The sequence below is a fragment of the Tinamus guttatus genome, unplaced genomic scaffold (assembly GCF_059628265.1).
Source record: "Tinamus guttatus ecotype Peru unplaced genomic scaffold, ASM5962826v1 Tinamus_guttatus_pri_ptg000529l, whole genome shotgun sequence".
Taxonomy (NCBI): domain Eukaryota; kingdom Metazoa; phylum Chordata; class Aves; order Tinamiformes; family Tinamidae; genus Tinamus; species Tinamus guttatus.
This window is the reverse complement of record NW_028289063.1, coordinates 212133-496161: the sequence shown is the minus strand read 5'-3', so window position 1 is coordinate 496161 and position 284029 is coordinate 212133. Positions and strand designations below refer to the sequence as shown.

Genomic DNA, 284029 nt, shown 5'->3' with positions numbered 1-284029 from the left:
CTTCATCCATCCCCTGACTCCATACTAGCACCAACGGCCTGCTAAAGCGTTTCGCAGAAAACACCAAGGAACCTGTTTCTCACTCCAAGCACAAAGCGTGCGCAGCACGAGTCTTGGCACAGCAAAACACTTCCTTTGGCATGCCCTTTGCAGCCTCACTCCAAACGGGGCTCTCCGCTTCATCCATCCCCTGACTCCATACTAGCACCAACGGGCTGCTAAAGCGTTTCGCAGAAAACACCAAGGAACCTGTTTCTCACTCCAAGCACAAAGCGTGCGCAGCACGAGTCTTGGCACAGCAAAACACTTCCTTTGGCATGCCCTTTGCAGCCTCACTCCAAACGGGGCTCTCCGCTTCATCCATCCCTGACTCCATACTAGCACCAACGGGCTGCTAAAGCGTTTCGCAGAAAACACCAAGGAACCTGTTTCTCACTCCAAGCACAAAGCGTGCGCAGCACGAGTCTTGGCACAGCAAAACACTTCTCTTGGCATGCCCTTTGCAGCCTCACTCCAAACGGGGCTCTCCGCTTCATCCATCCCCTGACTCCATACTAGCACCAACGGGCTGCTAAAGCGTTTCGCAGAAAACACCAAGGAACCTGTTTCTCACTCCAAGCACAAAGCGTGCGCAGCACGAGTCTTGGCACAGCAAAACACTTCCTTTGGCATGCCCTTTGCAGCCTCACTCCAAACGGGGCTCTCCGCTTCATCCATCCCCTGACTCCATACTAGCACCAACGGGCTGCTAAAGCGTTTCGCAGAAAACACCAAGGAACCTGTTTCTCACTCCAAGCACAAAGCGTGCGCAGCACGAGTCTTGGCACAGCAAAACACTTCTCTTGGCATGCCCTTTGCAGCCTCACTCCAAACGGGGCTCTCCGCTTCATCCATCCCCTGACTCCATACTAGCACCAACGGGCAGCTAAAGCGTTTCGCAGAAAACACCAAGGAACCTGTTTCTCACTCCAAGCACAAAGCGTGCGCAGCACGAGTCTTGGCACAGCAAAACACTTCCTTTGGCATGCCCTTTGCAGCCTCACTCCAAACGGGGCTCTCCGCTTCATCCATCCCCTGACTCCATACTAGCACCAACGGGCTGCTAAAGCGTTTCGCAGAAAACACCAAGGAACCTGTTTCTCACTCCAAGCACAAAGCGTGCGCAGCACGAGTCTTGGCACAGCAAAACACTTCCTTTGGCATGCCCTTTGCAGCCTCACTCCAAACGGGGCTCTCCGCTTCATCCATCCCCTGACTCCATACTAGCACCAACGGGCTGCTAAAGCGTTTCGCAGAAAACAGCAAGGAACCTGTTTCTCACTCCAAGCACAAAGCGTGCGCAGCACGAGTCTTGGCACAGCAAAACACTTCCTTTGGCATGCCCTTTGCAGCCTCACTCCAAACGGGGCTCTCCGCTTCATCCATCCCCTGACTCCATACTAGCACCAACGGGCTGCTAAAGCGTTTCGCAGAAAACACCAAGGAACCTGTTTCTCACTCCAACCACAAAGCGTGCGCAGCACGAGTCTTGGCACAGCAAAACACTTCCCTTGGCATGCCCTTTGCAGCCTCACTCCAAACGGGGCTCTCCGCTTCATCCATCCCCTAACTCCATACTAGCACCAACGGGCTGCTAAAGCGTTTCGCAGAAAACACCAAGGAACCTGTTTCTCACTCCAAGCACAAAGCGTGCGCAGCACGAGTCTTGGCACAGCAGAACACTTCCCTTAGCATGCCCTTTGCAGCCTCACTCCAAACGGGGCTCTCCGCTTCATCCATCCCCTGACTCCATACTAGCACCAACGGGCTGCTAAAGCGTTTCGCAGAAAACACCAAGGAACCTGTTTCTCAATCCAACCACAAAGTGTGCGCAGCACGAGTCTTGGCACAGCAAAACACTTCCTTTGGCATGCCCTTTGCAGCCTCACTCCAAACGGGGCTCTCCGCTTCATCCATCCCCTGACTCCATACTAGCACCAACGGGCTGCTAAAGCGTTTCGCAGAAAACACCAAGGAACCTGTTTCTCACTCCAAGCACAAAGCGTGCGCAGCACGAGTCTTGGCACAGCAGAACACTTCCCTTGGCATGCCCTTTGCAGCCTCACTCCAAACGGGGCTCTCCGCTTCATCCATCCCCTGACTCCATACTAGCACCAACGGGCTGCTAAAGCGTTTCGCAGAAAACACCAAGGAACCTGTTTCTCACTCCAAGCACAAAGTGTGCGCAGCACGAGTCTTGGCACAGCACAACACTTCCCTTGGCATGCCCTTTGCAGCCTCACTCCAAACGGGGCTCTCCGCTTCATCCATCCCCTGACTGCATACTAGCACCAACGGGCTGCTAAAGCGTTTCGCAGAAAACACCAAGGAACCTGTTTCTCACTCCAAGCACAAAGCGTGCGCAGCACGAGTCTTGGCACAGCAGAACACTTCCTTTGGCATGCCCTTTGCAGCCTCACTCCAAACGGGGCTCTCCATCCATCCCCTAACTCCATACTACCACCAACGGGCTGCTAAAGCATTTCGCAGAAAACACCAAGGAACCTGTTTCTCACTCCAAGCACAAAGCGTGCGCAGCACGAGTCTTGGCACAGCAAAACACTTCCTTTGGCATGCCCTTTGCAGCCTCACTCCAAACGGGGCTCTCCGCTTCATCCATCCCCTGACTCCATAGTGGCAGTAGGGGGCACTCCAGCATTTCCCCAGAAAAACACCAGGGACCATGTTTCTCACTCCAACCACAAAGTGTGCTGTTGAAAACGCTGCAGTTTGAAAGCTGTAGTGGTAGTGGTGGGGGGCGGGGGAAGGAGATATCAAAAAAAGTATTGGATTCACTAACAGCCTGGGAAGCCACTGATGCTAGTGGGAAGATACACCTCACAAGCAGTCGGTGGATTATTCCCGACTTCTGACCAAATATAATTGTTTGTTTATGCTTGCAAAATCAATAACAATCCAATTTGTGCCGGTAAAGGCAGAGACCGAGCATTCTTTCTTTTGTTTTCCAGGATGTCAAAAACCCGGAATGCTGGACAATTGTACCTGGAACCAAGGACTCTCCTATGCTGATCTTCAGTATCCATCGGGATTGTTAGTTTCCTGCATAGTGTTGTTTTGATATTTGTAAATCAGATATTTGTAATAGGGTTATAGAGCTGTAGTTAGGATTAGCAAATACGATATTTACGACTTGCATTGGGAAGATATGCTTTGGCTTGATATGTTTAGTGCACTGGAATCAAGGAGATAGATGCTCATAGTGACAACGCACAAACCTTATCCGCCCCTGACTCTGCCACCCATGGTTTGAAGGATAACTTAGCCCTAACTTTAATAAAGGGGTTTGCAACTGCTCTCAATGAATCTAGTATTACCGCTTGCTTGCCTCTACCCAAATCTGTAGAAGACCCCCTTCCTATGGGTATCCTTCCCACTGACATAGCAGGGAGCTTGCTGAGGTTGTGGAGTACACCAGGTACACTCCATATAGTGAATCCTTATTCTCCAAAGAGAGGGCAAGATTGCCCCCCTCAACATAAACATAAATTAGATTGCTCTTGGTTTGGAGAATTCCGTGACTTCACGGGTTTTACAGCATTTGGCCCAGGATTTTCTTTTGGCTCAGTATCAAACAAGTCAGCGTTGTGCTATTGCCAAAATGTGATAAATTGCTCCAATTGGGAACAACACGATTGGGTCAGACACTATTGGCCAGTTTACATTTCCCTAAAAATGGGCTGTCTGTGCCATAATCACAGCATAAAATATAAATCAGTAAGTGAAGACTTTGTGCCTCGTAATGATTGCTGTATAGCTTCTGGTGACGCTCCGGCTGGTTTGATCTGGGCCTGCAGTGATGGCAATATGTATACCTCCTTATGGGCTGGATTACCTGAACGCCAGTGTACCTTGGGCCTTCCAACATTGTGCCCCATGTGGAGGAGGACTCCTCTCTGATCTCACTGGATGGCTTAAGCAAAACCAGTAAAAATAGAACTGTCAGGACATGTAGAGGGATGGCAGGACTGAGAAGAAACCAGGGTCTTCCCATCATGACTAGGGTCCTGGGAGCTCCAGTTTGCACACAGTAAATAATAAATGAGGGTTAAATATTTAGCACAGGTATGGTTAGATGTGTTACAGAATGTTGGAGAAGGTATGTGCATGTTAAAAGATGTTTGGGGGGAGATGTATTGGGATCAAAGAGAAAAGAACAAGGTTTGGGTTTGAGAAAAAAAAAGGGCTCTGTGGAACATAAGAAAGAAGAAAATACGGTTTAGTCTTGAGGCTCTTCCCTGGATCTGTCTTAGATGGAAGGACTTTCTTTTTTTTTGGATTTGGTCTTACAAATGCGATTATGGTTAAGAAAGCTAGCCTATCAAGTAGAAAAATTAGCTAATGACACTGATACTAGTATACAGTTTCTCAATCATCAATTACAAGCCACATCAAAAATGACTCTTCAGAACCGGATGGCACTAGACTTGATGCTGTTACACCAAAATGGACTTTGTGGCTACCTAAACCTCTCCAGTTCTGACTGCTGCATTTACATCCCTAATGTTACACAGGACCTCGATATCCAATTAGAGAAGATACGACATGTGGCGAAAGACACTCATGAACTCCGGGAATCAATGAACACTAGCTGGCTGGCGAACGTGCTTAGTTGGTTTAGGTTTGGTGTCACTGGTTGGATCCAAAGTTTAATAGAATATGTGGTGATGTTCACTGAGAAAGATGATTCAGTTCACCGCTTATCCCCCTTTTCAGGTGGATGACCCAATTGATGTCCCAAGTACTAAGACTCTAATTTGAGACTAAATTTCAATATACAATGGTAACTGGAGTCACGGGGTGGATACAAAGTTTGTTATAAGCATTACTTACTATTGTAACAGCAATATTTTCTGTATATATATATATTCTTGTAGAGCTAGACCCCCTGCCTTTCCTGTAACTTCCCCCGTCTAATGTACCAATGTGCAATCACTCGCTTAACTGCATCATCTTTAGGGCATGTAATATTAACACCTAAACAACTTCATGTGAAGCTTGAGTGACTATAGTCACGGGGTGGATAGTGTGGAAGAAGTGTTTGTGGAAGAATTGTTTGAAAGCAGGAACTGAGAAGAAAACTAGCGCCTAACACAGCTCTGGCACTACAGAGGCCTGCTTGGGGTGCTACACAGTTGCCACTTCCAGGATGGTTGGTATGCACGGACTCTGCTCCTCCACGGTTCCCTGGGCAACGCAATCTGCCCTCCTCGCAGCTGCAAAGGGGAGTAACGGAGGATGGAGGGGAGTGAAGACACCGCGGCCAAACTCTGTTGCACTCCCTTTGCTGGGCTGCTGATAAGCCGCACAGTGGCTGTCTAATGAGAGATATACGATAACAAGTCCGGTGCTGAGCCAGCAAAGGTGGCAAATGATGAACTTTGCTTGAACTTTGCTCATTATAATGTGAAAACCATACCTCCATCCCAAAAGTTACCCGCCTCCGAGGTACGACCACCCCTCACTGAGCATGTGCTCTAGATTTTCGGTTGACTGTACCTTTAAATGAAAGCGAGAAACTTTTTCACCAATCAATAACAATATTAAGTATGACTCTAGTCACTCAAGCTCCACCTGAATGTAAAGAAAAGTATAAAAGGTGAACTAAGGATGAAAAGTCCGGAGGGAAGAAACCATTGTAACTCCTGGGTCACTGGACACGCTGATCCCCCTTCCCTCCCCTCGCATCGTGATGCCGCCTGAGGAGACTCGAGACTGAGAGCCCTCTCCCATCTTCTGGGGTGAGTGATGATTGCACATTTGTACATCAGAGGTAGCTAAAAACCCCACGCTCTAGTAGAGAATTTCCTGTACTGACACCCGAAACCTGCTTTGTAAATGTTGCATTTGAATAAATCATACTGTTTGTGAACTCGACTACTTGTTTGGGGGGAGGCGATCGGACCTACAGTTGACAGACTGTTCGTGAATCCGATACTGCCAGGGTCGAGCTTATAGTTGATCACGCTATTTGGGAACTCGATTCGCTCCTAGGAAGGCGATTGGACCTACAGTCCACAGACTGTTTGTGAATCCGATACTGCCAGGGTCGAGCTTATAGTGGATCACGCTATTTGGGAACTCGATTCGCTCCTAGGAAGGCGATTGGACCTACAGTCCACAGACTGTTTGTGAATCCGATACTGCCAGGGTCGAGCTTATAGTGGATCACGCTATTTGGGAACTCGATTCGCTCCTAGGAAGGCGATCGGACCTACGGTCCGCAGACTGTTTGTGAATCCGATACTTTTTCTTGATATCTCCTTCCCCCCCCACCACCACTACCACTGCGGCTTTCAAACTGCAACATTTTCGATACAAAATTGGCGTAGTCGGCAGGATGTCGATAAAGGAATTCCTACGGAGACAGAAATGTGGTCCCTCAGAAGATGGGGAAGATTGGGCCAGAGATAACTGGTCAGATCCTGAAAAGGTTTTGCAAAGAATGGAGGAATGCCATGCTAAGTTTAAGGACGGCAAAGGCAAGGGTGTTATTTGTGCTATTCTGGGCGGTTGCTTAATTCAGGCGCAGAAGGACTATAAAATATTTGAGAAATTGAAATTAGATTATCAAAGTAAGAATTCAGAAATTCAACATTTGCAGTATGAATTAGAGAAGGAAAAGAGACGTACCCAGTTACTGGAGCAGCGAATTGAAACAATGCTGATTCAGGCACCCCGACTCCCTAATATGCGGCAAATCAGAAAGTTAATTACTAACACTGAGCCTGAAGACTGGGACGGGGACATATGGGGAGATCCAGATAAAGAGATACAAGAAGAATCCTCAGAATTAGTGGCTGTTTGGCCGCATATAAGGACCGAAACGTCTGAAGGACCCCGAGGTCGGAATCCCCGCACCACAGTTCGGACTGCTCCTTATTCAGGTTCAGAATTAGGAGAACTGCAGACTAAATTTTCAAGAAAGCCTGGGGAAACCGAATACTTGTGGAGAGTTTCCCTTTCAGGTGGCGACAGAATAGTGTTAGACAGAGAAGAATCTTTAGGCTTCTGGGGACCAGGGGTCTTTCTAGATGAGGGGTTCCCAGATGATAATCGATCTATTACTGCTCGAGTTGCTTACTGGGCAGGGGGAATAGACGCCAGAGAAAGAGGCGAGCCACTAATAATCAAAGTTAGGGGACTGTCTGGCTTATCAGAGGCGATGCAGAAAGCTGCTTGTATTCAGGCAATGTATGACCGAGGACGCTTTGATGTTCCGTTAATGGCTCCGGTAGACCCAGTCCACCTAAGGCCCCTTATTAAGGGTCTGCCTGACACAGCAAAGATATATATGCAAAATTTAAAGGAAAGGGTCATTCGGGCCCAACAGCATAATGATCAGAACCTTCACGCCCCCCCTGCACACGTCCCTACTTGGGCAGAGCTGTTACATGACATGGTGAGTTATGGACGAGAGATGGCATGGTCAGACCCTGAGCCTCTATCAGAATGATCAGGGAGAGGTAGGAAGGTATTTCACACAAGAAAATTGGAGGGTTGACCATACCCAAAACATGAACTGGAACCCGTTCAGGGTCTGCCAGCATCAGTAAATCAAATTAACAGCCCTCTGTGTAATGATTTATGGCGACAAGCGTTAGCTTTAGGAGTGCCCAGCGCTATGCTGCAAGGGCAATCCACTAGCTGCATCAGAAAATTGGTTGAAATCCTGGAACGCAGAGCAACTGAATCTCCTCCTCCAAGCAAACAAGACAAGAACTCCCCCTCTGCCCCCGCCTCTGACAGAACAAACAATCCCTTTGCGCCTCTAAGTGAAGAGTTCAGGAGATCAAAAAACTAAGCAATGCAGATTGGGATTCGGGCCTCCCAACCCGCATGATACATATTTTTCAATGGTCCAAAAACAAAGAACCCTATATATCAATTCCTGTTGGTCCAAAAAAACTTAGTCTAGAATTTTTGATTGACACTGGAGCACAGATTAGTGTTCTGAACAAGTTGCAAGCAGAATCATTAGGAATTAAACCCTCTCAAAAATTTATTGTAATTAGTGGAGTAACAGGTGCTAAAGAAAAATGCCCACTTGCTAGGACCCAATTATGGTTGCCTGGGGAAAAGAGGATGACAGCTGTGGATGTGGTACTAAGTTCACACCCTGGGAACATTCTAGGATACGATGTGCTTAGAGGAAAGCGATGGTATCTGCCTAATGGTAGTGTTTGGAATTTTGGAGGAAAGGAGCAGGAAAGCATTAACAGTAGGAGTGCTGGAAGTAACCCATGCCCTGCCCCCATCTCATGTGACCAATGTTTCCCAGTACCCTTTGCCTGCAGCTGCAAAGAAGGGAATAACTGAAGTAATTGTGGACTTAGAGAAGCGAGGCATAATTGGCCGAACACATTCTCCGTATAACTCCCCGGTGTGGTCTGTCAAGAAGCCGGATGGCAAGTGGAGAATGACAACTGATTTCCGAAAACTTAATCATAACACCGGTCCACTAACAGCGGCAGTCCCTAGCATAGCTGAGATTGTCATGGCTATACGATCAGCTGCACACCCCTGGATGGCCACCCTAGATATCAAAGATATGTTCTTTATGGTACCCTTAGATGATAAAGATAAGCCACAGTTTGCATTTACATGGGATGGTGTACAATACACCTTCAATCGATTGCCACAGGGATATAAACACTCACCCACTATTGCACATAATGCGCTTGCAAAGCTTCTAGCCACAGTAAAGAAACCCCCTGAAATATGCATTTATCAATATATAGATGATATACTAATAGGTGGAAACAACAAAGAATGTGTACGAGAAACTGCTCAAACTGTTTGGCAACTATTAACAGACCATGACATGGAGGTACCACCATCCAAATGTCAAGGTCCAGCACAAGAAGTTAAATACCTGGGGGCTTTGTGGGTATCAGGAGCTGTAGCTGTGCCCAACGATACATTAACAGAGATTGAAAAGGGACGCCTACCCCAAAACAAGAAGGAACTACAACAACTAATGGGAACACTAGGATATTGGAGGAAACATGTTCCTGGGTTCTCTGTAATTGCCCGTCCTCTCTATGATTTGCTGAGAAAGAACAAACTGTGCGATTGGACTCCGATCCATGCAGAAGCTATTAAAACCCTAAAGGATAAATTAGTTATCAATCAGAGGTTAGGCCCCCTAAATCCAGTGGACCCTTTTCGGGCTGAATGGAGTTTCTCTGAACATGCCTCCTATTGCGGCATCTTTCAAAAAGGAGCTTCAGGTCCTTCATGACCCCTGCTTTTCTCGTCTACCTCCTTTAAAGAGACAGAGCAGCGTTATTCTGAGTGGGAAAAGGGACTTCTCTCCTTAGTTCGTGCAGTGAAAGAGGCAGAAAAACTACGAACCTCACAGGATATCATCGTTCAGGGGCCTTTTCCATTGTTAAGCCCTATCCTTAAAGGCGCCCCCCCATCCTGCAGGTGTCGCACAGAAGGGGACGATCCGCAAATGGTATGCTTATCTAGAAGGAATAAGCCACTTGTTAGCACTAAAAGAAGGACCAACTAAGACCTCCAAATTACAACAGCCAGTAAGCTCAGACATTACAACATTATGTCTTCCTTATAAGCCTTCACCTATTAAGGTAGCTCCAGAATTCACTGTATCCTCTAAAAAGGATGGAGTGTGGTTTACTGATGCCTCTGCCCGAAGAACAAGCACGGGGTGGAATTATAAGGCAGCAGCCCTGGAAATAAGCTCAGGACAGTCAGTAACTGAGGAGGGTGACGGTAGCGCCCAGGTCGGGGAACTACGAGCCCTGCTGTTAGCTGTGGAAAATGGAGCTGAGGTGATTTATACTGATTCCTATGCCACATTTAAGGGAGCAACAGAATGGATATGTCAATGGGAAGCAAATAATTGGGAGGTAAATCGTGTACCAGTGTGGAGGACAAGTGACTGGCAGAGACTTTTGGAAGTAAGCAGACACCGACCTTTAGAAATAGGATGGGTAAAGGCACATGCAAAAACTAGTGCACCAGCAACAAAGTGGAATGAGGAAGTCGATAGGTTAGCGCAAGTGCAAATAGTAGCTGCTGAAGGAGATGAGTGGCAAAGGCTAATCGAATGGTTGCATGTAAAAAGGGGACATTCGGGGAAAAATGACCTATATCACGAATGTGTGGCACGGGGATGGCCTGTGTCAGTAGCATTAGTTAGTGAAACCATATCAGCTTGTCCTCAATGCCAACTCCGACTGAAAATGAATCATCCTAATCAAGCTCCCCCTCAGCACATTCAAAGAAACAAAGTCTTATGGAGCACCTGGCAAATTGATTATGTAGGACCATTACGACCTGCTCGTGGTCGAAAATATATCCTGGTAGGCATGGAAGTAGTATCCAGACTAACCATGGCTACGGCAGTAAGTGCAGCCACTGGTGAGAATACTGTGAAAACCCTGCAGGACTGGTTTAGTAGCCTCCCAGCACCAGAGTGCATACAAAGTGATAATGGCAGTCACTTCACTGCTACTGTAGTGCAAGGTTGGGCAAAACAAGAAGGAATAAAATGGGTGTTTCACACTCCCTATTATCCCCAAGCTAATGGTATAGTGGAAAGAGTCAATGGCATGATTAAGAAACATGCAAAAGTGTCACAGCCTAACTGGGATCTGTGGCTATCCCAAGCAGTCTACACAGTAAATAACAGATGGGGAACTTATGGAAGCCCCAAAATACAAGCTTTCTGTCCCACAGGACCACCTGCTCCCACCTTATCAGAGCCCTCAGAGTCACAAAAGCATACACCTATTCAAATGCAGGTGGGACAGCCTGTGATGGCAAAATTGCCCTCTATTGGTGGTGTTCCTTTAATTGTGGCTAAACCTCAAGGACTATGTGCCTGGGAAGCCACTGATGCTAGTGGGAAGATATACCACATAAGCAGTCGGTGGATCCTTCCCGACTTCTGACCAAATATAATTGTTTGTTTATGCTTGCAAAATCAATAATAATCCAATTTGTGCCGGTCAAGGCAGAGACCGAGCATTCTTCCTTTTGTTTTCCAGGATGTCAAAAACCCGGAATGCTGGACAATTGTACCTGGAACCAAGGACTCTCCTATGCTGATCTTCAGTATCCATCGGGATTGTTAGTTTCCTGCATAGTGTTGTTTTGATATTTGTAAATCAGATATTTGTAATAGGGTTATAGAGCTGTAGTTAGGATTAGCAAATACGATATTTACGACTTGCATTGGGAAGATATGCTTTGGCTTGATATGTTTAGTGCACTGGAATCAAGGAGATAGATGCTCATAGTGACAACGCACAAACCTTATCCGTCCCTGACTCTGCCACCCATGGTTTGAAGGATAACTTAGCCCTAACTTTAATAAAGGGGTTTGCAACTGCTCTCAATGAATCTAGTATTACCGCTTGCTTGCCTCTACCCAAATCTGTAGAAGACCCCCTTCCTATGGGTATCCTTCCCACTGACATAGCAGGGAGCTTGCTGAGGTTGTGGAGTACACCAGGTACACTCCATATAGTGAATCCTTATTCTCCAAAGAGAGGGCAAGATTGCCCCCCTCAACATAAACATAAATTAGATTGCTCTTGGTTTGGAGAATTCCGTGACTTCACGGGTTTTACAGCATTTGGCCCAGGATTTTCTTTTGGCTCAGTATCAAACAAGTCAGCGTTGTGCTATTGCCAAAATGTGATAAATTGCTCCAATTGGGAACAACACGATTGGGTCAGACACTATTGGCCAGTTTACATTTCCCTAAAAATGGGCTGTCTGTGCCATAATCACAGCATAAAATATAAATCAGTAAGTGAAGACTTTGTGCCTCGTAATGATTGCCGTATAGCTTCTGGTGACGCTCCGGCTGGTTTGATCTGGGCCTGCAGTGATGGCAATATGTATACCTCCTTATGGGCTGGATTACCTGAACGCCAGTGTACCTTGGGCCTTCCAACATTGTGCCCCATGTGGAGGAGGACTCCTCTCTGATCTCACTGGATGGCTTAAGCAAAACCAGTAAAAATAGAACTGTCAGGACATGTAGAGGGATGGCAGGACTGAGAAGAAACCAGGGTCTTCCCATCATGACTAGGGTCCTGGGAGCTCCAGTTTGCACACAGTAAATAATAAATGAGGGTTAAATATTTAGCACAGGTATGGTTAGATGCGTTACAGAATGTTGGAGAAGGTATGTGCATATTAAAAGATGTTTGGGGGGAGATGTATTGGGATCAAAGAGAAAAGAACAAGGTTTGGGTTTGAGAAAAAAAAAAGGGCTCTGTGGAACATAAGAAAGAAGAAAATACAGTTTAGTCTTGAGGCTCTTCCCAGGATCTGTCTTAGATGGAAGGACTTTCTTTTTTTTTGGATTTGGTCTTACAAATGCGATTATGGTTAAGAAAGCTAGCCTATCAAGTAGAAAAATTAGCTAATGACACTGATACTAGTATACAGTTTCTCAATCATCAATTACAAGCCACATCAAAAATGACTCTTCAGAACCGGATGGCACTAGACTTGATGCTGTTACACCAAAATGGACTTTGTGGCTACCTAAACCTCTCCGGTACCGACTGCTGCATTTACATCCCTAACGTTACACAGGACCTCGATATCCAATTAGAGAAGATACGACATGTGGCGAAAGACACCCATGAACTCCGGGAATCAATGAACACTAGCTGGCTGGCGAACGTGCTTAGTTGGTTTAGGTTTGGTGTCACTGGTTGGATCCAAAGTTTAATAGAATATGTGATGATGTTCACTGAGAAAGATGATTCAGTTCACCGCTTATCCCCCTTTTCAGGTGGATGACCCAATTGATGTCCCAAGTACTAAGACTCTAATTTGAGACTAAATTTCAATATACAATGGTAACTGGAGTCACGGGGTGGATACAAAGTTTGTTATAATCATTACTTACTATTGTAACTGCAATATTTTCTGTATATATATATATTCTTGTAGAGCTAGACCCCCTGCCTTTCCTGTAACTTCCCCCGTCTAATGTACCAATGTGCAATCACTCGCTTAACTGCATCATCTTTAGGGCATGTAATATTACACCTAAACAACTTCATGTGAAGCTTGAGTGACTATAGTCACGGGGTGGATAGTGTGGAAGAAGTGTTTGTGGAAGAATTGTTTGAAAGCAGGAACTGAGAGGAAAACTAGCGCCTAACACAGCTCTGGCATTACAGAGGCCTGCTTGGGGTGCTACACAGTTGCCACTTCCAGGATGGTTGTATGCACGGACTCTGCTCCTCCACGGTTCCCTGGGCAACGCAATCTGCCCTCCTCGCAGCTGCAAAGGGGAGTAACGGAGGATGGAGGGGAGTGAAGACACCGCGGCCAAACTCTGTTACACTCCCTGTGCTGGGCTGCTGATAAGCCGCACAGTGGCTGTCTAATGACAGATATACGATAACAAGTCCGGTGCTGAGCCAGCAAAGGTGGCAAATGATGAACTTTGCTTGAACTTTGCTCATTATAATGTGAAAACCATACCTCCATCCCAAAAGTTACCCGCCTCCGAGGTACGACCACCCCTCACTGAGCATGCGCTCTGGATTTTCGGTTGACTGTACCTTTAAATGAAAGCGAGAAACTTTTTCACCAATCAATAACAATATTAAGTATGACTCTAGTCACTCAAGCTCCACCTGAATGTAAAGAAAAGTATAAAAGGTGAACTAAGGATGAAAAGTCTGGAGGGAAGAATCCATCGTAACTCTTGGGTCACTGGACACGCTGATCCCCCTTCCCTCCCCTCAGGTCGGGACGCTGCCTGAGGAGACTAAGAAGCGAGAGGGAAGAATCCATCATAAATTCTGGATCAGTTGATGCGCTGATCCCCCTTCCCTCCCCTCGCATCGTGATGCCGCCTGAGGAGACTCGAGACTGAGAGCCCTCTCCCATCTTCTGGGGTGAGTGATGATTGCACATTTGTACATCAGAGCTAGCTAAAACCCCACGCTCTAGTAGAGAATTTCCTGTACTGACACCCGAAACCTGCTTTGTAAATGTTGCATTTGAATAAATCATACTGTTTGTGAACTCGACTACTTGTTTGGGGGGAGGCGATCGGACCTACGGTCCACGGACTGTTTGTGAATCCGATACTGCCAGGGTCGAGCTTATAGTGGATCACACTATTTGGGAACTCGATTCGCTCCTAGGAAGGTGATCGGACCTACAGTCCACAGACTGTTTGTGAATCCGTTACTTTTTTTGATATCTCCTTCACCCCCCCACCACCACTACCACTACGGCTTTCAAACTGCAACATTTTCAATACATGTGCGCAGCACGAGTCTTGGCACAGCAGAACACTTCCCTTGGCATGCCCTTTGCAGCCTCACTCCAAACGGGTCTCTCCATCCACCCCCTAACGCCATACTAGCACTAATGGGCCACTCCAGCATTTCGGCAGAAAAACACCACCCACCCTGTTTCCTGCTCTGTGCCATCTAGAAACATCAAACGCTCTCTTCCTTTTTGAATAACCATTGCAATCATATCAATAGTGGTGGTGACAGTTTTGCCAAAATTATGAGGCAGAAACACCCACTCTAAGATTATTAATGGACATGCGTCCTGTGGTATCCATTGTGCTAATAGGCCATAAGGTTGGAAGCTAGAATAAAAAAAAACAAAAAGACTCACAGGATAATTCCGCTTTTGTCTGTGAACAGTCTGAGTGGTTAATTTGTCCACAACTTTGCCAAGCGCAGCTCGCGTGGGAGGAGTAAGCTTTCTTGAGGACGTCAAGCTCGTGTCTCCTTCTAAAAGCTTAGAGCATGTAATTCTTTTGTGGAAATCCCTAAGGAGGGACGGATCCAATTAATAGTTCCCAAAAGTTTCTGAAGATCATTCAAAGTCCTTATGTCTGTCTTTAGGGTCAATGATTGATGTTAAGATGTTAAGGTGGGGGGTAGCCTCGGCTGCAGTGACCATGAGTTGGCGGAGTTCACGATTCAGCGAGGAGGAGGCAGGGCTGTAAGTAGCCTTGCGACGATGGACTTCAGGAGGGCCAACTTTAGCCTCTTCAGAGACCTCGTCGGTAGAATCCCATGGGCTAGTGCTCTAGAAGGAAGGGGGGCCCAAGAGAGCTGGTTAGTTTTCAAGCGGCACTTCCTCCACGTCCAGCAACAGTGCATCCCTGTGTGTAGGAAGGGAGGCAGAGGGGGCAGGCGACCTGCGTGGATGAGTCGGGAGCTTGTGGCAATGCTCAAGCAGAAGGCAGCGGTATAGAGAATGTGGAAAAAAGGACAGGCCCCCTGGGAGAAATACAGGAACGTAGTCAGGGAGTGCAGAGATGCGACAAGGAAAGCTAAGGCACGTCTGGAAGGCAAGCTGGCAAGGGACGTTAAAAATAACAAAAAAAAAATTCTTCAAATACATTAACAGCAAAAGGAAGATCAGGGAAAACGTGGGTCCGCTGGAGGACGGGATGGGCACCTTGGTTACAAATAACACAGAAAAAGCAGAGTTGCTCAATGCCTTCTTTGCTTCGGTGTTTACCAAGGGCAGCCCTTTAGAGCCCCAGGCCCTAGAGACAAGAGAAGAAGCTGGTGGAGAGGAAGACTTGCCCTGGGTAGAGGAAGATTGGGTCAGAGAGCACCTAAGGAACCTCGATACCCACAAATCCATGGGCCCTGATGGGATGCACCCCAGAGTGCTGCGGGAGCTGGCAGATGCCATAGCTAAGCCGCTCTCCATCATCTTTGAAAGATCCTGGAGAACGGGGGAGGTGCCGGAAGACTGGAAGAAGGCCAATGTCACGCCAGTCTTCAAAAAAGGCAAGAAGGAGGACCCAGGCAACTACAGGCCAGTCAGCCTCACCTCCGTCCCCGGAAAAGTGATGGAACGGCTCATACTGGCCGTTGTCTCCAGGCACATGGAGGACAAGAAGGTGCTCAAGAGTAGTCAGCATGGATTCACCAAGGGGAAATCTTGCCTGACTAACCTGATAGCCTTCTATGATGAAATGACCGGCTGGATAGACGAGGGGAGAGCGGTGGATGTCGTCTATCTCGACTTCACCAAGGCTTTTGACACCGTCCCTCACAACATCCTCCTGGGCAAGCTCCGGAAGTGTGGGATAGATGAGTGGACAGTGAGATGGATTAGGAACTGGCTGGATGGCAGGGCCCAGAGAGTGGTGATCAGCGGTGCAGAGTCTAGTTGGAGGCCTGTGGCTAGTGGGGTCCCCCAGGGGTCAGTCCTTGGTCCAGTCCTGTTCAATTTATTCATCAATGACCTGGATGAAGGCACAGAGTGCTCCCTCAGCAAGTTTGCTGATGACACGAAACTGGGAGGAGTAGCCGATACCCCAGAGGGCTGTGCTGCCATCCAGAGGGACCTGGACAGACTGGACAACTGGGCGGTGAAAAACCTCATGCAATTCAACAAGGCCAAGTGCAAGGTCCTGCACCTGGGGAGGAATAACCCCAGACACCAGTACAGGTTGGGGACCGACCTTCTGGAGAGCAGCTCTGCGGAGAAAGACCTGGGTGTCATGGTGGATGATAAGTTGACCATGAGGCAGCAGTGTGCCCTCGTGGCCAAGAAGGCCAATGGAATCCTGGGCTGCATTAAGAAGAGCATCTCTAGCAGGTCGAGGGAGATGATCCTGCCCCTCTACTCAGCCCTGGTGAGGCCGCATCTGGAGTATTGTGTCCAGTTCTGGGCTCCACAGGACAAGAGGGATGTGGAGCTGCTGGAGAGAGTCCAGCGCAGGGCTACAAGGATGATCAGGGGCCTGGAACATCTGCCCTATGAGGAGAGGCTGAGGGAGCTGGGCCTGTTCAGCCTGGAGAAGAGAAGGCTGAGAGGGGATCTAATCAGTGTATATAAGTACCTCAAGGGAGGGAGTGCAGAGGACGGGGATGGTCTCTTTTCAGTGGTGGCCACTGATAGGACTAGAGGAAATGGCCGGAAACTGAAACATCAAAAATTCCATAGGAACTTAAGGAAAAATTTCTTAACAGTGAGGGTGACAGAGCACTGGAACAGGCTGCCCAGAGAGGTTGTGGAGTCTCCTTCTCTGGAGATCTTCAAAACCCGCTTGGATGCAGTCCTGTGCCACGTGCTCTAGGTGTCCCTGCGTATGCAGGGGGGTTGGACTAGATGATCTCTAGAGGTCCCTTCCAACCCTAAGCATTCTATGATTCTATGATTCTATGATTCTATGATTGTGGTCGAACTTGATGATCAGAAATTCTCCATTCTAAATATCGCCAAGGCGGAGTTTCCTGTACTTTATCTTCTGCATTTTTTAATCCTGCAGCTGATGCTGCTCGCATAATCTGATGCAGAGCCTCTTCCGCTGTTTAAATTCCTTGTACATTAAACTTTATCAGTCCTGCTTGTAACATACAGGATATCTGTGGGTGATTCATAGTTATCTCTTGAGTCCAGAAAATCTCATGCCCTGTGGACCCAAAAGAGCCTGTGCCAGGTTTAGTATTTGCAGTGTCTGGTGTCTGTGGTAAAAAGTATACTAATTGTGCTATTCGGCTTCCCACTGGCACAGTACAGGGTGGTATCAGAGTCCATACCATTATCTTAATTTCTCCTTTGAAATCTGCATTGACAACTCCAGGTAACACACAAACAGCCCTTGTCTCGTGGTTGAAGATCACCCAATTAACAGTGCTGCCATTCCTCACCCCAGGGGAGCGTGGACACCAGTTAGCACAACTAGATGTATCAGTAATTAGCACTTCTATTGTGGTGGCCAGGTCCACCCCCACGCTGCCGCTTGTGCTGGCGCACAGGCTGCGGCTGCTTCCCGGTGGGGGCCACTCGAGGGGTGATTTGTTGTCATGGCGCGAACCCTCGCCGCGCTGCGCTTGAAGTTTCCCGAAGGGGCTAGCAGTCGACCTTCCTTATCAAATTTTGATCGACACTGATTAGCATAGTGTTGTCCTTTGTGGCAGCACGGACATATTCCAGGCGCTCTTCCTTTGTTTGCTTGCGTTTTTGGACAGTATTTACGAATATGCCCAAATTGGCCACAAGCAAAACACGGCTTTTTCATAGACATTGTTGCAAATGTTTCGGCCATCAGTGAACATTCATACTGTTTGGTACCGACATTAATACATGCTTTTAGCATGTCATCAATAGTAGGATCCTTTAGTGGCCACAAAACTCTCTGGCAATCGGGGTTACCATTCTCAACTGCTAGTTGCTTAAAAATGCAGCTTCGTGCTTGTTCATTATCAATTTGTTTCGGCTTAACGGCGCGGAGAGCAAGTGCCTTAACCTGTTGCAGGCCCTCAGGGGGGATTTCTGCTTGTGCTGTTGTAGCACTGTGATCGCCCTCCCCCATTAGCACGTCCACAGTAACAGCCCGTAAAGGACCTTTTTTTGACAGCCGCTGGTTTTCCTCCCCCTGAGCTCGAGCAAGCTCTCTCATTTTCGATTCCCACATCGTATATTGCATATCAGTCATAATGAGGCGAAACAAAGTTTTAAAATCATGGGGAGTAAAAACCGAAGAATCACAAAGAGATTGTATAAGGTGGGTGGTATATGGGCACCAAGGCCATGATCTGTCACCGTGCGTCGCACGTCCTTAATAAGATTATACGACAAACCTTCCCAACGCGGATTCTGGTCTGATGCACAGATAACGGGAAAGGCTTTCAGCACGCCCACATCCCCTGCCTGTTTTGCTCCTCGTTTTACTGAGGCTCATTTATCGTGAGGATCCGGGGGGTATAGGTCTGGCTCCTTTCCAGGGTCAATAGGACCCGGGTCAAAAGGATCATCGTCCTGGTCATCAGGTGGCAGTACCACAAAGGCTTTTGCAGCACATTTTCTTTTCTGATTCTCATCAGGACACGATTGAGGTAAAGGAGGCGCGGAGGGGATGACAGGGGCCCCGATCCCGTCATTTATGTTCGACTGCAACCCACTATGAGATTTCAATATTTCGAATACAACTCGCCATTGTGGCAACAGGTTAGCAGCAGCCTTATCACCGCGCGTGGCACTATCCCACAGTCGGACCCCAATTTGGTCCCATCTTTCCAGATTAAAAGCATTCTTACTACTCACCGAAGGATCGTCTTTAGAAGCCCACGCAAGAAACTTTTGCAGCTCTTCTTCACCTAAGTTTTTTCTTTGCAGTTTCAAGTTTTTAGGAGAAGCTTCTAAATCATCCTTCTGTTCCTTCATTAGGTAGGAACCCATAGTTTCCAGCCGCTTACCTCTTTCCTTTCAAGAGGCTTTTAGTGTGCACACAAAGTAAGCTTCCTTTCAGCTTGATCCTTATGCTTCCTTTCAGCGTGATTCCCGGGAGTTCAGCTGGGCGGTGCAACCGGAGAGACACCTAGTCTTCGAGCCCCATGTTGGGCACCATTTGTTGCACCTTGTGAAGAAACGGACTCAGTCTGGAGTGCAGAGTGAGACAACTTTATTTCCAAACCAACTTCTTTTTCTAATTTCTTAACACAAGTGTTGAAAAGCTCACAACCAATCAGCATCTGGCTACCTGCGCGATTGTCTGGCTTTGTTTCTTTTCTTCTGACAAGACATGTCTCACACGGGGCAGGGGGAGGTGTTCCTCAGTCCTCCTCTTTCTCGGCTCTGTCCCCCATCTGCTGCAAAGACTGACATCCTTGTGGTTAACTATCTGCTAACAAGGTACTATTGTCTTTGAACAAGCCTCCACATCACTCCAAACGGGGCTCTCCGCTTCATCCATCCCCTAACTCCATACTAGCACTAAAGGGCCGCTCCAGCATTTCGGAAGAAAAATGACAACAACCCTGTTTCTCACCCGAACCACAAAGAGTGCGCAGCATCAGTCTTGGCACAGCATAACACTTCCCTTTGCATGTACTTTCCAGCCTGACTGCAAATGGGGCTCTGCGCTTCATCCATCCCCAACTCCATACTGTCACTAATGGGCAACTCCAGCATTTCGGCAGAAAAACACCACCGACCCTGTTTCTCATCCGAACCACAAAGAGTGCGAAGCATGAGTCTTGGCACAGCATAACACTTCCCTTTTTCACTCCAACCACAAAAGTTGCCAGGCATGACTACTGGCGCTGCTTCACACTTCCCTTAGGCATGCCCTTTGCATGGGGCTCTTGCTTCTGCATGCCAAGGGAAGTTTGAAACTGTGCCAAGACTTTTGCCTCGCAAAATTTGTGGTTGGGACGAGAACCAGGGTTGTTGGTGTTTTCCTGCCGAAAGAAATGCTGGAAGTGTGCTTTAGTGATAGCATGGAGTTCGGAGATCTCCGGAAGAAGCTTCGGAAGAAGCGCAGGGCCCCATTTGGAGTGAGCTGTAAAGAGCATGCCAAGGGAAGTGTGAAGCAGTGCCAAGACTCTTGCTGGGCACAGTTTGTGGTTAGGGTGACCAATAGGGTTTTTCGTGTTTTGCTGAAGGAGATCGACCCGGATTACAAGATACAGACTCAATGTGAGTTTTCCATATTGCTCTGTTTATTAACCGAGGTATGCAAACATTTATACCCTACAGGTATCCAGAGGCTCTCCCAAGCTCACAGGATTGGATGCTGGCCGTTGCTTAGCAGATTGCTAGACTGCATTTGCATGGCCCAGTCACAAGCTCCCTTCCTCAACTGGTACGGGCAAGTTTCCGTAAGTTGCTTGCTTAGAAACAGCAGCTTCCTTATTCCATCTTGGTCAAGGACAGGTCATTGCCACCTCCCTGTACATTACTTGACAAGCTGCGGGTTGTGCATCCCAAGATGTCCCCGATCAGCCAGCCACTCTTCCACAATTCCCCCTTTTTTTTTTCTTTTGCAGCAACCAAGCCTTGTTAGTGAGCGAAAACATCAGGCATTTGATACAAGAAAACGTGCAGCTAAGGATTCATAACACAAATAGCAATACAAGCAAGAATGTTAAACCCGTCTTTAGTAATGAGCGTGGCCAGCCCCCAAGCCCAAGCCAGTCTGATAGCCCATTGAGACCAAAGAGGCTGATGTCCTTCTGGGTCTTCTGGGTGTGCTCCGTCAACTGTTGGATCTGCTGGTGGATTACCTTAGAATGGTCTTGTGGATCCATGCAGCACATCCCGTCGAAGTCTTCACATCCGTGCCCATGGGCCAGTAGCAGGAAATCTATGGCTGCTCTATTCATCCAGTATCATTTTTGCAACACTGCCTAGCTACATGCATAGTTACATTGTTATTGGTTACACAATGTGTAACCATGTGCAATGTGACACACGGGATTGGTTGCTGCTAGTCGATCACACATTTATTTGATTGGCCCGTACATAAGCCGCACCTCCATCCTGCTCCGCATGGCCAAACTTGCTTTCAGTTTCGTTCCTTCCTACTTCCCCTTTTCTGCAGCTCATGACCTACAGTACCCCTGTCCCCTTTTTGTTCTTCAGCCAGCCAACCCTTCCCTAAGGCCTTTCAATCATATTAGACATACATTTCAACAAGCAAGGTACAATTAACACAACATCAACAAAACACAATATCAACACCACCATCCCTGCACTTCGGATTAAGAATTGTAACCATCCCGAAATTCCCCATCCACTTAACAAGTTGTCACATTGGTCTGTTGTTCCACAAAGCCAACAACTCTTAACTTGGGTATAACTAACAATCTGCTTTAAGAGCATGACATATCCATTACATCAATAAAGCCTCCCTTGCCTCAGGTGTCATGGAGGCACACACCAAGACTTCCTTTAAGCGATCAAGGAATGACATGTATGACTCCCCACTCACTTGTTTCTCCCACGTCAAGGCAAGTTTCCTTTACCATATCCGCTCCCCCTCTGCCCTGAGTCCCCTTTTCAAGCTTCTCAAGATGATCCAGTAAGCCTTTGGCCCAGCCAGGCCATTCTTCATTCTCAGGTGGAAGGTTCGGCAATGGAGGCGCAGATGGAGCAGGCGCAAGTCGCTTCTCAAACACCAGCGTCTTCCGACACCACGGTGGCCCTGTTCCTGAAGTGCTTGATAGGGTAGACAAGACTGACTTCCACGTAGTCGCCAGGTCTCTCACATTTTTATCCTCGCTGGCGATGCGATCCCAAAGCAGCCACCCCATGTCTTCCCATGTCGAATACTAATCGTGGCTCAGCTTTGAACCCATTCGCTCTGCACCAGATCGAAAGCTTGCAGAGGGTCTGTTCATTGTGCTTGATTCCTCTCACAGAATATGTTGGAGGAGCTTGGGGTTTTGCAAGTGTCCCTTGCCTCGTGCCCATTTGCACAGCTCATAGAGCTTCTTCATACTCACAGCCGCCTCTCGCTTGGCGAGAATTTGCAATAGCAGCTGCGTTGCCGCCTCCCTATCCATGGTTAAGGCGGTCTTCGCGGAGGGGCCCTGTGACTTCTACCCCTGGACCTGTGCCCTTGCACCCAGTCCCAGTGTGCCAATGCACTCACCGCCACTTGTCGATCCCCCGGTCTCCGCTCACCACTCAGCGTGATGTTCCAAGACCGACCGTTCCCGTACCGTTGTGCCAGCTCCAACGAATACCCGCACCATTGTGCCAGGTCCCTGTTCGGGCGCCAGATGAAGGAGATCGACCCGGATTACAAGATACAGACTCAATGTGAGTTTTCCATATTGCTCTGTTTATTAACCGAGGTATGCAAACGTTTATATCCTGCAGGTATCCAGGAGCTCTCCCAAGCTCACAGGATTGGCTGTTGGCCATTGCTTAGCAGATTGCTAGGCTGCATTTGCATGGCCCAATCACAAGCCCCCTTCCTTAACCGGTACGGGCAAGATTCCGCAAGTTGCTTGCTTAGAAACAGCAGCTTCCTTATTCCATCTTGGTCAAGGACAGGTCATTGCCACCCCCCTGTACATTACTTGACAAGGCGCGGGTTGTGCATCCCAAGATGTCCCCGATCAGCCAGCCACTCTTCCACATTTTGCTGCCGAAAGGAATGCTGGAAGTGTGCTTTAGTGATAGCATGGAGTTAGGAGATGGAAGAAGCACAGAGCCCCATTTGGAGTGAGGCTGCAAAGAGCATGCCAAGGGAAGTGTGAAGCAGTGCCAAGACCCATACCTGGCACAATTTGTGGTTGGGATGAGAACCGGGGTTGTTGGTGTTTTCCTGCCGAAAGGAATGCTGGAAGTGTGCTTTAGTGATAGCATGGATTTAGGAGATGGAAGAAGCACAGAGCCCCATTCGGATTTAGGCTGTAAAGAAGATGCCAAGGGAAGTGTGAAGCAGTGCCAAGACTCTTGCTGGGAACAGTTTGTGGTTGGGGTGAAAACCAGGGTTTTTGGTGTTCTCCTCACGAAGTAAACGCTGGAAGGGTGCTTTAGTGATAGCATGGAGTTCGGAGATGGAAGAAGCGCAGAGCCCCATTTGGAGTGAGGCTGCAAAGAGCATGCCAAGGGAAGTGTGAAGCCGTGCCAAGACTCATGCTGGGAACAGTTTGTGGTTGGGGTGAAAAACAGGGTCGTTGGAGTTTTCTCGCTGAAAGAAATGCAGGAAGTGTACTTTAGTGATAGCATGGAGTTTAGAGATGGAAGAATCGCAGAGCGCCTTTTGGAGTGAGGCTGTAAAGAGCATGCCAAGGGAACACTGAGCCGTGTCCAGCTTTCACCTGCTCTCTCCTGCTCTTTGCAAGACCGTCCCTACCAAATTGGCAGCACTCCACCCGCACGACTTCTTTTTGCATCATCGTGAGAAGTGACTCCAATTGGGACATGCGAAAATGAAAGCGCTGCTAGTGAAGGACCCAGCTGCTTTCTGGCACTTAGCGGGCCACAACGGCGCATTCCTCCCATTCCTAAAGTAGTCTTCCCTGATCCTTTCTGTAGGAAATCTCCTGGATGGATCCTACCGGCAGAATTGACCGGTGGCTCTAGGAGCTCTGCAAAGGCCAAACAAAGTGACTCGAGGCACTACAAGGACTAACACCCTGAACATTGCTATTTAAATGCTGCAGTTGTGCCAGCTTTGCAAGAGGAAGCATTGGTATATTTTCGACTTTCTCTTTCAAATAGTATCTGGACTATCTCCTAAAGGAAACACTGAAAGTACGCTGAACGATATCCAAACTTAAAAGGTCTTAGTGACCTTTTTCTTAATGAGAATTTCTGAGACATGGGATTTAGCAATTCAAGGACAAGGATAGGGAACTTTTTCCAGCAACTTTTCAGTCTTTCAAGTTTTAGTCAAGCACCACATCATTGCTTTAATGGTAGGCCAACTGAAATGAAAGCTGTAGCGTGAACCATCTCATTGCTCTCTGAAGAATTTTGAAAATACGTATAATCCTTTTCCATGAACTTCCGAAATGAGATAGCTTCTTCAGCAAAGTGATGAATGCCTTTGGTTTCATTTTCTTCCTAGCCTAATTGCCAGCATTTACCCTTGCCTAATCCTTTTCTGGAGACTTCTTCTCCCGCTGTTCTTCTGAAATGAATTCAACCACACCTAAGGTTTGCTGTCCAGTGATGTGCAACCAAGTTGTTCCTTGCCTGTCTCACCCTCTTCTTTCTAATCTGCCACTGTTGTTTGAAATTTGCAGTTTTCCACTGGATTTAGATAAGGAACAACAGTATACAGGGGTCATTTGCAGCATGTGGAGAGTTGTAGTAGTTGGTGAAAGATTCTGGGGTTGATCCCTGGCTGTCCGAGAAGGGCACGTTGCCTCGTTTTCAAGATCGAGCATTTGCGATGCATAAAATACACCAAATCTATCAGGCAGAAACTTAGGGTTAATCGTCTTAATCTTCAATTTAAGAATTCTCATTTGTTATGGGTGATGCTGTAGATCCGGGCTCCTCAAACTACGGCCCGCGGGCTGGATACGGCCCCCCCGAGGTCCTCAATCCGGCCTGCGGGTGTTTACAGAACTCCCCCGTCCCCCCACCAGGGGTTGGGGGGAAACCAAACAGCCGCAGATGACTTCCTGCTGCTTAATCTGCGCGCCGGCCTCCGCAGCCCACAAGCACCTGCCGGGCCTGGGCTGAAACCGGCGCCTCGTCCTCGACCTGCCACCCCCAGGGGCGCCTGTCAGCTACAAACCACGTCGCCGCCGCCCCGTCCTCCTCCTCCTCCTCCTCCGCAACGCACGGCAGGTGAGAGGCGCGGGCATCTCCTCTGCCGGGCAAGCTCCCTCGGCAGCCTCTGGACTGCGAGGTCCAGCCAACTCGGGCGGATCGCCAGAGCCCCGGCGTGCCAAAGTTCCTTCGGTCCCTTCTGGCCACCTTGGGCTGAGGAGGGGGGTGGCAGCATCAGCGAGGGGGGCGACTGCCCCGTCTCTCCCTCCCTCCCTCCAGCTTCCAGGCAGGACAAGCAGCCAGCACCGGTGGGAAGCACGTGCACCATCGTGTCAAAAAAAAGAAAAATGGACTCCGAGGGCAGGGTATTCCCAGAAAAGTTGGCTTCTGATTATTAGTTTTTCACGGAGGACCGAGTAAGATCTGTTTGTCTGATAGGCCAGAATTCAGCGTCTGCGTTCAAGGAATACAATTCGTGTCGACACTATGAAACTCAACATAAAGATAAACAGGATTCTTTGGTTGGACAAGTGAAGTCCAAGTTCAAACGAGAACAAGTTCTTGTCCGGACAAGGTCGGACAAGAATGAACTACAACCGCACTAAACCCCAACCGAGAACATTGACCCTGAACCCTTAACCCTAACCCTAAAACCCCTACCCTTAACCCCTACCCCTAACCCCTAACCTGTAGGAGAAAGGGAGACTGCGACACCATATGGTCATCGACAAGACTCGTTTATTGAACATTCAGTGTGCACTCTTATACACAACTTAATTAGGTTCATGCATATTGCAAAGCTTGAGCTCAGGATAGGTTAGCTCTTATTTGCGTCAACGAAATTCTATGCAAGATTTCCCCGTACACGCGAGCGCTTCTTTACAATGATTGGTCAAGACCCCGCGTCCATGCGTCTAACTATACAGTGTGATAGGCTAACTAACAGAGGCTAACTAACAGTGCCCACGTGTCCTCACATTTAACGACCGTCCCCCTCTACTTGTTTGTCTCAACTCTTTGCCTCCTTATCTGACTCTCCGCAAGATCTCCTTATCTCTTAGTCAGCAGTCCTTCCACCCTTTCAGCTAGGCCTGGCGCCCTTCTGCCCTTTCATCTAGGTCTGGCGCCCTTCTGCCCTTATCTGGCTTGCTCACAGCATGACCACTGGCCTTCAGGAATCCCACAATTCCCCCTTCTTGTTTTTGAGCAAGCCAGGATTCTTGATGGTTCACCCAAAATATGTCTTTGATCGCCTTGTCTACCGTCTGTCTCAGACACTTAATCAGGCAGGGAAGGACAACCAAAATGCATAAGAAAATCAGTAGAATCATCAAACCCGTTTTGATCAGTGATTGTAGCCAACCAAACCTTCTTTACAGCATTCTCAATCGTATTGGATACACATTTCAATAAGCAAGGCACAACTAGTAGAATGCAACATAGAATCAACAACACCATCCCAACACTTAATACCTAACACCGGTGCATCGAGTTGATCTGCTGTTCCACAAAGCCAACAACTCTTGATTTGGTTATAATTAACAATCTGCCTAAAAAGCATAACATATCCATTAGCGCTAAAAGCAGCATTAACCCCTATAGTAGCGTTAAAAGCAATACTACCTCCTAAAAGCTACAACATACAGCTAATAACAGTAACACTTCTTCCTCCCATGTTTTCCTTCTTCAGGCTCACACTTTCCACAGCTAGGGTACTGGTTGCTTGCCTGCTACATCTGATCTAGGCGAGTTTGCTTCCAGCCAAGGTCTCACCCATTTCGCTGGCACCCATCTGGTTCCAATATCTATAAATCAAAAAATTTAAAAAATTCCCAATTCTCCCCCTCTTTTTTTTTTTTTTGTTTTTGTTTTTGTTTCGTTTTGTAGCCAGTATTTCAGCTTTTGGTTCTTCATTCTTACTTCCTGTGCAGAAGTATTTCCCTAGTCTCTTTCCAAGGACACAAGTCAGAGTACAGCTCCCATTCCTCCACTGGTGGGGGGGACGCCATAGTCTGAGTTATTCCTGGCTTTCCCGCTTTCAAATTCTGCACTTTCTTGTTGTGCTTAGTCAGCCCTCTCTACTGATACACATTACACAACATCTAAAGACCACACACACAAACAGCACAAACATAGTTTCTGTCGAGTGGCACGACCTCACGTAGCTGTGCACTTCACTAGTGAGTTCCACTGTGTCAATTGCCAAAGCCCATCCTTGTCGCCAATTAGGTGCGAATGGGCTTGGGATTTGGCAATAATCACCCAAAACAATGTGGCTACTGCGAGCCTCTATTCAGGTGAAAGCACCTTTAATAAGCAATGTATGAATGACTACTCTTGAGGTAATACTTGTCGGCAGGATACTGAGACTGAACATCTTCTCGAGTTGGCAGATTAGAGGGTTGCTGACAGGCTCCCAACTCAGCGGGCGTCCCCGCAGAGACAACGTGGGTCTCAGTGCTAGGAGTCTCACCCCCCCCCCTCTCTCTGCACTGTCTGTTTAAGCCCGGTGCATCCTGCCACGTAGGGCCAGTACGTGCCAGCAGGCAGTCCGGGGGGCGGACAAACTCCGCCTTCAGTCACATAACCTTCTGTCCTGGTCGCGCAGGTGCGCATACCAGTAAATTGTCCCAGCCGTCAGTCTGAGGCTCCTGCCTTCCTCATCTTCCTCCCTCTCAGGTGTTTGACCTTCAAACTAGTTTAGAGGATGTTTGCAGTTCCCGGGCAGGCAAACATCTTCTTTCTCAAGATCCCATTATGACTCTACAGATCATACAATTTTCCACCTTTCAACCATACCTTGTGTCAGCATCATTATACAAAGGATACAACACATAATACAGACGAACATAGCAAACAGAAATAATAGCCCTAATAACGGTTTCTGCCCTTACTTAAAGCATTACAATTCTTCAACCCCCACTTTAAAAGACAGATCAAATTCCCCTGCACCTCCCCCCGGCTGTTGTCAAGCCCTCAGCAATGTCAGTCCCCTTGATCTCATTCGCCTTCTCTTCCCCGGCCCCCCTTTCTCCTTTTTTTTTTTCAAGGCGATCTAACAAGTCCTGGACGTAGCCGGGCCGTTCTTCAGGTGCCACGGGGCGGGGTCCGGAAGCGGGGGCGCAGACGTTGTAGGCGCCGCAGGTGCTGGCACAGAGGCAGGCACGGGCGGGGGGGTTAGCGATGGATCTCCAAACACCAGCGGTTGTCGGTGGCGTGGTGGTCCCGGTCCTGAAGTGCTCGCAAAGGCTGCCGTGACTCCGGTGGCCACTTTGCTTTTGGCTTTCACATCGGGTTTGAATACTAGGTGGGGCTCGGCTTTGAACCCATTCTCTCTGCACCAGATCAAAAGCTTGCAGAGGGCCTGTTCATCAGTAGCTTGCTCCAGGGATTGCACGAGCCTATTCACCAAATTTCCGTAGGACTTCCACAATCCCTGCTTCACCATGGTCTTATCATCATCTAACATTGCATCCCATAGCTTATCACCCAGTTTTCGCCACTCCGATAATTCATGCACTGTATGTGGGACAATAAAGCAACCTTTTGCGTACCCCCAGGATAATAATCCCGGTAATTCTTTCTTTAAGTCAATTCCCTGTACGTTACATTGTTGTAAGGTACGGGTAAATAATTCATACGCCACTTGCCTATCCATTCCTGACGTCAGCGCGCTGTTGCAGCTCTCCAGGCTCCGGTGGCGCGTATGGCCCGAAACCATCTATATGATCTTCGGGGGTGCCGTCCTTCCAGCGTTTGCTTGGCGGATTTGCACCGTCCTGGCTGCAGAGGACCCAACTCCTACTTTCTCCACCGTGGTGCGTCCTTCTCCCGATTTCTTTTCTGTCCGAGAGAGGATTGCCCTTCGTTGCATCACGTCGGGGTCACCATTTGTAGGAGAAAGGGAGACTGCGACACCATATGGTCATCGACAAGACTCGTTTATTGAACATTCAGTGTGCACTCTTATACACAACTTAATTAGGTTCATGCATATTGCAAAGCTTGAGCTCAGGATAGGTTAGCTCTTATTTGCGTCAACGAAATTCTACGCAAGATTTCCCCGTACACGCGAGCGCTTCTTTACAATGATTGGTCAAGACCCCGCGTCCATGCGTCTAACTATACAGTGTGATAGGCTAACTAACAGAGGCTAACTAACAGTGCCCACGTGTCCTCACATTTAACGACCGTCCCCCTCTACTTGTTTGTCTCAACTCTTTGCCTCCTTATCTGACTCTCCGCAAGATCTCCTTATCTCTTAGTCAGCAGTCCTTCCACCCTTTCAGCTAGGCCTGGCGCCCTTCTGCCCTTTCATCTAGGTCTGGCGCCCTTCTGCCCTTATCTGGCTTGCTCACAGCATGACCACTGGCCTTCAGGAATCCCACACTAACCCTAACCCTAACCCCTAACACCTAACCCCTAATCCTAACCCCAAACCCTAACCCTAACCCCTAACCCTAACCCCAAACCCCAACCCCTAACCCCAACCCCTAACCGTCACCCAAACCCTAAACCCAAACCCTAACCCAAACCCCAATCCAAACCCTAATCCTAACCCTAACCCTAAAACCCTAACCCTAAACCCTAACCCTCTAACCCTAACGTCTAATCCTAAACCCTAACCTCTAACCCTAAACCCTAACCCCTAACCCTAACCCCTAACCCTAACCCCTAAGCCCTCTAAACCCTAAACTCTAAACCCTCTAAACCCTAACCCCTAACCCTAATCCCTAACCCTAACCCCTAACCCTAACCCTAACCCCTATCCCTTCGGAGGAGGAGGAGGAGGATAAGGAGGAGGATTTGGAGGATTTGGAGGAGGATTTGGAGGATTCGGAGGATTCAGATTTGGAGGATTCGGAGGAGGAGGAGGAGGACATACAACTCCACTAAATCCAAATTGAGCTCTTAACCGTAAGTACAACAAAATTAAACCCGAACATCTATCCCAAACCCAGATCCTACCCCTAACCTTAACTGTTAACTCTATCCCTTATCCCTAACCCTTATCCATTATCTGTAACCCCTAACCCAAACCCCTAACCCTAACCCCTAAGCCCGAACCCCTAACCCCAACCCCTAACCCTACCCCTAACCCTACCCCCTAACACTACCCCCTAACCCTACCCCCTACCCACTACCCCCCACCCCCTACCTGCTAGCCCCTACCCCCTACCCCCAAACCCTAACTCCTATCCCCAAACCCTAACCCCAAACCCCGAACCCCTAACCCATAACCCTAACCCGTAACCCCAACCCCTAACCCCGAACCCAAATAACCCCAACCCTAACCCCAAACCCAAATAACCCCAACCCCAACACCGAACCCTAAATAACCCCAAAGCCAATCCCAAGCCTGATCCCTAAATAACCCCAAGCCCGAACCCTAAATAACCCCAGCCCCAACCCCAAGTCCGAACTCTAAATACCCACAACCCTGAACCCTAAATAACCCCAAACCCAACTCCGAACCCTAAGTAACCCCAACCCCGAACCCTAAATAATCCCAACCCCAACCAAAAACCCTAAATAACCCCAACCCCAAACCCAACCCCAAACCCTAAATAATCCCAACCCCAACCCCGAACCCTAAATAACCCCAACCCCGACCCCTAAACCTAACCCTAACCCCAACCCCTAAACCTAACCCTAACCCCTAACCCCAACCCTAATCCCAAACCCAAACCCCAAACCCAACCCCACCCCTAACCCCTAACCCTGAATAACCCTAACCACTAACCCTAACCCCCTAATACCACCCCCAACCCCCCTCAGCCCCTCTACCCCTACCCCCTCACCCCCACTCCTCACCCCTAACCCCTACCCCTAAATAACCCTAACCCTAACCCCTATAACCCCTAAACCTAAATAACCCTGTTCCTAACCCTCTAACCCTAACCCCGAACCCGAACCCTAACCCCAACCTTAACCCCTACCCCAACCCCTAACCCTAACCCTAAACCTAAACCCTCATTCTAATCCTAACACCCTAACCCAACCCTAACCCATGTGCATGTGGGATGGTGCACATATTTGGCAAACCGTGCGAAGAGAGACGTGTGTTAACCCTGGCCTGTGCGCCCATTCCAATTGGAATTCTCCAACACCTGACAACAGACAGGTTCAGCACAAAGCCATGAAGAAGAGACGACCTGAAGCAACATTCAGTTTTAATAAACAGGAAAGCCAAGGAAATGCAGATTTTGAAAACGATTGTGAAATACAATGCCAGGAATAGTTGGAATTGTCCCACAATTGAAAACGGCAAGCTTCAGCACAAAGCCCCGAAGAAACTCAACGCACTGAAGACAAGATTAACTGAGGCAACATACAGATTTACTAGGGAAGAAATGCGTAGAAATAGAGAATTTGAAAACGATTGTGATATACAATATCAGGAAGGGTTGGAATTGTTCAGCACCTGACAACAGACAGGTTCGGCACAAAGCCACGAAGAAAGTGAACGGAATGAAGAAGAGATTAGCTGATGAAACATTCAGATTTACTAGAGAAGAAAACAGAAGAAATGCAGAATTTGAAAACAATTGTCAAATACAATACCAGGAAGGGTTGGAATTGTCCAACACCTGCCACAGGGATGTTCAGCACAAAGCCATGAAGAAGAGATTAACTGAAGCAACATTCTGATTTACTAGAGAAGAATACAGAAGAAATGCAGAATTTGAAAATAATTGTGAAATACAATACCAGGAATAATTGGAATTGTCCAACACCTGACAACAGAGTTCTTCATAACAAAGCCACGAAGAAGAGGTGACCTGAAGCAACATTCAGTTTTAATAAATAGGTAAGCCAAGGAAATGCAGATTTTGAAAACGCTTGTGAATTACAATGCCAGGAATGGTTGGAATTGTCCAACAGTTGAGAACGGCGAGGTTCAGCACAAAACCACAAAGAAACTCATTGGAGTGAAGAAGAGATTAACTGAAGCAACATACAGATTTACTAGAGAAGATAACAGAAGAAATGCGGAATTCGAAAATAATTGTCAAATTTTTGTCAAATTGTCAGTACCAGGAAGGGTTGGAATTGTTCAACACCTAACAACAGAGAGGTTCAGCACAAAGCCATGAAGAAGAGATGAACTGAAGCAGCATTTAGATTTACTAAAGAGGAGAGCAGAGTAAATGCAGAATTGGAACATGATATTTTCTATGTTTTCTTTCAAGGTAGTATGCTGACCTACTAAAGGAAATTCTTAAAGAACCCTGAAAGAGGTCCAATCTTAAAATGTCTTCATTACCTTTTGCTTAATTACAGTTGCTGAGACAGGGGCTTTAGTAATTAGAGGACAAGGATAGGGAACTTCTTTCAGTAGCTCCTGAGGTTGAAAATATCATCTACTTACCTACTGTAGCAATTCTGCCCCACAGTCCTCATTTCAGTAGATCACACATTTGAGTCTCTTCCTCAATGTCACTGCCTTGACACTCATTCCCACTGGGATTTTAGCAAGAACATCATGCTACTTTACTACAGCAAGAAAGAATCACAGTCAGTTTTTTTTTTTCCCTTTCATCTGGGCCAGAAGAAGAAGAACAGAAGTTACTGGTTTCTATTCCACAAATTTGATGTCAAAGGGAAAAAAGAAAATCCACAAATTCAGATATTTCTCTAGTACATACCAACAACTTTTAAGGAGAGTTATGTATTTCTCCAAAATTATTTTGCTACATTCACTTAAGTGGAGCCTGCTTTAGATGCTGGGAATACCAGGTAGCCAAAGAAAATATAATCTCTATAAGAATAATTTCTTTTAAGAATAACTTATTATTCATATAGCTTATATTATTTATATTGCCTATATACAGACAATCATCAGGTTTTTTCTTAAACCTAATTCTCAAAAGAAAAAAAAATCCCCACCAAAATTCTTCCCTCAAATAACTTCCCCCTCAAAATAATTCCCTTTCAACACCCTCCAAGAAAATTCCTAACAAATAATTTTCCATAAAGAAACACTAAAAAAAATCCGTTCCAAAAAACTATGCCTGACCAAATGTTTCCTTCTGATTTTTTTTCCCATCCAGATCATTTTATCCTCTGAAAAAATCACACAAAACACACACACAACTTTTATTTTTCGACAAAACCCTTTCCCTTCCAATAAGGTTTTCCCCTCCAAAGGCTGTTGCAGATGGCTCGGGATTGGGCAATAATCACGCAAAATCAGGTGGCTACGTCAAGCATTATTTCAGGTGAAAGCACATAAACAGAGGAGCAAAATACGGATAGCTGCTCACAACTTAGTACTTGCTAGCAGGATACTGAGCCTGAACATCCTCTCGAGCTGGTGGATTGGAGGGTTGCTGACAGGCTCCCAACTTGGCGGGCGTCCCTGCGGAGACAACGTAGACCTCGGTGTTCGGTGTCTCCCCGTTCCCCTCCCCGCACTGTCTTTTTACGCACGGTGCCTCCTGCCCCGTAGGGCCAGTACGTGCCAGGAGGCAGGCCGGGGGGCGGACAACCTCCACCCTCAGCCACATAACCTTCCCTCCCGGGTGCGCAAGCGCGCGTACCGGTAGGGGGTCCCAGCCCTCAGTCTGAGGGTCCTGCCTTCCTCATCTTCCTCCTGCTCCTGGTGTGGCTGACCTTCAGACTGGGTTAGAGGACGTCTGCGGTTAAGCTGGCTACAAGTCCGGTTGAGCAGCCTCTTTCAGCTGGTTTCGGACAGAGATGGCTGTGAACGCGGCTGAGCAGCCACCTCCGTGTTCCTTATGTTCCGCCCAAGTGGGCAAACATCTGATTTCTCAAGGTCTGGATTCTGTTTCGCACAATAGTCTTATGACCTTACAGAGCATAAATAATCATAAAAATATCTACCTCCTATACATGCCGCCCCGTGATCTGTAGAGGTCAATCTATTGTAGCAAAGCACCCGAAGAGATAACATTTTCATAGCAGTTTCAACCATACCTTGTATCAGCATCATTACACAAGGGATACAGTATATAACACAGACAAATACAGCAAATAGAAATAATAGCCCCAATAGCAGTTTCTGTAGCCATGGCCAACCCCACTTCCACTGTCCGAATGCATTCCAGTCATCAGCATCTCTTAGTTGATGAGTCAGATCCTGTAAGGCCTGGATCTGGCAATGTATAGACTTGGAGTGGCTGCTTGGATTCATATAGCACATGCCTCCTACCTCTTCACACGCATGGCCATGCATAAGCAATAACATATCTATGGCAGCGTGGTCTTGTACAGTTGCGTGCTGTATCGAGTCCACTTCTACTCACAATGAGGACAAAGCTGTCGTTGTAGCATTGCTGGACTTTGCTAGCCAGCATCCCAGTCTGCACAACGTGGTCAATGCTTGCTCGGCAGCGATCCCCGGAGCCAATGGCGACACTATAATATTTTTCTCTGTTGTCCCAAAGTCACCTCGGCGCAGGTGCCATTCAGGGGAAGAAGCCGCACACCAGGGGAGGAATACAAGTCCCTTCATGTCCCCGTTCTCAAAGAGTCCACCCGCTTTCTGGTGCATGGTGTTTGTGTCGTACATGCCGCGTGCTCTGGGGCTCCTGTGCAGCCGACTCGAGTGGTAGTGCCGTTCCGCAGCCTCTGCTGAGCACTGTCTGAGTCTCGTGCTGATCTCACCATCTTCCCAGAGACAGGACGCTGAGGTAAACGGTGCAACAACAGTGTTGAGACAAACACAATCCACAACTGTCTCTTACAGCAGGTCAAGGCATTACTAACTGCAAGGGCTTCCACATGGATGACGAGATTGAAAATTAAGAAGCGGGGGAGGGTTTAACTCAGCTTCTAGCCTGGCTGGCCCCGAGGGAAAAGCATCGAAGGTAGCAGATCTCCAGACTCGGGCTAGGGAAAATCTGAGAAGAGCACTTTGGCCAGATGGGGACAATGCATTCATTAATGGTTCTTCGAAAGTAATAGAAGGGAAATGGGCCACAGGATATGCCATCATTAAGGGAAGGGAGCTGCCAGAGGAAGGAAAGCTGCCATCTCCCTGCTCAGCCCAAACCACAGAATTGTATTCTCTAATAAGAGCCTGTGAATTATACCAAGGCAACGTAACAAATATCTTTACAGATTCTAAATATGCATGTGGGATGGTGCATGTGTTTGGAAAACTGTGCCAACAGAGAGGTGTGTTAACTTGCCGGGGAAAGGCATTGGTACAAAGGATGTGATTACCTGCCTCCTGGAGGTAGCAAACCTCTCCTCCTCCTCTCCTCCCGGTAGTCCAGCCATTACCAGAAAAGATATCTTTTCTTCCAGAAGCATTAGAGATAATTAAAAATAGTGGGGCAGAAGAAAGAAGGAAGCCATTGGGGCTCCCGAGGACTGGCAGGGGCCTTCCTCAAAACCTGCGCTGCCCTTGGTCTTTTTTTTTGTTCTGGGGAAAGGGGCTATTGAGGGCTGTAAGGCAAACAGCTGAGCCACAAGGGAAGCTGCAAGGGGAGGACGACCCTGGGCTGTGCGCCCATTCCAATGATCCAAGTAGACTCTAGTGAGAGGCCCCATATAGGGAGCCTTAAGCATCTTCTGGTAACGGTAACAGGATGGCCCAAGGCATTTCTGACTGCCAACTACCTCAACAACAACCGGCTCTGTAATTAAGGTGTTTTTAGAACAAAGAACTCCAATATATGGGTTGGTAGAGGCAATAGACACAAACAGATGCAATCTTCTTACGGGAAAGTTCCTTCAAGGTGTCGTGATTGCCCTGGGGATTCAAGGGGACTTGCATACCCCTTGGCCCTGGTCCAGAGCTCTGGTACAGTGCGAAGGATGAATGGGAACATTAAAAGGCATCTTCTAAAACCGGTGTTAGAAGCTAAAACACCATGGAGACAACTTCTACCATTCAAGAATGAGAGCAAAACCTAGGGGAGACATTCAACTGTTCTCCTTTGAAAGAATATTCAAGATTTCTCCACCCTACTTACACCCAAGCTGGCGGGAAGGTAGAGATGAGTGATCAATATGTGGGCAGAATACTTTCCCGTGTAAAGTCTCTCCAACAGGAAGTCCAGCTCGCACAGATCCTGCCCTTGGATTTTGCAGTACCAGGAGATCGGGTCTTGGTCAAAAAGCGGAAAAAGCACCACTGGCAGCAAAGTGGAGTGGACCTTAGAACCACAGAAACATCAGTCAAGACAGCTGAGCATGGATGGCCATGATGCCTGAAATCTGGACTTCTCAGTTGAAGGAAAAGGATGGAAAGCCCTGGATAACTCTCCTTAGAGCTGTAACGCTGTCTGGGGTTGGGTCAGGAGAATAAATGCTGGGTCTGTGGGAGTCCAGGAGGATATGAAGACTAGCCATGGGTGCCAGCCCTATGGAACCCAGGTGCTTAGTTAATAACTTATGCAGAGTTCACTATGCTTCTAAAGATGGGTGTAGAGGTTTGTAAAAACAAATATTGAAAAAAAGAGAGGGAGGGATTGAGTGGAATACACTATTTTGTGTATTCACAAATAAGGGGACTCCCCCACAGTCTTTGGCTGATGAGTGGGACAAAGGAATATATGCAGGAGAGGAGACTGAGCGGAGCCATGAGTGAGTGGGACAGGAGAGCATAGGCCAAAAGGAGGTTGCTCGCCCTTCTTTGGCAGGCGTCATGGGGAGTTCGGTGACCTCAGGTGAGAGCAGATGGAAGGAGGCAGGAGTTTGGTGTAGGCAGGCCGGGAAGGCTGTAACTTCTGAGCACCTTGGCCAAGGGGGAAAAGGAGAGGGCGTCCCTCACTCGAGAAATTAGGGTAAAAGGGGGCTGCATCCTCCAGCAGTTGGAGAGACCCCACAGGAATATGCCCGGTGGACTCTTCCTTTATTCAAATAAAGTTTTAAGATTCCTCTTTCTCCTTTTTGGACATGCAGCTCTTGACAGTGAGATTTTCCGCACACAAGTTACTTACACTGTAGTTTTGCAGAATTAAATTAGCCTGTTAGTAACCACTGTTAATAAAGGGAACATTAAATCCACTCACATATTGAACAAAGCTGACTATAATGGAAAGGGAATGCAAAAGATCTTTGTGCAAGTATTCTGAGAGACCAAATTATCAAGTGGATATAGAACTGTATGTAACAACCATACTTAGAAAAGCTTTTATAGAGTCTAGTGAAAAATGAGCTTCAAGCTGAACAAATTCTGTAAGGCATTGCAATATCAAAGAAAAAGACAGCTTTCAAGCCATGAATTTGAAGGAAAACTAACATTTTGCAGAGGCCTTTTCTGATACTTCTATTCCTCTTTTTCATCATAGGTCTTCTTGATAACATTCAGATCTATTTTTAAAATAAACTCTTTTTTTCTTTTTTTTTTCTTGATAATGTGCCAATATTTTGTGAGAGAATTAATTATTCCTGAAGTGATTTAAAAGACTCAAATACTTTGTCATCTTTTTCCCCCCAAAATCCTTCCCATTCTGGCATGATGCATGTCACGTGGCTTAAAAGTGTGAAGAACTACAGCATAAATCCAAAATTAATCTTCATTTCCTGATATACAGAAATAACATCAAGCTAGAAGAACACTTCTGCATTAACAGGATAACTGAACACTGTAATGATATCCATTTAAAAGGAATTCTAGAACAGCAGTTACTGAATTCCATTCATTACAAATAACACTATAAAGCCACCAGTTGGAATCAATTTACACGCTGACACCTGAGAAATGTATTGTTTGTATTTTTCCATCCTGTGCCAAGTGCATAGAGGTATTTTCTTTTATTCCTCAAAAATACAAACATCTCTTCCTTGAAATTCTGCAAATTTGATGGCTTCACAAGTATACGCAAAATAATTTTCACAAGCTTGTTATGCACTGTTAGCAATGTTCTTCATGTGTAGATTTTATTGAGTATTTCATTGTTAAATTCCTACAAGCAGTAAAAAAGAGACCTGATTTACAGTGTTTCCGTATCTGTTGCAGAAGAACAAATACTGGCATTGTGTCATTAATACAGAACTTCAGTGCAGAACTGCTACTTGTTAAAAAAAATGCCCTATATAAATTGCCCTATATAAACAACAAAATACATAAAAAATACATGAAGAACAAAATACCCAGACAATAGGTTCATTTCTGTGTCCACATTTCTGCTTCCATAGGGGAATCTGAAAGTCATAAGTAATTTTATATAAAGATTAACACAAGTGGTTCTTTGCCAGGCGACACATCGCACCCGCTTATACCTGTGCTGCAGAAAAACAAAACAAACAAACAAAAAAAAACCCCACAAAACCACAGCATCAGTTTTGACATTTCCAGAGCACTCAGCAGCCAACAGCACCCTCTAAATACACCATTTTGCTACACTGGCAGGTTACAGGAAAGATGTGTTGTCTTACAAGCAGCTCCGAAAGCATGAGATAACTAGGGATCATCAATATGGATCAGTACGGGGTGATCCATAGGCCTCCTATCTGGGCCAGCTGCCAGGCCCCAGAAGCCCAGGCACCCCAAGGCCTTTGAGGCAGCCCCAAGTGCTTCTAGGGCTGCCTTTACCCACAACCCACCGGCCTCCTCTCACTGGAGGTGAAAACTGCACAGAATTCCTCCAGGGGGTACTGATCCCAGCTTCGGGTGTAGCCACACAGCTTCCAAACACCTTCCTCACCCCGCTGCCCCATTTCATGACCTCGCTGCCATTTCATGTCCCCGCCGCTCTGCGCAGGGGCAGATGCTCCTGAAGTTGTCTTCATGTGAAAATCTTTTATTCTGAGGAGAAAACAGGAGCTAAAAATGTTTTCATATCTGAAAGCCTGTTGTCATCTCGAGACTCACTGATTTAGAAAGAAAATACATGGGTGCATCACAGGGTAAATGAATAGAAGAAATTACTTGCTGGGAGGCTGCTTGAACACTGGCTCGTGTTGCCAGGAAACACTGTGGTGGGGTCTCAGACCCTGGATATCTGAGAATGGCTGAGGTCGGAAGGGACCTCTAGGGATCGTCTAGTCCAACCCCGCTGCTCAAGCAGGGTCAAAGCTGACAGGACCCGGCCCCGCTGACCTGGGCAGGGGGCTCCAGCCCTATTTAATACTTGCCTTGTGTCCTTTTTTTTTTTTTTTTTTTTTTTTCAATAGAGGGAGGAAAGCAAAATGGTGTTTTCCCCACTAAGGGCAACTTTTGCATTGGCGGTGTGCGGAAGATCTCACTGTCAAGAACTGAATGTCCAAAAGGAGACAGAGGAGTCCTAAAACTTTATTCGAATAAAGGGAGGGTCCACCGGGCATATCCCTGTGGGGTCTCTCAAATTGCTGGGGGACGCAGCCCCCGTTTTATCCTAATTTCCCGACCGAGGGACGCCCTCTCCTTTTCCCCATGGCCAAGGTACTCAGAAGTTACAGCCTTCCCGGCCGCCTACACCGAACTCCGGCCTCCCACCTTCTGTTCTCACCTGAGCTCACCAACTCCTTTGTCCCCCTTGCTGAAGAATGTGGGGCAATTGCCCTATTTCCCTCCTTTGTAAAGGCCCCCATCTCCTTGCAGATGGCTCTTTTTGTCCTTCTCGGCTCATGGCTCCACTCAGTCTCCCCTCCCTTTGTCCTGCTCTTCAGCCAAACTGTGGAGAAACCCCCTTATTGATGAATACAGAAACTTGAGCATTCCGCTCAATCCCTCCTCTTTTTCTTTTCTTTTTTTTTCCCTCCCTCCTTTGGACAATATTTGTTTTTACAAACTAGGTTATTAACTAACAACCTGTGTTCAGTATGTCTAGTATCCATGAGTAGTCTTCATATTCTCCTGGACTCCCACAGACCCAGCAACCCAGAGTTTATTTTCCAGACCCACTCCCCGCCAGCGGTACAGATCTACGGAGAGTTAGCCGGGGCTTTCCAGACAATAAGGCCACCCCTTAGCCACTGGGTCTAACATTTTAGAAAAATAAGCTATTGGTATTCTCATGCCTCCATGTTTTTGCACTAAAATTCCCTTGCCATGGCTCTGTTCTCCTTCTCATGTCCATACCACAACATTGGGGCTGTTTTGGGTTAAACCCCCAGCCAAAATATGCCCCAAATATATGTAATAAACCCTTTTTGGGCCAAGAAATTGAGTAACTTCACAGCAGTTTCCTTCACCACCCTCTCTTGTTCACCTGATAGGGGCAAGTCATACTGCAACAACCTGGCTTCTGGGGGTGGGATATTCAGTATTTTCTGCAAGGCTTGTCCAAATAGGACCGGTGCCTTGGTGTATCCTTGCAGGAGGACTGTCCTTGTCAATTGGTGTTTTATCATTTTCCTGGAACTGTCCACACTTCTGAGTTCACTTCAGCCTAGCTTTATCAGACGCTTTGCACAAAGTTACAGTAGTGCTAACTTCTTTATCATCCCCCACAATATCAATTGACATTCCCAATCCAGCCATCAACTCCAATCCCTCAGCAGATTGCCTCTCTCTTTTGTTACATAGATTCCTCTGGATGTTGCCCTTAACCGTATTGACACACATTCTTTCTCGATGAGACCCTTCTCAGTATCATGAGATACTGGCACAAAACCGGACAAAGACTAGGATCGTCGTCCGACCCTACAGGGGGCCACCTAAATCCCCCTGGTAACTTATATTCTGGCCAAACAAAACAACAATATTTTATCATTAGTTCCTTAATTATTTCTAGGGGAATGCATAAGTTATCCCAAACCCTCAAAAGTCTTCCCAACGGACTATATAGGTATAAGTCGAGGTGGTCATACCTTTTTCCCAGCACCCTCTTTTGGCTTCCCTTTGCTGCCCTTCCTGGATGTCCATATTGGAGTCGTCACCCCTTTTGTTCCCCAGTCCCACAGTACTCACCAGTGAGATTTCAATGGTCCTTTCCGTCGGACCTAGCCCTTTCCGTCGGGCTTAGCGCTACCGGGAGGTCCTTTCCGTCAGACCTAGCCCTTTCTGTCGGACCCCTTGAGGACCCCCTCCCGGTCCTACCTGTGGATCCCCCTGATCCGCTTCTCGTCTGTCTCCGGACAGTCTCGGGAACCCAATCAGTCGTCCGGTGCAGGCTGCCGTCGAAGGGAGTCGATCACCAAAAGCTTTGGTGAGGCGCGCCGTCGACTCCAATCGCCGTCTGCCGTTCCCGGAAGGTGGAAGGATCCCGGATAAGCCCCCAATTGTGCGGAAAATCTCGCTGTCAAGAACTGAATGTCCAAAAAGGAGACAGAGGAGTCCTAAAACTTTATTCGAATAAAGGGAGGGTCCACCGGGCATATCCCTGTGGGGTCTCTCAAATTGCTGGGGGACGCAGCCCCCATTTTATCCTAATTTCCCGACCGAGGGACGCCCTCTCCTTTTCCCCATTGGCCAAGGTACTCAGAAGTTACAGCCTTCCCGGCCGCCTACACCGAACTCCGGCCTCCCGCCATCTGTTCTCACCTGAGCTCACCAACTCCTTTGTCCCCCTTGCTGAAGAATGTGGGGGAATTGCCCTATTTCCCTCCTTTGTAAAGGCCCCCATCTCCTTGCAGATGGCTCTTTTTGTCCCACTCGGCTCATGGCTCCACTCAGTCTCCCCTCCCTTTGTCCTGCTCTTCAGCCAAACTGTGGAGAAACCCCCTTATTGATGAATACAGAAACTTGAGCATTCCGCTCAGCGGTGTGGAATAGCACTGTTTCTGGGTATGGGGCAGGCCGCATAGTGTTGGCCCATCCCATTTACAACCCATCTCCGCGGGTGCACAAGGCCGGAGCTCTCCATACCGGGAAGCTGCAGCCATCCCATGGCTATTCCAGGGAACTGCGAAGGACCCGGGACACCGAGCGCAGGGGCGGTGCCTTTAAGGGGTGGTTCTGGGAGAGCCCCGCCTCCCAGCAAAAAAGGGCAGGGTCGGGGCCCCCCTCAGCCAATCAGGCGCCGGCAAAGCAGGCGGCCCCAATTTGGAGGCGCGCTAAGCTGTGAGTGTGGCGCTGCGCTGTGTCCCTCCGCCCGCGGGCCGGGACTAGCGGCCGCGGAGAAAAGAGTCCGCGGGGGGAGGCGGCCGGCGGCGCTCGGCGGGGGCAGGCGGGAGCCGCGCGGGCTGGCGGCGCGGCGGGGAGCGGCGGGAGCGGCGGGCAGGAGGCGGCGCGGCCGCGAGTGGAGCGGAGCGGGGCACGGCGCGGCGGAGGGATCCGTGGGGAGGGCCACGGCTGCGGCGGAGGGGAGGGCACCGCACCAGAACTCGCGGTGTCGCCGCGTGTTGCCCTGCGCCATGGCGGTGCCGCTGTCCCGCCGGGCAGGGACGGCAGTGACCAGTTTACCCCGCTGCGCGGTGGCCCTCGCGCCCGGGCCCGTCGCCGCTGCGGATGGCGCCAGGGATGCGGCTGCAGCGGAGGAACCAGAGCCGAGAGCGCAGGAGCAGGGGGTGAGCGCGGCGGGAGGGCGCAGGCGGCTGCAGGAGGGCGGCCCGGAGCGCGGGAAGGGGCCGGCAGCAGCCCCAGGGCAACCCCTCGCCCCCCGCCTCCAGCTGTGGGACCCCTGGGACAGGGCCGCCCGCAAGGGAAACCTGTGACACAGTCCAGGGAAATGTGTAGAGTTACCCCCTGGGGTGCTTTTAAAACAAAGCAGTGTTTAGAAATCATCTCTACTTTGTACTTAATTATGTCAGTCATTTGCATAGCGCAAAATGGTTAATGATATTATTTTTTTTTTTTAAAGGGGATTGACACGGATCCAGTGAAAATGAGTGCGACTGTGGCTGGCATCAGCGCAATGCAGATAGATAGTGCGGTAAGCGATTTAAGTTGTTGTGTTAGAGGGATTTTTCCAGGGTTTCTGATGGAATCATAGAATCATAGAATCATAGAATGCTTAGGGTTGGAAGGGACCTCTAGAGATCATCTAGTCCAACCCCCCTGCATACGCAGGGACACCTAAAGCACGTGGCACAGGACTGCATCCAAGCGGGTTTTGGAGATCTCCAGAGAAGGAGACTCCACAACCTCTCTGGGCAGCCTGTTCCAGTGCTCTGTCACCCTCACTGTTAAGAAATTTTTCCTTAAGTTCCTATGGATTTTTTGATGTTTCAGTTTCCGGCCATTTCCTCTAGTCCTATCAGTGGCCACCACTGAAAAGAGACCATCCCCGTCCTCTGCACTCCCTCCCTTGAGGTATTTATATACACTGATTAGATCCCCTCTCAGCCTTCTCTTCTCCAGGCTGAACAGGCCCAGCTCCCTCAGCCTCTCCTCATAGGGCAGATGTTCCAGGCCCCTGATCATCCTTGTAGCCCTGCGCTGGACTCTCTCCAGCAGCTCCACATCCCTCTTGTACTGTGGAGCCCAGAACTGGACACAGTACTCCAGATGTGGCCTCACCAGGGCTGAGTAGAGGGGCAGGAACCTTTTGTAGGCTGCAGCTTTCTTTAATGTGTGAAATTATTCTGTTGAATTGATCTTTAGGTGCGATTTGATGGGGTGGGTGGTCTTTCCGACCACATTGCAGCCCTAAAAGAGATGGTGCTTTTTCCAATGCTTTACCCAAAAGTCTTTGAGAAACTCCAAATTCAGCCGCCAAGGTAACACAGCTTTACAAAATGCTAATTCCGCTGTTTTGGGGAGGATATTACACTGAGGCATCAATATATTTGTTTGTGCTTCAAACATTTGGGCATTTTTTTTTAGTAGTGAAAATATTTTATTTAAAATGTATAAAGTCTTGAGCATGTGCAGGTTCAAAATGTAAGCAAAGGCCTTGGCATGATCAAAGACCTGGTGTATGGTGCTTGAAAAAGGGAGTATATTAGACAACTCGAATTGAAGAACAAACTAGTATTATAAAACTTGGAGCCCCAGAAGTTGGCTCTTGTTTGGCTCCCTTCTGCCGTGGTCCCTTGTGGTGCCTGGGGGCCGTTTTGGACGTGTCCTGCTGGACACTGCGCTCTCTCCAGAGCAGAGCGGGGGTCTGAGTTTGTTAATGCCCTTGGTTAACTTTGCTTATTGGCATGTGACATCCCTTAGAAACACACAACTTCCTCCTGCTCTGACTGTTCTCACAATTCGGCTGTTACTGCAGTTGTGGATATAAAGTATTTTGGTTCGGAGGGGGGGGTTGATCATCTTAGAGATGGGGCTTGAAATGGGCGTTTTTGATAATTTTGTTCTATGTGAATCTCTCTTTATTACAGAGGCTGCTTATTCTACAGCCCCCCACGGACTGGAAAGACCCTGGTTGCCTGGGCCCTTACCAACGAGTGCAGCCAAGGTGGCAGGAAAATATCCTCTTTCATGAGAAAAGGTGCTGACTGCCTCAGTAAGTGGACAGGGGAGTCGGAGCGCCAACTTCATTTGCTCTTTGAGCAGGTAAGGTTGCAGTGTGCTCTGGCAGAGCTGGGACTGTAATTTTTTGTGATGAAGATTTTTTGGAGGAAGACTTGCCCTTTTTTTTACTTTTATTTATTTATTTATTCTGTCCATTTCTAACCTGAAATGGGAACACTGGTGTTCTCTTTCCCAGTGCCTCTGTACTTTGGATTGGAGAGTTGAAATCTTGGAGATGTGTTGGGGAAGATTTAAAAAAAACAAACGAACAAAACGCCCAAAATCCTCAAACCACAATTTTTTTCCCCACCAAAACCACAGAGGAGGTTGCACGAGATAATGGCTCAGGTTCAGAGGGAAACAGATGCAGGCTGAGAACACGTCACTCCGTCAGCTCAGTTGTTAGAGATCTCTGTTGCTCTAAAAATCTGCTCCAGGGATGTTGCAACCACAGCGCATTTCACGCGTTTCCTCGCAGGGTAGCACCGTTTTACTTACGTCATATTCCTGCATCCCTGTTCTATTCCAGGCCCATAAATTTCGTCCTTCCATCATTTTCTACACGTAATGTGCTATATCTTTGTGGAAAGAAGACCAAAACCTGTTTATATATGAAATATTATCCTGCAAACCTGTAGCTCAATTATACTAAATTTCATGTGACTTTAAGCAATAGTTTAAAGGCATTCACTAAGCTTGATATCAGCATAACGTTTAAGTGACCTTCTCTGAGAGCCTTAAAATGAGCCCTCTCGCTCATCAGCATCTTGATGAGCAAAAGCTTGCCCTTTCTCAGGGATCACTAGAGAAAATAATGCATAATTTAACAAAATTTACTAACCCAGTGAAGCAAAATAGTTTTTTTTTTTTTTTTTTTTTTTTTTTTCTGCTAGCTCAGTTGTATCAACACTGCTGGCCCTTATGGATGGGTTGGATACCAGAGAAGTCGTCGTCATTGGAGCCACCAACAGGCTGGATTGGATAGATCCTGCGCGACGCAGAGCCGGGCGCTTTGAGCAAGAATTCCTTTTTAAACTGCCAGATAAAGAGGTAGGAACTTGTATTCGATCCTGGTGCTCATCCAGCAAATCCTTCTTGCTGACAAAGCCGTGTCACAACACGGTGTCGTGGAGCAGGTAAGCGGGAATGCAGCCCTGTGCAGCTCACACACAGGAGCAATATCCTGAGAGACCGTCCTGGTGTGGAGGGTGGACACGGTACGAAAGAAGAGGTACAAGCCCTAGGGAACTCCATTGTCCCAAATAAAAATGACCTGGTTTAAAAGTAGCTTTTCACTAAAATCACCGTTTCTAAGCAATGAAAGAATGGGTATATAACAACCCAAAGTATTAAAAAAAGGAAAACTCCACGTGAAGCTGATTTTTGTTCTGGCTTTCACTAGTTAGCCAGAATATCTCAAATATTGTTAGGTTTTGTTTGTTTGTTTGTTCTAATTAGCACTTCTTGGGAAAAGGATAAAGTGGAGTATGACTGGAAGCAAGTAAAAATGCACCAAGCAGTGTATTTAACGAAACAGTGTATTTTCCATAAGCATTTGCCTCCTGTTTCCATCCAGTTTCTGGATCGGTGCCACTAGCTTGAATCACAGTTGCTCTTTGTAGCAATTGCAGCAATTGGAACCAGTGCTAGGACTATTTTGCTTGAATGAACTGACAGAAGAGCAAACTAGTGAGTCTGTCGTCATGATATCTTGCTACATTTGAGATAAGTTTTCTTTTGAGGAAAAACCTTTTCTTTCCAGTTTTCTAATGTATCTTTCCCAAAATCATTAGGTCTCCTACTTGTCAAAACTTAATTTTTATAGAAGCTTTACTTGCCTTTTGACCTTAGGTCTGCAGAAAGAGTTTAATGGAACAAACAGAAATATTAAGCTTTGAAAAGAAGGGAGTGAATTCACTTCACTTCAAAATTCATCCAAGTTTAAAATAATCATTTGCCTTAATCTGTTAATGTGAGGGACTCTGCCTCTGCCTTTTGACTCAAGACAAGCTATAATGCAAGCACTTTGTTTCTAGGCTAGAAAAGAGATTTTCAAGCTTCACACACGAAACTGGACCCCTAAACCATGTGACACGTTCCTTGATGAGCTGGCTGAAAAAGCTGCTGGTAAGTTCAAAAATGAAGCGAGTTCCTGCATGTGACTGAGTCTGCAGGAGTTCCAGCTCGTGGCGCGCGGCAGAGGGGAACCAGGCTCTTACACCTTGCTGCACAACTAGCCAGGGAGCCAGCTGCGTGTCCTCAAAGCCATCAGAGTGAGACACTTCCATCCACTTATTGCTTTACTTTCTGTCTCTCCAAACAGCGAGTGGCTTTTGGGGCAACTTCCTCGGGAGAAAAGTTTTGCTTAGAAGGTTCAGGAGAAAAGCCTGGCTGGTTTGTAAGCGTGCAGAGTGGCTAACAAAACCTCTGGAGTGCAGCAACACTTTTCACATTTCCTATTAGACTGTTTTAACCTGTTTTTTAAAAAGATTTTTTCATGGCTATGGAAAGAATTGTACCAGCTTCACAGAGGTCTGCGGCTTTGCCCGGACAAGCATTATCACCCATTTTTAAACCACTGCTTAGTAAGACTTTTCAGAGAATTTTACGAGTCCTGCAGAGAGTATTTCCCCACGCAGAACTTGTCCTAAAGAAGGACCAGCAGCAAGGTAAGACCATAACATGTACAGCTGGTTAAAACTACTTGTTGTTTTAGCTATCATCATTTCACCTCATATGAATTGAAGCATTTCTGGATCACACTGTGCGATGTGTGAGATCACATGCATCACATTTCCTGGCAACATCCTGCTGGCTTTTCTACCTGGAGACTTGCTAGGTTCATTTTTATTGGTAGAACAGGCAGAAAGCCACAAGTGCAAGCAGAGATGCTAGGTGATCCATAATTGCTTCCCCTCTCTCTTCTCTGCTTCTACCTTCTCCTCCCTGGGTGATCTTGGAGGATCTTTATACAGAAGATGTGTTGATCTACACACCCTGGCTTAGGAGTCTTGAGACAAAGGCCAGTTGGTGGCCATCACATTCACTTAATTCCCATACTTTTACTGTGGGACACAGATTCCAGACACACATGGCCTTGGGGGTTGTGTGGGTGTCTAGCAAGTACAGGAGTTGTTGCTAATAATCACATTTCTTTGTTCTTGGGGCAAAAAAGGGACTTTTTGCCAATAAAGAAATATAACTTTTGCAAAACATAAGACTTAGGCGAGGTTTGTAGAGCCTTGTGCAATCTCTTTAGACCTGTGGTAGGATCAAGCCTTCAAAAATAGCATTTAGTGTGAGCCCATCCAAGGGAGAAAGAGAAGATAAGTGGGTTTTGGGGCTGCTTTGGAAGCTGTATTAGAGTGAGACATGCAGACTATCCAGGCAAGTTAACAAACCCTTCTTGTCTTCCAGATGATATGAACGCTACTTTACAAAGCGATTTCATCTGGAGTGATGAGGAGTCACTTTCAGCCTTTGAAGATGAGGAGACTTTTCCTGAAAAGACTTGTCGAAAGAAGAAAAACTTCCTTGACTTCGAGGTAAATGCCTCTCCCCTTTTAGGTTCAGAATCTTCAGCTTGCTGTGTCTTTGGAAAGAGATTATGCTGCTTGTGTCTTCTCTCAAGAGAAACTTGAAACAGAGCAAATAAGCATTGATGTCTTTATTCATCACTATGTGCTTTAAACTTGCTGTTTTTTAATTTTGTTCTAGAAATGCTTCTCACCAGCCAACGTGTCACAGGCCAAGGCTCTTGCTGTCTGGAGAGCCAGACCGTGGGCAAAGCTCCCACTTGGCCCCCGCAGTCATACATGCCCTGGAAAAGTTTCCAGTTTATACCCTGGACCTGCCAGTTCTGTTTGCTAGTGCCTCATCACCAGAGGAAATAGGTGCACAAGTATCTTTTTTTTTTTTTTTCCTTCTTTCTTTAATCTCATGAGATTCACTGTCTGTCTGTAAACTGCTCAAGTGAGGTAAGTGAAATTGTTAATGGAGGTGGTCTGCTTTTACTGTACTTTGCTACTATATTATAATATTTTGACCTTTGATGAGAGATGGACACGTAAGCACAGATGTTCTGTTGAGTCGTGCGGCTCTTTAGAAGTTAACTTACATGTAAGCAGTCTTGCAATCAGGCAGCAATCTGGATCTCTGTCTGTGTAGCTCTATCAATTTTTGAGTCAAATCAGAATTTTTATTCTACTATTAATAAGTTTTGCATGGTGAGGTGTGTGGGGCTTTTTGTTTTTTTGGGATTTTTTTTGTTTGTTTGTTTGTTGGTACGTTGCCTTTATGCACTTCTATTTTATTAGGCCAGTTTGATGCGTAGTTATTTATGAGCAGCCTGTGCTCCCTGGTTCATTGCTCTTACCAAAGCTTTCATTTTACTAGTTTATCCGAGAAGCTCAGAGGACAGCACCAAGTATAATTTATATTCCACGGATTGATGTATGGTGGGAAACAGCTCGCGTTGCGTTAAAAACTACCTTTACAATGTTATTAGAGAACATTCCAGCATTTGCTCCGGATTTGTGGCTTGCAACAGCAAACGTATCGTACATGGATCTCCAAGATGAGGTATTTCTATCAACACTTTTCCCAATTCTTTTATTCAGTTTCATTTTACGAATCCTTTAAGTAATACTGTCCTCCCTCAAGCAAATGGATCCTTTTATTACGAGGGCACCCTTCTGAATCATGTAGATTTGCTTAGACACAAAGCAGCGCTGAGAACGTTTGTCTCGGTTGTTTTGTGAGTCAAGGGACTCGCTTCCATTTCAGCAGGAAACCTCAAAGGTGGGGGATGTCATCACTCTGTCAGTGCATCTGTCCTCGTCCATTCCCTGAGCTTAAATTCTAGAGCTTTTCCTCAAAGAAGATATTTTATTTGCCATCCTGACCTAAAGAAATCTAGCCTTTGATCACCAGGACGATAACATTTTATTATTATTATTATTATTATTATTATTATTATTATTATTATTATTATTATTCAGATCATTATTAAGCTTAATTTAAAAAATCCTCTTTTTGACGTAGTGATCTTGTACCTGAAATGTCTTTGCTTCTCATGCCATAGATACAGGAGTTGTTTATTGAAGATTATGGAGAAGTTTTCGATATCCCATTGCCTGCTAAGGAAGAGAGAAGCAACTTTTTTGAGGACTTAATTTTAAGTCAAGCTGCTAAACCTCCTGCATCTAGAAAGAAAGCAGGTGAGTCTATTCTATAGATAAAAATTTGCTAACTGTATGTTAACAGCCTTACAGTATTTGTTTTGGTAGTGGGTTTCCTATCAGTAACTCTGTGTGTGCTCCTATTTGAGTGCTGCCGATGCAATAAACTTTTCTGGTTCCCTTAAGCTCGGCAGGCCCTGGAAGTGCTGCCGGTGGCGCCGCCGCCTGAACCTCGGGAACCACCACGGGGAGAAACGCAAGGGGCAGAGGAGCAGGAGGAGGAGGCCCTTGGTGCACTTAGCGTTTTCTTAAGGGATGTTACTCTCAGACTTGCTACTGACGGACGTTTCAAGGCTTTCACAAACCCTGTTGATGCAGATGAGGTAAACTGCTCTGGGTCTGTAATACTGTGCTGTCTGGGTGTAGTTTTAAGTGCCCAGTGTTGGTGTGCTCTAGCGAAAGGCTTATCTTTAGCACTGCACTAGAAGGATTTCTTTTTGAGGAGCAAAAAGTGTTTTGTATTTTATTTTGCTGACTCCCTGAGGCTCTTCAATGTCCTTTTTTTGAGTAGTCACTGAAAGCCCTGGTTTCCTCCTAGAAAGTCAGAGCAGCTACCACCAGAGTTTGCCTGGGGAAAGACTTTGATATGCAGGTATGCTACAACTCTGAAATAAACAGTCAGATTTCTTTGGGGCTGTTGGAATAAAGCCTAAAGCTCTCGCCACGTGTTTGTTGGCTGTCAGTGGTTCCTCTGGGAACAGGAGAACAGCAGATGTTTGAAAAATAATTCAAGATTCCGCCTGCCATTTTGTCTCTGGCTCCCCAGTACAGGATCAGCCATAAATGACATGTGGTTTCATCTTCCCCCAAAACTTCCAAGTCCCTCTTTTACTCATTTAATTTACTGGCTGTGCTCCCATCTGAACAGACTTATACTTCAGAGTTAGTTGCAATTTTAATACAGCTGTGTATCAGCAAGGGCCCTGTTCCTCTGGGCATCCCTCGTCTTTCCCTTCCAGGCTCTTGACATGTGAATAGTCTAAACAAATAGAGGTGTCCTCACCTAAACTACCCTTGAGGCTCCTCTCACACTCCCAGTAAAGACATAATTAGCTCTGCTCCAGGTATCTCCTCCTAAGGGAGATGCCTAGAGCAGCTGCTTCCAAAGGGCAATTCCGGCAGCGGATTTCCTGCTGCCCAGAGCAGATCCTGTCTCGGGTGGCTCAATCCAGTGTATTTACTGCGATGTTTTGAAGCTGAAGGAAGCAAATCCTGCTCTGCATGTCTGTTCCCTTTGCTGTCCCACACACACTCCCCAGCTTCCTGCTGCCTTTCTTCTCCCTTCCAGTGTGTCTCTTCAAAGCCCTTTGAAAGAGCCCTTCCTTTTTCAAGCAGCTAAGTGGTTAATTCCACTATCTGCTCATAATGTCACAAATATTCAGGGTTTTTAAGAAGTCATTTATTTGAATTTATTAAAATAATGTGGGTAGATACTGTGTAAGTCTAATACAACCTCTGAACCCATCTGTTTAATTTGTAGGAGCCTGATTATATCACAGTTATTAAACAGCCAATGGACCTTTCAACAATTCTCTCTAAAATTGACTTGCACCAATGTATAACTGCAGGAGATTTTCTGAAAGATCTTGATCTAATCTGTAGCAGTGCCTTAGAATACAAGCCAGATAGAGAAGCTGGAGGTGAGGATAGCTCTTTATCCCTCATTGAGACAACATTTAAAATGCATAGATTGAGAAGAGTTGTCTCTTTACAATGGCCTTGGGATTAGCTCACTTGAAACATCCACAGAGAGCATTTCTTGCCACTTTAAAAACTGGTGTAGTGTTAAATTATTTAGAGATGAAATTATGTGCAATCGGTGCTAATGAAGATGTAGTGCCTCTGCCTTGATTATTAACTTTTATGTTCTTCTGCCAAAACTATTCACTGAAATAGCTTGCAAAACCTCTTTGGGAAAAGAGTTCATCTTTTCCATATGATCCAAATCAAGGATTTCACTTAGCTAGTGGCAAACACTCAGTTCTGACTGTCAAATTTCAGATCGTCTCCTTAGAGACAAAGCTTGTGCTCTGAGAGATGCTGCCCATGCCATAGTGAAGGAGGAAATGGATAAAGACTTGGAACAACTTTGTGAAGAAATTAAAGAGTCTCGTGAGAAAAGAGGTATGTATTCCAGCCCTCGGGATTTGAAGACTTGCCTCAGTATTTGTAAGTAGAAACGTGAGACCAACTTTTTTGCTGTCCGTTCTTCATTGCAAGGCTGCAGCTCTTCACAGGATGTGCCATCTCACTACGAGGTGATGCCACAGCAGCCCTCTGTTTCTGGATGTAATAAACAAGATAACAAGTGTAACGAAAGAATAGAGATGCCAGTGATGCCTGGAGCCTGCCCTACACCACTGCCTAATGGCAAGTTGCTTTTTCTTTTTAGATTTTTTTTTTCTTTTTTTCTCCCCACCAACAGGCTTTCTGGGTGATATTGCTAATGTCATTGATATCCTTCTTGTGACAAGTTTTCTGCCGGTGGAAACTTTGCCAAGGATTTCACCCATCTGTTTTGTGCAATATTCTGTAAATAGAAAGAAGGGTGGGGTTTTTTGTTTTCCTTTGTGGAAGGCATAAGGACAAAGACTGCTTTAAACAGGTTATCTGAATCATAAAACTTTACTGAGAATTTTCTTTATCCTTCAGTTACTTTCTTGAAATGGTCTCTTTTTAACTCTTCCCAACAGTCACTCAGGTTTTGAAGAAGAGCTTTTCTCCAAAGGCTTTTTTGCTATTCATCTCTATTAGTTCATGTAATGAGACAGTAAGCAACTTTACCCAATAGGCAGACAATAGGACTGCAAAGCAAGGCTAAAGTAGGAATTTTCTGGGCTTAAAAGTTTCAAATCTAGTTTAAAGTCTTGAATAAATTTAAAAATCTAACAGCAAATGGACCACATGAACTTGCAACCTTTTCTTTAGACCTACATGTGCAGTGAGATTTGTCAGTACTTCCAATTCTTTGGTTGTTTTACTTGACATACGAGGAAGATGAGAAGAGCAGATTTTAAAGGAGGAGCTGCTTTGCTTATATTTTGGGTTGTTTTTTTCTAATATCTTATTGCAGTTCCGTCCAAAAGAAAACGCAAAAGGAAGAATTGCACTTCCAGTGGTGAAACAAAGAGGAGAAAGATTTTGCAGTGGAGTAAAGTGAATAGAAGTGGAGAAGACCAAGAGGAAGTAGACAGTGATGGAGAAGAGTTCCTGGAAAACGGTGTTTCCAGCATGCACCAGACTGAAGGTGAGTTCCTAGGAGGTTCTTGTGTGGAAGAAAGCCACAATAGTCTTCCACGGCGACAGACAAATGTCTATGAAAATAAACATGAAACAGAAAACAAGAGATTTTTCCTCTGCGACTAAATCTGGCTCTGAAAAGAAAAGAGCCCAGTTTTCACCCAATTCAGGGCTAAGAAATTGAAATGAGACTTTGGATTCCCAAAATACAGCAAGTTTCCACAAGGATGATTCAGAAGGTGAGCGAAAGGTCCACCAGACCAGTTAGCTCAATTTTGTTGTTGAGGGGTTTACATTAGCCTCCTTTAATTTCATTCTATTATTTCTTTACAAATCACTGCACTGTGTTGCTTCCATTAAGATTCTGTCCCTCTCATTATGCCACCAAAGTCATTTTTCTTAAGCTGCTGCTCTTCTGATTCTGAAATCAGTTTTGTAATTCTATCTCCTCGCAAACCAACAATCATTTGCTTTCTTTTATGGCACGTGCATCTTTCTGAGAAGGAGCAGCTTGGGATAAGGAGCTGTAACTCGGCCTGTGTAGATTTAGTCACGATGTGGCAGAGATGACTCACATCCTAATGCTCGCTTCAAATGGGAGATGGGTTTTCTTAAGATTCAACTTCCTTAAGTAGGCACTGCTGTAATGGCAACTTTTGACTATTGCTTTTTTCTCCTCTCAACCCTGGGCTTTTCACTCCCACTGCTTTTTGATCTTGGTTCCTACTTTTTATGGAGGAGAAAGTAGAAGGCAAGTATTTCTCAGTGAACAAATAACAGGGAACTGTAGGGAAAGATTGGATGCCACTTGTGGGATAGCTGATGGATAGCCTGTTCTGGAGAAAGAGAAATCATGACTTAAGAAAATGTTTTCATCCCAGAGACTTACATGCATCATGAGAGTCTGGCCGGACGTCATGAGAGTCCAGTGGGAATTCCTGAGGAGCCGGATCCCCCCGTTGTGGTGGATTACAGCAAGCTTGTGGTATGTCTGTTTTCAGTTTTCTTTAGAACAAGGTAGGGAACTTTCTCCCCTCACTGCTGTGAGGGAAGCGGAGCTTGATGGGCAGTTGTGGGCAGTATTTCCGCTTGCCTGGTTGCTGTGTGTGGGTCCACTCCGACAGCCTCACTCCACGCACAGCTCCTGGACAGTGTTGGCAGTCAGTTGTGCTGTGATGGGACTGTTTAGCTGCTGAAGCCTTCAAGAGCTTTTGCAGAAGGTCTCGTGCTATTTTCAACTCGTGTTGTCTTCATTTTTTTTTTCAGCATCTGCTGGATTCTCTCACTAAGAGGACAAGGACCTTCAACATCTTTTACCTAGAAAAAAATATACGCTGTCCTCTGCCAGTGCATTTACAAGCACCGGAACGATTATGACAAAACTAAACTCAATATGGTAAATTTTATGTATGTTTTCTAATGGTTATATATAGTATTGTGTCATGGTTACACAGTCTGCATGCCCTCTGGATATCGTGCTTATTTCATATTCATTGCTTTAGTGCTTAGCTGTCATGTTATAAGACTTACTTATTTCCATCTGGAAGACATTTCATAGGATCATAGAATCATAGAATGCTTAGGGTTGGAAGGGACCTCTAGAGATCATCTAGTCCAACCCCCCTGCATACGCAGGGTCACCTAGAGCACGTGGCACAGGACTGCATCCAAGCGGGTTTTGAAGATCTCCAGAGAAGGAGACTCCACAACCTCGCTGGGCAGCCTGTTCCAGCGCTCTGTCACCCTCACTGTTAAGAAATTTTTCCTTAAGTTCCTATGGAATTTTTGGTGTTTCAGTTTCCGGCCATTTCCTCTAGTCCTATCAGTGGCCACCACTGAAAAGAGACCATCACCGTCCTCTGCACTCCCTCCTTTGAGGTACTTATAGACACTGATCAGGTCCCCTTTCAGACTTCTCCTCTCCAGGCTGAACAGGCCCAGCTCCCTCAGCCTCTCCTCATAGGGCAGATGTTCCAGGGCCCTGATCATCCTTGTAGCCCTGCGCTGGACTCTCTCCAGCAGTTCCACATGCGTCTTGTACTGTGGGCCCCAGAACTGGACACAATACTCCAGATGCGGCCTCACCAGGGCTGAGTAGAGGGGCAGGATCACCTCCCTCCAGCTGCTGGAGACTCTTCTTAATGCACCCCAGGATCCCATTGGCCTTCTTGGCCACGAGGGCACGCTGCTGCCTCATGGTCAACTTGTCATCCACCATGACACCCAGGTCTTTCTCTGCAGAGTTGGACTTCCCTGGGCCTTGTGCAGGCAGCTCTTCTCCTTGGCTCACGGTGCCCCTGCCCCCTGCGTATGTGGTAGCTTGTCCTCAGAGCCACTTGCTGGGCCACTTGTGGCTGAGGGTGGGATCCTCTTCCCCTCCCTCTTGGGAGTTTGTTGGGCCAAGAGACTTCCCACAAAGCCAATGGGCACAGGTGCAATTGTCATCTGTGTGGAAAGCCCTCCGCTTTTCCCAGCAATCCCAGAGACCCTGATGACCCACATTTCTTCAGGCCGCCACCGAGTCCTGCAGGATGCAGTCCAAGTTCCCACACGTTCGGGAGGTGGCAGGGCAGTGCTGCCCCAAGCCCCGGCACCAGCCCCAGCCCTCCTCTCCTGCCTTCCCCCTTTCACCTCTGTTCCTCGAGAAAGGGGCACCTGGCATCCCTCCCCACGGCCCTGGATCCTTCCCGCCCTGCTCTCCTGCTCTGGGTCTGACCCACCTCCTCACCAGAGCCTGGGGATGCTGCTGGGCCCTGCATCCCACTGCTGGGCCCTACATCCCACTGCTTGGCTCTGGTGAGGCCGCACCTCCAATACTGTGTTCAGTTTTGGGCCCCTCGCTGCGAGAAAGACATACAGGCCCTGGAGCGTGTCCAAAGACGGGCAGCAAAAGTGGTGAAGGGGCTGGAGCACAGACCTTACGAGGAGCGGCTGAGGGAGCTAAGGTTATTTAGTCTGGAGAAGGGGAGACCTTATCGCTCTGTACAAGTACCTGAAAGGAGGTTGTAGCGAGGTAGGGATCGATCTCTTCTCCAGAATAACTGCGGGTCGCACAAGAGCAGCTGGCCTCAAGTTGCCCCAGGGGAGGTTCAGGTTAGATATTAGGAAACAAATCTACATGGAAAGCGTGGCCAGGCAGTGGAAGAGGCTGCCCAGGGTAGCGGTGGAGCCGCAGTCCCGGCCAGTGTTCAAGAAACGTGTAGATGAGGCGCTCTGGGACATGGTTTAGCAGGCATGGTGGTGGTGGGTTTAGGGTTGGCCTCGATGATCTTGGAGGTGTTTTCCGACCGTAACGATTCTACGATTCTAGGGAAAATATTGCAGAATTAAATTCTCCAGTAGATTTTCTGGCAATAATCACAGTGTTAAAAACAAATGGGGAATCTAAGAAGCTAGCAAAGGACAGGCTACGGGTTCTGTGGAAGTACTGCTTGAAACAAACTGGGACCTAACAGAAGCTCTAGCATGGCAGAGGCTTGTTTGGGGTGAGGTACAGCTGCCGCTTCCAGGAAGGCTGGTGTGTACAGACTCTGCTCCTCCACCATTCCCTAGGCAGCACAACCTGCCCTCCCAGCACCTGCAAAGAGGAGTAAGGGAGGGTGGAGCAGAGTGAAGACACCACGGCCAAGCTGTTGGACTCCCTGCGGAGGTGGTGACCTAAGGGTGCCGTGTAGCTGATAAGCCACACAGTAGCTGTCGAAGGGGAAATAAACGATAAGGTGTCAGGCGCTGGGCCAGGAAATGGTGGCAGATCACTCGCTTTGGATGAACTTTGCTTGAACTTTACTCATTATAAGCTCATAATAATGCTAGCGCACACCGCCAGCCCCAAAAGGGACCCGCCTCCAAGGTACGACCACCTCTGACTGAGCATGCGCTCTAGATTTCCTTTTAATGAAAAGCGAGAGACTTTTATACCAATCAATCAGAAAAGTAAGTGTGACTAGAATCACTGAAGCTCCACCTGAATGGAAAAAGAGTACAAAAGGTGAAGTAAGGAGGGGAGAAGTGGGGGGAGACTCCATCGCAGCTCCAGGGATTGGTCAGCGGGCTGAACCTCTTTCCTCCTCTCGGGTCGAGATGCCGCCTGAGGAGGCTCCTCGAGCTTGAGAGCCCTCTCCCATCTTTTGGGGCCAGTGATTGTTGCACATTGGTACATCAAAGCTAGCTAAGAACCCCACGCTGTAGTAGAGAATTTCCTCTGGTGACATCCAAAACCTGCTTTGTAAACGTTGCATTCGAATAAAGCCTACTATTTGTGAACTCAACTAATTGTTTTGAGGGCAGTCAGACCTCTAGTCAACAGACTATCTGCTACTGCCAGAGGTGGGCCTAGAGCTACCACGGCATCTGGCATCCCTATTAAGAGACGAGTCCAGCAACCTCCAGGCCCTCTAAGCTCTGAGGATCGTCTGGAACTCAAGCGCCTTTATCTCTCACCATAGTTACCCCCCGCTTCAAACCGCAGTTGTTTCCTCCTGGGAAAAATAACATGGAGGCTTCTGAAAAGGTCTTTTTCAACCATAACAATTTTATGGTGCGATGCAGCACAGTCTCGTGCCTCTCTGTTGTTCTCCCTCCGTGCGCTCAGCCGTGATGTTAGCGGAGCTGCCTGGCACGTGCCTCCTGGCCCCGTCGCTCCCGTCGCCCCGTAAGACAGCTGCAGGTAAAAGCGCTGCGCAGGGCCCGCAGCACCCTTGTGAAGAAGGAAGGCCGCTGCCTGGGAACCGCTTGGTCTGTGAGGGCGGTGATGGCTGTGAGGGAAGAGAGGCGAGGGTCAGGAGCTGTGCGAGCGCAAGGCGAATGCCCGCAGCACCCCCACCACCAAGGGCTTTCCTGAGCCGTCGTGACTTGGTGCTGCCGAGCCCAACAGCCCTTGCTGGGCTAGCCCCAGCCTTGTGCCCACAGCAGGGCTCTCAACTCTCACCCGTACCTGCGTCATCCTCCGGCGTGTCTCTGGAGGGGGAGGATGTTGCCTCCACTTGGTGCTCAGAGGGAAGCTGCGGAGGGAGAGCAAAAGAGCCCAGGTGAGTGCCCTCAGCTCACCAAGCTCTGGGGCCTCGTGCCATGCACACGGCGTGGGGAGGCCGCCCATGGCCGCGAGTGCCAAGGGAAGGCTCCTGCGGCTGGTGGGCCGACGGGCCGATGCTTGCAACGGGGCCGTAACAGCAGGGCAGGGCCGGAGGCCGTAAAGGGCTGGGGGGCAAAAGATGCCAGAGGAAGTGGGCTGGGGGGGTGAGTGTGGGAGATGGCTGCTGCTGTACCTTGCCCCTTCCCTCCGGACTTTGCATGCATCCCCTAGGCTTGATGGCAATGCAGGGCACAGAGGAGGTGTCAGTCCTGGTGGCTTAGGCAGGCTGAACAGGAGAGCAGCAGGCTTCTCCCCACCATGCGGAGCCCAGCGGGACCTCACCTGCCCCCTCCCTTTGATGGCCAGGGCTGGCCACCTGCTCCTTGCTCACCTGGTGTTGAGGGCCTCCGGCCGAGGGCAAAGCTGCTGGCTTTGCTTCTGGGCAGGCTGATGTGGGCAGAGGCGAGCTGCTCCCCTCTTGCTGAGAGCCGCCAGCCGAGGACCAATCTTCTTCCTCGTCCCCTGAGGCCACTGCGCGGGGGAGCCATGCGCCCTGCGAGGTGCCGGCTGCCTCTCCTTCGGCGTCGCTGTCCTTGCCGTCGAGGGAGCAGGGCACCTCGTTGATGTGGCGCGTGTGGGCTGCGGAGAAGAGGCTCTGCAAGCTCGGCCGGACCCAGACGCTACGCACAGAGAAGGACTCCTCCAGCCGCTGCTGTTCTGGCAGGTCTTCACCTGCAGGACCCTGCAGCTCTGCTGGCTCCTCTCTCAACTGGCCTTGCTCTCCCTGCAGCTCTGCCATGACCGCGGGCCCAGCTGCTTCCTGCTGCTCCTCCACGGAAGACGCCTGCTGTGAGCCCATTGGTGGTGTTGGTGGTGCTGGCCCTGGCCTTCCGCACCTGCCCAGGAAAACTGGCACGCTTCCTGCCACGAGCACGGGTAGCAGGTCCTTGCTGAGGCGCCGGGGCTGTAGTCTTGGCCTGTGGCGCACTCGGGTCCTGCGTTCTGCTTGTCGTGGGTGCTGAACGGAGCGCGCAGCCCGGAAGGCCCTGGGGTACGGCCACAGTGCGCTCCCGCGAAGCCGCAAATGCCCACGGTGGCGCCGCAGGGCTCTCCCGGCCATCTCCACCTCCACGCCTTCGTCGGGGCCTCCATCGACGAGCAAGTGAGCAGCTTCCTCCAGAGAGGCCTCGGCCTCGGGCCTGGGGTTGTGTGGAGCTGGGCCTGGGCTCTCAGCGCTCCCGGGGCTGTCCACGTCATGGAGGTCTCGCCCAAGCGCAGCAAAGCCATCCAGGGAAGGTGCTGAGGAGGCGCTTTGGTCCATCTCCACGCGGGGCCAGTTGTCACTGTCTTCTGCAGAGCCACTTGAGGCTGAGTCCTGGCTCTGCACGCTCTTGTGAGGGGCCTGCGTCAGTGCTGGGAGGACGGCGTATCTTGACCAGGGCTTACGACGCTCCACGTCCCCTGGGCCGCCTCGGCTTGTCCCTTCCACAGCGCTCTGGGCTCCCGAGAAAGAGCAGCGTTCTGAAGGCTGCCGGCTGACGGGTGGGAGAACGATCCGGCTGCCGTGCCCTTGCAATGGCCGTGGTGTTGCCAGGGATGAGACGGAAATGCTCGACCTGGCCTCTGGCACCATGGGGAAATCCTCTTCCCTTGCCCCGGTGAAAGCAGAAGCATCCTGCTTGGGCAGCCGAAGGGAAGCGCCGGACAGGATTTCCCTCTGGAGGTCTTCTTCCAGGATCTTCTCTGCAGGGCCTTCTGGTGCGGTGGCCCTGCCTGAGGCAGAGCATCCTGAGGATGCTGGCAGAGCAGGCAGCTTCAGGTGACTTGTAGACGCTGCCGTTTGCCCCCTGCCTGTTTGAGGGGGCACATCTGCCTGGGCTGCTGCCTCTCTGGGGAGAGGTGGCAAAGATGGTCCAAGCGGCAGCTCTGCTCTTAGAGCACTCCTGCGCGGCAGGGCCTCCCCACGCTCCACCCTGGCCGTCTGCAATGGAAGCCAGGGAGAAAGGCCAAGTTAGCGCGGTGCTTTCTCCCCCGCGCTCTTTCCTTCCTTCCCAGCTGGCAAAGCTTCCTGCTGGGAGCCCCAAAGGTAGCACGCACGCCCGCGGGTGGCTGCCCCCCCGCTCCCAGACGCTGGCTGTCAAGGGAGCTGCTCGCTGCCAGGCAGGGCACGGGAAAGGTAGTGCCCGCGGACTCAAGAGGCTTTCCCAGGGTCTCCGTTCAGCTGCGTACCTGTGTGCTGCCGTCTTCCGAGTCCTGTGATGGGCGGGCAAGCGGAGGCAGCCTGTCCCTCTGCAGGGACAAAGCTGAGCTCTGGCTCCGCTGCATGGCTGCGGGGGGCTCCTGGCGGCCCACCTGTGGGGAGAAGCAGGTGTGTGACGGAAGCCCCGTTTCAGAGCGGAGCGCCTGTCTGAACATCTGCCCAGAGCTGCTCCGTCCCTCTCGGTGCAGAGCTTCAGAGGCTGCGTGGGCCTTGGGACCTCCACCCAGCGAGCTCTGCCCCAGGGAAAGTCCCCAGGGGGAAACACCCCTTTGCAGAAGGGCTCAGGGCTGCCTGTGTCGCAGCAGCTCCCCTTCCCCGCCGTCCTTGTGCTCTGCGTGCGGGGGCCCTGCCTGCTCTGCTGCCTCCTCTCCCTGCAGCCCCATGGCTCACCTCGCTGCGCTCCCGCCTGCTCTGGTGCCCACTTGCGGTCCGGGAACCGAGGTTCTCCTCCCGCTCCATGGGGAAATCCAAAAGCGCTGCCGGACACCAAGCACACCGGCAACCAGAGGAGTTCCTATCTCCTGTCGGAGCCGCTCTCCTCTCAGTGGGGACCCCGGCACGTTGGCCCTTATATGTCACCACAAGGATGCCTTGTCACACTGGCTCTGTGGGCGTGATGCCACCCCCATCACAGAGCCCTGGCGGTCGCCGTGGGGACGCACCTGGCCTTGTATGGGTAGTTTCCCAAGGGGACTGCCCGTTGCTTCTGCGTCTTTGCTTTGAGGCCAGGAGGAGGTTTCCTCTCTCCGGCTCGGGACTCATAGAATCATAGAATGCTTAAGGTTGGAAGGGACCTCTAGAGGTCATTTAGTCCAATCCCCCTGCACACGCAGGGTCACCTAGAGCACGTGGCACAGGACTGCATCCAAGTGGGTTTTGAAGATCTCCAGAGAAGGAGACTCCACAACCTCTCTGGGCAGCCTGTTCTGGGCAGACAGTGCTCTGTCACCCTCACTGTTAAGAATTTTTTCCTTAAGTTCATGTGGAACTTTTGGTGCTTCAGTTTGTGGCCATTACCTCTAGTTCTGTCGGTGGCCACCACTGAAAAGAGGCCAGCACCATCCTCCTCACTGCCTCCCCTTCTCCAGCCTGAATAGGCCCAGCTCCCTCAGCCTCTCCTCATAGGGCAGATGTTCCAGGGCCCTGATCATCCTTGTGGCCCTGCGCTGGACTCTCTCCAGCAGTTCCACATGCGTCTTGTACTGTGGGCCCCAGAACTGGACACAATTCTCCAGATGCGGCCTCACCAGGGCTGAGTAGAGGGGCAGGATCACCTCCCTCCAGCTGCTGGAGACTCTTCTTAATGCACCCCAGGATCCCATTGGCCTTCTTGGCCACGAGGGCACGCTGCTGCCTCATGGTCAACTTGTCATCCACCATGACACCCAGGTCTTTCTCTGCAGAGTTGGACTTCCCTGGGCCTTGTGCAGGCAGCTCTTCTCCTTGGCTCACGGTGCCCCTGCCCCCTGCGTATGTGGTAGCTTGTCCTCAGAGCCACTTGCTGGGCCACTTGTGGCTGAGGGTGGGATCCTCTTCCCCTCCCTCTTGGGAGTTTGTTGGGCCAAGAGACTTCCCACAAAGCCAACAGGCACAGGTGCAATTGTCATCTGTGTGGAAAGCCCTCCGCTTTTCCCAGCAATCCCAGAGACCCTGATGACCCACATTTCTTCAGGCCGCCACCGAGTCCTGCAGGATGCAGTCCAAGTTCCCACACGTTCGGGAGGTGGCAGGGCAGTGCTGCCCCAAGCCCCGGCACCAGCCGCAGCCCTCCTCTCGTGCCTTCCCCCTTTCACCTCTGTTCCTCGAGAAAGGGGCACCTGGCATCCCTCCCCACGGCCCTGGATCCTTCCCGCCCTGCTCTCCTGCTCTGGGCCTGACCCACCTCCTCACCAGAGCCTGGGGATACTGCTGGGCCCTGCATCCCGCTGCTGGGCCCTACATCCCACTGCTTGGCTCTGGTGAGGCCGCACCTCCAATACTGTGTTCAGTTTTGGGCCTCTCGCTGCGAGAAAGACATGCAGGCCCTGGAGCGTGTCCAAAGACGGGCAGCAAAAGTGGTGAAGGGGCTGGAGCACAGACCTTACGAGGAGCGGCTGAGGGAGCTAAGGTTATTTAGTCTGGAAAAGGGGAGACCTTATCACTCTGTACAAGCACCTGAAAGGAGGTTGTAGCGAGGTAGGGATTGATCTCTTCTCCAGAATAACTGCGGGTCGCACAAGAGCAGCTGGCCTCAAGTTGCCCCAGGGGAGGTTCAGGTTAGATATTAGGAAACAAATCTACATGGAAAGCGTGGCCAGGCAGTGGAAGAGGCTGCCCAGGGTAGCGGTGGAGCCGCAGTCCCTGCCAGTGTTCAAGAAACGTGTAGATGAGGCGCTCTGGGACATGGTTTAGCAGGCATGGTGGTGGTGGGTTTAGGGTTGGCCTCGATGATCTTGGAGGTGTTTTCCGACCGTAACGATTCTACGATTCTAGGGAAAATATTGCAGAATTAAATTCTCCAGTAGATTTTCTGGCAATAATCACAGTGTTAAAAACAAATGGGGAATCTAAGAAGGTAGCAAAGGACAGGCTACAGGTTCTGTGGAAGTACTGCTTGAAACAAACTGGGACCTAACAGAAGCTCTAGCATGGCAGAGGCTTGTTTGGGGTGAGGTACAGCTGCCGCTTCCAGGAAGGCTGGTGTGTACAGACTCTGCTCCTCCACCATTCCCTAGGCAGCACAACCTGCCCTCCCAGCACCTGCAAAGAGGAGTAAGGGAGGGTGGAGCAGAGTGAAGACACCACGGCCAAGCTGTTGGACTCCCTGCGGAGGTGGTGACCTAAGGGTGCCGTGTAGCTGATAAGCCACACAGTAGCTGTCGAAGGGGAAATAAACGATAAGGTGTCAGGCGCTGGGCCAGGAAATGGTGGCAGATCACTCGCTTTGGATGAACTTTGCTTGAACTTTACTCATTATAAGCTCATCATAATGCTAGCGCACACCGCCAGCCCCAAAAGGGACCCGCCTCCAAGGTACGACCACCTCTGACTGAGCATGCGCTCTAGATTTCCTTTTAATGAAAAGCGAGAGACTTTTATACCAATCCATCAGAAAAGTAAGTGTGACTAGAATCACTGAAGCTCCACCTGAATGGAAAAAGAGTACAAAAGGTGAAGTAAGGAGGGGAGAAGTGGGGGGAGACTCCATCGCAGCTCCAGGGATTGGTCAGCGGGCTGAACCTCTTTCCTCCTCTCGGGTCGAGATGCCGCCTGAGGAGGCTCCTCGAGCTTGAGAGCCCTCTCCCATCTTTTGGGGCCAGTGATTGTTGCGCATTGGTACATCAAAGGTAGCTAAGAACCCCACGCTGTAGTAGAGAATTTCCTCTGGTGACATCCAAAACCTGCTTTGTAAACGTTGCATTCGAATAAAGCCTACTATTTGTGAACTCAACTAATTGTTTTGAGGGCAGTCAGACCTCTAGTCAACAGACTATCTGCTACTGCCAGAGGTGGGCCTAGAGCTACCACGGCATCTGGCATCCCTATTAAGAGACGAGTCCAGCAACCTCCAGCCCCTCTAAGCTCTGAGGATCGTCTGGAACTCAAGCGCCTTTATCTCTCACCATAGTTACCCCCTGCTTCAAACCGCAGTTGTTTCCTCCTGGGAAAAATAACATGGAGGCTTCTGAAAAGGTCTTTTTCAAGCATAACAATTTTATGGTGCGATGCAGCACAGTCTCGTGCCTCTCTGTTGTTCTCCCTCCGTGCGCTCAGCCGTGATGTTAGCGGAGCTGCCTGGCAGGTGCCTCCTGGCCCCGTCGCTCCCGTCGCCCCGTAAGACAGCTGCAGGTAAAAGCGCTGCGCAGGGCCCGCAGCACCCTTGTGAAGAAGGAAGGCCGCTTCCTGGGAACCGCTTGGTCTGTGAGGGCGGTGATGGCTGTGAGGGAAGAGAGGCGAGGGTCAGGAGCTGTGCGAGCGCAAGGCGAATGCCCGCAGCACCCCCACCACCAAGGGCTTTCCTGAGCCGTCGTGACTTGGTGCTGCCGAGCCCAACAGCCCTTGCTGGGCTAGCCCCGGCCTTGTGCCCACAGCAGGGCTCTCAACTCTCACCCGTACCTGCGTCATCCTCCGGCGTGTCTCTGGAGGGGGAGGATGTTGCCTCCACTTGGTGCTCAGAGGGAAGCTGCGGAGGGAGAGCAAAAGAGCCCAGGTCTGAGGTAACTACTTACCTAACTACTTACTTCTGCTCACTAAATACCTAAATTCATTTTTTCTAACTCTTGTATACAATGTTTTGAAGTGGATGATATAAATAGTTTTTGTGGATGGTCAAATACCATGTCTTCACGCTTGGCTCTGCTGGCTGCATCTTCACTTGGGCCTTTTCATAAGTTTCCTTCTACACATAATCTTTGGTGAACTAAAGACACAAACATAGCAAAGAAAAAGAAACACAGCTTCTATGATCTGTTTACTTGAGAAAATTCTGTTCATGTTATCTCCAGAAAACATCCAGATTCTTTGTGAAAATATACAAAATGTTAGTAACTTTTCACATAAGGTCTCTTTTTTTTTTTCGTCTTTTAGAGATGTGTGAGAAGCTTTCTATGATGCAGAAATCAGCTTTATTAACATGAAAGATAATATGGCCTCATAAAATATTTCCACTGGAGAATATTTATTGTGTTCAATAGAATGAGGCAGGAGAAAAAGCAGAAATGTAGGAAAAGTAGGACCAAAATTTTTAAAACCTTTTCCAGAGATCCACCTTGGAAACTGTTAAATAGGAATATGGATAAGACATACCAAAAGCATTTAACCTCCAGAGAATTAAAACTGGTGTTTAAGATCTTCAAAATCCTAATGATTTAGGAAAGATATGTTAATTATTTAATTAATTTTATGTTCATATAGAAAATGCTTATGCATTATTAACCCAAATTTCAGGCAGCTGCACAGCTGTATTTACTCTACAGAATTAGACAGCTAGCTTCAATTTTGAATGAGCAGGGAAGCAAGGTATTTTAAAATGAGCTTCATAGCATGCAGTATGCCAGAGAAGAATCACTAGAACCATTCAGTACTAAGTGCTATTAAGCTGAGATATAAGTCCAATTTCTTTCTCTATCTATATGTTTCTTTCTGACCTCTAGGAATGTACTTTCTTCTCTCCCTTCACTTACAGATTTTAGATAAACCTGTTATAGTTTGTGAACTATTGAAAAAAATAGCCAAAAAGCTAGCACAGCCTAATAGGTCAGTGGTTAAGAGCACTCCCCTAGGCTGTGAAAAAATGGCTACATGTGCTGCTTCTGACTATGGCAATCCTTATTTCCACAGGAAATGTTGATTTAAACTGTTCTACTTAAAACTCCTTAATGAGAGAATCTGAAGTTCACTTTCTAAAGAAAAAAAAAAATTACTAATTCAGAAAGAGGGTGAGAAATGTCATAAGAACAACTGTAAAAGCAAATAGGAAGGAAATTATCTTAAAAAGGAGAGAGCTTCTAGTGATGCAGTTTCATTCTTGCAGTCCAATATCTTAACCATTTCATAGCCATTTCAAAAATAACTCTTATGTCCTGATGGTGCTCACTTAGTCTGGAGACCAAGACTCTTATGAATTCTGTGATTCTTATGATTCTGGGATGATTACTAGAAAATGTCAACACAGCATGTTAGATTCAATGAAGCAGGCGTGAAGTCTAAACTGACCATACAAATGTTCAGTATGTAAGTTTCTTTATGTAATTTTAATGCTTGAAACATAAGGATGGGATTCAGTTGCTTATAAATGTATAAACCATAACTATCTCAGTAATGCTTCTTTTATATTTCCCCCATAGAGGTTTGGCTGCCTGTGCCCCAAGTCCCAGTCCAGTCCCACTGTGCAACCCGGGCTTGGGCTGCTGAGCAAGAGGGTTGAGAAAGTGATCACAGAGATGAGAAAGTCAAAGTTATGGGTAGTGGGACTGATGAGACAGCTCAAGGATTCATGAGGAAAAACACCTGCAAGCAGAGGTATGAACCCCAGATTTTAGGACCTAAAAGAATGCACGTCTCCTGTAGGCCCTGCATTTTATCCACCATGTGCTCTATAGGTGCCTGGGCTGCCATAAGGCACTATAAAAATCACTAGGTATCGGTCTTCAATTCTGAATCTCATCCTAAATTCTAAATCTGTACTGCTTAGCAAAGATCCTTTCATTCTCAAGTGAAAGAAATAAGATGCCACTATTATATGACTCATCTCTTATTAAAAGTGTTACATCAAATACAGAAGAGGAATCACCCCTTGGTGCATATCTATGTCTATAAAGACACAGACTAAGCCATAGCCTAAGAAGCCTAGCCCAGGCTTAAACATTCGGGATATAATTATATGGTAACATTTTGTAAATCCATCACATTTTCATAAGTTTAATTGTGTTATTGTGATTGTATGCATCGATATTATATTAAGAGTATTAAACATGAAAAAAGCTGAAATATAACTGACTTTTCTGTAAGAAGGGACAATTATTATATTCATTTCACAAATTTGTCTGCAGTTTGTCAGTTGCCAGTGAACATTAAAAATGGCTTTAGAAATTTATCTAAGAATATTACATTTTCTGATGCAAAATTTCAGACTATTTCCCCATAGGCTGGCATGCAAACCTCTAGTGAATGATATTTGGTGATTCATTTTAAATTTAGCTGGCAATTATTGTCACTTTTTATTCTGCATTTTTTTTTCCTGGAGAGTCTAAATATCCATTCTTTCCTTTTAAGTGAGCGAATTCCTCCAGCTGTGAATTTTCTGTAGTGCTATCGCTTTATGAGTTTTGGATCTCATTAGAGATCATTAGGCTCTTGAGACAGGCTAGCATCTCACAAACACTATAAACAATGCCTTTTCAACCTTGATTGGAGTTTTGTATTCCCAGATTAATGTTTGTGCACTGAGATTGATTAAGAAAATAAAAGGGAGGAAAAAAAATTGAAAACATGGTCTTGATAAACAAATCTTTCTAAGTATCTTGTGGATACTATAACGAGTCAAACTCATTTCTTTCAGTTAAGAAAAAGTATCTCTCTGAGCAAACCTCACTGGCAGATAAGAGAAAAGAAAGGTTCAACTTTAAAGAATAATGTTTTGTGAGAAAACATGCACATAGAGTTGAGAAATAGCACATGTGAACCACAGCTAGGGTAGCATTATGGGTCCAAACACTGTATACATGTTGAACTATCAAAGAACCATGGACATTTCTCTGACATCTGTAACTTCAATATTATCATAGTTAAGAACTGGATAAAATTTTCAGCCTAACTCTTCACCAGAATAAAACACCATCATGCTTTCAACATGACAGAAGAATTGAAGTTTACATAAACAAGACAAATTCTGCAGTGACCCAGCAATGTTATAGCTGTCGGGAACATTTCCACACATTACAGGATAGTAGATTGCCTCTGGAGACAGGAACTTCAGCTTTAGAGATGATAACGTTTATAAAAATCACCAAACCAGAGCACAATAGTCATCATAACTGTAAAAGATGCTTTTCCCAAAGCAATATGAAAGATGTTGATTACTTTTCTGTATGTTGAAAAATGTGTGTTGTGTTTGTGCTACTGTACCCTCAGGTAATATGAAGTGAGATGCAAACCCAGCTGCACAGCCTGAAGCTGGCCTCCAGCACAAGCTGTTAGAGCTGTGACCTCTGTATGTCAGGCAATCCCGCTGGCAAAAAGGCTGAGGGAAAGCAAAAGAAGGGGGAGTGGGGAGAATAAACTAACACTATGGATTATTTTAAAATATCTTTTTTAAATATACAAACTGAGCATATTTTGGGAAAGATATGAACTAGTTAAGATCTCAGTGAACGAAATAGCTTTTAAATGGGCAGTTGAGGTGCAAAAGTCATTAATTAATATTCATGAGGAAGGATAGCAGAGAAGAAGAAAAGTTTCATTGTATCTATGAGAGATGCAGATCTAGGTTTCATCACAGTGAAGGAAAAGATGAGGGTGCTAGAAATGACAAGGGGAATTTAAAATTTTCATAAAAAATTCCTAGCAAATTCTTGCTTGTCCTTAGACAAACTGTTTTGGATACAAGAAAACTTCAGCGTATGAAATCTGAATAAATTATTTTCTGAATTCAGTGGAAGTAGAGATTCCTGATATATAAATCAAAATAGAAAAATGTGGTCCTCATTTTTAATTACCTACAAAATTTACTCTTCTTGCCAAAAGGTGGCCTGATCTCTAATCCCAAATTCTTCTCAGTCCATCAAACTATGTCGCTTTTCATCAAACTTCTACTCCCTGGAGCCAGCACAGGAGTAACATTTTCTAGAAAAGCAAAGAAGAGCTGAAGATCTATGTCGGGCTGTCATCAATCCCATTTATATACCATTCATCATACGGCATCAATAAAAGGCCTGACTCTATAGTACTCCAAAATGGTATGATCTGTGAGGCTAGTATCTGCTCAAAATTTTCCTCTGCAGAAATTAACACAATGAAGTAGTGTATCCCTGCACTCTCACTGTGCAAAATATCATGATGACTGCATCTATCAATAGCCTTCACAAAATTAGTAAGACATTTGAAGGCAGAGCATTACCTAGGCTATATATTATTCTTTTCTGTAGTTTACTGGCTCCTGACACTTCACGTTTGGAGATTTTGCTCATTCACATTCTTGGACATCATCAAATGAATTGTTTTTCATTGAGAACAAACCTCAAATTTTGATAGGTTTCAGAAATCCATCATTATGTATGGGTTATAGCTGTGATATCCTTCCCTGGTTTGTGTTTCCTTCCTATGCATTCTTTTCAATGGAAACTGATATATGGGAGAGAACAGGGACTATGAGACTTCCCTTAAGATGAAGCCCAGAAGTACCTGGTCTGTGAAGTTCAAGGGCATTTCTAAATTCTGTTTACCTTTAGTCAGTGTTAGTAGTTTAACTTTTGGTGTACTTCGGATGCTCATAAATGTGCTCATGCATATTCATATATCACTAAAATATGGTCTTTCTAATGATTCAGATAAAAATACATTTAAATATTTACATCTTTGAATATGTATTTATATGCTATAGTCACACACATAACTTTAAAAATAGAAATATACTTTGTTCCGCCTGAAAAGTATATATCCTTAAGACTGTGACAATCAGCCAGTAGAGTACTATGACACTAACAGAAATACTGAACTATGAGTAAGATATGTCAAGAATGCATAACAAAAGCCTAAGGAAAAAATAATTGCTTCCCAAAGAAAAACACAATCTGTTAGGTGTTTCTTTGGAGCTTTTTCTGTCCTTATCTGCTTGATATTATCAGACTGAAAAGGACTATTAATCTTTGGTTTGAGCAGAACAGGTTTTCAGATTTTTTAAGCAAACACAGCAGAGAGGAAAAAAACGTTTTAGCTAATTAAGAGGAAAAAAAAGGAAAATAAAAAAATAAAAAAGGAAAATTAACTCTGGAAAATAAAATAGGATTCCGAATGAATATATATGACTTAGTAAGATACTTCCAGCTAAACTGGCTTAGTATTTTAATGCATATTGTGCCATTCTGTAATTTAGAAAAGCTAGATTTTCCTTTAATCAAATCAGGCTCCTAAAATATTTGGAGGGATTATGTTTAGCAGTTATTCACTGTCCTCATATAATAGAAAAAAAAAAAGAAAATTTGCAACTCTCAAACTATGTTAATATATTTTGATAATAGAATCATGAAAGATCCCTTTTAAAAAAATCTATTAAGAAATTAAGTAGTGTGGTTTTCTTGCTGCAAAATAATTGCAGTAATGGAAACAAGAAGACTGTTAAAGTGAATTCCTCAATATTTAAATAATTATTTATGAACTACCTAAAGCCAAAAAAAGAATGTTTTCTTTGCTCAGTATTTGAGTGTATCACTATTCTTCAGACTTCTAATATCTGATTTGCAACATTTCAGATGAATTGAACAAAATTTGTCTAATAGGAAAGAGTTTAAAGATATAAGGTCTAGAACATTATACAGGATTCAATGTATATATGTATATATATTTTACTGTCCAGATACTAGAAAATACTAGGACTCTGTTCATCAGTGAACACTGCAGTGAAAACAGATTGTATTATGAAGATCGGTATATATATATATAAAAAAAGGCATCCTGCAGTTCCCCCGCAAAAACTCTTGTTACTTATTACATAAGGACAAAACTTTTTACTTCAGGACAAAAGAAAAATATCAAATAATTAGTATTAAATATATATGAATGTATTGTTTTTCTTTCTGGAAATCTACAGTAAAAAGACTGAAAAGACTCTCAGCTCTGTGAAAATTCCACAGACAAAGAACTGATATGAAAATAGGAGAAAATCAAAAACACAATATTCCCACATTGCTAGGGAATTCAAAGTAAACACCAAGGATAGCAACAAAGGAAAGTAAAAAAAAAAAACATATAGGGCCGAGAGAAGGAGAGGATGAGTGTGGTTGGAGTAGGTTTGTGCAGGAGCTGCCAAGGGTAGGTGAATGCTGCCAGATAGCTGTCCTGGGAGGTGTGTCTCCATGGCATTATATATATATGGTCTCCTTTCCTGTCCCCCCCCCCCAAAAAAAAGGTATACAGATAGGATTACAGTTAGGGTTAAGAGAACAAAAAAGGGGAGTTGTGAGCTTGCAATGGGTGGGTGCAGGGACTGTCAAAAGAAGGAGAGTGCTATTAACAGAGATGTGCTTAGAGACTCTTCTTTCTATGGCACAATGTATAGTGACATCCTTCCACACATTGCCATTGAAAAGAAAAAATACATATAGAATCAGGGTTAGAATTAGAGTTGAAAAGAAGAAAGGAGAGTGGTGTATAGGGACTGGGGGTGAGCGCATACTGCAAAGAGAAGGTGAGTACTGCCAAGACTCGTGTACTGAGAAGTGTTACTCTGTAGCACCAAATACGGTAGTCTCCTTTCCTGTCTTGACCAGAAATAACATCTGTGGTTAGGGTTAGGGTTGAAAGAAGGAGAAGGGAGGCTGTGCAATTGGAGCTCTTGTATTCAGGGGCTGCCAAAGGGTGTAGAGTGCTACCAAGAGAGCTGTGCTTAATGATGTTTCTCATTAGCACCACACTTATGTGGTCTCTGTCCATACCATAGACTGAAAACACATGTAGGGTTAGAATTAGAGTTATCGTAAGGCTTAAGAGCTGGTTTGAGGGAAAAAGAAATGGGAGCATTGTTATTGCAGTGAGTGTGCTCAGGGACTGTGAAAAGAAGGTAAGTGCTGCCAAGACAGATGTGTTGGGAGGTGTATCTAATTAGCACCACAGTTGGTCATATCTGTCCTTGCCTTGGCCGGAAAAGACATCTAGGGATAGGTTTAGGCTTAGGGTTAGGATTAGGGTTGAAAGAAGCATAAAGGGAAGCAGGGAATTTGGAGCACATGTGTTCAGGGAGTGTCAAAAGACGGCTAGTGCTGCCAAAGGATCTATGCTGGGAGGTATTTCTCATTAGCATCAGGACAGAGGGGAGTATCGTGTTTGTAGTGTGTTCATAGCCTGTCAAAAGAAAGATAGTGCTTCCAAGGGAACTCTAATACTCTATAATAATATCTAGAATAAACACTCTAGAAATGTTTATCCATGGCTCCATCTATGGGGATCTTTTTTCCTGTCTTGGCCTGAAAAGAAAAAAAGGGTTAGGATTGAGAAAAGGATAAAGAAGAGTATTGTGTTTGCTCTTGTTTATGTGCTTTTGGAGGCCCTGCACAGACACACTGCACACTTCGAGACCCAGAATGTCCTCTTAGTGTATTTTTTGTCTACTATTTTCACACCTGGAAATAATCAAGATCAACTGGGTTCACAGGAGGGAAAGAGATCTAATTCTTTTCTGTCTCCTAATTACTTATAGCTTGGCAGGTGAGGGACTCCTGATGGAGTTCAAATGAGGAAGATCCAGCAAATCGTCGACGATAATGAGGAACATCCAGCAAATGCGTTGACGATAACTTTTTGACGCAGGTTGTGGAGGAGCCAACGAGGAGAGGTGGGCTACTGGACCTCGTGCTATCAAATAGGGAGGGCCTAGTAGGAGATGTTAAGGTGGGGGGTAGCCTTGGCTGCAGTGACCATGAGCTGGTGGAGTTCAGGATTTAACGAGGAGGTGGCAGGGCTATAAGTAGCCTTGCGACGATGGACTTCAGGAGGGCCAACTTTAGCCTCTTCAGAGACCTCCTCGGTAGAATTCCATGGGCTAGTGCTCTAGAAGGCAGGGGGGCCCAAGAGAGCTGGTTAGTTTTCAAGCAGCGCTTCCTCCACGCCCAGCAGCAGTGCATCCCTGTGTGTAGGAAGGGAGGCAGAGGGGGCAGGCGACCTGCGTGGATGAGCCGGGAGCTTGTGGCAATGCTCAAGCAGAAGGCAGCGGTATACAGAATGTGGAAAAAAGGATAGATCCCTTGGGAGGAATACAGGAACGTAGTCAGGGAGTGCAGAGATGCAACAAGGAAAGCTAAGGCACGTCTGGAAGGCAAGCTGGCAAGGGACGTTAAAAATAACAAAAAATAATTCTTCAAATACATTAACAGCAAAAGGAAGATCAGGGAAAACGTGGGTCCGCTGGCGGACGGGATGGGCACCCTGGTTACGAATAACACAGAAAAAGCAGAGTTGCTCAATGCCTTCTTTGCTTCGGTGTTTACCAAGGGCAGCCCTTTAGAGCCCCAGGCCCTAGAGGCAAGAGAAGAAGCGGGTGGAGAGGAAGACTTGCCCTGGGTAGAGGAAGATTGGGTCAGAGAGCACCTAAGGAACCTCGATACCCACAAATCCATGGGCCCTGATGGGATGCACCCCAGAGTGCTGCGGGAGCTGGCAGATGCCATAGCTAAGCCGCTCTCCATCATCTTTGAAAGATCCTGGAGAACGGGGGAGGTGCCGGAAGACTGGAAGAAGGCCAATGTCACGCCGGTCTTCAAAAAAGGCAAGAAGAAGGACCCAAGCAACTACAGGCCAGTGAGCCTCACCTCCGTCCCCGGAAAAGTAACGGAATGCCTCATACTGGCTGTTGTCTCCAAGCACATGGAGGACAAGAAGGTGCTCAAGATTAGTCAGCATGGATTCACCAAGGGGAAATCTTGCCTGACTAACCTGATAGCCTTCTATGATGGAATGACCGGCTGGATAGATGAGGGGAGAACAGTGGATGTCGTCTATCTCGACTTCACCAAGGCTTTTGACGCCGTCCCTCACAACATCCTCCTGGGCAAGCTCTGGAAGTGTGGGATAGATGAGTGGACAGTGAGGTGGATTAGGAACTGGCTGGATGGCAGGGCCCAGAGAGTGGTAATCAGCGGTGCAGAGTCTAGTTGGAGGCCTGTAGCTAGCGGGGTCCCCCAGGGGTCAGTCCTTGGTCCAGTCCTGTTCAATTTATTCATCAATGACCTGGATGAAGGCACAGAGTGCTCCCTCAGCAAGTTTGCTGATGACACGAAACTGGGAGGAGTAGCCGATACCCCAGAGGGCTGCGCTGCCATCCAGAGGGACCTGGACAGACTGGACAACTGGGTGGTGAAAAACCTCATGCAATTCAACAAGGCCAAGTGCAAGGTCCTGCACCTGGGGAGGAATAACCCCAGACACCAGTACAGGCTGGGGACTGACCTTCTGGAGAGCAGCTCTGCGGAGAAAGACCTGGGTGTCATGGTGGATGATAAGTTGACCATGAGGCAGCAGTGTGCCCTCGTGGCCAAGAAGGCCAATGGGATCCTGGGCTGCATTAAGAAGAGCGTCTCCAGCAGGTCGAGGGGGGTGATCCTGCCCCTCTACTCAGCCCTGGTGAGGCCACTTCTGGAGTACTGTGTCCAGTTCTGAGCCCCACAGTACAAGAGGGATGTGGAGCTGCTGGATAGAGTCCAGTGCAGGGCCACAAGGATGATGAGGGGCCTGGAACATCTGCCCTATGAGGAGAGGCTGAGGGAGCTGGGCCTGTTCAGCTGGAGAAGAGAAGGCTGAGAGGGGACCTGAGCAGTGTCTAGAAGTACCTCAAGGGAGGCAGTGAGGAGGATGGTACTAGCCTCTTTTCAGTGGTGGCCACTGATAGAACTAGAGGAAACGGCCAAAAACTAAGGCATCAAATGTTCCACAGAAACTTAAGGAAAAATTTATTGGCAATGAGGGTGACAGAGCCCTGGAACAGGCTGCCCAGAGAGGTTGTGGAGTCTCCTTCTCTGCAGATCTTCAAAACCCACTTGGACACAGTCCTGTGTCACATGCTCTAGGTGACCCTGCGTGTGCAGGGTGATTGGACTAGATGACCTCTAAAAGTCTCTTCCAACCTTAAGCAATCTATGATTCTTAGAATAATCCTCCCTATTCACGGATGCCATAGAATGCCCTAAGGAATTCTTGTTATGTTTATCTCTGCTCACTCCAGGACCAGCTTGTCCCCCCCAGCTTTGTGTTTTTCCTTCCAGAGTTTGTGGCCTTGAGGCTGGAGAACAGTGATGGCTGCTCTGGGCGCCTACAGGTTTTCTACAACGGGTCATGGGGGAGTGTTTGCTCCAACTCAATGACTTCGAGCACCGTGTCTCTGGTGTGCAAACAGCTGGGCTGTGGAGATGGAGGATTCCTTGAAACAGACCTGCCATATAGGAAGGTATCTGGCCATACATGGCTGGATCATGTTGAGTGTGGAAAGAGGAACAGCTCCTTTTGGCAGTGCCTCTCTGATCCCTGGAACCCACAGTCCTGTGATGACCAACGAGAAGAGACCCACATCACCTGCAATGGTAATGCTGGAGCCACGTGGGCGCAAAGCTCACAGCAGGTCTTGCTCCCTGTTCAGCAAGGCACAATGTTGAGAAGGGGTCTGGAGTGGCTTTTACTTTCCATATGAGATCATTCTGCTATCAGTGACACAAATACAACATATCCATGAGCAGTAGCTGCCCTGAGCTACCTGCATGGCCAATGAGGGGAAGAGGCACATGCAGCCTCCACCTCACCTTGGTGATCTCCTCTACTACACCTTGGACACCTCTTGGAGGTGCCTGTTGATCTCTGTTGTGAATAGACGGGGCCCAGACAATTACCTTTTAGCTTGGGAAGTCCATGCAGAGCATTCCACTCATGGCCGTGGTTTGCTGAGGGAATGGGAAGGGGGAGAGAGAACACGGTGCTGGTGGCTCGAGGTTATGTAGGAACCAGGCCGTGCCCAGGGCAGTGCTGGCATCGGAGTTTGGAAACAGCCTCCCCTTGGGGACCTGCTCCTGCTCCTTTGCTAACCAGGAAACCTCTTGGGGTGAGCAGCCAAGGTAACCCTGGAGTTCAGCACTGTTACACACTGCATTATCAGGGGGGTTCACCTTTGTCCACGAGCAGGGGGAGGTGCTGGGAGGTTCAAGCACAGCTCAGTCCTGATCCTGTCCACATGGCCCCCATAAAGCAGCCCCTTCTTTCACTGTAGCGTTTCCTTCTACAGGGAGACGACCAGAAACCCCTCCAGCCCTAGCGGCAGAGTGCCCCAACTCTACGAGCTGCACAGGTAACTGCTGCTCCCTGTGCCCTTCTCACCTGGCCAGGCCCTCCCAACCACCCCAATGACACGGAGGGTTCTGTGTTTTCCAGAGATGCAGAAGATTCGTGTCGTGGGAGGAGAGGACGGCTGCTCGGGCAGAGTGGAGGTTTGGCACCACGGCGCCTGGGGGACAGTGTGTGACGACTCCTGGGACATGAAGGATGCTGAGGTGGCCTGCAGGCAGCTGGGCTGCGGCCCTGCCGTGTCTGCCCTGGGGGAGGCTGCGTTTGGGGAGGGGAGGGGTTCCATCTGGCTGCAGCAAGTGAAGTGCAGAGGGACGGAGCGGTCTCTCTGGGACTGCAGGGTGCAGTGTGGCAACAGCAGTGCCTGCCAGCACAAGGAAGATGCTGCTGTGAATTGCTCCGGTGAGTGGCAGTGCTTGGTCCCCTTGTTTGGGGACATGTTATCCCAGCTGGGCCCTCACAGGGCCCCAGACTTCTCAGAGCAGGGATGTCCCTGCAGAAGTTGGGTGCCTGGTGCCAGGTGGGGAGCAGATGTTACGGGGCAGGGTGTCCTCATGTCTTTGCCTGTGGGGTTCTGCAGCCCCCTGAATGCCTGTCCTGGGCTGTCCGTGCTGTCCTCCCCATGGCCCAGAGCAGAGAGCCCAGGGCCTGTCACGGGCACCCAGGGAAGGACTGTTCTGATGGCACTTGGAGGGGACATGCACAGGCACAGCCACATCTCTCTCCCTGCTCTGCAGCTGCACCCAGGATGACAACAGCAGCCCCGTGAGCAGGTAACCTGCCCTCCTCCCTGGGTTGGGTCTCCCTGGGGCCAGGCTGTGACCTGCAGCCCGAGGGAAGGGGCCTGTACTGGGGTACAGGGCCTCCCACAGGGTGTTGGAGCGTTTGGCTTTGTGGAGGGGTGTGGATCACCCAGCAGTGTGAGAGCTGCCCCACAAACCAGCACAGGCTCCCCCAGCCCTGCCATGTGCAATGGTTCGGGACTGGGGTGTCCCTGGGCCCCAGCATGCCCCAGGCGAGGGCCTGCCTCGTCCATGTCACTGCCCATGCAGATCCCACCCAGAGGCGTGTGAGGAAAAGCGGAGGAGTCTCCGTGCCTGTTGTCATCTGCATCATCCTGGGGGCCCTGCTCTGCCTGCTCCTGGCTCTCCTAGCAGGGCAAGTGCAAAGGGCCAGGGCTCAGCGCAGAGGTGGGTCCTTCCCCATCTGTACCAGGGTGGACGATGCCTCTTGACAGCCCTGTGGGGGCTGTGGGGTGTGTGTGAGGGCACAGAGGGTGGGGGTGCTACCTCCTGCTCTATTCCCTGTTCCTTCACTGTCTGTTTGTGGGACACCCGCAAGCAGGAGCTGTGGGAGTGCTGATGCAGGAGGAGATGGTGATAGAGGAGGTGAGAAAAGGCAGCGAGGGGCTGGGGGAGATGGGAGCAGCAGGAGACGTCCAAGGACGCTGCTGGCTGCGCTCTGGACAGTGCTAGGGGGAGGCTGTGGGGCAGGAGCGGTGCCAAGAGGAGCTCAGGGCAGGGAGTCTCTCAGAGTGGCAGTCGGTCCCTGGGCTGCTCTCTCTGTCCTGCCCTGTTCACCCATGTCAGGGCAGGATCATTTTATGGACCAGTCTGGCAGAGAGTGAGAAGCTCCCTGGGGAGAGGTGCTATGGGAGCTGCTCCCTGGTCAGAGCAGGGACTGACCTGGGGCCAAAAGGGCCATTGGGGTCTGTGTCTGAAGAGAGAGCTTGAGGTGACATTGCCCCAGACCATCTCCACAGGGGCGTTGCTGTCACTGGGGATCTGACCGTAATGCCTGGGCAGGGCAGTGGGTCTGGGCTGTGGGGTCAGCACTCGTTTGGCTAAGGTGGAAGGGCTGAGTGCCCACATCAGGGTCCTTCTCCTCTCTCCATGTGCCTGTGCTGATCTTGCCCATATCCTCAGCCTCCAGGAGGTCTCTGGAGCCCCTCTCTGAGGCCGTGTACCAGGAGATCGACTACAGCCAAGTGTGGGAGAAGCAGGCGAGGTTCGGTCCTCCAGGTCTGTGTGGTCGGTTCTGGGACAGAGCACATGGCAGGGCCCTTTCCACTGGCCCTAACCCACGATGGGACCATTGCAGCCCTCGGGCCAGTTGTCTCCTCAGTGCTGAGGTCACGGCTTCCTTCAGGAGAGCAGCCCAGTGCTGGGCTCAGGCGAGGAGCTTCCTCCCGACCTGCTCTGCCCATCCCAACCCGCGGGCACAGCTTCTCCCTGCCTGTCCTGCTGCCCCCATCGGTTGTACCTGTTGGGTAAGGGAAGGGGGTGGCCAGGGCTGCTCTGAAAGGCCCTTGGAGATGGGATTTGTCCCATGGGAGCAGGACAAGCCCTGGGCCGTCCTCCCCATGCAGTCCCTGCTAGGTGGGTCCCCATCCCCAGCAGGGCTGACAATTGACAGGGTCAGCAGGGCTCATCCCGATAACACTCGCTGCTCCTCTTGCCAGGTTCCTCTTCAGAGGGCTCCCTGACCAAGCTGCAGCTCGAGCCCAGGGACAGTGAGGAACATCCTGGGTCAGCACCAGGTAACGGGCAGGGAGGCAGGGGAAGGGTTGGTCTCTCCTCCCCATAGCTGTGTCACTGAGTGTCACCATTGGGATGGGGAGGAATTGCCTTCAGGAATGACTCTGGAGTCATGCAGTGTAGGCAAGCATTGGACATGCCCCACTGAGCTGGGTGCCTGAATGGGGCCTTTTTGGGCTCAACTTGTCCCTGCCTCCATCAGGCTCTGAGTTTGTCCCAGGGAATCCCCAGCCCCGGTGCAGACTCCAGCTCTTCTATCCCTGTGGCAGGGGGAGAGGGCACCCTGCTGCCTCACACACACTCCCATAACCCTGGATCCAGGATGCTGGACCTTCTGTGGCCCTGCCAACACCCGTGTCTCTGCCCTGTGTTCCTTCATGTCCTTCTTTCCTCTGCTCTGTGGAAGGGCTCCTGTCATCACCAGCTCCTCTCTTGATTCAGAGGTCCCTGTCCTGCCCACAGGTGACCCAGCGGATGGCTATGACGATGCCAGAGAAGTATCTGACCCTGGGGAGGATCTTGTTCCTGGCCAGCAAGACTGGGAAGTGCCCAGGGAAGCAGAGGATGGTGAATGGCTTGAGGAGGCACAGAGAGGTGAGGGGGAAATGCAGCTGCTGGTTCCTGGGGTGCTGTCCCCAGTGCCAGGAGAGTGGCAGCAGCCTGAGAGCCCGGCCTCCCGGCATGGGGAGGGTACCTGTCTCAGGAGTTTTCCTGGTGAGGAGACGGGGGTGGGATTAGGGGACTGAAGGTCTCAGGCAGTGAGAGACAGGGAGGAAGGGGATTCAGCCCAGGAGGGGCATGTGTGTGGGGCAGACTGCAATGCACTGGCCTTGCTGCTTCCAGTGGGGAACGGGCGCTGCTGGGGATGTGATGGAGCCCCCAGGGCAATCAGAGCAACCCCACCCTTTCCTTTCGCAGACACAGCGTATGATGATGCTGAAGGAGCATCCCTGGCACATCCTCATGAGGACACCAAGGCTGTGAGACTGGACCCTGGTGCCAGACTGTCCCTGAACCCAGGTCTGAGAGAGCCCATCACTGCCATGAGGTTGGGTGCAGCTGGGACAGAAGAGAGGTCTGTGCAGCTTGGAGAGTCATGAGTGACAAAGACTGCTCTCCCTTCTGCCACTAGTAGCAGAAAGAGCTGGACATTGCCTCTGTCATCTTTTCTCTACTTTTATCCCATGCATTGCTATTTGTTCTTATTAAAACCATGTGGGAGTTTGACCCAGAGATTGTGTTTCCCTCCCCAGGTGTTGGATGTCTCCCCAAAGCTGATCAGGGAAGGTGAAGCAGCACAAACCAGCAGTGGGTAAGGGGAACAACTTGGGAAGAGCAGGCTCTGAGACAGGCTGTGCTCCTGCAAGAGCCCGTGATCTCTGGGGTGTGGGAATAGTGATGAGTCCAGCTGGAGGATATTTCTGCTGGCAGGGACATAGAATCATAGAATTATTAAGGTTGGAAGGGACCTTTAGAGATCATCTAGCCCAACCCCCCTGCACACACAAAGTCACCTAGAGCACGTGGCACAGGATTGCGTTCAAGCGGGTTTTGAAGATCTCCACAGAAAGAGATTCCACAACCTCTCTTGGCAACCTACTCCAGGGCTCTGTCCCTCTTAAGGTGTTTATAGACACTGAGCAGGTCCCCTCTCAGCCTTCTCTTCTTCAGGCTGAACAGGCCCAGCTCTCTCAGCCTTACAGTCAGTCTTAGACATTCCCATCCTGCAAACCTCATGCAGGGTTTCCAGCCATATGTGCCAGTCTGCAGAGTCCTATTATGTCCCTCTGGGCAGGATGGTCCAATCTCCTGCCCCAACCTGCTCTTTTCCAAAGGGCTCTTCCTGGGCTACCCTGGTCCCTGGGACAGTTGCCACCACAGAGCTGCAGCACAGAGCTGCACAGAGCCTCGAGTGCTGGGCTGGGGCCCCATAGCAGTGAGCCCGGAGGTGACTGTAGGCCCTGAACGCTAGCCCATATTTCCATGGCCGAGAAGATGCCATGTCTACCCCTAAAGCAGGAGCCCATAGGAGCTGAGACAGGATCCCTGTTCCTTCACTGGGTTTGAAGCAGCTGCTCCCCAGTACGAATGGATGAAAGACCTCTCCTGTGGGAGCTGAGTAGGGAGGAGGGTTCGATGGTTGTCCAGCATGTGGCACCCAAACTGCCTCCCTCCTCCCTTCAGGGTTCTCTGCAACTTGCTGACCCTTCCTGAGGGGATCTCACACACTGACGGGCAAGTGAGGGCTCAGGGCAAGCCCACAAAACCCTCCTCGTCCTTCACCCCGGCTCATTTGTTTCCTTGTGCTAACCTACTCAGAGAGCTGCTCCTGGAATAGTGAGAAAGGAGTCACACACATCTATTCCTGTATCTCTTTCTATATAATATATATAGATGAATATGTAAAAGATGAGACATCTGTGGCTAAACTATCAATTTCTGAGAGCTGATTTTTTTTCCTCCTGCTTTAATTTTCCTTTCCTACAGTGCAGTTAACTATATCCCCTACTTCTTGTTTTCCTTTGCTTTTTTTGCCTGCCCATCACACTACCACTTGTGCATCCATCCTCCACTCATGTACGGGTTTCAGCCTTCCCAGCCACAGAAGAGCAGGGACTGTGTGGCTGCCACCACCTCTCCCTGCCTTGCTGCCCCATCACAGCTCACCTCTCCCGGCAATGGGTACCCTCCGCCGCGAGACAAAATCAGACATCTCTGCTCGGGGTCTAGGGTCTCTTTGGGGGTGGCAGAGGATAATGCTCCAGCCCCCTCTCCCATGGCAGCATCTCCCCACTGGGAGCTTCTCCAGCCCCAAGAGGCACTGAGGGACTTTTGGGGGACCCCAGAGGAGGTTCTGTGGGCCTCGCCAAAGGACCGTATGTGCCAGAAGAGCAGTGGGTCTTTGCACGTCTCTGAGAAGGAAGGGGATCCAACGGGCTGCTGAGACACAGATGGAGACACATGGAGGCCCCCGATATTCACTGAGGCCTTCAGGGCACCAGAGCTCACTCAAGGAGCCTTGGGATGCACTGAAAAACTGACAGCAGCCCAATGAGGGAAATGAAAGGAACTCAAAGACCCATGAGATATACTGAAAAGCAGATTGAGGCCTCCAAGAATCATCAAAAACCAGACAAATCTCTGGCACACACCAAATGGCACCTGAGGCCCCAGGAATGGACTGAAAAATGAGGCACACTGAAAGGAACTCAGAGGCTGCTCGGACACACTGAATGGTGCTTGGGTCCTACGGTGCCCCAAGAAGCAGACAGAGACTCATGGGATGCACCAAAAATCAAGGGTGGGCACTGTGAAGAAACCAAAGGCAATCAGAGGCCTCTGAGAGGCTCCAAGTAGTGCTCTGAACACCCTGGAAGGGCCCACAACGCACACAAAGTCCCAAGACAGAGGTTCCTAGGAGCACCTGATAGACACACTGAGCCCTCTGGGAAGTGTGCAGACGTCCCTGGAGCAAACTAAAGAAACACAGAGGCCAAGGGAGCCCCCCAAAATGTGCTCAGAGGTTTCCAGGGAGCCCTAAAAGGTGCTTGGAGGCACCTGGGGCACACTGAGAGACACTCCAGCAGAGCAGCTGTCCCCTATAAGGCAGTGAGGAGCTGCAGGAACACCAAAACACACATGGAGGCACTGTGGAGAGCTGTGAACAGCGCATGGAGGGCCCTGGGATGCCCCAAAACACCAAAGAGTGGGAGTCCAGAGGGGCACTGCCAGAACAGGGAGCACGTCAAAGGGACATGGAGGTCTTGAGGGAGCACTCAAAGCCATGCAGAGGACCCTGGCAGGCTCTGTTCGCAAAGAGGGCAAGAGAAGGGAAACTGGCAAGGCAGACGGGAGGTTTGCATGGATCACTGGCAGTGCAGCCCAGCTCTTGGCCTGCTCCCAGCCACTGTCCTGAGCTATCCAACTTCTCCTTTCCTAGAGGAGGTAATGACAGAGGAAGGATGGCTTTCTGGACAATGAGGCTTTTTCTCCCTGCAGCCAGCACAAGACAGCTGTACCACTAATGCCACTGCCACTAGCAAAGGAGTGCTTTAACCTGCCCTTGCTGCCTGGGCGCTGGTGACTCTGCCTAGGAGGCTTTTGCTTCCTGCCCCTTGTCTCCAGTACATCCCCAGGCTCTTGCCTGGTAGGGCTTCTTCTCCAAAAGCAGCCAACCGCTCCATGCAGGGCACGTGTTGTCATGGCCGGGGCAGGTGGGGAGCAGAGGGAAGAGGTGGCTTTTCTGTTTGGCAGAAGAAGTGCTCCAGTTCACAAGCAGGACTCTGGCTGTCTCTGCTGGCTGTCGGCCTTCAGCCTGAGCTCTGGTGATAGAGGAGGAAAGAGAAGGTAACTCAACAAATCTGAGATTTCCATGAACACAGCACCCTACACTGCCATTCCCATATTCTCCGCTGTGCAGGGACAGATGTGTGCTCATCAGCATGAATGGGGTATACAAGTGGGATAGACTGCAGTGACCAGGCACATGGCTTGGCCACACAAGTGCAGTGGTCAGGGTCTTGCTTACACACCACTGCCCCTTTTCACTCCCTCTGCCTCATTCTGTTAGCTGCAGTGTCCAGTGATTTCTTTTACCCTCTAGTTCTTCATGTCCTGTTCAGTTAAGTCCACACTGGGCCAGGGTTGAGGCATCTGCCTGCACACCCTAACTCTGCTTGGCCGGGGGAGCTGTGGGCCTGGATGGAAGATCCACGGCCACCACATCCTTCACTGTGGTGCGGAAGGGCCCATTTCAGAGCAAGACAACCGAGCTGCCCAAGAGCAGCTGAGTACTCGGTCAGGCTTTGTTCACCCAAAGTGCTGCAACTTCCCTGGGGCCCAGTGTGAGGATATGGAGTTTGCTTTAAAGAGTTCACAATTCCCTTGAGAAATGGGATGCTCACATACAGTTTATAAAAGATATTAACAGCAATTCTGCCCCTCAGAGGCCCTAACAAAATGAAACATGAATGCAAAGGAGTGCTTTCCGTTCCTCTGCACTTTTTTGTTATCCCTGGTGCAACACAAAAAAAAAAAAAGAGATTTCATCAACACTACATGCTTCTGCCCATCACTTTGCCATGAAAGGATATGGATGATAGAAGGTTAGTTTATTAGAAAAAATAGTTTATTTGAAAACATTCTCAAACATGGAGTACTTCTTCAGCAAAGAAAAAGACGGTAGGACATGCTTATGTATCCAAGATAAAACACTTTTTTTTTTTTTTTTTGTTAACAGAAATGCATCCTAGACTCATCAGTGGATATAAAATGGGGCTTCTAACAATGAACATGCTGGCAGCATGTTGTAAATATATATATTTTTAAGAAACCTCCCTCAAAAGTGAATAAATAAAGCTATTGCCCACATGCCATCACTGGCTAATGAGTGAAGCTGTCTTCATCACAACAGTGAAACTGAGATTTATGTATTTGAATCCAATGAATTTTAACTTATTGTAAGCTTAATTTTCTTGGCACCTTCTTAGCATCTTAAACTTAGCATTTTCTGTTCTTCAGGGAAGGAAGGTATTTTGAGGTTTCCTCAACAGCCCTTGGTCATTGTTCCCAAAGTTTTCAGATAAACTTCCTGAGATGATTTATGAAAGTTCCTTGTGTCAACATGTACTGTCAGCCTGTGTTGCAGTCTGAATAAGGGGGGGTTACATTTAGTGAACATATTTTCGATTTCATTTATAACAGTCCCTTGTAACCATGGCACAATTCACACCCTCCCCTGTTACCACTGCAATCCAAAGAGAACACAAATCTGCTGAGGCACCTGTATTAAATAGCTACATATATATATATATGTGATATAATAAATCATGCATATTTAGAATGGCTATTACGAAAAGCATCAAGGCAGCCAAAAGTTTGCATGTCCAATGACTTCCTTCAGGGCCTCAGGGCCTTTTTTTTTTTTTTTTTTTCCTGAGACTTTAGATGAAGGTGTTTGCAAAGAGGTGCAGGACCATGTTCAGCACAGCTGCAGTTCTGACGGTCTCCATGAAAACGTCTTCCATCACAAAGATCTTCCCAAGGATGGACTGGGCCTGTTTTTATTTTATCTCTCTCTGAGTCATGTTCCTGTCTGAGAGTGTAGTGATGTATTTGCAGCTCAGAAGAGGGTTCTCTGTGCCAGACCTTTGGGAGAGTATATCCTTCAGGGGAGGGCTGAGCTCAGCCCCACATCTTCAGGGCCAGGACTGACACAGCCCCAGGGCTCAGCTCCGGAAGACCCGCGCGGGTCCCAACAGCTCCCCTCATGCAGCCCCTGGTGACACGCGCTGAGGTCACACTGGCTTGTGCTGCATCACAAGGAAGTGACCCCAGCGATCAGCAGGGCCCTGTCACTTCCCTGCCAGGCACGCGCGCTGCTGGTCACTGCTCGCCGTGCTGTGCTCCACTGCTGCCCTTTGGAGCTTCTCGGTGACGAGGAGCACACACAGGAGGCAGCGGGAGTGCTCGGGGAAGCTCTCCCTCACAGGCTGAGAACAAGGGGCTCGTTGGAGAGAAAGGAGGCCTTGGCGAGGTCGTGGGAAGAGAATTCTTCATCCCTGCTCGACTAGAGAGCCAAGGGCAAGGGGGAAGCCAAGATGGAGGGCTTCTGGACTAAGACCGTTGGTCCGGAGCACTCATTTCTATTCCCCGTGCTCCTGCAGCTCTCCACTGAGGGTAAGGGTTTGAGGGCTGCTTTGCCAGGTGCCGCAGATCCTGTTAGGGGTCAAAGCAGCTGTGGCCCCGGGGCTGTAGCCTGCGGAGGGCTGGGGCCTGTTGGGAGAGCCTGGCCTGAGGGTCCTGCCTGGCTTGGGAGACAACGTGTCATCCGGGACTCGTGGGTCTTGCACCTGTGGCTGCCTTGGGTCCTAAGGCTCCTTTGGACACAGCTCCCTCTGCTCAGGGAGTTGCAGTGAGGGGTCACGTCTGCCTGGGAAGGGGGAAGGCGTTTGGTGGACTGCCGCTATGAGGGAAGAGATCCCCTGTCCGGGAGATGGATGTGTCCCTGCATTCCCCCAGGGCTCTCCAGCGCCCGCCACTAATGGCCCCGGTGGAAACAAATCCTTTGCTCTGGAGTAAATCCAAGGAGGTTTCTTGTTTGGGACAACCTCAGTTTCATGCCCCTGCATCCTCACATGTGCTCTAGTGGGCAGATGATGTTTGGAGTTTCGCACTTGCAACTGGCATCCTTTGCCAAGAGTCACTGGCCACTGATCTTGTGCCAAATCCTTCCCCTGTCCCGCCTTCTCCTCTGCATGTCTGTGGGGATCAGCGTAAGGCTGGCAGCCTGTAACAGGGGCACAGGCCACCTGGGCAGCTCGGCCAGTGGCTTCTTGGTTGGCTTGCATGCACGTGCATCGGTCACCCAGGGGGGAGTCGTTTGCGGAGAGCTCGTGAGCTCTCTGACACGGGGCCTGACACATCTTTCCCTCATCCCACAGAGATTGTCACCATCTGGGACGCTGTGTCCCATTACATCCTGAAGCAGCTGAAGCTGAACAAGGTGGGCTGCCATGCTGCTCCTCCTCGCCTTGGGGGTTTCAGTTGTGCAGAGAGCCCTGGGCCCCTGGGAGCAATCCTTCCCCCAGAGCCACGGCAGCGCACTGCCACCAGCCCGTGTGCCGCAGAGCAGCTCCTTGTCAAACTGGGGGAGAAACTACGGGCAGGTCTCGTGTGAGGAAACATTCGACACCTCGTGGGGCTTCCCTTTCCTGGTGGCTACAATGCAGAGGCCAAGCAGAGAGATGGAGGCATTTTCCTGCCTCTGTCTTCTTTGAGAGCCCTGGGATTTTGTTGTCCACTGCCATGGTAGGAAATACTTGGAGGACGGTGAGGACCAAATGTGGAGAGGAGGCTGAGGACAACATCCACAGCAAGGGGCTCTCCTCCAGAGCTTTCCAAAGTCTTGCCCTACTGTAGCGCAACAGCAGGGAGGGCACAGAGCAGCCTGCCCTCGCTCACACAGTCCTCCCCTTTTCCATCAACACAATGCTTACACAGGGCCTTTCTGTCTTTTCTATGTGCAGGGTGTCCTGCTCAAGGGTCTTGGCACCTTCTGCACAGTCCAGGAGCCAGTGAGCCTGGGTGAAGAAGGGGTGCTCATGGTTCGGAGACCCATCTTCAAGCTGGGCGAGCAGATGGTCTGTGTGCAGGAGTGCCCCGAAGTGACTCTCCCTGGTGAGACAGCAGGGACCACCCTCCGCTTCCCCTCTCCACTGTACCTGGGCTGGGAGTGCGCTCCCTGCGCTATGCAGGGGCTGCCAGAAGCAGGCAATGCCCTCCACAGCTGGGGAACACAGAGAGCTCCCCCCGCGCAACCCCCCACACAGAGAGCTCTTTCTTGGGAAGGACCTTCGCTGCACTCTTCTGCTGCGAGTGTCGCAGCAAGTCGGGCTCTCTTGCCCTCGATGCCCCAACTCTTGGCTCCACGACACCCCCATACCTTGATGGCCCAGCGATGCCAGCTGCGGCCCCTGTAGCACTGACATTGCAGACTCTCTTCCTTGCAGATGATATCTGGATTGAGACGCTCGACTACCACCGCTTGTCCCTGGCCACCTCCTTTCCGTGGCATATCATAAAAGACTGCGTGAGAGAGACCATCCACTTGTTCAGATTGCACTTGGGCAAGAAGCAGGATGTGGCCTTTGCCTTCAGGGACATTGGTGTCCTGACCCAACAGGGAGACAGACTTTGCATGAGGTTTTACGCCAGCTGCATCAAAAAGCTGGAAAAAACAGCAAGCTTAATTGCAGCTCTTCGCAGTGTAAGTTGCTCTGCTTTCCAGGCCTACTTCCATTGCTTTGGGAAGCCTCAGTGGCTTCCCGCTCTGCGCAGACTAAACAAACACCTTCTCCAAAGCTTGGTCCCACCAAATTCCCCACTCCCCAGGAGAGCGTCCAGCCCCACTTCCCTGCATCCTCGTCTCTACAGAATGACTCGCATGGATATTGGAGTCATTCCAGAGCCACTCTCAGGGCTCCCTCGTGCAGCATCTGATCGCCACATCAAGGGCCTTATGGGCACGGTTGGGGCTGAGGAGGAGGCTTTGGAGCGGCGGCTTCTCCTGCAGCACCCGCAGGGGCTGCTGCCTTTGCCAGCAGGCAGGAAGCTGCCTCGGAAACCTCCCAACGGGCCTGTGCTGCCTTGCAGGTCCCTTGGGCAAAGGATCCCAGCAAGGCAGCTGGGAGGATGACTCTTCCCGGGACCTGCTCTCGCCCCGTGCGCGTCTTCCCCAGGTGAGTGCGTTTCCTTTGCAGCCCTTGGCTGGCTGACAGGGGGCCCTCGCAGCTGCTGCTCAGCCGGGTGCACTGCCGGGGCTCAGTGCTCACAGGCACTTACGCCAAGTTCCCTGGCTTTGGGGGACACTGCCAACCCCCCCAGGGAAGTGTGCACGGAGGCAAAGCATCTGGTAAACGAGGAGTTCTCCTAGGGCAGGAAGGAACATGAGTCCTGGAGCAAGAGGCCAGGGCAGACAGCCCCCTTGCTTCAAACCTGCCTCGTCCTCTGCTTTCCAGGTTTCGGCTCCTGGAGAAAGGCAGCCCAGAGGCCAAGGCTGTCTCCACCGCCTCCCGCTCTGGGAAAAATAAAGCCGAAGAGCTCAGGAGCACCAGCCCCACCAAAGGTAAGGCCAAAGCTGCCGCCTGCGGGGCACGTTGGCTCCCTGTCCCCCCACGCTGCCTCACAGCAGCCCCCTGGGAAGGGGCTGCTCAGCAGGCTCTGCTCAAGAGCTTCCTCCCTTCCTCCCTGCAGAGCAGCAGCCTGGCAAGCGCCTGCAGCAGCGCCAGGAGCTGTGTCTGCCCGCGCTGCCCAACGCAGGCACAGGCAGCAGGCGGCAAGGCCTGGCGAAGCAGCCTGCTGCCAGGTGAGAGCCTTGGCGGGAGGGAGGAGGATCTGTGCTCCAGAGCGGGCCCCTTTGACCATGCTGGGCCTAGGGCCTCCAAAAGGCCTCCAACACACACCCCACTTAAGGCTGTTCTCCTGCTGGAAGGCAAGCATGTACCACTTTGCATGAGAGCCTCCCATGGCCTTAACTTTCCTCCAGCATCAGGACGTTTTGGGGAGCTAAAAGGAAATGCCTCGTGCAGGAGTGTTTGTCCAGGAAGGAGTCCCTCGAGATTGCAGGGAATCCCATCCTTTCCTTGTGGGATCAAATGCCCCCTGTCCTCAACCTCTTGTCTCCCACGGTGTCTTCTCAGGAACTCTGTCAAACAAGTGGGGCACGTGGAGGACACCTTGGTGCAGAAGGAGGGGAAAGTGGAGCACCGCCCGCATCCTCCGGCCGCTCCTCGGCCTGCCGCTGCCCGTGCTGCTCCCAGGGCTGCCGCACAGGTGTGTGATGGGAGGTCACGTAAAGGGCCCGCAGCGCGGGCTCCCTACAACCCCCAGTGTCCTTTTTGGGATGTGTCCTGCAAGGATGCAAATTTGGCTCTGTTCTCCAACACAAAATGCCTGCAAAAATTCCTCTGGGGTTTTGTTAATCGCAGAAACGGTTCTTTTTGGCATTGAAGGCGTAGAGGACAGCTCAGTGCCTCTTTGGTCCCTGCTCAGTTAGGGCAGGAGAGAACAGTATTCCCGCTGTGTTGAAAAGGGGCAAAGAGCCCGTGAGGCTCAAGAGCAGGGGCAGAGAGACAGTGAAGAGCAAAACCCATCAACTCTCCCTCCCAACCGCACAAAAGTGTAATTGCGTTGCCTTCCTGTGCCCTCGCCAGGAAACAACCACCCTCCCATGCAGTGCACTCCAAGGGCTGCCTGCATCTCTGTATTCCAAGAGAGGCAAGGGCAAGCCACACAGAGGAGACAGCACGCTGTGGGGGCAGAAAGGGCCCCACATCAGGAGAAGCTATGGGATGCCGTGCAGGGCCCTCTGAGAAAGGGGCATCTCCTGCCTGCCGGGCAGGCAAGGGAGCTTTGCAGGCAGCCAGGGCCCAGGAGGAGGATTGCTGCCTGCCTGGGGCAGCAGCCAAGTTGGCTGAGCCCTTCCGAGGAGGGAGATGGCTGCAGCCAGGGGAAATGGGCGAGGGGGTGGCAACCTGTGGATCCGTGCCTGGACTAGGTGCATCCCCTGTGAGTGGGCCAGTGCCATCTCCCCTGTTCACTTCCCTCCTGAACATCCTCCTGAAGTTTGTTCTTCTTGCCCTTACGAAACAGATGCAAAGGGTGAAGAAGCTGGAACCCCTTGGCCAGCGCTCCTCCGCAGACAGAGGCATGCCAGTGGACAAGTGAGTGTGCAAGGCACGCGAGTTGCAAGCTGCGTGACCTTGACCCTCCCCGTCCCTGGAGCACCTGAAATCCCTGTGCTGCGGGGCACGCAGCATCCCCTGATACCTACCAGGATAGACAACATCCCCTGAATTCTGCTGGGGAGGGTGTGGAGGAACTGCAGAGGGGAAAAGTGCCAGGGGTCCCCAGGGAGCAGGACAAGGACTTTTTTCCTCCTCCTGCAGATGTCAGCCGCCACAAGTAGAGCAGAACGCGAAGGTCACCACTGCGTACAAACTGCTTCGGGACCGCTGGAAGGAAAGGGTGGAGCAAAACCAGCAGGAGCAGAAGCAGGAGGAGGAAGGGGCTCGCCGGTAAGTAGCTCCCAAGGCAGGCGGGGTCCCTGCTCCTGCCAAGCCCTTTGTGCCAAGGCCCAGGGGAGAGAGGGTCTTTCGCTGCCCCCTACGCCAGGGCACACAAGTGCCCTTGGAGCTTGGCCTCGCCTGTGCTGGGCCCAGCCATCCCTTGCACGGAATGGGGTGGGGGCTGGGATGTGCCTTTGGATTTCCAGGAGGCACCTGTGTGTCATGACACACTCAGCATCTTTCTCCTCTACCCCTCAGTGCTTTGGTGATGCGCAGCCTCCAGAAGAAAGAGCAGCGGGGCCAAAAGCCGGACGGTTCCAGGAGAAAAGTCACTTTCTCCAAAAAATAAACTCCCTTTCCAAGTTCATGTGAGCCTTTTTTTGGTGCGGTGTGAAGCTTGCAAGAGTCACCAGGGCATCTTTGGAGGGGCAGGCAGGGGGCATAGGGCAGCAGGGAGAGCGTGGAGCCCCCATCCCGGGACACTCTCGCTCTGGGCCATGCCTGTCTTGACCAGAGAAAGGGAAGAAGAAAGGCTATTGGAAAGGCCCTCCAAGGCAGCCATTTCTGAGATGACGCTGGGCGCTGCGACGCTGCTTTCTGCACCCCGGGAGAAGCCTTGAGCAAGGGCAGGGGGCTCCTGCAGGGAGAGGACCTGCTTGCGAGGCAGAAGCTCTCCCCCATCAGTAGCCAAAAGCCAAGTTGGCGCCTGTGGGGCAGTCCTGCGCAGCCTGGCAACTCCTGCCTGTGGGCAGCTGGAATCTCAGCTGGGCTCTGGGGAATCTCACACATAACCATTGGCCAGTTGAATTTCCAGCACTGCTCCCTCTTTGGGCGAAGCGGCCTCCAGCTCATTGCTCACATGCTGTTGACTCCAGCTCACGTTCCCCCAGTTTGGCTACAAAGATGTTATGGAAAAACACGTTAAGAGCATTCCTTAATTCTAGGCATGCAGCGTGCACTGCTCTCCCCTTGTCCCCAGAGCCAGGCATCCCACCAGAGAAGGCAATCAGGTTGGTGAGGCACAAATTGCCCTCGATGACTTCACGAGGGATCTTCCCACTGCCTTAATGTGTTCAGGAACTAGAACAGACCATTTCCCTGCTGCTTCTGCCACCCTCGTTGTGGACTGGGACATGCCAGGAAGGTGCTCTGCCTGTCCTGGTGCTCCGGGCAGCTCCCCAAGGCTGGCACAGCTGTAGCTGAGGGATCTGCTGGTGCTCAGTCTCTTCTCTGCCATGGCGGGCGCAGGGACAAGAGCTCATCAGGCCGGGCTGGGAGAGCTCTCCTGGCTTTTCTTTTGGGCAGAGGAGCAGTGAGCAGCATCACGGCTCCCATCTCTTTTCCAGCTCCGAGAGAGTCCAGCGCAGGGCCACAAGGATGATCAGGGGCCTGGAACATCTGCCCTGTGAGGAGAGGCTGAGGGAGCTGGGCCTGTTCAGCCTGGAGAAGAGAAGGCTGAGAGGGGATCTAATCAGTGTATATAAGTACCTCAAGGGAGGGAGTGAGGAGGATGGTGCTGGTCTCTTTTCAGTGGTGGCCACCGACAGAACTAGAGGAAATGGCCACAAACTGAAGCACCAAAAGTTCCACATGAACTTAAGGAAAATTTTTTTAACAGTGAGGGTGACAGAGCACTGGAACAGGTTGCCCAGAGAGGTTGTGGTGTCTCCTTCTCTGGAGATCTTCAAACCCGCTTGGACGCAGTCCTGTGCCACGTGCTCTAGGTGACCCTGCGTGTGCAGGGGGATTGGACTAGATGACCTCTAGAGGTCCCTTCCAACCTTAAGCATTCTAGGATTCTATGATTCTATGATATGTGGCAGCATGGACCCACTGTGCAGTCACCACATAGGACAAGGCGCATTCTGGCTTGGGGGAATGTCCCCAGCACAGTCCCCAGGACAACCCTTGGTGCTCCATCCCTCCACAGCCCTCCTGCTTTGGCACCTCCCCAGCACCTGCTGCCTGCCCAGCCCTGGTCGGGTCTCAGGCCGGGGGCGCACACTGACATCCTCCAGGATCTGCCGCAGTCTGTGATGGGAGAGAGGTTGGGGAGATCTGACCGTTCCCATCCATACAGCCCGTGGACACAAGACCTGGCCCAGAACCACAGACCCATCCATGTGTGTCCCCCCCGCTGCCTGTTCACCCCCCTTAGATAACACTGTTGTTTTCCTCTCGTGGGCCATGAGCAGCCCAGAACAGCCCCTTCCTGGCTCTCCCCACCTCTGCTGCCCTCTCCCCAGCCCGACCATCCGTGCAGCCCAGGCTGGGGTGGCCCCACAGCAGTGCCCAACAGAGGATGCTGCAGAGCTCTGGACACTCACAGCACAGCCCAAGCCACTGTGGGCAAAGCAGCTCCAGGGTGCAGGAATGTGTGATCAGCTGCCCCACCAGGCCCCAAGCTGCCACCAGGCCCAGTGCTTGGCACAAGGACACAGAGGACAGTGATGCTCTGCTTCCCTTATCTTTTTTTCCAGGGAAGCAAGTAGTGAATGCTGAATCCAGCCCTCATGCTCTAACACATCACCCCATGAGCTCATCACCACGAGCCCTTGGAAATCCATGGAAAAGCAAAAGGTGTCTTTCATGGTAAAAGACCTTGAGCAAATCCTCGGCTCCAACTTTAGAAAAAAAAAAAAAAAAAAAAAAAAAGACCCTCCTCCAAAGTGACCTTCCCTTTTATTGGAGAGAGGACAGCCCTGAATCACATATTTACAAGATATGACCAGCTCAGGTAGACTGTGGTGCATGATGCTGGGGAAGTGGGATGCATTCAAACACTACTATCAAGGAGACAATTTCAAAGGACAAAATCTCTCCAAGATAAATTAGAAATCAGTTGTGCAGAGGAATGGGCAGCTCATTGCTGCTCAGCTAGTACCAGCTGAACTGTTTATTCAGTGCATGCTTGAGTTTCCTGTTCCTCAAGCAGCCCCTACCATTTTGACCCCAGCTCTGCTGCCCAGGAAGGTCTCGTAGTGCAGGGGTCTGCAGAAGGCAACACAGTGGTCACAGGCCGTGACTGTGAGGAGAGAATGATCATCTGAAGGGAAGAAGGCAAACAGGAAGAGCTGGGTTGCACATCCTGAGCGGGAGATGGCCCTGGTGCTCCGGAGGGAACTGGCCATGGACTTGGGGATAATGGTGGAGACGGTGCCAAGGTCCAGGGCAGGGAGGTTGAGGAGGAAGAAGTACATGGGGGTGTGGAAGTGGTGGTCACAAGTTATAACTGTGGTGATGAGGCCACCGGCCTCATGGATTCACTCTTTTCCGCTTCTCCATCTCTCCTTCCCCTTCTGTCCTAATCACCTTTCCCCCTTCCAAATGTGCTCATGCAGCTCCTCATTGTGCATAAGGGCTAATAAAACCAAATCTCTGCCTTGTTTAGGGTTCTACTCTAATGGAGAACAAGAGCAGGCTTTGAACACAAGGAAGCCTACCTCTAAAATCCCCTGTGTATGCTGTGGTCAGGGTGTTTCTCCTCATGGACCTCTCTTTTTCCAGACCAACCCCATGCATCCAAGGCTGAAGGAGAATGCATGTTTTGTTTGCCCATCCCATTTAGCCTTAGTGAAAGCAAAGCCAAGTGCAAACTTGGTCCCTTATAACGTTAGCAGTTGTTCCACTTGGTGCCATGACAGAGGGTTACTAATCCAAACCTTTGACCTCTGTGAAGGTGCACGCCACTTTCCCACTTGGCAACGGCCAAATGAATCCCTGTGTTGCAAGAGAAAAATGCCAAATGCTCCGCTCATGTTGCTGGCACTAGCACTCGCCCACGACAAAGGCTAGAACAGCTGCCGTTATGTCTCTGCTAAACCAGGGTGTGTTTTGACTAATACCGAGTGACGCTTAACAGAGTGGCCTTAAGCACCAACTAAAGACACCTGCTCCGCTCCCTGGTACGCTTCCTAAAAAAATAAATATAACAATAAAAATAAAAGAAATAGCAACACTTTTTGATAGAAAGCTACTGTTTTAATTTCCTATATGGTTGACTGGAGTCTATTCGGTTCTCATGCATTTAGTAAATTGATTCATCCAACCTGGATTGAATGAACCTAAGGAAAATGAATGGCACGAAGGATTCAGTTCTGGCAACCCCAGAAATTTTAGTCTGAGCTGATGGGAAAACAATATTTTAGCAGAGAGATATTCTACTATTTTGTTGAGGCATAAAACCAAATCCCTCCCTGACAGTGCATGTAAAAGATTCATTAGACCTCTTCCTCTTGATCTTTGAGTGACTCTTCCTCTTGATCTTTGAGTGATCTGACCTTAGAAACAGCATTGACTCCCTAACATTTATGTTCATATCAGACAAGGGACCCTTGAGGGTTTTTTGGACTGGGAACTTGGAAGGGAGAGCAGAGAAAGATTTCAATATTTGTACAGAGTTTACAGAAATAAAGTCCTCCTTATAAGTATAGGTATATGGCAAAGCCAAATGAAGAACATGAAATAAAGCATTTTATTTGAAGGCCTGATATAGCTTATGAGAGCCTAAGATGGGACTCCTCAGCTTGAAAATTTTCCCACTTTGAAGATAAAAAATATCCTATGAATTCCCCCTCAAAATGGCAAGTAGAATACATCTCTGGCTGTCTTTGAACAGCATTAAGAAGCAAAAAAAAATAGCATAAATTTTGCCTTTATTTATTTTGGCACATTGCCTGTTCGCTGACATTGTATATATGCTGCTGTAGAGTGGATTTGTTTCAGCTTAGACTTTAGGAGTGGAGAAGCAAATTCTTTATGTTGGTTACCCCAAATAACAAGAGTGGATCATGCCCATACAGGTTGCCTCTGAGCCCAAGGCGCAGGAGAAAACACCGTCTTCCCGCGAGAACACGCCGGAGGCAGAGTCAGGTATGTACTAACCCTTGTGTGCCAGCCCAGCTGCTCTAATCTCAATGGTCGTCTTGCGCCATGTCCTTGGGGAGGGCCCTGCACCTCCTGCCCTTGCAGCGTCAGGAGGGAAGAGCCAGAGCAGCAGCCCTGAGCACTGGTCACTGCAGAGCTGACACCGCAGGGCCCAGGCCCGGCTGCAGCCAGGCCACAGCCACGGCCAGCAGGAGCCACTCCTAGGGCAGCAGCGACAGGGGCAGCGGGGCAGATAACCCTCCCTGAGCGCCCCTCCAGAGACCCCTCCAGCAACAGGCAGCCCATGGGGCACCAGGACGCCAGGCCGGGAAGTCGCGGGATGGGTTGTCAGGGATTAGGCCATGGGGGCGGGAGTGGCTGCGCTTGGGCTGCAGCCCAAACCTACAACTAAGAACGTGGGGATTAGAGGTCCCTGCTTGGAGGCCCCCACCTCAAGCGGCACCTTTATTCTGCATAATACACCTTTCTTTTAGCTGTGAAAAAGATTCACAGTTTAATTTGGGAAAGAAGCAGAGACCTGAGTTGAGGAGAAAGAATGAGGAGGCACCAGGCACATTTCTGTGGGGAAAGGTGTTAACTGCGTCGTTCCTCCCACCGTCCCACGTGGCAGCAGCGTAATTCCTGTCCGAATTGTGGCAGCTGTGCCATTCCTTTCACAATCCACGTGGCAGTGCCCTAATTTCTGTTGGAAAAGTGGCACCTACTACAATCCTCTCCCTCCGTGCAAGACACGCCGGTTCAAGGAGCCTCCAAAGAGAGCCCAGAGCCTTGGCCGGGTGTTCTCTTAAGCACACGCTGCAGTAGACAAGATGTGCTCTCCAAACACATGGGAAACTCCTGGTGCCACCCCTGCCCCCACCTGCATCTCGCAGCTCTGTTACGCACAGGGCAGAGGACAAACAGTCCCCTAGACCTGGTCACTTGCTAGGACCCCCATGATGCAATCCTCTTGCTCCAGGAGAAAGCCTGACCTTTCAGGGACCCATGCGGAGGGCTCTGTGTGCTGTGGGCTTCCCCTTGGTGATCACTAAGCTCCTGAAATGGGGGTGCCCTTGGTCATCACCACGCCATGGTCCTGGCCCCCCCCATGGCAACACGCAGGCCTTTGTGATGGAGATGACATCATGTCCCCAAGGCCATTGTGACGGGATGGTGCCCACAGCGACCGTATTTATGCCTGGGCAGAGTCCTCGCCCTGGCCCACTCTGGATGCGTCCTCTGAGCAGAGCAGCTCCTTCCCGAGGGAGCAGCACTTCTCTGAGTCCAGAGTAGCCCGTCTCCAGGTGTAGAACCAGGAGATGGAGAAGGAGCGGCAGGCGAACGCTTGCTCGCAGCCTGTGGAAGGCCTTTCTGATGCACAGGAAGGTGGCAGTGAGGTGAGTGGTGGCTCTAGCGGGAGAGGTGGGCAGCAGGGATGGGAGCCGCACGAGAGAGCATGAGGATGGTGGGGAAGAGGAGTCGGGGCAAACCAGCCCAGCAGGACCTTCTCTCAGGTCAGGGTACTCGCTGCTGGACTCTCCACACAAAGCACAGTGAGCAGGACCATTCAAGGTGCTGATGGAGCTTGCGAGCCTTGCCCTGATGTCCAGAGAGCATCTGTGGGGCCAGCATAGCTGGCCTGGCTCAGCTGTGAACGTCCCTTTGACGTGGGGATGAGGCTTTCTCTGCCTCAGGAGCCACTAGTACCAGCACAACCACCTTCATTGGTTTCTCCTTGTCCGCGCAGGGAGCCGAGCAGGATCCACGTGCTGCACTGCATCACGGCGAGACCCTGGCTTCGTCCCACACAAGGGACAGCTTGCATTTGCTCCCGGCCCCACCGAGCTCACAAGACTTGGAAAACATCATCACACAGGTATAGGGCTGCACCGCGACGGTGGCCAAGCCTCTGCGTGACTGTGCAGCTGCTGAGGAGCAGGCAGGAAGCACTGGGGAAAACAGGAGGGCTCTGACCCCACAGCCTGACTGCCTGCTCTGCGTGGTGACTGCAAGGAGCTGCCTCAGGGTCCTCTGGGAACGGCCTTTGCCCATCTCTTGCCCCATGCTCACAACCCCCTCCCCACCCTGCCTGTAGGAGCAGGGCAGCATCTTCCTAGGTGGGAGAGCGCTGCTGTTGTTCAGGCCCCAGAAGGGCAGGGAATTTATGGGAGGGGAGGGCACAGAGTGGGCGGAAAGGACGGCACTCACTTTCCTCATTGCGATCCTTGGAAAAGGATTTGGACACGAAGGCGCAGAGCCAGGACTCCGTGGGAGCCAAGACTTCAGTGTCCCCAGAGCCTGTGATGCGGCCTCCACGAGGCCGAGTGTCCGCTGCTGAGACTCCCCAAAGGGAACCCTGCGCTGTGACAGAGGATGCCTTTCACGGGGAGGACATGGAGAAGAGCCTTTCAGTGGAGGCTTGCCTCAGCAGCCGCTACTTCACAGAAGTGACACCAAGCTCGGCACAAGCCAGCACTGCCGGCACCCAGGGTGCAATGGTGCCGTGGGAGACCCCATTCAGCATCATCTGTAACCTCCAAGGCCAAGCGCTGCGTGTGCGCCCTGACAGCGCTGCGCAGTATCTGTCTGTGCTCTCTTCCCCGGGCAGTGCCTATGGGCCAGTGAGTCTACACTGGCAGCCTTCCTGGCAGGCCTTACAACAGCAGCCGTCCGGAATCACCTGCTGCCTTCGAGGCACGCCGCAGCGTCTGCACAGCGACAACGCCGCGCAGTATCTGGCCGTGCTCTCCATCAAAACGGAGCCACTGGAGGAACTCGCGAGGACTTTCCTGGCATGCACCGGGCAGAGCTTGGGGCAGCTGCGAGAAAGCTTCCTCGAAAGGATGGAGCAAGGGTCAAAGGAGAGCGAGGGCCAGGAACTGGAGGTCAAGGGGAAACGTTTCACCCTCACGGCATCAGGATGCCTCAGTGTTCGACCCAAGGAGGTGAGTGCAAGGCATGGGCTGGGGCAGGTGGAAACTCTTCTTGTGTTCAGGTCTGCTACCGTGCCCCGCAGCAACAAAACGGTTGGACAGGGGTTCGATGGCTGTGTGGGGCATTTTCTGGTGGAAAAATCAGCTCCTTTCACCAATCCCCCTCTCTCCCTTCAGCTCCGTGCCAGAAACTCCTTCTACAACCTGTGGCAACCGGAGGTGACGCGAGTGGAGCTCCTCAAGGATGCCAGGTCCAAGTGGGAGGTGCTGGAGGGGCTCTACACCCATGCACCCAAGAGGGACACTGAGATGGCAGCCAGGAAGAGAGTGCAGGGAGCATGGCACAAGGAGCAGGAGGAGTGCAGTGAGGAGGACGAGGAGGATGACGAAGAGAGTTTCCAATGGGAAGAAATGGAGAGGAACACCACAGTGTGCACGAGCTGGGTCACTCCAAGCCTCAGGAGCATGTTGGGTGGCAGAGCAACATGCCTCAGGCAGCTGCCTGCCTGGAAAAGCTTTAATGAAGGAGACGATGTGAGGGAGGCAGACAACGATGTGCAGAGATCGCCTTCCTCCCCAGCACTGCTGCAGGAAGTCGAGGCAGGAGCACCTCTTTTGGCTGCAGACCTGGTGCACATGGGGGACAGCGTGCCTCTTGTCCTATCACACACCACCGCAACAAAGGCACACACAGAAAACGGTGATGTCTCTCCATCCATTACGACAGACCAGGAGCCAGAGGATTCTCCCCTGGCTGAAAGCCCTTGTGCTCATAGAAACACCTCGCCTCTTGAAACAGCAATGCCCAAAGACATTGCGTCAGGGAGCTCTGCCTTGCCTGCAGGACCTCCTCCACAGGTGAGCAAGAAACTTGGCATCAGCAACACCCACCACGAAACGGAGCTGCCCTGCGAGCAATGCTGAGGTGTTGCAGGGTGGCTCTGGAGAGGTCCCCCTGCCCGCGATCGGCAGCTGGCACCCCCAACCCTTCAGCCCCTGGCCCGTGTGCCATGGGCAGGACGCCTGCTGCTTTGTGCTTGCAGGCACAGCTGTCATGCCCTGCTCGCCCTGCCCTGAGTGCAGCCCTGGGGCATGGATGTGGAGTCAGGAGAGAAGGGGCAGCCCCAGCAGCAGTCCCCAAGCACGAGCATCCCCCAGCCTCCTCGGGACACACACGGGGCAGCCTCCAGTGCCCTCTGCGTGGCATGGCCCCTGCCACAGCCCTGCTGCTGCAGCAGCGCCCTGAGCACTGCCAGCTCATAGCACCCGCCTCTGGGGCTTTGCTCTGCCCATGCAGGTGTCCTCTGGAGCCAGGGAGCAGAAGACACCATCTTCCCTCGAGAACATGCCGGAGGCAGAGGCAGGTATGTACTAACTGCAGAGTCACTGTGGGCACGGCGAGCCCGGCCCGACACAGCAGTCGGTGCTGAGGTCAGCAGCAGGATGCCCTCGGGGACCAGCTGAGCCCCGGCCAGGAGCCCTTGGGAAGTCCTTGGTGGTGGGGGACAGGCACCTGGCGCTGGCCCAGACCCTGACCCACGGCTCTGCTTCCTCCACAGGCACCAGTGCCCTCCCGCGCGCTGCAGCTCCCGCGAGACGGCCCTCGCGCCTCCGGGCAGCGCTGCGAGCTCTGCGCAGAGCTTTCTGCTGCTGCTGCGTGTCGGCGCAGCGAGAGGAGGAGCGCAGCGATGCCGCTGTCAGGCAGCTCCCCTGACATGGGGGATGGAGGCCACCAAGGAGCCACCGCCACAGACGCTCCATCCTGGCTGCTCCAGCAACGTTAGTGCATCGTGTCCCGCACCACACATCCTCCATCAATAAAACCCTTGCGTGCCCTTAAGACTGTGTTTGTGGGAGGAGAACAACCTGTTTTTACTTGCAGTCCCGCTGCTCTCATTTCAATGGCCGTCCTGAGCCATGTCCTTGGGGTGGGCCCTGCACCTCCTGCCCTTGCAGTGCCAGGAGGGAAGAGCCAGAGCAGCAGCCCTGAGCACTGGTCACTGCAGAGCTGACGCCACAAGGCCCAGCCCCGGCTGCAGCCAGGCCACAGCCACGGCCAGCGGGAGCCGCTCGTAGGGCAGCAGCGACAGGGGCAGCGGGGCAGATAACCCTCCCCGAGCGCCCCTCCAGAGACCCCTGCAGCAACAAGCAGCCCATGGGGCACCAGGACACCAGGCCGGGAAGTCGCGGGATGGGTTATCAGGGATTAGGCCATGGGGGCGGGAGTGCCATGCATCCGATTGTGACCTCAGATCAGACGTATCGACCCGCTGAATTTAAGCATATTAGTCAGCAGAGGAAAAGAAACTAACCAGGATTCCCTCAGTAATGTCAAGTGAAGAGGGAAGAGCCCAGCGCCGAATTCCTGCCCCGCGGTGGGGCACAGGAAATGTGGCGTACAGAAGCCCCCATCCTCGGCACCGCTCTCGGCGGGGCCCAAGTCCTTCTGATCGAGACCCAGCCCGCGGACGGTGTCGGGCGCATTCCTCCCGTGGCGGTGCACTGTGACCTGCTCCGGGTCAGCTGGGAAGGCCCGGGTGGCAGGTGGCCGGTGAGTGTTGAAGCCCCCGGCAGCAGCTCTCGCCGAATCCCGGGACGGAGGGAGAGGATCGCTGCCGCTCCTTCCCCTGCGGCAGCTCCCCGGACTCCGTCACCGGCGGCACCACCGCTTTTCCCTCCCCACCCGACCGCTTGCAGAAGCTGGGGGGCTGAGGGGGCACATGGCGCCCTGCGGCAGCGGCGAGGAGGGCCCCCAGGTCTGGGGGAAGGGCCCCACGGCCCCCCACGCGACTGTCAACTGGGGCAGACTGTGCTCAGTGCGATGACGATGTGCTCGTGGCGATGTCGGCTACCCACCCGACCCATACTTGAAACACGGACCAAGGAGTCTGGCACGTGCGTGAGTCAGCGGCTCGCTCGAAAGCCCATGGCACAATGAAGGTGAGGGCCAGCACGCACCAGGTGAGGTGGGATCCTGAGGTGGAGGCAGAGCCGAGGGCACACCACCAGCCTGTCTCGCCTGCTTCGTCAGGGAGGTGGAGCATGAGCGTCCATGCTAGGACCTGAAAGATGGCGGACTGTGCCTGGGCAGGGCAAAGCCAGAGGACACTCTGGTGTAGGTCCGTAGGGGTCCTGACCTGCAAATCGGTCGTCCGACCCGGGTATAGGGGCGAAAGACTAATCGAACCATCTAGTAGCTGGTTCCCTCTGAAGTTTCCCTCAGGATAGCTGACACTTGGTGGGGGGCAGTTTTACCCAGTAAAGCGAATGATTAGAGGTCTTGGGCCCGAAACAACCTCAACCTATTCTCAAACTTTCAATGGGTAAGAAGCCCAGCTCGCTGGCGTGGAGCCGGGCCGTGGAATGCAAGTGCTTAGCGTGCCACTTGTGTCGGACAATGACACAAGTATACCCCTTTCCCTGGGTTATCAGCTCATGTGGCTTAGACCATCGGCTGCCGACTAAGTCACGAACCTGCACTGGTACCCGCTGTGGCACCTTTTCCATTGTAGTCAAAGAGGAAAAATGCGAAAAAAAACGGGTGAAAGAGTAGAGTTATTAGGGAAGGAAATAAAGTTAAGCACATATATGGTTTTGTCTAGTCTTGCCTGTGGGGATTTCTCCTGCATTTCCCCCTTTATTTTTCGCATGAGGCTCTTCAGAGTGCCATGCAAGCGTTCAACGATGGCTTGGCTGTAGGGGAATGGGGAATCCCGGTTATGTGCTGAACACCCCATTAATTTAGAAAACTCTGCGCCTTTTTGGAAACATGGGCAGTACCATTGACAGTTTTCACTGTCCAAGGAATGCTGAGAGTTGCAAAGGCATGCTGAAAATGGCAAATTACATATGTATCAACAAAAAAAAAATGTAACAACAGAAACAAATGTATCAACAGAAACATGGACAAACTGAAGCCACCCAAATTCAGCAATATGAGTGACATCCATTTGCCACAACTGTAACGCTTGCAGGCTCTCAGGTTAACGCCATGGAAAACAGGCGTCTGCTGTCCTTGACAATCAGGGCAGGCAGCAACTATAGATCATGCCACGGACTGTGTCAAGCCACATTGTGTCAATCCACATTGTTCTGTGTGTCACACAGAAACTGTCACTGCAAAGACCCCTGTGGATCCCGGGCTGTGGCAGTAGCTGCTCAGGGCTGGAGGCTGCTGCAAGAGTCCTGCCTGAGGGTCCCACGTTGCTTGCGGACAATGTGGCAGCCAGGACTCCTGGGGCTGGGGCTTCCCCGAGCCCCAAGGCTCCCGTGGGGCAGCTCCAACCCTTGTGTGGGTGCTGGGGGCAGGAGGAGAGAATCCAGGGCAGGTTTCCCTAGCACTGGCTGCCCCTCTTCTCCTCTTCCAACACAGCAGCTCACTCAGCCCTCCAGGCCCCCACACCAGCACCCCCAGCACCGGCAGCCCCGAGCTGGGCTCCCCTCCCTGCCCTGGCCCCGTACAGCCCCCAGCACAGCCGGGAGCCCCGCGGGGCCCCTGCGGCAGAGCCCAGCCCTGCCGGGGCAGCCAACGCACCCCAGGCCCCCAACCTGCCCCGCACACGGGGCCCGGATGCCCCAGCCCCGTGATGCCCCGTGCGGCCCCCACGAGATGGCGCCGCCCGCAGCAGTGAAGGGTGGAGCTGCCGGCAGAGCCGGAGACCGCAGCGTTGCTATGGCAGCTGACAGCCAATGGCTGCGCTGGGCATGATGATGTCACTGCTGCCGCAGCCCCTGATAGGCCAGCTGCAAGGAGAGGGCGTGGCTGCTGCTTGGGAGGTCCCCGCTGCGGGCAGAGCTGATTGGGCAGCAGCAGGGCTGGCTCTGCCTGGTGACTGTGAGGTCACTGCTCCCGCAGCGCCTCATTGGGCAGCAGCCGGGCCCTGCGGGGCTCTGCGCTGCTGAGATCATCTCCGCGGAGCAGCTGCTGAGCCCGGGCTGGGCTCCTGGCGGGGAAGGGCTGGGGAGGCCATTGCTGCCCTGGAGGGCAGGGCCAGAGAGCTGGGCGGGACGGCGCTGTGACGTCATGTCTTTGTGAGTGCCTGATTGGCCGGCAGCAGGCAGGCAGGCGTGGGCGGTGGGTGGGGGGTCTCTGTGGTGAGAGGAGCTGAGAGGGCAGCAGTGGTTCCTGTGTGGGGAAGGGCTTTGAGGAAGCTGCTGTCTCTGAAGGCCACAGGCAGCAGCAGGGATGTGGTGGGTTTGCACCTGTCAGGTCACCTCCATGTGAGCAGCTGGGTTTGGGGTTTAGGCTTTAGGGTTGTGATCAGTGGCACAGAGCCTAGTTGGAGACCTGCATCTGTTGGTATCAGGAGTCAGTCAAAGCCTGTTCGGTTTATTAATCAGTGACCTGAAGGGACAGAGTGCACCCTCAGCAAGTTTGCTGAGGATAGAAAGGTGGGAGGAATGACTGATAGCCCAGAGGTCTGTGCAGGCTGTAAGAGGGACCTGGACAGCCTGGAGAGCTGGGCATAGAGGAACCTCATGAAGTTCAACATGGGCAAGTGCAGGGTCTTGCAGCTAGGGAGGAAATACCCCATGCCCCAGGACAGGCTGGGGGTTGACCGTTTGGAGAGCAGCTCCACAAAAAGGGACGTGGGAATCGTGTTTGGCAACAAATTGACCATGAGCCATCAGTGTGCCCTTGTGGCCACTGATACTGGTGGCTGAGGTCTGATGGTACTCAGAGTGCCCCCACAATATTGCAATGGCAGGAGATGTCTTTGGGTGGCCACTAGCTCCAGGCTGTGGTGTTTCACTGCGGGTGCAGGAATCGCCCTCCACTGCCCCTTCTCTGGGCCTCTGGGTCCTCACACCCTCTCTGGGGATTGCAGAGCCCTCCTTTCCCCATGTGCACCTGGGTTTAGTGCTGTACCTTCTGCTCCCTGCACTGTGAGTCATCCCTGTTTCATTAAAGCTGCACTCAGTGCCCACTCCCAGGCAAACTCTGTGCCTGGAGATCCCCTGGGGGTTCTCTCATCAGCACAGTCACGTGTGGGGCAGCCTGGCACAGGCAATGCAGAGACCGTTGCCTGTCTGCAGTGGTCACTGAGAGATGACCCCTAGATTGAGGCTAACAGATCACCCTGGAATGCTGAGGTCATCCCCTGGATCTCATGGAGTTCACAAGCAGAAGAGCAGGCCCATTTGTGGTTGCACACTCTTGGGCATATTTTTTGATTCCAGTTTCTAAAGAGAGGCCAGATTCAGGACCATCATAGGGAAGACCCCCTTTTATTATGGAAATGTTATTCTGGAATCCAGCTGTGGCTTAAGGGAGCCCAAGGACTGGTCCTGCTTGTTCTTCCAGGGTATGAGGAAAAACAAGCCTCTCTCTACCAGGTTATGAGATTTCCTGGGCCATATCTGCAGAATAAAGTGTGGAAGGACAGCACGGAAATGAGGAGGATAACTAAATAGAGAAAGTCTTGCTGCCCTCCTGGAATGTGTCTTCAGGAAAGATGAACTGCCATGGAAAGGCTGCCTCTAGACTTTCCTTCAATTCACTCATGTTTATTTTTGTGTGTTGGAGCTTTGAATGGAACCATGGAAAGCTGCGGTGACACTTGGTTGCCATTTCTGTCATATTAGAGAGATTTGAGATCACACTCTAACCATAGCCACGAGAGCTGAGATCTCCTAAACAACACTGGACCCCTGGTCTCGCCCCACCTGCCCTTGTCCCGCCGTGACTCTGTACCCCAGAGGTCCCTTGGTGTCAGTGCTGGAAAAGACCCTGCAGAGGGAAACTCTCCTCCCTGCACTGGGCACATCCAAGGGAGCTCAAAGAAGAGGCTCAGAGAATCCCCCCTCTCTGCTAGTGAAGGGGGAAGCCTGGCTTCCTGCTTTATCATGGTCTATGTTTAAGAGCTAAAGGAGAGATCCCTGCACAGACTTGACAAAAATTAGGTATCTTTATTTTAGTATTTATTAGTTTAAGATGGATGTAAAAGAGAGAATTTAAAAAGAAAATGCATGAGTGAGTGTATGAAACAGTTGTTTATGAAACAGTTGTTATCATTGACCTTGTACCCACTGGATGAGTTTCCTCAGTGCCTCCTTGAGCTCCTTGTTCCTCATGCTGTAAATGAGGGGATTCAGGGCTGGAGGCACCACCGAGTACAGAATGGACACAACCATATCTAGAAGTGGGGAGGAGATGGAGGGAGGCTTCAGGTAGGCAAACAATACAGTAATGACAAACAAGGAGACCACAGCCAGGTGCGGGAGGCACATGGAAAAGGCTTTGTGCCGGCCCTGCTCAGAGGGGATCCTCAGCACAGCTCTGAAGATCTGCACATAGGACACCACAGTGAAAATCAAACATCCAAAGAAAAAATAGGCACTAACCCCAAGAAGCCCAACTTCGCTGAGATAGGAGTGTGAGCAGGAGAACTTGAGGATCTGGGGGATCTCACAGAAGAACTGCTCCACCACATTACCTTGGCAGAGTGGCAGGGAAAATGTGTTCCCAGTGTGCAGGAGAGCATTGAGGAAACCACTGGCCCAGGCTGCAGCTGCCATTGTGAGACAAGAGCTGATGCCCATGAGGGTCCCATAGTGCAGGGGTCTGCAGATGGCAACGTAGCGGTCGTAGGCCATGACTGTGAGGAGAGAAAACTCTCCTCCAATCAAGAAGACAAAGAAAAATATCTGGGCAGCACATTCCAAATAGGAAATGGCCCTGGTGTTCCACAGGGAATTGGCCATGGTTTTGGGAACAGTGGTGGAGATGGAGCCCAGGTCGAGGAGCGAGAGGTTGAGGAGGAAGAAGTACATGGGGGTGTGGAGGCGGTGGTCGCAGGCTACGGCTGTGATGATGAGGCCGTTGGCCAGGAGGGCAGCCAGGTAGATGGCCAGAAAGAGCGAGAAGTGCAAGAGCTGCAGCTCCCGCGTGTCTGAGAATGGCAGGAGGAGGAACTCGTTGAGGGAGCTGCTGTTGGACATCTGTTCTTTTGGGCTCAGGAAAACTGTGTAGGGAAGAAAAGACAATAATAGCTTAGAAGAATTTTCTCTAAAATAAACCTTCTATTTTTTCATAGAAATGCTTCTGGACCCCATCCCAGCTCTCAGTAATTTCTTCTTCTCACTGTCACCTTCAGTCAGCTCCTCAGTCTCTGCTCTACCTGAGTGTTCTGGCAGGAGCCAGAGCCTGAGTTACTCTAAGCCAATGTGTATAAAGGACTGGTTCTTGATATCTCTCCTTTTTGGAGTTTATGTCACAGGACATCCACCTTTAAGATAAAGGGTCTTTTCATATTCCCACACACACTTCCAAGGAGTTTGGGGTGCAGTAGGGGGTTTTAGAATTTTGTTTTAGAATTACTTATTTTGAAAATTTTTACATTCTGTCACCATATCTGGTCAGGTTCTTCGCATGTCTTTATTGACATGCAAATAAAGACAGATGTCTCTATTTCTGAAAATGTGAACATAAAGCAGACTGGAGAAGGAAATGAGCTCTCTGCTGCTTAGGGAGCAGTGAGGAGTGCTGTTGAGTCCATCTGCCTTGTTCCTTCAGACAAACCTGGTCTCTGTTGAGATCATAGAAGGCTGGTTTCTAAGCACTCATTTAACTCCGCTGTTCCTCTAAGATCAAGGTGGATACGTGATGGAAAGAATAGGACACTGCTCCTTACATGACAAAGACTCTGTGCACTGAATTCTCTTCTGGAGGGCACCTCACAACCCCAGGAGGACAACAGAGACAGTCACGTGTCCTGACAGTCACCGGGTCTCCTAAAGGGAGAGTCAACCCCTTTGCAGCCCCTCCAATGACGCTGCCCAACACCCTGGGCACATTGTCCCTCTTCAGACACCTCCATGGCAGGACCTCAGGGTGAGTATCTGAATTTGTAGCTGAAGCCCCAGCTGACTGCCAGGACAAGAGCAGAAAGGAGAGGCAGGGAAACGAGGAGAAACACTGTGACTGCTGCCAAGGGAGGACAGAGAGACAGAGCAGCACCGTCCCCAGGTTGCACCTCCCAGACAGTGTGGACTCCCAGGGCAGTGGTTCTCAGCCCCTGTGCCTTGCAATGGGACATGGGCACATGGCAGGAGAGAGGCAGCTCTGCTGTTCTGGAAATCTGACTGCAGAGGAGGTCAGAAATGCCCTGGAGCCCTTCCCCTTGAGAGCAGAGTGAGACTAAGCACAATGAGAAGGAGGAGAGCTGCAAAGGGGATATTGCTGCTGCCCACAGGTGAAAAGGCAGTTGAAGGAATATTCTGGGGTCCTCGCAGACCTACTGATCCCTCAGAGCAGCACTGCAGAACTCTCCTTCAGGCATCTAAAGCTAAAATGTCCCATTCATTTGCTGCCTTGTCAAAGATACCAAACAAAATCCTAGCCTCTGGATATTCCCTTCCCTTTCATAGAAGCTTCCCAAGAGTGTCCTCTTGAAAAGCCCCTTCCAGATATGTGGTGTGTGTGAGGCTGAGCTGTGAGCATCCCTGACCCCACACAGCAGCCTCTCAGCAGGAGAATGAACCTGCCCAGGGGGGATCTCTCCTCCCACCCAGAGCTTCTCCCTGCAGCGCCCTGGCAGGCTGAGTGCTGATCCTCACAGAATCACTGCCCCGGGCACACAGCACCCTGGGGCGCATGGACACTGCTCTGAAGAACAGAGCTCTGAAGAACCTGTGTGCCCACATTGCCTTCACTGTCCTGCACCAGCTCCAGAAGAAGTAGCCATGATACCCTGACCTTGTGATGCTGGGACAGGGAATTTCTGTTATGAAGCATCTCCTTGTATGCAAAGTAGAAGCAGGGAGAACAATCCTCAAAAAAAAAAAAAAAAAAAAAAAAGTCATCAGCTGGAGGGATGCTGCAGACCCCTCCAGAAACCTCAGTAGCATTACCCTGCAGCCAGAGACTTACCGTGTCACAGATTGCTCCCACCATGAGCTCTGCTCTGTGCTCCCACTCCACGCTGCCTTTCACCTCTCTGTCCTCTCTCCTCTCCTGTCCGCAGCAGCAGGCAGTGCCCGCAGCCCTGCTGCTCTTGGCACAGGAGCTGCTCCTGCACTCGGCTGTCTCTGGGCAGTGCTGACAGGTTGACACGAGCTGCAGTCCAGCTCAATCCATGAATTACTCTGTCCCTTGGGATTCCTCTCTCTGGGATATATTCCCTCAAGTAGAGTAACCTGTTTTCCTTCAGAGTACAGGGATACAGATTCCAACGTTGCAATTTATTTCATGAGATAATGATTATCTACCAAAGTTAGAAATGTCCCACGGGAAGTCCTGATTCACATCTCTTAACTAGGCAGGACACCCAGACAGGGATAAGAAGGGAGCTTGTTGATACATGGTGCATATATGATTCAGATGACTTATTCAGATGGCTTATTTGGGCTCCACATGTCTGTTCAGAAGCGCCAGGTTTGGAGACGGATTCAGCTAACTCACGAATTCCACAAATACATGGCAGGTGGGATTCCCCCTTACCAGGCTAAGCATGCACATGGTCTGCTTGCAAGTTCCTGGCCTAAAGGTCCTAATGGAATCACTGGAGATAGTGCTTCAGTGGGAGGCCAGGTCAGGCATTTCCTTGGTCATCTCTAATGACCCTGGATGCCTTCTATCCTACTAGAGCAGCACTCACAATAAAGCTGAGGGACAGGCAGATCCCTACAGCTCAAAAAGCTGATCTATTCCAGTGGAGACCATTTATAGCATCACAGAATGGTTGAGGTTGGAAGGAGCTTTGCAGATGATCTAGTTCAATCCCCTTGATCAAGCAGTGTCACCTACAGCACGATGCACAGGATCCTGTCCAGGCAGGTCTGGAATATCTGCAGGGAAGATGACTCCACAACCTTTATGGACAATCCATGACAGTGCTCTATCACCTTCACAGTCAAGATGCTCTTTCTCAAATTCCGGCAGAACTTCCTGTGCTTCAATTTGTGTCTGTTGCCTCTTGTGCCATCACTAGTCACCACTAAAAAGAGTCTGGGCCATCCTCTTCTGCTCTTGGCATTTGCACACCCTGATAAGATCTCCCCTCAGCCTTCTCTTCTCCAGGCTAAAACAGGCCCAGTTCTCTCACCTTCTCCTCATAAGAGAGATGCTCCAGCTCCCTGATCAACTTTAGACATAGATAGACATATGCTAGGCTCTCTCCAGTAGCTTCATGTCCCTCTTGTACTGCGGAGCCCAGCACTGGACACAGGACTCAAGGGGTGGCTTCCCCAGGAGTTAGTAGAGAGGCAGGATGACCTCCCTTGTCCTCCTGGCAACAGTCTTCCTAATACACGCCAGAAGACCATTGGTCTTCTTGGCAGCAAGGGGACATTGCTGGCTCATAAGAAAGCTTCAAGGGGGCTTGAGTGAGAGAAGGCACCTTCCTCTGGTTGCAAGGGATGTTTGGAGATCATCTAGTCAAATGCTGGTCAAGTCAATGTTTACAAGCACCTGGGAGGCCAGCAGCAGGCACATGGCACTGCTCCTGCTTGGGAGGGGGGTCACGTTGTCTGTGCTCCTGACTGGACAGCACCAGGCATTAGCAGGTCCATCCATGTCTGTGAGGGTGACCGTGAGCTCTGCTCTTTGCTGAGTCCCGGGCAGGCCAGCAAGAGGCGCCTGGCTGGGCAGTTCCTTGGGAGGTCCCTGCTGGCAGAGCAGCTGCGAGGCCAGCGCTGGCCCATGGCTGGGGACGGGCTCTGAGGCCGCTCCTGTCCCAGCAGCAGCGCGGCCGGCAGCGGGGTCTGGTGCAGACACGCGGGGATGTCCCTTGTGTGCGCGGAGCTGCCGGGGCAGCAGCAGGCGCTGCCTGTGAGGCCAGGGTGTCTCAGCAGCGGGCAGGGACACCGGGGCCATTGCGGGGATGCTGCCGGGAGCCCCCTGCTCTCTGCAGGGCTGGCTCTGTGCTGACGCGTGGGCGTCGGCTGGTGACGTCACTGCTGCCGCAGCCCCTGATAGGCCAGGCCGCACAGCTGGTTGTGACGTCAGCAGCCCCTTCCTGGCCGGGGCGGCTCTGCCGAGGAACCTGGTGTCCCTGCAGCCCGCGGCGGCAGCAGCCCACGCTGGGCTGTGCGCGAGCGAGGTCCCCCTGCCCGAGGAGCTGCTGGGCCAGCAGGAGGTTCACAGCGGGTGCTGGCGCTGAGGTCGCTGCTACCAGAGCAGTGAGGGGCCGGCAGCAGCGGCGGGGACGAGAGGGTTTGCTGAGGGTGCCCCGTGGAGGGGCTGACACCTGCGGAGCTCTGCAGCCCTGGAGAAAGGCAGCTCCTTAATCAAGTGGAGGGAGATGGAGCACTCAGCACCATGAATTTGTGCTGCTGTGAGCGTGATCTTCTCTGGCAAACATGGACAAGGAGCAGAGACTTGCGGCCAGCTGCCATTGGACCAGGGAGTCCAGCAAGATCTTTTAGGCTGCTAAATGAATCCAGTGCCTGAGTGAGCATGGTGTAACGAGAGCAGCACCATTAATAACCTGTGATTACCAGGCTCTTTGTCTGTAGTAATTCCCATCCCTGTCCAACAGGAGGGATCTTACAGGGATCCTACAGGGTCTGAACTGGGTCTCTGTCCTTCATGGGTCCACCTGCTTTTATGGTCTAGGTAGGACTGAAAGACATTAGAGGTCTGTGACTCTCTATCCAAGCAAGTTCTCCTTGGAGAACAGGTACAAATGTTTTAGCAGGAGACAGAAGGAATGTCCCCCCCAACAAAAGGGAGCTTGGAGCCTGCTGCCTGATGGACACTGAGGTTCAGGCCTGAAGCTTCCTCAGTTCTTGCCAGGATCTGCATCCAGGTATCCCAAGTGGCCTGTGCAATACATACAGATATGTATCTTGGAGTACATGGAGTAGAAGAGGCAATCTCTCAGGTGGAACTAAGAACTGGTTGGAACTAAGAACTGGTGTGGAATGCGGTCATGGAGTCCTGGACAGCTGGTGCCATTGCAGGTGCCCTTGTCCTCTCTGCTCAGCCTCCCTCTGCAGCTCTGATGGCCTCTGGTCTCCCGAGGTTTCTGTGACAGCTGCCAGGCCCAGGCAGCTCCCTCAGAGACCCCAGGGCCTCTCCAAGGGCTAATTTTAATTCCAATATTTTCCTGTCACCTGTTACAAAGACTGAGAGTATGAAAAAATTGTTTGGAAAGTGCCTATGGGTAGCTAAAAAGAGCCCTGCATGTTCTTGGCTAGAAGTGGAGCTTGGAGACCTCCCTCAAGTGCCCTGAGAAAGGGAGAGAAGTTGGAGATCGGAGGTTTTGAAACTGGACTGGTCTGCTCTTAGGAAGGGCTGGATTCTTTTTAGGGGAACTTATTTAGGGTGATGGTCATGCAGTTCAAAGAGATGTGGGCACATGACGCTGGAATCAAGGCTAACAGGCAGATGAGCTGTCCTCACTCTGCACAAGGTGACTATGAATCCATTTTTCTCAAGATTCCCAGTAGAAATGCTGAAAATTTCTGCCTCTGAGGGACACTCCCCGAGTGGTATTTCACGTAATCTGCTGCTATTGCAAGAGCCCTGGGGTCACTCTGAGAGCCAGTCAAGAGCACAGACGCGTGCCAGCAGTAAGCATTCTATGATTCTATGATTCTATGATCAGTGACGGGGAGCCCCATTTCGCTGGGTCTGCTGCCCACCCCAACCACCAAGACCAATGTGGAGTTAGGAGTCACCCCATGGCCTTATGGCCCCACAGCCTCACTTGTCTCCCTGGAGATTTTCTGACACCAATTGACACGGGGAGAAAAAGCTTCCAAGAGGTTTATTTGAAGCAGGCAATGGCTGCTGGCGATGTTGGCGAGTCTGGCTTCTCTGGGCACATGGGTTTTGTCTCCCAGCTCTGCTCCAGCCCCCATCTCAGGGAACCTGTCTGGCACGTGCGTCCGCTCACTGCTCCTCTCACTGCCCCGCGATGCAGCGGCAGCAGAACGCTCTGCGCAGAGCCCGAAGCGCCGTCCTGAGCCGTGAGCGCCATCGCCGGGGAGCTGCGATGTCCGGAAGGGCAGCGATGCCTGCGGTGGGAAGCAGAGCTGTGGGCAATGGGCTGCATGGGCACAGGGCTGCACCTGCCTGTCCCTGCCGCCAAGGGCTTCCCGAGGGGTTCTGTCCTCGGCACAGGAACTCCCGAGCGCTTCCTGCTGCCGGCCTTGGTGCCACCCCCTGTGCCAGGACAGGCCACTGTCCCCAGCAGGGCTCTGCACTCGGGTACGTACCTGGTTCAACGTCGGGTGTGGGGCTGCAGGAGGAGGGCTTCTGCTCCTCCTCTTGGGGCTCCAAGGCCACCTGCATGGGCAGAGCAAGAACACGCACCCGTCAGCCATCAGCTGGCCCTGCTGAGGGTCCCAGTGCCCCAGGCTGCACAATGGCAAAGGGTTTGGATCAGAGGAGGCTGCCCATGGCTGCATGTCCCAAGGGAAGGGACCTGCGGCCGGCACGGCCATGGGACAAGGCTCGTTGTGGGGCCGTAGCAGCAGGGCTGGGCAGGGGGAACGGAGGCAGCCGGGGGTGTGTGTGGCACAAGGGGGCTCGTGCCCTGGTGTGGAGGGGGCTGCTGCTGGGGCTGCCCCTTCCCTCCTCGCTCGGCATCCAGACCCCAGGGCTGAATGTGACGTGGGCTGGAGCAGACTTCATCGCTGTGCCTTTGGAAACAGAGAGGAGCCGGCATCTCCCCATGGAGACATGGCAGAGGGCAAATGCCTGGGGTGACAGTGGGATGCCATGGGCAGAGGGGTCCCAAGGGATTGGGCAGCTCTGGGCACCCCCTCTGCTCCCCCCAGACCCAGCTCACAGGGCAGCTCCCTGGGATGGTGGGTGCAGGTGAGGCGCTGCTTGCTCACCTGGGGAGCAGGGCCTGCAGCCGGGGGAGGAGCCGCTGGTGCCGTGTCCTCAGGCAGTGGTTGCTCTGGAGTGGGGCTGTCACTCACAGGGAGCACCTTCTGGTCAGACATCTCCCTGTTCACGAGCTGGCTCCGGAGGCTGGGTCTGACCCATGGCAAGGAGATGCTTCCCTCCACCTCCTGGCCTTGCAAAACCTCTTCACCATCTTCCTCTTCCTCATCAGTCTGGTCCGCGTGCTCATCCTGCTCTGCTCCCAGGTCCTTCTTCCCACTTCTCACCTGCCACTCCTTCTTGGGAGCATGGACATAGAGCCGCTCCAGCACCTCCCACTTGCACCTTGCATCTTTGAGGAGCTCCACTTGCGTGACCTTCGGGTTCCACAAGTCATAGAAGGAGTTTCTGGCGAGGAGCTAGAGGAGAGAGGGAGGTTTGTGAACAGAGCTTCATTTCCCACCTAGAATGGCCTCCTGGGCGCAGGGACAACTGGGATGTCACAATGCAGAGCAGCAGCTTGTCCCAGCACTGGTGGGGTTATGGCTGCCCCAGCCCTCCCTTGTGCTCACTTGTTTGGGTCGGACATTGAGCGATCCCGAGGCTGTCAGGGAGAAACGTGTCCCCTCGCCCTCCTCTTCCTCGTCCTCGCTCTCCTCCAGGCTCTGCTGCTTCCTCAGGAAGGTGCCTTCTCGCAGCTGGGCCAAGCTCTGCCCGGTGCGCGCCAGGCAGCTGCTCTCGAGCTCCTCCAGCGGCTCCGTGCGGATGCTGAGCACGGACAGGCAGCGCGCGGTGTTGTCCGGGTGCACACGCAGCGGCTCTGCTCCCAGGTGGCAGACGATGCCCACAGGCTGCTGCTTTGGGCCCTGTCCTGTCCCTGCTCGGCGTGGTGGGGCAGCCTTCCGGCTCTCTGCCCTCAGCTCCACTGCAATCTCCGCAAAGATGCTGTCCACGAAGCCAGCAGTCTCGAGCAGGGATGAGCACATGGCCTCCAGTGAGGCCGTTTCACCGGGTGAGCCGGCAGCGGCTGTGTCTTCTGCAGAGCCGGGTGGTGACTCTGTGAAGGGGAGGCTGGGGAGTTCAGCCTCCCGGGATCCCTCCTTGGCTGGCAGCACGCACTGCTGGGCATCCTGCGGGGCAGAAGAGGCTCTCTCTTCCTGGGACACCTTGGCGGGTGGCCCTTCCACTTGAGGAAGCTGCAGCTCTCCCCCTTGGCACCCTGAGGATGTGCTTAGCACCAAGTCCTGGTTCAGCACCGTTGCCTCCGGGCACTGGTCCTTGGGCTGCTGGCCCACCTGCGGGGAGAAGGAGGCCCGTGATGGAGGTGCATGGATACAAGTGGCCCCTGAAGCACAAGAAACCTCAGCCCTGTGTCCAAGGGAGGCTCGTGGCTGCACACAGCCTGGCTGAGCTCAGTCTAGAGCTGCTCCCTGAGCCTCAGCACAGAGCTCACAGGTTTGGGTGGCTCTGGGAGGACCCCGGCTGGCGTCTTTTGTCCGAGAAAAAGTGCCCAGGGCTGAGAATAAATGAGCTCTCCCCAGAAGAGCTCGTGCCTGGCTACCTCACCCCAGCTCCCCTTTCAAACCATCCCTGTGCTCTCCATGTCAGTCCCATCCCTGCTGCCTGCCTCTCCCTTCAGCCCCACTGCCCACCTCGCTCCCGCTCTCCTGCAAGCCTGAGAGCCCGTCTGTGGGCTGGGAGCAGGCGTTCGCCTGCCGCTCCTTGTCCATGTTCAGGATCCTCTCGTGGGAACCTGACACTGGCACCAAGGGGAGCTGCTCTCTCCTGATCGAGCTGCTCTCCTCAGAGTGGGGAGCCTGGGGTCTTTGCCCCCAATAAAGGCATGGTCACGATGGGGACTGCCCCCTCACAATGGTCTTGTGAGCATGATGCCACTGCCATCACAAAGCCCTGGTGAGTGCCATGAGGACCCCATCATGATGGCTTGGTGGAGACCATGGGGACCCCATCACGATGCCTTGGTGGAGACCATAGGGACTCCATCATGATGTCCTGACGATCTCCATGGGGATGCCCATCACCATGTTGCTACCTCCAAGTCCTGATTCCAGCTTCTGAGCCTGCCTGGGAGCTGCTATCTGGGGAGCAGGATGAATGTTCCTCCCTCCAGCTCTGCACTCCTCAGGCCTTGCAGAGGCTGCACTTCTTCAGGCGCTGCATAGCAGAGATCCACACAAGGCCATCCCTGTCGGCCTGCCCATTAATCCTCACCCCTACAATCCTGACTGACTCTCTGTCTGTCCCTAGGCAGAGTTCCTTGGATCTTGCTGTGCTCTCCAGGGTTTCCTTTGTCACCTGCACCTTTCCCTGCCATCCCAGCCCATCACTCCCTCACTCTTGCTCTAGTCGTCTTCTTCTCTGACTCATTCTCAATTTAAGGCTCTCCTCACCAGCTTGGCCAACTGGTTGATGACCATCAGGTGAGCAGATGGGAACAGTCTCCTTCCAGATGAAATGTGACAACATGCAGTCTTGCTGCCTTGCTCTAGGCTCAGCTCCAGGTTCTCCTCCAGCTCCTGCTGAAAAAAAAAAAAAGACAAAAAGAGAAGGAAAAAAAAAAGGAAAAGAGACTCTTTGCTCTTCATCCTCTCCATTTCTTGCTTGTCTTAAGCTGGTATGAGGGTACATGAAAGCAATGTGAATTATGGCACCTGAAATGCAGAATTAAAACCGGAATCCTTCGGACATGTTTCTCCTTCTTGTATCAGTGCATGCCCAAATGTGCAGGGCTGCTCCTGCTGGAGGACAGTTCTGTGCATTGGTGTGCCAGAGCAAAGGCCACTCCAAGGGCACTCACTGAAGACTCCAAGGCCAACAGGGAAATGGGCAGGTTGTGAGGAAGCTCCAAAAGTGCCTTCGCCCACTCTGCCCATTGACAGCACCAGCAGCACCTTTGCTGGCCCCAGTAGACCACCAAGCATGGGAAAGGGGATAACCAGGGGTTATCCCAGGCACCCAAAGGCCATGCCAGTTCCATAGGGACCATGGGTGTGCATGTGCAGGTGCTCTAGGTGAGCACACTTGTGTCTGTCACACTGGACTAACCTGAGGGACAGGGCAGGATGGCTCCCAGAAGCACACTGCTGTGTTCTCCTGTGCTTCCCTGGCACAGTTAACCGCGGGTGACATTCCTCCTCTCCTGGGAACTTTCTAGGCCAGCCCAGCTGGGTCAGGCAGCCCCAACAGGAGATGGGGTTGCTGCCCCAGGGGACTCTAAAGTACCTGGGAGCATGTGACAGAGGTAAAGAGGATGTCCAGGAAGGGCAAGTTGCTGCTGAGGAAATTCCTGTTCCTTCTGGATGAGGACAGTCTTTCATGTGGCCACATTCAGGACATCAGTAGCTCACTGTCAGGATCACCATGGATAGGAAGGTTCAGGAAGAGGAGACCCATCACCCCTTAAGAACATAGGTTTATGAAAAGAGACCCCAGTGTCATGTGTCTCCCATTACTGATTCCTCCTTTCATGTGTTGGTGCTCAGTTGCTGGTCCATAGGCCCTGGACCACCTTGAGAGGCCTCAGAGTTCCTGCCCTCTGCACCCATTCCAGGAGGTTGTGTCTTTCCTGGAGGTGCTGTATTTGCCAGCCATGGCTGGCTGTAATGGGCACACCAGGCACCTGGCACAGCTCTAGAGACCTTGGACTGAACTTGGGTGCCTGTCATGCAGGGATGTGTGTGTGTGTCACTTTGCTTTGCTCTGATTTGAGCTCACATGCCCTAAATGCACATGTCTGGTTCCATTTCAGGTGGTCAAGCATACCCTCCTTGCCCCTATATGCATCAGCTGGTGCTTGGGAAGGATGTCCATCTCTCAGGATGGTTCCAAGAGAATTTGCAGACCCTTGCATTTGCCTTGGACCACCCCAGCCCCTCAGGCATTACAAGGTGTTATTACTGACTCCTACCATCTCTCTCTAGTGATTAGAGACACCAGGGCCATTTCCTACCTGGGATGTGCTGCACAGGTCTCTGTCTTCTTGAGTTCAAGAGAATGTTTTCTTCACACAGTCATGGCTCAGACCACTTTGAGGCCATCTGCAGACCCCTGTACTACGGGATCCTCCTGAGCAGCAGAACTTGTGTTGAAATGGCAGCAGCTGCCTGGGCCTCTGGGTTTCTCAATGCCCTGGTCCATACTGCTAACACTTTCATGCTTTCTTTCTGTAGAGACAGCTCTATGGACAGTAGTTTTGTGAAATCCCCCAAATCCTCAAGCTCTCCTGCCAGGCTACAGGCATTTCCATATATTTGTGATGCAAAACATCAGGATGTGGCACAGAAGACAGATTGGTCATGGTAGACCCTACTACCAAGAGCCAAGGACACCGTGTGTCCAATGGCCCCACTTGAGAGCAGAGAAATGCTGGCATGGAGAGAAGATGTCAATGCAATGGTGAAAGAGGGTTCCCACTAAGAGAGCAAAGCCTGCAGTGCCCAAAGCCAGGGAGAAACATAGTGTGACTGTGAGGAAATGGCAGGAGAGGGCTTTGTTGCCTGAGCTGTTTTGTAGCACCTTGGGGCGTGTGAGAGAGTTGGGCCAATCTCCAGGCAGGAGAAGGCATCATTGAAGGTGTTCTTGGGCTGGAGCCGTCTAAGATCCAGCCATCCTGAGGCTATCATTAGCCCAGTCATATCATCCAGGGTGAAAGGAGGTTCTGTTTGATAAAAGCGAGAAGCTGTTAAGAGAGCAGAGACCAGAGCAGACACCTTGGTGTGATGTGCCTCTCCCATTTAGGGAGCACGCTTGGCTGTAGGAGGGATGGACTTGGCCTAAAGGCAGTGGTGGGATCCAGTTGTTTCAGCACTGGTAGCGAACCCGAGAGGTCCGGGGGCGCTTGCCCAGCTCCAGCTCCAAAGGGACATGGCTTCTCATAGATCCCATGCTAGAGGAGGCATTTGGTTATGCTGGACAACGCAGGCATCTGTCTTGGCCCAGCCAGCCTATTCCGATGTCACTGAATGATATGCCTGCCCTGAATTATATTAACTTTTTGCACTGTGATGATCTGCCTGGGTCTCTGCTTTATACTGCATGGTGCTCACACAGTAGTGAAAGGCACCTGGAGTCATTTGAGATGGCCAAGGACATTCCCCACCTGGTCTTGTCCTGGAGCTCCATGAGAATGTGCGTCTGAGATTTGCCTCTTAAGAGCAAACAGACATGGGCAGGTTTTTGGTACCTCCTCTGCCTCTTCAACTGTCCCCAGCTGTTTGTGTGTTGCCAGCTGACTCCCACCCTCCATCAGCAGTGATTACAAGGGGAGCTTAGAGAAGGAGCTCCCATGGAGATGTCAGTGCTGTGCACACTTCAGCATGGGCAAGCAGAATCCCAGCTTCTGTGTATTCAGGGGAGCAATGTGAAACCCATCCCAGATCAGTGACTTCTGAACCAGCATGTGATGCCCACATTGACTCATCTGAATCCATGAGCCTCCTTCTTGCCCCTGTCTCAGTGTCCTGCCTATTAGGGTCTTACTAACTAGGGACTTCCAGAGTGGAACCTTTTTAACTTGCATAGATAGTCATCCTCTGATGAAATAGATGGCAAGCTGGGAATCATTCTTTCTCCACTCAATTGGAAAGGACAACAAGTGATTATTTTAGTTTACTTAACAATCATTTCCCAGGAGGAGGGAGCATGAGGGACAGAGAAATTGGTGAGTTCAGCTGGGCCTCTGCTCCTGAGCAGGGCCAGGCTCCTGGGACGGAGGCAGCTCGTGGCAACCAGGCAGCACTGCCCAGAGACAGCCGAGTGCAGGAGCAGCTCCTGTGCCAAGAGCAGCAGGGCTGCGGGCACTGCCTGCTGCTGCGGACAGGGGAGGAGAGAAGGCAGCGAGAGGGGAACGGCAGTGTGGAGCGGGAGCACAGAGCAGAGCTCACTGAAGGAAGAAATCTTCACAAACCCTTGCGTGGTAAGTCTCTGGCTGCAGGGCAATGCTGCTGAGGTTCCTGGAGGGATCTTCTGAACCCATCCCACAGCATGACTGATAGCACTTGTCTCTCCTGGAGTATCCAGGGCATGGCAGGAGAAGGAGCTGATTCAGCTCAGGGATTCCCTGATGCACCTTCACAGGGCAGGGCACGCTGCTCCTTTCTTCCAGGTATCGCTGCAGGGGTGTCAAGTGCTGGGTGTGCACATAGGTCTCTCCAGGTTTATGAAGCAGAGCAGCATCCCTGCACCCGAGGGAGCACCCTGGGCAGTGACTCTGCTGCCTGCAAGGGTCAGTGCTGCACAGAGAAGCCCTGACAGGGCTGGTCCCAGTTAGCCAGGATCATCTTCCTGTTGAGACTGTGCTGCCTCGGTCAAGTCTGCTCACCTTGTTCATGTTCAGGACATGTCTGAAGAGTCTTTTCATGAGGAAGATCAAGAGAAGGGCTACTTCCAAGGGCAGGAACTTTCCTCTTCCTGTCTGCACTTTCCGTTATCTCCCTAACTGCTGCAGGGAGAAAAGAGGAGTGTATTCTGGTTTGCCAAAGTAGTGGACTCGAGCCTTCCCTCTCAGAGATCTGTGAGAAACTTTATAGAGCCTCTTAAACACACCTTAGTCTGCAGACATCATCAGCATCACCTTTGTGCAATTTATTTCACTTGCTCCGTAAAGTGCCTGCACAGCGATGCCCCTGGACAGTGCCCTGTCCCCAGACGCTTGTGTAGGGCAGAACTGAGCACACAAAGGTGATGTGCTCTGTGAGCACAGACTGACAAAAATTGTTGGGACAGAGTAAGGTGCCATCAGGGACTGCTGTGGGCAGCAGAGATGGTCAGGGAAGGAGAGGGAAGTGCCCACCATGATGGGAGGATGGATCTCGGGAAGTCATGCTCAGTCCTTCCAATGCAGACACCTTCCTCTGAGCAAGCCCTGCCACGTCTCCTCTGCCACCCAGCAGCCTCTCTGCCCTGACAGCCTTGGGGTCCAGGGTATCAGCCCACTCCACTGCAGCCAGATCCCTGGCAAAGGACAGGGGCATCCCTCCTGCTATGGGCACATTTCCTGCTGCCCAATATACGGGCTTCAGATGCATGGCATGCACTGTCACCATCTGTGAGGTAGCATGCCCACACAGGTGAGGTAAGGGTGTTCCTGAGTGCCCCTCTGCCTGTCTTCCCTTTCTCCCCTTGGCAGAAGGATCGCAGGATTGCTCCTTGTTTCCCCTCCTGTTCTTCTCTTGGGCTCCCTGGGGTTGCAGAGTTTTCAGACGCAGTTCACACACCTACCCTGCAAGCTGTGGAAGAGAGGAATATGGATGGGAGTGAGGCACCTCCAGTGCCCTCTAACCTGTGCAACTGCAGGAAATGCAGCCCATGGGTTTAGGAACTGAGCTAACTCTCCCTTAAGCAGAGTCCATCTTCAATGCAACTTCATTTGACCCTTTTGCCTGTAATGTCTTAATAGACTTGGAGGTGCCCTCAGGAGGGACATTGCTGCCTCCTGCCATCTCTGTGATGTCCACGAGACCTCTGAAGAATCTGTTACAGAAACTGAGAGCAGCATGAAAAAATGATTTGGAAACTGCATATGGGCAGCTGAAAAGAGCCCTGCATGTTCTTGGCTAGAAGTGGAGCTTGGAGACCTCCCTCAGGTGCTCTGAAAAAGGGAGAGAAGTTGGGTCTGAGGTTTTGAAACTGGACTTGTCTGCTCTTAGGAGGGGCTGGGTTCTTTCTAGGGCAACTGATTAGGGTGATCATCATGCACCTCAATGAGGTTTGGGCACAGAACAGGTGCAATCAAGGCTAATAGGCAGAGGAGCTTCCTCACTCTGCATAACATGACTATAAGTCCATTTTCTCACGATTCCCAGTAGAAACGCTGAAAAATTCTGCCTCTGAGGAACACTCTGCAGAGGTGAGAGGGGCATCCCAAAGAAAATACGTGTCAAAATAAATATCAAAAATCCCACTCTCAATACACATTCATTAGAAGGGGTGCTGTAGATACTGAAAAGCCCTTATACAAATCAGGGGGATTTCACTTGAAAATTGTGAATCTCAGAGCTCATCACCCCTCTTGTCTCCTTCCCACTACTGAAGGGCTGGACAGACTTCTCTGGAGCCCATGTGGAGATGCCCCTGCTCCTCACAGCACATTCAGCCAACCCACAGTGAGGCCCAAGGAAGGGAGCTGCACAAAGATCTCCATGAAGAGAGGCAATATGGGCAGTGTATTAGAACTGGAACAAGTTGGGAGATATTTAACTTTAAAAATCTGGAATAACTGCTCAATATTTTTTCTTTTCTGAACTATCCACAAAGCCTGGAGAGAGTGAAATGTCCAACAGCAGCTCCCTCAGTGAGTTCCTCCTCCTGCCATTCTCAGACACGCGGGAGCTGCAGCTCTTGCACTTCTCGCTCTTCCTGGCCATCTACCTGGCTGCCCTCCTGGCCAAGGGCCTCATCATCACAGCCGTAGCCTGCGACCGCCGCCTCCACACCCCCATGTACTTCTTCCTCCTCAACCTTTCCTTCCTCGACCTGGGCTCCATCTCCACCACTGTTCCCAAAACCATGGCCAATTCCCTGATGGACACCAGATCCATTTCATACTTGGGATGTGTTGGGCAGGTCTTAAGTTTTACTATTTTCATTTCAGCAGAGTTTTCTCTCCTCACAGTCATGGCCTATGACCGCTACGTTGCCATCTGCAGACCTCTGCACTACAGGACCCTGCTGGGCAGCAGAGCTTGTGTCAAAATGGCAGCAGCTGCCTGGACCAGTGGCTTTCTCAATGCTCTCCTGCACACTGGGAACACATTTTCCCTACCCCTCTGCCAAGGCAATGTGGTGGAGCAGTTCTTCTGTGAGATCCCCCAGATCCTCAAGCTCTCCTGCTCCAATTCCTACCTCAGGGAAGTTGGGCTTCTTGGAGTTAGTGTCTCTTTAGCCTTTGGGTGTTTCGTTTTCATTGTGGTGTCCTACGTGCAGATCTTCAGAGCTGTGCTGAGGATCCCCTCCGAGCAGGGCTGGCACAAAGCCTTTTCCATGTGCCTCCCACACCTGGCCGTGGTCTCCCTGTTTCTCAGCACTACACTTTTTGCCTACCTGAAGCCCCCCTCCATCTCCTCCCCAGCTCTGGATCTGGTGCTGGCTGTTCTGTACTCTGTGGTGAGTCCAGCAGTGAACCCCCTCATCTACAGCATGAGGAACAAGGAGCTCAAGGATGCCCTAAGGAAACTCATCCAATTGTTCTAACATCAGCAATATCTGTACTGGGAGATTTGGGATCCAGGATATGTGTTGTTTTTTGATTTACTTTTTACTTTTGTTCTGTTACATTCCTGCAAAGGAAAATAAATTTTCTGTTTTGTGCCATTTGTCCTGAAGAATCTCTCATGTAAATCTGACTCTTAGCCATGTTCAATTCCAACTGAGTCTGTCTCCCACCGTGACAAGCAGTAGCTGCTGGAGGGGCTGCAGGGCCGGTCTCATGCAGTGCTGGGCAGCACGGTGGGTATGGAGGGACTGCAGGCAGACAGGGAGGGGACCTGCTGGGCACAAGAGCTAGGGAGACAGGGAGTCACTGACCTCATTATGGGGCCTCCTGCCCCTTGTCCTTGCGCTTGCCCTGACTGATGCTGTGGACATGGCTGAGCTGGGTCCTGACCTGGTCTTGTCACATTTCTGCAGAGATGACTTCCCATCTCCAGCTCGACTCGGCCCTCCTAATAGTTTGGAAAGTCTTGGCAAGGGAAGCTGGAACTGAGCAGGTCCCAGAGAGGGCTCTAGATACCAAAGCTGTCTGTATGTACACGGCAGAAAATTTCCTGACAAGACAAATTAAAAGCATGAGAAGAACTTCAGATTCAGGCGCCTACCCAGGAACGCTGCATGCAGAGTCTTATGTGCATGAAGAAACAACATCAGACACTCGGGTCTGAGCTTACAATGTCCAGGGTGCAAGCAGGGCAGGAATCTATGGACAGAAGATGCCATCCTCCAGTGCTCAAACAAGATAAGCAGGGCAGGTTTGTGGATGGTAACGGGGGTCAGGCAGAGTCCAGCAGTGGCCAGGTAACACTGGAGGGCTCCAAACAGCCCTGCTCTGTGTAGGAGGTTGGACTGGAAAACTCCAGGGGTCCCTTCCCACAGCAACTTCTCTGTAACTCCGTGATTTCTTACTCCTTAGCCACAGATCCAGAAGCACTGGAAGCTCACTCTGCATTGGAAGCCCAAGAAGGTCCTGCTGCTCCTACCTTGAGCAGGTATCCACCTAACACATAGGGTCCATCTGGCCACAGAGGCATCACCCGTCCAGTGCCCTGGCCAACATAGGCAATTGCAGGGTCTGTTCCTCTCATCACCGCTGCTGCTGTGCCCATGTCAAATCCTCCTGCTGGCAGATGATCTCAAGGCCCAAGGCAGCTCCAGCTCCTCCAGGGCTGTGCTGGAGCCATTCAGGATTGGGCTGAGGTGGGTCTGGCACCACCAGGTGGGTGGGAGAGGGCAGCCCCCTCTGCCACGCTGGTGCTGGTGCTGGGCACAGCTTTTCCCTGGGAGCTCCCTGCGGAGCCGCTCCAGGGGATCCTCCACCTCTGCCCTGGCAGCAGCACCAGCGCCCAGGGTGCCCGGGTGGGAGTGCACAGAGGGCAGGAGGGGACGGGCTGCCCCGGGGGAGCATCGAGACCTGCTCTGTGCAAGCAGGGATGGAGAGAGGAAATGCAGAGCTCGGCTGGAGCTGGAAAGAGCGAGGAGAGGGGAGGGCAACGCGGAGGCCTCCTGCCAGCACATCCAGTGCACAAGGAAGGAGGGAGGGAAATGGGGGCTGCTGCTCAGCGGGGTCAGGTCTGGGGCAACCCAGGAGCCGGTCCCTGCCCACCCCAGGCTGTGCCCCACACAGGGCTCCGCAGGCAGCTGGGCTGCAGGACCTGCTGGGCTCTGCTGCACAAGAGGGGTCGTGCAAGCCTGGCCTGTCCCTCTCCTTGGGATATGGGGACCTGCAGGAGGATGGAGCTGGCCAGGGACCGCCCCACAGCTGGATGGGAACTCAGGTGTGGGACAGTACAAATGGGATTCCCATTAACCTGTCTTTACAACACGCTCGTTGCCACCACACTGAGCATCCCCAGCTGCCAGAAAGGAATACCATGAAAACAGCTCCAGATCCCATTTTTATTTCTTTCTTAAATTTTGTTTTTTATAATCTGTGTTGAGCTGAGGCACGTCCACACTCCCCCTACCCAACACACGCTGGTCTGGCTCACTCAGGGAGACATTCACTCTCTTTTGATTAATATGGTCAAAGACATTTGTGCAACCACTTGATCCACTCAGCTGGAATACGGTCAACTACTCCACTGAAGTGGTCTTGCAGCTTATCTAAAACAAGGGCCACCCTACAGTCCCACCCTTTAGCTTTCCTTGCAAGAACTGTGGTCCATCACACCCCATCTTCTTCCCAGAACCTCCTTCCATTGCAGAAATTTATTGGTCACTTGTGAAGGAAATTTATATTACACTCTAGTTTTACAGGAAACAACATGCAAGGCCATGTACCCCGTGAGCAGGACATCTCAGCTGACCTTCCACAGCCCCGCTCTTCTTATAAAATAGAAGTGCTACAAAGAAAGCAGTCTAATCCAGCCAGAGGCACAAAGGTTGTGCAAAGGTTATACTAGAAGTGCAAAATCAGCCCCAATGGCCCATTTCATGTCCACACAGAACTAACTCACACTGTAACACAGCAAAGGGATAGGTAGGATCAAGAATGGTGGATAGATCTGATTCATCATGTAAAATAATGTCTGTGTAAAAATTTACTCCCACTTAAAAGTTAGACAGAAAAATGCTCAGGATCCCTCTTGTGCTCTTAGCCGAGAGGCACCTTCTTCCTACTAATCGTATGTAGCAACTAAGAAACATGATTCCTGCTGCTTAAAAGCTACTCTGGTGCCTAAAGAAGGAAATATCTGACCTGTCCTATATTGTCCTACATCTGACTTGCACAAAAAGAGCAACTCCCAGGAGAAACTCGTACTGAGGTCCATCAAAGCATCTCATGCCATGGCCATGTTTTGTGCTGTTTCATCCCACGCAACTTCAATTCTAGTGTTGAAAAATACCCAGCCTGAAAGCACCCTGAAAGCCTGGTTCCCTCACAAAACACCAAACACCCAAACAGCCCCAAAGTCCTGGCTTCTTGCACAGCTGTGCCCAGTGCAGAGGCCTGTTGGTGCAGGGGAGTAGAAAGGGCTTCTCCAGTGCCCCACTGGAAATACTTCACATCCTTTGGTACCATCTGGAGACATTCCTGAAGGATTTATCAGCAAGTTCTGGATAACAACAGGGCTGAATGGAGGATACTCTTTTCCAGGACTCTTCTCTGCCTGACTGGGCCATCTCCATGGCAGTGACCTACAGAGCCCCTGATGACACGAGCTGCCCTCCTCCTTTGAACATCCTCTCTTAAGGTATTTATAAACACTGATAAGATCCTCTCTCCAACCAGGACACCATTGGGCTTCTCCGCCACAGGAGCCAGCACATGCCGGCTCATAGAAAACTTCTTGGCCACCAGGATGCCCAGGTCCTTCTCCACACAGCTGAATTCCAGCAGGTCAACCCCCACCTGTCCTGGTGCATGGAGTTATTCCTCCCCACGTGCTTCTCTTGACTGTGTTGAACTTCATGAGGTTCATCTACACCCAGCTCTCCAGCCTCTCCAAGTCCCTCTCAATGGCTGCACAGCCCTACCAAGCATCACCACTCCTCCCAGTTTTATATCCTCAGCAAACCTGCTGCACTCTGTCCCTTCATGCAGGTCATTAATGAATAAACTGAACAGGACTGCACCTCTGGGGGACACTGCTAGCTACAGGCCTCCAACTGGGCTCTGCACCACTGATCACAACCCTAAAGCCTAGAACCAGCTGCCCAGGTGGAGGTGACCTCACAGGTGCAAACCCACCACATCCCTGCTGCTGCCTGTGGCCTTCAGAGACAGCAGCTTCCTCAAAGCCCTTCCCCACACAGGAACCACTGCTGCCCTCTCAGCTCCTCTCACCACAGAGACCCCCCACCCACCGCCCACGCCTGCCTGCCTGCTGCCGGCCAATCAGGCACTCACAAAGACATGACGTCACAGCGCCGTCCCGCCCAGCTCTCTGGCCCTGCCCTCCAGGGCAGCAATGGCCTCCCCAGCCCTTCCCCGCCAGGAGCCCAGCCCGGGCTCAGCAGCTGCTCCGCGGAGATGATCTCAGCAGCGCAGAGCCCCGCAGGGCCCGGCTGCTGCCCAATGAGGCGCTGCGGGAGCAGTGACCTCACAGTCACCAGGCAGAGCCAGCCCTGCTGCTGCCCAATCAGCTCTGCCCGCAGCGGGGACCTCCCAAGCAGCAGCCACGCCCTCTCCCTGCAGCTGGCCTATCAGGGGCTGCGGCAGCAGTGACCTCCTCGTGCCCAGCGCAGCCATTGGCTGTGAGGCCCCGCGGGGCTCCTGGCTGTGCTGGGGGCTGTGTGGGGCCGGGGCAGGGAGGGGAGCCCAGCTCGGGGCTGCTGGTGCTGGGGGTGCTGGTGTGGGGGCCTGGGGGGCTGTGTGAGCTGCTGTGTTGGGCTCAGCCAGCACTGCCCACCCTGGCGTGGGGGAGAAGAGGGGCAGCCAGTGCCAGGGAAACCTGCCCTGGATTCTCTCCTTCTGCCCCCAGCACCCACACAAGGGTTGGAGCTGCCCCACGGGAGCCTTGGGGCTCGGGGAAGCCCCAGCCCCAGGAGTCCTGGCTGCCACGTTGTCCCCTGAGCAAGGTGGGACCCTCTGGCAGGACTCCTGCAGCAGCCTCCAGCCCTGAGCAGCCACTGCCACAGCCTGGGATCCACAGGGGTCTTTGCAGTGACAGTTTCTGTGTGACACCTCAGGAAGGAGCTCCCGAAGCTGGGAGCCTTGTTGGAGAGCAGCAGGATCCCTGGGAACAAGAACTTAAGTCCAGGTTGTGGGTGTTCATCCAGCAGTCCCCATCTCACTTTCCTCCTTGCTCTTGGGTTACTTCTGCAGCTGGAGAGGAGGGATGTTCTTCCTTTTCCAACATGCCCCTGCTCCTTGTCCTGATGAAAGGGTCTCCCAGTGCAGCCCCGCTGCCTTCTGTCCCCACTCCATGCCATAGAGCTGCTGCAAAGAACAGCCATGGGGTGTGTGGGAGCGGCACTCAGGAGCAACAAGGACCCATCGGAAAACAAAGGTCTGCACCCATGTCACCAGGGAGACTGCCCTGTGGTGGGGCACGTCCCAGTGTGTCCTCTGGGGTCACTGCCATGGGGATGGACGAGGCAGGGGGACAGCAGAGACATTTTCCTCTGTCTCCAGGAAGCAGTCACCTCCTGCCAGTGATGTTATTTTCCAAAACTGCTGTTCCTTATCTTGGACCTTAAGTGCTCCTTGGACTTTTCAGTGTACTTTTCCCTGGGACTTGGGATCCTGTCCTGGGGGGCTGCACAGCCCCGGGACTCTGGATCTCGGTGGACTAGGTGATCTCTAGAGGCCCCTTCCAACCTCAACCATTCTGTGATCTCCTGCATTTTTGACCCTGGACATCTCAGGACATGGCCACACACTGCAGTGCTGCTGTCTGGGCTTGGTGCATAGCCTGTAAGGTGGTGCAATGCTGCAAGATCTGCATTTTGATTCAACCAGCATTTTGTGAGCTCTGCAGCTGATGAAGTTGAAGAACATCCCCACAACTTCCCTTTGTGCTCTTCCTCATCTCTGCAGAATCCTGGAGACAGTCTTACAGAACAGAAGACCCACCCATCTGGAATTCTGTCAGAAATGTGACTTTCCAAGTCACTGCCAAAGGAAGGACTTCTTTGGGTTGCTCATTTAAGTCTGTGGCACCTCATTCATGATGCTGTGGAGCCCAGCTCTGTGTCTTGGGGCCTTGGCCCTTTCTCTCCCATCTCCTGTGTTTCTACCCAAGGTCTTCACCATTCCCGAAGGCCATGGGAAATGTTGATTCAGGGAGTACATGTGAAGCTCTGACACTTTGTGGAGCTGAAGGTGCCATGGAGACTGTCTGGGATGTGGCTTTGTCCCCATGCATACTCCTGCTCACCTGAGGATCCAGGAGATCTCTGGGAAGAGCCAACAGGAGAGTTCAGGTCCCTTGGAGTCAGGTATTTTCAGTCATAGGATCCCTCTATGGACTCCAGTGAATAATGTCACCCACAGAAGTGTGTTTTATGGGAGCTCACAAGGATCCTCAGTGAACGGGGCTCTAGGCCAAAGGACAAAGTGTATTTACCACACGCAAACTAAACAACAGGCATGTGCAGTAGTACTGTTTCAGCTCTCCAAAATATGTCTGCAAGCTTTTATTTGCTCCCATTTTAGATTTCCCCTGGAGTAACAGAGCTGTAGGACATGGTGCGGCCGCGCTGCTGTAGCCACCCGCAGAGCATCCCCGTTGCTCTGGCTCTCTGCTCGGCGCTGGCCCCGTCTCAGGGCAGCTCTCAGTGCCCCGCGGCTCGGCAGCAGCAGAAGGCTCTGCGCAGGGCTCGCAGTGCTGTCCTGAGCCGCCCCAGCCGTCGCGCGGGAGCCGCAGCGGGCGGGAGAGCGCTGGTGCCTGTGGGGGAAGGAGAGCCGTGGGCGAGGGGCTGCGCAGGGCAGGGCGAGCGCCTGCCTGTCCCCCACCCAGGGCTTTCCCGAGGCTCCTGGCCTGGGCATGGCAGCCCCAGGGCGCTGCCTGCTGCCGGCCTCAGCGCCGATCGCTGTCCCAGCACGGGCTCCCCATGCCCAGGAGGGCTCTGCCCTTGGCTCCGTACCTGCCTCTACCTCTGGCGAGTGCCTGAAGGAAGACGGCGGCGTCTCCTGCTCCTGGGGCTCGGGGGCAGCCTGCGTGGGGAGAGGGAGGACACAGAGCTGTGTGATATGAGCTGGCCATGCTCAGGGTGCTGCTGCCCGGGATGGCCGGGGGAAGGGTTTGCTGCGGGGGCTGCTGCGAACGAACGCGAGTCCCCACGGGAGGGAGCGGGGGCTGTTCGGCAAGGGGACAAGGTTGTCTTGGGGCTGTAGCAGCAGGGCCGCGGTGCGGGCTCCGATGGGCGCCGGGAGTGGAGGTGGCTGGCGTGTGGCACAAGGGGGCTGGGCGGGTGGGTGTGGAAGGGGCTGCTGCTGGGGCTGCCCCTTCCCTCCTGGCTCCGCGTCTGTGCCCCAGGATGCAGGGGGCAGAGGGCATGGCAGCCCTGCGCCTTTGGCTCCTGCAAAGGGACAGCAGGCAGTTTCCCCGCGGCAGACAGGCCCATGGGTAAAGGGCTGGGGGTGGCAGCTTCCAACCACATGCAGGGGGACACGTGGCCGGGGGCAGCTCTGCACAGCCCCCCTGCAGCCCCCCAGCACTGCTCGTGTGGCGGCTCCCTTTGGGGTTGGCTGCTGACGACAAGCTCCCCGCTCACCTGCTGAGGAGGCCCTCCGGGCAAGGCAGAGCCGTCTGACCCGGCACCTTCAGGCAGCCGTGTTCTGACAGGGGGGCTGTCGCTCCCAGCACAAGGGCCCGCGGCCAGGGGAGAGGCCTCTGCCTCCTGCTCTGTGGGAAGTGCTGGACTGGCAGCTGCATTTTCCACAGTGTCCTGGGGCTCTTTGAGTGCCAGGGGAGCGTCGGCCGTTGTTCTGCTGGTGTCTGATGGAGCGACCGATGCATTTTCTCCCGCATTCTGCAACTCTCCAGCCAGAGGAAATGCTGCTGCCTCGGCTCCCTGGGGCAGTGCTGGGGTGAGAGGCGAGCTCTGCAGGTCACCGGCTGCCTCCCTGGCAGCATCTTGTTCCTGGATGCTGTTGGAGCCAGACAGCTCCGTGTGGCACATTGGCGGGTCTGCCAAAAGGCTCCTGAGGCTCGGTGTGACCCAGTGCATGCACATGCGGTTGTTACTCTCCGTCTGGTCCCATTGCAAGAGCTCTTCCTCAGCCTCCTCTTCCTCATCGCTCCACTCCACTCGCTCATGCTGCTGTGCTCCCACCTCATGATGGCCCTTGGGGGCATGGGCGCACAGCCGCTCCAGCACCTCCCACTTGGAACTCGCGTCCTTGAGGAGCTCCACTCGCGTCAGCTCCGGTTGCCACAGGTTGTGGAAGGAGTTTCTGGCGCACAGCTGAAGGGAGAGAGGGGGACTGGTGAAGGGAGCTGGTTTTCCACCAGAAAATGCCCCTGTGGCCATGTCAGCCCTGGGACAATGTGGCTGTTGCAGCAGGGCACAGTGACTGACCTCAGCACAGGGAGTGTTTCCAGGTGCCCCAGCCCATGCCTTGCACTCACCTCCTTAGGTCGAACATTGAGGCATCCTGACACTGTCAGCGAGAAACGTTTCCCCTTGGCCTCCAGTTCCTGGCCCTCGCTCTCCTTTGGGCTCAGCTCCTTCCTTTCAAGGCTGGCCTCTCGCAGCTGTGCCAAACTCTGTCCAGTGCGTGCCAGGCAGCTCCTCTCGAGCTCCTCCAGGGGCTCCGTTGTGACTGAGAGCACGGACAGGTACTTCGCTGGGTTGTCTCTGTGTATGCGCTGCGGCGCGTCTCGAAGGCAGCAGAGGATTCCCAACGGCTGCTGTTTTGAGGCCCGCCATGCAGGTTGCCCTCGCAGTGGCACCGGCCCATAGCCACTGCCCCAGGAACTTTGTGTACCGGCCACCAGGACCTTCCTTTCTCCACGGCAGACACTGCTCTCACCACGCTCTGCGCTCTCCCTCTGGGCTGCGCTTGCCAGTGCTGCTCGCGCCATGGTGTGCGCCAGTGTCCTCTGCAGCACTGCTCCCCTCAGCTCCCGGCCATGGGCCGCACTTGTGCCCTCAGAAGGCCTCAAGGCTGCAGACACGAGTGCCAGCAGTGCGTCCAGCCATGCTGCGGCAGGGGATACACAGCTGTGCGGGGCAGGGCTGTGTCTCTCGGCACTCATTTCTGTGCAGACCTCTGCGAGAATGTTGTCAGCCAGGGCAGCGAGCTGAGGCTGGAAAGCTGATGTGGACTCCAATGAGGCCATTGCCTGTTGGGAGCTGACAGCGATGGCTCTGGCAGAGCTGGCTGGTCCCTCTGCAATGTGGGGGCTGCTCATCTTTGGATCTTTCAACGCCTCTGAAACCCCTCTAGCCATTGTCTCCCAGCATAGGAGCTGCTCGAGGCCAGAGGAGGATGTTCCTCCTAGGACATTCTCAGAGGTGGCCACTTGCCATTCAGGAGGCTGCAGGTTTCCAGCATGGGCCACTGATACCTTACTTAAGGGCTGAGGCAGAACCTGTGTTCCCAGCACAGAGGAGGAGTGTCCTGGGAGCTGCTGGCTTTTCATAGGAAGAGTTTTCTTCCTGACACCATCTTCTGGCACCATCCTTGTTTTTCCCAGCACAGAAGACCGAAGTCTGGCCTCAAGCAAGCAGTGGTCATGCTCTGGAACTGTCCGGTGGGGAACACCAGCATCTTGCTTGGCTTTTTGAAGGGCAGGCAAATCAAGAGGCATGGACTCTTCCAGTCTCTTCCCGCACTTCAGAGACATCACAGCACCCCCAACAGCCCCTGAGGTTTCCCTGGCAGCAGTTTCCCTGCAAGTTATTGCCACTGTCTCTAATCCCTCCATCACCACGTCCACCAGTCTCCTGGCCACATCTTCCGTATCGATGGCATTGGTCTTGCACCTGGCAGAAGCTCTGCAAGGCTTTTCTGGAGCAGGCAGCTTCTTTTTCCCTGTAGACCCTGGTGTTTTACATGCAGGAGCCTCCAGGCCTCCATGTGCCTGGCTGGCTGCCCTGGCAGTGCGCGGTGGTTTGGGAGGCAGATGTGGCACCTCCGCTCTTAGCCCAGCTCTGCTGGGCAGGGTCTCCCTGAGCCTCACAGGAGTCTTCTTCAGAAGGGCAGCAGAGGGATGAGCAGCTTGCAGGGTGGAAAGAACATCATTGACAGTGTCCTCTGCCATCTGCAATGAAAGCGCACAGGAGAATTCCCGATGGCCTTTGCTCCACTCTCCAGCCTTCCACATGGAACCTTCCTGTGGCCCCTCATGCCCTTCATGACCGCAGTGCTCTCCCATGCACACGGGCAGCTGGAGCCTGTTGCCAAAGGCTGGGAGAGGCCTCTGGAGAGGGCTCGTCACTGTGGGGCAGGCAGAAGATGGGCACATGGAGCAGCACCATGACCCAGCGTGAAGCTTGGCCTTGCAGAGTGCCGTGCAGAGCACGCGCTGCTGCTGCTCTTCCCTCCGCTTCCCGCCTGCTTCCCGGCAGTGCCGCGCAGTCAGGCAGGGCCTTTGCTGGCCTCGCTGCTCAGCTCTGTACCTTTGCGATGGCCTGATCAGCATCTTCAAAAGCCTGGGTGTCAGACAGCAAAGGCCGCCTGTCCTTTTGTGGGGACGAAGTCAGGGTCCGCCTGCGTCGCCTCGCTGCGTGCGGCTCCTGCTTGCCCACCTGCAGGGAGAAGGAGGCACCTGATGGAGAGGGTTGTGTTGCTACAAGCAGCCCCTGCGTCATGGGAAGCCCCCTGTCAAAGGGAAGCTCATGGTCGAGCACAGCCCAGCTACACGTGGTCCAAAGAGGCTCTCTGATCCTTCACACAGGGCTCCCAGGATCCATGTGGGCTTTGGAGCATCCCAGTCATGCTTTGTGTTCGAGAAAATCCCCACAGCCAGCAAGAAGCAGCCCCTGGCCAGAGGAGGTGAGGCCTGGCTGGCTTGGCCCCCCATCCTTGTGCTCTCCATGCAGCTCCCATCCCTGCTGTCAGCCTCCCCCTCCAGCCCCAGCACTCACCTTCCTTGTGCACCTGCTCCTGGCAGGACGCCCATTGCTGGGCTGGGAGCAGGCGTTCGCCTGCCTCTCCTTCTCCATCTCCAGGGCACTCGCTGCACCCGGGGACTTGCTGCTCTGGGGACCAACACGAGCTGCTCCTTCTGCTGGAGCTGCTCTCCTCAGAGTGCGACCCCCGAGGGTGGTGCTCTGGCCCAACACAGCCTTGGTTGCCATGGGCATCGCCCCATCACAATGGCCTTGGGGACATGATGCCACCCCCATCACAAAGCCCTGGCCGTTGCCATAGGGACTCCCAGGGGTATGTCCTGGTGGTGGCCAAGGGCACCCACATCTCATCTCAGTGCCTTAGTGGTCAGCAAGGGAGGCCTTTGGGGTCCCTGTGCCATAGTTTGGCCATCCTCACAGATTTTTATTTGGGAGAGCACGGCCAGTGGGGCCACATGCGTGTTCTAGTGCTCTTTTTGTCACAGTGGACACCATGCCTCTATACCAGATCCCACTTGGGCTCTCCAGTTCTGCCAGGAAACAAACAAACCGGAGGGAGTTCAGCACAGGGACAACAACTTGGTCAGGGGCTGGAGCATGGGGCAGGTAAGGAGAGGCTGGAAGAGGGATGTTTGTTCAGCCTAGACCAGAGAAGGCCAGGAGAGATCTTCATGCTGTGCACAAATACCTTGTGGAGAGCACAGAGCAGCAGGTTTTTCTTGGAAGGACACGCTAATTGCATGGGAGGCAGCAAGGAAAAGATGGACAATGGGAAATTTGCAGCGTATGAAGGATTCACAGACTTCAGTGATGTGAAACCAAAAACCTTTATTTAAATGCAACTTATAGAGCTCCTGACCCCAGAGACAGCCCCCGCCCTGCCCAGCAGGACACGAAGCTCCCCACAGGATCGAGGGGGGAAATTCTGTGTGGGAAGATCATCCTCTACCAGGACAGGCTCTTTCTCCTGCTGGGAGGGTGCTACAAGGCTCAGATCTGCTCACAGGTCTAACTATGAGTGCATTTCAGAAGGCACTTTTGAAAAGGAAAGGCAGGGCAGGCATTTCCTGAAAGAGTAGTTTGACACATTCGTTTACACCTGCAGCACAGCAGAAAAAACTGCTTTGGAGCCATGGGCAGGGGACCCTGCTGCACATGGCACATTCAACCAGGGCAGAGCAGAGTTGCAGAAAAGGGAGGTGAAATAAGGGAGAGAGAGGAAATATGGGTGTTTCCTTGAGAAATGGAAAGGATTTCTCTCCCCAAATCCACGGCCAATTCCGTGTGGAACAGCAGAGCTATTTCCTACTCAGGATGTGCCGCCCAGATTTTCCTGGTAGCATTTTTGTTTTCAGCAGAGTTTTCTCTCCTCACAGTCATGGCCTATGACCGCTACGTTGCCATCTGCAGACCCCTGCACTACAGGACCCTCATGGGCAGCAGAGCTTGTGTCAAAATGGCAGCAACTGCCTGGGCCAGTGGCTTTCTCAATTCCCTCCTGCACACCGGGAACACATTTTCCCTACCCCTCTGCCAAGGCAATGAGGTAGAGCAGTTCTTCTGTGAGATCCCTCAGATGCTCAAACCCTGCTGCTCAGTCTCCTACCTCAGGGAAATTGGGCTCATTGGGGTTACTGTCTCTTTGGGCTTTGGGTGTTTCATTTTCATTGTTGTGCCCTTCGTGCAGATCTTCACTGCTGTGGTGAGGATCCCCTCTGAGCAGGGCTGGCAGAAAACCTTTTCCATGTGTCTCCCGCACCTGGTTTCTCTCTTGCCCAGCACCACAGTTTTTGCCTACCTGAAGCCCCCCTCCATCTCCTCCCCAGCTCTGGATCTGGTGCTCTCTGTTCTGTACTCAGTGGTGCCTCCAATGATCAACCCCCTCATCTATAGCATGAGGTACAAGAGTCTCAAGAATGCATTGAAGCAATTAGTACAGTCGGTGCTAGAAATAAGCTCCCCATCCTTCCTAACAAGTGGTTTCTAATGTGTTTCAGAGAGTTCTGTGCTTTGGAAATTCTCTCTGTGTTTATAATGGTTTTTTTTTTTATAACATAAGGTTTTTAATTCATGCTACTTTGCCAGAGGGTGAACCCACTCAGTCTAATTGCCATATATGCTGTAAATATGTCTATCCTTGTGTCTCTGTGTCAGTCATGGCTTCACTCAATTAAAAATGGATTTCCTCAGGACGATGCTTAAAGGTTGGCCTCTCCTTCCAAAGCTGGAGTCCATAATGTGCTCAAGGACTTTAACCTTCACAGAGTCTGTTGCTCTTCTGGGAATCTCCAGGGTCCCCTGGCAATGGTGTGTTAGGTAATGTGGGTTGGATTCAGTTTCCAGCTGTGGGTGCTCAGAGCTCCTGCAGGTGGTGAATGGTCAAGCCGTATCTGTCATATGACAGGACTGAAGATGGATATGGTGCTTCCAGGAGAGCACAGGGCATCTTCAAGGGCACTGTGTTCCTGGGAGTGAATGGAGCAGGGCCAGGCTCCTGGGACGGAGGCAGCTCGTGGCAACCAGGCAGCACTGCCCAGAGACAGCCGAGTGCAGGAGCAGCTCCTGTGCCAAGAGCAGCAGGGCTGCGGGCACTGCCTGCTGCTGCGGACAGGGGAGGAGAGAAGGCAGCGAGAGGGGAACGGCAGTGTGGAGCGGGAGCACAGAGCAGAGCTCACTGAAGGAAGAAATCTTCACAAACCCTTGCGTGGTAAGTCTCTGGCTGCAGGGCAATGCTGCTGAGGTTCCTGGAGGGATCTTCTGAACCCATCCCACAGCATGACTGATAGCACTTGTCTCTCCTGGAGTATCCAGGGCATGGCAGGAGAAGGAGCTGATTCAGCTCAGGGATTCCCTGATGCACCTTCACAGGGCAGGGCACGCTGCTCCTTTCTTCCAGGTATCGCTGCAGGGGTGTCAAGTGCTGGGTGTGCACATAGGTCTCTCCAGGTTTATGAAGCAGAGCAGCATCCCTGCACCCGAGGGAGCACCCTGGGCAGTGACTCTGCTGCCTGCAAGGGTCAGTGCTGCACAGAGAAGCCCTGACAGGGCTGGTCCCAGTTAGCCAGGATCATCTTCCTGTTGAGACTGTGCTGCCTCGGTCAAGTCTGCTCACCTTGTTCATGTTCAGGACATGTCTGAAGAGTCTTTTCATGAGGAAGATCAAGAGAAGGGCTACTTCCAAGGGCAGGAACTTTCCTCTTCCTGTCTGCACTTTCCGTTATCTCCCTAACTGCTGCAGGGAGAAAAGAGGAGTGTATTCTGGTTTGCCAAAGTAGTGGACTCGAGCCTTCCCTCTCAGAGATCTGTGAGAAACTTTATAGAGCCTCTTAAACACACCTTAGTCTGCAGACATCATCAGCATCACCTTTGTGCAATTTATTTCACTTGCTCCGTAAAGTGCCTGCACAGCGATGCCCCTGGACAGTGCCCTGTCCCCAGACGCTTGTGTAGGGCAGAACTGAGCACACAAAGGTGATGTGCTCTGTGAGCACAGACTGACAAAAATTGTTGGGACAGAGTAAGGTGCCATCAGGGACTGCTGTGGGCAGCAGAGATGGTCAGGGAAGGAGAGGGAAGTGCCCACCATGATGGGAGGATGGATCTCGGGAAGTCATGCTCAGTCCTTCCAATGCAGACACCTTCCTCTGAGCAAGCCCTGCCACGTCTCCTCTGCCACCCAGCAGCCTCTCTGCCCTGACAGCCTTGGGGTCCAGGGTATCAGCCCACTCCACTGCAGCCAGATCCCTGGCAAAGGACAGGGGCATCCCTCCTGCTATGGGCACATTTCCTGCTGCCCAATATACGGGCTTCAGATGCATGGCATGCACTGTCACCATCTGTGAGGTAGCATGCCCACACAGGTGAGGTAAGGGTGTTCCTGAGTGCCCCTCTGCCTGTCTTCCCTTTCTCCCCTTGGCAGAAGGATCGCAGGATTGCTCCTTGTTTCCCCTCCTGTTCTTCTCTTGGGCTCCCTGGGGTTGCAGAGTTTTCAGACGCAGTTCACACACCTACCCTGCAAGCTGTGGAAGAGAGGAATATGGATGGGAGTGAGGCACCTCCAGTGCCCTCTAACCTGTGCAACTGCAGGAAATGCAGCCCATGGGTTTAGGAACTGAGCTAACTCTCCCTTAAGCAGAGTCCATCTTCAATGCAACTTCATTTGACCCTTTTGCCTGTAATGTCTTAATAGACTTGGAGGTGCCCTCAGGAGGGACATTGCTGCCTCCTGCCATCTCTGTGATGTCCACGAGACCTCTGAAGAATCTGTTACAGAAACTGAGAGCAGCATGAAAAAATGATTTGGAAACTGCATATGGGCAGCTGAAAAGAGCCCTGCATGTTCTTGGCTAGAAGTGGAGCTTGGAGACCTCCCTCAGGTGCTCTGAAAAAGGGAGAGAAGTTGGGTCTGAGGTTTTGAAACTGGACTTGTCTGCTCTTAGGAGGGGCTGGGTTCTTTCTAGGGCAACTGATTAGGGTGATCATCATGCACCTCAATGAGGTTTGGGCACAGAACAGGTGCAATCAAGGCTAATAGGCAGAGGAGCTTCCTCACTCTGCATAACATGACTATAAGTCCATTTTCTCACGATTCCCAGTAGAAACGCTGAAAAATTCTGCCTCTGAGGAACACTCTGCAGAGGTGAGAGGGGCATCCCAAAGAAAATACGTGTCAAAATAAATATCAAAAATCCCACTCTCAATACACATTCATTAGAAGGGGTGCTGTAGATACTGAAAAGCCCTTATACAAATCAGGGGGATTTCACTTGAAAATTGTGAATCTCAGAGCTCATCACCCCTCTTGTCTCCTTCCCACTACTGAAGGGCTGGACAGACTTCTCTGGAGCCCATGTGGAGATGCCCCTGCTCCTCACAGCACATTCAGCCAACCCACAGTGAGGCCCAAGGAAGGGAGCTGCACAAAGATCTCCATGAAGAGAGGCAATATGGGCAGTGTATTAGAACTGGAACAAGTTGGGAGATATTTAACTTTAAAAATCTGGAATAACTGCTCAATATTTTTTCTTTTCTGAACTATCCACAAAGCCTGGAGAGAGTGAAATGTCCAACAGCAGCTCCCTCAGTGAGTTCCTCCTCCTGCCATTCTCAGACACGCGGGAGCTGCAGCTCTTGCACTTCTCGCTCTTCCTGGCCATCTACCTGGCTGCCCTCCTGGCCAAGGGCCTCATCATCACAGCCGTAGCCTGCGACCGCCGCCTCCACACCCCCATGTACTTCTTCCTCCTCAACCTTTCCTTCCTCGACCTGGGCTCCATCTCCACCACTGTTCCCAAAACCATGGCCAATTCCCTGATGGACACCAGATCCATTTCATACTTGGGATGTGTTGGGCAGGTCTTAAGTTTTACTATTTTCATTTCAGCAGAGTTTTCTCTCCTCACAGTCATGGCCTATGACCGCTACGTTGCCATCTGCAGACCTCTGCACTACAGGACCCTGCTGGGCAGCAGAGCTTGTGTCAAAATGGCAGCAGCTGCCTGGACCAGTGGCTTTCTCAATGCTCTCCTGCACACTGGGAACACATTTTCCCTACCCCTCTGCCAAGGCAATGTGGTGGAGCAGTTCTTCTGTGAGATCCCCCAGATCCTCAAGCTCTCCTGCTCCAATTCCTACCTCAGGGAAGTTGGGCTTCTTGGAGTTAGTGTCTCTTTAGCCTTTGGGTGTTTCGTTTTCATTGTGGTGTCCTACGTGCAGATCTTCAGAGCTGTGCTGAGGATCCCCTCCGAGCAGGGCTGGCACAAAGCCTTTTCCATGTGCCTCCCACACCTGGCCGTGGTCTCCCTGTTTCTCAGCACTACACTTTTTGCCTACCTGAAGCCCCCCTCCATCTCCTCCCCAGCTCTGGATCTGGTGCTGGCTGTTCTGTACTCTGTGGTGAGTCCAGCAGTGAACCCCCTCATCTACAGCATGAGGAACAAGGAGCTCAAGGATGCCCTAAGGAAACTCATCCAATTGTTCTAACATCAGCAATATCTGTACTGGGAGATTTGGGATCCAGGATATGTGTTGTTTTTTGATTTACTTTTTACTTTTGTTCTGTTACATTCCTGCAAAGGAAAATAAATTTTCTGTTTTGTGCCATTTGTCCTGAAGAATCTCTCATGTAAATCTGACTCTTAGCCATGTTCAATTCCAACTGAGTCTGTCTCCCACCGTGACAAGCAGTAGCTGCTGGAGGGGCTGCAGGGCCGGTCTCATGCAGTGCTGGGCAGCACGGTGGGTATGGAGGGACTGCAGGCAGACAGGGAGGGGACCTGCTGGGCACAAGAGCTAGGGAGACAGGGAGTCACTGACCTCATTATGGGGCCTCCTGCCCCTTGTCCTTGCGCTTGCCCTGACTGATGCTGTGGACATGGCTGAGCTGGGTCCTGACCTGGTCTTGTCACATTTCTGCAGAGATGACTTCCCATCTCCAGCTCGACTCGGCCCTCCTAATAGTTTGGAAAGTCTTGGCAAGGGAAGCTGGAACTGAGCAGGTCCCAGAGAGGGCTCTAGATACCAAAGCTGTCTGTATGTACACGGCAGAAAATTTCCTGACAAGACAAATTAAAAGCATGAGAAGAACTTCAGATTCAGGCGCCTACCCAGGAACGCTGCATGCAGAGTCTTATGTGCATGAAGAAACAACATCAGACACTCGGGTCTGAGCTTACAATGTCCAGGGTGCAAGCAGGGCAGGAATCTATGGACAGAAGATGCCATCCTCCAGTGCTCAAACAAGATAAGCAGGGCAGGTTTGTGGATGGTAACGGGGGTCAGGCAGAGTCCAGCAGTGGCCAGGTAACACTGGAGGGCTCCAAACAGCCCTGCTCTGTGTAGGAGGTTGGACTGGAAAACTCCAGGGGTCCCTTCCCACAGCAACTTCTCTGTAACTCCGTGATTTCTTACTCCTTAGCCACAGATCCAGAAGCACTGGAAGCTCACTCTGCATTGGAAGCCCAAGAAGGTCCTGCTGCTCCTACCTTGAGCAGGTATCCACCTAACACATAGGGTCCATCTGGCCACAGAGGCATCACCCGTCCAGTGCCCTGGCCAACATAGGCAATTGCAGGGTCTGTTCCTCTCATCACCGCTGCTGCTGTGCCCATGTCAAATCCTCCTGCTGGCAGATGATCTCAAGGCCCAAGGCAGCTCCAGCTCCTCCAGGGCTGTGCTGGAGCCATTCAGGATTGGGCTGAGGTGGGTCTGGCACCACCAGGTGGGTGGGAGAGGGCAGCCCCCTCTGCCACGCTGGTGCTGGTGCTGGGCACAGCTTTTCCCTGGGAGCTCCCTGCGGAGCCGCTCCAGGGGATCCTCCACCTCTGCCCTGGCAGCAGTACCAGCGCCCAGGGTGCCCGGGTGGGAGTGCACAGAGGGCAGGAGGGGACGGGCTGCCCCGGGGGAGCATCGAGACCTGCTCTGTGCAAGCAGGGATGGAGAGAGGAAATGCAGAGCTCGGCTGGAGCTGGAAAGAGCGAGGAGAGGGGAGGGCAACGCGGAGGCCTCCTGCCAGCACATCCAGTGCACAAGGAAGGAGGGAGGGAAATGGGGGCTGCTGCTCAGCGGGGTCAGGTCTGGGGCAACCCAGGAGCCGGTCCCTGCCCACCCCAGGCTGTGCCCCACACAGGGCTCCGCAGGCAGCTGGGCTGCAGGACCTGCTGGGCTCTGCTGCACAAGAGGGGTCGTGCAAGCCTGGCCTGTCCCTCTCCTTGGGATATGGGGACCTGCAGGAGGATGGAGCTGGCCAGGGACCGCCCCACAGCTGGATGGGAACTCAGGTGTGGGACAGTACAAATGGGATTCCCATTAACCTGTCTTTACAACACGCTCGTTGCCACCACACTGAGCATCCCCAGCTGCCAGAAAGGAATACCATGAAAACAGCTCCAGATCCCATTTTTATTTCTTTCTTAAATTTTGTTTTTTATAATCTGTGTTGAGCTGAGGCACGTCCACACTCCCCCTACCCAACACACGCTGGTCTGGCTCACTCAGGGAGACATTCACTCTCTTTTGATTAATATGGTCAAAGACATTTGTGCAACCACTTGATCCACTCAGCTGGAATACGGTCAACTACTCCACTGAAGTGGTCTTGCAGCTTATCTAAAACAAGGGCCACCCTACAGTCCCACCCTTTAGCTTTCCTTGCAAGAACTGTGGTCCATCACACCCCATCTTCTTCCCAGAACCTCCTTCCATTGCAGAAATTTATTGGTCACTTGTGAAGGAAATTTATATTACACTCTAGTTTTACAGGAAACAACATGCAAGGCCATGTACCCCGTGAGCAGGACATCTCAGCTGACCTTCCACAGCCCCGCTCTTCTTATAAAATAGAAGTGCTACAAAGAAAGCAGTCTAATCCAGCCAGAGGCACAAAGGTTGTGCAAAGGTTATACTAGAAGTGCAAAATCAGCCCCAATGGCCCATTTCATGTCCACACAGAACTAACTCACACTGTAACACAGCAAAGGGATAGGTAGGATCAAGAATGGTGGATAGATCTGATTCATCATGTAAAATAATGTCTGTGTAAAAATTTACTCCCACTTAAAAGTTAGACAGAAAAATGCTCAGGATCCCTCTTGTGCTCTTAGCCGAGAGGCACCTTCTTCCTACTAATCGTATGTAGCAACTAAGAAACATGATTCCTGCTGCTTAAAAGCTACTCTGGTGCCTAAAGAAGGAAATATCTGACCTGTCCTATATTGTCCTACATCTGACTTGCACAAAAAGAGCAACTCCCAGGAGAAACTCGTACTGAGGTCCATCAAAGCATCTCATGCCATGGCCATGTTTTGTGCTGTTTCATCCCACGCAACTTCAATTCTAGTGTTGAAAAATACCCAGCCTGAAAGCACCCTGAAAGCCTGGTTCCCTCACAAAACACCAAACACCCAAACAGCCCCAAAGTCCTGGCTTCTTGCACAGCTGTGCCCAGTGCAGAGGCCTGTTGGTGCAGGGGAGTAGAAAGGGCTTCTCCAGTGCCCCACTGGAAATACTTCACATCCTTTGGTACCATCTGGAGACATTCCTGAAGGATTTATCAGCAAGTTCTGGATAACAACAGGGCTGAATGGAGGATACTCTTTTCCAGGACTCTTCTCTGCCTGACTGGGCCATCTCCATGGCAGTGACCTACAGAGCCCCTGATGACACGAGCTGCCCTCCTCCTTTGAACATCCTCTCTTAAGGTATTTATAAACACTGATAAGATCCTCTCTCCAACCAGGACACCATTGGGCTTCTCCGCCACAGGAGCCAGCACATGCCGGCTCATAGAAAACTTCTTGGCCACCAGGATGCCCAGGTCCTTCTCCACACAGCTGAATTCCAGCAGGTCAACCCCCACCTGTCCTGGTGCATGGAGTTATTCCTCCCCACGTGCTTCTCTTGACTGTGTTGAACTTCATGAGGTTCATCTACACCCAGCTCTCCAGCCTCTCCAAGTCCCTCTCAATGGCTGCACAGCCCTACCAAGCATCACCACTCCTCCCAGTTTTATATCCTCAGCAAACCTGCTGCACTCTGTCCCTTCATGCAGGTCATTAATGAATAAACTGAACAGGACTGCACCTCTGGGGGACACTGCTAGCTACAGGCCTCCAACTGGGCTCTGCACCACTGATCACAACCCTAAAGCCTAGAACCAGCTGCCCAGGTGGAGGTGACCTCACAGGTGCAAACCCACCACATCCCTGCTGCTGCCTGTGGCCTTCAGAGACAGCAGCTTCCTCAAAGCCCTTCCCCACACAGGAACCACTGCTGCCCTCTCAGCTCCTCTCACCACAGAGACCCCCCACCCACCGCCCACGCCTGCCTGCCTGCTGCCGGCCAATCAGGCACTCACAAAGACATGACGTCACAGCGCCGTCCCGCCCAGCTCTCTGGCCCTGCCCTCCAGGGCAGCAATGGCCTCCCCAGCCCTTCCCCGCCAGGAGCCCAGCCCGGGCTCAGCAGCTGCTCCGCGGAGATGATCTCAGCAGCGCAGAGCCCCGCAGGGCCCGGCTGCTGCCCAATGAGGCGCTGCGGGAGCAGTGACCTCACAGTCACCAGGCAGAGCCAGCCCTGCTGCTGCCCAATCAGCTCTGCCCGCAGCGGGGACCTCCCAAGCAGCAGCCACGCCCTCTCCCTGCAGCTGGCCTATCAGGGGCTGCGGCAGCAGTGACCTCCTCGTGCCCAGCGCAGCCATTGGCTGTGAGGCCCCGCGGGGCTCCTGGCTGTGCTGGGGGCTGTGTGGGGCCGGGGCAGGGAGGGGAGCCCAGCTCGGGGCTGCTGGTGCTGGGGGTGCTGGTGTGGGGGCCTGGGGGGCTGTGTGAGCTGCTGTGTTGGGCTCAGCCAGCACTGCCCACCCTGGCGTGGGGGAGAAGAGGGGCAGCCAGTGCCAGGGAAACCTGCCCTGGATTCTCTCCTTCTGCCCCCAGCACCCACACAAGGGTTGGAGCTGCCCCACGGGAGCCTTGGGGCTCGGGGAAGCCCCAGCCCCAGGAGTCCTGGCTGCCACGTTGTCCCCTGAGCAAGGTGGGACCCTCTGGCAGGACTCCTGCAGCAGCCTCCAGCCCTGAGCAGCCACTGCCACAGCCTGGGATCCACAGGGGTCTTTGCAGTGACAGTTTCTGTGTGACACCTCAGGAAGGAGCTCCCGAAGCTGGGAGCCTTGTTGGAGAGCAGCAGGATCCCTGGGAACAAGAACTTAAGTCCAGGTTGTGGGTGTTCATCCAGCAGTCCCCATCTCACTTTCCTCCTTGCTCTTGGGTTACTTCTGCAGCTGGAGAGGAGGGATGTTCTTCCTTTTCCAACATGCCCCTGCTCCTTGTCCTGATGAAAGGGTCTCCCAGTGCAGCCCCGCTGCCTTCTGTCCCCACTCCATGCCATAGAGCTGCTGCAAAGAACAGCCATGGGGTGTGTGGGAGCGGCACTCAGGAGCAACAAGGACCCATCGGAAAACAAAGGTCTGCACCCATGTCACCAGGGAGACTGCCCTGTGGTGGGGCACGTCCCAGTGTGTCCTCTGGGGTCACTGCCATGGGGATGGACGAGGCAGGGGGACAGCAGAGACATTTTCCTCTGTCTCCAGGAAGCAGTCACCTCCTGCCAGTGATGTTATTTTCCAAAACTGCTGTTCCTTATCTTGGACCTTAAGTGCTCCTTGGACTTTTCAGTGTACTTTTCCCTGGGACTTGGGATCCTGTCCTGGGGGGCTGCACAGCCCCGGGACTCTGGATCTCGGTGGACTAGGTGATCTCTAGAGGCCCCTTCCAACCTCAACCATTCTGTGATCTCCTGCATTTTTGACCCTGGACATCTCAGGACATGGCCACACACTGCAGTGCTGCTGTCTGGGCTTGGTGCATAGCCTGTAAGGTGGTGCAATGCTGCAAGATCTGCATTTTGATTCAACCAGCATTTTGTGAGCTCTGCAGCTGATGAAGTTGAAGAACATCCCCACAACTTCCCTTTGTGCTCTTCCTCATCTCTGCAGAATCCTGGAGACAGTCTTACAGAACAGAAGACCCACCCATCTGGAATTCTGTCAGAAATGTGACTTTCCAAGTCACTGCCAAAGGAAGGACTTCTTTGGGTTGCTCATTTAAGTCTGTGGCACCTCATTCATGATGCTGTGGAGCCCAGCTCTGTGTCTTGGGGCCTTGGCCCTTTCTCTCCCATCTCCTGTGTTTCTACCCAAGGTCTTCACCATTCCCGAAGGCCATGGGAAATGTTGATTCAGGGAGTACATGTGAAGCTCTGACACTTTGTGGAGCTGAAGGTGCCATGGAGACTGTCTGGGATGTGGCTTTGTCCCCATGCATACTCCTGCTCACCTGAGGATCCAGGAGATCTCTGGGAAGAGCCAACAGGAGAGTTCAGGTCCCTTGGAGTCAGGTATTTTCAGTCATAGGATCCCTCTATGGACTCCAGTGAATAATGTCACCCACAGAAGTGTGTTTTATGGGAGCTCACAAGGATCCTCAGTGAACGGGGCTCTAGGCCAAAGGACAAAGTGTATTTACCACACGCAAACTAAACAACAGGCATGTGCAGTAGTACTGTTTCAGCTCTCCAAAATATGTCTGCAAGCTTTTATTTGCTCCCATTTTAGATTTCCCCTGGAGTAACAGAGCTGTAGGACATGGTGCGGCCGCGCTGCTGTAGCCACCCGCAGAGCATCCCCGTTGCTCTGGCTCTCTGCTCGGCGCTGGCCCCGTCTCAGGGCAGCTCTCAGTGCCCCGCGGCTCGGCAGCAGCAGAAGGCTCTGCGCAGGGCTCGCAGTGCTGTCCTGAGCCGCCCCAGCCGTCGCGCGGGAGCCGCAGCGGGCGGGAGAGCGCTGGTGCCTGTGGGGGAAGGAGAGCCGTGGGCGAGGGGCTGCGCAGGGCAGGGCGAGCGCCTGCCTGTCCCCCACCCAGGGCTTTCCCGAGGCTCCTGGCCTGGGCATGGCAGCCCCAGGGCGCTGCCTGCTGCCGGCCTCAGCGCCGATCGCTGTCCCAGCACGGGCTCCCCATGCCCAGGAGGGCTCTGCCCTTGGCTCCGTACCTGCCTCTACCTCTGGCGAGTGCCTGAAGGAAGACGGCGGCGTCTCCTGCTCCTGGGGCTCGGGGGCAGCCTGCGTGGGGAGAGGGAGGACACAGAGCTGTGTGATATGAGCTGGCCATGCTCAGGGTGCTGCTGCCCGGGATGGCCGGGGGAAGGGTTTGCTGCGGGGGCTGCTGCGAACGAACGCGAGTCCCCACGGGAGGGAGCGGGGGCTGTTCGGCAAGGGGACAAGGTTGTCTTGGGGCTGTAGCAGCAGGGCCGCGGTGCGGGCTCCGATGGGCGCCGGGAGTGGAGGTGGCTGGCGTGTGGCACAAGGGGGCTGGGCGGGTGGGTGTGGAAGGGGCTGCTGCTGGGGCTGCCCCTTCCCTCCTGGCTCCGCGTCTGTGCCCCAGGATGCAGGGGGCAGAGGGCATGGCAGCCCTGCGCCTTTGGCTCCTGCAAAGGGACAGCAGGCAGTTTCCCCGCGGCAGACAGGCCCATGGGTAAAGGGCTGGGGGTGGCAGCTTCCAACCACATGCAGGGGGACACGTGGCCGGGGGCAGCTCTGCACAGCCCCCCTGCAGCCCCCCAGCACTGCTCGTGTGGCGGCTCCCTTTGGGGTTGGCTGCTGACGACAAGCTCCCCGCTCACCTGCTGAGGAGGCCCTCCGGGCAAGGCAGAGCCGTCTGACCCGGCACCTTCAGGCAGCCGTGTTCTGACAGGGGGGCTGTCGCTCCCAGCACAAGGGCCCGCGGCCAGGGGAGAGGCCTCTGCCTCCTGCTCTGTGGGAAGTGCTGGACTGGCAGCTGCATTTTCCACAGTGTCCTGGGGCTCTTTGAGTGCCAGGGGAGCGTCGGCCGTTGTTCTGCTGGTGTCTGATGGAGCGACCGATGCATTTTCTCCCGCATTCTGCAACTCTCCAGCCAGAGGAAATGCTGCTGCCTCGGCTCCCTGGGGCAGTGCTGGGGTGAGAGGCGAGCTCTGCAGGTCACCGGCTGCCTCCCTGGCAGCATCTTGTTCCTGGATGCTGTTGGAGCCAGACAGCTCCGTGTGGCACATTGGCGGGTCTGCCAAAAGGCTCCTGAGGCTCGGTGTGACCCAGTGCATGCACATGCGGTTGTTACTCTCCGTCTGGTCCCATTGCAAGAGCTCTTCCTCAGCCTCCTCTTCCTCATCGCTCCACTCCACTCGCTCATGCTGCTGTGCTCCCACCTCATGATGGCCCTTGGGGGCATGGGCGCACAGCCGCTCCAGCACCTCCCACTTGGAACTCGCGTCCTTGAGGAGCTCCACTCGCGTCAGCTCCGGTTGCCACAGGTTGTGGAAGGAGTTTCTGGCGCACAGCTGAAGGGAGAGAGGGGGACTGGTGAAGGGAGCTGGTTTTCCACCAGAAAATGCCCCTGTGGCCATGTCAGCCCTGGGACAATGTGGCTGTTGCAGCAGGGCACAGTGACTGACCTCAGCACAGGGAGTGTTTCCAGGTGCCCCAGCCCATGCCTTGCACTCACCTCCTTAGGTCGAACATTGAGGCATCCTGACACTGTCAGCGAGAAACGTTTCCCCTTGGCCTCCAGTTCCTGGCCCTCGCTCTCCTTTGGGCTCAGCTCCTTCCTTTCAAGGCTGGCCTCTCGCAGCTGTGCCAAACTCTGTCCAGTGCGTGCCAGGCAGCTCCTCTCGAGCTCCTCCAGGGGCTCCGTTGTGACTGAGAGCACGGACAGGTACTTCGCTGGGTTGTCTCTGTGTATGCGCTGCGGCGCGTCTCGAAGGCAGCAGAGGATTCCCAACGGCTGCTGTTTTGAGGCCCGCCATGCAGGTTGCCCTCGCAGTGGCACCGGCCCATAGCCACTGCCCCAGGAACTTTGTGTACCGGCCACCAGGACCTTCCTTTCTCCACGGCAGACACTGCTCTCACCACGCTCTGCGCTCTCCCTCTGGGCTGCGCTTGCCAGTGCTGCTCGCGCCATGGTGTGCGCCAGTGTCCTCTGCAGCACTGCTCCCCTCAGCTCCCGGCCATGGGCCGCACTTGTGCCCTCAGAAGGCCTCAAGGCTGCAGACACGAGTGCCAGCAGTGCGTCCAGCCATGCTGCGGCAGGGGATACACAGCTGTGCGGGGCAGGGCTGTGTCTCTCGGCACTCATTTCTGTGCAGACCTCTGCGAGAATGTTGTCAGCCAGGGCAGCGAGCTGAGGCTGGAAAGCTGATGTGGACTCCAATGAGGCCATTGCCTGTTGGGAGCTGACAGCGATGGCTCTGGCAGAGCTGGCTGGTCCCTCTGCAATGTGGGGGCTGCTCATCTTTGGATCTTTCAACGCCTCTGAAACCCCTCTAGCCATTGTCTCCCAGCATAGGAGCTGCTCGAGGCCAGAGGAGGATGTTCCTCCTAGGACATTCTCAGAGGTGGCCACTTGCCATTCAGGAGGCTGCAGGTTTCCAGCATGGGCCACTGATACCTTACTTAAGGGCTGAGGCAGAACCTGTGTTCCCAGCACAGAGGAGGAGTGTCCTGGGAGCTGCTGGCTTTTCATAGGAAGAGTTTTCTTCCTGACACCATCTTCTGGCACCATCCTTGTTTTTCCCAGCACAGAAGACCGAAGTCTGGCCTCAAGCAAGCAGTGGTCATGCTCTGGAACTGTCCGGTGGGGAACACCAGCATCTTGCTTGGCTTTTTGAAGGGCAGGCAAATCAAGAGGCATGGACTCTTCCAGTCTCTTCCCGCACTTCAGAGACATCACAGCACCCCCAACAGCCCCTGAGGTTTCCCTGGCAGCAGTTTCCCTGCAAGTTATTGCCACTGTCTCTAATCCCTCCATCACCACGTCCACCAGTCTCCTGGCCACATCTTCCGTATCGATGGCATTGGTCTTGCACCTGGCAGAAGCTCTGCAAGGCTTTTCTGGAGCAGGCAGCTTCTTTTTCCCTGTAGACCCTGGTGTTTTACATGCAGGAGCCTCCAGGCCTCCATGTGCCTGGCTGGCTGCCCTGGCAGTGCGCGGTGGTTTGGGAGGCAGATGTGGCACCTCCGCTCTTAGCCCAGCTCTGCTGGGCAGGGTCTCCCTGAGCCTCACAGGAGTCTTCTTCAGAAGGGCAGCAGAGGGATGAGCAGCTTGCAGGGTGGAAAGAACATCATTGACAGTGTCCTCTGCCATCTGCAATGAAAGCGCACAGGAGAATTCCCGATGGCCTTTGCTCCACTCTCCAGCCTTCCACATGGAACCTTCCTGTGGCCCCTCATGCCCTTCATGACCGCAGTGCTCTCCCATGCACACGGGCAGCTGGAGCCTGTTGCCAAAGGCTGGGAGAGGCCTCTGGAGAGGGCTCGTCACTGTGGGGCAGGCAGAAGATGGGCACATGGAGCAGCACCATGACCCAGCGTGAAGCTTGGCCTTGCAGAGTGCCGTGCAGAGCACGCGCTGCTGCTGCTCTTCCCTCCGCTTCCCGCCTGCTTCCCGGCAGTGCCGCGCAGTCAGGCAGGGCCTTTGCTGGCCTCGCTGCTCAGCTCTGTACCTTTGCGATGGCCTGATCAGCATCTTCAAAAGCCTGGGTGTCAGACAGCAAAGGCCGCCTGTCCTTTTGTGGGGACGAAGTCAGGGTCCGCCTGCGTCGCCTCGCTGCGTGCGGCTCCTGCTTGCCCACCTGCAGGGAGAAGGAGGCACCTGATGGAGAGGGTTGTGTTGCTACAAGCAGCCCCTGCGTCATGGGAAGCCCCCTGTCAAAGGGAAGCTCATGGTCGAGCACAGCCCAGCTACACGTGGTCCAAAGAGGCTCTCTGATCCTTCACACAGGGCTCCCAGGATCCATGTGGGCTTTGGAGCATCCCAGTCATGCTTTGTGTTCGAGAAAATCCCCACAGCCAGCAAGAAGCAGCCCCTGGCCAGAGGAGGTGAGGCCTGGCTGGCTTGGCCCCCCATCCTTGTGCTCTCCATGCAGCTCCCATCCCTGCTGTCAGCCTCCCCCTCCAGCCCCAGCACTCACCTTCCTTGTGCACCTGCTCCTGGCAGGACGCCCATTGCTGGGCTGGGAGCAGGCGTTCGCCTGCCTCTCCTTCTCCATCTCCAGGGCACTCGCTGCACCCGGGGACTTGCTGCTCTGGGGACCAACACGAGCTGCTCCTTCTGCTGGAGCTGCTCTCCTCAGAGTGCGACCCCCGAGGGTGGTGCTCTGGCCCAACACAGCCTTGGTTGCCATGGGCATCGCCCCATCACAATGGCCTTGGGGACATGATGCCACCCCCATCACAAAGCCCTGGCCGTTGCCATAGGGACTCCCAGGGGTATGTCCTGGTGGTGGCCAAGGGCACCCACATCTCATCTCAGTGCCTTAGTGGTCAGCAAGGGAGGCCTTTGGGGTCCCTGTGCCATAGTTTGGCCATCCTCACAGATTTTTATTTGGGAGAGCACGGCCAGTGGGGCCACATGCGTGTTCTAGTGCTCTTTTTGTCACAGTGGACACCATGCCTCTATACCAGATCCCACTTGGGCTCTCCAGTTCTGCCAGGAAACAAACAAACCGGAGGGAGTTCAGCACAGGGACAACAACTTGGTCAGGGGCTGGAGCATGGGGCAGGTAAGGAGAGGCTGGAAGAGGGATGTTTGTTCAGCCTAGACCAGAGAAGGCCAGGAGAGATCTTCATGCTGTGCACAAATACCTTGTGGAGAGCACAGAGCAGCAGGTTTTTCTTGGAAGGACACGCTAATTGCATGGGAGGCAGCAAGGAAAAGATGGACAATGGGAAATTTGCAGCGTATGAAGGATTCACAGACTTCAGTGATGTGAAACCAAAAACCTTTATTTAAATGCAACTTATAGAGCTCCTGACCCCAGAGACAGCCCCCGCCCTGCCCAGCAGGACACGAAGCTCCCCACAGGATCGAGGGGGGAAATTCTGTGTGGGAAGATCATCCTCTACCAGGACAGGCTCTTTCTCCTGCTGGGAGGGTGCTACAAGGCTCAGATCTGCTCACAGGTCTAACTATGAGTGCATTTCAGAAGGCACTTTTGAAAAGGAAAGGCAGGGCAGGCATTTCCTGAAAGAGTAGTTTGACACATTCGTTTACACCTGCAGCACAGCAGAAAAAACTGCTTTGGAGCCATGGGCAGGGGACCCTGCTGCACATGGCACATTCAACCAGGGCAGAGCAGAGTTGCAGAAAAGGGAGGTGAAATAAGGGAGAGAGAGGAAATATGGGTGTTTCCTTGAGAAATGGAAAGGATTTCTCTCCCCAAATCCACGGCCAATTCCGTGTGGAACAGCAGAGCTATTTCCTACTCAGGATGTGCCGCCCAGATTTTCCTGGTAGCATTTTTGTTTTCAGCAGAGTTTTCTCTCCTCACAGTCATGGCCTATGACCGCTACGTTGCCATCTGCAGACCCCTGCACTACAGGACCCTCATGGGCAGCAGAGCTTGTGTCAAAATGGCAGCAACTGCCTGGGCCAGTGGCTTTCTCAATTCCCTCCTGCACACCGGGAACACATTTTCCCTACCCCTCTGCCAAGGCAATGAGGTAGAGCAGTTCTTCTGTGAGATCCCTCAGATGCTCAAACCCTGCTGCTCAGTCTCCTACCTCAGGGAAATTGGGCTCATTGGGGTTACTGTCTCTTTGGGCTTTGGGTGTTTCATTTTCATTGTTGTGCCCTTCGTGCAGATCTTCACTGCTGTGGTGAGGATCCCCTCTGAGCAGGGCTGGCAGAAAACCTTTTCCATGTGTCTCCCGCACCTGGTTTCTCTCTTGCCCAGCACCACAGTTTTTGCCTACCTGAAGCCCCCCTCCATCTCCTCCCCAGCTCTGGATCTGGTGCTCTCTGTTCTGTACTCAGTGGTGCCTCCAATGATCAACCCCCTCATCTATAGCATGAGGTACAAGAGTCTCAAGAATGCATTGAAGCAATTAGTACAGTCGGTGCTAGAAATAAGCTCCCCATCCTTCCTAACAAGTGGTTTCTAATGTGTTTCAGAGAGTTCTGTGCTTTGGAAATTCTCTCTGTGTTTATAATGGTTTTTTTTTTTATAACATAAGGTTTTTAATTCATGCTACTTTGCCAGAGGGTGAACCCACTCAGTCTAATTGCCATATATGCTGTAAATATGTCTATCCTTGTGTCTCTGTGTCAGTCATGGCTTCACTCAATTAAAAATGGATTTCCTCAGGACGATGCTTAAAGGTTGGCCTCTCCTTCCAAAGCTGGAGTCCATAATGTGCTCAAGGACTTTAACCTTCACAGAGTCTGTTGCTCTTCTGGGAATCTCCAGGGTCCCCTGGCAATGGTGTGTTAGGTAATGTGGGTTGGATTCAGTTTCCAGCTGTGGGTGCTCAGAGCTCCTGCAGGTGGTGAATGGTCAAGCCGTATCTGTCATATGACAGGACTGAAGATGGATATGGTGCTTCCAGGAGAGCACAGGGCATCTTCAAGGGCACTGTGTTCCTGGGAGTGAATGGAGCTTCAGGAACTCAAGGGGAGCCACCCAAATGGAAAGGGCAAAAGCAATGAATGTCTACGCTAGGGAGAGCTCTGCAGTGCTACAAGAGGCAGTGTGGACCCAGGAGGCCCAGGGAAGGGAGCCTGGAGAGTCACTGAGGTCACCTTCAGTGTCAGTGTTTGGCTGCCTGGGCAGCTCCTTCCTGCCGGCCTCGGTGCCTGTAGCCAGAGGACCAGCCGGTCCTGCCCAGCCTCCCTCCCAGCTCAGAGGCCAAGGACGGCTCTGCACCAACCCCAACGTGGTACAAGGCTGGGGCCAGCAGGGTTTGTGGGGGGACAGGGCAGTGCGGGCTGTCATGGGGACCATGTCAGAGGGACATTTCCCCAGGGCTGAGCACCCTGCCCTGGGTGCTGTCTGCACAGTGGAGCCACGGAGCCGTGTGTGGGTGCAGGGATGGGCACACATGGAAGCCCCCATGTTCCGCTTGAGAGAAGGGAACCTGCCAAGAGCTCTCCCACCTCTGCCCCACCAGCACCAGTGATGACCAGCCCTGCTGCTGCACCCACACTTTCTTGGTGCTGAACTCAACCACGTCCCCAAGCTGCTCCCTACACCTGGCTGCAGGGACACCCATGCGGCCGGGCCATTCCTGCTCCTCACAAGCCGCTTGTCCAAGGGAATGTTGGAAGAACAGGCTGGCACCATCCTCTTGGCCCTGCACTGCCTGTGACTGTCACATGTGAACAGTCTCATCCAGAGAATGACTCCTGGGACAGGCACTTGGGAACAAGCAGCTGGCAGTATTGATGGGAGCCCATCCGGGACATGTCCTCTGGGTGGACAAGGAGGCCTCAGGCTGCCCTCAGCCTTTTGGGGAGGAGTTGGTCACTGGGAGGAGTGCGGGGAGGAAGGACGTGAGTCCTCCTGTGGTTTGCGAGGTGAAGGTGCTGACATGTGGCGGAGACCAGGGCACTGCTGCCTCCTCGGCCCTCTCGCAGCTCCTGGGAGGTCATTGCAGGAGCCAGCCAGTCCCCAAGAACAACTATTCCCACAACTTTGCAGCCAGTGGTGGCAGGCTGTGTGCACATGGAGTGCCCTTTCAGCCACACACTTGCTCACATTGCTTAAAGGGGACTGTACCCACCTCCTCACCCTGCCTGGGTGCTTGGTCACTCCCACTGTGGTCTCACCCTTGTCACCTACAAGCTTGAACTCAGGCCCTAGCCCTCATGTTCAAAGAGCTCCACACATCTGAGCTGCCCCTTCACACTCAGGGCAGCCCCTTTGCTCATCTTCCTCCGCACACTCCTGAAGATCTCGTACCCTGCTACTGTATGAGATGTAGAATCACGTGTGAGATTCCAGCACACCTCAGCAATATTTCTAAGTCAGATGGGCACCTCCATCTGCTCCTTTCTCTGCCCCAAGCTTTATGCACTTGTGCATGTTTTCATTGCAGAGCCTCAGCTGTGGCGCCGAGAACAGGTTGGTGACGGTAAGACTTCTTCTACACCAAGGGCCAGGACACAGCATTTCTGGTGCCTGCCCTTCAGAGCATGGGCATGCTGTCATGGAGAGCAGGTGGCAATGTGATGGTGAGAGGAGATTCCCACTAAGGGAGCAAAGCCTGCAGAGCCCAGGGCCAGGGGGAAACAGAGCTGGGTTGCCCAGCCTTGGCAGGAGAGGGTTTTGCTGCCTGAGCTCCCTCTGCAGCACCTTGGGGCCTGCGACAGAGCTGAACTGATCTCCCTGAAGGACAACGCACCAGTGAAGAAGGTCCTGGCTTGGACTGCCATCCAGTCACCCAGTGAACATCACTAACATTGTCCTTGCTCCTGTCATCCAATGGTGGAAAGAGGTCTCTGCTCTAGTAGCCTCACCCTTAAAATCTTGGAGCTCTCCTTCTCCGGAAACTCTTCACAAATGGGCTAACGGAAATGGGCCAACGATGACCTCCGTGTGGTAAATCACAGCCTGCCCAGGTCCAGGGGCTTCTTCAGTGGCACCTTGTCCTTCCTGGAGAGAGGTTCACCCAAGTTGCCCAAGCTGCCATTAATCACCCCTAGGAGCCAAATCCCTCTCCTGTTTCTCCCTGACCTTGGGAATTCCAGGCTTTTCTCTCTTTGTGGGAACCTCCTTTCAGCATAGCCCTGACAAGTGCTCTCTACATGAGCAAGTCACTGCTGTCAAGTGGGGCCATTGCACACACGGTGTCCTTGGCTCTTGGTAACCGGTTTCTCCATTGCAGATCTCATCTTTGTGCCACAGTTGAGGTTCTCCACCCCAATATCGTACACAAGTGCATGCAGGCTGGCACAGAGGAGGGCAGATGGAGAGGCACAAGCTGTCACTGCATGGAAACACGGTTGGAATAATGGAGATGCTTTGAGACCACTCACATGACTAGAGGGCTGTGATGGCAGAGGACAAGCTCCACACGAAGAAAGGTTAGGGGGGAAGAGCAGGATGAGGTGGATGTCCTTGATGTGAAGGGACAGCTCAGATGGAAGGAGCTCTTGCATGGGATGGATCAAGGTCTGAGTGAGAGCTTGCGTAGGCTCCCTCCCCATGGGAGAAACTGACAATCTGATGGGTGGTGGAGCTTAGGAAAGCCAGCAGGTGTTTAAGGAGCACAGCCACCCAGCAAAAGGATGGTCCATCCCGACGCTAATTAAAACTAGAACACGCCTTGGGAGATCAGCTTGGATACGCAGGATAGCATTGCATACTTCGTAGTGATGGTGTTCCAGTTAGGACAAAAACCAGGTCCTGCCCTTGGGACAGACCAACTCTTGAAGTGATATGGACTGGGCAATGTCCGGCTGGGCAGCAGTTCTTTGGAGAAGGACCTTTGTGGGCAGTAAGCTGCATGTGAGCCAGCAACGTGCTCTGGAAGCCACAGTGTCCTTGACTGCATGAAGAGGAGTCCCTACTCTGTACTCGTTAGAGTGCCTCTAACTACTGCATCCAGCTGGGGCTCTCTGTAGAAGAACTCTGCTCATCGCATGAAGTGAATTCAGTGTCAGGCCCCCAAGGTGTTTGGGGGCTCGAGTATCACTTGCCCCACTGTGAGGAGAGGGTTGTGAGGAGAGGGTTTGGGCTTGTTCAGTGCAAAGAAGTTAAGGTTTCTGCTGAATATTTTGTTCTTTTCCTCTGGATCAGCAGCTGACATTACCAGAGCGAGACCCTTCTGCTGGGGTGAGGTTGCTTTTTCAGGCCTGGGCAGCACATGGCCTGCATGCAGAAGCTGAAGGCCATGAGCTTCTTTAGCCTGCTCAAGTGTTACAGCTAATGGGAAGAGAGCAGGAGCCTGTGACTGCCTGCAGGGTGGTTTCAGGGATGATGGAAGTTGTTCTGGTAGTGGGAAAGAAACTGAGAAGGGGAAAGAGCCACAAACTGCCTCTTGAGGTACAGACTTGACTTGAAGAAAAGAGAAATGTCACTTAAGAGCAGTGCTGTGGTGCATCATGTCACCTGGAGGGGACCTGAGAGCAAGCCATGCCATTGTGTTTCAAACAACAGTCACTAAGGACAGAGAGACATGAGGAAAGATGGAGAGATGCTGGGGTGAGAACAAGGTGGGGAAGCAGCTTGATGTCTACAGGCTGCAGGGAAACAGGCACAGGCATGGGAAAGTGTAGGAGAGCCCAAGGGAGAGACAACTGGGGGCAGTGCCAAAAACCTCCTCAAGAACTAGGACTATGTCCTCTTGGCTATGGCTGTTGTCTCTGCCATTGAGGCCTAGAAGAAGAAACTTCCTTCTGGCAACAGGGCCTCCTTGCCTGCTTTCCCCCAGGGACACAAGAGGTCCTGGATCAGTGTCCTGCTCCAGACCTTAAACACCCCCACCTATACACTGCTCCAACCAAAAGCCTTGAGCAAAGCCTCATGGAAAGGATCCCCCTACTTAGGGTCTGGGCCTCTGTTTGGTCAATCTGCTTGAAAATAAACATGTAAGGTTAACTTGGCATCAGAGGAACCTGCTCTTTGCATTTTTCCTATGTTGAATCATGACTTCCAACTCTCTGCTCTAATCAGTCCCTGGGGAGGTTTTGCTTGGTAATGAACCACAGAGGGACCCATTAACCCTCCAAGAAACTTGGGGATGTGCTTCTGACTTGAACTTCTTGAGAAGTTTCTTCAGACTCCTCTCAGCATCAGAGGTTCATGGACTCAGCACTAACTACTCCCAAAGGGTCAGTAAAATGCAAAACCTCTCAGGAGCCATGAGTCTTGCCATAATTTTCTTCAATTTTCAAATCTTCTATAGCTAATTGGAAAGGAGTGTCTTAACATTAGACTGATAACAATGAGCACCTGAAAAAGAAAGTTATTGGTTTTTTTTTTTTTTTTTGAGCTTTCTTAATTTTTTCCATGTTCTGAATCAGGCATGCACTTTCTCCACTTCCTAGAGTGTCTCCCAATGAAGTCTGGACATGTGTGAAAAGCAGTGTTTTTGAGAGGAGACCTGTATGCAGAACCTTCTTGCTCAGCTCCCCAGCCCTGCCACTTCTCTCATCAGCCACTGGGGACTTGGATCACTCTGGCTAAAATCAAACTGTTTTTCTCACTCCAGTAGCTGAAAGTTACAGCTCATGTGCACCAATTCCCACCTGAACTAGCTGCAAATACGTAAAAGTATGAAGTATGATAAAACAAAATAACCTGGATCCTATATCAATAGGAAAGAAAATCCAAACTTCAGCTGTAGGTTGAATCCTGAGTTGCCTCCAAGGAGCTTCACAGCCTACAAGGAATAACCTTCCTTGAACCTCTTTTCACAAACAGTTAGTAAAGGCTGGATAGACACACGGTGAAGGAGCTGGTTAAGAGACAACAAGAGTCTCCTGAAAGACTCCCTGAAGCTCAAAGCAGCAAGGGAAGAGTTGAGAGGTGTCTGAATGATAAAGAGCAAGGGGAGGAGGAATACTCAAACCATGGAAAGTGCAGATGTGCAGATCATCTGAATCAAAGCTGACTTTCAAAAAGTCCAAGTTAATCAGACATGTGGAGATATGTGAGGAATTGGTCAAAGTGTGTCTGCGAGCGGGCGGATTCCACCCCATGACAGACCCCATCCATGCAAATGTCTCTGTCAAATGCAGTTGTCTGCATTTCCCTTTCTAGTCAAAGGAGGGAAAATAAGAGGTCTTAGACTTTTTTTTTTTCCAGATATTTTTCCTAATGACAGGATAAGGGCCTGCAGGAGTCACCTCCAAAAATTTCAGCACCACAAGGGAATTAGCCCAGGGCATCTCCAGCAGCACCAGCCTCTCTGAGTGCTCAAATTGAATCCATCCCCTGAACCAGCTTATAGTCATAAGTAGGAATATTCTGAAAGAATAACAAAGACAACCTTTTCAAAAACTTCAGGCAGTCTTTAACAATTTGAAATACAATTTCATTCTTCTAAATTGGCAGCACCATGTTCTTGCACTACTTTCACCATGGCCATGAAGTAAGGCAGGAAGCATAGGCCTAGATAAAGTTCTCAGAGGGATCTGTGTTAAGGGCACCTTTGCTCTTTTCTGGACTATCATCTCTCTCTTAAGCAGCACAGTGCATGAAACCCTGCTGAGGAAGTGAAGGACAGCGAGCCTGCTTTGGTGCCTCCAGGAGGAAGACTGTCTTCTGCCACAGACTGTCCTCCATCCCACTTCTACCCAAAGAGCAGCCCACAGCAGTTATCGTGGAGCTGAGGCTCACCCTCATCTCAGCCTGTGCTCAGACTTTGTGCTCTTTCATCCCACAGGCCTTTGATCCTGTCTTACCAAACGCCAAACCCTCAAACCAAGCCCCAACCCCAGGCAATCCCACAGGTCTGCCCAGGGCACACACTTGCCAGGGCAAGGAGAGAGAAGTGACCTCTCCAGTTGCCCCTTTCAGACATTTCTCAGGCTTCACCTTGTTGGTGAAGGTTGACTGAAGCCAAGCAGGGCTGAACTTGCTAGAATCCCAGTCCCATTCAGCCATGAGCCCACATTTTCCTGCTTTATTCTTTTCCTCTCACTGAAGCAGGAGCAGGGAGAATTGGCTTTCCCCAAACCATCCTTACTTTACCGGACAATATTTCTGACTTCCTCCTTTGCAGCCTCTCCCTTCTTCCCCTTTCCACTTGCTGCCTTATTGACTTGAAGGCCACATGCCAGTTCCCTCTTTAGGCTAGCTGGGCTCCAGCGATGTTTCCTAATTTTACCAACTGTTTGTATGGAGCATTCTTCTTCTTGACAGATGCTTACTTAATGGCTGCCTTTCCTGAGGTCCTCCACCCTTCAGAGCTGCTTGGAGCTGTTCTCCTCAGAGTGGGGAACCTGGCGCCTTAGCCCCCAACAAGAACATGGTCACCATGGGGACCACCCGCTCACAATGGCCTTATGGGCAGGCTACCACTGCCATCACAAAGCCCTGGTGGTTTCCATGGGGACCCTATCATCATGCCCTGCTGCACACCATGGCAGACCCCATCATGATGCCTTTGTGGGGACTATGGAGGTCCCATCATGATTCCTTGGTGGAGACCATGGAGAAAGACGCTATCACAATGTCTTGGTGAAAACCATGGGGATCCCATCATGATGCCTTTACAGAGATCCATAGTAGAGATCTACACAAGGCCAGCTCTGTTGCTCTGCCCACTAATCCTCATCCCTACAATCCTGACAGGCTCTCTGTCTGTCCCTAAGCAGAGCTCCCTGCATCCCACTGCTCTCTCCAGGGGTTCCTTTGTCCACATCACTTGCACCTTTCCCTGCCATCCCAGGCCATCAATTCCTCACTCTTGCTGGAGTCTTCTCCCCTGAGTCACTCCCAGTTTAAGGCTCTCCTCACCGTCTTGGCCACCTGGCTGATGACCATCAGGCCAGCAGATGGGAAGAGCCTCCATCCAAAGGATATGTGACAACCTGCAGCCTTGCTGCCCTGCCATGGGCTCAGCTCCAACTCCTCCTCCAAATCCTACTGAAAAAATAAAATGAAAAAGAAGAGAAAAAAAGTGAAGGAGAGCAGGAAAGACCCTTGTTGTTTGTCCTCTCCAATTTCATCTTGTAATAAACTGGTATGAGGGTACATGAAAGCAATATGAATTACAGTATATGAAATGCAGAATTAAATCATGAATATTTAGGACACATTCTCCTTCTTGCATCAGTGCATGTCCAGATGTGCAGGGATGCTGCTGCTGGAGGCATCATCTGTGCATCACTGCTCTATCCCAGAGCAAAGGCCACCACAATGGCACTGGCTGAAGACTCCAAAGCCCATGGACAGACCAGCAGGTTGTGAGGATGCTCCAAAAGTGCCCTTGCCCACTCTGCCTTTTGACAGCACCAGCAGCACCTTTACTGGCTCCATCAGGCCACCAGGCAGGGGAAAGGGGATACCCAGGGAGTGCCAGGCACCCAAAGGCCAGGGCAGTGCCTTAGGGACCATGGGTGTGTGTGTGTGCAGGTGCTGTAGGTGGGCACATGAACCATTTGTGACTGTCACACCTGCCTAGCCTGAGGGACAGGGCAGGATGGTAGATTTCTTGAAGCAATCTCTGGGAAAGCGAAGGTGCTGCTGAAGAAGTCCCTAGGCCTTGGTAGCCAGTGCTCCATCCACTCTGAGGCCCTCATTAGCCCAGGCCTTGTTCATATCATCTGGCAGGGGGAGCAGAAATTCAGGAGAGGAGAGCTAGAAGGGTTTGAGAGGGCAGAGACTGGAGCAGAGACACGGCGCGGTGAGGATGCCTCCCATTTATGCAGCACCCTGGATGTAGACAGGATGGGCTTTCCCTACAGCCAGTGCTGGAATGTCTTTGTTTGGCTACAGCATGGAAACGCAGGGTGCCCTGGAGCCCTTACCAAGGGACATGATTTTCCTGCAGGTGCCCTGCTGCATTTGCCAGAGACATGTGATTGTGCTGTACACCCCAAGCATCTGACAAGGCCCTGCAAGCACTTTTCTATGCCATCAAATCAAGTATCCACACTGAATTACCAGAGCTGCTGCTTCATGCCAGAACCTTTATACGCCTCATCTTCATAGTTCCTGGGGCTGCCATTGTATTTGGCGTCTGGGGTCATTTCAGATGGGCAATGCAATTCTCCTGAGGCCCCCACCCTGATGCTCTAGGATGATGCAGGTCTCCAAGGAGATGCATCAGAGCAAGTGGGCCCTGGCACATGCCTTGGACCTCCTCAGTTTTCTCAGCTGTCCCCAGGTGTTTGTGTGGGAGCAACTGGTTCCCATCCTCCATCTCCAGTGACTGCAATTGCAGCTTAGACAAGGAACTCTCTTGCAGACTTCTATGTTGAGCTCACTTCAGTTTTGAAAGGGAAATCACTTGAGCTGCCTGTGGAGCTTGTAGGATTTTTCTGAATCCCACTTCATGTCAGGGTCTTCTAGACCAGCAAGAGATGCCCAGACTGACACATTTGAGTCAATCCCTGAACCATGTGTCAAGGAGCTCCCTTCATGTCCTAACTAGGTGTCCTGCCTAGGTCAGAGATGAGAATTGGGTGTTCCACAGGAGCACATTTCCATCTGTCATAGGTAGTGATCCTCTGATGAAAGAATTTGCAAGGTTTGAAAGAGTTGCTCTCCACTCGATGGGAAGAGACAACAGGTGATTACTTCAGTCTATTGCAGTGAACATTTCCCAGGAGGAGGGGGCACAAGGGACAGAGAAATTGGTGAGTTCAGCTGGGTCTCTGCTCCTGAGCAGGGCCAGGCTCCTGGGACGGAGGCAGCTCGTGGCAGCCTGGCAGCACTGCCCAGAGACAGCCGAGTGCAGGAGCAGCTCCTGTGCCAAGAGCAGCAGGGCTGCGGGCACTGCCTGCTGCTGCGGACAGGGGAGGAGAGAAGGCAGCGAGAGGGGAACGGCAGTGTGGAGTGGGAGGACAGAGGAGACCACAGCTCTTAACACGGTGAGTTTGTGCTTACAGGACAATGCTACGGAGCTTCTTGAAGGGGACATAAGAACTCATCACACCCCATGGCTGGCAGCATTTTTCTCTTCTTTCTTCTGGCTTTTGCAGTGCAGAGGAAGAGGAGCTGCTTCAGAGCAGGGATTCTCTACCATACCACCTATGAGCAGGGCATCCTGCTGCCTTCCCCAACAGAAACAGCAGTGATGTGAAGCCGGGGTGTGCAGACAGGGTGAGAGGTCTGCACTTCAGAGCAGGGTCCCTGCACCCAAAGGTGCCGTGTGCCCGCAGCAGTGACTGTGTCGCCTGTGAAGGTCAGCGCTCAGCCTGCCCAGGGAGCTCCCCACAGGACTGAGGGGAGAAGTTCTGGGTGGGAGGATTATCCTCTGCCAGGACAGGCTCCTTCTCCTGCTGGGAGGGTGCTGCGGGGGTCAGCTCTGCTCACAGGTCTAGCTGTGAGCACATTTCAGGGAACACTTTGCAAAAGGAAAGGCAAGGCAGGTATTTCCTGGAAGAGAAGCCAATGTGATGCTGCATAGAATTTCCTTCCACTTGGTAAAACGGAAACAAAACTGTCAGATTTGGACAAGAGACTGAGACTCATTTAGAGATTCAAGGAGCTGGCAAAGAGTCTGCCAGGGACATCCGAATGTCCCCTCATCCATCCCTTAGTGCATAGACAGCACCAGCTTCTCCTGGGCTGCTGCATCAGGGTGTATCTGATTTGCTCTTAACACCTGCAGACATGGGGGTGCCCCTGGACAGTGTCCTGCTCCTGGGAGGTTTCTGCAGGAAGAACTGGGCTTACTTCTGAGTGTCGTTGTCCTTCATCTGAGTGAGGTACAAGTACATGACAGTGAGGGACAAGGCTCGGTGATAAAGCAGGTCCCATGACAAAGTCCTAACAAGGGTTTTTTTTTTTTTTTTCCTGTTGGGATGCACAAGGATTTGTGCTGAGAACGACTGAGGCACCAAAGATTTCTGCTGTATCAAAATATGTTCCCACAGTGAGTAGGCACTGTGTGTGTGTAGAACTGTGTGTTCGTGTGTGCACCATCATATATATTATTTATACGCACACTTATATATCAACAGACTCCTCCAATTATCCTTTTGCAGAGATGACTTGATTTCTAAATGTTGAAGAGCCCTGCCATAGAAGGGGTGGACATCGTCTCCTGCAGCTTGTGTGCATCAAAGCTACTCCTTCTCTCTGCAGTGCCTGGAATAAGGGTGCAGGGTTAAAAGAGGCATGAGGACAAGGTCTATCTCTAGACCTCTCGACATGTAGAAAGGGTAAGGTCTATCCTTGTTTCCCTTTGACTGTTGTTCTCCCTTGTTGGAGTGAGATCTGGTGTGGCAGACTCAGATACAAATATCTCTGTTGAGGAGGGCAAGAGTGATGGGGGTGATTCCCTCACAGAGCTCTTCTCCTTCAGATACAACTGCTGTGAGGGCTGTATTCAGCTCTGATGCTGGTGAATGGAGAATATTCCCACTTGGTCTCTGGACTAAGTCCATGCCAAGCAATGCAATATGCCATTCCAAGGCATCTCCACAAATACCAGTCAAAGACTAGTGCATCTATTTCCACCTGCAGCAAAGCAGAAACAACTCCTCCGGAGCTATGGGCAGGAGTCCCTGCTGAACTTGACACACTCAGCCAGTTCAAAGTGGAGCACCAGAAATGGAGCTGAAATAAGGGAGAGAGGAAATGTTGGGAGTTCCTTGAGAAACTGAAATGTTTTGGCTCAGAAATGCCTGCCCTAACTTTCCGCTTTCTTTCCTTCCTTGGACAGGACTCCTGTGCCCCTAAGGAACTAATGTCCAACAGCAGCTCCCTCAACGAGTTCCTGCTCCTGCCATTTGCAGACAGGCGGGAGCTGCAGCTCTTGCACTTCTCGCTCTTCCTGGCCATCTACCTGGCTGCCCTCCTGGCCAACGGCCTCATCATCACAGCCGTAGCCTGCGACCACCGCCTCCACACCCCCATGTACTTCTTCCTCCTCAACCTCTCCCTCCTCGACCTGGGCTCCATCTCCACAACTGTTCCCAAAGCCATGGCCAATTCCCTGTGGAACACCAGGGACATTTCCTACTCGGAATGTGCTGCCCAGATATTTTTCTTCATCTTTTTGTTGGGAGGAGAGTTTTCTCTCCTCACAGTCATGGCCTATGACCGCTATGTTGCCATCTGCAGACCCCTGCAATACGGGACCATCATGGACAGCAGAGCTTGTGTCAAAATGACCGCAGCTGCCTGGGCCAGTGGTTTCCTCAATGCTGTCCTGCACACCGGGAACACATTTTCCATACCACTGTGCCAAGGCAATGTGGTGGAGCAGATCTTCTGTGAGATCCCCCAGATCCTCAAGCTCTCCTGCTCACACTCCTACCTCAGGGAAGTTGGGCTCATTGGGGTTACTTTCTCTTTGGGCTTTGGGTGTTTCAGTTTCATTGTGGTGTCCTATGTGCAGATCTTCAGAGCTGTGCTGAGGATCCCCTCAGAGCAGGGTCGGCACAAAGCCTTTTCCATGTGCCTCCCGCACCTGGCTGTGGTCTCCTTTTTTGTCATTACTGCATTGTTTGCCTACCTGAAGCCTCCCTCCATCTCCTCCCGACTTCTAGACATGGTTGTGTCCATTCTGTACTCGGTGGTGCCTCCAGCCCTGAATCCCCTCATCTACAGCATGAGGAACAAGGAGCTCAAGGAGGCACTGAAGAAACTCATCCAGTGGGTACAAGGTCAGTGATAACAACTGTTTCATTCACTCACCAGGATATCTGCCATTGAGGCTGTATTTTCTCCATTTCTTTCTTTTTTACTTCTCGCTTTTTTCCTTTTTAAATTCTCTCTTTTACATCCATCTTAAACTAATAAATACTAAAATAAAGATTCCTAGTTTTTGTCATGTCTGCACAGGAATCTCTCATTTAGCACTTAAACACAGCCCATGATAAAGTAGGAAGCCAGGCTTCCCCCTTCACTAGCAGAGAGGGGGGATTCTCTGAGCCGCTTGTTTGAGCTCCCTTGGATGTGCCCAGTGCAGGGAGGAGAGTTTCCCTCTGCAACGTCTTTTCCAGCACTGACACCAAGGGACCTCTGGGGTACAGAGTCATGGCGGGACAAGGGCAGGTGGGCTGAGACCAGGGGTCCAGTGTTGTTTAGGAGATCTCAGCTCTCGTGCCTATGGTTAGAGTGTCATCTCAAATCTCTCTAATATGACAGAAATGACAACCAAGTGTCACCACAGGTTTCCATGGCTCCATGCAAAGCTCCAACACACAAAACTGAACATTAGTGAATTGACAGAAAGCCTAGAGGCCGCCTTCCTGTGGCAGTTCGGGTGGGAGGCAATTGCCTGGTGACATCTGAAGAGACAGGGTTGTCCCAGGCACGGGCTAGTGCCTATTGCTCTGATAGAGGAAATGTGATACTCACATCTTTCTAGAATGCCTGGTCAGGGCCTGGTGGGCATCTTCCTTGGCCATCTGAAATAGCACTAGATGCTCACTAGTGCTAGAGCCACGCTCACTAGGAAGCTGAGACATGTGGAGATGTTGACAATGTAAACTGTGACTGTAATTCATTTTGGACACTTGATTCATTCACACTGAAGTAGGCCTGCAAGGCCATGATACATGCCTGGGATTTTTAGCACATCTGCATGGGCAGGAGCTATGAGGAAACTCTGCCTTTCTTTAGTAGTTGCTAGGAAAAGACTCCAGGTTCTCTCAGGTTTTCCTACTTGTGCCCAGACATTTGCACAGAGTCTACTGGGGGCCTGGAGCCAGCTGTGTCCCCCAGGGAGTAGTATTGGGTCCAATCCTGTTCAACTTCTCCATCAGTAACCTGGAAGAAGGAACAGAGTGCACTCCCAGCAAATTTCGTGATGCCCCTTAGTGTGAAGGGGCAGCTCAGCTGTGTGGAACTCTTTGAACATGAGGTCTAGGGCCTGAGTTCAAGCTTGTAGTGCCCTGGTCTCCACCACACGTCAGCACCTTCACCTCGCAAACCACAGGAGGACTCACGTCCTTCCTCCCCGCACTCCTCCCAGCGGACAACTCTTCCTCAACAGGCTGAGGGAGCCTGAGGCCTCCTTGTCCACCCAGAGGTCATGTCCCAGATGGACTCCCATCAACACTGCCAGCTGCTTGTTCCCAAGTGCCTGTCCCAGGAACCATTCTCTGCAGGGGACTGTTCACTTGTCACAGCCACAGGCAGTGCAGGGCCAAGAGGATGGTGACAGCCTGTTCTTCCAGCATTGCCTTGAACAAGCGGCTTGTGAGGAGCAGGAATGGCCAGACCCCATGGGTATCCCTGCAGCCAGCTGTAGGGAGCAGCTTGGGGACGTGGTTGAGTTCAGCACGGGTGCAGAAAGGGTGGGTGCAGCAGCAGGGCTGGTCATCACTGGTGCTGGTGGGGCAGCGGTGGGAGAGCTCCTGGCAGGTTCCCTTCTCCCAAGGGGAACACAGGGGCTTCCATGTGTGCCCATCCCTGCACCCGCACACGGCTCCCTGGCTCCACTGTGCAGGCAGCACCCAGGACAGGGTGCTCAGCCCTGGGGAAATGTCCCTCTGACATGGTCCCCATGACAGCCCGCACTGCCCTGACCCCCCACAAACCCTGCTGGCCCCAGCCTTGTGCCATGTTGGGGTTGGTGCAGAGCCGTCCTTGGCCTCTGAGCTGGGAGGGAGGCTGGGCAGGGCCGGCTGGTCCTCTGGCTACAGGCACCGAGGCCGGCAGGAAGGAGCTGCCCAGGCAGCCAAACACTGACACTGAAGGTGACCTCAGTGACTCTGCAGGCTCCCTTCCCTGGGCCTCCTGGGTCCCCATTGCCTCTTGTGGGACTGCAGAGCTCTCCCTAGCGTAGACATTCATTGCTTTTGCCCTTTCCATTTGAGTGGCTCCCCTTGAGTTTCTGAAGCTCCATTCACTGCTAGGAACATGGTGCCCTTGGAGATGCCCTGTGGTCTCCTGGAGGCTCCATATCCATCTTCAGCCCTGTCACATGGAATATATGGCTTGGCCATTCACCATCTGGAGGAACTCTGAGCACCCACAGTGAGAACTGAATCCAACCCTCCTTCCCTAACACATCATCCATGAGACCATTGCTGGAGGTCCTGAAGAGCCCTGAGAAAGAAACAGACACTTTGATGGTGAAAGTCCCTGAGCACATTTTAGAATCTGACTTTGGAAGGAGAGGCCAACCTTCAAGTACTGCAGTGAGGAAATCCACTTTTATTTGAGCGAAGCCAGGACTGACACAGAAACACAAGGACAGACATATTTACAGCAGGTATGGCAATTACACAGAGCTGGATCATGCTTCTGGCAAAGCAGGATGCATTCAAAAACTTATGTAAAAAAATCATTATAAACACAGAGAGAATGCTCAAAGCACAGAACTATCTGAGATGCATTAGGAACCACTTGTTAGAAACGACAGGGAGCTTATTTCTAGCACCGAGCCAGTTTCATTAGGGCGTTCTTGAGATCCTTGTTCCTCATGCTGTAGATGAGGGGGTTGACTGTTAGAGGTACCACTGCATACAGAACAGCCACCACAAGATCCAGAGCTGGGGAGGAGATGGAGGGGGGCTTCAGACAGGGAAACGTGCCACTGCTGACAACCATACAGACCACGGCCAGGTGCGGGAGGCACATGGAAAAGGCTTTGTGGCGGCCCTGCTCAGAGGGGATCCTCAGCACAGCTCTGAAGATCTGCACATAGGACACCACAATGAAAACGAAACATGCAAAGATTAAACAAATACTAATCACAAGAGTCCCAGCTTCCTTGAGGTAGGAATTTGAGCAGGAGAGTTTGAGGATCTGGGGAATCTCACAGAAGAACTGCTCCACCACATTGCCTTGGCAGAGTGGCAGGGAAAATGTGTTCCCAGTGTGCAGGAGAGCATTGAGGAAACCACTGGCTCAGGCAGCTGCGGTCATTTTGACACAAGCTCTGCTGTCCATGATGGTTCCGTATTGCAGGGGTCTGCAGATGGCAACATAGTGGTCATAGGCCATGACTGTGAGGAGAGAAAACTGTTGAAAGTGAGAAAAATACGAAAAAAAACTGTGAAGTACATCCCCAGTAGGAAATGTCCCTGATGTTCCACAGAGAATTGTGCATGGATTTGGGGACAGTGGTGGAGATGCAGCCAAGATCGAGGAGGGAGAGGTTGAGGAGGAAGAAGTACATGGGGGTGTGGAGGCGGTGGTCACAGGCTACGGCTGTGATGATGAGGCCGTTGGCCAGGAGGGCAGCCAGGTAGATGGCCAGGAAGAGCGAGAAGTGCAAGAGCTGCAGCTCCCGTGTGTCTGAGAATGGCAGGAGGAGGAACTCGTTGAGGGAACTGCTGTTGGGCATTAGCTGCCTCCAGTTACGTGGGACTGTGCAAAGAGGTAAAGACAGTGACATGTCAGGAGAGACCTTTCTTATCAAAACTCTTTGACATTTTCACATCCTCTTCCACCTATGCAGACAGAGATGCAGATGTAGACACATGCTCCTTCTTGTCAATATCTTAGTTCAGCTCTCTGTCTGGAGTTCCAGCTCATACTGGCTGAGTGTGCCATGAGCAGCAGGAATCTCCATCTATGGGCTCCAGAGGGATCAGTTCTGCTATGATGTGTAAGGGCAGTTCAACATTTTCACATTCATTTATGAGGCATTTTGACCATAAAAGCAATTACTTCATTTTTTTGGAGAGTCTGTGCTTTGTTTGTCTGCTCTGCACGGCAGGAATACACACCCTTTCCTCTGCTCTCCATGTGAAGACTATTGAGACCTTAGAGACAAAAGCTCTCCTTGTGCCCTACCACAGTGCCAACACACTGGTCTTTCATCGCTTCCATTCCCACCACCCAGAGGTGCTTGTGGGTGAGCACCTCTCTAGGTAGGGGACATCTCTTGTGTCAGCCTGTGATGACTTTAGTGTCCACTTACAACACAGATCTGCAGATCTTATAGAACAGTGAATTCACCTCCCTTTCTCAGCTGTCCAAAAAGTGATGGAGAGGGTGTGACACAGCACATGGCTCCAATGATTAGAATAGGGACACTGTGATGTGGTTCTGGTAGGGACAGAGAACTCAGCACCCAGCTTGTAGGCAAAGACACACAGTGCTGTTGGCTCGGCTGCCAACATAAAGCCCCCCACCCCAGCAGCATTTCCATTACCTTAGACCCTCTGTGGCTTCTGCATAGCACATTCAGCCATCGCGGACATTCTGGAGAAGATCTGTGTCCCTCCAAAGGGCAGCACACATCCCAGCAGCACACCCCAAGGTGAGTCAAGGGTCTTAAATGTGAGGTCTCCTGAAAGGACACTGAGCTTCTTCCCCAGCCTCATGGACTGTGCTGCTTTGAGCCCCCAGGGTGAGAAGGGAGCCTTGTCTTCTATCTCCACTGGAGACAGCCCTGCAAGAGAAACCACAGCATCTGTGTCAGGCTCTAGCTGCAAATTTCCTCCCCACAAAGCCCAAGCACAGGAACGAGAGTATCCCAGTCCAAGAGGGAAACAAACAGCAACACCTTGTTGCTTCTGCCTGGCCTTGCACAGGCAGCAAGAGAGAGGCACACTGAGGAAGGCCTTGCCCTAACCTGGCTGCACACAGCAGCTCCTGGATGGAGGCATCACAGGGTGGTTGTTCTCAGCTCCTTTGCTGGTGTTTAGGAAAGGGGCTCGTGGCAAAAGAGCTGCCCCTCTCCTCTTCGGGGGCTCTCACTGCCAAAAAGGCAGCTTGTGCCCTCCATGCCATGGCCTTGAGGGCAGAGGCCCTGCTGGGTGCCAAAGGAAAGGTGCAGGGTGCTGGCGGAGGGGGAAGCATCTGCACTGCAGGAGTTGGCAGAGAGTTTCCTGGACTCCAACCTCACATGAGATTTTGGCATTAGCTTCCTCTTGCCTTGGGCTGTATCTCTGCTGCTTGGAGATGTCCTTGCTGAGAGCTGTTCCTTTGTCCCCACAGACCCCATCCCACTGGGCACTCAGCTTGGCTACAGAAAGTTCTGAAGAGCAGGAAACTTCCTGGGGCACCTCCCTGATTGCAGGTGCTACAGAGCAGATCTTAAGACTGGAAAGGGGCTGTTGGTGCTGTCTGTAGGCTGAGAGGGGCTAAAGGCACTGGATGAGGTTCTTTGTAAGCTTATCTATCTTTCAGTGTGATTGTGAAGAAATTGAGATCCTTTTTTAACCCTGGCTGCTACAAATCCATTCCCACCATGCAGAGACAAGTCTGGAAAACTCCATTCTCAAAATGGGAAGATGGAGCTGTGGGTAGCCCTGACCCACACAGCAGCCTCTCAGCAGGAGAAGGAATCTGCTGGTTCACCCGGAGCTTCCCCCCAGATCCTATGGCAGTGTGGTAGGGAATCCTTGTTATGAAGAATCCCCTCCTCCTCTGCACTGGTCGAGTCAGGAGACTGAGGCTTAAAAAAACAAATAAACTCATGAAGATATGAGATGGGTTCAGCAGACCCTCCAGGAGCATCAGTAGCATTGCCAAAGACTCACTGTGCCAAGGACTGGGAAGATTTCACCCACAGCAATCTCTCCCCCCAACTCCACTCTATAAACTGCCGTTCCCCTCTCGCTGCCTTCTCTCCTCTGCTGTCCGCAGCAGCAGGCAGTGCCCGCAGCCCTGCTGCTCTTGGCACTGGAGCTGCTCCTGCACTCGGCTGTCTCTGGGCAGTGCTGCCAGGCTGCCACGAGCTGCCTCCGTCCCAGGAGCCTGGCCCCGCTCAGGAGCAGAGGAACAGCTGAACTCACCAATTTCTCTGTCCCTTGTGCTCCCTCCTCCTGGGAAATGTTCTCTCAAATAGTCTGAAGTAATCATCTATTTTTCATCTTTAAAGAGTAAAGGGAGACAGATCCCAGCATTTCAAGTTCTTTCATCAGGGAATGACTATGAAAGTTGGAAATGTCCCATTCTGGAAGCCACAATTCACATCTCTTAGCTATGCAGGATACCCAGAGAGGGATAAGTGGGGAGCTCCCTGACACATGGTGCAGGTGTGGATTCAGGTGCCTTATTCTGAGCACCACATACCTATTTAGCAGCCCCTGGGTTGGAGAGGGATTCAGCTAACGTCCATGGACTCCACAAACACATGGAAGGTGAGATTCACCTTAGCAAGGTAAACATGCACAACACAGACATCTGCTTGCGAGTTCCTTGTCTAAGCTCCTAATAGAATCACTGCAGATGAAGTCACTTGTTCACACAAGAATACCTGGTGACACTGGAATACACAGGGGTGGCCCAAAGCATGTGCCAGTGTGTGCTTACCCTGATGGAGCAAGTGTGATACCCGCATCCTTCTGGAGCTTCCGCTGAGTCCAGGTCAGGAATTTCCTTGGACACCTCAAATGCCTTCTATCCTACTAGAGCAGCACTCACAATAAAGGTGAGGGACGGGCAGATCCCTTCAGCTCAAAAAGCGGATATACCCAGTGGAGGCCGTTTATGGAATCACAGAATGGTTGAGTTTGGAAGGAACTTTGGGGATGATTTAGTTCAATCCCTTTAGTCAAGCAGTGTCACCTACAGCACGATGCACAGGATCCTGTCCAGGAAGGTCTGGAATATCTGCAGAGGAGGGGTTTCCATAACCTTTCTGGGCAACCTATGCCAGTGCTCTGTCACCTTCACAGTCAAGATATTTTTCCTCAAATTCAGGCAGAACTTCCTGTGCTACAGTTTGCCTTTTGTGCTGTCACTGGTCACCCTTGGAAAGAGTCTGGGCCATCCTCTTCTGTTCTTGGCATCCTCCCTTCAGGTATTTGCATACCCTAATAAGATCCCCCCTCAGCCTTCTCTTCTCCAGGCTAAAAGAGGCTCGGTTTTCTCATCTTCTTCTTGTAGGAGAGATGCTCCAGCTCCCTGATCAACTTCAGACATAGATAGACATATACTGGGCTCTCTCCAGTACCTTCCTGTCCCTCCTGTACTGCGGAGGCCAGCGCTGGACACAGGACTCAAGGGGTGGCATCCCAAGGACTTAGTAGAGAGGCAGGATGACCTCCCTTGTCCTCCTGGCAACAGTCTTCCTACTGCACACCAGAAGACCACTGGCCTTCTTGGAAGCAAGGGGACGTTGCTGGCTCATAAGCAAGCTTCAAGGGGGCTTGAGTGAGAGAAGGCACCTTTCTCTGGTTGCAAGAGATGTTTGGAGATCATCTAGTCAGATGATGGTCAAGTCAGTGTTTGTAAGCACCTGGGAGGCCAGCAGCAGGCACATGGCACTGCTCCTGCTTGGGAGGGGGGTCACATTGTCTGTGCTCCTGACTGGACAGCACCAGGCATTAGCAGGTCCATCCATGTCTGTGAGGGTGACCGTGAGCTCTGCTCTTTGCTGAGTCCCGGGCAGGCCAGCAAGAGGCGCCTGGCTGGGCAGTTCCTTGGGAGGTCCCTGCTGGCAGAGCAGCTGCGAGGCCAGCGCTGGCCCATGGCTGGGGACGGGCTCTGAGGCCGCTCCTGTCCCAGCAGCAGCGCGGCCGGCAGCGGGGTCTGGTGCAGACCCGCGGGGAGGTCCCTTGTGTGCGCGGAGCTGCCGGGGCAGCAGCAGGCGCTGCCTGTGAGGCCAGGGGTGTCTCAGCAGCGGGCAGGGACACGGAGGCCATTGCGGGGACGCTGCCGGGAGGGCCCTGCTCTCTGCAGGGCTGGCTCTGTGCTGACGCGTGGGCGTCGGCTGGTGACGTCACTGCTGCCGCAGCCCCTGATAGGCCAGGCCGCGCAGCTGGTTGTGACGTCAGCAGCCCCTTCCTGGCCGGGGCGGCTCTGCCGAGGAACCTGGTGTCCCTGCAGCCCGCGGCGGCAGCAGCCCACGCTGGGCTGTGCGCGAGCGAGGTCCCCCTGCCCGAGGAGCTGCTGGGCCAGCAGGAGGCTCACGGCGGGTGCTGGCGCTGAGGTCGCTGCTGCCAGAGCAGTGAGGGGCCAGCAGCAGCGGCGGGGACGAGAGGGTTTGCTGAGGGTGCCCCGTGGAGGGGCTGACACCTGCGGAGCTCTGCAGCCCTGGAGAAAGGCAGCTTTTAATCAAGAAGAGGGAGAGGGAGCATTTAGCATTGTGAATTTGTGCCACTGTGAGTATGATCTTCTCCGTTGAACGTGGACAAGGAGTAGAGACTTGCAGTGAGCTACCAGTGGACCATGGAGTCCAGCAAGATGTTTTAGGCTGCTAAATGAACCCAGTGCCTAAGTGAGCATGGTGTAACAAGAGCAGTGGCATTAGTAATTGATGATTGCCAGGCTGTTTGTGCTGCAGTAATTCCCCTCCCTGTCTGATGGGTGAGTGAAGAGTTAATGTAGACTTGGCTGAATTGCACTCTGAAGATGTGGTAAGGGAAATGATGGGCACTGTCCACAGCAGCAAGTTCACAGAATCACAGAGTGGTTAACATTGGAAGGGACCTCTACAGATCATCTAGTCCAACGCCCCTGCTCAAGCAGGGACACCTAGAGCATGTGGCACAGGGTGGCATCCAGGTGAGTTTTGAAGATCTCCAGAGAAGGAGACTCCACAACCTCTCTGGGCAGCCTGTACCAGGGCTCTGTCAGCCTCACAGTAAAGTTCTTCCTCACATGGAGATGGAACTTCCTGTGTTTCAACTTGCACCCATTACCCCTTGTCCTGTCACTGGCCACCACTAAGAAGAGTTTGGCCCCATCCTCCCTACAGTCACCCCTAAGGTACTTACTTCTACATGTTGGTCAGATCTCCTCTCAGTCTTCTCTTCTCCAGACTAAATACGCCCAGCTCGCTTAGGCTTTCCTCATACAATAGATGCTCCAGTCCCTTAAGCATCTTGGTCACTTTATGCTGCATCCGATCTAGAAGCTCAGTGTCCCTCTCGTACTGCAGAGCCCAGCACTGCACACAATACTCCAGGTTAGTCCTCACCAGAGCTGAGGAGAGGGGGCAACATCTGCTGGCAACACTCCTCCTGATACAGGCCAGGATGCCATTGGCCTTCTTGGCCACGAGGCCACATTGCTGACTCATGGTTAACTCCTTGTCAACCAGGATTCCCAAATGCCTCTCTGTGGAGCTGCTTTCCAGCAGGTCAACCTCTAATCTATACTGGTTCCTGGGGTGATTCCTCCCCAGGTGCAGGAGCCTGCACTTGTCCTTGTAATGTGATGGTGGGCAATATTTCTAAATGCCTCTGCCTTTGCCTCTGCCTTTTTTTCTCCTCTACATTGCCCATTAGCCTGGAGCTAAGTAACGAGATCCCAGTCTACCCAAGGGGTATCTGCTGGTTTGAGTACCCTGAGGTATCTGATAGTTTTAGTGAATATTGGAATGACCCATCCTTGTGCTTGGCAGGTCTGTCCTTAAAGACCTGCTGGCTTTCCTGAGCTCTGATGTCCTTGAGAGCTGCCTCCCCTGGGATCCCCCACCAGTCCCCTGAACAGGCCAGGGAGTTGACTCTTCTGAGGCCCAGTCTCTATTCTGCTACTGTCCTTCTGCACTCCCCTCAGCATTAGGCACTCCAGATTCTCATGGTCACAGGAGGCAAGGCAGACATTGACTATCCCATCCCTGATCAGTTTGTCCTTGTTTGAAATGTCCAGATACCAGAAAGCATCATCCTTATCATCCCATCTGGCAGCTGTGCAAAAAAGTTCTCCTTAATGCTCTCCAGAAGCCTCCCAGACTGCTTGCACCCCGCAGTTTGCCTTTCCAGGTAGTGATAGGGGGATTAAAGTCCGCCCAACAAGAACCAGGGCCAGTGATCCACAGACTTTTTTTATTCTGCCGAGAAATAGGAGAGCTCCCTCCTGAGATGCTCACCCACAAGCTCTCACTTCACACCTTGCCTCTTCCAAGGAAGAGCTCCACACATCCAGTCTGCTCCTTCACACAAAAGGCATCCTCCCTCATCTTCCATTGATCATCATTCCAACGATATTCCAGGCCTGTGACAGCTTGCACATCTTCATGTGCTCCTGCCTCTACTTCAGGCTGCCTACACTTGCATATATTTGGGCTATAGAGCTTCAGCTGTGGCACAGAGAACAGAATGGTCACAGAGAAACCTGTTACCAAGAGGCAAAGACACTGGGTGTGCAATGGCCCAGTTCAGAGCAGAGCCAAGCTGTCATATACAGCAGGAACAATGCAATGGTGGAAGCAGCTTCCTACTAAGGAAGTGAATCCAGCAGTGTCTGAGCCCAGGCAGACACAGAGCTGGGCCACTGAGAAACAGCAGGAAAGGGGGTTCTGCCTGAGGTGACTCTGTGGCTATACTGGACCTATGACAGACTCCTTGCACAAATCTCCAGGAAGGACAAGGTGCCCCTGACAATGTCCATGGACCTTGACAGCCTGTGATCCAGACATGCTGAGGTCCTCATTAGCCTAGTTCCTGTTCATATAGTATGATGGAGTGAGCAGAAGTTGAGGGGAGGAGAGCAAGAAGGGTTTGAGAGTGTAAAGAATCTGAAGATACCTTGGTGTGATGTGCCTCTCATTTATGCAGCACACATGGATGTAGACGGGATGGACTTTCCCTACAGACAGTGCTGGATTTCATTTGTTTGGGTTCAGGATGGAACCCTAGGATTCTCTGGAGCACTTGCCCAGCAAGCGCTCCAAAGGGGATAGTTTCCCTGTAGGTCCAATTTGCTAGAGACATATGGTTGAGCTGGACAACCCAGGCATCTGACAAGGCTCTTCCAGCACTTTTCAATGCCCTCAAATCAAGTGCCTGCACTGAATTACAAGAGCTGCTGGTCAATACTGGAATCTTCCTGTGCCTCAGCTGGAGTGAGTGGGGCTCTAGTTGTGTTTGACACTAGGAGGTCATTTCAGATAGCCAAGACAATTCCCCACCTGATCCACACCTCATCCTCTAGGATGATGCAGGTCCCCCAGTTCCTGCATCAGAGCAAGCAGACACTGACACCACATCTGTGTGTGGCACATCTGCCTTGGACCACATCTGTGTCTTCAACTGTCACCAGATATCTGTGTGTAAGCGACTGACTCTTCCATCTCCAATGATTATCAATGATTATCAATGATGATCCATCTCCAATGATTATCCCAATGATTATAGTGGGATCTTAGACAGAGCAGACATGGACACATCTGTGTTGTGCTCACTTTGTTTTTGGCAAGGAGAATCCCACTGATGGCGTCTGTGGAATTTACGGGAATAATGTGAATATAACTTAAGACCCAGGCCTGGGGGTCTGAATTCTGTAATGCACAGATTGATTAATCCTTATTAAAACCTGAACCATGTCCCAGTGAGTTGGCTTTTGTCCCATCTGGTCCCATCCCTGTCTGGTTGAGAGATGAAAATCATTCTTCCAGAGACTTTAATAAGTCCATTCACAACTTTCCTGACATTCACAACTTTCATAGCTCCTCATCCTCTGATGAAATAAATTGCAATGTTGGAACCTCTCCACTCACGAGAAAAGGAAAACAGATGATTATTTTAGTTTGCTTGAGGGAACATTCCCCAGGAGGAGGGGACACAAGGGACAGAGAAATTGGTGAGTTCAGCTGGGCCTCTGCTCCTGAGCGGGGCCAGGCTCCTGGGACGGAGGCAGCTCGTGGCAGCCTGGCAGCACTGCCCAGAGACAGCCGAGTGCAGGAGCAGCTCCTGTGCCAAGAGCAGCAGGGCTGCGGGCACTGCCTGCTGCTGCGGACAGGGGAGGAGAGAGGACAGAGAGGTGAAAGGCAGCGTGGAGTGGGAGGACAGAGGAGAGCTCATGGTGGGAGCAAACTTGGACATGGTAAGTCACCGGCTGCACGGTAATGCTACAGAGTTTTTTGGAGGGGTCTGCAGCATCCCTCCCAGCTGATGACTTTTATTTTTTTGAGGATTGTCCTCCCTGCTTCTACTTTGCATATGAGGGGATGCTTCAGAACAGAAATTCCCTGTCCCAGCATCACAAGGTCAGGCCATCATGGCTGCTTCTTCGGGAGCTGGTGCAAGACAGTGAAGGCAATGTGGGCACACAGGTTCTTCAGAGCACTGTTCTTCAGAGCAGTGTCCATGCGCCCCAGGGTGCTGTGTGCCCGGTGCAGTGATTCTGTGAGGATCAGCACTCAGCCTGCCAGGGCGCTGCAGGGAGAAGCTCTGGGTGGGAGGAGAGATCCCCCCCGGGCAGGTTCATTCTCCTGCTGAGAGGCTGCTGTGTGGGGTCAGGGCTGCTCACAGCTCAGCCTCACCCACACAACATATCTGGAAGGGGCTTTTCAGGAGGACACTCTTGGGAAGCTTCTATGAAAGGGAAGGCAATATCCAGAGGCTAGGATTTTGTTTTGTGTCCTTGACAAGGCAGCAAATGAATGGGACATTTTAGGTTTAGATGCCTGAAGGAGAGTTGTGCAGTGCTGCTCTGAGGGATCAATAGGTCTGCAAGGACCCCAGAATATTCCTTCAACTGCCTTTTCACCTGTGGGCAGCAGCAATATCCCCTTTGCAGCTCTCCTCATTCTCAGTACACTGCTCTCACAGGGAAGGGCTCCAGGGCATTTCTGACCTCCTCTGCACTCAGATTTCCAGAACAGCAGAGCTGCCTCTCTCCTGCCATGTGCCCATTTCCCTTTGCAAGGCACAGGGTGTGAGAACCACTGCCCTGGGAGTCCACACTGTCTAGGAGGTGCAACCTGGGGACGGTGCTGCTCTGTCTCTCTGTCCTCCCTTGGCAGCAGTCACAGTGTTTCTCCTCATTTTCCTGCCTCTCCTTTCTGCTCTTGTCCTGGCAGTCAGTTGGGGCTTCAGCTACAAATTCAGATACTCACCCTGAGGTCCTGCCATGGAGGTGTCTGAAGAGGGGCAATGTGCCCAGGGTGTTGGGCAGCGTCATTGGAGGGGCTGCAAAGGGGTTGACTCTCCCCTTAGGAGACCTTGTGACTGTCAGGACACGTGAGTGTCTCTGTTGTCCTGCTGGGGTTGTGAGGTGCCCTGCAGGGCAGGATTCAGTCCAGAGAGTCTTTGCCATGTCAGGAGCTGTGTCCTGTTCTCTCCATCACGTATCCACCTTGAACTTAGAGGGAGAGCAGGGTTAAATGAGTGTGAAGAAGAAATTACTGAGAGTTTGGACGGGGTTGAGAAGGATTTCTATGAAAAATGGAAAGTTTATTTCAGAGAAAATTTTTCTAAGCTATTATTGCCTTTTCTTCCTTACACAGTTTTCCTGAGCCCAATAGAACAGATGTCCAACAGCAGCTCCCTCAATGAATTCCTCCTCCTGCCATTCACAGACACATGGGAGCTGCAGCTCTTGCACTTCTCGCTCTTCCTGGCCATCTACCTGGCTGCCCTCCTGGCCAACGGCCTCATCATCACAGCCGTAGCCTGTGACCACCGCCTCCACACCCCCATGTACTTCTTCCTCCTCAACCTCTCCCTCTTCGACCTGGGCTTCATCTCCACGACTGTTCCCAAAGCCATAGCCAATTCCCTGTGGAACACCAGGGACATTTCCTTTTTGGAATGTGCTGCCCAGATATTTTTCTTCGTCTTCTTGTTGGGAGGAGAGTTTTATCTCCTCACAGTCATGGCCTATGACCGCTACGTTGCCATCTGCAGACCCCTGCACTATGGGACCCTCATGGACAGCAGAGCCTGTGTCAAAATGACAGCAGCTGCCTGGGCCAGTGGTTTCCTCAATGCTCTCCTGCACACTGGAAACACATTTTCCCTACCCCTCTGCCAAGGCAATGTGGTGGAGCAGTTCTTCTGTGAGATCCCCCAGATCCTCAAGCTCTCCTGCTCAGACTCCTACCTCAGGGAAGTTGGGCTCATTGGGTTTACTTTATCTTTGGGCTCTGGGTGTTTCACTTTCATTGTGGTATCCTATGTGCAGATCTTCAGAGCTGTGCTGAGGATCCCCTCAGAGCAGGGCCGGCACAAAGCCTTTTCCATGTGCCTCCCGCACCTGGTCGTGGTCTGTGTGGTTGTCAGCACAGGCATGTTTGCCTACCTGAAGCCCCCCTCCATCTCCTCCCCACTTCTAGATATGGTTGTGTCCATTCTGTACTCCGTGGTGCCTCCAACCCTGAATCCCCTCATCTACAGCATGAGGAACAAGGAGCTCAAGGAGGCACTGAAGAAACTCATCCAGTGGGTACAAGGTCAATGATAACAACTGTTTCATTCACTCACTAGGATATCTGGCATCAAGGCTGTATTTTACCCATTTCTTTCATTTTTACTTCTCTCTTTTACATCCATCTTAAAATAATAAATAATAAAGATACCTGTTTTGTTTCACATCTGCACAGGAATCTCTCATTTAGCAATTAAACATAGACCATGATAAAGCAGGAAGACAGGCTTCCCCCTTCACTAGCAGAGAGGGGGGATTCTCTGAGCCTCTTCTTTGAGCTCCCTTTGATGTGCCCAGTGCAGGGAGGAGAGTTTCCCTCTGCAGCGTCTTTTCCAGCACTGACACTAAGGGACCTTTGGGGTACAGAGTCACGGTGGGACAAGGGCAGGTGGGCTGAGACCAGGGGTCCAGTGTTGTTTAGGAGATCTCAGCTCTCGTGGCTATGGTTAGAGTGTGATCTCAAATCTCCCTAATATGAGAGAAATGGCAACCAAGGGTCACCACACGTTTCCATGGTTCCATGCAAAGCTCCAACACACAAAACTAAACATGAGTGAATTGAAGGAAAGTCTAGAGGCAGCCTTCCCGTGGCAGTTTGGGTGGGAGGCAATGGCCTGGTGACACCAGGTGACATCTGAAGAGACAGGATTGTCCCAGGCACGGGCTAGTGTCTATTGCTCTGACAGAGCAACTGTGATACTCACATCTTTCTAGAATGCCTGGTCAGGGCCCGGTGGGCATCTTCCTTGGCCATCTGAAATAGCACTAGATGCTCACTAGTGTTAGAGCCACACTCACTAGGAAGCTGAGACACATGAAGATGTTAACAATGTAAACTGTGACTGTAATTTATTTCGGACACTTGATTCAGTGACACTGAAGTAGGCCTGCAAGGCCATGATACATGCCTGGGATTTCTAGCACCTCTGCATGGGCAGGAGCTATGAGGAAACTCTGCCTTTCTTTGGTAGTTGCTAGGAAAAGACCCCAGGTTCTCTCAGGTTTTCCTACTTGTGCCCAGGCATTTGCGCAGAGTCTATTGGGGGCCTGGAGCCAGCTGTGTCCCCCAGGGAGTAGTATTGGGTCCAATCCTATTCAACTTCTCCATCAGTAACCTGGAAGAAGGAACAGAGTGCACTCCCAGCAAATTTTGTGATGATGCAAATGCGGGAGGTTTGGCTGATACACCAGATAGGCTGTGCAGCCATGTTCCTGTGTTAGGGAACGAGGACGGGATTCAGCTGCCACTTGTGGGTGCCCAGGCCCCTGGATAGGGTGAGTGCTCAGGAGGGATCCGCTGAGGACAGTCCCACTCATTACAGAGCTGGGACAGATGCCAATCCTCCTGGAAGGGGCTATGGAGCCAACATGGAGCACAGGAGACCTCCAGGGGCTGAACGTGCCTGGAGTGGGGGTGAGTGCTGTGCTGGGAGAGGGACTGCCCAGAGGGGCTGCACAAATGATTAGTGTATTCAAGACATAGAAAATACGGGGGCAATCACAGAGATTTCCTCTAGAGTCCAATGGAGAGAGAAGTGGACACTAAAAGGCAAGGGCAGATAAATAGTTCTTCACAGCAGATTCAGCAAGTTCCTGAAGATTTCCACTCTTTCATCGCTGGAAAACATTCAAAACAGCCCTTCATCTCTGCAAGCAGAGCTCAAGTGTCCGAGCACCAGCATCCAGCGGGACTTGGAGATGTCCCAGTGTCTCTGAGTGACCTGCGTGGGCCTGAGAGCTCTCGCAGGGACCTGCGGGAGAGCAGAGCCCCTCAGAGCTGCAGAGGGAGGCTGGGGACAGGGGACCACGGCACCTGGAATGGCACCAGCTGTGCAGGACTCTGGGACTGCATCCCACCCACTTCTGAAAATCACTTCCCTTTTCAAGAACAAATGATCATGCTGAAGTCTAGTCTAAAACACAACAACACATAAAGGCGGGAAGTATAACAAATGATTTTTTTGCTTTAATTCTTTCTTTAATTTCTTTATAGCTTTGTTTTTAAACAAATTTTCTAAACGTTTTTGTTACCATCAGGCCTATACCTGTAAGGTTTCTTTGTCCCACTCAGAGCCCCGTGCTCAGAAAAGCCCCCCTGCCCACAGCTGTCCCTGCCACCCCTCACTGCACAGAGCACGTCGCACTCGGAGGTGTCGTCCTCTCTTGACTGGTGCAGGAGGTTGGGGAGCAGCTTCAAGGGAATGCTCTGTTTTGGCAGGGCCAACTTTGCAAAAACAAAATCTACCCCAGTTACATCAACGCCCAGGGCCAGGAATAAATGAACCTTCCCCAGAAGAGCTCTCAACTCTCCCCTCATCCCGGCTCCCCTTCGACACCATCCTTGTGCTCCCCATGTTGGTGCCATCCCCTCTGCCTGCCTCTCCCTTCAGCCCCACTGCTCACCTCGCTCCCGCTCTCCTGCAAGCCGGAGAGCCCGTCTGTGGGCTGGGAGCAGGCGTTCGCCTGCCGCTCCTTGTCCATGTTCAGGATCCTCTCATGGGGACCTGACAGTGACACCAAGGGGAGCTGCTCCCTCCTGATGGAGCTGCTGTCCCCAGAGTGGGGAGCCTGGGGTCTTTGTCCCCAACAAGGGCATGGTCACCATGGGGCCTGTCCCCTCACAGCGGCCTTATGGACATGATGCCACTGCCATCACAAAGCCTTGGTGGTTTCCATGGGGACGTTATCCTTATGCCCTGGTGGAGACCACCGAGACCCTATCACGATGCCTTAGTGGGGACTATGGAGATCCCATCATGATGCCTTGGTGGAGACCATGGAGAAAGACACCATCACAGTGTCTTGGTGAAGATCATGGGGACCTCATCATTATTGCTTTTTTTGAGATCTATAGCAGAGATCTTCACAAGGCCGTAGCTGTTGCTCTGCCCACTAATCCTCATACCAACAATCCTGACTGGCTCTCTGTCCATCCCTAAGCCTCGCTCCCTGCATCCCACTGCTCTCTCACCTGCACCTTTCCCTATCATTTCAGGCCATCACCTTCTCTCTCTTGCTGGAGTCTTCTTCTCCCCGACTCACTCCCTATTTAAGGCTCTCCTCATCAGCTTGGCCAGCTGGTTGATGACCATCATGTTGGCAGATGGGAGGAGTCTCCTTCCAAATGAAATGTCAGACCCGGTAGCTTTGCTGTCTTGCTGTGGGCTCAGCTCCAGGTCCTCCGCCAAATCCTGCTAAAAAAGAAAAGGTAAAGTAAAAAAAAAAAGTCTTTGCTCGTTGTCCTCTCCATTTTCAGCTTGTAATAAGTGGGTATGAGTGTACAATAAAGCAATATGAATTATGATATCTGAAATGCAGAATTAAACCATGATTTCTTAGGGCGTTTCCCCTTCTTGCATGAGTGCATGCCCAGATCTGCAGGGATGCTGCTGCTGGAGGCAGGTTCTGTGCATCACTGTGCCAGAGAAAAGGCCGCCCCAAGGGAATTGACTGAAGACTCCAAAGCCCATGGAGAGATCAGCAGGTTATGAGGAAGCTCCAAAAGTCCCTTTGCCCACTCTGCCTGTTGACAGCACCAGTAGCACCTTTGCTGGGCCTACCTGGCCAATAAGCACAAGAAAGGAGATACTCGAGGGGAGCCAGGCACCCAAAGGCCATGCAAGTGCCATAGAGACCATGGGTGTATGTGTGCAGATGCTGTAGGTGGGCACATGGAGCACTTGTGACTGTCACACCTGCCTAGCCTGAGGGACACGGCAGGATGGCAGATTTCTTGAAGCAATCTCTAGAAAAGTGAAGGTGCTATTGAAGAAGTCCCTGTTCATATAATCTAGCAGGGTGAGCAGGAATTCAGGGGAGGGGAGCAAGAAGGGTTTGAGAGTTCAGAGACCAGAGCACAGAGCTTGGAGTGATGTGCCTCCTCTTTTTGCACCATTCTGCATGTAGTTGGGCCAGTTCTGCATGTAGGTGGGACAATTTTCCCTGCAGTCAGTGCTGGAATTCATTGATTAGGGTAGAAGTAGGAAACTCAGCATAGCCTGGGGCACTTGCCCAGCAAGCACTGCAATGGGGCATGGTTTTCCTGCAGGGGCCCTACTGCATCTGCTAGAGATACATGGTTGTGCTGGACACCCCAAGCATCTGACAAGGCCCTGCCTGCATTTTTCTGAGCCATCAGATCAAGTAGCTGCATTGAATTACCAGAGACGCTGCTTAATACAAGCATCTTTCTATGCCTCATCTTCATAGTTAATGGGGCTCCTGTTGTATTTAGCATCTGAGGTCATTTCAGATGGGCGATGCAATTCTCCTGAGGCCCCCACCCTGTAGCTCTAGGATGATGCTGGTCTCCAAGGAGCTGCATCAGACAAAGTAGGTACTGGCACATGCCTTGGACCTCCTCAGTCTTTTGGACTGTCCCGAGGTGTTTGTGCAGGAGCCACTGACTCCCATCCTCCATCTCCAGTGATTGCAATTGCAGCTTAGACAAGGAGCTCTCTTGCAGACCTCTATGTTGTGCTCACTTCAGTTTTGAAAGGGGAATCACTTGACCTGCCTGTGGAGTTTGCAGGATTTTTCTGAATCCCACTTCATGCCAGGGACTTCTAGACCAGCATGAGATGGGCAGAGTGACTCATCCCCTGAACCTGCTGTGAGGGTGACAGAGCCCTGGAACAGGCTGCCCAGAGAGGTTGTGGAGTCTCCTTCTGTGGAGATCTTCAAAACCTGCCTGGATGCCACCCTGTGCCATGTGCTCTAGGTGTCCCTGCTGGAGCAAGGGGGTTGAACTTGATCTCTAGAGATTCCTTCCACCTTAACCATTCTGTGATTCTGTGAAGAGATGAGCATCAGAGGTTCCACAGGAGCACCTTTCCATTTCTCATAGGTAGTCATGCTCTGATGAACGGACTTGCAATGTTGGAAATAGTTCCTCTCCACTCAATGGGAAGAGACAACAGGTGATTACTTCAGTCTATTCCAGTGAACATTCCCCAGGAGAAGGGAGCACAAGGGACAGAGAAATTGGTGAGTTCAGCTGTTCCTCTGCTCCTGAGCGGGACCAGGCTCCTGGGACGGAGGCAGCTCGTGGCAGCCTGGCAGCACTGCCTAGAGACAGCCGAGTGCAGGAGCAGCTCCTGTGCCAAGAGCAGCAGGGCTGCGGGCACTGCCTGCTGCTGCGGACAGCAGAGGAGAGAAGGCAGCGAGGGATGAACGGTGGTTTGGAGCGGGAGGACAGAGGAGACCTCCACAGCTCTTGACACGGTGAGTTTGTGCTTACAGGACAGTGCTACTGAGCTTCTTGAAGGGGACATAAGAACCCATCACACTCCATGGCTGGCAGCATTTTTCTCTTCTTTATCCTGGCTTTTGCAGTGCGGAGGAAGAGGAGCTGCTTGAGAGCAGGGATTCTCTAACATACCACCTAATGGCAGGGCATCCTGCTGCCTTCCCCAACAGAAACAGCAGTGATGTGAAGCCAGGTTGTGCAGACAGGGTGAGAGGTCTGCACTTCAGAGCAGGGTCCCTGCACCCAAAGGTGCTGTGTGCCCGCAGCAGTGACTGTGTCGCCTGTGAAGGTCAGCGCTCAGCCTGCCCAGGGAGCTCCCCACAGCACTGAGGGGAGAAGTTCTGGGTGGGAGGATTATCCTCTACCAGGACAGGCTCCTTCTCCTGCTGGGAGGGTGCTGCAGGGGTCAGCTCTGCTCACAGGTCTAGCTGTGAGCACATTTCAGGGGGCACTTTTCAAAAGGAAAGGCAAGGCAGGTGTTTCCTGAAGAAGAAGTTAGTGAGGTGGTCTTAAAATTTCCTTCCACTTGGTAAGAGGAAAATGGAAACAAATCCGGCAGATTTGGACAACAGATTGAGACTCATTAAGAGATTCAAGGAACAGCCAAAGAGTCTGCCAGGGATGTCTGAATGTCCCCTCACTCATCCCTTTGTCCATAGGCAGCACCAGCTTCTCCTGGGCTACTGCATCAGGGTCTATCTGAGCTGTCCCTTAGCACCTGCAAACATGGGGGTGCCCCTGGACAGTCCCCTGCTCCTGAGAGGTTTCTGCAGGGAGAACTGGGCTCACTTGTGAGTGTCTTCCTTCATTTGACTGAGGTGCAAGTACACGACAGTGAGGGGCAAGGCTCGGTGATGAAGCAGGTCCTGTGACAAAGTCCTTTTTCTGCTGTTGGAATGCACAAGGGTTCATTCTGAGAGTGATTGAAACGCCAAAGATTTCTGTTCTATCTAAGAATGCTCCCACATTGAGTAGGCACCTTTGTGTGTTTCTGTGTGTGCCATCATATATATTATATATATGCACATTTCTATACCAACACACTCCTGCAGTGACCCTTTTGCAGAGAACACTGGATTTCTGCATATTGAAGAGCCCTGCCATAGAAGGGGAGGCCGTCGACTCCTGCAGATTTTGTGCAGCAAAGCTACTCCTTCTCTCTGAAGTTTCTGGAATACAGGTGCAGATGGTGAAATGGCATGAGGACAAGTACTGTCTCTAGACATCTCGATATCTAAGAAGAGGTAAGGTCTTTCCTTGCTTCCATTTGACTGTCCTCCTCCCTGGCTGGAGTCAGATCTGGTGTGACAGATTCAGACACAAATATCTCTGTGGAGGAGGGCAAGCTTGATGGGGACAAATCCTTCACAAAGCTCTTCTCCTTCAGACACAGCTGGTGTGTGCGCTGTATTCAGCTCTCATGCTGGTGAATGGAGAATATTCCCAGTGGGTTTTCTGGGATAAGTCCCTTCCAAGCAATGCAGGACTCCATTCCCAGGCATCTCCAGAAACACTAATCAAAGAGTAGTTTGACACATCCAGTTACACCTGCAGCACAACAGAAACAACTCTTTGGAGCCATGGGAAGCGGGTCCCTGCTGCAGAGAATACAGCCATTTCAATGTGGATCACCTGAAATGGGGCTGAATTAAGGGAGAGAGGAAATATGGGGGATTTTTGAGAAACTGAAATGGTTTGGCTCAGACAAGTCTGCTCTAAATTTTTGCTTTCTTTCCTTCCTTGAACAGGAGTCCCAAAGGAGCTAATGTCCAACATCAGCTCATCCAATGAGTTCCTCCTCCTGCCATTCTCAGACACGCGGGAGCTGCAGCTCTTGCACTTCTCGCTCTTCCTGGCCATCTACCTGGCTGCCCTCCTGGCCAACGGCCTCATCATCACAGCCGTAGCCTGCGACCACCGCCTCCACACCCCCATGTACTTCTTCCTCTTCAACCTCTCCCTCCTTGACCTTGGCTTCATCTCCACAACTGTTCCCAATTCCATGGCCAATTCCCTGTGGAACAACAGGATTATTTCCTACTCAGGATGTGTTATCCAGGTCTTCCTGGCAGCATTCTTGTTTTCAGCAGAGTTTTCTCTCCTCACAGTCATGGCCTATGACCGCTACGTTGCCATCTGCAGACCCCTGCACTATGGGACCCTCATGGACCGCAGAGCTTGTGTCAGAATGGCAGCAGCTGCCTGGGCCAGTGGTTTCCTCAATGCTCTCCTGCACACTGGGAACACATTTTCCCTACCCTTCTGCCAAGGCAATGTGGTGGAGCAGTTCTTCTGTGAGATCCCCCAGATCCTCAAGCTCTCCTGCTCAGACTCCTACCTCAGGGAAGTTGGGTGTCCTGTGTTTAGTATTTGTTTATTCTTTGCATGTTTCGTTTTCATTGTGGTGTCCTATGTGCAGATCTTCAGAGCTGTGCTGAGGATCCCCTCTGAGCAGGGCCAGCACAAAGCCTTTTCCATGTGCATCCCACACATGGTCGTGGTCTCCCTGTTTCTCAGCAGTGGCACGTTTGCCTACGGGAAGCCCCCCTCCATTTCCTCCCCATCTCTGAATCTGGTGGTGGCTGTTCTGTATGCAGTGGTGCCTCCAACGGTCAACCCCCTCATCTACAGCATGAGGAACAAGGATCTGAAGAACGCCCTAATGAAACCGGCTCAGTTGGTGCTAGAAATAAACTGCCTGTCCTTTCTAACAAGTGGTTCCTAATGCATCTCAGATAGTTCTGTGCTTTGAGCATTCTCTCTGTGTTTATAATGATTTTTTTACATAAGTTTTTGAATGCATCCTCCTTTGCCAGTAGCATGACCCCACTCTGTGTAATTGCCATACCTGCTGTAAATATGTCTGTCCTTGCGTTTCTGTGTCAGTCATGGCTTCGCTCAAATAAAAGTGGATTTCCTCACTGCAGTACTTGAAGGTTGGCCTCTCCTTCCAAAGTCAGATTCTAAAATGTGCTCAGGGACTTTTGCCATCAAAGTATCTGTTTTTTTCTCAGGGCTTTCCAGGACCTCCAGCAATGATCTCATATATGATGTGTTAGGGAAGGAGGGTTGGATTCAGTTCTCACCTGTGCGTGCTCAGAGCTCCTGCAGATGGTGAATGGCCAAGCCGTATCTTCCATGTGACAGGACTGAAGATGGATATGGAGCCTCCAGGAGAGCACAGGGCATCTCCAAGGGCACCATGTTCCTAGCAGTGAATGGAGCGTCAGAAACTCAAGGGGAGCCACCCAAATGGAAAGGGCAAAAACAATGAATGTCTACGCTAGGGAGAGCTCTGCAGTGCTGCAAGAGGCAGTGGGGACCCAGGAGGCCCAGGGAAGGGAGCCTGGAGAGTCACTGAGGTCACCTTCAGTGTCAGTGTTTGGCTGCCTGGGCAGCTCCTTCCTGCCGGCCTCGGTGCCTGTAGCCAGAGGACCAGCCGGCCCTGCCCAGCCTCCCTCCCAGCTCAGAGGCCAAGGACGGCTCTGCACCAACCCCAACGTGGTACAAGGCTGGGGCCAGCAGGGTTTGTGGGGGGACAGGGCAGTGCGGGCTGTCATGGGGACCATGTCAGAGGGACATTTCCCCAGGGCTGAGCACCCTGTCCTGGGTGCTGTCTGCACAGTGGAGCCAGGGAGCCGCGTGTGGGTGCAGGGATGGGCACACATGGAAGCCCCCATGTTCTGCTTGGGAGAAGGGAACCTGCCAGGAGCTCTCCCAGCCCTGCCCCACCAGCACCAGTGATGACCAGCCCTGCTGCTGCACCCACCCTTTCTGCACCCGTGCTGAACTCAACCACGTCCCCAAGCTGCTCCCTACAGCTGGCTGAAGGGACACCCATGGGGTCTGGCCATTCCTGCTCCTAACAAGCCGCTTGTTCAAGGCAATGCTGGAAGAACAGGCCTGGCACCATCCTCTTGGCCCTGCACTGCCTGTGACTGTCACAAGTGAACAGTCCCCTCCAGAGACAAGCAGCTGGCAGTGTTGATGGGAGTCCATCCGGGACATGCCCTCTGGGTGGACAAGGAGACCTCAGGCTCCCTCAGCCTGTTGGGGAGGAGTTGTCCGCTGGGAGGAGTGCAGGGAGGAAGGACATGAGTCCTCCTGTGGTTTGTGAGGTGAAAGCGCTGACACGTGGCGGAGACCAGGGCACTGCTGCCTCCTCGGCCCTCTCCCAGCTCCTGGGAGATCATTGCAGGAGCCAGCCAGTCCCCAAGAACAGCTATTCCCACAACTTTGCAGCCAGTGCTGGCAGGCTGTGTGCACATGGGGTGCCCTTTCAGCCACGCACTTGTTCACATTGCTTAAAGGGGACTGTACCCACCTCCTCACCCTGCCTGGGTGGTTGGTCACTCCCATTGTGGTCTCACTCTTGTCACCTACAAGCTTGAACTCAGGCCCTAGCCCTCATGTTCAAAGAGCTCCACATAGCTGAGCTGCCCCTTCACACTCCATCTGCTCCTCTCTCGGCCCCAAGCTTTATGCACTTGTGCATGTTTTCATTGCAGAGCCTCAGCTGTGGCGCCGAGAACAGGTTGGTGATGGTGAAACTTGTTCTACCAAGGGCCAAGGACACAGCATTTCTGGTGCCTGTACTTCAGAGCACGGGCATGCTGTCATGTAGAGCAGGTGGCAATGTGATGGTGAGAGAGGGGTCCCACTAAGAGAGCAAAGCCTGCAGAGCCCAGGGCCGGGGGGAACAGAGCTGGGTTGCCCAGCCTTGGCAGGAGAGGGTTTTGCTGCCTGAGCTCCCTCTGCAGCACCTTGGGGCCTGGGACAGAGCTGAATTGACCTCCCTGAAGGACAATGCACCAGTGAAGAAGGTCCTGGCTTGGACTGCCATCCAGAGACCCTGTGAACATCACTAACACTGCCCTTGCTCCTGTCATCCAATGGTGGAAAGAGATCTCTTCTCTAGTAGCCTCACCCTTAAAATCTTGTAGCTCTCCTTCTCTGGAAACTCTTCACACCTTTACATGAAGGAAATGGGCTAACGATGACCTCCGTGTGGTAAATCACAGCCTGCCCAGGTCCAGGGGCTTCTTCAGTGGCACCTTGTCCTTCCTGGAGAGAGGTTCACCCAAGTTGCCATTAGTTACCCCTAGGAGCCAAATCCCTCTCCTGCTTCCCCCTGGCCATGGGCATTCCAGATTTTGCTCTCTTTCTGGGAACCTCCTTTCAACATAGCCCTGACAAGTGCTCTCTACACAAGCGAGTCACTGCTGTCAAGTGGGGCCATTGCACACACGGTGTCCTTGGCTCGTGGTAACAGGTTTCTCCATTGCAGACCTCTTCTTTGTGCCGCAGCTGATGCTCTCCAACCCCAGTATCGTACACAAGTCCATGCAGGCTGGGCCACAGAGGAGGGCAGATGGAGAAGCACAAGCTGTCACTGCACTGAACCATGGTTGGAATAACTGAGATGCTTTGAGACCAGTCACATGACTAGAGGGCTGTGATGGCAGAGGACAAGCTCCGCAGGCAGGAAGGGTAGCGGAGAACAGTAGGATGGGGTGGATGTCCTTGATGTGAAGGGACAGCTCAGATAGAAGAAGCTCTTGCATGGGATGGATCAAGGTCTAGGGGAGAGCTTGCATAGACTCCCTCCCTGTGGGAGAAACTGACAATCTGAAGAGTGGTGGAGCTTAGGAAAGCCAGCAGGTCTTTAAGGAGCACAGCCACCCAGCACAAGGATGGTCTATCCCGATGCTCATTAAAACTAGAACACACCTTGGGAGATCAGCTTTGTGACAGAGGATAGTATGGTCTATTTTGTAGTGATGGTGTTCCAATAAGGAGAAAAACCAGGTCCTGCCCTTGGCACAGGCCAACTCTTCCAGCGATGCGGGCTGGGGAATGTCCGGCTGGGCAGCAGTTCTTTGAAGAAGGACCTTTGTGGGCAGAGAGTTCCATGTGAGCCAGCAACGAGCTCTGGAGGCCACCATGTCCTGGACTGCATGAACAGGAGTCCCTCTACTCTGTACTCATTAGAGTACCTCTATATACTGCATGCATTTAGGACCCTCTGTAGAAGAACTCTGCTCATCACATGAAGTGAATTCAGTGTCAGGCCTCCAAGGTGGTTGGGGGCTGGAGCACCACTTACCCTCCTGTGAGGAGAGGGTTTGGGTTTGTTCAGTGCAAAGAACTTAAGACTTCTACTGATGTTTTTTTTCTTTTTTCCTTTATTTTTTTTTCTGCATATGGGTCAGTACCTGAACTGGCTGCCCCAGAGTCAGGCCCTTCTACTGGGGTGAGGTTACTTTTTCAGGCCTGGTCAGCACATGAGCTGCATGGAGAAGCTGAGGGCCATCACCTTCTTTAGCCTGCTGAACTGTTACAGCTAATGGGAAGAGAGCAGGAGCCTGTGACTGCCTGCAGGGTGGTTTCAGGGATGATGGAGGTTGTTCTGGTAGTAGGAAAGAAACTGAGAAGGGGAAAGAGCCACAAACTGCTTATTGAGGTACAGACTTGACTTGAAGAAAAGAGAAATGTCACTTAAGAGCAGTGCTGTGGTGCATCATGTCAACTGGAGGGGACCTGAGAGCAAGCCATGCCTTTGTGTTTCAAAGAAGAGTCACCAAGGACGGAGAAATATGGGAAAAGCTGGAGAGATGCTGGGGTGAGAACAAGGTGGGGAAGCAGCCTGGCTGTCTACAAGCTGCAGGGAAACAGGGACAAGCATGGGAAAGTGTAGGACAGCCGAAGGGGGAGACAGCCGAGGGCAGTGCCAAAAACCTCCTCAAGAACTAGGTCTATGTCCTCTTGGCCATGGCTGGTGTCTCTGCCATTGAGGCCTAGAAGAAGAAACTTTTTCTTTCTGGCAATAGGGCCTCCTTGCCTGCTTTCCCCCAGGGACACAAGAGGTCCTGGATCAGTGTCCTGCCCTAGGCCTTGAACACTCCCACCCACACACTGCTCCAACCAAAAGCCTTGAGCGAACCCTGATGGAAACATGTCCCTACTCAGGGACTGGGCACTTCTATTTGGTCATTCTGCTTGTTAACACACATGAAGGATTGACCTGGCATCAGAGGAACTTGCATGTTGCCTTTTCCTATCTGCAATCACAACTTCCAACTCTCTGCTCTAATCAGCCCCTGGGGAGGCTTTTCTTGGTAATGAACCACAGTGGGACCCATTAACCCTCCAAGAAACTTGGGGATGTGCTTCTGACTTGAACTTCTTCAGAAGTTTCTTTAGACTCCTCTCAGCATCAGAGGTTCATGGGCTCAGCACCAACTCCTCCCAAGCGATCAGTAAAATGCAAACCCCCTCAGGAGCCATGATTCTTGCCATAATTTTCTTCAATCTTCAAGTCTGCTGTAGCTAATTGGAATGGAGTGTATTAAAATCAGACAGATCTCACTGAGCACCTGAAAAAGAAAGATAGCTGTTTATTTTCAGCTTTCTTATTTTTTTTCCATTTTCTGAATCAGGCATGCACTTTCTCCACTCCCTAGAGTGCCTCCCAATGAAGTCTGGATATGTGTGAAAAGCAGTGTTTTTGGGAAAAGACCAATATGCAGAACCTCCCTGCCCAGCTCCCCAGCCCTGCCACTTCCCTCATCAGCCACTGGGGACTCGGATCACTCTGCTTAAAATCAAACTGTTTTTCCACTCCAACAGCTGAATGTTACAGCTCATGTGCACCAATTCCCACCTGAACTAGCTGCAAACATGTAAAAGTATTAAGTATGATAAAACAAAATAACCTGGATCCTATGTCAATAGCAAACAAAATCCAAACCTCAACTGTAGGTTGAATCCCAAGTTGCCTCCAAGGAGGTTCACACCCTACAAGGAATAACCTTCCTTGAACCGCTTTTCACAAACTGATAGTAAAGGCTGGATAGACACACGGTGAAGGAGCTGGTTAAGAGGCAACAAGAGTCTCCTGAAAGACTCCCTGAAGCTCAAAGCAGCAAGGGAAGAGTTGAGAGGTGCCTGAATGATAAAGAGCAAGGGGAGGAGGAAGACTAAAACCATGGAAAGTGCAGATGTGCAGATCATCTGAATCAAAGCTGACTTTCAAAATGTCCAAGCTAATCAGACATGTGGAGATATGTGAGGAATTGGTCAAAGTGTGCCTGTGAGCGGGCGGATTCCACCCTATGACAGACCCCATCCGTGCAGATGTCTCTGTCAAATGCAGTTGTCTGCATTTCCCTTTCCGGTCAATACAGGGGAAATAAGAGGTCTTAGCTTTTTTTTAATTATTATTTCAGATATTTTTCCTAATGACAAGCTAAGAGCCTGCAGGAGCCACCTCCAAAAATTTCAGCACCACAAGGGAACTAGCCCAGGGCATCTCCAGCAGCACCAGCCTCTCTACGTGATCAAATTGAATCCATCCCCTAAACCAGATTATAGTCATAAGTAGGAACTTTCTGAAAGAAAAACAAAGATGGCCCTTTCCAAAACTTCAGGCAGTCCTTAACATTATGAAATACATTTTCATTCTTCTAATTTGGCAGCACCATGTTCGTGCACTACTTTCACCATGGCCATGAAGTAAGGCAGGAAGCATAGGCCTAGATAAAGTTCTCAGGGGATCTGTGTTAAGGGCACCTTTGCTCTTTTCTGGCCTATCATCTCTCTCTTAATCAGCACAGTGCATGAAACCCTGCTGAGGAAGTGAAGAACAGTGAGCCTGCTTTGGTGCCTCCAGGAGGAAGACTGTCTTCTGCCACAGACTGTCCTCCATCCCACTTCTACCCAAAGAGCAGCCCACAGCAGCTATCATGGAGCTGAGGCTCACCCTCATCTCAGCCTGTGCTCAGACTTTGTGCTCTTTCATCCCACAGGACTTTGATCCAGTCTTACCAAACGCCAAACCCTCAAACCAAGCCCCAACCCCAGGCAACCCCATGGTCTGCCCAGGGCACACACTTGCCAGGGCAGGGAGAGAGAAGTGACCTCTCCAATTGCCCCTTTCAGACATTTCTCAGGCTTCACCTTGTTGGTGAAGGTTGACTGAAGCCAAGCAGGGCTGCACTTGCTAGAATCCCAGTCCCATTCAGCCATGAGCCCACATTTTCCTTCTTCATTATTTTCCTGTCACTGAAGCAGGAGCAGGGAGATTTGGCTTTCCCCAAACCATCCTTACTTTACCAGACAATATTTCTGACTTCCTCCTTTGCAGCCTCTCCCTTCTTCCCCCTTCCACATGCTGCGTTACTGACTTGAAGGCCACATGCCAGTTCCCTGTTTAGTCAAGCTGGGCTCCAGCGATGTTTCCTAATTTTACCAACTGTTTGTATGGAGCATTCTTCTTCTTGACAGATGCTTACTTAATGGCTGCCTTTCCTGAGGTCCTCCACCCTTCAGAGCTGCTTGGAGCTGCTCTCCTCAGAGTGGGGAACCTGGGGCCTTAGCCCCCAACAAGAACATGGTCACCATGGGGACCACCCGCTCACAATGGCCTTATGGGCAGGCTACCACTGCCATCACAAAGCCCTGGTGGTTTCCATGGGGACCCTATCATCATGCCCTGCTGGACACCATGGCAGACCCCATCATGATGCCTTTCTGGGGACTATGGAGGTCTCATCATGATTCCTTGGTGGAGACCATGGAGAAAGACGCCATCACAATGTCTTGGTGAAAACCATGGGGATCCCATCATGATGTCTTTCTAGAGATCCATAGTAGAGATCTACACAAGGCCAGCTCTGTTGCTCTGCCCACTAATCCTCATCCCTACAATCCTGACAGGCTCTCTGTCTGTCCCTAAGCAGAGCTCCCTGCATCCCACTGCTCTCTCCAGGGTTTCCTTTGTCCACATCACTTGCACCTTTCCCTGCCATCCCAGGCCATCAATTCCTCACTCTTGCTGGAGTCTTCTCCCCTGAGTCACTCCCAGTTTAAGGCTCTCATCACCATCTTGGCCACCTTTTTGATGACCATCAGGCCAGCAGATGGGAAGAGCCTCCATCCAAAGGATATGTGACAACCTGCAGTCTTGGTGCCCTGCTGTGGGCTCAGCTCCATGTCATCCTCCAAATCCTACTGAAAAAATAAAATGAAAAAGAAGAGAAAAAAAGCGAGGAAGAGCAGGAAAGACCCTTGCTATTTGTCCTCTCCAATTTCATCTTGTAATAAGCTGGTATGAGAGTACCTGAAAGCAATATGAATTATAGTATATGAAATGCAGAATTAAATCATGAATATTTAGGACACGTTCTCCTTCTTGCATCAGTGCATGCCCAGATGTGCAGGGATGCTGCTGCTGGAGGCATAATCTGTGCATCACTGCTCTGTTCCGGAGCAAAGGCCACCACAATGGCACTGGCTGAAGACTCCAAAGCCCATGGACAGAGCAGCAGGTTATGAGGAAGCTCCAAAAGTGCCTTTGCCCACTCTGCCTTTTGACAGCACCAGCAGCACCTTTACTGGCTCCATCAGGCCACCAGGCAGAGGAAAGGGGATATCCAGGGAGTGCCAGGCATCCAAAGGCCATGCCAGTGCCTTAGGGACCATGGGTGTGTGTGTGTGCAGGTGCTGTAGGTGGGCACATGGACCATTTGTGACTGTCACACCCGCCTAGCCTGAGAGACAGGGCAGGATGGTAGATTTCTTGAAGCAATCTCTAGAAAAGTGAAGGTGCTATTGAAGATCTCCCTGTTCATATAATCTAGCGGGGTGAGCAGGAATTCAGGGGAGGAGAGCTAGAAGGATTTGAGAGTTCAGAGATGAGACCCCAGAGCCTGGAGTGATGTGCCTCCTCTTTTTGCAGCATTCTGCATGTAGGTGGGACAATTTTCCCTGCAGTCAGTGCTGGAATGTCTTTGTTTGTGTATGGGATGGAAACGTAGATGCCCTGGGACACTTGCCCAGCAGTCACGCCAAGGGGACGTGGTTTTCTTGCAGGTGCCCTGCTGCATTTGACAGAGACATGTGACTGTGCTGGACACCCCAGGCATCTGACAAGGCCCTGTCAGCACTTTTCTATGACATCAAATCAAGTATCCACACTGAATTACCAGAGCTGCTGCTTCATGCCAGAATCTTTCTACGCCTCATCTTCATAGTTCCTGGGGCTGCCATTGTATTTGGCATCTGGGGTCATCTCAGATGGGCAAGGCAATTCCCCATTGGCCCCCACCCTGATCCTCTGGGATGATGCAGGTCTCCCAGGAGCCATATCAGAGCAAGTGAGCACTGGCACAGGCCTTGGACCTCCTCAGTCTTTTGGACTGTCCCCAGGTGTTTGTGCAGGAGCCACTGACTCCCATCCTCCATCTCCAGTGATTGCAATTGCAGCTTAGACAAGGAGCTCTCTTGCAGACCTGTGTGTTGTACTCACTTCAGTTGTGGCAAAGGGAATCATACAACCTGCCTGTGGAGTTCACAGGAGTTTTATGAATCCCACTTCACGTCAGGGGCTTCTAGACCAGAATGAGATCCCCAGACTGACACATCTGAGTCGATCCCTGAACCATGTGTCGAGGAGCTCCCTTCTTGTTCTAACTAGGTGTCCTGCCTAGGTCAGAGAGGAGAATCGGGGGTTCCACAGGAGCATATTTCTCTCTCTCCTAGGTAGCGATCCTCTGATGATAGAACTTGCAATGCCAGAAATAGTTCCTCTCCACTCAATGGAAAGACACAGCAGGTGATTACTTCAGTCTATTCCAGTGAACATTTCCCAGGAGGAGGGGACACAAGGGACAGAGAAATTGGTGAGTTCAGCTGGGCCTCTGCTCCTGAGCGGGGCCAGGCTCCTGGGACGGAGGCAGCTCGTGGCAGCCTGGCAGCACTGCCCAGAGACAGCCGAGTGCAGGAGCAGCTCCTGTGCCAAGAGCAGCAGGGCTGCGGGCACTGCCTGCTGCTGCGGACAGCAGAGGAGAGAAGGCAGCGAGAGGGGAACAGCAGTGTGGAGCGGGAGGACAGAGGAGACCTTCACAGCTCTTGACATGGTGAGTTTGTGCTTACAGGACAATGTTACGGAGCTTCTTGAAGGGGACATAAGAACTCATCACACCCCATGGCTGGCAGCATTTTTCTCTTCTTTATCCTGGCTGTTGCAGTGCAGAGGAAGAGGAGCTGCTTCAGAGCAGGGATTCTCTAACATACCACCTAAGGGCAGGGCATCCTGCTGCCTTCCCCAACAGAAACAGCAGCGATGTGAAGCCGGGTTGTGCAGACAGGGTGAGAGGTCTGCACTTCAGAGCAGGGTCCCTGCACCCAAAGGCGCTGTGTGCCCGCAGCAGTGACTGTGTCGCCTGTGAAGGTCAGCGCTCAGCCTGCCCAGGGAGCTCCCCACAGCACTGAGGGGAGAAGTTCTGGGTGGGAGGATTATCCTCTACCAGGACAGGCTCCTTCTCCTGCTGGGAGGGTGCTGCGGGGATCAGCTCTGCTCACAGGTCTAGCTGTGAGCACATTTCAGGGAACACTTTGCAAAAGGAAAGGCAAGGCAGGCATTTCCTGAAGGAGAAGCCAAAGAGATGGTGCTTAGAATTTCCTTCCACTTGGTAAGAGAAAAACGGAAAAAAAACTGTCAGATTTGGACAACAGATTGAGACTCCTTAAGAGTTTCAAGGAGCAGCCAAAGAGTCTGCCAGGGACATCTGAATGTCCCCTCAGCCATCCCTTAGTCCATAGACAGCACCAGCTTCTCCTGTGCTTCTGCATCAGGGTCTATCTGAGCTGCTCCTTAGCACCTGCAGACATGGGGGCGGCCCTGGACAGTCCCCTGCTCCTGGGAGGTTTCTGCAGGGAGAACTGGGCTCACTTGTGAGTGTCGTTGTCCTTCATCTGAGTGAGGTGCAAGAACACGACAGTGAGGGGCAAGGCTCAGTGATGAAGCAGGTCCCATGACAAAGTCCTTTTTCTCCTGTTGGGATGCACAAGGGTTCATGCTGAGAGTGATTGAAATGCCAAAGATATCTGTTCTATCTAAGAATCCTCCCACATTGAGGAGGCACCTTTGTGTGTTTGTGTGTGCACCATTATATATATTATATATACGCACATTTCTTTACCAACAGACTCCTGCAGTGATCCTTTTGCAGAGAACACTTGATTTCCGCATATTGAAGAGCCCTGCCATGGAAGGGGAGGCCATCGACTCCTGCAGATTTTGTGCAGCAAAGCAACTCCTTCTCTCTGAAGCTTCTGGACTACAGGTGCAGATGGTGAAGTGGCATGAGGACAAGGTCTGTCTCTAGACATCTCGACATGTAAAAAGAGGTAAGGTCTTTCCTTCCTTCCATTTGACTGTTCTCCTCCTTGGCTGGAGTCAGTTCTGGTGTGACAGATTCAGATACAAATATCTCTGTTGAGGAGGGCAAGATAGATGGGGACAAATCCTTCACAAAGCTCTTCAGACACAACCAGTGTGAGTGCTGTATTCAGCTCTGATGCTGGTGAATGAAGAATATTCCCAGTGGGTTTTCTGGGCCAAGTCCCTTCCAAGCAATGCAAGACACCATTCCCAGGCATCTCCAGAAATACTAATCAAAGAGTAGTTTGACACATCCAATTACACCTGTAGCACAGCAGAAACAACTCCTTTGGAGCCATGGGAAGCGGGTTCCTGCTGCAGAGAATACAGCCATTTCAACGTGGATCACCTGAAATGGGGCTGAATTAAGGGAGAGAGGAAATATGGGGGATTTTTGAGAAACTGAAATGGTTTGGCTCAGACAAGTCTGCTCTAAATTTTTGCTTTCTTTCCTTCCTTGAACAGGACTCCCAAAGGAGCAAATGTCCAACAGCAGCTCCCTCAACGAGTTCCTCCTCCTGCCATTCTCAGACAGGCGGGAGCTACAGCTCTTGCACTTCTCGCTCTTCCTGGCCATCTACCTGGCTGCCCTCCTGGCCAACGGACTCATCATCACAGCCGTAGCCTGTGACCACCGCCTCCACACCCCCATGTACTTCTTCCTCCTCAACCTCTCCCTCCTCGACCTGGGCTCCATCTCCACGACTGTTCCCAAAGCCATGGCCAATTCCCTGTGGAACACCAGGGCCATTTCCTATTCGGGATGCGCTGCCCAGGTATTTTTCTTCCTCTTCTTGTTTGCAGGAGAGTTTTATCTCCTCACAGTCATGGCCTATGACCGCTACGTTGCCATCTGCAGACCCCTGTACTATGGGACCCTCATAGACAGCAGAGCTTGTGTCAGAATGGCAGCAGCTGCCTGGGCCAGTGGCTTTCTCTATGCTTTCTTGCACACTGGGAACACATTTTCCCTACCCCTCTGCCAAGGCAATGTGGTGGAGCAGTTCTTCTGTGAGATCCCCCAGCTCCTCAAGCTCTCCTGCTCACACTCCTACCTCAGGGAAGCTGGGATCATTGGGGTTAGTGCCTGTTTAGGCTTTGGGTGTTTCACTTTCATTGTGGTGTCCTACGTGCAGATATTCAGAGCTGTGCTGAGGATCCCCTCCGAGCAGGGCTGGCACAAAGCCTTTTCCATGTGCCTCCCGCACCTGACTGTGGTCTCCTTGTTTCTCAGCACTGTAATGTTTGCCCACCTTAAGCCCCCCTCCATCTCCTCCCCACTTCTAGATATGGTTGTGTCCATTCTGTACTCAGTGGTGCCTCCAGCCCTGAACCCCCTCATCTACAGCATGAGGAACAAGGAGCTCAAGGAGGCACTGAAGAAACTCATCCAGTGGTTACAAGGTCAATGATAACAACTGTTTCATTCACTCACCAGGATATCTGGCATCAAGGCTGTATTTTATCCATGTCTTTCATTTTTACTTCTCTCTTTTACATCCATCTTAAAATAATAAATAATAAAGATACCTGTTTTGTTTCACGTCTGCACAGGAATCTCTCCTTTAGCACTTAAACATAGACCGTGATAAAGCAGGAAGCCAGGCTTCCCCCTTCACTAGCAGAGAGGGGGGATTTTCTGAGCCGCTTCTTTGAGCTCCCTTGGATGTGCCCAGTGCAGGGAGGAGAGTTTCCCTCTGCAGCGTCTTTTCCAGCACTGACACCAAGGGACCTCTGGGGTGCAGAGTCACAGCGGGACAAGGGCAGGTGAGGTGAGACCAGGGGTCCAGTGTTGTTTAGGAGATCTCAGCTCTCGTGCCTATGGTTAGAGTGTGATCTCAAATCTCTCTAATATGAGAGAAATGACAACCAAGTCTCAGCATGGGTTTCCATGGTTCCATGTAAAGCTCCAACACACAAAACTAAAAATAAGTGAATTGAAGGAAAGTCTAGAGGCAGCCTTCCTATGGCAGTTTGGGTGGGAGTCAATTGCCTGGTGACACCAGGTGACATCTGAAGAGACAGGGTTGTCCCAGGCACGGGCTAGTGTCTATTGCTCTGATAGAGCAAATGTGATACTCACATCTTTCTAGAATGCCTGGTCAGGGCCCGGTGGGCATCTTCCTTGGCCATCTGAAATAGCACTAAATGCTCACTAGTGTTACAGCCACGCTCACTAGGAAGCTGAGACACGTGGAGATGTTGACAATGTAAATTGTGACCATAATTCATTTCGGACACTTGATTCAGGGACACTGAAGTAGGCCTGCAAGGCCATGATACATGCCTGGGATTTCTGCATGGGCAGGAGCTATGAGGAAACTCTGCCTTTCTTTAGTAGTTGCTAGGAAAAGACCCCAGGTTCTCTCAGGTTTTCCTACTTGTGCCCAGACATTTGCACAGAGTCTACTGGGGGCCTGGAGCCAGCTGTGTCCCCCAGAGAGTAGTATTGGGTCCAATCCTGTTCAACTTCTCCGTCAGTAACCTGGAAGAAGGAACAGAGTGCACTCCCAGCAAATTTCGTGATGCCCCTTAGCGTGAAGGGGAACACGCGGGCTAGGGCCTGAGTTCAAGCTTGTAGTGCCCTGGTCTCCACCACATGCCAGCACCTTCACCTCGCAAACCACAGGAGGACTCACGTCCTTCCTCCCCGCACTCCTCCCAGCGGACAACTCCTCCCCAAAAGGCTGAGGGAGCCTGAGGCCTCCTTGTCCACCCAGAGGGCATGTCCCAGATGGACTCCCATCAACACTGCCAGTTGTTTGTTCCCAAGTGCCTGTCCCAGGAATCGTTCTCTGGAGGGGACTGTTCACTTGTCACAGCCACAGGCAGGGCAGTGCCAAGAGGATGGTGCCAAGCCTGTTCTTCCAGCATTGCCTTGAACAAGCAGCTTGTGAGGAGCAGGAATGGCCAGACCCCATGGGTGTCCCTGCACCAGCTGTAGGGAGCAGCTTGGGGACGTGGTTGAGTTCAGCACCGAGAAAGTGTGGGTGCAGCAGCAGGGCTGGTCATCACTGGTGCTGGTGGGGCAGGGGTGGGAGAGCTCCTGGCAGGTTTCCTTCTCCCAAGGGGAACACGGGGGCTTCCATGTGTGCCCATCCCTGCACCCGCACACGGCTCCCTGGCTCCACTGTGCAGACAGCACCCAGGACAGGGTGCTCAGCCCTGGGGAAATGTCCCTCTGACATGGTCCCCATGACAGCCCGCACTGCCCTGTCCCCCCACAAACCCTGCTGGCCCCAGCCTTGTACCACGTTGGGGTTGGTGCAGAGCCATCCTTGGCCTCTGAGGTGGGAGGGAGGCTGGGCAGGGCCGGCTGGTCCTCTGGCTACAGGCACCGAGGCCGGCAGGAAGGAGCTGCCCAGGCAGCCAAACACTGACACTGAACGTGACCTCAGTGACTCTCCAGGCTCCCTTCCCTGGGCCTCCTGGGTCCCCACTGCCTCTTGTGGGACTGCAGAGCTCTCCCTAGCCTGCACATTCATTGCTTTAGCCCCTTCCATTTGGGTGGCTCTCCTTGAGTTCCTGAAGCTCCATTCGCTCCCAGGAACACAGTGCCCTTGAAGATGCCCTGTGCTCTCCTGGAAGCACCATATCCATCTCCAGCCGTGTCATATGACAGATACGGCTTGAGCATTCATCACCTGCTGGAGCTCTGAGCACCCACAGCTGGAAACTGAATCCAACCCACATTACCTAACACACCATTGCCAGGGGGCCCTGGAGAGTCCCAGAAGAGCAACAGACTCTGTGAAGGTTAAAGTCCTTGAGCACATTATGGGCTCCAGCTTTGGAAGGAGAGGACAACCTTTAAGCATCGTCCTGAGGAAATCCATTTTTATTTGAGTGAAGCCACGACTGACACAGAGACACAAGGACAGACATATTTACAGCAGATATGGCAATTAGACTGAGTGGGTTCACCCCTCTGGCAAAGTAGCATGAATTAAAAACCTTATGTTAAAAAAATATATATATAAACACAGAGAGAATTCCCAAAGCATAGAACTCTCTGAAACGCATTAGAAACCCCTTGTTAGGAGGGATGGGGAGCTTATTTCTAGCACCGACTGTACTAATTGCTTCAATGCATTCTTGAGACTCTTGTACCTCATGCTATAGATGAGGGGGTTGATCATTGGAGGCACCACTGAGTACAGAACAGAGAGCACCAGATCCAGAGCTGGGGAGGAGATGGAGGGGGGCTTCAGGTATGCAAAAACTGTGGTGCTGGTCAAGAGAGAAACCAGGTGCGGGAGACACATGGAAAAGGTTTTCTGCCAGCCCTGCTCAGAGGGGATCCTCAGCACAGCAGTGAAGATCTGCACGTAGGGCACAACAATGAAAATGAAACACCCAAAGCCCAAAGAGACAGTAACCCCAATGAGCCCAGTTTCCCTGAGGTAGGAGACTGAGCAGCAGGGTTTGAGCATCTGAGGGATCTCACAGAAGAACTGCTCCACCACATTGCCTTGGCAGAGGGGTAGGGAAAATGTGTACCCAGTGTGCAGGAGGGAATTGAGAAAGCCACTGCCCCAGGCAGCTGCTGCCATTCTGACACAAGCTCTGCTGCCCATGAGGGTCCCATAGTGCAGGGGTCTGCAGATGGCATTGTAGCGGTTATAGGCCATGACTGTGAGGAGAGAAAACTCTGCTGAAAACAAAAATGCTACCAGGAAGACCTGGGCGGCACATCCTGAGTAGGAAATAGCTCTGCTGTTCCACACACAATTGGCCATGGATTTGGGGAGAGAAATCCTTTCCGTTTCTCAAGGAAACACCCATATTTCCTCTCTCTCCCTTATTTCACCTCTCTTTTCTGTGACTCTGCTCTGCCCTGGTTGAATGTGTCATGTGCAGCAGGGACCCCTGCCCATGGCTCCAAAGCAGTTTTTTCTGCTGTGCTGCAGGTGTAAATGAATGTGTCAATCTGCTCTTTCAGGAAATGCCTGCCCTGCCTTTCCTTTTGAAAAGTGCCCTCTGAAATGCGCTCACAGTCAGACCCGTGAGCAGATCTGAGACCCTCCCAGCAGGAGAAGGAGCCTGTCCTGGTAGAGGATCATCTTCCCATACAGAACTTCCCACCTCGATCCTGTGGGGAGCTTTGTGTCCTGCTGGGCAGGGTGGGGGCTGTCTCTGGGGTCAGGAGCTCTATAAGTTGCATTTAAATAAAGGTCTTTGCTTTCACATCACTGAAGTCTGTGAATCCTTCATACGCTGCAAATTTCCCATTGTCCATCTTTTCCTTGCTGCCTCCCATGCAATTGCTGTGGCCTTGCAAGAAAAACCTGCTGCTCTGTGCTCTCCACAAGGTATTTGTGCACAGCATGAAGATCTCTCCTGGCCTTCTCTGGTCTAGGCTGAACAAAACCCCCTCTTCCAGTCTCTCCTTACCTGCCCCATGCTCCAGCCCCTGACCAAGTTGTTGTCCTTGTGCTGAACTCCCTCCCACTTGTTCACTTCCTTGCAGAACTGGAGAGCCCAAATGGGATCTGGTATAGAGGCATGGTGTCCACTGTGCCAAAAAGAGCGATAGAACATGCATGTCGCCCCTGCTGGCTGTGCTCTCCCAAATAAAAATCCGTGAGGATGGCCAAACAATGGCACAGGGACCCAAAAGGCCTCCCCTTGCTGACCACTAAGTCACTGAGATAAGATGTGGGTGCCCTTGGCCACCACCAGGACATAACCCGTGAGAGTCTCTATGGCAGCGACCAGGGCTTTGTGATGGGGTTGGCATCATGTCCCCAAGGCCATTGTGATGGGGCGATGCCCATGGCAACCAAGGCTGTGTTGGGCCAGAGCACCACCCTCAGGGTCGCACTCTGAGGAGAGCAGCTCCAGCAGAAGGATCAAGGTTGGGCTGGGGATAGTTTTAGTTTAGTTTTATTTTATTAACCCTCTTGCTGGCTTCTTCCTTGCCTGCTCCACCTCTCCCTTTTCCTCTCCCCTTTATCCTTCTCTGTGATTTTTCCTCGCCTGCTCCACCTCTTCCTTGAGCTATCCCCCATTGCCTCCTCCTTGCTTCTTCCTCTCCCGCTCCACCTCTTCCTTTAACTCTCATCCTAGCCCCTTTCTGTGCTTCTTCCTCACCTCCTCCACCTCTCCCCTTTCCTCTCTGCCTTTCCCACCTCTGTGCATATACCTCACCCACCTCCCATCTCCTTTTGCCTTGACCCCTTTCTCCCTTTTGTGCTTCTTCCTCTCCCCCTCCACCTCTTCCTTTAGCTCTTCCCCTTTCCCTCCTCTGTGCTTCTTCCTCACCCACTTCACCTCTTCCTTTCATGAAGGAAGCTCCTTTCCTCACGTAGATTGACACCATCTCCTGTTACATCCTCATAGGGCAGCTCAGGAAGTGCAAGCTGGCTGAGTGGACAATGGGGTGAATTTAGGGCTGGCTGAATGGCAGAGCTCAGAGGGTTGGGATAAATGGGGCCAAGTCTAGTTGGAGGCCTGAGGCCAGTGGTGTCCCCCAGGGGTCCGTACTGTGCCCAGTGCTGTTCAACTTGTTCATCAATGACTTGGACGAGGGGACAGAGGGCACTCTCAGCAAGTCTGCAGATGATACAAACTGGGAGGAGCAGCCGACACTCCAGAGGGCTGCGCTGCCATTCAGAGAGTCCTGGAGAGGTTGGAGTATTGGGCAGAGAAGAACCTCATGAAATTCAACAAGGACAAGTGCCAGGTCCTGCACCTGAGGAGGAATAACCCCAGGCACTAGGACAGATTAGGGGTTGACCTGCTGGAAAGTGGGTCCGCAGAGAGGGATTTGGGAGTCCTGGTTGACAATAGACTAACCATGAGGCAGCAATGTGCCCTCAGGGCCAAGAAGGCCAATGGGCTCCTGGCTGCATCAGGAGGAGCGTTGCCAGCAGGTTGAGGGAGGTGATCCTGCTGCTCTCCTCAGCTCTGGTGAGGCCGGACCTGGAGTATTGGGTGCAGTTCTGGGCTCCCCAGTACAAGAGGGATGTGGAAATCCTAGAGAGGTTCCAGCGTAGAGCGCTGAAGATGATTAAGGGACTGGAGTGTCCAACTGCCCGCAGCCCCCCATGCCAGCCCCTGTCTCCAGCACAGCACAAGAGTCCCTGCTGCGGGGCTCCTCTGGCAGGGACACAGCAGCCTGCCCTTAGGTGATCTACCTAGAAGCAGATTTCTCATTCTTGTTTATTCCTCCTTGACAGCACAACTGCTGCTTTCCTCTTCTCCAGGTGTATCCTTGCTCTGCCAAGAGTCTTTCTGCAGGTGGGGACATTGGTGCTGGTCCGCCCAGCAGCAGGGCCCCAGGTGGCTGCTGCTGCTCTGCAGAGCACTTGACTGTTGCCCTACAGGGTCCAAAAGTGACCCCACACTTCCCATGGTGCTTGCAGTGGGTAGCAGACCCAGCTGGACAGGCACCACTGCACCTGATAACCCTTCCAAGGGGGTCTGTGGCCTTGGACGAATAGCTGAGCAATCACTGGGCTTTTCAAATGGCTCAGGATGTGTTTCAATTTGTCCCAAGACCCAGCCCATGACACTGAAGGTGACAGGAATGACTCTGCAGGCACCCTTCAATGTGCCTGCAGGGTCCTCTCTTCCACTTGTGGGACTGCAGAGCTATCACTAGCCTGGACATTCACTGGCTTTGCCGTTTATATTTGGGTGACTCCATCTGAGTTTTTGAAGTTGGATTCACAGCCCACCCCAAGGCACATGGTCCCCTTGGAGATGCCCTGTGGTTGCCTGGGGGATCTATATCTGTCTCCAGTCCTGTCATTTGGGGGATACCACTTGACCATGCATCACCTGCAGGAGCACTGAACACCCACAAGTGAGAACAGGATCCAGGCCTCACTGCCTAACTTGTCACCTATGAGGACATTGCACGGAGCCCATGGAGAGCCCTGCAAAGCAACAGGGTCTTGAAGACTGAAAGCCCTTGAGTAATTACAAATGCGCCTTTGGAAGGAGAGAGCAACATTCAAGCAACACAATGAGGAAATCCCCTTTAATTAAAGCAAAGCCAAGACTGACATGAACGGGCAGAGAGATGGGCAGCGGCAGTTTATTTCTGAGGAACTAGTACCAAATGAATGAGCTTCCTCAATGCATCCTTGATCTCCTTGTTCCTCATGCTGTAGATGAGGGGGTTCACTGCTGGAGGCACCACTGAGTACAGAACAGCCAGCACAAGATCCAGAGCTGGCGAGGAGATGGAGGGGGGCTTCAGGTAGGCAAAACCTGTGGTGCTGACAAAGAGGGAGACCACGGCCAGATGTGGGAGGCACATGGAAAAGGCTTTGTGCCGGCCCTGCTCTGACGGGATCCTCAGCACAGCTCTGAAGATCTGCACGTAGGACACCACAATGAAAGTGAAACACCCAAAGCCTAAACAGGCACTAACCACCAGAAGCCCAACTTCTCTGAAGTAGGAATCGGAGCAGGAGAGCTTGAGGATCTGGGGGATCTCACAAAAGAACTGCTCCACCACATTGCCTAGGCAGAGGGGTAGGGAAAATGTGTCCCCAGTGTGCAGGAGAGCATAGAGAAAGCCACAGGCCCAGGCAGCTGCTGCCATTTTGACACAAGCTCTGCTGCCCAGCAGGGTCCCATAGTGTAGGGGTCTGCAGATGGCCACATAGCGATCATGGGCCATGACTGTGAGGAGAAAACACTCTGCCGATATGAAAAAAAGGAAGAAAAAGACCTGCCCAGCACATTCAAAGTATGAAATGACCCTCGTTCCACAGAGAATTGTGCATGGATTTGGGAACAGTGGTGGAGATGCAGCCAAGGTCGAGCAGGGAGAGGTTGAGGAGGAAGAAGTACATGGGGGTGTGGAGGTGGTGGTCGCAGGCTACGGCTGTGATGATGAGGCCGTTGGCCAGGAGGGTAGCCAGGTAGATGGCCAGGAAGAGCGAGAAGTGCAAGAGCTGCAGCTCCCGCCTGTCTGCAAATGGCAGGAGGAGGAACTCGCTGAAGGAGCTGCTGTTGGACATCTGTTCTATTGGGCTCAGGAAAACTGTGTAGGGAAGACAATAATAGCTTAGAAGAATTTTCTCTGAAATAAACCTTCCATTTTTCATAGAAATGCTTCTCAACCCTGTCCCAACTCTCAATAATTTCTTCTTCTCACTATCACCTTCAGTCAGCTCCTCAGTCTCTGCTCCACCTGAGTGTTCTGGCAGGAGCCGGAGCCTGAGTTACTCTACGCCAATGTGTATAAAGGACTGGTTCTTGATATCTGTCCTTTTCGGAGTTGATGTCACAGGACATCCACCTTTAAGATAAAGGGTCTTTTCATATAACCACACACACTCCCATGGAGTTTGCGGTGCAGCAGGGCGTTTTAGCATTTTGTTTTAGAATTACTTATTTTGGAAATTTTTAGATTCTGTCACCATATCTCGTCAGGTTCTTTGCATGTCTTTATTGGCATGCAAATAAAGACAGATGTCTATTTCTGAAAAGGTGAACATTAAGCAGACTGGAGATGGAAATGGGCTCTCTGCTGCTTAGGGAACAGTGAGGAGTTCTGTTGAGTCCATCTGCCTTGTTCCTCCAGACAAACCTGGACTCTGCTGCGATCATAGAAGACTGGTTTTAAAGCACTCATTTAACTTTGCTCTCCCTCCAAGTTTAAGGTGAATATTTGTTGGAGAGAACAGGACACTGCTCCTGACATGGCAAAGACTCTGTGCACTGAGTCCATTTATGCAGGGCACCTCACAACCCCAGCAGGACAACAGAGACACTCACGTGTCCTGACAGTCACAGGGTCTCCTAAGGGGAGAGTCAACCCCTTTGCAGCCCCTCCAATGACGCTGCCCAGCACCCTGGGGACATTGTCCCTCTTCAGACACCTCCATGGCAGGACCTCAGGGTGAATATCTGAATTTGTAGCTGAAGCCCCAGCTGACTGCCAGGACAAGAGCAGAAAGGAGAGGCAGGGAAACGAGGAGAAACACTGTGACTGCTGCCAAGGGAGGACAGAGAGACAGAGCAGCACCGTCCCCAGGTTGCATCTCCCAGGCAGTGTGGACTTCCAGGGCAGTGGTTCTCAGACCCTGTGCCTTGCAATGGGACATGGGCACATGGCAGGAGAGAGGCAGCTCTGCTGTTCTGGAAATCTGACTGCAGAGGAGGTCAGAAATGCCCTGGAGCCCTTCCCCTTGAGAGCAGAGTGAGACTAAGCACAACGAGAATGAGGAGAGCTGCAAAGGGGATATTGCTGCTGCCCACAGGTGAAAAGGCAGTTGGAGAAATATTCTGGGGTCCTCGCAGACCTATTGATCCCTCAGAGCAGCACTGCAGAACTCTCCTTCAGGCATCTAAACCTAAAATGTCCCATTCATTCGCTGCCTTCTCAAGGATACAAAACAAAATCCTAGCCTCTGGATATTGTTGTCCCTTTCATAGAAGCTTCCCAAGAGTGTCCTCTTGAAAAGCCCCTTCCAGATATGTGGTGTGGGTGAGGCTGAGCTGTGAGCAGCCCTGACCCCACACAGCAGCCTCTCAGCAGGAGAATGAACCTGCCCAGGGGGGATCTCTCCTCCCACCCAGAGCTTCTCCCTGCAGCGCCCTGGCAGGCTGAGTGCTGATCCTCACAGAATCACTGCCCCGGGCACACGGCACCCTGGGGCGCATGGACACTGCTCTGAAGAACAGTGCTCTGAAGAACCTGTGTGCCCACATTGCCTTCACTGTCCTGCACCAGCTCCAGAAGAAGCAGCCATGATGCCCTGACCTTGTGATGCTGGGATAGGGAATTTCTGTTCTGAAGCATCTCCTCGTATGCAAAGTAGAAGCAGGGAGAACAGTCCTCAAAAAAGAAAGTCATCAGCTGGAGGGATGCTGCAGACCCCTCCAGAAACCTCAGCAGCATTACCCTGCAGCCGGCGACTTACCGTGTCACAGATTGCTCCCACCATGAGCTCTCCTCTGTCCTCCCGCTCCACGCTGCCTTTCACCTCTCTGTCCTCTCTCCTCTGCTGTCCGCAGCAGCAGGCAGTGCCCGCAGTCCTGCTGCTCTTGGCACAGGAGCTGCTCCTGCACTCGGCTGTCTCTGGGCAGTGCTGACAGGCTGCCATGAGCTGCAGCCCAGCTGAATTCATGAATTACTCTGTCCCTTGGGATTCCTCCCTCTGGGATATGTTCCATCAATAGAGTAACCTGTTTTCCTTCTCTAAAGAGTACAGGGATACAGATTCCAACATTGCAATTTATTTCATCAGATAATGATTATCTACCAAAGTTAGAAATGTCCCACGGTAAGTCCTGATTCACATCTCTTAACTAGGCAGGACACCCAGACAGGGATAAGAAGGGAGCTTGTTGATACATGGTGCATATATGATTCAGATGACTTATTCAGATGGCTTATTGGGGATCCACATGTCTGTTCAGAAATGCCAGGTTTGGAGAAGGATTCAGCTAACTCATGAACTCCACAAATACATGGCAGGTGGGATTCCCCTTACCAGGCTAAGCATGCACATGGTCTGCTTGCAAGCTCCTGGCCTAACGTCCTAATGGTATCACTGGAGATAGAGCTTCAGTGGGAGAACAGGTCAGGAATTTCCTTGGTCATCTCTAATGACCCTGGATGCCCTCTATCTTACTAGAGCAGTACTCACAATAAAGCTGAGGGACAGGCAGATCCCTACAGCTCAAAAAGCTGATCTATTCAAGTGGAGACCATTTATAGAATCACAGAATGGTTGAGGTTGGAAGGAGCTTTGCAGATTATCTAGTTCAAACCCTTTGGTCAAGCAGTGTCACTTACAGCACCTTGCACAGGATCCTGTCCAGGCAGGTCTGGAATATCTGCAGAGAAGGAGACTCCACATCCCTTCTAGGTAACCCATGCCAGTGCTCTGTCACCTTCACAGTCAAGATGCTTTTCCTCAAATTCAGGCAGAATGTGCTGTGCTTCAATTTGTGTCTGTTGCGTCTTGTGCCATCACTAGTCACCATTGAAAAGAGTCTGGGCCATCCTCTTCTGCTCTTGGCATCCTCCCTTCAGGTATTTGCATACCCTGATAAAATCTTCTCTCAGCCTTGTCTTCTCCAGCCTAAAACAGGCCCAGTTCTCTCACCTTCTCCTCATAGGAGAGATGCTCCAGGTCCCTCATCAACTTTGTAGACCTATGCTGGGCTCTCTCCAGTAGCTTCATGTCCCTCTTGTACTGGGGAGCCCAGCACTGGACACAGGGCTCAAGGGGTGGCCTCCCCAGGACCTATTAGAGAGGCAGGATGACCTCCCTTGTCCTCCTGGCAACAGTCTTTCTACTACACCCCAAGATACCACTGACCTTCTTGGTGGCAAGGGGACATTGCTGGCTCATAAGCAATCTTCAAGAGGGCTTGAGTGACGGAAGGCACCTTCTCTGGTTGCAAGGGACGTTTGGAGATCATCTAGTCAGATGATGGTAAAGTCAATGTTCATAAGCACCTGGAAGGCCAGCAGCAGGCACATGGCACTGCTCCTGCTTGGGAGGGGGGTCACATTGTCTGTGCTCCTGGCTGGACAGCACCAGGCATTAGCAGGTCCATCCATGTCTGTGAGGGTGACCGTGAGCTCTGCTCTTTGCTGAGTCCCAGGCAGGGAAGCAAGAGGCGCCTGGCTGGGCAGTTCCTTGGGAGGTCCCTGCTGGCAGAGCAGCTGCGAGGCCAGCGCTGGCCCATGGCTGGGGACGGGCTCTGAGGCCGCTCCTGTCCCAGCAGCAGCGGCGGGGATGAGAGGGTTTGCTGAGGGTGTCTCGTGGAGGGGCTGACACCTGCGGAGCTCTGCAGCCCTGGAGAAAGGCAGCTCCTTAATCAAGAGGAAGGAGATGGAGCACTTAGCACCATGAATTTGTGCTGCTGTGAGTATGATCTTCTCCATCGAATGTGGACAAGGAGTAGAGACTTGCGGCCAGCTACCATTGGACCATGCAGTCCAGCAAGATCTTTTAGGCTGCTAGATGAACCCAGTGCCTAAGTGAGCATGGTGTAACAAGAGCAGTGGCATTAGTAATTGATGATTGCCATGCTGTTTGTGCTGCAGTAATTCCCTTCCCTGTCTGATGGGTAAGTGAATACTTAATGTAGACTTAACTAAATTGCACTCTGAAGATGTGGTAAGGGAAACGATGGGCACTGTCCCCAGCCACAAGTTCACAGAATCACAGAGTGGTTAGCATTGGAAGGGACCTCTAGAGATCATCTAGTCCAAACCCCTGCTCAAGCAGGGATACCTAGTGCATGTGGCACAGGGTGGCATCCAGGTGAGTTTTGAAGATCTCCAGAGAAGGAGACTCCACAACCTCTCTGGGCAGCCTGTTCCAGGGCTCTGTCACCCTCACAGTAAAGTTCTTCCTCACATGGAGATGGAACTTCCTGTGTTTCAACCTGCACCCATTACCTCTTGTCCTATTATGGGCCACCACCAAGGAGAGTTTGGCCCCATCCTCCCTGCATTCACCCCTAAGGTACTTATTTCTACTTGTTGATCAGATCTCCTCTTGGTCTTCTCTTCTCCAGACTAAACAGGCCCAGCTCGCTTAGTCTTTCCTCATATGACAGATGCTGCAGTCCCTTAATCATCTTTGCTGCTTTATGCTGCACCCTCTCTAGAATCTCCATGTCCCTTCTGTATTGCAGAGCCCAGAACTGCACACAATACTCCAGGTGAGGCCTCACCAGAGCTGAGGAGAGGGGGCAGCATCTGCTGGCAACACTCCTCCTGATGCAGGCCAGGATGCCATTGGCCTTCTTGGCCACGAGGGCACATTGCTGAATCATGGTTAACTCCTTGTCAACCAGGATTCCCAAATCCCTCTCTGCGGAGCTGCTTTCCAGCAGGTCAACTTCTAATCTATACTGGTGTCTGGGGTTATTCCTTCCCAGTGCAGGACCCTGCACTTGTCCATGTAATGTGATGCTGGGCAATATTTCTAAATGCCTCTGCCTTTGCCTCTGCCTTTTTTCTCCTCTACATTGCCCTATTAGTCTGGAGCTAAGTAACGAGATCCCAGTCTACCCAAGGGGTATCTGCTGGTTTGAGTGCCCTGAGTTGTCTGATAGTTTTAGTGAGTATCGGAATGGCCCATCCTTATGCTGGCAGGTCTGTCCTTAAAGACCTACTGGCTTTCCTGAGCTCTGATGTCCTTGAGAGCTGCCTCCCCTGGGATCCCCCACCAGACCCCTGAACAGGCCAGGAAGTCGGCTCTTCTGACGCCCAGTCTCTATTCTGCTACTGTCCTTCTGCACTCCCCTCAGCATTAGGCACTCCGGATTCTCATGGTCACAGGAGGCAAGGCAGGCACTGACTATCCCATCTCTGATCAGTTTGTCCTTGTTTGAAATGTCCAGATACCAGAAAGCATCGTCCTTATCAGCCCATCTGGCAGCTGTGCAAAAAAGTTCTCCTTAATGCCCTCCAGAAGCCTCCCAGACTGCTTGCACCCTGCAGTTTTCCTTTTCAGCTTGTGATAGGGGGATTAAAGACCGCCCAACAAGAACCAGGGCCAGTGATCCAAAGACTTCTTTTAGACTGCTGAGAAATAGGAGAGCTCTCTCCTGAGATGCTCACCCACAAGCTCTCACCTCAAACCTTGTCTCTTCCAAGGAAGAGCTCCACACATCCAGTCTGCTCCTTCACACAAAAGGTATCCTCCCTCATCTTCCATTGATCATCATTCCAATGATATTTCTGGCGTGTGACAGCTTGCACATCTTCATGTGCTCCTGCCTCTACTTCAGGCTGCCTACACTGGCATGTATTTGGGCTATAGAGCTTCAGCTGTGGCACAGAGAACAGAATGGTCACAGAGAAACCTGTTACCAAGAGGCAAAGACACTGGGTGTGCAATGGCCCAGTTCAGAGCAGAGCCATGCCGTCATATACTGCAGGAACAATGCAGTGGTGGAAGCAGCTTCCCACTAAGAAAGTGAATCCAGCAGTGTCTGAGGCCAGGAGGACACAGAGCTGGGCCATTGAGAAACAGCAGGAAAGGGGGTTCTGCCTGAGGTGACTCTGTGGCTATACTGGACCTATGACAGACTTCTTGCACAAATCTCCAGGAAGGACAAGGTGCCTCTGAAGATGTCCATGCACCTTGACAGCCTGTGATCCAGCCACGCTGAGGTCCTCATTAGCCCAGTCCCTGTTCATATAATATGATGGAGTGAGCAGACGTTGAGGGGAGGAGAGCAAGAAGGGTTTGAGAGAGCAAAGAATCTCAAGATACTCTGGTGAGATGTGCCCCTCATTTATGCAGCACACATGAATGTAGACGGGATGGACTTTCCCTACAGACAGTGCTGGATTTCATTTGTTTGGGTTCAGGATGGAACCCTAGGATTCTCTGCAGCACTTGCCCAGCAAGCACTCCCTGTTGCCAGGGATAGTTTCCCTGCAGGTCCAATCTGCTAGAGACATATGGTTGAGCTGGACAACCCAGGCATCTGACAAGGCTCTTCCAGCACATCTCAACGCCATCAAATCAAGTGTCTGCACTGAATTACAAGAGCTGCTGGTTAATACTGGAATCTTCCTATGCCTCAGCTGGAGTGAGTGGGGCTCTACTTGTGTTTGACACCAGGAGGTCATTTCAGATAGCCGAGACAATTCCCCACCTGATCCTCACCTCATCCTCTAGGATGATGCAGGTCCCCTAGTTCCTGCATCAGAGCAAGCAGACACTGACCCCACATCTGTCTGTGGCGCATCTGCTTTGGAGCACATCTGTCTCTTCAGCTGTCACCAGATATCTGTGTGTAAGAGACTGACTCTTCCATCTCCAATGATTATAGTGGGATCTTAGACAGAGCACACATGCACACCTCCGTGTTGTGCTCACTTTGTTTTTGGCAAGGGGAATCCCACCAATGGCGTCTGTGGAGTTTACAGGAATAATCTGAATATCACTTCAGACCCAGGCCTGGGGGTCTGAATTCTGTAATGCCCAAATTGATTAATCCTAATCAAAACCTGAACCATGTCTAAGTGAGTTGGCTTTTGTCCCATCTAGATGTCCCTGTCTGGCTGAGAGATGAAAGTCATTCTTCCAGAGTGGGACATTCACAACTTTCATAGCTCCTCATCCTCTGATGAAATAAATTGCAATGTTGGAACTTCTCTCCACTCACGAGAAAAGGAAAAATGATGATTATTTTAGTTTGCTTGAGGGAACATTCCCCAGGAGGAGGGGGCACAAGGGACAGAGAAATTGGTGAGTTCAGCTGTTCCTCTGCTCCAGAGCGGGGCCAGGCTCCTGGGACGGAGGCAGCTCGTGGCAGCCTGGCAGCACTGCCCAGAGACAGCCGAGTGCAGGAGCAGCTCCTGTGCCAAGAGCAGCAGGGCTGCGGGCACTGCCTGCTGCTGCGGACAGCAGAGGAGAGAAGGCAGCGAGAGGGGAACGGCAGTGTGGAGCGGGAGCAGAGCTCATTGTGGGGGAATCTTCACAGCCCTTGAAACAGTGAGTCTCTGTCTGCAGGGCAATGCTGCTGAGGTTCCTGGAGGGGGTGTCTGCATCCCTGGCAAACCATGGCTCATAGGATTTGTCATGGTCTTTCTCCTGGAGTAAGCAGGACATAGCAGGAGGAGGAGATGCTTCAGGACAGGGATTCCCTGACACATGGTCAGAGGATCAGGGTATGTTTCTCTTGGTTATGCCACTTGAACACAGGGCTGTAGGGCTGTGAAGGCAGGGAGTGCACCAAGGTCTGCCTGGGGCTGTGATTCAGAGCAGTGTCCCTGTGATTCAGAGCAGTGTCCCTGTACCTCATGGTGCTGTTTGCCCAGGGCAGTGACTCTGCCACCCGTGAGGGTCAGCACACAGCCTCTCCAGGGAGCTCCCTGCGGTGCTGTGGGGAGAAGCTTTGGGTGGGAAGAGAGATCCCTGGCAGGGCAGGTTCTTTCTGCCTTTGAGAGGTGCTGCAGGGGTCAGGTTCTGCTCACAGCTCCAGCACATGCGCAGGACATGTCTGAGGGGTCCTTTCAAGAGGAAAAGCAAGAGAAGAGCTGCTTGAAGGAGAAGGAGCTTTCCTTCAGGTCTCTGCACTTTCACTTTCCTAACGTTGACAGGGAGAATGAAGGAACAAATTTTCTGTTTTGGCAATGAGCTGGGAGTTGTAAGTCTTCAATCTGAGAGATTAATAGGTCTGTGAGAAATGTCAGGATCTGCTTCATCCCCACTTTAGTCTAAAGGCAGCATCAGCATCTTCTTTGCAGCATCCTAGGACTTTCTGTGACCTGCTCATTTCAACCTGCAAACACAGAGCCGGCCCTGGACATTGCCAGAGGTTTCTGTAGGGCAGAAAGAGGGTGTCACCAGAGGGTGACATGGGATCTTTGAGCAGTGACAGGGACAAGACACTGGGACAGAGAAAGAGCTGCCAGCAGGGACAGCTCCAGGCAGCAGAGATGGGCAGGGAAGGAGAAGGAACTGCAGGGCATGGGACTCTGGCTGAACTCTGCAGCCAGAGCTGTGGCAGAGGAGAGGGGCATCTCTTTGGTGCCTCCCCACCAAGGGGCTGAGAGGGGCAGTGCTGCAATGTCCCCCTCTGCAAGGTGCCATACCCTGCAGGTAAAGTGCAGGTTTTCCAGAATGCCTCTCTGTCCCTCTCCTTGCCTCCCTTGGCAACAGGGTCATGGTGTTGCTCCTTAATCCTTCTCCTGTCCATACTGCTCCTGTTCTTGCTCTCTGCTTCCTGTGGCTGGGAGGATTCAGCTGCAGTTCAGGGACCAAAGCTATAAGTAGTGGAAAAGAAAGATTTCCAGGGGAGTGAGGTCTCCACAGCCCCATTCTGTCCTGTGGATCTCCAGGAAATGCAGTACAGGGAAATGAGTTGACTGTCCCTTAAGGAAAGTCCGTCTTAAATCCTGACAATCATTTGGCTGTTACCCTGTGGTGTCCTGCAGGCTGCCATCTGCCCTCCAGAAAGCCTCTGCTGTCTCATGGCATATCTGTGGTATCTCAGAGACCCATGGGGAACCTATAGAAATATTGATAGTATGGAAGTGATGGTGGGAGGCTGTAAATGGGCAGCAGAAAAGGGTCTTATGTGTTGTTTGCTAGAAGGGGAGTGTGGAGACCTCCCTCAGGTGCATGCAGAAAGGGTGAGAAGGTCAGAGATGGGCACTCTGAAACCAGACTCTGCTGTCAGCAGGGGCTGCTCTCTTTTCAGAGTAACATTTTCTTATTAGAAAAGGCGTGAGCCTCAGAGATCTGGGAATGAGACAAAAAGATAAGAAAACTTCATTAATTTCTTTATTTTCCTTTTAAGAGTGTCTCCTAACTTGTCTCTGTCTGTTTTTTCCCTTGGTGAATTCCCTATATGTATGGGGAGGAAATGTCCAACAGCAGCTCCCTCAACGAGTTCCTGCTCATGCTGTTCTCAGACACGCGGGAGCTGCAGCTCTTGCACTTCTCGCTCTTCCTGGCCATCTACCTGGCTGCCCTCCTGGCCAACGGCCTCATCATCACAGCTGTAGCCTGCGACCACCGCCTCCACACCCCCATGTACTTCTTCCTCCTCAGCCTCTCCCTCCTCGACCTTGGCTGCATCTCCACGACTGTTCCCAAAGCCATGGCCAATTCCTTCTGGGACACCAGGGTGATTTCCTACTGGGGATGTGCTGGGCAGCTCTTAACTTTTACCTTTTTCATTTCAGCAGAGTTTTCTCTCCTCACAGTCATGGCCTATGACCGCTATGTTGCCATCTGCAGACCCCTGTACTATGGAATCCTCATGGACAGCAGAGCTTGTGTCAAAATGACAGCTGCTGTCTTGACATCTAATTTTCTCTATGCTCTCCTGCACACTGGGAACACATTTTCCCTACTCCTCTGCCAAGGCAATGAGGTGGAGCAGTTCTTCTGTGAGATCCCCCAGATCCTCAAGCTCTCCTGCTCATACTCCTACCTCAGGGAAGTTGGGCTTCTGGTGGTCAGCATCTCTTTATGCTTTGGGTGTTTCACTTTCATTGTGGTGTCCTACGTGCAGATCTTCAGAGCTGTGCTGAGGATCCCCTCTGAGCAGGGCCGGCACAAAGCCTTTTCCATGTGCCTCCCACACCTGGCAGTGGTCTCCCTGTTTGTCAGCACAGGTGCATTTGCCTACCTGAAGCCTCCCTCCATCTCCTCCCCAGCTCTGGATTTGGTGGTGGCTGTTCTGTACGCGGTGGTGCCTCCAGCACTGAACCCCCTCATCTACAGCATGAGGAACAAGGAGCTCAAGGATGCCATTAGGAAAGTGATTTCATGGACCTTTTTAAGCAGTGGTAATTTTTCCACATCTCTCCACAGATGACTCTTTCTGTATCCCGTAACTGCATTGAGCATTGTTTCTTCATGTTATTTTTATTATTCCTTTTACTAGTGATAATAATTGTTATTGTGTTGTTACACAACTACTTTTACTCATTCTCCTTTTTACGGTGTCTGCTATGTCTCACCTGATACCCTAAATTCTGTTGAATGCTGGACAAGGACTGGCTCCCTAACAGTATCTCTGTAATAAAGTAATTTCTATGAGTACAGTGTGTGAAAGCTGGGCTTTTCCTCCAAAGCTGCTGTCAAGAATAGGCCCAAGGACCTGCACTCCTCAAGGGCCTGCTGCACAGGATTCTCCATGGGTTCAGCAACACAGAGCTCAGAATCATGTAATGATCTTTCACAGACCAAGGGCTGGTTTGGGAATTCACCTATCAGAGTCCAAGGATAGTGGAGAGGCTGAATGGTCATGGATTTACACATGCACAGCTCTCCTACGTATTAAGGCACAGTATCAGACGGCTGTTCTCATGGAGGGGAAGCTGGAGGTGTCAGGAGAGCACAGAGATCCTCCTGGGACAGCATATGCCTTGGATGGACTGTGAGTAGAGGGAGAGGTCCTCAAAGATGGAGTTTCTTAGAGGTAAAGCACTGGGTATTCGCAGGCAAAAGAGGACTCTGCAGTCTCAGGAGAGGCAGTGAGGACTCAACTGTCAGGAAGAAGGGAGAACGGAGAGCCCTCTGGGTCACCATCTATCAAATACCAGATGCAGGATGTATAGGCACAACTGGACACAACGAGCACCCTTGGAAATGCTCTGCAGCCCAGGTGCCCTGGACTGTGCAGTCATCTGCAGTCCCCTGGAAGGATTAGAGGTCATGATACCCATTCGGTTGGGTCTGACTCCTACCCCCAGTCACAGGGGCAGTAAAACGCCACCCTCAGCCACTTTATCTCCCCTCCCCTCCCCCCTCCATATCCTTCCCAGCTCTGGATCTCTCTGCACTGCCCATTCGGTACTCAGTGGTACCTCCAGCACTGAACCCCCTTGTCTACAGCATGAGGAACAGGGAGCTCAAGGAGGCACTGAGGAAACTTCCTCAATGGGTACAATGTCAGTGCCAAAACCTGTCCTGTGTGCAGTCACTTGTCATTCCCATGTACTTGGCATGAAACATGTGCTCTTCATTTATTTCTTTATGAATTTTTACTCTAACCTTCCTGATAAAATATAATAAATTATTATTTAAAATACAATACAGCAATACAGCAGGAACAAAAGCTGACTAGGGAAAATACGGGCCTGCTGCTATATGGGCCAAGAGCCCTGGTGAGAGAGGACACAGAAAAGGCCGACTTTGCCTCAGGCTTTAGTGCTGAGTGACCCTCAGGAATCCTAGGCCCTGGAGACCATGGAGAAATGGGGAAAGGAAGACTTTCCCTTGCTGGAGGAGGATCTGAGTAGGGCTCACTTCAGCAAACTGGACACCCACAAAACCATGGGCTCTGAGGGGACTCTCTTGCACTGTTCAGTGCCCACGTCTGACAGAGCTCCATGAACTGGAGAAATCGAGTCCCTCCAGTTACACTGCTTGTACCTCTGGCCCTTGGCAAGCGACCTTCACACATCAGAGACTCTCTGAGCAGCACCCGATAGATGCAAAAAGGGGCTCACATTGGAATGCTGCATTTATGACACTGCATCTAGCACTGCATTCATGCCTCCTGATAGATAACTTGCTTCCCTTTACCCCTTCTCTGTTTGTCACACTGCACCATTGCATGTGTCACAATCACATCTCAAAGTGCACAAGTGGCAATTTCTCCTCTGGTGTTATTCCTGTGTTTCACACCTCAGACAACTTCCCCTGCGACCAGAATGGTCAAAGTGACAATTGGAATAGAAGAAGCTGAGTGCAAGGAAGGACCAATTGCCTAAATATGCCATCATATGTCATCATCATTCAGATCCGCAGTCGCTGGGGAGTCCCTGTTGCGGCGAGGATTTGGAGAACCTTCCCAGCAACTGGGAGGTCTTGTGCATCCACCCATGAAGTCTCCAAAATTGCAGAAAGAGTGTCCATCTTTTATAGAGCCAAATCAGTAATTCATGATAACTTGCATTTTGTTTGTGAGCAGTAACATCTGATGTGGCATACTTTCCCTATCATGTGGGATGGGGATCTAGTCAGAGTCCAGGCCTCGGATGGGAGGGTTCCCTTCAAGGTCAAAAACAGCTGCATGAGAGCTTAAAAAAGCTACAGTTTAATAAGCCTCCGTGCAAGCTGGCATGAGCAATTCTACAGGCAAGTGTTGTGCACTGTAAAGGCAGTGCCGTATTCATCTCTAAACCCCGACTCGAGCCTGTCGTTCAGGCCCTGGCACTTCAGTTCCTCAATGTTGCACTCTGTAGTGGCACACCAGGTTATATTCGTCCCCACATTGTGGGTCTGCCAAGAGATTTCCTTGGTAGTGGGAAGCAGCATGAAAAGAGGAAAGAGGACCAAAGTACAGTTTGGGAAGCTCACATTGGACAATAGGATGAAGGGTAGAGCAGTGGTGCTACAGGGCACCCAGAGCGAGTCTGTCACCACCCATGGCTTTGTATTTCAAGAAACAGCCACTGAGGATGGAAAAGCTCTCAATGAAGGGAAGGAGAACCTCTTGTGAGAACTTGCCGGGGAAGCAGATTGGGTGTCTATAGTCTGAAGGGACACAGGAGCAGGTCTAGGATGACCCGTGGTAGAGGTGGCCAAGGGCGCTGCCAAGGCCCCAACAGAATTGTGGTCTTTATCCTCTTGCCTATGGCTGTTGTGTCTGTCACCAAGGCCAACCCCGAATCACTAGGGCTTCTTTACCCCCTTTATCCTTCTGGGGACCCTGGGAGGTGTTGTGTGTTTGTCCTGTGCTCAACATTGCACACCCTCACCCAAACACTGATGCCAGGAAGAGACTTGGGCAACACATAGAGTAAAGGATCTCCCTTCCCAGGGTTTCTCCGCCTGTGCTCTGCCATTTTCCTTGATAAAACACATCAAGGGTGTATTCGGCATCAGAGCCACATGAGGTTTCCCTCTACCTAACTATTACCAGTGATCATATTTTTCAGCTTTAATCAGCCCCTGGAGAGTTGTTCTAGTTAATGGCCTCAGTCGGATCCATTAGTGCTCTACAAAACTTCAGGGTTTCCTTCTGACTTCTTCAGAGATTTCTTCAATCTCCTTTCAAAGCTGCAGTTCATGGACTCAGCTCCAAGTAGTGCATGGAGCTCATTAAAAAGCCAAAATCTCTGATAAACTAGGACTCTCTCTGCCATTTCTTTCAAGTGACCATGGCAAATTGGAGAGGTTTGGGGAGTGTAGCTTAAAGACGAAGACAACAAGCATATACAAGTATTTCATCTTTTTAAGGTTTTGCATTATTATTCCAAAGAAGAGGTGACAGCATACTGCCAATTCACAGCCATCCAGAGCGACTCCTCATAAAGCCAGGAAAGGCAGGAAAAGCAGTGTCCCAGAGATCAGGCACTGTATGCACAATCTTCCTCCCCATCTCTCCAGCTCTACCATTTCTCTCATCAGCCTCTTTGGAATTTAAGTCACTCTTGCTGAAAGTCAGCCTTAGTCCACCAAAGTCTGCATTGAATGTTATAGCTCACCTGCCCCAATCCCTACCTGCTTTACTTAGACAACTGGCTGCAAACAGGCATAGGAAGATCTTCTTTTAGTTACAAGGAAACAAAAAAAAAGCAGAGTATAGTTTCATGGAAAATAATGACACTCTTTGAATGTATGCTAGGTCCATACAATCCGTACATATAGTCACGACTTGGCTAATGGGGCAGACTAAAGAGAGACAGAGCAAGCTTTAACCTCCCTAAAGGGCAAATGAGCAGGTGGGTCTCTGAGTGAACAGAGTATTGAGAGGAGTCACAAAATGTCCAGATAGTGCCCTAAAGGGGATGTTAGAAATTGTCACTTTAAATAGGACATGTGGGAATGGAAGACTTAGGTAGACGCACAGGAGACAGGGTAGAGAATGGGCCAAGACCCCCAGCCTGCAGAGCTGAGCTCACAGCATCACTGATGAGCTGCCACAGACTGAATAAGCAACCCAAAGAAGTCCTTCCTTTGGCAGTGACTTGGAAAGCCACATCTCTGGCAGGGTTCCAGGGAGATGGGGTTTCTCTTCTTTAAGATGGTCCCTAGGACTATGCAGAGATGAGGAAGAGCAGGAAGGGAGGTTGCAGGGATATTTGTCAGCTTCATGAGCTGCAGAGCAGGGAGCTGGTCACCTCACAAACTGCTGATGGAGTCAAATGAGATGGGGACTGATGAGTGAGATGGGGACTGCTGGATGAACATGAACGGCCTGGACCTCAGTTCTTGTTCCCAGGGATCCTGCTGCTCTCCACCAAGGCTCCCAGCTTCGGGAGCTCCTTCCCAAGGGGTCACACAGAAACTGTCACTGCAAAGACCCCTGTGGATCCCAGGCTGTGGCAGTGGCTGATCAGGGCTGGAGGCTGCTGCAAGAGTCCTGCCTGAGGGTCCCACCTTGCTCAGGGGACAATGTGGCAGCCAGGACTCCTGGGGCTGGGGCCTCCCCGAGGCCCAAGGCTCCCGTGGGGCAGCTCCTACCCTTGTGTGGGTGCTGGGGCAGAAGGAGAGAATCCAGGGCAGGTTTCCCTGGCACTGGCTGCCCCTCTTCTCCCCCACGCCAGGGTGGGCAGTGCTGGCTGAGCCCAACACAGCAGCTCACACAGCCCCCCAGGCCCCCACACCAGCACCCCCAGCACCCGCAGCCCCGAGCTGGGCTCCCCTCCCTGCCCCGGCCCCGCACAGCCCCCAGCACAGCCAGGAGCCCCGCGGGGCCTCACAGCCAATGGCTGCGCTGGGCACGAGGAGGTCACTGCTGCCGCAGCCCCTGATAGGCCAGCTGCAGGGAGAGGGCGTGGCTGCTGCTTGGGAGGTCCCCGCTGCGGGCAGAGCTGATTGGGCAGCAGCAGGGCTGGCTCTGCCTGGTGACTGTGAGGTCACCGCTCCCGCAGCGCCTCATTGGGCAGCAGCCGGGCCCTGCGGGGCTCTGCGCTGCTGAGATCATCTCCGCGGAGCAGCTGCTGAGCCCGGGCTGGGCTCCTGGCGGGGAAGGGCTGGGGAGGCCATTGCTGCCCTGGAGGGCAGGGCCAGAGAGCTGGGCGGGACGGCGCTGTGACGTCATGTCTTTGTGAGTGCCTGATTGGCCGGCAGCAGGCAGGCAGGCGTGGGCGGTGGGTGGGGGGTCTCTGTGGTGAGAGGAGCTGAGAGGGCAGCAGTGGTTCCTGTGTGGGGAAGGGGGTTGAGGAAGCTGCTGTCTCTGAAGGCCACAGGCAGCATCAGGGATGTGGTGGGTTTGCACCTGTGAGGTCACCTCCGTGTGAGCAGCTGGGTTTGGGGTTTAGGCTTTAGGGTTGTGATCAGTGGCACAGAGCCTAGTTGGAGACCTGCAACTATTGGTATCAGGAGTCAGTCAAAACCTGTTCAGTTTATTAATCAGTGACCTGAAGGGACAGAGTGCACCCTCAGCAAGTTTGCTGAGGATAGAAAAGTAGGGGGAATGGCTGATAGCCCAGAGTTCTGTGCAGGCTTTAAGAGGGACCTGGACAGCCTGGAGAGTTGGGGGTAGAGGAGCCTCATGAAGTTCAACATAGGCAAGTGCAGGGTCTTAACAGCTAGGGAGGAATAACCCCATGTACCTGGACAGGGTGGGGGTTGACCTGTTGGACAGCAGCTCCACAAATAGTGACCTGGGAATCGTGGTTGGCAACAAATTGACCATGAGCCATCAGTGTGCCCTTGTGGCCACTGATACTGGTGGCTGAGGTCTAACGGTACCCAGAGTGCCCCCACAATATTGCAATGGCAGGAGATGTCTTTGGGTGGCCACTAGCTCCAGGCTGTGGTGTTTCACTGCGGGTGCAGGAATCGCCCTCCACTACCCCTTCCTTGGGCCTCCTGGGTCCCCAGTACCCCTCTGGGGATTGCAGAGCCCTCCTTTCCCCATGTGCACCTGGGTTTAGTGCTCTACCTTCTGCTCCCTGCACTGTGAGTCATCCCTGTTTCGTTAAATCTGCACTCAGTGGCCCCTCCCAGGCAAACCCTGTGCCTGGAGATCCCCTGGGGGTTCTCTCATCAGCACAGTCACATGTGGGGCAGCCTGGCACAGGCAATGCAGAGACCATTGCCTGTCTGCAGTGGTCACTGAGAGATGAACCCTAGATTGAGGCTAACAGATCACCCTGGAATGCTGAGGTCATCCCCTGGATCTCATGCAGTTCACAAGCAGAAGAGCAGCCCCATTTGTGGTTGCACACCCTTGCGCATATTTTTTGATTCCAGTTTCTAAAGAGAGGCCAGATTCAGGACCATCATAGGGAAGACCCCCTTTTATTATGGAAATGTTATTCTGGAGTCCAGCTGTGGCTTAAGGGAGCCCAAGGACTGCTCCTGCCTGTTCTTCCAGGGCACGTGGAAACACTAGGATCTCTCTTCCAGGTTATGAGAGTTCCTGGGCCATATCTGCAGAATAAAGCATGGAAGGACAGCACGGAAATGAGGAGGACAGCTCTAAATAGAGAAAGTCCTGCTGCCCTCCTGGAATGTGTCTTCAGGAAAGATGAACTGACATGGGAAGGCGGCCTCTAGACTTTCCTTCAATTCACTCATGTTTAGTTTTGTGTGTTGGAGCTTTGCATGGAACCATGGAAACCTGTGGTGACCCTTGTTTGCCATTTCTCTCATATTAGAGAGATTTGAGATGACACTCTAACCATAGGCATGAGAGCTGAGATCTCCTAAACAACACTGGACCCCTGGTCTCAGCCCACCTGTCCTTGTCCCGCTGTGACTCTGTACCCCAGAGGTCCCTTGGTGTCAGTGCTGGAAAAGACGCTGCAGAGGGAAACTCTCCTCCCTGCACGGGGCACATCCAAGGGAGCTCAAAGAAGCGGGTCAGAGGATCCTCCCTCTCTGCTAGTGAAGGGGGAAGCCTGGCTTCCTGCTTTATCATGGTCTATGTTTAAGTGCTAAATGAGAGATTCCTGTGCAGACATGACAAAAACTAGGCATCTTTATTTTAGTATTTATTAGTTTAAAATGGATGTAAAAGAGAAGTAAAAAAGAAAGAAATGGATAAAATACAGCCTTGATGCCAGATATCCTGGTGAGTGAATGAAACAGTTGTTACCACTGACCTTGTACCCACTGGATGAGTTTCTTCAGTGCCTCCTTGAGCTCCTTGTTCCTCATGCTGTAGATGAGGGGATTCAGGGCTGGAGGCACCACTGAGTACAGAATGGACACAACCATATCTAGAAGTGGGGAGGAGATTGAGGGGGGCTTCAGGTAGGCAAACAATATAGTAATGACAAACAAGGAGACCACGGCCAGGTGCGGGAGGCACATGGAAAGGGCTTTGTGCCGGCCCTGCTCTGACGGGATCCTCAGCACAGCTCTGAAGATCTGCACGTAGGACACCACGATGAAAATGAAACACCCAAGGATTAAACAGGCACTAACCCCAAGAAGCCCAACTTCCCTGAGGTAGGAGTGTGAGCAGGAGAGCTTGAGGATCTCGGGGATCTCACAGAAGAACTGCTCCACCACATTGCCTTGGCAGAGGGGTAGGGAAAATGTGTTCCCAGTGTGCAGGAGAGCATAGAGAAAACCACTGGCCCAGGCAGCTGCTGACATTTTGACGCAAGCTCTGCTGTCCAGGAGGGTCCCATAGTGCAGGGGTCTGCAGATGGCAACATAGCGGTCGTAGGCCATAACTGTGAGGAGAAAAAACTCTGCTGAAAACAAGAAGACCATGAAAAATATCTGGGCAGCACATTTCGAATAGGAAATGGCCCTGGTGTTCCACAGGGAGTTGTGCATGGATTTGGGGATAGTTGTGGAGATGGAGCCAAAGTCAAGGAGGGAGAGGTTGAGGAGGAAGAAGTACATGGGGGTGTGGAGGCGGTGGTCGCAGGCTACGGCTGTGATGATGAGGCCGTTGGCCAGGAGGGCAGCCAGGTAGATGGCCAGGAAGAGCGAGAAGTGCCAGAGCTGCAGCTCCCGCGTGTCTGAGAACATCATAAGCAGGAACTCGCTGAAGGAGCTGCTGTTGGACATTAGTTCCTTCGGGGCCCAGGAGCCCAATCCAAGGAAGGAAAGAAAGCCAAAAGTTAAGGCAGGCTTTTCTGAGCCAAACCATTTCACTTTCTCAAGGAACTCCCCACATTTCCTCTCTCCCTTATTTCAGCTCCATTTCTGGTGCTCCACTTTGAACTGGCTGAGTGTGCCAAGTTCAGCAGGGACTCCTGCCCATAGCTCTGGAGGAGTTGTTTCTGCTTTGCTGCAGGTGGAAATAGATGCACTAGTCTTTGACTGGTATTTGTGGAGATGCCTTGGAATGACATATTGCATTGCTTGGAATCGACTTAGTCCAGAGACCACATGGGAATATTCTCCATTCACCAGCATGAGAGCTGAATACAGCCCTCACACTAGTTGCATCTGAAGGGGAAGAGCTCTGTGAGGGATTCACCCCCATCACTCTTGCCCTCCTCAACAGAGATATTTGTATCTGAGTCTGCCACACCAGATCTCACTCCAACAAGGAAGAACAGCAGTCAAAGGGAAACAAGGATAGACCTTACCCTTTCTACATGTCAAGATGTCTAGAGATAGACCTTGTCCTCATGCCTCCTTTAACCCTGCACCCTTATTCCAGGCACTGCAGAGAGAAGGAGTAGCTTTGATGCACAGAACCTGCAGGAGACGATGTCCTCCCCTTCTACGGCAGGGCTCTTCAACGTTTAGAATTCAAATATTCTCTGCAAAAGGATAAGTGGAGGAGTCTGTTGATATATAAGCATGCGTGTAAATAATATATATGATGGTGCACACACAAACACACAAAGGTGCCTACTCACTGTGGGAACATATTTTGATAGAGCAGAAATTTTTGGTGCTTCAATCGTTCTCAGCATAAACCCTTGCGCATCCCAAAAGGAAAAAAAAGAAAAACCTTGTTATGACTTTGTCATGGGACCTGCTTCATCGCTGAGCCTTGCCCCTCACTGTCGTGTACTTGCACCTCACTCACATGAAGGACAACGATACTCACAAGTGAGCCCAGTTCTTCCTGCAGAAACCTCCCAGGAGCAGGGGACTGTCCAGGGGCACCCCCATGTTTGCAGGTGCTAAGGAGCAGCTCAGATAGACCCTGATGCAGCAGCCCAGGAGAAGCTGGTGCTGTCTATGGACTAAGGGGTGGGTGAGGGGACAGTCTGAAGTCCCTGGCAGACTCTTTGGCTGCTCCTTGAATCTCTTAATGAGTCTCAATCTGTTGTCCAAATCTGACAGTTTTGTTTCCATTTTACTCTTACCAAGTGGAAGGAAATTGTAAGCACCAACTCACTGGCTTCTCTTTCAGGAAATGCCTGCCTTGCCTTTCCTGTTGCAAAGTGCCCCCTGAAATGTGCTCACAGCTAGACCTGTGAGCAGACCTGACCCCCGCAGCACCCTCCCAGCAGGAGAAGGAGCCTGTCCTGGTAGAGGATAATCCTCCCACCCAGAACTTCTCCCCTCAGTGCTGTGGGGAGCTCCCTGGGCAGGCTGAGTGCTGACCTTCACAGGCGACACAGTCGCTGCTGCGGGCACACGGCACCTTTGGGTGCAGGGACCCTGCTCTGAAGTGCAGACCTCTCACCCTGTCTGCACAACCCGGCTTCACATCACTGCTGTTTCTGTTGGGGAAGGCAACAGAATGCCCTGCTCATAGGTGGTATGTTAGAGAATCCCTGCTCTGAAGCAGCTCCTCTTCCTCTGCACTGCAAAAACCAGAAGAAAGAAGAGAAAAATGCTGCCAGCCATGGGGTGTGATGGGTTCTTATGTCCCCTTCAAGAAGCTCCGTAGCATTGTCCTGTAAGCACAAACTCACCGTGTCAAGAGCTGTGGAGGTCTCCTGTGTGCTCCCGCTCCACACTGCCGTTCCCCTCTCGCTGCCTTCTCTCCTCTACTGTCCGCAGCAGCAGGCAGTGCCCGCAGCCCTGCTGCTCTTGGCACAGGAGCTGCTCCTGCACTCGGCTGTCTCTGGGCAGTGCTGACAGGCTGCCACGAGCTGCCTCCGTCCCAGGAGCCTGGCCCCGCTCAGGAGCAGAGGCCCAGCTGAACTCACCAATTTCTCTGTCCCTTGTGTCCCCTCCTCCTGGGAAATGTGCACTGGAATAGAGCGAAGTAATTACCTATCATCTTTTCCCATTGACTAGAGAGCAACTATTTCCAACATTGCAAGTTCTTTCATCAGAGCATGACTACCTATGAGAAATAGAAATGTGCTCCTGTGGAACCCCCCAAACCCTCATCTTTGACCTAGGCAGGACACCTAGTTAGGACATGAAGGGAGCTCCTTGACACATGGTTCAGGCATTGACTCAGATGTGTCAGTCTTGGCACCTCCTGCTGGTCTAGAAGCCCCTGGCGTAAAGTGGGATTCAGAAAACTCCTGTGAATTTCACAGGCAGGTTGTATGATTCCCCTTGCCACAACTGAAGTGAGAACAACACAGAGGTCTGCAAGAGAGCTCCTTGTCTAAGCTGCAATTGCAGTCACTGGAAATGGAGGATGAGAGTCAGCTGATCACACACAAACTCTCCCTGGTGACAATCCAAAAGACTGAGGAGGTCAAAGGCCTGTGTCAGTATCCACTTTTTCTGATGCGGCTCCTGGGAGACCTGCATCATCCTAGAGGATCAGGGTGGGGAGCCAATGGGGAATTGCATTGCCCATCTGAAATGACCCCAGATGCCAACAAAAATGGCAACCCCAGGAACAATGAAGATGAGGCATAGAAAGATTCTAGCACTAAACAGCAGCTCTGGTAATTCAGTGCAGAGCCTTGATTTGATGGCATAGAAAAGTGCTGGCAGGGCCTTGTCAGATGCTTGGGGTGTCCAGCGCAATCACGTGTTTCTAGCAAATGCAGCAGGGCACCTGCAGGAAAATCATGCCCCTTGGAGTGACTGCTGGGTAAGTGTCCCAGGGCATCCTATGTTTCCATCCTGTACCCAAAGACATTCCAGCACTGGCTGTAGGGAAAGCCCATCCTGTCTACATCCAGGGTGCTGCATAAACGGGAGGCATCCTCACCCCGCCATGTCTCTGCTCCAGTTTCTGCCCTCTCAAACCCTTCTAGCTCTCCTCTCCTGAATTTCTGCTCCCCCTGCCAGATGATATGAACAAGGACTGGGCTAATGCCTGAGGCTTGGCAGGTGTGACAGTCACAAGTGGCCCATGTGCCCACCTACAATCCCTGCACACATACACCCATGGTCCCTACAGCACTGGCACGGCCTTTGGGTGCCTGGCACTCCCCGGGTATCCCCTTTGCCCTGCTTATTGGCTTGATGGGCCAGCAAAGGTACTGCTGGTGCTCTGAAAAGGCAGAGTGGGCAAAGGCACTTTTGGAGCTTCCTCACAACCTGCTGATCTCTCCATGGGCATTGGAGTCTTCAGCCAGTGCCATTGTGGTGGCCTTTGCTCTGGAACAAAGCAGTGATGCACAGATTATGCCTCCAGCAGCAGCATCCCTGCACATCTGGGCATGCACTGATGCGAAAAGGAGAAACATGTCCTAAATATTCATGATTTTATTCTGCATTTCCTATACTATAATTCATATTGCTTTCATGTACCCTCATACCAGCTTATTACAAGATGAAATTGGAGAAGACAAATAGCAAGGGCCTTTCTCACTCTCCCCCACTTTTTTTCTCTTCTTTTTCATTTTATTTTTTCAGTAGGAGCTGGAGGAGGCCCTGGAGCTGAGCCCACAGCAGGGCAACAAGGCTGCAGGTTGTCACATTTCCTTTTGATGGAGACTCTTCCCATCTGCCGGCCTGATGGTCATCAACCAGGTGGCCAAGACGGTGATGAGAGCCTTACACTGGGAGTGACTCAGGGGAGAAGACTCCAGCAAGAGTGAGAGGCTGGGATGGCAGGGAAGGGTGCAAGTGATGTGAACAAAGGAACCCCTGGAGAGAGCAGTGGGATGCAGGGAGCTCTGCTTAGGGACAGACAGAGAGCCTGTCAGGATTGTAGGGATGAGGATTAGTGGGCAGAGCAACAGAGCTGGCCTTGTGTAGATCTCTACTATGGATCTCTGGAAAGACATCGTGATGGGATCCCCATGGTTTTCACCAAGATATTGTGATGGCGTCTTTCTCCATGGTCTCCACCAAGGAATCATGATGGGACCTCCATAGTCCCCACAAAGGCATCATGATAGGGTCTGCCATGGTGTCCAGCAGGACATGATGATAGAGTCCCCAAGGAAACCACCAGGGCTTTGTGATGGCAGTGGTAGCATGCCCATAAGGCCATTGTGAGCGGGTGGTCCCCATGGTGACCATGTTATTGTTGGGGACCAAGGCCCCAGGTTCCCCACTCTGAGGAGAGCAGCTCCAAGCAACTCTGAAGGGTGGAGGACCTCAGGAAAGGCAGCCATTAAGTAAGCATCTGTTAAGAAGACGAATGCTCCATACAAGCATTTGGTAAAATTAGGAAACATCTCTGGAGCCCAGCGTGACTAAACAGGGAACTGGCGTGTGGCCTTCAAGTCAATAAGGCAGCATGTGGAAAGGGGAAGAGGCTGCAAAGGAGGAAGTCACAAATATTGTCCGGTAAAGTAAGGATGGTTTGACCAATGAAGAAGGAAGAATGAAGAAGGAAAATGTGGGCTAATGGCTGAATGGGACTGGGATTTTAGCAAGTGCAGCCCTGCTTGGCTTCAGTCAACCTTCACCAACAAGGTGAAGCCTGAGAAATGTCTGAAAGTGGCAACTGGAGAGCTCACTTCTCTGTCCCTGGCCTTGCAAGTGTGTGCCCTGGGCAGAGCTGTGGGATTGCCTGGGGTTGGCGCTTGGTTTGGGGGTTTGGTGTTTGGCAAGACAGGATCAAAGTCCTGTGGGATGAAAGAGCACAAAGTCTGAGCACAGGCTGAGATGAGGGTGAGCCTCAGCTCCATGATAACTGCTGCGGGCTGCTCTTTGGGTAGAAGTGGGATGGAGGACAGTCTGTGGCAGAAGACAGTCTTCCTCCTGGAGGCACCAAAGCAGGCTCGCTGTTCTTCAGTTCCTCAACAGGGTTTCATGCACTGTGCTATGTAAGATAGAGATGATAGTCCAGAAAAGAGCAAAGGTGCCCTTACCAAAGAACCTCCTAAGAACTAGGAGCCTAGGTTCTTACCAAACAACCTCCTAAGAACTAGAGCCTAGGGCTCTGCTTTTTGCCTTACTTCATGGCCATGGTGAAAGTAGTGCATGAACATGGTGCTGCCAAATTAGAAGAATGAAAATGTATTTCATAATGTTAAAGACTGCCTGATGTTTTGGAAAAGGCAATCTTTGTTATTCCTTGGGAATGATCTCACTTATGACTATAATCTGCTTTAGGGGATAGATTCCATTTGATCACATAGAGAGGCCGGTGCTGCTGGAGATGCTCTGTGTTCATTGTATTCCCCTGCAGTGCTGAAAATTTTGGAGGCAGTTCCTGCAGGCCCTTAGCTTGTCATTAGGAAATATATCTGAAATTAAAAGTCTGTTAAGAGCACTTATTTCCCTCCTTTGACTAGAAAGGAAAGTCCAGATAACTGGATTTGACAGAGACATCTGTCCGGATGGGGTCTGACATCGGGCAGAATCTCCCTCCTCATATACACCCTTTCACCAATCCCTCACATATCTCTACAAGCCTGATTAAGCTGAACTTTTTGAAAGGCAGCTTTGATTCAGATGATCTGCACATCTGCACTTTCAATTTTTTTTTAAAGTCTTCCTCCTCCCCTTGCTCTTTATCGTTCAGACACCTCTCAACTCTTCCCTTGCTGCTTTGAGCTTCAGGGAGTCTTTCAGGAGACTCTTGTTGTCTCTTAACCAGCTCCTTTACCATGTGTCTATCCAGCCCTTTCTATCTAGTTGTGAAAAACAGTTCAAGGAAGGTTATTCCTTGTAGGCTGTGGAGCTCCTTGGAAGCAATCAGGACTCAACTAGCAGTTGAGAAGTGTGTTTTGTTTCCTATTGACACAGGATCCAGGTTATTTTGTTTCATCACACTTAACATTTCTGCCGGTTTGCCACTAGTTCAGGTGGGAATTTGGTGCACATGAGCTATAGCATTCAGTTCCTGGAATGGAAAAACAGTTTGATTTTAAGCAGAGTGATCTGAGTCCCCAGTGGCTGATGAGGGAACTGGCAGGGCTGGGGAGCTGGGCAGGAACCTTCTGCATACAGGTCTCCCCTCAGAAATACTGCTTTTCGCACATGTCCAGACTTCATTGGGAGGCACTCTAGGAAGCGGAGAAAGTGCATGCCTGATTCAGAACATGGAAAAAATAAGAAAGCTGAAAAAAAAACCCAGCTATCTCTTTTTTCAGGTGCTCACTGAGATCTGCCTATTTTTAATACACTCCATTCCAATTAGGTAGAACAGAGTTGAAGATTGAAGAAAATTATAGCAAGAATCATGGCTCCTGAGGGGGTTTGCATTTCACTGACCCCTTGGGAGTAGTTGGAGCTGAGTCCATGAACCTCTGATGCTGAGAGGAGACTGAAGAAACTTCTCAAGAAGTTCAAGTCAGAAGCACATCCTTAAGTTTCTTGGAGGGTTAATGGGTCCCACTGTGGTTCATTACCAAGGAAAGCCTCCCCAGGGGCTGATCAGAGCAGAGAGTTGGAAGTCATTATTGCAGATAGGAAAAGGCAACGTGCAGGTTCCTCTGATGCCAGGTCAACCCTTCATGTGTGTTAACAAGCAGAATGACCAAACAGAGGTGCCCAGTCCCTGAGTACGGACATCCTTTCCACCATGCTTTGCCCAAGGCTTTTGGTTGGAGCAGTATGTGGGTGGGGGTGTTCAAGGCCTAGGGCAGGACACTGATCCAGGACCTCTTGTGTCCCTGGGGGAAAGCAGGCAAGGAGGCCCTGTTGCCGGAAGGAAGAAGTTTCTTCTTCTAGGCCTCAATGGCAGAGACACCAGCCATGGCCAAGAGGACATAGACCTAGTTCTTGAGGAGGTTTTTGGCACTGCCCTTGGCTGTCTCCCCCTTTGGCTCCCCTACACTTTCCCATGCTTGTCCCTGTTTCCCTGCAGCTTGTAGACACCCAGCCTGCTTCCCCACCTTGTTCTCACCCCAGCATCTCTCCAGCTTTTCCCATATTTCTCTGTCCTTGGAGACTCTTCTTTGAAACAATAAGGCATGAGTTGATCTCAGGTCCCCTCCAGGTCACCTCTTGCACCACAGAACTGCTCTTTAATGACATTTCTCCTTTCTTCAAATCAAGTCTGTACCTTAATAAGCAGTTTGTGGCTCTTTCTCATTCGCAATTTCTTTCCCACTACCAGAAAAACTTCCATTGTTCCTGAAACCACCCTGCAGGCAGTCACAGGCTCCTGCTCTCTTTCCATTAGCTGTAGCACTTCAGCAGGCTAAAGAAGCTCATGGTCCTCAGCTTCTCCATGCAGGCCATGTGCTGACCAGGCCTGTAAAAGCAACCTCACCCCAGCAGAAGGGCCTGACTCTGGGGAGGCCATCTCAGGTACTGACCCATAGGCAAAAAAGAAAAATAAAGGAAAAAAAAAAAAACATCGGTAGAAGACTTAACTTCTTTGCACTGAAAAAACACAAACTCCCTCCTCACAGGGGGGCAAGTGATACTCGTGCCCCCAGCCACCTTGGAGACCTGACACTGAACTCACTTCATGTGACGAGAACAGTTCTTCTACAGAGAGCCCCAACTGGATGCAGTATCTAGAGGTACTCTAATGAGTACAGAGTAGGGGGACTCCTGTTCATGCAGTCCAGGACACTGTGGCCTCCAGAGCATGTTGCTGGTTCACATGCAGCTTGCTGCCCACAAAGGTCCTTCTCCAAAGAGCTGCTGCCCAGCCGGACATTCCCCAGTCCATATCACTGTAAGGGCTGGTCTCTCCCAAGGGCAGGACCTGGTTTTTGTCCTTATTGGAACACCATCCCTACAAAGTAGATAATACTATCCTGTGTAGCCAAGCTGATCTCCCAAGGCGTGTTCTAGTTTTAATGAGCATCAGAATGGACCATCCTTGTGCTGGGTGGCTGTGCTCCTTAAAGACCTGCTGGCTTTCCTAAGCTCCAACCCCCTTTCAGATTGTCAGATTCCCTCGCCCGGAGGGAGCCTATGCAAGCTCTCCCCTAGACCTTGATCCATCCGATGCAAGAGCTCCTTCCATCGGAGCTGTCCCTTCACATTAAGGACATTCACCCTGCTCTTCCCTGCTCACCTTTCTTCCTGCGGCGCTTGTCCTCTGCCATCACAGCCCTCTAGTCATGTGAGTGGTCTCAAAGCATCTCAATTATTCCAGCTGTGTTTCAGTGCAGTGACAGCTTGTTCCTCTCCATCTGTTCGCCTCTGTGCCCCAGGCTGCATGCACTTGTGTGCGATATTGGGGTTGGAGAGCCTCAACTGTGGCACAAAGGAGGATCTGAAATGGAGAAACCTGTTACCAAGAGCCAAGGACACCGTGTGTGCAATGGCCCCACTTGACAGCGGGGACATGCTCGTGTAGAGAGCACTTGTCAGGGCTATGCTGAAAGGAGGTTCCCACAAAGAGAGCAAAGTCTGTAATGCCCAAGGCCAGGGAGAAACAGGAGAGGGATTTGCCTCCTAGGGGCAATTAATGGCAAGTTGGGCCTGTGACAGAGGGGAACCCCTCTCCAGGAAGGACAAGGTGCGACTGAAGAAGTCCCTGGACCTGGGCAGGCTGTGATTTACCACATGGAGGTCATCGTTAGCCCATTTCCTTCATGTAAGGGTGTGAAGAGTTTCCAGAGAGGGAGAGCTACAAGATTTTAAGGGTGAGGCTACTAGAGAAGAGACCCCTTTCCACCACTGGATGACAAGGACAATGTTAGTGATGTTCACAGGGTCTCTGGACGGCAGTCCAAGCCAGGACCTTCTTCACTGGTGCATTGTCCTTCAGGGAGGTCAATTCAGCTCTGTCGCAGGCCCCAAGGTGCTGCAGAGGGAGCTCAGGCAGCAAAACTCTCTCCTGCCAAGGCTGAGCAACCCAGCTCTGTTTCCCCCTGGCCCTGGGCTCTGCAGGCTTTGCTCTCTTAGTGGAACTCCTCTCTCACCATCACGTTGCCACCTGCTCTCCATGACAGCATGCCCGTGCTCTGAAGTGCAGGCACCAGAAATGCTGTGTCCTTGGCCCTTGGTAGAACAAGTTTCACCATCACCAACCTGTTCTCGGCGCCACAGCTGAGGCTTTGCAATGGAAACATGCACAAGTGCATAAAGCTTGGGGCCGAGAGAGGAGCAGATGGAGTGTGAAGGGGCAGCTCAGCTATGTGGAGCTCTTTGAACATGAGGGCTAGGGCTTGAGTTCAAGCTTGTAGGTGACAAGGGTGAGACCACAGTGGGAGTGACCAAGCACCCAGGCAGGGTGAGGAGGTGGGTACAGTCTCCTTTAAGCAATGTGAACAAGTGTGTGGCTGAAAGGGCACCCCACGTGCACACAGCCTGCCAGCACTGGCTGCAAAGCTCTGGGAATAGCTGTTCTTGGGGACTGGCTGGCTCCTGCAATGAGCTCCCAGGAGCTGGGAGAGGGCCGAGGAGGCAGCAGTGCCCTGGTCTCCGCCACATGTCAGCACCTTCACCTCGCAAACCACAGGAGGACTCACGTCCTTCCTCCCCACACTCCTCCCAGCAGACAACTCCTCCCCAACAGGCTGAGGGCAGCCCGAGGCCTCCCTGTCCACCCAGAGGGCATGTCCCGGATGGGCTCCCATCAACACTGCCAGCTGCTTGTTCCCAAGTGCCTGTCCCAGGAATCGTTCTCTGGAGGGGACTGCTCACTTGTCCCAGTGAGCACAGGCAGTGCAGGGCCAAGAGGATGGCGCCAGGCCTGTTCTTCCAACGTTCCCTTGGACAAGCAGCTTGTGAGGAGCAGGAATGGCCAGACCCCATGGGTGTCCCTGCACCAGCTCTATGGAGCAGCTTGGGGACGTGGTTGAGTTCAGCACCAAGAAAGTGTGGGTGCAGCAGCAGGGCTGGCCATCACTGGTGCTGGTGGGGCAGGGGTGGGAGAGCTCCTGGCAGGTTCCCTTCTCCCAAGGGGAACATGGGGGCTTCCATGTGTGCCCATCCCTGCACCCGCACGCGGCTCCCTGGCTCCACTGTGCAGACACCACCCAGGGCAGGGTGCTCAGCCCTGGGGAAATGTCCCTCTGACATGGTCCCCATGACAGCCCGCACTGCCCTGTCCCCCACAAACCCTGCTGGGCCCAGCCTTGTACCACGTTGGGGTTGGTGCAGAGCTGTCCTTGGCCTCTGAGCTGGGAGGGAGGCTGGGCAGGGCCGGCTGGTCCTCTGGCTACAGGCACCGAGGCCGGCAGGAAGGAGCTGCCCAGGCAGCCAAACACTGACACTGAAGGTGACCTCAGGGACTCTCCAGGCTCCCTTCCCTGGGCCTCCTGGGTCCCCACTGCCTCTTGTGGGAGTGCAGAGCTCTCCCTAGCCTGCACATTCATTATTTTTGCCCTTTCCATTTGGGTGGCTTCCCTCAAGTTTCTGACGCTCCATTCACTGCTAGGAACATGGTGCCCTTGGAGATGCCCTGTGCTCTCCTGGAGGCTCCATATCCATCTTCAGCCCTGTCACATGGAAGATACGGCTTGACCATTCACCATCTGCAGGAGCTCTGAGCACCCACAGTGAGAACTGAATCCAACCCTCCTTCCCTAACACATCATATATGAGATCATTGCTGGAGGCCCTGGAGAGCCCTGAGAAAAAATCAGATGCTTTGATGGCGAAAGTCCAAGAGCACATTTTAGAATCTGACTTTGGAAGGAGAGGCCAATCTTCAAGTACTGCAGTGAGGAAATCCACTTTTATTTGAGCGAAGCCAGGACTGACACAGAAATGCAAGGATAGACATATTTACAGCAGGTATGGCAATTATACAGAGCTGCATCATGCTTCTGGCAAAGCAGGATGCATTCAAAAACTTATGTAAAAAATCATTATAAACACAGAGAGAATGCTCAAAGCACAGAACTATCTGAGATGCCTTAGGAACCACTTGTTAGAAAGGACAGGGAGCTTTTTTCTAGGACCAACTGAGCCAGTTTCATTAGGGTGTTCTTCAGATCCTTGTTCCTCATGCTGTAGATGAGGGGGTTGACCGTTGGAGGCACCACTGAGTACAGAACAGCTACCACCAGATCCACAGATGGGAAGGAGATGGTTGGGGGCTTCCCGTAGGCAAACGTGCAACTGCTGAGAAACAGGGAGACCACAACCATGTGCGGGAAGCACATGGAAAAGGCTTTGTGCCGGCCCTGCTCTGAGGGGATCCTCAGCACAGCTCTGAAGATCTGCACGTAGGACACCACAATGAAAACGAAACATGCAAAGAATAAACAAATACTAAACACAAAAAGCCGAACTTCCCTGAGGTAGGAATCTGAGCAGGAGAGCTTGAGGATCTGGGGGATCTCACAGAAGAACTGTTCCACCACATTGCCTTGGCAGAGGGGTAGGGAAAATGTGTTCCCAGTGTGCAGGAGAGCATGGAGAAAGCCACTGGCCCAGGCAGCTGCTGCCATTTTGACACAAGCTCTGCGGTCCATGAGGGTCCCATAGTGCAGGGGTCTGCAGATGGCAATGTAGCGGTCGTAGGCCATGACTGTGAGGAGATAAAACTCTCCTGCAAACAAGAATGCTGCCAGGAAGACCTGGGTAGCACATCCTGAGTAGGAAATGATCCTGTTGTTCCTCAGGGAATTGGCCATGGCTTTGGGAACAGTCGTGGAGATGGCTCCAAGGTCAAGGAGGGAGAGGTTGAGGAGGAAGAAGTACATGGGGGTGTGGAGGCGGTGGTCGCAGGCTATGGCTGTGATGATGAGGCCGTTGGCCAGGAGGGCAGCCAGGTAGATGGACAGGAAGAGCGAGAAGTGCAAGAGCTGCAGCTCCCACGTGTCTGAGAATGGCAGGAGGAGGAACTCGTTGAGGGAGCTGCTGTTGGACATTAGCTCCTTTGGGAATCCTGTTCAAGGAAGGAAAGAAAGCAAAAATTTAGAGCGGACTTGTCTGAGCCAAACCATTTCAGTTTCTCAAAAATCCCCCATATTTCCTCTCTCCCTTAATTCAGCCCCATTTCAGGTGATCCACATTGAAATGGCTGTATTCTCTGCAGCAGGGACCCGCTTCCCATGGCTCCAAAGGAGTTGTTTCTGCTGTGCTGCAGGTGTAATTGGATATGTCAAACTACTCTTTGATTAGTATTTCTGGAGATGCCTGGGAAGGGTGTCTTGCATTGCTTGGAAGGGACTTGTCCCGGAAACCCAGCTGGGAATATTCTCCATTCACCAGCATCAGAGCTGAATACAGCACTCACACTGGTTGTGTCTGAAGGAGAAGAGCTTTGTGAAGGATTTGTCCCCATCTATCTTGCCCTCCTCAACAAAGATATTTGTATCTGAATCTGTCACACCAGATCTGACTCCAGCCAGGGAGGAGAACAGTCAAATGGAAGCAAGGAAAGACCTTACCTCTTTTTAGACGTCGATATGTCTAGAGACAGTACTTGTCCTCATGTCACTTCATCATCTGCGCCTGTCTTCCAGAAACTTCAGAGAGAAGGAGTAGCTTTCCTGCACAAAATCTGCAGGAGTCGATGGCCTCCCCTTCCATGGCAGGGCTCTTCAATATGCAGAAATCAAGTCTTCTCTGCAAAAGGGTCACTGCAGGAGTCTGTTGATATAGAAATGTGCGTATATATAATATATATGATGGTGCACACACAAACACACAAAGGTGCCTCCTCAGTGTGGGAGCATTCTTAGATAGAACAGAAATGTTTGGCATTTCAATCACTCTCAGCATGAACCCTTGTGCACTCCAACAGCAGAAAAAGGACTTTGTCATGGGACCTGCTTCATCACTGAGCCTTGCCCCTCACTGTCGTGTACTTGCACCTCACTCACATGAAGGACAACGACACTCACAAGTGAGCCCAGTTCTCCCTGCAGAAACCTCCCAGGAGCAGGGGACTGTCCAGCGGCACCCCATGTTTGCAGGTGCTAAGGAGCAGCTTAGATAGACCCTGATGCAGCAGCCCAGGAGAAGCTGGCGCTGTCTATGGACTAAGGGATGGCTGAGGGGACATTCAGATGTCCCTGGCAGACTCTTTGGCAGCTCCTTGAATCTCTTAATGAGTCTCAGTCTCTTGTCCAAATATGACGGTTTTGTTTCCATTTTCCTCTTACCAAGTGGAAGGAAATTCTAAGCACCATCTCAATGCCTGCCTTGCCTTTCCTTTTGAAAAGTGCCCCCTGAAATGTGCTCACAGCTAGACCTGTGAGCAGACCTGACCCCTGCAGCACCTCCCAGCAGGAGAAGGAGCCTGTCCTGGTAGAGGATAATCCTCCCACCCAGAACTTCTCCCCTCAGTCCTGTGGGGAGCTCCCTGGGCAGGCTGAGCGCTGACCTTCACAGGCGACACAGTCACTGGTGCGGGCACACAGCACCTTTGGGTGCAGGGACCCTGCTCTGAAGTGCAGACCTCTCACCCTGTCTGCACAACCCGGCTTCACATCACTGCTGTTTCTGTTGGGGAAGGCAGCAGAATGCCCTGCTCATAGGTGGTATGTTAGAGAATCCCTGCTCTCAAGCAGCTCCTCTTCCTCTGCACTGCAAAAGCCAGAAGAAAGAAGAGAAAAATGCTGTCACCCATGGGGTGTGATGGGTTCCTATGTCCCCTTCAAGAAGCTCCGTAGCATTGTACTGTAAGCACAAACTCACCATGTCAAGCGCTGTGGAGGTCTCCTCTGTCCTCCCGCTCCACACTGCCGTTCCCCTCTCGCTGCCTTCTCTCCTCTGCTGTCCGCAGCAGCAGGCAGTGCCCGCAGCCCTGCTGCTCTTGGCACAGGAGCTGCTCCTGCACTCGGCTGTCTCTGGGCAGTGCTGCCAGGCTGCCACGAGCTGCCTCCGTCCCAGGAGCCTGGCCCCGCTCAGGAGCAGAGGAACAGCTGAACTCACCAATTTCTCTGTCCCTTGTGCTCCCTTCTCCTGGGGAATGTTCACTGGAATAGAGTGAAGTAATCACCTGTTGTCTCTTCCCATTGAGTGGAGAGCAACTCTTTCAAACCTTGCAAATTCTTTCATCAGAGGATCACTACCTATGACAGATGAAAATGTGTTCCTGTGGAACACCCAATTCTCATCTCTGACCTAGGCAGGACACCTAGTTAGGACATGAAGGGAGCTCCTTGACACATGGTTCAGGGATTGACTCAAATGTGTCAGTCTGGGCATCTCATGCTGGTCTAGAAGCCCCTGACATGAAGTGGGATTCAGAAAAATCCTACAAGCTTCACAGGCAGCTCAAGTGATTCCCCTTTCAAAACTGAAGTGAGCACAACATAGAGGTCTGCAAGAGAGCTCCTTGTCTAGGCTGCAATTGCAGTCACTGGAGATGGAGGATGGGAAACAATTGCTCCCACACAAACACCTGGGGACAGTTGAAAAGACTGAGGAGGTCCAAGGCATGTGCCAGGGCCCACTTGCTCTGATGCAGCTCCTCGGAGACCTGCATCATCCCAGAGCATCAGGGTGGGGGCCTCTGGGGATTTGCATTGCCCATCTGAAATGACCCCAGATGCTAAATACAACAGGAGCGCCATTCACTATGAATATGAGGCATAGAAAGATGCTAGTATTAAGCAGTGTCTCTGGTAATTCAATGCAGATACTTGATTGGATGGCATAGGAGAATGCTGGCAGGGCCTTGTCAAATGCCTGGGGTATCCAGCACAACCATGTGTCTCTAGCAGATACAGTAGGGCACCTGCAGGAAAACCATGCCCCATTGCAGTGCTTGCCGGGCAAATGCCCCAGGCTACGCTGATTTTCCTACCTCTACCCTAATCAATGAATTCCACACTGACTGCAGGGAAAGTTGTCCCACCTACATGCAGAACTGTCCCACCTACATGCAGAATGCTGCAAAAAGAGGAGGCACATCACTCCAAGCTCTGTGCTCTGGTCTCTGAACTCTCAAACCCTTCTTAATCCCCTCCCCTGAATTCCTGCTCACCCTGCTAGATTGTATGAACAGGGACTTCTTCAGTAGCACCTTCACTTTTCTAGAGATTGCTTCAAGAAATCTGCCATCCTGCCCTGTCCCTCAGGCTAGGCAGCTGTGATAGTCACAAGTGCTCCATGAGCCCACCTACAGCACCTGCACACATACACCCATGGTCCCTATGGCACTCGCATGGTCTTTGGGTGCCTGGCACCCCTTGAATATCTCCTTTCTTGTGCTTATTGGCCAGACAGGCCCAGCAAAGGTGCTGCTGGTGCTGTCAACAGGCAGAGTGGGCAAAGACCCTTCTGGAGCTTCCTCACAACCTGCTGTTCTCTCCATGGGCTTTGGAGTCTTCAGCCAGTGTCCTTGGGGTGGCCTTTTCTCTGGCACAGTGATGCACAGAACCTGCCTCCAGCAGCAGCATCCCTGCACATCTGGGCATGCACTCATGCAACAAGGGGAAACGTGTCCTAAGGATTCATGGTTAAATTCTGCATTTCAGATATCCTAATTCATATTGCTTTATAGTACCCTCATACCAGCCTATTACAAGCTGAAAATGGAGAGGACAATGAGCAAAGATTTTTCTTTTTTTACTTTTTCTTTTTTAGCAGGATTTGGAGGAGGACCTGGAGCTGAGCCCACGGCAAGACAGCAAAGCTACCGGGTGTGACATTTCATTTGGAAGGAGACTCCTCCCATCTGCCAACATGAAGGTCATCAACCAGCTGGCCAAGCTGGTGAGGACGGCCTTAAATTGGGAGTGAGTCGGGGGAGAAGAAGACTCCAGCAAGAGAGGGAAGGTGATGGCCTGAAATGATAGGGAAAGGTGCAGGTGAGAGAGCAGGGCAATGCAGGGAGCTAGGCTTAGGGATGGAAAGAGAGGCAGTCAGGATTGTTGGTATGAGGATTAGTGGGCAGAGCAACAGCTATGGCCTTGTGAGGATCTCTGCTATAGATCTCAAAAAAAAAACAATAATGATGAGGTCCCCATGGTTTTCACGAAGACATTGTGATGGTGTCTTTCTCCATGGTCTCCACCAAGGCATCATGATGGCATCTCCATAGTCCCCAGAAAGGCATTGTGATAGGGTCTCGGTGGTCTCCACCAGGGCATCAGAATAAGGTCCCCATGGAAACCACCAGGGCTTTGTGATGGCAGTGGCATCATGTCCATAAGGTTGCTGTGAGGGGACGGGCCCCATGGTGACCATGCCCTTGTTGGGGACAAAGACCCCAGGCTCCCCACTCTGGGGACAGCAGCTCCATCAGGAGGGAGCAGCTCCCCTTGGTGCCACTGTCAGGTCCCCATGAGAGGATCCTGAACATGGACAAGGAGCGGCAGGCGAACGCCTGCTCCCAGCCCACAGACGGGCTCTCCGGCTTGCAGGAGAGCGGGAGCGAGGTGAGCAGTGGGGCTGAAGGGAGAGGCAGGCAGAGGGGATGGCACCAACATGGAGAGCACAAGGATGGTGTCGAAGGGGAGCCGGAATGAGGGGAGAGTTGAGAGCTCTTCTGGGAAGGTTCATTTATTCCTGGCCCTGGGCATTGATGTAACTGGGTAGATTTAGTTTGTGCAAAGTTGGCCATGCCAAAACAGAGCATTTCCTTGAAGCTGCTCCCCAACCTCCTGCACCAGTCAAGAGAGGACGACACCTCCGAGTGCGACGTGCTCTGTGCAGAGAGTGAGGGGTGGCAGGGACAGCTGTGGGCAGGGGGCTTTTCTGAGCGCTGGGCTCTGAGTGGGACAAAGACACCTTACAGGTATAGGCCGGATGGTAAGAGAAATGTTTAGAAAATTTGTTTAAAAACAAATCTAGAAAGAAATTAAGAGAAAGAATTAAAGCAAAAAAAACCATTTGTTATACTTCCCGCCATTATTCATTGTTGTGTTTTAGTACACTAGACTTGGGCATGATCATTTGTTCTAGAAAAGGGAAGTGATCTTCAGAAGTGGGTGGGCTGCAGTCCCAGAGTCCTGCACAGCTGGTGCCATTCCAGGTGCCGTGGTCCCCTGTCCCCAGCCTCCCTCTGCAGCTCTGAGGGGCTCTGCTCTCCCGCAGGTCCCTGCGAGAGCTCTCAGGCCCACGCAGGTCACTCAGAGACACTGGGACATCTCCAAGTCCCGCTGGATGCTGGTGCTCGGACACTTGAGCTCTGCCTGCAAAGATAAAGGGCTGTTTTGAATGTTTTCCAGCGATGAAAGAGTGGAAATCTTCAGGAACTTGTTGAATCTGCTGTGAAGAACTATTTATCTGCCCTTGCTTTTTAATGTCCACTGCTCTCTCCATTTGACTGTAGAGGAAATCTCTGTGATCACTCCCATATTTTCTATGCCTTGAATACATTAATCATTTGCGCAGCCCCTCTGGGCAGCCCCTCTCCCAGCACAGCACTCACCCCCACTCCAGGCATGTTCTGCCCCTGGAGGTCTCCTGTGCTCCATGGTGGCTCGATAGCCCCTTCCAGGAGGATGGGCATCTGTCCCAGCTCTGTAATGAGTGGGACTGTCCTCAGCAGATCCCTCCTGAGCACTCACCCTCTCCAGGGTCCTGGGCACCCACAAGTGGCAGCTGAATCCAGTCCTCTTTCCCTAGCACAGGAACATGGCTGCACAGCCTCTCTGGTGTATCAGCCAAGCCTCCCACATTTGCATCATCACTGGGAGTGATGATACAAAACATCATCATTTGCTGGGAGTGCACTCTGTTCCTTCTTCCAGGTTACTGATGGAGAAGTTGAACAGGATTGGAACCAATACTACTCCCTGGGGGACACAGCTGGCTCCAGGCCCCCAATAGACTCTGCGCACATGTCAGGGCACAAGTAGGAAAACCTGAGAGAACCTGGGGTCTTTTCCTAGCAACTACTAAAGAAAGGCAGTTTCCTCATAGCTCCTGCCCATGCAGATGTGCTAGAAATCCCAGGCATGTATCATGGCCTTGCAGGCCTTCTTCAGTGTCACTGAATCGAGTGTCCAAAATGAATTATGGTCACAGTTTACATTGTTAACATCTCCACGTGTCTCAGCTTCCTAGTGAGTGTGGCTCTAACACTAGTGAGCATCTAGTGCTATTTCAGATGGCCAAGGAAGATGCCCACTGGGCCCTGACCAGGCATTCTAGAAAGATGTGAGTATCACATTTGCTCTATCAGAGCAATAGACATTAGCCCGTGCCTGGGACAACCCTGTCTCTTCAGATGTCACCTGGTGTCACCAGGCAATTGCCTCCCACCCGAACTGCCACGGGAAGGCTGCCTCTAGACATTCCTTCAATTCCCTCATGTTTAGTTCTGCGTGCTGGAGCCTTTGCATGGAACCATGGAAACCTTTGGTGACCCTTGGTTGCCATTTCTGTCATATTAGAGAGATTTGAGATCACACTCTAACCATAGCCACGAGAGCTGAGATCTCCTAAACAATACTGGACCCCTGGTCTCAGCCCACCTGCCCTTGTCCCGCCGTGACTCTGTACCCCAGAGGTCCCTTGGTGTCAGTGCTGGAAAAGACGCTGCAGAGGGAAACTCTCCTCCCTGCACTGGGCACATCCAAGGGAGCTCAAAGAAGTGGCTCAGAGAATCCCCCCTCTCTGCTAGTGAAGGGGGAAGCCTGGCTTCCTGCTTTATCATGGTCTGTGTTTAAGTGCTAAATGAGAGATTCCTGTGCAGACGTGACAAAAACTAGGTATCTTTATTTTAGTATTTATTATTTTAAGATGGATGTAAAAGAGAGAATTTAAAAAGGAAATGCATAAAATACAGCCTTGATGCCAGATATCCTGGTGAGTGAATGAAACAGTTGTTATCATTGACCTTGTACCCACTGGATGAGTTTCTTCAGTGCCTCCTTGAGCTCCTTGTTCCTCATGCTGTAGATGAGGGGATTCAGGGCTGGAGGCACCACCGAGTACAGAATGGACACAACCATATCTAGAAGTGGGGAGGAGATGGAGGGGGGCTTCAGGTAGGCAAACAATACAGTAATGACAAACAAGGACACCACAGCCAGGTGCGGGAGGCACATGGAAAAGGCTTTGTGCCGGCCCTGCTCAGAGGGGATCCTCAGCACAGCTCTGAAGATCTGCACGTAGGAAACCACAATGAAAACGAAACACCCAAAGACTACAGAGGTACTAACAACAAGAAGCCCGGCTTCCCTGAGGTAGGAGTCTGAGCAGGAGAGCTTGAGGATCTGGGGGATCTCACAGAAGAACTGCTCCACCACATTGCCTTGGCAGAGAGGTAGGGAAAATGTGTTCCCAGTGTGCACGAGAGCATTGAGGAAGCCACTGGCCCAGGCAGCTGCTGCACTTTTGACACAAGCTCTGCTGTCCATGAGGGTCCCATAGTGCAGGGGTCTGCAGATGGCAACGTAGCGGTCATAGGCCATGACTGTGAGGAGATAATACTCTGCTGATAAGAAAAAAAGGAAGAAAAAGACCTGCTCAGCACATTCCAAATAGGAAATGACCCTCATGTTCCACAGAGAATTGTGCATGGATTTGGGAACAGTGGTGGAGATGGAGCCAAGGTCAAGGAGGGAGAGGTTGAGGAGGAAGAAGTACATGGGGGTGTGGAGGCGGTGGTCGCAGGCTACGGCTGTGATGATGACAGAGCACTGGAACAGGCTGCCCAGAGAGGTTGTGGAGTCTCCTTCTCTGGAGATCTTCAAAACCCGCTTGGATGCAGTCCTGTGCCACGTGCTCTAGGTGTCCCTGCGTATGCAGGGGGGTTGGACTAGATGATCTCTAGAGGTCCCTTCCAACCCTAAGCATTCTATGATTCTATGATTCTATGATTCTATGATTCTATGAGGCCGTTGGCCAGGAGGGCAGCCAGGTAGATGGCCAGGAAGAGCGAGAAGTGCAAGAGCTGCAGCTCCCGCGTGTCTGAGAACGGCAGGAGGAGGAACTCATTGAGGGAGCTGCTGTTGGACATCTGTTCTGTTGGGCTCAGGAAAACTGTGTAGAGAAGAAAAGGCAATAACAGTTTAGAAGAATTTTCTCTGAAATAAACTTTCCATTTTTCATACAAATGCTTTTCGATCCATGTCTCATCTCTCAGTAATTTCTTCTTCACACTGTCACCCTCAGTCAGCTCCTCACTCTCTGCTCCGCCTGAGTGTTCTGGGAGGAGCCGGAGCCTGAGTTACTCTTCGCCAATGTGTATAAAGGACTGGTTCTTGATATCTCTCCTTTTCGGAGTTGATGTCACAGGACACCCACCTTTAAGATAAAGGATCTTTTAATATTCCCACATACACTCCCAAGGAGTTTGGGGTGCAGCAGGGGGTTTTAGCGTGTTTTTTACAATTTCTTATTTTGGATATTTTTAGATTCTGTCACAATAGCTCTCAGGTTCTTTGCATGTCTTTATTGGCATGCAAAGACAGATGTCTCTATTTCTGTAAATGTGAACATTAAGCAGACTGGAGAAGGAAATGGGCTCTCTGCTGCTTAGGGAGCAGTGAGGAGTGCTGTTGAGTCCATCTGCCTTTTTCCTGGTGGACAACCCTGGACTCTGTTGAGTAGAAGGCTGGTTTCAAATCACTCATTTAACTCTGCTCTCCCTCTAAGTTCAAGGTGGATATGTGATGGAGAGAACAGGACACTGCTCCTTACATGGCAAAGACTCTGTGCGCTGAATCCTGCCCTGGAGGGCACCTCACAAACCCAGCAGGACAACAGAGACAGTCACGTGTCCTGACAGTCACAGGGTCTCCTAAAGGGAGAGTCAACCCCTTTGCAGCCCCTCCAATGACGCTGCCCAGCACCCTGGGCACATTGACCCTCTTCAGACACCTCCATGGCAGGACCTCAGGGTGAGTATCTGAATTTGTAGCTGAAGCCCCAGCTGACTGCCAGGACAAGAGCAGAAAGGAGAGGCAGGGAAACGAGGAGAAACACTGTGACTGCTGCCAAGGGAGGACAGAGAGACAGAGCAGCACCGTCCCCAGGCTGCACCTCCCAGACAGGGTGGACTCCCAGGGCAGTGGTTCTCACACCCTGTGCCTTGCATTGGGAAATGGGCACATGGCAGGAGAGAGGCAGCTCTGCTGTTCTGGAAATCTGACTGCAGAGGAGGTCAGAAATGCCCTGGAGCCCTTCCCGTTGAGAGCAGAGTGAGACTAAGCACAACGAGAATGAGGAGAGCTGCAAAGGGGATATTGCTGCTGCCCACAGGTGAAAAGGCAGTTGAAGGAATATTCTGGGGTCCTCGCAGACCTATTGATCCCTCAGAGCCGCACTGCAGAACTCTCCTTCAGGCATCTAAACCTAAAATGTCCCATTCATTCGCTGCCTTGTCAAGGATACAAAACAAAATCCTAGCCTCTGGATATTCCCTTCCCTTTCATAGAAGCTTCCCAAGAGTGTCCTCTTGAAAAGCCCCTTCCAGATATGTGGTGTGGGTGAGGCTGAGCTGTGAGCAGCCCTGACCCCACACAGCAGCCTCTTAGCAGGAGAATGAACCTGCCCGGGGGGGATCTCTCCTTCCACCCAGAGCTTCTCCCTGCAGCGCCCTGGCAGGCTGAGTGCTGATCCTCACAGAATCACTGCACCGGGCACACAGCACCCTGGGGCGCATGGACACTGCTCTGAAGAACAGTGCTCTGAAGAACCTGTGTGCCCACATTGCCTTCACTGTCCTGCACCAGCCCCAGAAGAAGCAGCCGTGATGCCCTGACCTTGTGATGCTGGGGCAGGGAATTTCTGTTCTGAAGCATCTCCTCGTATGCAAAGTAGAAGCAGGGAGAACAGTCCTCAAAAAAAGAAAATTCATCAGCTGGGAGGGGTGCTGCAGACCCCTCCAGAAACCTCATTAGCATTACCCTGCAGCCGGTGACTTACCGTGTCACAGATTGCTCCCACCATGAGCTCTCCTCTGTCCTCCCACTCCACGCTGCCGTTCACCTCTCGCTGCCTTCTCTCCTCTGCTGTCCGCAGCAGCAGGCAGTGCCCGCAGCCCTGCTGCTCTTGGCACAGGAGCTGCTCCTGCACTCGGCTGTCTCTGGGCAGTGCTGACAGGCTGCCACGAGCTGCAGCCCAGCTCAATTTATGAATTACTCTGTCCCTTGGGATTCCTCCCTCTGGGATATGTTCCATCAAGTCGAGTAACCTGTTTTCCTTCTCTAAAGAGTACAGGGATACAGATTCCAACATTGCAATTTATTTCATCAGCTAATGATTATCTACCAAAGTTAGAAATGTCTCGCAGGAAGTCTGATTCACATCTCTTAACTAGGCAGGACACCCAGACAGGAATAAGAAGGGAGCTTGTTGATACATGGTGCATATATGATTCAGATGACTTATTCAGATGGCTTATTGGGACTCCACATGTCTGTTCAGAAGCACCAGGTTTGGAGAAGGATTCAGCTAACTCATGAACTCCACAAATACATGGCAGGTGGGATTCCCCTTTACCAGGCTAAGCATGCACATGGTCTGCTTGCAAGCTCCTGGCCTAAAGGTCCTAATGGAATCACTGGAGATAGAGCTTCAGTGGGAGGCCAGGTCAGGAATTTCCTTGGTCATCTCTAATGACCCTGGATGCCTTCTATCCTGCTAGAGCACCACTCACAATAAAGCTGAGGGACAGGCAGACCCCTACAGCTCATAAAGCTGATCTATTCCAGTGAAGATCATTTATAGAATCACAGAATGGTTGAGATTGGAAGGACCTTCGCAGATGGTCTAGTGCAATCCCCTTGATAAAGCAGTGTCACCTACAGCACGATGCACAGGATCCTGTCCAGGTACGTCTGGAATATCTGCAGAGAAGGTGACTCCACAACCTTTCTGGGCAACCCATGCCAGTGCTCTATCACCTTCACAGTCAAGATGCTTTTTCTTAAATTCAGGCAGAACTTCCTGTGCTTCAATTTGTGTCTGTTGCCTCTTGTGCCATCACTAGTCACCACTGAAAAGAGTCTGGGCCATCCTCTTCTGCTCTTGGCATCCTCCCTTCAGGTATTTGCACACGCTGATAAGATCCCCCCTCAACCTTCTCTTCTCCAGGCTGAACAGGCCCAGCTCCCTCAGCCTCTCCTCATAGGGCAGATGTTCCAGGCCCCTGATCATCCTTGTGGCCCTGCGCTGGACTCTCTCCAGCAGCTCCACATCCCTCTTGTCCTGTGGAGCCCAGAACTGGACACAATACTCCAGATGCGGCCTCACCAGGGCTGAGTAGAGGGGCAGGATCACCTCCCTCGACCTGCTGGAGACGCTCTTCTTAATGCACCCCAGGATCCCATTGGCCTTCTTGGCCACGAGGGCACACTGCTGCCTCATGGTCAACTTATCATCCACCATGACACCCAGATCCCTCTCCGCAGTGCTGCTCTCCAGAAGGTCAGTCTCCAGCCTGTACTGGTGTTTGGGGTTATTCCTCCCCAGGTGCAGGACTTTGCACTTGGCCTTGTTGAATTGCATGAGGTTTTTCACCGCCCAGTTGTCCAGTCTGTCCAGGTCCCTCTGGATGGCAGCGCAGCCCTCTGGGCTATCAGCTACTCCTCCCAGTTTCGTATCATCAGCAAACTTGCTGAGGATGCCAAGCAGAATGGACAGCCTGGATACAGGGAGCTCTTCCATAGGATGGACGAAGGCAAGTAGCTCTGAAGGGTGGAGGACCTCAGGAAAGGCAGCCATTAATCAAGCATCTGTCAAGAAGAAGAATGCTCCATACAAACAGTTGGTAAAATTAGGAAACATCTCTGGAGCTCAGCTTGACTAAAGAGGGAACTTTCAACAGGAAAATGTGGGCTCATGGCTGAATGGGACTGGGATTCTAGCAAGTGCAACCCTGCTTGGCTTCAGTCAACCTTCACCAAGAAAGTGAAGCCCTAGAAATGTCTAAACATCTGTCCTGTACCCAAACAAAGACATTCCAACACTGGCTGTAGGGAAAACTGTCCCACCTACATGCAGAACTGTCCCACCTACATGCAGAATGCTGCAAAAAGGGAGGCACATCACTCCAAGCTCTGTGCTCTGGTCTCTGAACTCTCAAACCCTTCTTGCTCCCCTCCCCTTAATTCCTGTTCACCTTGCTAGATTGTATGAACAGAGATTTCTTCAGCAGCACCTTCACTTTTCTAGAGATTGCTCCAAGAAATCTGCCATCCTGCTCTGTCCCTCAGGCTAGGCAGGTGTGACAGTCACAAGTGCTCCATGTGCCCACCTACAGCACCTGCACACATACACCCATGGTCCCTATGGCACTCGCATGGTCTTTGCGTGCCTGGCTCCCCGTGAGTATCTCCTTTCTTGTGCTTATTGGCCAGATAGCCCCAGCAAAGGAGCTACTGGTGCTGTCAACAGGCAGAGTGGGCAAAGGCACTTTTGGAGCTTCCTCACAACCTGCTGATCTCTCCATGGGCTTTGGAGTCTTCAACCACTTCCCTTGGGGTGCCCTTTGCTCTGGCACAGTGATGCACAGAACATGCCTCCAGCAGCAGCATCCCTGCACATCTGGGCATGCACTCATGCAACAAGGGGAAACATGTCCTAAGGATTCATGGTTTAATTCTGCGTTTCAGATATCATAATTCATATTGCTTTATTGTACACTCACACCAACTTATTACAAGCTGAAAATGGAGTGGACAATGAGCAAAGGTTTTTTTTTTTTAACTTTACTTTTTCTTTTTTAGCAGGATTTGGAGGAGGACCTGGAGCTGAGCCCACGGCAAGGCAGCAAAGCTGCCGGGTGTCACATTTCATATGGAAGGAGACTCTTCCCATCTGCCAACATGAAGGTTATTAACCAGCTGTCCAAGCTGGTGAGGAGAGCCTTAAATTGGGAGTGAGTCAGGGGAGAAGAAGACTCCAGCAAGAGAGAGAAGGTGATGGCCTGAAATGAGAGGGAAAGGTGCAGGTGAGAGAGCAGTGGGATGCAGGGAACGAGGCTTAGGGATGGAAAGAGAGCCAGTCAGGATTGTTGGTATGAGGATTAGTGGGCAGAGCAACAGCCATGGCCTTGTGAAGATCTCTGCTATAGATCGCAAAAAAAGCAATAATGATGAGGTCCCCATGGACGTCACCAAGACACTGTGATGGCATCTTTCTCCATGGTCTCCACCAAGGCATCATGGTGGGATCTCCATAGTATCCACAAAGGCATCGTGATAGGGTCTCAGTAGTCTCTACCAGGGCATCGGAATAACGTCCCCATGGAAACCACCAGGGCTTTGTGATGGCAGTGGCATCATGTCCATAAGGCCGCTGTGACGGGACAGGCCGCATGGTGACCATGCCCTTGTTGGGGACAAAGACCCCAGGCTCCCCACTCTGAGCACAGCAGCTCCATCAGGAGGGAGCAGCTCCCCTTGGTGCCACTGTCAGGTCCCCACAGGAGGTTCCTGAACATGGACAAGGAGCGGCAGGTGAACGCCTGTTCCCAGCCCACAGACGGGCTCTCAGGCTTGCAGGAGAGCGGGAGCGAGGTGAGAAGTGGGGCTGAAGGGAGAGGCAGGCAGAGGGGATGGCACCAACACGAGGAGCACAAGGATGGTGTCGAAGGGGAGCCAGGATGAAGCGAGAGTTAGGAGCTCTTCTGGGGAGGGCTCCTTTCTTCCTGGCCATGGCCTTTGCTTTAACTGGGATAGATTTAGTTTGTGCAAAGTCAGCCACATGAAAACAGTGCATTTCCTTGAAGCTTGTCCACAACTTCCTGCACCAGTCGAGAGAGGACGACACCTCCGAATGCGACGTGCTCTGTGCAGAGAGTGAGGGGTGGCAGGGACAGCTGTGGGCAGGGGGCTTTTCTGAGCACAGGGCTCTGAATGGGACAAAGAAACCTTACAGATATAGGCCTGATAGTAACAGAAAAGTTTAGAAAATTTGATAAAAAAATCTAGACAGAACGAGAAAGAATTAAAGAAAAAAATGATTTGTTATACTTCCCGCCATTACTCATTGTTGTGTTTTAGTACACTAGACTTTGGCATGATCATTTTTTCTTGAAAAGGGAAGTGATTTTCAGAAGTGGGTGGGCTGCAGTCCCAGCGTCCTGCACAGCTGGTGCCATTCCAGGTGCCGTGGTCCCCTGTCCCCAGCCTCCCTCTGCAGCTCTGAGGGGCTCTGCTCTCCCGCAGGTCCCTGCCAGAGCTCTCAAGCCCACGCAGGTCACTCAGAGACACTGGGACATCTCCAAGTCCCTCTGGGTGCTGGTGCTCGGACACTTGAGCTCTGCCTGCAAAGATGAAGGACTGTTTTGAGTGTTTTCCAGCGATGAAAGAGTGGAAATCTTGAGGAACTTGCTGAATCTGCTGTGAAGAACTATTTGTCTTCCCTTGCCTTTTAGTGTCCACTGCTCTCTCCAGTAGAGAGGGCAGTGGAGGGCTGTAGAGGAAATCTCTGTGATCGCCCCCATATTTTCTATGTCTTGAATACATTAATCATTCCTGCAGCCCCTCTGGGCATCCCCTCTCCCAGCACAGCACTCACCCCCACTCCAGGCATCTTCTGCCCCTGGAGGTCTCCTGCGCTCCATGGTGGCTCCATAGCCCCTTCTAGGAGGATGGGCATCTGTCCCAGCTCTGTAATGAGTGGGACTGTCCTCAGCAGATCCCTCCTGAGCACTCACCCTCTCCAGGGGCCTGGGCACCAGCAAGTGGCAGCTGAATCCAGTCCTCTTTCCCTAACTCAGGAACATGGCTGCACAGCCCTCTGGTGTATCAGCCAAGCCTCCCGCATTTGTATCATCACATAATTTGCTGGGAGTGCACACTGTTCCTTCTTCCAGGTTACTGAATAGGATTGGACCCAATACTACTCCCTGGGGGACACAGCTGGCTCCAGGCCCCAACAGACTGTTGAAATGTCTGGGCACAAGTAGGAAAACCTGAGAGAACCTGGGGTCTTTTCCTAGCAACTACTAAAGAAAGGCAGAGTTTCCTCATAGCTCCTGCCCATGGAGATGTGCTAGAAATCCCAGGCATGTATCATGGCCTTGCAGGCCTACTTCAGTGTCACTGAATCAAGTGTCTGAAATGAATTACAGTCACAGTTTACATTGTTAACATCTCCACATGTCTCAGCTTCCTAGTGAGTGTGACTCTAACACTAGTGAGCATCTAGTGCTATTTCAGATGGCCAAGGAAGATGCCCACCGGGCCCTGACCAGGCATTCTAGAAAGACGTGACTATCACATTTTCTCTATCAGAGCAATAGGCACTAGCCTTTGCCTGGGACAACCTTGTCTCGTCAGATGTCACCTGGTGTCACCAGGCAATTGCCTCTCACCCAATTGACTTTCCGTCAATTCACTCATGTTCAGTTTTGTGTGTGGGAGCTTTGCATGGAACCATGAAACCTGTGGTGACGCTTGGTTGCCATTTCTGTCATATTAGAGAGATTTGAGATCACACTCTAACCATAGCCACGAAAGCTGAGATCTCCTAAACAACACTGGACCCCTGGTCTCAGCCCACCTGCCCTTGTCCCGCCGTGACTCTGTACCCCAGAGGTCCCTTGGTGTCAGTGCTGGAAAAGACGCTGCAGAGGGAAACTCTCCTCCCTGCACTGGGCACATCCAAGGGAGCTCAAAGAAGCGGCTCAGAGAATCCCCCCTCTCTGCTAGTGAAGGGGGAAGCCTGGCTTCCTGCTTTATCATGGTCTATGTTTAAGGGCTGAATGAGAGATTCCTGTGCAGATGTGACAAAAACTAGTTATCTTTATTTTAGTATTTATTAATATAAAATGGATGTAAAAGAGAAGTAAAAAAGAAAGAAATGGATAAAATACAGCCTTGATGCCAGATATCCTGGTGAGTGAATGAAACAGTTGTTATCATTGACCTTGTACCCACTGGATGAGTTTCCTCAGTGCCTCCTTGAGCTCCTTGTTCCTCATGCTGTAGATGAGGGGGTTCAGGGCTGGAGGCACCACCGAGTACAGAATGGACACAACCATATCTAGAAGTGGGGAGGAGATGGAGGGGGGCTTCAGGTAGGCAAACAATACAGTAATGACAAACAAGGACACCACGGCCAGGTGTGGGAGGCACATGGAAAAGGCTTTGTGCCGGCCCTGCTCAGAGGGGATCCTCAGCACAGCTCTGAAGATCTGCACGTAGGACACCACAATGAAAATGAAACACCCAAAGACTAAGCAGGCACTAACAACAAGAAGCCCAACTTCCCTGAGGTAGGAGTGTGAGCAGGAGAGCTTGAGGATCTGGGGGATCTCACAGAAGAACTGCTCCACCTCATTGCCTTGGCAGAGTGGAATGGAAAATGTGTTCCCAGTGTGTAGGAGAGCATTGAGAAAGCCACTGGCCCAGGCAGCTGCTGCCATTTTGACACAAGCTCTGCTGCCCATGATGGTCCCATAGTGCAGGGGTCTGCAGATGGCAATGTAGCGGTCATAGCCCATGACTGTGAGGAGAGAATACTCTGCTGAAAACAAGAATGCTACCAGGAAGATCTGGGCAGCACACCCTGAGTAGGAAATGGTCCTGTTGTTCCAAAGGGAAATGCTCATGGATTTGGGGACAGTGGTGGAGATGGAGCCAAGGTCGAGGAGGGAGAGGCTGAGGAGGAAGAAGTACGTGGGTGTGTGGAGGTGGTGGTCGCAGGCTACGGCTGTGATGATGAGGCCGTTGGCCAGGAGGGCAGCCAGGTAGATGGCCAGGAAGAGCGAGAAGTGCAAGAGCTGCAGCTCCCGTGTGTCTGAGAATGGCAGGAGGAGGAACTCGTTGAGGGAGCTGCTGTTGGACATTAGTTCCTTCGGGGCCCAGGAGTCCTGTCCAAGGAAGGAAAGAAAGCCAAAAGTTAAGGCAGGCTTTTCTGAGCCAAACCATTTCAGTTTCTCAAGGAACTCCCTACATTTCCTCTCTCCCTTATTTCAGCTCCCTTTCTGGTGCTCCCCTTTGAACTGGCTGAGTGTGCCAAGTTCAGCAGGGACTCCTGCCCATAGCTCTGGAGGAGTTGTTTCTGCTTTGCTGCAGGTGGAAATAGATGCACTAGTCTTTGAGTGGTATTTGTGGAGATGCCTTGGAATGGCATATTGCATTGCTTGGAATGGACTTAGTCCAGAGACCAAGTGGGAATATTCTCCATTCACCAGCATGAAAGCAGAATACAGCCCTCACACCAGCTGTATCTGAAGGAGAAGAGCTCTGTGAGGGATTCACCCCCATCAGTCCTGTCCTCCTCAACAGAGATATTTGTATCTGAGTCTGTCACACCAGATCTCACTCCAACAAGGGAGAACAACAGTCAAAGGGAAACAAGGATAGACCTTACCCTTTCTACACGTCAAGATGTCTAGAGATAGACCTTGTCCTCATGCCTCCTTTAACCCTGCACCCTGCACCCTTATTCCAGGCACTGCAGACAGAAGGAGTAGCTTTGATGCACACAACCTGCAGGAGACGATGTCCACCCCTTCTACAGCAGGGCTCTTCAACATTTAGAATTCAAATCTTCTCTGCAAAAGGATAAGTGGAGGAGTCTGTTGATATATAAGCATGCGTATAAATAATGTAGATGATGGCGCACACACAAACACACAAAGGTGCCTACTCACTGTGGGAACATATTTTGACAGAGCAGAAATTATTGGTGCTTCAATCGTTCTCAGCATAAACCCTTGTGCATACCAAAAGGAAAAAAAAATAAACACCTTGTTATGACTTTGTCATGGAACCTGCTTCATCACTGAGCCTTGCCCCTCACTGTCATGTACTTGCACCTCACTCAAATGAAGGACAATGACGCTCACAAGTGAGCCCAGTTCTCTCTGCAGAAACCTCCCAGGGGCAGGGGACTGTCCAGGGGCACCCTCATGTTTCCAGGTGCTAAGGAGCAGCTCAGATAGACCCTGATGCAGCAGCCCAGGAGAAGCTGGTGCTGTCTATAGACTAAGGGATGGGTGAGGGGACATTCAGACATCCCTGGGAGACTCTTTGGCAGCTCCTTGAATCTCTTAATGAGTCTCAGTCTCTTGTCCAAATCTGCCAGTTTTGTTTCCATTTTCCTCTTACCAAGTGGAAGGAAATTCTAAGCACCATCTCAATGCCTGCCTTGCCTTTCCTTTTGAAAAGTGTTCCCTGAAATGTGCTCACAGCTAGACCTGCGAGCAGACCTGACCCCCGCAGCACCTCCCAGCAGGAGAAGGAGCCTGTCCTGGTGGAGGATAATCCTCCCACCCAGAACTTCTCCCCTCAGTGCTGTGGGGAGCTCCCTGGGCAGGCTGAGCACTGACCTTCACAGGTGACACAGTCACTGCTGCGGGCACACAGCACCTTTGGGTGCAGGGACCCTGCTCTGAAGTGCAGACCTCTCACCCTGTCTGCACACCCCAGCTTCACATCACTGCTGTTTCTGTTGGGGAAGGCAGCAGGATGCCCTGCCCTTAGGTGGTATGTTAGAGAATCCCTGCTCTCAAGCAGCTCCTCTTCCTCTGCACTGCAAAAGCCAGAAGAAAGAAGAGAAAAATGCTGCCAGCCATGGGGTGTGATGGGTTCTTATGTCCCCTTCAAGAAGCTCTGTAGCATTGTCCTGTAAGCACAAACTCACCATGTCAAGAGCTGTGAAGGTCTCCTCTGTCCTCCCGCTCCACACTGCTGTTCCCCTCTCGCTGCCTTCTCTCCTCTGCTGTCCGCAGCAGCAGGCAGTGCCCGCAGCCCTGCTGCTCTTGGCACAGGAGCTGCTCCTGCACTCGGCTGTCTCTGGGCAGTGCTGCCAGGCTGCCACGAGCTGCCTCCGTCCCAGGAGCCTGGCCCCGCTCAGGAGCAGAGGCCCAGCTGAACTCACCAATTTCTCTGTCTCTTGTGCTCCCTCCTGCTGGGAAATGTTCACTGGAATAGAGTGAAGTAATCACCTGTAGTCTCTTCCCATTGAGTGGAGAGTGACTATTTCCAACATTGCAAGTTCTTTCATCATAGGGTCACTACCTATGATAGGTGAAAATGTGCTCCTGTGGAACACCCGATTCTCATCTCTGACCTAGTTAGGACATGAAGGGAGCTCCTTGACACACGGTTCAGGGATCTGCTCAGATGTGTCAGTCTGGGCATCTCATGCTGGTCTAGAAGTCCCTGGCATGAAGTGGGATTCATAAAACTCCTGTGAGCTCCACAGGCAGGTTGTGTGATTCCCCTTGCCACAACTGAAGTGAGCACAACACAGAGGTCTGCAAGAGAGCTCCTTGTCTAGGCTGCAATTGCTGTCACTGGAGATGGAGGATGGGAGTCAGTTGATCACATACAAACACTCCCTTTTGACAGTCCAAAAGACTGAGGAGGTCCAAGGCCTGTGCCAGTGCCCACTTGTTCTGATGTGGCTCCTGGGAGACCTGCATCATCCTAGAGGATCGGGGTGGGGGCCTCAGGAGAATTGCCTTGCCCATCTGAAATGAGCCCAGGTGCCAAATACAATGGCAGCCCCAGGAACTATGAAGATGAAGCATAGAAAGATTCTATCATTAAGTAAAAGCTCTGGTAATTCAGTGTGGATATTTGATTTGATGGCATAGGAAAGTGCTTGCAGGGCCTTGTCAGATGCTTGGGGTGTCCAGCACAATCACATGTCTCTAGCAAATGCAGCAGGGCACCTGCAGGAAAATCATGCCCCTTGGAGTGACTGCTGGGCAAGTGTCCCAGGGCATCCTGCGTTTCCATCCTGTACCCAAAGACATTCCAGCACTGGCTGTAGGGAAAGCCCATCCCGTCTACATCCAGGGTGCTGCATAAATGGGAGGCATCCTCACCCCACCATGTCTCTGCTCCAGTCTCTGCCCTCTCAAACCCTTCTAGCTCTCCTCTCCTGAATTTCTGCTCTCCCTTCCAGATGATATGAACAAGGCCTGGGCTAATGAGGGCCTCAGAGCGGATGGAGCACTGGCTACCAAGACCTAGGAACTTCATCAGCAGCACCTTCGCTTTTCTAGAGATTGCTTCAAGAAATGTGCCATCCCGCCACATCCCTCAGGCTAGGCAGGTGTGACAGTCACAAATGGTCCATGTGCCCACCTACAGCACCTGCACACACACACACCCATGGTCCCTACGGCACTGGCACGGCCTTTGAGTGCCTGGCACTCCCTGGATATCCCCCTTCCCCTGCCTGGTGGCCTGATGGAGCCAGTAAAGGTGTTGCTGGTGCTGTCCATGGGCCAGAGTGGGCAAAGGCACTTTTGGCGCTTCCTCGTAATCTGCTGCTCTGTCCATGGGCTTTGGAGTCTTCAGCCAGTGCTGTTGTGGTGACCTTTGCTCTGGAACAGAGCAGTGATGCACAGATTATGCCTCCAGCAGCAGCAGCCCTGCACATCTGGGCATGCACTGATGCAAGAAGGAGAACGTGTCCTAAATATTCATGATTTTTTTTTCAGTAGGAGTTGGAGGAGGAGTTGGAGCTGAGCCCATGGCAGGGCACCAAGACTGCAGGTTGTCACATATCCTTTGGATGGAGGCTCTTCCCATCTGCTGGCTTGATGGTCATTAACCAGGTGGCCAAGACAGCCTTAAACTGGGAGTGACTCAGGGGAGAAGACTCCAGCAAGAGTGAGGAATTGATGGCCTGGGATGGCAGCGAAAGGTGCAAGTGATGTGGACAAAGGAACCCCTGGAGAGAGCAGTGGGATGCAGGGAGCTCTGCTTAGGGATGGACAGAGAGCCTGTCAGGATTGTAGGGATGAGGATTAGTGGGCAGAGCAACAGAGCTGGCCTTGTGTAGATCTCTACTATGGATCTCTAGAAAGGCATCATGATGGGATCCCCATGGTTTTCACCAAGATATTGTGATAGCATCTTTCTCCATGGTCTCCACCAAGGAATCATGATGGGACCTCCATAGTCCCCACAAAGGCATCATGATGGGGTCTGCCATGGTGTGCAGCAGGGCATGATGATAGGGTCCCCATGGAAACCACCAGGGCTTTGTGATGGCAGTGGTAGCCTGCCCATAAGGCCATTGTGAGTGGGTGGTCCCCATGGTGACCATGTTCTTGTTGGGGGCCAAGGCCCCAGGTTCCCCACTCTGAGGAGAGCAGCTCCAAGCAGCTCTGAAGGGTGGAGGACCTCAGGAAAGGCAGCCATTAAGTAAGCATCTGTCAAGAAGAAGAATGCTCCGTACAAACAGTTGGTAAAATTAGGAAACATCGCTGGAGCCCAGCTTGACTAAACAGGGAACTGGCATGTGGCCTTCAAGTCAATAAGGCAGCATGTGGAAAGGGGAAGAAGGGAGAGGCTGCAAAGGAAGAAGTCTGAAATATTGTCCGGTAAAGTAAGGATGGTTTGAGGAAAGCCAAATCTCCCTGCTCCTGCTTCAGTGAGAGTAAAAGAATGAAGAAGGAAAATGTGGGCTTCATGGCTGAATGGGACTGGGATTCTAGCAAGGGCAGCCCTGCTTGGCTTCAGTCAACCTTCACCAACAAGGTGAAGCCTGAGAAATGTCTGAAAGGGGCAACTGGAGAGCTCACTTCTCTCTCCCTGCCCTGGCAAGCGTGTGCCCTGGGCAGACCGTGGGGTTGCCTGGGGTTGGGGCGTGGTTTTGAAACTTTTGAAGATGAAATCCCTCTAGTTATTCAGTTGTCCGACACTGTCCTCCATTACCTCTCTTTAGTAAGAGTATCTTAGTGCAGTTTATCTTGTTTATCTATTAGTCTTGTTCTCATCTGTCCTGTACTCATGTCTCCTTGAGCTAGAGGATCATCGTGTTTATTATGCTGCCCTCAAGGCGGCCCGGCTCTGCTGAGAGCAGAGCTGTGCAGTTTCAGAGTGCCCATCTCCAAATTTCTCACCCTTTCTCCACACACCTAAGGGAGGTCTCCACACTCCTGGCCAGAGACACACAGGGCTCATTTCAGCCGCTCGTGGACAGCCTCCCACCACCACCTCCATACCCTCAGCATCTTGGCAGCTTCCTCACATGTTGCTCACATATCACAGATAGGCCATGAGACAGCAGAGCCTTTCTGGAGGGCAGGTGGCAGCCTGGCAGGACACCACAGGGAAACGGCAAAAGATCGTTAGCACTGAAGACTGGCTCCCCTTAAGGGAGAGTCAGTGCAATTCCTAGGCTCACAGGCTGCATTTCCAGGAGCTCCACGGGACAAAACGGGGCTTGGGAAACCTCACTCCCATGCAGACCCCTCTGTTCCACAACTTGTAGCATCAGTGTCTGAACTGCAGCTGAAAACATCCAGCTGCAAAAAGTTGAGAGCAAGAACAGGAAAAGCATGGATGGGAGGGGAAACAAGGAGCAACACCCTCAATGTGCTGCCAAGGTAGGCAAGGAGAGGGTCAGAGAGGCCTTCTGGAAAACTTCCACTTTACCGGCTGGGTATTTCACCTCTCCGAGGGGGACGTCGCAGGGCAGTCCCTCTTAGCCCTTTGGTGGGGCGGGAGGCAATGGGCCTGTGGCAGGAGAGCTGCCCCTCTCCTCTGCTGCAGGTCTGGCTGCAGAGGAGGAGGCTCCTGCCCTGCACCTCCTGCCCCTTCCCTGCCCATCTCTGCTGCCTGCAGCTGTCCCTGCCACCAGCTCTTCCTCTATCCCAGTGTCCCGTCCCTGCCATTGCTCACAGATCCCATATCGTATCACCCTCTGTGTGCTCAGTTCTGCCCTACAGAAACATCTGGGCCATGTCCAGGGGCAGCTCTGCAGTTGCAGATCCTAAGGAGTCGATCACATGAGATCCTGTGAGTCCACAAAGACTATATGGATGCTACCTGTAGGCTAACGTGGGCATGAAGCAGCTTGCTGAGGCTTCTCACAGACCTATTAATCTCTAGGCATGAAGATCTAGGACTCCCAGTTCCCTGCCAAAACAAAAAACTTGTTCCTTCATTCCCCCTGCAGTATTCAGGAGGCTGAAAGAGCAGAGAGAGGAAGGAAAGCTCCTTCCCTTCCAAATAGCACTTCTCTTGATCTTCTCCTGTAAAGGACCCCTCGCACATGCCCTGTGTATGAGCTGGAGCTGTGAGCAGACTTCACTCTGCAGCAGCCTCTTAGCAGCAGAATGAACCTGCCCTCACGGGTGTCTGTCTCCCCACGCAGCGCTTCCCCGCAGCGCTGTGGGGAGCACCCTGGGCAGTGCTGCCCCTCGCAGGCTGCAGAGTCCCTGTCCCGGGCACACAGCACCCTGGGCCTGGGGGATGCTGCTCTCAATCACAGCTTATGTAGAGCTGGGTGCAGACCATGGCTTCATACCCCCCATCTTCCCTAAGAAAAGGGAACAGGATGCCCTGTCCCTGTGAGTGTGTGGCAGGGAATCCCTGCTCTGAAGCATCTCCTCCTCCTGCCATGTCCTGGATACTCCAGGAGAGAGACCTTTAAAATCTCGATCCATAATTACATGCATTGAGTTCAGAAGAGACCTCCAGGAACCTCAGCAGATTTGCTCCGCTCACCGTGTCAAGGGCTGGAAAGGTTTCTCCCACAACAGCTCTGCTCTGTCCTCCTGCTCCACACTGCCGTTCCCCTCTCGCTGCCTTCTCTCCTCTGCTGTCCGCAGCAGCAGGCAGTGCCCGCAGCCCTGCTGCTCTTGGCACAGGAGCTGCTCCTGCACTCGGCTGTCTCTGGGCAGTGCTGCCAGGCTGCCACGAGCTGCCTCCGTCCCAGGAGCCTGGCCCCGCTCAGGAGCAGAGGCCCAGCTGAACTCATCAATTTCTCTGTCCCTTGTGCTCCCTCCTCCTGGGAAATGTTCACTGGAATAGAGTGAAGTAATCAACTGTTGTCTCTTCCCATCGAGTGGAGAGCAACTCTTTCAAACCTTGCAAATTCTTTCATCAGAGGATAACTACCTATGACAGATGGAAATGTGCTCCTGTGGAACACCCAATTCTCATCTCTGACCTAGGCAGGACACCTAGTTAGGACATGAAGGGAGCTCCTTGACACATGGTTCAGGGATTGACTCAAATGTGTCAGTCTGGGCATCTCATGCTGGTCTAGAAGACCCTGACATGAAGTGGGATTCAGAAAAATCCTACAAGCTCCACAGGCAGCTCAAGTGATTCCCCTTTCAAAACTGAAGTGAGCTCAACATAGAGGTCTGCAAGAGAGTTCCTTGTCTAAGCTGCAATTGCAGTCACTGGAGATGGAGGATGGGAACCAGTTGCTCCCACACAAACACCTGGGGATAGCTGAGAAAACTGAGGGGGTCCAAGGCATGTGCTAGTGCCCACTTGCTCTGATGCAGCTCCTTGGAGACCTGCATCATCCTAGAGCATCAGGGTGGGGGCCTCAGGAGAATTGCATTGCCCAGCTGAAATGACCCCAGACGCCAAATACAATGGCAGCTCCAGGAAATATGAAGATGAGGCGTAGAAAGGTTCTGGCATGAAGCAGCAGCTCTGGTAATTCAGTGTGGATACTTGATTTGATGGCATAGAAAAGTGCTGGCTGGGCCTTGTCAGATGCTTGGGGTGTCCAGCACAATCACATGTCTCTGGCAAATGCAGCAGGGCACCTGCAGGAAAATCATGTCCCTTGGCAAGGGCTCCAGGGCACCCTGCGTTTCCATGCTGTAGCCAAACAAAGACATTCCAGCACTGGCTGTAGGGAAAGCCCATCCTGTCTACATCCAGGGTGCTGCATAAATGGGAGGCATCCTCACCGCGCCGTGTCTCTGCTCCAGTCTCTGCCCTCTCAAACCCTTTTAGCTCTCCTCTCCTGAATTTCTGCTCCCCCAGCCAGATGATATGAACAAGGACAGGACTAATGAGGGCCTCAGAGTGGATGGAGCACTGGCTACCAAGGCCTAGGAACTTCTTCAGCAGCACCTTCGCTTTCCTAGAGATTGCTTCAAGAAATCTACCATCCTGCCCCATCCCTCAGGCTAGGCAGGTGTGACAGTCACAAATGGTCCATGTGCCCACCTACAGCACCTGCACACACACACACCCATGGTCCCTACGGCACTGGCACGGCCTTTGGGTGCCTGGCACTCCCTGGGTATCCCCTTTGCCCTTCTTATTGGCTTGATGGGGCCAGCAAAGGTGCTACTGGTGCCGTCAACAGGCAGAGTGGGCAAAGGCATTTTTGGAGCTTCCTCATAACTTGCTGGTCTGTCCATGGGCTTTGGAGTCTTCAGCCAGTGTCCTTGGGGTGGCCTTTGCTCTGGCACAGTGATGCACAGAACATGCCTCCAGCAGTAGCATCCCTGCACATCTGGGCATGCACTCATGCAACAAGGGGAAACATGTCCTAAGGATTCATGGTTTAATTCTCCATTTCATATACTATAATCCATATTGTTTTCAGGTACCCTCATACCAGCTTATTACAAGATGAAATTGGAGAGGACAAATAGCAAGGGTCTTTCCTGCTCTCCCTCACTTTTTTTTTCTTCTTTTTCATTTTATTTTTTCAGTAGGAGTTGGAGGAGGACCTGGAGCTGAGCCCACAGCAGGGCAACAAGACTGCAGGTTGTCACATTTCCTTTGGATGGAGGCTCTTCCCATCTGCTGACCTGATGGTCATCAACCAGGTGGCCAAGACGGTGATGAGAGCCTTACACTGGGAGTGACTCAGGGGAGAAGACTCCAGCAAGAGTGAGGAATTGATGGCCTGGGATGGCAGGGAAAGGTGCAAGTGATGTGGACAAAGGAACCCCTGGAGAGAGTCGTGGGATGCAGGGAGCTCTGCTTAGGGATGGAGAGAGAGCCTGTCAGGATTGTAGGGATGAGGATTAGTGGGCAGAGCAACAGAGCTGGCCTTGTGTAGATCTCTACTACGGATCTCTAGAAAGGCAGCATGATGGGATCCCCATGGTTTTCAACAAGACATTTTGATGGCGTATTTCTCCATGGTTTCCACCAAGGAATCATGATGGGACCTCCACAGTCCCCACAAAGGCATCGTGATAGGGTCTCGGTAGTCTCAATCAGGACATCAGAATAACATCCCCATGGAAACCACCAGGGCTTTGTGATGGCAGTGGCATCATGTCCATAAGACCATTGTGAACGGATGGTCCCCATGGTGACCATGTTCTTGTTGGGGGCCAAGGCCCCAGGCTCCCCACTCTGAGGAGAGCAGCTCCAAGCAGTTCTGAAGGGTGGGGGACCTCAGGAAAGGCAGCCATTAAGTAAGCATCTGTTAAGAAGAAGAATGCTCCATACAAACAGTTGGCAAAATTAGGAAACATCTCTGGAGCTCAGCTTGACTAAACAGGGAACTGGCATGTGGTCTTCAAGTCAATAAGGCAGCATGTGGAAAGGGGAAGAGGCTGCAAAGGAGGAAGTCACAAATATTGTCCAGTACACTAAGGATGGTTTTGGGGAAGCCAAATCTCCCTGCTCCTGCTTCACTAAGAGTAAATAATGAAGAAGGAAAATGTGGGCTCACTGCTGAATGGGACTGGGATTCTAGCAAGTGCAGCCCTGCTTGGCTTCAGTCAACCTTCACCAACAAGGTGAAGCCTGAGAAATGTCTGAAAGGGGCAACTGGAGAGGTCACTTCTCTCTCCCTGCCCTGGCAAGTGTATGCCCTGGGCAGAGCTATAGGGTTGCCTGGGGTTGGCGCTTGGTTTGGGGGTTTGGTGTTTGCAAGACAGGATCAAAATCCTGTGGGATGAAAGAGCACAAAGTCTGAGCACAGGCTGAGATGAGGGTGAGCCTCAGCTCCATGATAACTGCTGTGGGCTGCTCTTTAGGTAGAAGTGGGATGGAGGACAGTTTGTGACAGAAGACAGTCTTCCTCCTGGAGGCACCGAAGCAGGCTCACTCTTCTTCGCTTCCTCAGCAGGGTTTCATGCACTGTGCTACTTAAGATAGAGGTGATAGGCCAGAAAAGAGCAAAGGTGCCCTTAGCACAGATCCTCCTGAGAACTTTATGTAGGAATCTGCTTCCTGTCTTACTTCATGGCCATGGTGAAAGTGGTGCATGAACATGATGCTGCCAAATTAGAAGAATGAAAATGTATTTCATAAGGTTAAAAACTGCCTGAAATTTTGGAAAAGGCAATCTTTGTTATTCTTTGGGAATGATGTTACTTATGACTATAATCTGCTTTAGGGGATAGATTCCATTTGATCACATAGAGAGGCTGGTGCTGCTGGAGATGCTCTGTGTTCATTGTATTCCCCTGCAGTGCTGAAAATTTTGGAGGCAGTTCCTGCAGGCCCTTAGCTTGTCATTAGGAAATATATCTGAAATTAAAAGTCTGTTAAGAGCACTTATTTCCCTCCTTTGACTATACAGGAAAGTCCAGATAACTGGATTTGACAGAGACATCTGTCCGAATGGGGTCAGACATCGGGCGGAATCTCCCTCCTCATATACACCCTTTCACCAATCCCTCACATATCTCTACAAGCCTGATTAAGCTGAACTTTTTGAAAGACAGCTTTGATTCAGATGATCTGCACATCTGAACTTTCCTTTTTTTTTTTTTTTTTAAGTCTTCCTCCTCCTCTTGCTCTTTGTCATTCAGACACCTCTCAACTCTTCACTTGCTGCTTTGAGCTTCAGGGAGTCTTTCAGGAGTCTCTTGTTGTCTCTTAACCAGCTCCTTTACCATGTGTCTATCCAGCCTTTTCTATCTAGTTGTGAAAAACAGTCCAAGGACATTATTCCTTGTAGGCTGTGGAGCTCCTTGGAAGCAATCAGGACTCAACTAGCAGTTGAGAAGTGCGTTTGGTTTCCTATTGACACAGGATCCAGGTTATTTTGTTTCATCACACTTAACATTTCTGCCTGTTTGCCACTAGTTCAGGTGGGAATTTGGTATACATGAGCTATAGTATTCAGTTCCTGGAATGGAAAAACAATTTGATTTTAAGCAGAGTGATCCGAGTCCCCAGTGGCTGATGAGGGAACTGGCAGGGCTGGGAAGCTGGGCAGGAACCTTCTGCATACAGGTCTCCCCTCAGAAATACTGCTTTTCACACATGTCCAGACTTCATTGGGAGGCACTCTAGGAAGCAGAGAAAGTGCATGCCTGATTCAGAAAATGGGAAAAAAATAAGAAAGCCGAAAAAAAAAACAGCTATCTTTCTTTTTTAGGTGCTCAGTGAGATCTGCCTGAGTTTAATACACTCCTTTCCAATTAGCTACAGCAGACTTGAAGATTGAAGAAAATTATGGCAAGAATCATGGCTCTTGAGTGTTTTGCATTTCACTGACCCCTTGGGAGTAGTTGGCGCTGAGCTCATGAACCTCTGATGCTGAGAGGAGTCTGAAGAAACTTCTCCAGAAGCTCAAGTCAGAGGCACATCCCCAAGTTTCTTGGAGGGTTAATGGGTCCCATGGTGGTTCAGCTCCCCAGGGGCTGATCAGAGCAGAGAGTTGGAAGTCATGATTGCAGATAGGAAAAGGCAACGTGCTGGTTCTTCTGATGCCAGGTCAACCCTTCATGTGTGTTAATAAGCAGATTGACCAAATAGAGGTGCCCAGTCCCCAAGTAGGGACATCCCTTCCACCGTGCTTTGCCCAAGGCTTTTGGTTGGAGCAGTGTGTGGGTGGGAGTGTTCAAGGCCTAGGGCAGGACACTGATCCAGGACACCTTGTGTGCCGGGGGGAAAGCAGGCAAGGAGGCCCTATTGCCAGAAGGAAGAAGTTTCTTCTTCTAGGCCTCAATGGCAGACACACCAGCCATGGCCAAGAGGACATAGACCTAGTTCTTGAGGAGGTTTTTGGTTGTGGCCCTGCCCTCAGCTCTCTCCCCTTTGGGCTGTCCCACATTTTCCCATGCCTGTGCCTGTTTCCCTGCAGCTTGTAGACACTCAGGCTGCTTCCCCACCTTGTTCTCGCCCCAGCATCTCTCCATCCTTTCCCATGTCTCTCTGTCCTTGGTGACTCTTCTTTGAAACAATAAGGCATGAGTTGATCTCAGGTCCCCTCCAGGTCACCTCTTGCACCACAGCACTGCTCTTAAGTGACATTTTTCTTCAAGTCAAGTCTGTACCTCAAGCTTCAGTTTGTGACTTTTTCTCCTTCTCTGTTTCTTTCCCACTACCTGAACAACTTCCATCGTTTCTGAAACCACCCTGCAGGCAGTCACAGGCTCCTGCTCTCTTCCCATTAGCTGTAACCATTCAGCAGGCTAAAGAAGGTCATGGTCCTCAGCTTCTCCATGCAGGTCTTGTGCTGACCAGGCCTGAAAAAGCAACCTCACCCCAGCAGAAGGGCCTGACTCTGGGGCAGCCAGTTCAGGTATTGACTCATAGGCCAAAAAAAAAAAAAAAAAAAAAAAGAGTCAGGAGAAGCCTTAACTTCTCTGAACTGAACAAACCCAAACCCTCTCCTCACAGGGGGGTAAGTGGTGCTCCAGCCCCCAGCCACCTTGGAGACCTGACGCTGAACTCACTTCATGTGATGAGCAGAGTTCTTCTACTGAAGGCCCCAACTGGATGCAGTAGCTACAGGCACTCTAATGAGTACAGAGTAGGGGGACTTGTGTTCATGCAGTCCAGGACACCGTGGCCTCCAGAGCAGGTTGCTGGTTCACATGCAGCTTGCTGCCCACAAAGGTCCTTCTCCAAAGAGCTGCTGCCCAGCCAGACATTGCCCAGTCCATATCACTGCAAGGGTTGGTCTGTCCCAGGAGCAGGACCTGGTTTTTGTCCTTATTTGAACACCATACAAAGTAGACAATACTATCCTGTGTAGCCAAGCTGATCTCCCAAGGCGTGTTCTAGTTTTAATGAGCATCGGGATGGACCATCCTTGTGCTGGGTGGCTGTGCTCCTTAAAGACCTGCTGGCTTTCCTAAGCTCCACCACCCTTCAGATTGCCGGATTCCCCCAAGGGGAGGGAGCCTACGCAAGCTCTCACCCAGACCTTGATCCATCCCATGCAAGAGCTTCTTCCATCCGAGCTGTCCCTTCACATCAAGGACATCCACCCCATCACCTTTCTTCCTGTGGAGCTTGTCGTCTGCCATCACAACCCTCTGGTCATGTGAGTGGTCTCAAAGCATCTCAATTATTCCAGCTGTGTTTCAGCACAGTGACAGCTTGTGCCTCTCCATCTGCCCTCCTCTGTGGCCCAGCCTGCATGCACTTGTGTGCGATATTGGGGTTGGAGAGCCTCAGCTGTGGCACAGAGATCTGCAATGGATAAACCTGTTACCAAGAGCCAAGGACACCGTGTGTGCAATGGCCCCACTTGACAAAAGTGACTTGCTCATGTAGAGAGCAGTTGTCAGGGTTATGCTGAAAGGAGGTTCCCACAAAGAGAGCAAACTCTGGAATGCCCAAGGCCAGGGGGAAGCAGCAGAGGGATTTGGCTCCTAGGGGTGATTAATGGCAACTTGGGCAACTTGGGTGAACCTCTCTCCAAGAAGGACAAGGTGCCCCTGAAGAAGTCCCTGGACCTGGGCTGGCTGTGATTTACCACACGGAGGTCATCGTTAGCCCATTTCCCTCATGTAAGGGTGTGAAGAGTTTCCGGAGAAGGAGAGCTACAAGATTTTAAGGGTGAGGCTACTAGAGCAGAGACCTCTTTCCACCATTGGATGGCAGGAGCAAGGGCAGTGTTAGTGATGTTCACAGGGTCTCTGGATGTCAGTCCAAGCCAGGACCTTCTTCACTGGTGCATTGTCCTTCAGGGAGGTCAATTCAGCTCTGTCCCAGGCACCAAGGTGCTGCAGAGGGAGCTCAGGCAGCAAAATTCTCTCCTGCCAAGGCTGGGCAACCCAGCTCTGTTTCCCCCTGGCCCTGGGCTCTGCAGACTTTGCTCTCTTAGTGGGAATCTCCTCTCACCATCACGTTGCCACCTGCTCTCCATGACAGCATGCCTGTGCTCTGAAAGGCAGGCACCAGAAACGCTGTGTCCTTGGCCCTTGGTAGAACAAGTCTCACCATCACCAACCTGTTCTCGGCGCCACAGCTGAGGCTCTGCCATGAAACATGCACAAGTGCATAAAGCTTGGGGCAGAGAAAGGAGCAGATGGAGGCGCTCATCTAACCGAGAAATATTGCTGAGGTGTGCTGGAATCTCACACATGATTCTACATCTCATACAGTAGCAGGGTAGGAGATCTTCAGGAGTGAGCAGAGGAAGATGAGCAAAGGGGCTGTCCTTAGTGTGAAGGGGCAGCTGAGCTGTGTGGAGCTCTTTGAACATGAGGGCTAGGGCCTGAGTTCAAGCTTGTAGGTGACAAGGGTGAGACCACAGTGGGAGTGACCAAGCACCCAGGCAGGGTGAGGAGGTGGGTACAGTCTCCTTTAAGCAATGTGAACAAGTGTGCGGCTCAAAGGGCACCCCATGTGCACACAGCCTCCCAGCAATGGCTGCAAAGCTCTGGGAATAGTTGTTCTTGAGGACTGGCTGGCTCCTGCAATGACCTCCCAGGAGCTGGGAGAGGGCCGAGGAGGGAGCAGTGCCCTGGTCTCCGCCACATGTCAGCACCTTCACCTCGCAAACCATAGGAGGACTCACGTCCTTCCTCCCCTCACTCCTCCCAGCAGACAACTCCTCCCCAACAGGCTGAGGGAGCCTGAGGCCTCCTTGTCCACCCAGAGGACATGTCCCGGATGGACTCCCATCAACACTGCCAGCTGCTTGTTCCCAAGTGCCTGTCCCAGGAAACATTCTCTGGAGGGGACTGTTCACTTGTGACAGTCACAGGCAGTGCAGGGCCAAGAGAATGGTGACAACCTGTTCTTCCAACATTGCCTTGAACAAGCGGCTTGTGAGGAGCAGGAATGGCCAGACCCCATGGGTGTCCCTGCACCAGCTGTAGGGAGCAGCCTGGGGACGTGGTTGGGTTCAGCACCGAGAAACTGTGAGTGCAGCAGCAGGGCTGGTCATCACTGGTGCTGGTGGGGCAGGGGTGGGAGAGCTCCTGGCAGGTTCCCTTCTCCCAAGCGGAACACGGGCGCTTCCATGTGTGCCCGTCCCCGCACACGGCTCCCTGGCTCCACTGTGCAAACAGCACCCAGGGCAGGGTGCTCAGCCCTGGGGAAATGTCCCTCTGACATGGTCCCCATGACAGCCCGCACTGCCCTGTCCCCCCACAAACCCTGCTGGTCCCAGCCTTGTTGTACCACGTTGGGGTTGGTGCAGAGCCGTCCTTGGCCTCTGACCTGGGAGGGAGGCTGGGCAGGGCCGGCTGGTCCTCTGGCTACAGGCACCGAGGCCGGCAGGAAGGAGCTGCCCAGGCAGCCAAACACTGACACTGAAGGCGACCTCAGTGACTCTCCAGGCTCCCTTCCCTGGGCCTCCTGGGTCCCCATTGCCTCTTGCAGCACTGCAGAGCTCTCCCTAGCGTAGACATTCGTTGTTTTTGCCCTTTCCATTTGGGTGGCTCCCCTTGAGTTTCTGAAGCTCCATTCATTGCTAGGAACATGGTGCCCTTGGAGATGCCCTGTGCTCTCCTGGAAGCACCATATCCATCTTCAGCCCTGTGACATGGAAGATATGGCTTGACCATGCACCACCTGCAGGAGCTCTGAGCACTCACAGTGAGAACTGAATCCAACCCTCCATCCCTAACACATCATATATGAGATCATTGCTGGAGGTCTTGGAAAGCCCTGAGAAAGAAACAGATACTTTGATGGCGAAAGTCCCTGAGCACATTTTAGAATCTGACTTTGGAAGGAGAGGCAAACCTTCAAGTACTGCAGTGAGGAAATCCACTTTTATTTGAGCGAAGCCAGGACTGACACAGAAATGTAAGGACAGACATATTTACAGCAGGTATGGCAATTACAAAGAGTGGGTTCATTCTCCTGGCAAAGGAGGATGCATTCAAAAACTTATGTAAAAAAATCATTATAAACACAGAGAGAATGCTCAAAGCCCAGAACTATCCAAGATGCATTAGGAACCACTTGTTAGGAAGGACAGGGAGCTTATTTCCAGCACCGAGCCAGTTTCATTAGGGCATTCTTGAGATCCTTGTTCCTCATGCTGTAGATGAGGGGGTTCAGGGCTGGAGGCACCACTGCATACAGAACAGCCACCACCAGATCCAGAGCTGGGGAGGAGATGGAAGGGGGCTTCAGGTAGGCAAACGTGCCACTGCTGACAAACAGGGAGACCACGGCCAGGTGCGGGATGCACATGGAAAAGGCTTTGTGCCGGCCCTGCTCAGAGGGGATCCTCAGCACAGCTCTGAAGATCTGCACGTAGGACAGCACAATGAAAATGAAACATGCAAAGAATAAACAAATGCTAAACACAAGAAGCCCAACTTCCCTGAGGTAGGAGTGTGAGCAGGAGAGCTTGAGGATCTGGGGGATCTCACAGAAGAACTGCTCCACCACATTGCCTTGGCAGAGGGGTAGGGAAAATGTGTTCCCAGTGTGCAGGAGAGCATTGAGGAAACCAGTTGTCCAGGCAGCTGCTGCCATTTTGACACAAGCTCTGCTGCCCATGAGGGTCCCATAGTGCAGGGGTCTGCAGATGGCAACGTAGCGATCACAGGCCATGACTGTGAGGAGACAATACTCTGCTATACTGAAAAAAAGAAGAAAAAGACCTGCCCAGCACATTCCAAGTATGAAATGACCCTGATGTTCCACAGAGAATTGTGCATGGATTTGGAGATAGTTGTGGAGATGCAGCCAAGGTCGAGGAGGGAGAGGTTGAAGAGGAAGAAGTACATGGGGGTGTGGAGGCGGTGGTCGCAGGCTACGGCTGTGATGATGAGGCCGTTGGCCAGGAGGGCAGCCAGGTAGATGGCCAGGAAGAGCGAGAAGTGCAAGAGCTGCAGCTCCCGCGTGTCTGAGAATGCCAGGAGGAGGAACTCGTTGAGGGAGCTGCTGTTGGACATTAGCTCCTTTGGGAGTCCTGTCCAAGGAAGGAAAGAAAGCAGAAATTTAGAGCAGACTTGTCTGAGCTAAACCATTTCAGTTTCTCAAAAATCCCCCATATTTCCTCTCTCCCTTAATTCAGCCCCATTTCAGGTGATCCACATTGAAATGGCTGTATTCTCTGCAGCAGGGACCCGCTTCCCATGGCTCCAAAGGAGTTGTTTCTGCTGTGCTGCAGGTGTAATTGGATATGTCAAACTACTCTTTGATTAGTATTTCTGGAGATGCCTGGGAAGCGTGTCTTGCATTGCTTGGAAGGGACTTGTCCCGGAAACCCAGCTGGGAATATTCTCCATTCACCAGCATGAGAGCTGAATACAGCACTCACACTGGTTGTGTCTGAAGGAGAAGAGCTTTGTGAAGGATTTGTCCCCATCTATCTTGCCCTCCTCCACAGAGATATTTGTATCTGAATCTGTCACACCAGATCTGACTCCAGCCAGGGAGGAGAACAGTCAAATGGAAGCAAGGAAAGACCTTACCTCTTTCTAGATGTTGAGATGTCTAGAGACAGTACTTGTCCTCATGCCACTTCATCATCTGCGCCTGTCTTCCAGAAACTTCAGAGAGAAGGAGTAGCTTTCCTGCACAAAATCTGCAGGAGTCGATGGCCTCCCCTTCCATGGCAGGGCTCTTCAATATGCAGAAATCAAGTCTTCTCTGCAAAAGGGTCACTGCAGGAGTCTGTTGATATAGAAATGTGCGTATATATAATATATATGATGGTGCACACACAAACACACAAAGGTGCCTCCTCAGTGTGGGAGCATTCTTAGATAGAACAGAAATGTTTGGCATTTCAATCACTCTCAGCATGAACCCTTGTGCATTCCAACAGCAGAAAAAGGACTTTGTCATGGGACCTGCTTCATCGCTGAGCCTTGCCCCTCACTGTCGTGTACTTGCACCTCACTCAGATGAAGGACAACGACACTCACAAGTGAGCCCAGTTCTCCCTGCAGAAACCTCCCAGGAGCAGGGGACTGTCCAGGGGCACCCCCATGTTTGCAGGTGCTAAGGAGCAGCTCAGATAGACCCTGATGCAGCAGCCCAGGAGAAGCTGGTGCTGTCTATGAACTAAGGGATGGCTGAGGGGACATTCAGATGTCCTTGGCAGACTCTTTGGCTGCTCCTTGAATCTCTTAATGAGTCTCAGTCTCTTGTCCAAATATGACGGTTTTGTTTCCATTTTCCTCTTACCAAGTGGAAGGAAATTCTAAGCACCATCTCAATGCCTGCCCTGCCTTTCCTTTTGCAAAGTGCCCCCTGAAATGTGCTCACAGCTAGACCTGTGAGCAGACGTGACGCCCGCAGCACCCTCCCAGCAGGAGAAGGAGCCTGTCCTGGCAGAGGATAATCCTCCCACCCAGAACTTCTCCCCTCAGTCCTGTGGGGAGCTCCCTGGACAGGCTGAGCGCTGACCTTCACAGGCGACACAGTCACTGCTGCGGGCACACAGCACCTTTGGGTGCAGGGACCCTGCTCTGAAGTGCAGACCTCTCACCCTGCCTGCACAACCCGGCTTCACATCACTGCTGTTTCTGTTGGGGAAGGCAGCAGGATGCCCTGCGCTTAGGTGGTATGTTAGAGAATCCCTGCTCTGAAGCAGCTCCTCTTCCTCTGCACTGCAAAAGCCAGAAGAAAGAAGAGAAAAATGCTGCCAGCCATGGGGTGTGATGGGTTCTTATGTCCCCTTCAAGAAGCTCAGTAGCATTGTCCTGTAAGCACAAACTCACTGTTTTAAGAGCTGTGGAGGTCTCCTGTGTGCTCCCGCTCCACACTGCCGTTCCCCTCTCGCTGCCTTCTCTCCTCTGCTGTCCGCAGCAGCAGGCAGTGCCCGCAGCCCTGCTGCTCTTGGCACAGGAGCTGCTCCTGCACTCGGCTGTCTCTGGGCAGTGCTGCCAGGCTGCCACGAGCTGCCTCCGTCCCAGGAGCCTGGCCCTGCTCAGGAGCAGAGGAACAGCTGAACTCACCAATTTCTCTGTTCCTCGTGCTCCCACCTCCTGGGAAATGTTCACTGGAGTCAACTAAAATAATCCCTGATTATCCCTCTCTAAAAAGTAGGAAAGACTGGTGTCAGCCCTGTAGTTTGTTTCATCAGAGCCTGGTTACTTGGAAGAGCTGAAAATGTCCCACTCAGGAAGCCCCTCTTCCCAAGTCTTATCTAGGCAGGATAAATGAATACCAGAACAGAGCTCACTTTCCCAGTGTTCAGGTATTGGTTGATGTCACCCAGTGTGGGATTCTCAGGCTGGTTTAGAAGACCCTGGGCTGCCATGGTATTCTGTGGTGAGCTCCACAGAAACACACAGCAGGTGGGATTCCCCTTGCCCAGGCTGAAGTGAGCACAGCAGGGATGCCTGGATGGGAGGTCTTGCTCTATGCTCCCAATCACTGGTCGTTCAGGGTGGGTGTCAGCTGCACACACACAAACCCTTGGTGACACTGGAAGGGTCAGAGGTGGTTGAAGGCATGTACCAGTGTCTGATTGCCGTGATCACCACATCTACTTTCTTCTAGAGCATGTGTTGGGACCGGGTAGGGAATTGCTTTGGTCCACCAAAATGTTATCAGATGCCCACTGCCACCCTAGAGCTCTACTCACTAGGAAGCTGAGACATGAGCAGATGCCAACACGGAAACAATTCATCTCATTCTGTTCAGGCACTTAATTCACTGACACAGAAATAGGCCATGCTGGATGCCTGGGGCGTCCAGCACAGCCACATGTCTCTAGCAGATACACCCTGTGACCTACAGGGTAAAAGTGTCCCTTTCAAGTGGTTTTGGGCACTCAGGTTTCTCAACAGTGCCCACATGTCTGGATCCCACCACTGTCCTTCAGCCAACTCCTAACAGTCTGCAGCCAAGCTTACTTCATCAATGAGAGAGGCACATCACACCAAGGTCTCTGCACCCTTCAAACCTTCTAGCTCTCCCTCTCTTGAAACTCTTCACACCCCTGGATGGCATGAACGGGACTTGGGCCAATGATGACCTCAGGCTGTGAACTAAGGCCAAGGGACTTCTTCGCTGACGTCTTGTCCTTCCTGGAGATTGGTTCACCTCTGTGACAGGTCCCAAGGTAAAGGCCGCTCCTGCCATTCTTTCTGCACAGCCCAGCTCTGTTTCTCCCGAGGTCTCCCCTCCTCCCAGCCTGGGTGAGAATGACGGTGCTGGTGCTGGGGCTGGAGGAAAAATCCTCAACTTTGATAATGCTCAGCAGAGGCTACCAACAAAGGGAGATTGTAACACCCAGATCTCTGAGGAAGAAAGGAAAGCACATAGTGGCTACATGTTATCCAAACAAAGAAGAAGGAGAAACAAGAACTGCTGTTCAAGCTGCCTTGCTGCCAGCCTAACTACAAAATGCTGTCTAAGGATGTTTGAAGGCCGAAGTCACTGTGAGAATGAGAAGAATAAGGAAAGCGGGACCACCACACTGAGGAATGAGACCCCCTTCTGGAATGTGCGCAGTCTTAGAAGGATTCTATAACAGGAAGGTGGAGATTTCCCCGCTCCGGGCAGCCTCCTGGCATGTACTGGCCTTACGTGACAGGATACCCTGGGAATAAAACATGAGGGCAGACTCCAGTGGGATGGAGACTCCCAACATCGAGGTGAACATTGTCCTGAGCAGGTCCCTGGAGTGCAGGTTGTCCTCTCCACAGCTCTGCCCTCCCCAGGCCTTGCAGAGGCTGCCCCTCGTCAGGCGCTCCATAGCAGACACCCACCATGAGGCCACCCTGTTGCTCTGCCCCCCGTCCTCACCCCTGTGCTCTCGATTGCCTCTTGGTTCACCCCAAGGCAGAGCTCCCTACATCCCACTGCTCTCTCCCTGCCCTTCTCTTTCCCACATCGCCCCGTGGCTATTCCTTGCCATCCCAGGCCATCACTTCCTCACTCTTTTTGGAGTCATTCTCCTGACTTAGTTGCTCACACTTTGAGGCTCTCCTCACCAGTGTGGGTTTTACAATCCATTAGCTCCATGTGGCGCCAACCCCCAATCGGCCACCAGGAAGAGACAAAACACTCGGGACTCTTGTGCTAAGATTCCCGACATGGGCTTGTTTCTGTCCACATTCATTTACCACCCCCGACCTTCCTGCCCTGTGGGTGCAGCCTTGAGTGGAAAGATTGGAGAAGGGAGTTAATACCATTTATTAGTTGCAATTAATATGTAACCTATTGACTTTTATTTAAGAAAAAGGAGGGAGACAGCAATGAGCAGCAGAGGGAAGAGAAAACCATTATGTAGGGAAATGTTTGCAACCTGGTTCAAACACAGGGAGTAAATCATTTCCTTCCAGGACTTGAACACTGACAATCACTTAAAAAGTGAAGCAGTTCTGACCTCTTGGGGAAAAAAAAGGGGGGGAGGGGCAGGGAAGGGGAAAGAAATATATTTTAAATGCAAATCCATTCCCATCAAAATAAATTCTAATTCAGCACATCCTAGATAGACTCAAGGTAGTAAAAAGCACAAAGGGCAGCACCTGGATCTCCTGTGTGCCCTGCAGGACTGTGCCCCATCCTGAGCAATAGAAACAGAGAAAAGTGACTAAGCCCATGGGGACAACCTGACCTCCCTTTGCACATTTGGGTTTAAACCATTTTCACACTAGAATAGTAATAATTTATGAGATGCTTTGTGGCTTAAAGGTAAATATGGTGCAAACATCTACAGAAGAGCTGGTGAGGAGCCCACGAGCAGCACAGCACATGGTAGGAGCCCAGCGTCCCCCTGACCCAACTGCCACCAGGGCCAGGTAGACACATCCCATTTGTCAGCAACATCTGGTTGCTTCCTGGGCAGCGGCTCCCCCATCCTGGCACAGCTGGGAGAAGGAAGTTGTTCAGATAGATAAAAGGGGCCCTTGGGTTGCACAGGGGAGTCCCGCTTGGGTGCCCGGCCCCTGTGTGCAGCATCCTCCTGCAGAGATCCCCGCACACCTCCCTGGGCTCCCCATGGCTCCTGCAGGGCAAGTCTGCTATTAAATCTACCCTGTTTAACCCTGCACGAGCTCTGGGTCTCTTTCCGCCAGTATCCAACTGCTCTTGTCTGCCTTGTGATCACTGATACAAACACCCACACTGTGTTTTTTTATGACACTGTTTTAACAAATCCTTGCTCCATTTAATTCCCACTACATAACTCACTGCTGTTCTAAGGACCCTGGAAGCTGGAAGCACAAAGATGGCTGTACTCACCCATGTAGGTTTTTTTCTCTAAGAGGATAGACAACACATTTCTTTAGTCCTTAAACTTTAAGGACTACTGTGTTTTCTATCAAACCAGACTATGGTTCTCTATTGAAGGTGGCATAAACAACTCTCCCCTGTACTCACAGGGTCCCCACTGTGGGCATCTGTCACCAGCCATATCAAACATGAGACAGTCCCAGGCAGAGGCTGCTTTGACCATTCAGCACCAGGAGAAAAACTGGGCAATCACAAATAAGAGCTGAATCCAGATCTCATTCCCTAAGACATCACCCCAGGATCTCATTGCTGTCAGCCCATGGAGAGTCCTGGAATGAATGAAGGGGGAGAAGCTGTTTATTGCTGCTTAACAAGTAGCTATTGGAATAGTTTCTTCAGTGCCTGCTTGAGCTCCTTGTTCCTCAGGCTATAGATGAGAGGGTTCAGTGCTGGAGGCACCACTGAGTATAAAATGGCCAGCACCAGATGCAGAGCTGGGAAGGAGATGGAGGGGGGCTTCAAGTAGGCAAACGTGCCAGTGCTGATGAACAAGGAGACCACGACCAGGTGCGGGATGCACATGGAAAAGGCTTTGTGCCGGCCCTGCTTGGAGGGGATCCTCAGCACAGCTCTGAAGATCTGCACGTAGGACACCACAATGAAAACAAAACACCCCAAAACTAAACAAATGGCAAGAATAATAACCCCAATGTCTCTGAGGGAGGCATCTGCGCAGGAGAGCTTGAGGATGTGGGGGATCTCACAGAAGAACTGCTCCACCACATTGCCTTGGCAGAGAGGAATGGAAAATGTATTAGCAGTGTGCAGGAGAGCACAGAGAAAATTAGATGCCCAGACAGCGGCTGTCATTTTGACACAAGCTCTGCTGTCCATGAGGATTCCATAGTGTAGGGGTCTGCAGATGGCAACATAGCGGTCATAGGCCATGACTGTGAGAAGGGAAAACTCCGCTGAAATGAAAAAGTTAAAAGTTAAGACCTGTGCAGCACATCCCAAGTAGGAAATGGCCCTCGTGTCCCAGAAGGAATTGGCCATGGATTTGGGGACAGTGGTGGAGATGGAGCCAAGGTCAAGGAGAGAGAGGTTGAGGAGGAAGAAGTACATGGGGGTGTGGAGGTGGTGGTCGCAGGCTATGGCTGTGATGATGAGGCCGTTGGCCAGGAGGGCAGCCAGGTAGATGCCCAGGAAGAGCGAGAAGTGCAAGAGCTGCAGCTCCCGCGTGTCTGCAAATGGCAGGAGGAGGAACTCGTTGAGGGAGCTGCTGTTGGACATTAGCTCCCTGCAGTTATGTGGGCCTGTCCAAGGAACAGAAAACAATGAAAAGTTAGGAGGGACTTTACAAGAAATAAAATTTCAAAGTCATTTCTTTTATGACACCACCCACCACTGCCTCTCTTTAATAAGAGTGTCTTAGTGCAGTTCCTTTGCTTGAGCTCCATTTTCACTGGCTGTGTGTGCTGTGAGGAGCAGAGACCTCAACTCGAGAGCTGTCTGTGCTGAACAGTAGTAGAAAGTGGGGAACGGAGGCCACACTTTTGGATGTTTTACCTTTTCCGGCAGGTGAGATCCATTCAAGTTGTAGATGAGCTTTTCAGCATCTTTACTCCCAAGTAAGCAAAGAGGTTTGAGGAACAGTAATTTTTAGTTTCTTTGAGATGTCCTTGTCACTCCTCGGGAGTGTTCCCCAAAGGACAAATCCTTCACATTTCAACTCTGAGTCCTTAGAGGAATGCATCCACAGTCACTTATGTGCAGAGTCAGGACATCTCGTTTGTCTGTTATGTTTCGTTCCCAGATGTCCTGTGCACCGGTCTCCTTGAGCTAGAGTGTCATCGTGCTCATATGGTGCCCTAAAAAGAGACAGGCCCTGCTGAGAGCAGAGCAGTGCAGTTTCTAAGTGCCCATCTCCACCTTTCTCACCCTGTCTCCATACAGCTAAGTGAGGGCTCCACACTCCTGGCCAAAGACACACAGGGCCCATTTCATCTGCTCCTGGACAGCCTCCCACCACCACCTCCATACCCTCAGCATCTCTGCAGCTTCCTCACGGGTCGCTCAGATATCACAGAACGGCCATGAGACAGCAGAGCCTTTCTGGAGGGAAGGGGGCAGCCTGGCAGGACACCACAGGGCAAGAGCCAAAGGACTGGCAACACTGAAGAGGGGATCTCCTTAAGGGAGAGTCAGCTCAATTCCCAGACCCAAGGACTGCTTTTCCTGCAGCTCTACAGGACAGGCTTGGGAAGAACCTCATTCCCATTCAGATCCCTCTCTTCCACACCTTGCAGCATCAATGTCTGAAGTGCAGCTGAAAACACCCAACCACGGAAAGCTGAGAGCAAGAACAGGAGCAGCATGGACAGGAGAAGAATTAAGGAGCAACACCTCCAGTGTGCTGGATGGAGGAAGGGAGAGGGACAGGGAGGCATTGTGGGAAACCTTCACCTTACCAGATGGGTATGTCACCTTACAGAGGGGACACCTTAGTCCCTTGGTGGGGAGGCTGGAGATGGTCCCGTGGCAGGAGAGATCTCCCAGGTCTGGCTGCAGAGGAGGCAGCTCCTGCCCTGCACTTCCTGTCCGTTCCCTGCCCATCTCTGCTGCCTGCAGCTTTCCCTGCCGGCAGCCCTTCCTCTGTCCCTGGGTCTTGTCCCTGCTCACAGATCCCCTATGACCCTATCTGTGCTCAGCTCTGCCCTGCACAAACCTCTGGGCAATGTCCAAGGGAAGCTCTGCAGTTGCAGGTCCTAAGAAGGAGGATACAGAAAGTCCTAGCAGGCCAGAAAGATGATATTGATGCTGCCCCTAGACTAAGGGGGGATGAAGCAGCTTGCTGAGGTTTCTCACACACCTATTAATCTTTCAGAGAGAAGGTTTAGGACTCCCACTTCCTTGTCAAAACAGAAAACTCGTTCCTTCATTCTCCTTGCCATAATAAGGGGACTGAAAGAGCAGAGACATGAAGGAAAGCTCCTTCCCTTCCAAGCAGCCCTTCTCTTGATCTTCTCCTGTAAAGGACCCCTCGCACATGCCCTGTGTATGAGCTGGAGCTGTGAGCAGACTTCACTCTGCAGCAGCCTCTTAGCAGCAGAATGAACCTGCCCTCACGGGTGTCTGTCTCCCCACGCAGCGCTTCCCCGCAGCGCTATGGGCAGCACCCTGGGCAGTGCTGCCCCTCGCAGGCTGCAGAGTCACTGTCCTGGGCACACAGCACCCTGGGCCTGGGGGAAGCTGCTCTCAATCACAGCCCATGCAGAGCTGGGTGCAGACCTCAGCTTCACACACCTGTGTCTTCCCAGAGAGAAGGGAGCAGGATGCCCTTTCCCTGTGAGCATGTGGCAGGGAATCCCTGCTCTGAAGCATCTCCTCCTCCTGCTAAACCATTAAAATCCCAATCCATGATTATATGCACCGAGTTCAGAAGAGCCCTCCAGGAACCTCAGCAGCATTGCCCTGCAGACAGAGACTCACTGTTTCAAGGGCTGTGAAGGTTGTTCCCACAACGAGCTCTGCTCCCTCTCCACACTGCCGTTCCCCTCTCGCTGCCTTCTCTCCTCCCCTGTCCGCAGCAGCAGGCAGTGCCCGCAGCCCTGCTGCTCTTGGCACAGGAGCTGCTCCTGCACTCGGCTGTCTCTGGGCAGTGCTGCCAGGCTGCCACGAGCTGCCTCCGTCCCAGGAGCCTGGCCCCGCTCAGGAGCAGAGGCCCAGCTGAACTCACCAATTTCTCTGTCCCTTGTGCTCCCTCCTCCTGGGAAATGTGCATGAAGTAAGTAACTTGTTGTCCTTTCCTTAATGAATGGAGAAAAAAAGGATTCCAAAATTGCCGTCTGTTTCATCAGAGGATGACTATCTATGAAAGTTGGACTTGTCCCACTCTGGAAGGCCCTAGTTATGAAGCCCCTAATAGGCAGGACACCCAGAAAGGGGCAAGAAGGGGGCACTACGCGAGCACCATAAGACAGTGCAGTATAATGTAGAGACCCTGGCGGATCATTACAGTGCAAAAAGTTCATATAATTCAGTGCAGACATTTAATTCAGTGACATAGAAATATGCTGCAGATCCAAGATAGATGTCTGGCTTGTCCAGCATAACCAGATGACTCCTCTAGGAGGCACAGCCTGGGATCTATGCTAAACCACGTCCAATCCCTGCTACAGCTGAACATGCTTCATAAGTGGGAGAGGCACCTCACACCAAGGGGTCTGCTCTGGTCTCTGCTCTCCTAAAAGCTTCTCGCTTTGTTCCCACACAACCTCTTTGCACCCTGGAAAACACGATGGGGCTAATGCTGACCCCGGGATTGGTAGATCACAGTTGGCTCAAGCCCAAGGACATCTTCAGGGGCACCTTCTCCTGCCTGGACATGGGCTCACCTCTGTCCCAGGCCCCAGGGTGCTACAAATCAGCTCCGTCAACAAAACCCTCTCCTGTCGTTCCCTCACAGCCCAGCTCTGTTTCTCCCTGGTCTTGGGCACTGCTGCCTTGGCTCTCTTAGCGGGAACCTCCTCTCACCATTGCATTGACCCCTGCTCTCCATGCCAGCATGGCTCTGCTCTCAAGTGGGGCCATTGCACTCAGTGTCTTTGGCTCTTTGTAAAAGGTTTCACCAGGACCAATCTGTCTTCTGTGCCACATCCTGATGTTTTGCAGCCCAAATATATGCAAATGCCTGTAGCCTGGCATGGAGACAGAAGCACAAGCTGTCACAGGACCTCAACATCATTGCAATAACTGAGACGCATTATCACCACTCACACAACTGGAGGCCTGCGCTGCTGGGGTAAAAGCTCTTCAGGGGAGGTTGTGAGGGAAGAGGAGGAGGGGGCAGGTCCTTTGTGTGGAGGGGCAGCGCGGATGTACAAAGTGCTTCCATGGCATGGACAAGGTTTGGGTATGTGCTTGTGGGTGAGCATCAGATGAAGGGTGACATCATGCTGCGAGCTACAGACCATGCAGTCAGGCTGATGGCATGGATGACGTCTTTAAGCAACATGACAAAGTTGTGGATCATAGGCCCTGGTTCTTACTGGCAGAACAGGTTGGAAGGCTCTTGAATCCCCCTAACATTCCCTGGAAAGGCAAAGACCAGGATGTAAACAGGCTGTGAGGTTTCTGGAGTGTGGACACCAGATGCAACCGAGAAGTCTCAGTGAAGGTGGAAGATATGCAACAGTTTGGGTAGCAACAGGATATAAAATACTATTACTGTTAATAAAAATGAAGTGAAAAAATATTAAAAATGTAATATAAATATTAAAAAAATAGTGAAGAAACAATGTTCAGCATTGGTATGGGATACTGAGGGAGTCATTTTTTTAGAGAGCAAAGACAATTTCCCCAGGCTGAAAAATATCCGTGAAATTATTTTCCTCATCCTCCTTGAGCACCTTGTTCCTCGTGCCATAGATGAGGGGGGTTCAGTGCTGCAGGCACCACCGTGTACAGAACAGCCACTACCAGATCTAGAGCAGGAGAGGAGACATAGGGGACCTCAGGTAGGCAAACATGCCAGTGCTAAGAGAAAAACAGGCAATGGGCAGGTGCGGGAGGCACATGGAAAAGGCTTTGTGCTGGCCCTGCTCTCAGCACAACAGCAAAGATCTGCTCATAGGATAGAATCATAGAATCATAGAATCATAGAATGCTTAGGGTTGGAAGGGACCTCTAGAGATCATCTAGTCCAACCCCCCTGCATACGCAGGGACACCTAAAGCACGTGGCACAGGACTGCATCCAAGCGGGTTTTGAAGATCTCCAGAGAAGGAGACTCCACAACCTCTCTGGGCAGCCTGTTCCAGTGCTCTGTCACCCTCACTGTTAAGAAATTTTTCCTTAAGTTCCTATGGAATTTTTGATGTTTCAGTTTCCGGCCATTTCCTCTAGTCCTATCAGTGGCCACCACTGAAAAGATACCATGACCGTCCTCTGCACTCCCTCCCTTGAGGTATTTATATACACTGATTAGATCCCCTCTCAGCCTTCTCTTCTCCAGGCTGAACAGGCCCAGCTCCCTCAGCCTCTCCTCATAGGGCAGATGTTCCAGGCCCCTGATCATCCTTGTAGCCCTGCGCTGGACTCTCTCCAGCAGCTCCACATCCCTCTTGTACTGTGGAGCCCAGAACTGGACACAGTACTCCAGATGCGGCCTCACCAGGGCTGAGTAGAGGGGCAGGATCACCTCCCTCGACCTGCTGGAGACGCTCTTCTTAATGCAGCCCAGGATCCCATTGGCCTTTTTGGCCACGAGGGCACACTGCTGCCTCATGGTCAACTTGTCGTCCACCATGACACCCAGGTCTTTCTCCGCAGAGCTGCTCTCCACAAGCTCGGTCCCCAGCCTGTACTGGTGTCTGGGGTTATTCCTCCCCAGGTGCAGGACCTTGCACTTGGCCTTGTTGAATTGCATGAGGTTTTTCACCGCCCAGTTGTCCAGTCTGTCCAGGTCCCTCTGGAGGGCAGCACAGCCCTCTGGGGTATCGGCTACTCCTCCCAGTTTGGTATCATCAGCAAACTTGCTGAGGGAGCACTCTGTGCCTTCATCCAGGTCATTGATGAATAAATTGAACAGGACTGGACCAAGGACTGACCCCTGGGGGACCCCACTAGCCACAGGCCTCCAACTAGACTCTGCACCGCTGATCACCACTCTCTGGGCCCTGCCATCCAGCCAGTTCCTAATCCATCTCACTGTGCACTCATCTATCCCACACTTCCGGAGCTTGCCCAGGAGGATGTTGTGAGGGACGGTGTCAAAAGCCTTGGTGAAGTCGAGATAGACGACATCCACCGCTCTCCCCTCGTCTATCCAGCCGGTCATTTCATCATAGAAGGCTATCAGGTTAGTCAGGCAAGATTTTCCCTTGGTGAATCCATGCTGACTACTCTTGAGCACCTTCTTGTCCTCCATGTGCCTGGAGACAACAGCCAGTATGAGCCGTTCCATCACTTTTCCGGGGACGGAGGTGAGGCTCACTGGCCTGTAGTTGCCTGGGTCCTCCTTCTTGCCTTTTTTGAAGACTGGCGTGACATTGGCCTTCTTCCAGTCTTCCGGCACCTCCCCCGTTCTCCAGGATCTTTCAAAGATGATGGAGAGCGGCTTAGCTATGGCATCTGCCAGCTCCCGCAGCACTCTGGGGTGCATCCCATCAGGGCCCATGGATTTGTGGGTATCGAGGTTCCTTAGGTGCTCTCTGACCCAATCTTCCTCTACCCAGGGCAAGTCTTCCTCTCCACCCGCTTCTTCTCTTGCCTCTAGGGCCTGGGGCTCTAAAGGGCTGCCCTTGGTAAACACCGAAGCAAAGAAGGCATTGAGCAACTCTGCTTTTTCTGTGTTATTTGTAACCAAGGTGCCCATCCCGTCCTCCAGCGGACCCACGTTCTCCCTGATCTTCCTTTTGCTGTTAATGTATTTGAAGAATTTTTTTTTGTTATTTTTAACGTCCCTTGCCAGCTTGCCTTCCAGACGTGCCTTAGCTTTCCTTGTCGCATCTCTGCACTCCCTGACTACGTTCCTGTATTTCTCCCAGGGGGCCTGTCCTTTTTTCCACATTCTGTATACCGCTGCCTTCTGCTTGAGCATTGCCACAAGCTCCCGGCTCATCCACGCAGGTCGCCTGCCCCCTCTGCCCGCCTTCCTAGACACAGTGTATGATAACACTGTGAAAATGAAACAATCAAACATTAAACTGGCACTAATAATAAGATGCCTAACATGGCTGAGGAAGGAGTGTGAGCAGGAGAGCTTGAGGGTCTGAAGGATTTCACACAAGAACTGTCCACAGAGTTCTCTCTTCAGAAAGTAAACAGGAAAGCGTTAGCAGTGGGGACAGGAACAGGTACAGTAGGGCACCTGTAGGAAAACCATGTCCCACTGCAGTGCTTGCTGGGCAAGTGCCCCAGGTTGTGCTGGGTTTCCTACCTCTATGCTAATAAATGAATTCCGACACTGACTGTAGGGAAAATCCATCCCGCCGGCACGCAGCGTGCTGCAAAAATAGGAGACACATCACACTGAGCTCTGTGCTCTGGTCTCTGAACTCTCACACCCTTCTAGCTCTCCTCCCCTGAATTTCTGCTCACTCCTCCAGATGATATGAACAAGAACTGGGCTAATGAGGGCCTCAGTGTGGATGGACCACTGGCTACCCAGGCCTAGGGACTTCTGCAGTAGCACCTTTGCTTTCCCAGAGATTGCTTCAAGAAATCTGCCATCCTGCCCTGTCCCGCAGGCTAGGCAGCTGTGATAGTCACAAGTGGTCCATGTGCCCACCTACAACCCCTGCACACGCACACCCGTGGTCCCTATGGCACTGGCATGGCCCTTGGGTGACTAGTATCCCTTCATTATCTCCTTAACCCTGCTTTGTGGACTCAGGGGGCCAGCAAAGGGGCTGCTGGTGCTGTCCATGGGCCAGAGTGGGCAAAGGCGCTTCTGGAGCTTCCTCACAACCTGCTGGTCTCTCCATGGGCTTTGGGGACATCAGTCAGTTCCCTTGGGGTGGCCTTTTCTCTGGCACAGTGATGCACAGAACCTGCCTCCAGCAGCAGCATCCCTGCACATCTGGGCATGCACTGATGCAAGAAGGAGAAACATGTCCTAAGGATTCATGGTTTAATTTTGCATTTCAGATACCCTAATTCATATTGCTTACATTTACCCTCATACCAGCTTATTACAAGCTGAAAATGGAGAGGACAGAGAGCACAGGATGTTTTTCCCCCTCCTCTCCCCCTCTTTTATTTTATTTATTTATTTATTTAATTATGCAGGAGCTGGAGTAGGACCTCGAGCTTAGGTCACAGCAAGGCAGCAAGCCTGCAGGTTATCACACTTCATTTGGAAGGAGACTGTTCCCATCTGCCGAACTGATGGTCACCAACCAGCTGGCCAAGCTGGTGAGGACAGCCTTAAATAGGGGGAGAGTCAGGGCAGAAGAAGACTCCAGCAAGAGTGAGGAATTGATGGCCTGGGATGGCAGGGAAATGTGCAGGAGATGTAGACAAAGGAAACCCTGGAGAGAGCAGTGGGATGCAGGGAGCTCTGCTTAGGGATGGACAGAGATTCAGTCAGGTTTCTAGAGATGAGGATTGGTAGGCAGACCAAGAGCAGTGGCCTTGTGTAGATCTCTGCTATGGATCTCCACCAAGACACCATGATGAGGTTGCCATGCTCTCCCCCAAAACACTGTGATGGGGTCTCTCTCCACGGTCTCCACCAGGGCATCATGAGGGGTCTCCATAGTTCCCACAAAGGCATCATGATGAGGTCTCCATGGTCTCTACCAAGATGACGTGTTGCCTGACATTGGCAATCGACTCCGTCTGCCGAGGCGGCCAGGCACGTCCAACCCGTGCCTGGGCCAGAGAGCACAGACACCAATATGAGGATGCTGCAAATGGCGTTTAATATACGCAGGCTGGATCTTATAAAGGTAGCGAAGGTGGAAGCATGCCTATATAGCCAATAAGCGTTGCTCTTTACCTAATATGGCATATGCCTTAGTTCCCTATTCTTCCCGTACATCGCGAGATCTTCCGAGCGCCGTACCCTACAATGACGTATCCACCAGGGCATCGTGACATGGTCCTCACCGTCTCCGCCAAGACATCGTTATGGGGTCTGCATGGTCTCCCCCAGGGCTTTGCAATGGGGTCTTCATGGTCTCCACCAGGACATTGTGGTGGGATCCCCATAGTCTTCACAAGGACATCCTGATGGGGTCTCCATCATCTCCATGAAGACATCATGATAGATCTACCATGGTCTGCACTAGAGTGTGATGATAGGCTCCCCATAGAAACCACCATGGCTTTGTGATGGCAGTGGCTTCATGCCCATTAGGCCATTGTGAGGGGGTGGTCCCCATGGTGACCATGCCCTTGTTGGGGGCCAAGGCTCCAGGCTCCCCACAGCTCCATCAGGAGGGAACGGCTCCCCTTGGTGCTGCTGTCAGGTCCCCATAAGAGGATCCTGAACATGGACAAGGAGCAGCAGGCGAACGCCTGCTCCCAGCGCACAGACGGGCTCTCAGGCTTGCAGGAGAGCGGGAGCGAGGTGAGCAGTGGGGCTGAAGGGAGAGGCAGGCAGCGGGGATGGCACCAACATGGAGAGCACAAGGATGGTGTCGAAGGGGAGCCAGGATGAGGGAAGAGTTGAGAGCTCTTCTGGGGAAGGTTCATTTATTCCTGGCCCTGGGCGTTGATGTAACTGGGTAGATTGAGTTTGTGCAAAGTTGGCCCTCCAAAACAGAGCATTCCCTTGAAGCTGGTCCCCAACTTCCTGAACCAGTCGAGAGAGGACGACACCTCCGAATGCGACGTGCTCTGT

The 284029-nt window shown here is 51.7% G+C and overlaps 5 protein-coding genes, 1 long non-coding RNA gene and 1 pseudogene across 6 annotated transcripts; 3 read left to right on the top strand and 4 right to left on the bottom strand.

The window, feature by feature from the left end:
- The first annotated feature begins 42219 nt into the window (after positions 1-42219).
- Positions 42220-57596, top strand: LOC148592743 (ATPase family AAA domain-containing protein 2-like). Its single transcript, XM_088533940.1, has 14 exons — positions 42220-42372; positions 42666-42737; positions 43409-43524; positions 44134-44308; positions 44796-44830; positions 47984-48167; positions 48662-48847; positions 49350-49485; positions 49633-49829; positions 50987-51146; positions 51508-51630; positions 51727-51876; positions 57338-57412; positions 57508-57596. Exons 1-14 carry the CDS (start codon positions 42220-42222, stop codon positions 57594-57596), a joined length of 1851 nt encoding a protein of 616 aa, XP_088390066.1.
- A 6239-nt stretch (positions 57597-63835) lies between these two features.
- Positions 63836-77863, top strand: LOC148592742 (antigen WC1.1-like). Its single transcript, XM_088533939.1, has 6 exons — positions 63836-63905; positions 74525-74839; positions 75532-75594; positions 75678-75992; positions 77516-77611; positions 77739-77863. Exons 1-6 carry the CDS (start codon positions 63836-63838, stop codon positions 77861-77863), a joined length of 984 nt encoding a protein of 327 aa, XP_088390065.1.
- Positions 77864-78054: 191 nt separating this feature from the next.
- Positions 78055-281361, top strand: LOC148592737 (uncharacterized). Its single transcript, XR_015913904.1, has 3 exons — positions 78055-78129; positions 78569-78721; positions 281341-281361. It is a non-coding gene; the product is annotated as an uncharacterized LOC148592737 (long non-coding RNA).
- Positions 100013-131159, bottom strand: LOC148592741 (uncharacterized). The gene is made up of 5 exons (XM_088533936.1): positions 130464-131159; positions 129522-129803; positions 128665-129357; positions 128035-128104; positions 100013-100221 (listed from the first exon to the last, which is right to left on the bottom strand). The coding sequence occupies exons 1-5, from the start codon at positions 131157-131159 to the stop codon at positions 100013-100015; spliced, it is 1950 nt and encodes a 649-aa protein (XP_088390062.1).
- LOC148592740 (uncharacterized) lies at positions 131558-147629 on the bottom strand. Its single transcript, XM_088533935.1, has 5 exons — positions 146934-147629; positions 145992-146273; positions 145135-145827; positions 144505-144574; positions 131558-131646 (listed from the first exon to the last, which is right to left on the bottom strand). The coding sequence occupies exons 1-5, from the start codon at positions 147627-147629 to the stop codon at positions 131558-131560; spliced, it is 1830 nt and encodes a 609-aa protein (XP_088390061.1).
- On the bottom strand, positions 233743-234702 carry LOC148592739 (olfactory receptor 14C36-like). The gene has a single exon (XM_088533933.1). It carries the CDS (start codon positions 234700-234702, stop codon positions 233743-233745), a length of 960 nt encoding a protein of 319 aa, XP_088390059.1.
- On the bottom strand, positions 267514-274971 carry LOC148592738 (olfactory receptor 14A16-like; annotated as a pseudogene).
- Positions 281362-284029: the final 2668 nt, after the last annotated feature.

Coding starts and splice junctions, on each gene's coding strand:
- LOC148592743 (XM_088533940.1), top strand. CDS start 42,220: ATGGCGGTGCCGCTGTCCCGCCGGGCAGGGACGGCAGTGACCAGTTTA. Junction 51,631..51,726: donor AGAGTCTCGTGAGAAAAGAG/GTATGTATTCCA, acceptor CTTCATTGCAAG/GCTGCAGCTCTTCACAGGAT. Junction 51,877..57,337: donor CCCTACACCACTGCCTAATG/GCAAGTTGCTTT, acceptor CCGTGCGCTCAG/CCGTGATGTTAGCGGAGCTG.
- LOC148592742 (XM_088533939.1), top strand. CDS start 63,836: ATGTTAGCGGAGCTGCCTGGCAGGTGCCTCCTGGCCCCGTCGCTCCCG. Junction 63,906..74,524: donor GCCCCGTAAGACAGCTGCAG/GTAAAAGCGCTG, acceptor TTTTCCTTCCAG/AGTTTGTGGCCTTGAGGCTG. Junction 75,993..77,515: donor TGCTGCTGTGAATTGCTCCG/GTGAGTGGCAGT, acceptor CCATATCCTCAG/CCTCCAGGAGGTCTCTGGAG.
- LOC148592741 (XM_088533936.1), bottom strand. CDS start 131,159: ATGGCAGAGGACACTGTCAATGATGTTCTTTCCACCCTGCAAGCTGCT. Junction 129,358..129,521: donor TCAATGTTCGACCTAAGGAG/GTGAGTGCAAGG, acceptor CTCTCCCTTCAG/CTGTGCGCCAGAAACTCCTT. Junction 100,222..128,034: donor CTCGCCAGAGGTAGAGGCAG/GTACGGAGCCAA, acceptor CCGCTGCCGCAG/GGCGCCATGTGCCCCCTCAG.
- LOC148592740 (XM_088533935.1), bottom strand. CDS start 147,629: ATGGCAGAGGACACTGTCAATGATGTTCTTTCCACCCTGCAAGCTGCT. Junction 145,828..145,991: donor TCAATGTTCGACCTAAGGAG/GTGAGTGCAAGG, acceptor CTCTCCCTTCAG/CTGTGCGCCAGAAACTCCTT. Junction 131,647..144,504: donor CTCGCCAGAGGTAGAGGCAG/GTACGGAGCCAA, acceptor TTCTCCCTGCAG/GTGGGCAAGCAGGAGCCGCA.
- LOC148592739 (XM_088533933.1), bottom strand. CDS start 234,702: ATGTCCAACAGCAGCTCCCTCAACGAGTTCCTCCTCCTGCCATTCTCA.